Source organism: Zea mays, chromosome 8 (assembly GCF_902167145.1).
Source record: "Zea mays cultivar B73 chromosome 8, Zm-B73-REFERENCE-NAM-5.0, whole genome shotgun sequence".
In the NCBI taxonomy this organism is placed as follows: domain Eukaryota; kingdom Viridiplantae; phylum Streptophyta; class Magnoliopsida; order Poales; family Poaceae; genus Zea; species Zea mays.
The window spans coordinates 107,632,746-107,921,103 of NC_050103.1; the positions used below are offsets into that span (position 1 = coordinate 107,632,746).

Below are 288,358 nucleotides of genomic sequence, written 5' to 3' on the forward strand. Positions count from 1 at the left end.
TTCGGCGACGCTTGGGCGTAGATGTGAAACTTCATTCAGTTGTGATCCATTTGAGGCAGCCTGATTTCGATGCCTTATTTGGGACACTTGGCATGCTGCCCTATTATATTTTTATAATAAATTTTAAAATGAGGCACTGTTGAACTTTATTTTTTTCAGATATTGCCTATATTTAAATATAGGACATTTGTTTGAGGCACTCTCATAGATGCTAAGAGCATCTCTAAAAACGTGTCCTATAAAAATGCCATATAATTTAAAAATAAGTTTATTTTATAAGATTTAAGGTACTAACAAAATATTTTGTTCCAATAATAAAGCTCCAAATTTAGATTATAGGACGACTCTATAGTATATTTAAGGAACTTGAGTGAGGGGGTGTTTGGTTTGTAGGGACTAATGTTTAGTCCCTACATTTATTCCATTTTAGTTCCAAAATTACCAAATATAGAAACTAAAACTTTATTTTAGTTTCTATATTTAGCAATTTATAAACTAAAAAGGAATAAAATGAAGGAACTAAACATTAGTCCCTAGAAACCAAACACCCCCTGAGTATCCTATATTATTTTACTAAATTAGTAAATTTTATAAAATGAGGCACTGGTGTGTAAAACCTATATTTTAATTTAAAGTATTATTGGAGATGCTTAAGAGTTGAGACTACGCCAACGGGACATAAGTTTAGGAATTAGGGACCCCTGCAAGTTGATGCAACTGAAGCCCGTTAGCGTCGAATTCATGGACCCAACTTTTCCCCCCTCTCGAGAGTGGAGGTTGATTGACCTAATTGGGTGACCTCACCTCCTAAGTCAATGCAATTCACTCATGGTACATCCAAGAGTCCACGCACCGAAGGAATTGGTATCCACAGGGTGGAGAGACGAGGATGGAGGCGCACACCTGGTTCCTGTTGTGGTAGGCGACGGCGAAGCGCGCGGCGTCCTCGGCCTCGGCCTCGGCCCGCTCGCGGACCGCTGTGAGCACGCCCCTCACGAGGCCGCTCTCGTCCCCGGCGAGGTGGAACCCGGAGACCGCGGCGGCGGAGGCCGCGAGGAGCACCGCGGCGAAGAGAAGGGCGCGGCGAGGCATCGTCATCGTCAGGGTCGCGGGGCACCTCTCCTCCGATCCCGAGCTTAGCTAACCTACTACCATCTGGTTGCCTGGTTGGTTCGCGTCGGCGTGTGGCGCTTGGCTGCTCTGCGCTCCTGCTCGCTTTGCCTCGGGTTCGGGCGGTGCCATGGGCGGGTGGGGCCGTCTTTTTCTATTTTAGCCATTTTTAGGTTTTTTTCATAAATATATCTTTTTTGTTTGATTTTAGGAAATGAACTTTTAGTTGGCGCAGTTGCCATTGGTGCCGACATATATATATAACACACTAGTCGGTTGCCCGTGCATTGCGACGGCTTATAATAATACCCACGTAAACTATCTATCAAAAAAATTTCAAGATTTTTTATTGATTGTCTCCGCTCTCTGTATAATATATTTTTTGATTTGGCTAACTGATGTTATTGTTTACTCCATGCTAATATGTCTTGGTACAACACGACCAATGAAGTGAGCGATTAGAAGAGAGTTCACAACGATTGACTGAATGAACAAAGATTATAAAATACCATAATTCCATCATACAGAGACTAAATAAGAGAAAGTTTGTGAGATCAAGTTTATAAAATAAGTCTCATGAAGTCAAACTTATAAAAAAGATAGATCAAAATATGGAGTGATTGCTAAAGTCAGGCATCAATACAAACTGGATGCGCTCCATATAAATTACGCTACTTCGTAGCAATTACTAACGTTTAAAACCAACAAATAACCTTTCATTTTGTTGTTAGTGTGACAAATCATTGCTGCTCCATCCAATTCAGCAACCTCAAACACCATGTAGTCCATTGTGCCAATGTGGTCTCAGAAACGACCTAATGCTTGCAAGAGCAAAGAACGTCGTGCCGTGCTTGGGTTGTAGCCTCGGCCCGTAGTGCTGGCCCGACCTGACACGATTATTTTTTTTATTTTACAAAAAAACGTATATACCTATATACAATTTATATTCAATATTAAAAACATGTTAGTGTGATGTTCTACTGGTTAGATAGTTTCACCCAGTGTCTCTCGCCCTTCTTCCATCAAGGAATGGGTTCAAACCCACCTCCTGCACCGTTTTTTAACATTTTACGCTGATTTAATTAAATGGATCGACGGGCTAACGGGCTAGCCTGACACAGTTAGCAGGCCGGCATGACGTGCCTATGCCATAGTTGTGGCTCGCGTGCATCTAGCCCGACATGTGTCGGGCGTTGTTACGCTGATTTAATTAAATGGATCGACGGGCTAACGGGCTGGCCTGACACAGTTAGCAGGCCGGCATGACGTGCCTATGCCATAGTTGTGGCTCGCGTGCATCTAGCCCGACACGTGTCGGGCGTTGTTACGCTGATTTAAGTAAATGGATCGACGGGCTAACGGGTTGGCCCGACACAGTTATTCGTTTGGCATCTATAGACGTGCATCGGATTAATTTGAAATAGCTATGAGGGGTTATTTGTAAAAAAAATGACGCATGACGGCCGTTGAAACTGGTGCTTTAAGTATAGTATAGATATAGATGCCACTGTGGCGCCTATATGTTGTTGACGTGGCTAGACCGGTCCCCATGGTCACGTGGTCGGTGGGTCGACGCTAGAGATGTTAATGGGGACCCAATATCCGTTAACCCGTGGGGAATTTCTCTATTAGGGTATGGGTATAGGACAAAAATTGTCCTTATAGGTATGAATATGGGACAAAATCACTATCCATTGGGTAAACGGATATGGATTTAGGAAACAATAATCTGAACTCGATTACCCATGGGTGTTTCATACGTGTACACCTGTCCTGTTTGTATGAATGAGTTGAGGCAAAGCCAGCCACCAAGCCCAGCAAGATAGCGCAACAGGCCCAAGTCCTAGCTCAACAAGGCAACACAGCAAGGCAACTAGCATACTAACAAAAAACAAAACCCTAAAATAACTAGCCATACGCTATGCCCTGCCCAGCCGGTCAACCGCCGCACGCCTGGACGTTGCGCTGGCATTGCACACTGGCGACTTCACCAGCGACAAGGAGCACTGCCGACTGCTAGAAGCCTAGGATGACGGTGACGACCATGGATTCTCATGCGCCAACGAACTCAGATGGTGACCAAGGAAGGTGAACAGACTCAATTTCTCCATTTCTTCTATCGGTCCTGAAGTATTCATTTATTTTCTGATAAATGGATGAATGAATCATGGTTCATGGATGAGTGCTTGTCGATGTGGTGATGTCTGAAATCTGGATAGTTTGTGCTAGCTGTTAGTACCTAGTTATCTCTTAATTGGGGATGGGGACCCATTCGAAACCCGAAACCCGATTGGGGATGGGTATGGGATGAGTTTTGCACCCATGATGGATATAGGGATGGGTATGGGGATGGATCAAACATGATGGGGATGGGTCTGGAATGCTATAACCCGGTGGGGAATTCCCCATTGACATCTCTAGTCGGTGCAGTAGATCTCGGCGCCGACCTAGGTGTGGATTTGACGCCAACCTACTGGCGATAAGAACCCTGGTTCGGTCGCTAGTTCTTTGTATCACATTCATCTACTTATTTCTCATCTTCCGTAGAACAAAAATAAACCAAGATCAGTCACTTCGACCATAAAAACTTGTAATTGATCTATTGTTCCTTGGTGGCAAGATAATCTCCCTCTCTCTTTTATCCTCTTTTGTTGTTTACCCTTTGGTCTTTGATTATTAGGGTTAGGGTTTTTGAATCATTTATAATCTTCGTGTTATCGATTTGTAGGATGTTTAGGCGCGGTAAATCTGTTAATCAAAGGCAAGCGTTGTATAAAATGTATTGCCTAATATTTTCGGTTCTTATAGAACATACCAAATTTTAGGAAGGGTCCTTTGACCGTAACTTCCTTCGACCCGCTGCCTTTGCCAAGGGATGTTATAGTGCCTATTTGTTTTTGTGGTGATCCTTGCAAGGTTGACAAGTCAGAGGATCATGACACCTATCGATAGAGGTATTGGATGTGTGCTAACTATGCATTTGTGCCAACGATTGCTCGACGCGGGATCAATTTAATGGTGAGAATATTTTGTTAAACAGTTATCGGTTTTCATATAAAGTGATGCATGTTTTGTTTTGCTACTAACAATTGCATGTTTCGTAGACTCCTCCACCACTCTGCGATTTTGAATAGTGGATTGACACAGAAATCTTCCAGAAAGACAAGGAGTGGTTGGAAAATCTTAAGAAGTGGGATGCATAGGACAAGAAGAGGATAGACAAAAGATGAGAGCAGCTTGCGGCCAAGCAACAACGGGTAGAAGAGGAGGAAATGAGGTGTGTTGCTGATTATAAGGAGAAGAAGCTTGAGCGTGCACACCATACAAAGGAGGCAATAGAGGATAACCCTGATGCTTTTCACAAGGGAAAGTGGCCCCGTTGCACTCAATCATATAGGTGATTTTATGATGTTATGTAGTATAGTAGTAATGAACTTATTATGGATTCCATAAGAACAATGTTATTTAGTAATGAACTTTTTATTATGGACTCAAATGTAGTTCATTTATTATGGACTTCTTATTGATGGTTATGTTTAATGCATTTTGAAGTGGTTTAGATTTCATGTGTACTCATATTTTTCTTTGCCACTTGAAATAACAAGTTGTTGACTTTAACTAATTGATGAAGAAGACTTAACGCAATTGATATAAATAAATAACAAATACTTGGAATGAAACGTGAGGAATTGTACCAAACATTGGTACAGAAGAGTTGTCTCAACTAAATAACATTGTCCTTACTAGTAGTGCTCCCACATTCCAAATTGTGTGGAGCATTCTCCACGGTATGCTCTAAATGGCTCTTGTGGCTGCGGTGGGGGAGGTGGTGGACCATCATTCTTGTTGTGACAAGGGCAGCAGCAATATGGATCTAGGCATAATTGCACTAGTGGACCACCTCCAGTGTTGTTGTCTTCCTCTTCCTCCTTGTTCCTATTGATGACTTCCCTCTCTAGGTCTAATATCATATTTTGTAGGTAGGATATGTATTCTGCATACGAAAAAATAGGACAGGGATCTATTCACCAACCGGACTGTCGTCATCTGAATCAGCAGCATAGCAAAGGCATAAGGCTCCTCTTCATTCCTAAATTTAGGACTATTTGAGGCAATAAATCCATCTCCAAATTGGACATGTGGTCAGATCGTAGTATCAACCACAACATCAGGAATGTCTCTGCAACATGGACTGATATACAAGAATAAACTCACGGTAATGAAATAAACGAGGTTGGCAATCTCCAAAATGATGATATGGTGCAAAGAAAACTTACTGCAAGGGGTCTATGTCAAAGGGATACCCTCAGGAGACTCTAGCTGAAGGTCATTAGTCCCACAATCATGTCCAGGCTCACTTAATCGGATCATATTGGGTGCGGATTGAGCATCAAGTACGGTAGGCACGACCTCGACACCACGATCATAGTTTTCCTCTTCATAGCGAGAGCCAACTACCAACCGCTGTACCACCACTTCCATGACTTGCTTTTGGGTCTTCATATCTGATCTAACATAACTCTCTCATTCTCGCTAACACTCAATCGGGATGCACGTTGGGTGGAGGACCTATGTTTAGCACCCCATCAACGGTGATCTCGTCAACATCATGCTAACTGATCTTCTCCTTGGTCTTAGCAACCACCTCACTAAAGAAGGGTCTATCATCGAATAGCACGACCACATGTCAATGAACTTAGCATTTCTATAACGATATTGTTCCACAATGCCTCCATGGTATATGCCCAAAAAATTGTCCATCTATTTGAAACACAAATTCAATGTTCACAAACCAATTATGATGGTTAGTGCCTAACCCCATCCATTATGACTAACTAATAACGAATTACTAATACCTAACAACTAACTAACAGATAACTAATAACTAACTAATAGCTAACTAAAAATTAATTACTAACTCACTAATAAAGAGTTACTCATAAAAACTAAATACTAACTATCAAGAAAAAGGGTTGTACCTAAGGTCGCGGTGGAGTAAGGCAAACGATGGCGGTGGAAGTAAGGCGATCTCCTCTCTATAAAAAACATAGTAGTAAGTAAAAAAATTCGGCAATACCTCCCCTACACGGAGAGGTTTCTAAAACCTGCAAATACAAATTCATTTGACGTTCATAACATTGATCACATGAAACACATTCATCAAATTCAAAGCATCACTTTCATCATGTTCACTATCATCACATTGACTACCAAATTAATAACTAAATAACTAGCTATATTTAACAAAATCAACAATTCTACTATTTATCTAGCTACATTTAATAACAAAATATCTAACTATCTAGTTATCTGAATAATAGCTAAATATCTAGCTACATTTAATAACAAAATCAACAATTAACAAAATCAACAACTAAATATTAACAACTAAGTATAACATTTAGCTACATTTATAACTAAACTAAACTAATAACTAACCACCAAATCTACTAGCTAATTACTAATTTTCCAAACTACATAATTTTGCTAAATTCCTAACTAAATTAGTGACTAAATTACCTCACAGAGCTGAGCCGAGGGAGGCACGGCGGCGCCGTGGCATGCGGCGGGGCTGTCGTCCGTGGGGCGACGTCGGGAGGGACACGGTAGGGTTGCAGTCCGAGGGTAGCGTTGCAGCATTGGGTGGCGTGTGGTTGTGGGCTGGGTGGCTGGTGTGGTGCCGCGCGGACGCGTAGCTCGTCGGTGCACGAGCGTGATGGCGTGTCGACATGGGGCAGGGTGGCGGGGGGTGGCGACGATTGGAGGTGGTGGCGGCGAGAGAGCGGAGAGTGAACCAGAGAAGAGGGAAGCCCAGCGGACAAGTATTAAGGGGTCGGCGCTATGGATCTTGGCGTCGGCACCTGTCACGTCACTAAACGAGTCAGCGCCATGGATCTTGGCGCTGACCCACGGGCCACATCAGCATGCACGGGGAGAGGTATGGCCATGTCATCAACATCTAGGCGCCAATTGTATTGGCGCCGATACGTGTTATGTTGGCGCCAATGGCAACGATGCAGGCCAAAGGGTCCAGTTCCTGAAATCAAACCAAAAGGTGCATATTTGTGAAAAAAAACTAAAAGGGTTAAAATAGAAATAAGATGGGCGGGTGGAGTCTAGGCTCGGGGGGGAGCGAAGGGAATAGATACACCGGGTGGTGGGGGTAGGTTGGTGTGGTGCGGACAACGACGCTTGATTCGATTAGAGCCACTAGCGCTTTGGGATTGGGCAGGAGCGGTGGGTTTTGACAAGGAGCCCGGCACGAAGATTGGTTTGTCATTTGCCCCCTTTCAGACTAGTATGGGCGTATGGCCTACCTAGCAGTAGCACAAGTGCACAACACAACGCAAGCGTCCTTATCGAAACACACACAAACACAAACAACGAGAGCATGTCTACGGGCCTGTTTAGCATCAAAGAATTTTTGTTGTTATGATGAAATATCGTGGTATTTGAGAAAACTGAGGTATTGTAAGCTATGAGGTGTTTCATTGGATTTCGTAAACTACAGTGTTTAATACTGCAGCATCCTCAAACCTGTAGTATTTTTGGAGTTTTGAATATTGTACTCACGACCAAAGTTTTGCCAACTGCAGCTCATCACTGTGGCCTCCTGCCCACGCGTCCCTCCTCCCATGTAGTATAAACCATGGTATAAATTGTGTAATCAAACAAGCGACGGTTTCCAAAAAAACTATGATTTTGCTACGATATAAAGAAATTGTGGTGTTTTTGCTACGAACAGTTTATACTATAGTACTTTAAAACTACAGTGTTTAAAATTGTTGCTATCAAATAGGTCCTATGTTGCACATCTGCTCTTTCAGGTATCGTTACTCGCAAGGCCACACACTGACACGCCCACACGCGATCGGGTTGTTGCCTTCGTCTAGGGCGACACCACTGCGTCACAACTCACAATGTTGGGTCCAATGCAATTCAACCCTTTGTCCCCTTCTAGGACATCTGAAGATTCTCGTGAGCTCTAGTCCTGTCGGTGTTTCGGACCCGGGGGGTCCACGAGCCAACCAGTAAATTTGTCGCTGCGTGCCCCTGCCCAGATGGGTTGGCGCGAGATGGAACACAAGGGGAAAACGCGGCTCGTATTATCTCGCACCAGGGGGGTGTGCTCGTAGTAGGGGTTACAAGCGTTCACGAGAGAGAGAGCCTGTTCGTATGCTCCTCCCTCCGCGCGACCCCCTTCCCACCCTCTCGCAGGAAGGGCCTGGACCTCCCTTTTATAGATGCAAGGAGAGGGTCCAGGTGTACAATGGGGGGTGTAGCTTATGCGCTAACGTGTCTGGCAGAGAGGTGCCTGAGCCCTGTGTACATGCCAACGTGGCTGTCGGAGAGGTGCTAGAGCCATGCATATGCGATAACGTGGCCATCGGAGAAGTGCCTGAGCCCTGTAGAAGCGCAGCTGCCGGTGCTGCTGGGATCCTGCTGACGTCTCCTTGCTTCCTTAGGGGGCTGAGAGCCACCGCCGTCATGGACGCACGCGGGGAGCCATCATTGCCTGTTACCGGGACGAGCCAGATGGGATGCCGGTCTTGTTCCCTCATATCCTGAGCTAGCTAGGGGTAGGGTAATGATTTATCCCTTGTGGCGCGTTCGGTCCGAGCCCAAGGTCGGGCGAGGCGGAGACTTCTCCTAAGGCTGAGGCTGGCGTCGGGCGAGGACGTGATTCCTCCTCAGGCCGAGGCTGAGGCCGAGTCTTGGGGTCGGGCGAGGCGGAGACCTCCTCCCGAGGCCGAGGCCCAAGGTCGGGCGAGGCGAAGCTTCCTGTCGCGCCCGAGGCTGAACTTGCTGTTGTCAGCCTTGCCCGGGTGGCTGGCACAGCAGTCGGAGCGGGGTGAGTGGCGCTGTTTTCCTGTCAGATCGGTCAGTGGAAGGGCGAAGTGAATGCGGTCACTTCGACCTTGCCGACTGAGGCGCACGTGTCAGGATAAGGTGTCAGGCGATCCTTGCATTGAATGCGCCTGCGATACGGTCGGTTGGTGAGGCGATTTGGCCAAGGTTGCTTCTCGACGAAGCCTGCCCGAGCTGGGCCTCGGGCGAGCCGAGGGTGCGCCCGCTGCCTGAGGAGACCCTCGGGCGAGGCATGAATTCGTCTGGGACTACTGTTCTCGCCCGAGGCCGGGTCGGGCGAGGCGAGATTGCGTCCCTTGGTTGGCGAGGTCTTAACCTGAACCGTGCCCATTAGTCTCTACAGCTTGTGCTAATGGTGGTTACCAGCCGTGTTTAGGAGTGTTGGGGTACCCCTAATTACGGTACCCAACAGTAGCCCTCGAGCCTCAAAGGGAGTGTTGGTACTCGCTTGGAGGCTTTGCCGCACTATTTTGCGAGGCGACCGACCTTCCTCGGTTATACTTTGTTTTGGTGGGTGCGCGCGAGCGCACCCGCCGGGTGTAGCCCCCGAGGCCTCGGAGGAGTGGTTTGACTCCTCTGAGGTCTTAATGCTTTTCGTGATGCTTCGGCCGGCCTTGTTGTTCCCTCATGCGGCCTGGTCGTAGCCCGGGTGCATGGTCAGGTTTTGAGTTTTTAGGCTGGTTTGTTGACGCTGTCAACGGTTTGGCCGTAGCCGGGTTGCGAGAGTAGCCCCCGAGCCTCTGCACGGAGCGAGAGGACGACCAAGGACTGTCTCGACTTTTATTATACACCCCTTCATCGCCTTTCCGCAAGGAGGAAGGGGGGAAAGCGCCATGTTGCCCTCGGAGGGTGCCGAACATGGTGTCTCCAGTGAGTTGCTAACGGGTGATCCGAGTGGACGCCCGTGCCCCGTTCGATAAGGGTCGGCTAGTGGCCCAGAGGCGCGCTCCAAAAGTACCTGCAGGTGATTTGCCGGACCCGGACCCATTCGATAGGGTCTAAGGGCTCGATGCCTCCCTCTGGTGGGATTCCGTTACAAAATCGCTCCCGCTGGTCTCGGAAATGTCCTAGGGTACCTCGGGAGCGTAGCCCGAGCCTCGGCCATGTAACGGACGTACCCAGAGTCATCCCTCACTCTGCGTGCTCTGAGGCGGCTGTCGAACCCTTCTGGGGGGCCTGCATTCGAACCCCTGATCGGTAGTGGGCGTGGAGCCTAAGTGCTCTAGGGCGGCTGTCGAACCCTTCCGAGGGGCTAGCCTTCGAACCCCTGATCAGTAATGCGCTTGGAGCCCGAGTGCTCTGGGGCGGCTGTCGAACCCTACCGAGGGGCCAGCCTTCGAACCTCTGATCAGTAGGAGGGCTCGGGGGCCCGTTTCCTTCGCCGGGAAGGATCCCTTTCGAAGTATCCCCTTTCTCGGTCCCTGTTAGCAAGAGAGAGAAAGGGGAAGATGAAAAGGATATGAATTTAAATGGCGTGGCGCACCTTTTTTGACGCGGTCATCATGGCAGAGGCGAAACGACGCCTGCTTTGCCTACCAAAGGTGTCGCTTGCCCTGCCGAGGAGTTAATGCGACGGGACGGGCGATTCGCGGGGCGGCCGTTGCGCGTGCTCGAGTCGTTCGAGGAACGGAACACGGGCGCGTCGTCTTCGTGCCGTGGGAGAGGGCTCTTCTGCCGCTTCAGGAGGGGACGCGAGCCTGCGGGCGATTTGACCGCTGCTTCTGCTCGTCTGCTGCTGCAATTACTGCCGGCCCACTTTTGGCCATATCGATCGTCGTGCCTCCCCTCGCGGTTGACCGACCCGTGATCGCTGTGCCCGATTGGCACTGTTGGGTCATGCGCAGGGCCCTCGAGTCGCGGCACTGGTTCCGCAGTCGAGAAGACGCGGCATTGGCGCGAGTGGCGGTGCGGTTTCCTTGCACGCAGTAATCGTTGCGCCGGTTGCATGACAGGCGGGCCCGGGCCTTCACGCTGACCCACCGGATGTGATGAAGCCGAAAGGGTGCACAACCGTGGTGCGGTTGCACGCCTCCTGCATGGCGGTCCGCCCTTTCGCCCGCTGGTTTCAGCGAGAATGGGGGAACGCTTATAACCGCGAGGTGGTTATCTGCTTCGCGTGCAGTGGTTTGGCTTCTTCCATTTCTGGTCAGCCCGCATGACGTGTGGGACCCAGCCCCCGCGCCGGAGGGTGGGAACCCTGGAGCTCGTCGGTGGAGACTTTGCTCGTGACGCTTGGAATGCAAGTGGGGAGAGCCGCCTTTAAAAAGGGGTCGATCCCCCAGGCAACGGACATGCCTCCGCACTCCTCTTATGCATTGCGCCCTTCCACCCTCCGAGCCCCCGGATGGGGTGCAGCCGTGTTGCCTTCGTCTTGTTGTTGTTGGAGGAGCGCGACCCCGCGAGGGTTGGTGCTCTTCAGTCATCGCTCGGCTTCAAGGATTTTCATCACGCAGCTCGGCTGCATTCCCTCACCAATGGTCATCCAAGATGATGACCACCAGCTTCGTGGTGGGGAGAAGCAAGCCGGGCTGCGGCCTCTGCCCCACCCTCAGCTTCAAGGATGTTCATCATCCGGGCTGAGGAGGGGGGCGCACCGAGTTGGAGCCTGCCTTTGTGTGGGCTAGCGACCCGCTTCTTCCTCCGTCATTCGGGGGAGAAGGGCATCCTCTAGCTCTGCGGAGGAGGCGTCCTCCAGCCATGCGGGGGAAGGCAAACTGCTGCTGCCAGGACAGGGTGCAGTTGTCCGTCTTCCACCCGGGCGACTGTGGCCGGCTGCACCGGGGGATCGCACAACACGTCATACACCGCGAGGGCGGTACTCGTGTTCTGGGACGGTCCCGTTCTCGTTCTCGTGGCGAGAACGGGAGTGAGGACCTGCCGGTGCGCTTTAGGGCGGCCGCTGCTCACTGGTGCGGTGTTGGTGGGCAGGTGGCCGTTGTTGTCACACCCGGTTTTAGAAGGCAAACCGAATGCGAACCATGTACGTGCCAGGATCAGTTATTCACGTACACAGCAGTTACATAACATGGACATCATCACACAGTGCTCAAAATAGTATTAAAAGGGAACTAATAGTCGATTACATCATACGTCTGAGACATCCATATAGTTCTTACAATAAATCAAAGTGCGGAAAAGAAACGTAGATAAACGCGGCCTTCACAGGCAGCCGACTGGGGGTTGCCGCTAACCCACGCCTAGAACTCGTCGTAGTCTTGGAACTCCTGGAAGTCTCCTTCCACAGCTTCATCTTCGCCTGAGCAGTGGTTGCAATGCTGACAACCTGGGGATGGGGGGGTTTGGTGTGTAGAGCAAGGGTGAGTACACATCAACATACTCAGCAAGTATCCTGTTGGGCTGTAGTGGACTAGCTTTATGTGGGGGTAAGTCAAGCAGTTGCTTTTAGTTGGTCAGATTATTATTACTAGTAGAGAAAGCCAAGTTTTAGATTTAACCCACGTTATTAACCCAAACGTACTCCTTTCCAAGTGGAAAGAGTACCACTTACCAGCACCATAGTCATAACCAGAACCATCGATCTCATAACCACCTGTACCATAATGTCTCTGATCAAGTACCACTAATCATTGGAGCTCCCTTGGCCGCTCATAACCGCGAGCACGGCTGATATATCAGTTTTCAAACACTCTACAGAGGTTGTGCACTTTACCCACAAGCCATGATTCCCTTTCTGCCCGGAGAGAGCTACTCCCCATTGACCACTACCTAGGTGGCCTAGCAGGGCATCACTACGTAGCCTTTACAAAGATTCCCCGGGGCTGTAGCCACCCGTTAGGTTTCCTAAATGCACCGCACTCCTCCCCAAGGGGCGAACCCAAACTTGGCAGAGCGAGCCGCATACACCGAGCCCCATTGACGGCACGACGGCTAAGTGAACTACACCCCGGATCCTCTAATTATTCAGCTAAGGGCACCCCATTCCACCCTCATGGTTGCACTGTTTTCCCGGGCGGTCATCCATAGAACAGGTCCTTACGGAGAGGCACTCGAGAAACCGCTCGAGCCCCCTTGAAGACCACAAGTATAACATCATAATAAGAGAAGGGGAAAACAGCGTATCATAGATAATCTCATCATGTTCATTGATTAGAGTTTGAGCAATAGCATAAAGCTAAATAATAATAATCCAACCCAAATAGGTAAACAAGGACATGGATAACAAAAAGCTAGTCAATCCTTAGGCATAAATGTGTAAAGCGGGAGGTGAATTAAAGAATGAATAGGACAGAGATAGGTCAAGGGACACTTGCCTCCACCAACCGACTGCTGCTCAGGGGCTTCTCCTGCGAGTTCCTCGGGCTCTTCAACCGGATCGTTCTCTATGCGATTGCAAACATACATACATCCACATATTTAATACAAAAGAACAGTACACCATACAATAGAATGCAATAAGTAAACAGACGTTCCACGCGGGTTCGCGAGTACGGTTAAGAGAGAAAGAGGAAAAGGCAGTCGAGAAACGATCACGTTACATGATTATAAATTAACCACTCGCCTAATGGAAGGGAATTTAATGTAGACACTATGTTTAGCGTAAAGTAAAGTCATGTTTCATGTCTAATCATTATAAGCAGGTGGAGTTAAATAAAAAGGATGGTCGCGCGGCGAGACGCGCGACAGCATACGTCGACTAAACTGAGTCCAAAGTGGAACGTCGCGTGAATACACACGCGGCGTCACACCTTAAACAACCTGAAATTAAAATGGATCGTCGCGCGACGAAGCGCACGACGCAGCACATAGATGGAATCTGAATTTAGACAATCCGTCGCGCGGCGAAGCGCGCGACGCAGCATGCTAACTAACGGAGTTTGACATTAACTATCGACTAACAAATAATCATCGCGAGCGCGGGCGAGCGAGGATACGGTCGGGCGAGGCCGGGACGGGGGCGGGGCGACCGGGCCTGGGCTGTTGAACCGGGGGGGCGGTTGAACCGGCCAGGGGCCGCGCCGGGGGCCGGACCGCGCCGGGGCCACGCCGGGGCCGCGCCGCCGCTCCGGCGGCCGCGCCGGGTGAGCAGGGAGCCGCCGGGGCCGCACCGGGCGAGCCGGGGCCGCCGGGGCCGCGCCGCCGCGCACGGGGCTGGGACGGGGCGAGTGTAACACCCGGATTTTAGGGGTCCAAAACCCGAGCGCTAACATAAACACCAGGTATGCTGGGACCAAGTCTCACACATATGATGTAAAGTGGCACAGGATCGAATGTCACATCTTTATATATAACAGGAGTTCTATACAAAATAAATAATTACATTATAAGGAGACAACGGTCCAGCAACCCAAAGTTGACTGGGAGACGACGACCTAGACCACTCACGAACTCATCGCAGCATCCTCCATGAGCATCATCCTGCAGTACCTGGTCTTGACCTGTGGTGTATGTGAGACAGCAAGAGTGAGCTCACATACGTTCATCGCTCAACAAGTTGTGGGGAATAATGTGCATGAACTCGCCAAAGGTGGGAGCTCACGTGAAGTGTAAGGCTTACCAAAGAAGATGGTTAGAGCTGAGCATTGCTTTTAAAGTTGGTCAAAATTTTATTAGCAGTTACTAAGTATAAGTAAATACCAAACCCGATTAAGTAGTAGAACAAAAATAACAACTTCACCCGCGATGCAATGCATATGACAAATTGAATTTAGTTCCATAATTTAATCATCAGAGAGTCCTGAGCTGCTCATGACCGTGAGCTCGGCTAGTATACCAGTTTTACACTCTACAGAGGTGGTACCCTTTACCCACAAGTCATGTTACTCATCTGCCAAGAGATCGCGACTTCCCATACACCTCTACCGAGGAGGCGAGGCAGGGTAACACTACGAGGCCTTTACAAAGTTCCACTAGCTTCAGAAAACCCGCTACAGTTTATAGGAAGCTCCAATGCAGGAATCCCTTGCAGGACCGCCATCACAGCAAAATCCTCCCGAGGGCCTCCCCAGGAATCCCTTGCAGGACCGCCATCACAGCAAAATCCTCCCGAGGGCCTTCCCAGGAATCCCTTGCAGGACCGCCATCACAGCAAAATCCTCCCGAGGGCCTCCCTACACTGACCACTCCCCTACTGCCCTTGCCCCTTTCGGGTAAGGTAGTCCTCCACTAGCTTTCCTAATTAGTCAGCCAAGGGCGTCCCATTAAACCCTTGTGGTGGCACGTGGTTCTCAAGTTAAGCTCTATGTTCCAATTAACATTTAATGATCTTGTCATGAACATAAATAGAATAACAACATAATTGGAACATAGATGTAATGAAATATTAACCCAAAACCATATAAAGCAGTAGCAGAACTACCCAAGTGATTCAGGGGTAAACAAGGTATTCAGGATGAACAAACTAGGGTGACCTATTGGGTCCCATCAAAATTAACCTATGCAGATCATTATGATTAATCAGAACATGAGTGGGTAAAAGAAGTGATCAAGGGCACAACTTGCCTGGGACTTGAGATTCCAGGTACCAGGATGATCTTCAGATGACACGTGATCTCACGCTAGTCGTAGCAATACAAACAAGCAGTGTATAGGCAAAATTAACATCACACCAAACAAGTAAACAAAATACATAATAATAACTTACACATTAAAATGAGATTCTAGGAACAGGAATCATTAATTTTGGAGTTATAGATTTTAAGTTATGGATTTTCTAATGTTTTATGTGTTTAATACAAGATTAAGTATTAGATAAATTTAAATGAGCCTTTTATGCCAAAACAGAGGCACAAAATGATGAAGAATATTATTACAAAATTTTAGAAACTGGAATGGTTCAATTTGGAGCTAAAATGAATTTTCTATGAATTATCTAAGTTCTAGCAATTATTTTCATATTAAAAATCTATTTTCTATTTTATTTATTCAATTTAAACGATCACTGGACTGGGCCTCATTTACTGGGAAGCACAGGGTTCTCGGCGCAAGATTCCCGAGACTCAGTCAACAGTGCCCATGGACGGCGGGTTCTATTTCAACTAAAAGCAGGGGCTCTTATGCAAAAGAGTTGGCCGAAGGGGTACGAGTTGTTTCTGGCCGCACGATCGAACTTGGACGCTCGAGATTAGGCCTGGATCGCGGCGAACCGGTACGCTGCGCGATCCGCTGGATCCAGATCCGACGCCCCTGGTTTAATGAAGCCCAGAGCGATGACCGCCATCCGATCCCGATCGGACGGCCCGCGCTAATCTAACCCAATCGGTATGCGAAGATCTAATCCGAGCCGCATATCAGGGATCCAACGGCCACAGCGTATTCCCCCCAATCCCAGCTCGGGACGGCGGCGCCGCCCGAAGTCACGGCGAACCATCGCCGGAGAAATGGCAATCCGACGCCCTGGCGTGATATTCTAGAAATTAAATGGTGCGCCACGCAGCCGAGGGTATGGCGAACGTGGTAGAGGGGTTATTACCGACAGTCACGGCGCGCAGAGGGTCCGGCCACGGCAAAGGCGGATCCGCGGCGGAGCTGAGTCGACGGTGACGAATTCCGGAGCCGCCGGTGGACAATCCTCGGTAATTCAGTCGCGGTTGCCTTCAATGCAGCCGAAGGGAGCCCCTGGGTTCCCCAATTTGAGCCCGGCCGTCGGCGAGCCTGGATTTGCCCGCGGCGGGTATCTCACGGCGGACGCGATTATGGTGGTGGCGGCGGCTCACGGGTGGATGGAGGGAAGGGGTCGTGGACCGTGTTTTATAGCCAGGCGATAAGTCCGAGGGATGACAGCGGTAGGAGCGTGATCCCCGGCGACGAGTTCGCCAAGCTGTTGAAGACGGGCCTGACGCGCGGGCCCCGAGAGTCAGCGAAAAGGCAGGGAGAAGCGAGCGCGGGACGAGAGGCCGACCAGTGGGACCCACGTGTAAGTGGTCGCGCGCGGAGTGAACGGCGCGAGGGAGAGGCTGGGCAGAGGGCCCCCACCTGTCAGCGAGTGAGTGCGGCGTGGCGGGGGTGAAGTTGGGCCGCGCGGGAGATAAGTGGAGATGGGCCGAAATGTGGAGTAGAGGCCCAGTTAAGGTTTTTCTCTTTTTCCATTTTATTTTCTATTTCTTTTCTTCATTTCCAAGTTAAATTTGAATTCCAACTTGTTTGTGAGCTTCTTATCTGAGTTAAGTTCTTAAATTAAAATATTAATGGGGACAAAATATATTCTTTCATACATTTATTCTCCTCTACTTTGTATAATCCACCTCCTTCTCCAAATTCTAATTTGCAAATTAGGGCTTAAATCCAAATGTGAACATTAATGTATTTCTATTAATATTATTATTGTTTTAAATGCACAAACCAAAAGTCCAATATGAGGCAATGGTTTATTTGTGTTTTAGTAAAGGACTCCTCTTCATCATTTTTTTCTCCACCAACTTTGGGCTTTACAAATCCTACCCCCCTTAAAAATAATCTCGTCCTCGAGATTTGTAAGAAAAGGGATGTATACTCATATTGTTCTCGGAACATATGCACAAACAAAGAAATCTCAGCATGAGGTATAATTCTTTAACAAAACATAGGGTCAATAGACCTTATTGTTCCTTCTAAAATAATATCATATCATCTACTAACTAAAGTAACATCTAGATCTTACAAATCATCATAATTTATATCTATGTAGCTTGGTGGAGCTGGTGGTGGTGGTGGAGGTTGTTGTTGTTGTTGTCTCTCCAACCGTGCTTGCCTTATTTCTTGGCGGACCTGACGTATTTCCTCGCGTTCTTGTCTTATCTGATTTTGCATCTCGGTCACCAGGTCTGTTAGTTGTTGTATTACCAGTCTTTGGGCAGCAACCACTTGATCGATTTCAACAGGTGGAGGATTTGGAGGATTCATTTATGTTTGCTGTTACGTGATAATCTTTCCTTTCCTGGTATTGACCATGAAAGTTAGAAGCATATGGTAATAGTTTTGCAAAGGAAATTACTCAATAAGCGGAATGAATAAGCTAGTAGCTGGTTACAATCTGAAGATTCTTTAGTAGGGCTTAATCTTTGTTTTATGTCCCGATTGGGGTAACCAGTCGTATAAGGTGAATATCCAAGGGTAAGATAGAATCTGTCAAGATGAGAGATATCTAGGGGTGAGATAGATTACATGATGTAGGTTAAAAGTTTGTTTGTCGTTAGGTGGGAATAGAAAGGTTATACCATTCATCATGGCTCTATGGGTTGGGTTAGCTCATGGTTGAGTTGATCCAATGTGCTTAAGTTAAGTTAATACATGGCTACTAGTGTCATTAATCCGTTTAAGTGGACCACATTAGGTTAGATTACGTTAGACCACACTAGATCAGATCACATTAGGTAAGATAAGATCTAGATTAGATTGGATATGACTAGATTAGACTGGTTTAGGTTAGATAGGTCTAACAGGGTAGAATATGTATTATTAAGATATGTTAGAATCTTTTGAGATTAGTTAGATATGTTATGATAAGATAGAATCTCTCCAAGATAAGATGAATTTATTAAGGTAAGAAGAATCTTTTAAGATGAGGTGGATCTAGTAAGATGAGAGAAAATCTTATAAGATACGACGAATCTATTAAGATATGGGAGAGTCTTTTAAGATTAGAGGGATCTCTATGAGATTGATACATTTTAATGGAGGATAATCTAAGTGGCTTAGTTTTCTTATGAATTCTATTTATGCCTATACGTATATGCAGATGTAATTGTGGATATTACTCCACAACCCATCACACTCAATCAAAGATCCAAATCAGACAAGTATCATAAGAACAAACATTCAAGTGCATAGATAAAAATAGTTTTGTTTTTGTTCCTATGAGTAGGTCTCCTATTCCTAAAGTCACTTTAGGCACAGGATTTCAAAGTGTGAAATCCACTTTTGTCTTTTTAGAAAGAAAAGATAAGAATAATCAGAGTAAAGCGGAAATATATGAGAAAAGATTAAGATAAGTTTAGAAAGAATCAGAGTAGCAGAGGTAAGTAGACAATGGTTGTCCGGTTCTATCTAGGTTTCGTCCTACAGTCAACATTGCTCTGATACCACTTCTGTAACACCCGGATTTTAGGGGTCCAAAACCCGGGCGCTAACATAAACACCAGGTATGCTGGGACCAAGTCTCACACATATGATGTAAAGTGGCACAGGATCGAATGTCACATCTTTATATATAACAGGAGTTCTATACAAAATAAATAATTACATTATAAGGAGACAACGGTCCAGCAACCCAAAGTTGACTGGGAGACGACGACCTAGACCACTCACGAACTCATCGCAGCATCCTCCATGAGCATCATCCTGCAGTACCTGGTCTTGACCTGTGGTGTATGTGAGACAGCAAGAGTGAGCTCACATACGTTCATCGCTCAACAAGTTGTGGGGAATAATGTGCATGAACTCGCCAAAGGTGGGAGCTCACGTGAAGTGTAAGGCTTACCAAAGAAGATGGTTAGAGCTGAGCATTGCTTTTAAAGTTGGTCAAAATTTTATTAGCAGTTACTAAGTATAAGTAAATACCAAACCCGATTAAGTAGTAGAACAAAAATAACAACTTCACCCGCGATGCAATGCATATGACAAATTGAATTTAGTTCCATAATTTAATCATCAGAGAGTCCTGAGCTGCTCATGACCGTGAGCTCGGCTAGTATACCAGTTTTACACTCTGCAGAGGTGGTACCCTTTACCCACAAGTCATGTTACCCATCTGCCAAGAGATCGCGACTTCCCATACACCTCTACCGAGGAGGCGAGGCAGGGTAACACTACGAGGCCTTTACAAAGTTCCACTAGCTTCAGAAAACCCGCTACAGTTTATAGGAAGCTCCAATGCAGGAATCCCTTGCAGGACCGCCATCACAGCAAAATCCTCCCGAGGGCCTCCCCAGGAATCCCTTGCAGGACCGCCATCACAGCAAAATCCTCCCGAGGGCCTTCCCAGGAATCCCTTGCAGGACCGCCATCACAGCAAAATCCTCCCGAGGGCCTCCCTACACTGACCACTCCCCTACTGGCCTTGCCCCTTTCGGGTAAGGTAGTCCTCCACTAGCTTTCCTAATTAGTCAGCCAAGGGCGTCCCATTAAACCCTTGTGGTGGCACGTGGTTCTCAAGTTAAGCTCTATGTTCCAATTAACATTTAATGATCTTGTCATGAACATAAATAGAATAACAACATAATTGGAACATAGATGTAATGAAATATTAACCCAAAACCATATAAAGCAGTAGCAGAACTACCCAAGTGATTCAGGGGTAAACAAGGTATTCAGGATGAACAAACTAGGGTGACCTATTGGGTCCCATCAAAATTAACCTATGCAGATCATTATGATTAATCAGAACATGAGTGGGTAAAAGAAGTGATCAAGGGCACAACTTGCCTGGGACTTGAGATTCCAGGTACCAGGATGATCTTCAGATGACACGTGATCTCACGCTAGTCGTAGCAATACAAACAAGCAGTGTATAGGCAAAATTAACATCACACCAAACAAGTAAACAAAATACATAATAATAACTTACACATTAAAATGAGATTCTAGGAACAGGAATCATTAATTTTGGAGTTATAGATTTTAAGTTATGGATTTTCTAATGTTTTATGTGTTTAATACAAGATTAAGTATTAGATAAATTTAAATGAGCCTTTTATGCCAAAACAGAGGCACAAAATGATGAAGAATATTATTACAAAATTTTAGAAACTGGAATGGTTCAATTTGGAGCTAAAATGAATTTTCTATGAATTATCTAAGTTCTAGCAATTATTTTCATATTAAAAATCTATTTTCTATTTTATTTATTCAATTTAAACGATCACTGGACTGGGCCTCATTTACTGGGAAGCACAGGGTTCTCGGCGCAAGATTCCCGAGACTCAGTCAACAGTGCCCATGGACGGCGGGTTCTATTTCAACTAAAAGCAGGGGCTCTTATGCAAAAGAGTTGGCCGAAGGGGTACGAGTTGTTTCTGGCCGCACGATCGAACTTGGACGCTCGAGATTAGGCCTGGATCGCGGCGAACCGGTACGCTGCGCGATCCGCTGGATCCAGATCCGACGCCCCTGGTTTAATGAAGCCCAGAGCGATGACCGCCATCCGATCCCGATCGGACGGCCCGCGCTAATCTAACCCAATCGGTATGCGAAGATCTAATCCGAGCCGCATATCAGGGATCCAACGGCCACAGCGTATTCCCCCCAATCCCAGCTCGGGACGGCGGCGCCGCCCGAAGTCACGGCGAACCATCGCCGGAGAAATGGCAATCCGACGCCCTGGCGTGATATTCTAGAAATTAAATGGTGCGCCACGCAGCCGAGGGTATGGCGAACGTGGTAGAGGGGTTATTACCGACAGTCACGGCGCGCAGAGGGTCCGGCCACGGCAAAGGCGGATCCGCGGCGGAGCTGAGTCGACGGTGACGAATTCCGGAGCCGCCGGTGGACAATCCTCGGTAATTCAGTCGCGGTTGCCTTCAATGCAGCCGAAGGGAGCCCCTGGGTTCCCCAATTTGAGCCCGGCCGTCGGCGAGCCTGGATTTGCCCGCGGCGGGTATCTCACGGCGGACGCGATTATGGTGGTGGCGGCGGCTCACGGGTGGATGGAGGGAAGGGGTCGTGGACCGTGTTTTATAGCCAGGCGATAAGTCCGAGGGATGACAGCGGTAGGAGCGTGATCCCCGGCGACGAGTTCGCCAAGCTGTTGAAGACGGGCCTGACGCGCGGGCCCCGAGAGTCAGCGAAAAGGCAGGGAGAAGCGAGCGCGGGACGAGAGGCCGACCAGTGGGACCCACGTGTAAGTGGTCGCGCGCGGAGTGAACGGCGCGAGGGAGAGGCTGGGCAGAGGGCCCCCACCTGTCAGCGAGTGAGTGCGGCGTGGCGGGGGTGAAGTTGGGCCGCGCGGGAGATAAGTGGAGATGGGCCGAAATGTGGAGTAGAGGCCCAGTTAAGGTTTTTCTCTTTTTCCATTTTATTTTCTATTTCTTTTCTTCATTTCCAAGTTAAATTTGAATTCCAACTTGTTTGTGAGCTTCTTATCTGAGTTAAGTTCTTAAATTAAAATATTAATGGGGACAAAATATATTCTTTCATACATTTATTCTCCTCTACTTTGTATAATCCACCTCCTTCTCCAAATTCTAATTTGCAAATTAGGGCTTAAATCCAAATGTGAACATTAATGTATTTCTATTAATATTATTATTGTTTTAAATGCACAAACCAAAAGTCCAATATGAGGCAATGGTTTATTTGTGTTTTAGTAAAGGACTCCTCTTCATCATTTTTTTCTCCACCAACTTTGGGCTTTACAGCGAGCGCCGCCGCGGGGAGGCCGGGGCGGGGTCGCGCGCCGCGGGGGGGAGCAGGGCGAGGCCGCGGGCGCCGCCGCGAGGGGAGGCCGGGCGGGGCTGCGTCGCCGCGCGCAGGGCCGGGTCGGGGGCCGCGCGCCGCGAGCGGGGAGGGCAGGGGCGCCGCCGCGCCGGGGCTGGGGAAGGGCGGGGGGCGCCGTCGCGTGAGCAGGGGGCGGGCGGGGCCGCGCGCCGCCGCGCGGGCAGGGGGCGGGCGGGGCCGCGCGCAGCCGCGCGGGCAGGGCAGGGGCGCGCGCGAGCAGGGGGAGAGAGAGGGCGCGCGCGGGGGAGAGAAGAGGAGGGAGAGGGAGAGAGAGAGGAGAAGGGGAGGGGAGGGGAGCTCACCTCGGGGTCCAAAATCCGGTGATCGCCGTCTCCAAATCCTAGGGCACCACGGGGAGAGAGAGGTGGAAGAGGGAGAGGAGAGGTTGTTGCGCGGGAGATCCAAATGAGAGAGGGAGGAGAGGAGGGGGCGCATGGGGGGGGTGGGCGCCAGGGGCGCGCAGGGCCGGGTCGGACCGGGCCGGCTGGGCTGGGCTGGGCTGGGCTAGGCTGGGTTGAGCCACTTCGCGGATTGAAAACCCACGACGTGCGCGGACCACTAAACGGGATTAAATCGCGAATCGAAATATGGAACGGAACGAGACGAACACTCAACATCAGACAAAGAAATGTGCTTCGGCATGATGCAACACCCATGACACTTAGGTTTATACATGACACGGACACCTGTCGCTATACTGGTTTGAAATTGGGTAGAAGGAGCAAAATGGGGAAAGAGAAAAGAGAGTAACGCCCGAATTTGGTGAGAGAAAAGAAGAAAAAAATTCTACCCCCAAATTCAGGGCGTTACAAACCTATCCCCCTTAAAAGAATCTCGCCCTCGAGATTCAGGGTTGGCTAGCAAAGAGCTCAGGGTACTTGGCCATCAGATCATCTTCACGCTCCCAGGTTGCTTCTTCCTCAGAGTGGTGATTCCACCTAACTTTGCACATCCTGATGGTCTTCCTTCGGGTGACTCGGTCTGCGACCTCAAGGATTTGCACTGGCTTCTCAACGTAGGTCAAGTCCTCTTGGACTTCAAGACCTTCCACTGGCAACTGCTCTTCTGGCACACGCAAGCACTTCTTCAACTGAGACACATGAAAGACATTATGCACAGCAGACAAATTCTCGGGCAAACTGAGCTGGTAAGCCACTTCTCCACGTCTTGCAAGAATCTGATACGGACCAATGTAGCGGGGTGCTAGCTTGCCTTTCACTCCGAATCTTCTGACTCCTCTGATCGGTGACACTTTCAGATAGACAAAGTCTCCGACTTCGAAACTCAGCTCTCTTCTTCTTGTGTCTGCATAGCTTCGCTGTCTTGATTGCGCTATCTTCAGATTCTCTCGGACCATCTTGATGTTCTCTTCGGCTTCAAGCAGAATGTCTGGCCCAAACACCTGCTTTTCCCCAGGCTGATCCCATTGCAACGGAGTTCTACAACTCCTTCCATAGAGCGCCTGAAATGGTGACATCTTCAAACTGGCCTGGTAACTGTTGTTATAGGAAAACTCTGCATAAGGCAATCGCTTGTCCCATCCGGACTGATCTTGCAACGCACAGGCTCTCAACATATCTTCAAGAATTTGATTGGTCCTTTCGGTCTAGCCATCTGTCTGCGGGTGATAAGCTGAACTGAAATTCAGATGGGTGCCCAAGGCTTCATGCAACTGCTGCCAGAAATGAGAGGTGAACTGCGTTCCTCTGTCTGACACTATCTTCTTTGGCACACCATGAAGACAAACGATCCGAGACATATACAATTCTGCCAATACTGCACTGTTGTAGCTGGTCTTGACAGGTATGAAGTGGGCTGACTTGGTTAAGCGGTCCACTACTACCCAGATGGAATCGTAGCCGGCTCGAGTGCGAGGCAATCCGACTATGAAATCCATACCGATTTCGTCCCATTTCCACTGAGGGATCTGCAACGGTTGCAACAATCCAGCAGGTCTCTGGTGCTCTGCCTTAATTCTTCGGCAACTATCACACATAGCCACATGCTCTGCGATTTCCCTCTTCATTCCGTACCACCAGAATTTCTTCTTCAGATCCTGATACATCTTCTCACTACCAGGGTGAATCGAATAGGCTGTCTCATGAGCTTCCTTAAGAATCAACACCTGAATGGACTGGACATTGGGAACACACAAGCGGTCTTTGAACCATATCACGCCTTCTGCATCTTCTCAAAAATCTTTGCCTCTGCCATCTAGAATCAGTCGCCGGATCTCACTGATCTTCTATTCTGGGCAAAGGGTACTTGTTCTTGATCGTGACTTCATTCAAAGCTCGGTAGTCGATGCACATCCTTTTGGTGCCATCTTTCTTCTCCACGAACAAGACAGGAGCGGCCCACGGCGAAGTGCTTGGCTGGATGTAACCTTTCTCTGACAACTCATCGATTTGCTTCTTAAGCTCAACCAACTCTGGTCCAGATATTTTGTAAGCTCTCTTAAAGATAGGGGCGGTTCCAGGAAGAAGCTCTATAGCAAACTCAACTTTCCGCTCTGGTGGCATACCCGGTAAGTCCTTTGGAAACACATCTGGGAACTCGGACACAACCTTGATACTCTCAATTGGGTCTGCTTCACTGCTATCGACAGCTATCTGATAACATCTTCCTTTATTTGGCTCAGGCGGGACTAACTCGGTCACCACTTCCTCTCCTAGTGGGGACACCAACTTGATTGTTCTCTTATCGCAACTAATAATTGCCTGATACTTATCTAGCCAATTCATCCCTAGGATGACATCTATTCCCTGAGTACCCATTACTATAAGGTTAGCGGGAAACGCTATCCCCCTTATTTCCACACTTATATTCAAACAAATGCTATCGGCTCGAATTCTACCACCGGCAGAGTCAATTTGAATGGGGGTTGACATGGTAGTAATTGGAAGATTATGTGCTTCTACCCATGATGCAGTAATGAAAGAATGTGATGCTCCAGTATCAAATAACACTTCTGCAATATGGGAGTCGACTGGGAACATACCTACTATCATGTCGGGGGTCTCCTGAACTGCTTCAGCCTCCAAGTGATTCAGTCTTCCATGATTATAACGCGGCTGAGGGCGATTGCCTGCTCCAGGCTGAGGCACATTCTGCTTTACTGGGGCATTGGGGCCTGACTGCTGCTGGGCTACCTTCTTCGGACATTGCATCACCCAGTGGCCTTGCTCTCCATAGTGGAAACATGCCCTGTTTCCAACCTGAGCTGGTGCTGCCTGACTGTTCTGCTGGGCTGTTGGGGCAGGAAGACGAGGTGCTTGCTGATTCTGCCTCTGAAACTGACCTCCTGACTGATTGCTCTGGCGGTTCTGGTACTGGTGCTGAGGATACTGCCTTTGAAACTGTTGATGCTGCTGAGATGGACGCTGGTTCTGCCTGAACTGCTGAGGTTGATTGCTTGAGAAACGAGGACGATTGCTGCTTCCAGACTGGGGTCCACTGATCTTGCGCTTACGATCCTCCATCTCTTTACGCTTCCTTTCTGTCATGATTGCTCTGTCAATCAGGTGCTGAAATGTCGGGAAGGTATGATTCATCAGCTGATAATGCAGAGGGTCAACCAAGCCTCTCAGGAAATGGTACTGCCGCTTAGCGTCGGTGTTGACATCTTCAGGAGCATAGCGAGACAATTGCAGAAACCTCTCTCGATACTCACTGACAAGCAACGGCCCTTGCTTGAGAGCCAGGAACTCCTCCTTCTTCACTGTCATCAGACCTGCAGGAACATGGTACTAACGAAAGCTTCCTCTGAACTCTTCCCAGGTGATGGCGTCAGGGTGGGCATGGGTGGCGAGGTAAGACTCCCACCATGACTGGGCTGCTCCTCTCAACAGACGGGGACCATACAGGACTTTCTCCCTGTCATCGCACTGAGCGGTATGCAACTCCCGCTCCACAGTGCACAGCCAGTCTTCAGCATCCATGGGGTCAGAAGAATGAGCAAACGTTGGTGGATGACCTCTCATGAATTCAGCACGCTTGTCTCTGGGCATCTGAGGCATCTGAGGCTGAGGTGGGGCCTGCTGCTGTTGCTGCTGCTGCTGCTGAATGGCGGCCAGAGTCTGACCGATGGCTTGAACTGCCTGAGTCTGCATCAGAAACATCTGCTCGATGGACATCGGGGGCGGGGGCGGCAGGTGCTGCTGCTGGGGCACCTCCTCCTGTTGAGCGGCTCGCTCCTGCTGAGCACGCCTTCCTCCTCTGCGCCTGTTCTCTGACATCTGCAGAATGCAACCACACATCAGAACTGATCTGGCAAATCTTGCAGCATAAGAAAAGAGTATAGAATTCTTCAACAGCACTGAACAGATGAGCATCTTCACTGATCTCCAACCCAGACCACACAGCTTCTCAGATAAAGAGGAAAGTAGAATAAAGGGTTTCCCAACTATATAACTAACTCCATTAACATAATAGGTAAACCAAAATGCAGGGGATACCCACACTCTGGTGACAATCATTACAAAGATCCAAACCAAACATAGTTCATCATGACAAACATAAATGCACAGGATATAGCAAACTACCCTGTCTAACTAAGACTAACTAAGACCGAGGCTAACGCTAAGACTGTAGCTTCCACGTATATATTTTGTATTAATTACAAGATCCAACTCTAACGAGCTATGGTTCTAGAGTTATCTTGGTCTTGCAGTCGGGATTGCCATAAGACTGGTGTCCACGCCGAGGTGAGCGGTACGGGTGCTGAGTCCCGACGGGAGCGGGAGAACCATCGTCCAGGTGACGACGTTCCGCGCGCTCAGCCCGCAGCAGGGCGATCTCAGCACGAGCCCTACTCAGCTCGTCTAGTGCATGGTCCAGCTCCGTGTTTAGCACAGCGGCTAGGTTGACTGTGCTGCTCAACCTAGGATTGCCCTCACCGACATGTGAGACAATCACGCCTCCTTTGCTGCCAGATGGACGGCGGGGGTAATACTTCAGGTCAAGACCGTCAGCTACCCCACCGAAAACCGAGCAGTAGTGCGAAAGCGCACGCCGTGCAGCATCTTGCATGGCTGCCTCAGCTGAGTCCCGCTCAGAGATAGAATATTGCTCTGAGCAGGCCTCCGCACCCTGGAGACTGTTCTCCGGACGGCGCACCAAGCAGGTTGCCTCCCAGCGGTCCGGGTAGACCTCGCGACTATGCTGGTAGACCATACAACGATACTCGATGGACCAAGTACGTCGGTTAAATGCCCGACGTAGCAGGGTATCGAGCGCATCGTGGAAGTGACACTCGCGAGCAGCGTCGCGAGTGACGGGTCGAGCAACCCATCCTTCTGGCTCATGGTTAGCAGAGAGGTCGGTGTCGTGGCTCGAGCTGTCGTCGCCACCTCCGTCGTCTGGGTCTCCTCCAGCAGCTACTCCAGAAGCTGGGGCGCCCAGTGGTGGTGCAGGGGGCGTCTCCAGAGGAAGCACAGGGGAGCAGCTCCTCACGGACTCTATCTCCTGCTGGAGCGAGAAGGAAGAGCCCTGCTGCTCCTGTCGTCGACGTTCCTGCTCCTCATGCAGGCGGTGGTGCAGTCTCTCCAAGTGGCTGGACTGTCCGGCCACGGGACGACGAAGCGGACGCTCAGCAAGGCGGGAGGGTAAGAAGGGGATGACGGACTTTCGTGCAGTGTGTCTAAGTCGAGCCATCTACAAAAGACATCGCAAGCAAAAGGGTGAGAACAAAATCAATATGACCAGCAAGTAATGAACCATACATAAATGAAGGATTAGGATAAAACATGATTTTCAGCAAGGTATAATATATAGTAGAACATAGGTTTGGTCGGTATGACCAACTTTTGAAGGGATATCAAAGTCAAGGCAGGGACAGAGGTCTATAGTCCTTAGAACGACCATTCTATTCTAGGTTAGCGGTCCTACAGTCAGCACGGCTTTGATACCACTTATGTCACACCCGGTTTTAGAAGGCAAACCGAATGCGAACCATGTACGTGCCAGGATCAGTTATTCACGTACACAGCAGTTACATAACATGGACATCATCACACAGTGCTCAAAATAGTATTAAAAGGGAACTAATAGTCGATTACATCATACGTCTGAGACATCCATATAGTTCTTACAATAAATCAAAGTGCGGAAAAGAAACGTAGATAAACGCGGCCTTCACAGGCAGCCGACTGGGGGTTGCCGCTAACCCACGCCTAGAACTCGTCGTAGTCTTGGAACTCCTGGAAGTCTCCTTCCACAGCTTCATCTTCGCCTGAGCAGTGGTTGCAATGCTGACAACCTGGGGATGGGGGGGGGTTTGGTGTGTAGAGCAAGGGTGAGTACACATCAACATACTCAGCAAGTATCCTGTTGGGCTGTAGTGGACTAGCTTTATGTGGGGGTAAGTCAAGCAGTTGCTTTTAGTTGGTCAGATTATTATTACTAGTAGAGAAAGCCAAGTTTTAGATTTAACCCACGTTATTAACCCAAACGTACTCCTTTCCAAGCGGAAAGAGTACCACTTACCAGCACCATAGTCATAACCAGAACCATCGATCTCATAACCACCTGTACCATAATGTCTCTGATCAAGTACCACTAATCATTGGAGCTCCCTTGGCCGCTCATAACCGCGAGCACGGCTGATATATCAGTTTTCAAACACTCTGCAGAGGTTGTGCACTTTACCCACAAGCCGTGATTCCCTTTCTGCCCGGAGAGAGCTACTCCCCATTGACCACTACATAGGTGGCCTAGCAGGGCATCACTACGTAGCCTTTACAAAGATTCCCCGGGGCTGTAGCCACCCGTTAGGTTTCCTAAATGCACCGCACTCCTCCCCAAGGGGCAAACCCAAACTTGGCAGAGCGAGCCGCATACACCGAGCCCCATTGACGGCACGACGGCTAAGTGAACTACACCCCGGATCCTCTAATTATTCAGCTAAGGGCACCCCATTCCACCCTCATGGTTGCACTGTTTTCCCGGGCGGTCATCCATAGAACAGGTCCTTACGGAGAGGCACTCGAGAAACCGCTCGAGCCCCCTTGAAGACCACAAGTATAACATCATAATAAGAGAAGGGAAAAACAGTGTATCATAGATAATCTCATCATGTTCATTGATTAGAGTTTGAGCAATAGCATAAAGCTAAATAATAATAATCCAACCCAAATAGGTAAACAAGGACATGGATAACAAAAAGCTAGTCAATCCTTAGGCATAAATGTGTAAAGCGGGAGGTGAATTAAAGAATGAATAGGACAGAGATAGGTCAAGGGACACTTGCCTCCACCAACCGACTGCTGCTCAGGGGCTTCTCCTGCGAGTTCCTCGGGCTCTTCAACCGGATCGTTCTCTATGCGATTGCAAACATACATACATCCACATATTTAATACAAAAGAACAGTACACCATACAATAGAATGCAATAAGTAAACAGACGTTCCACGCGGGTTCGCGAGTACGGTTAAGAGAGAAAGAGGAAAAGACAGTCGAGAAACGATCACGTTACATGATTATAAATTAACCACTCGCCTAATGGAAGGGAATTTAATGTAGACACTATGTTTAGCGTAAAGTAAAGTCATGTTTCATGTCTAATCATTATAAGCAGGTGGAGTTAAATAAAAAGGATGGTCGCGCGGCGAGACGCGCGACAGCATACGTCGACTAAACTGAGTCCAAAGTGGAACGTCGCGTGAATACACACGCGGCGTCACACCTTAAACAACCTGAAATTAAAATGGATCGTCGCGCGACGAAGCGCACGACGCAGCACATAGATAGAATCTGAATTTAGACAATCCGTCGCGCGGCGAAGCGCGCGACGCAACATGCTAACTAACGGAGTTTGACATTAACTATCGACTAACAAATAATCATCGCGAGCGCGGGCGAGCGAGGATACGGTCGGGCGAGGCCGGGACGGGGGCGGGGCGACCGGGCCGGGGCTGTTGAACCGGGGGGGGCGGTTGAATCGGCCAGGGGGCGGTTGAACCGGCCAGGGGCCGCGCCGGGGGCCGGACCGCGCCGGGGCCACGCCGGGGCCGCGCCGGGCGAGCAGGGAGCCGCCGGGGCCGCACCGGGCGAGCAGGGGCCGCCGGGGCCGCGCCGCCGCGCACGGGGCTGGGACGGGGCGAGCGCCGCCGCGGGGAGGCCGGGGCAGGGTCGCGCGCCGCGGGGGGGGGAGCAGGGCGGGGCCGCGGGCGCCGCCGCGAGGGGAGGCCGGGCGGGGCCGCGCCGCCGCGCGCAGGGCCGGGTCGGGGGGCCGCGCGCCGCGAGCGGGGAGGGCAGGGGCGCCGCCGCGCGGGCAGGGGGCGGGCGGGGCCGCGCGCCGCGAGCGGGGAGGGCAGGGGCGCGCGCGAGCAGGGGGAGAGAGAGGGTGCGCGCGGGGGAGAGAAGAGGAGGGAGAGGGAGAGAGAGAGGAGAAGGGGAGGGGAGGGGAGCTCACCTCGGGGTCCAAAATCCGGTGATCGCCGTCTCCAAATCCTAGGGCACCACGGGGAGAGAGAGGTGGAAGAGGGAGAGGAGAGGTTGTTGCGCGGGAGATCCAAATGAGAGAGGGAGGAGAGGAGGGGGCGCATGGGGCGGGGGGTTGGGCGCCAGGGGCGCGCAGGGCCGGGTCGGACCGGGCCGGCTGGGCTGGGCTGGGCTGGGCTAGGCTGGGTCGAGCCACTTCGCGGATTGAAAACCCACGACGTGCGCGGACCACTAAACGGGATTAAATCGCGAATCGAAATCCGGAACGGAACGAGACGAACACTCAACATCAGACAAAGAAATGTGCTTCGACATGATGCAACACCCATGACACTTAGGTTTATACATGACACGGACACATGTCGCTATACTGGTTTGAAATTGGGTAGAAGGAGCAAAACGGGGAAAGAGAAAAGAGAGTAACGCCCGAATTTGGTGAGAGAAAAGAAGAAAAAATTCTACCCCCAAATTCAGGGCGTTACAGTTGTCGTCGGTGCTGAGGTGGTGGTTGCCGCTGGAGAGGCTTCCCACCGCAGTGGTGGTTGCTTCCGCCGGTGAGACCGTCAGTGCCACCTGCGCTCCGGGCCTCCAGCTCTTTGGCTTTAATGGCTGGTTCTCGTCCCCGTGAGGGGATGTGAACGAGGGTCTTTCAGCAGCAGCGTTTGCCCTGAGGCCGTCGCTGGAGCTGTCTTGCCGCCCGAGACGGAGGTCGTTGCCGCACTGTTGGTGCAGCGGTCGCCGGCGAGCCACCCGGAGTTTGTTATCCCGGAGGCCCTCTGGTGTGGAGGTTGTTCATACCCGCGGGAGTGGAACCGGAGTTCCGTTTGTAATGGCACCCTAAGTATGGGTATTTGTTCATTGTGGCCGATGAGGCCTGAACATTTGGGCATTTTAGCGTAATGTCGTGTTTCTTCCTTATTTCGAGCACTAGGACTCGCATGTCGGCTAGCGGAACCACTTAACCGAGCGTGAGTTGCCTTGTGCGGAAGGTGACGAGTGAGGTATCCGTGTCCCGGAGGCGTAGGAGTCCCTCGGCTCGGTCGGCCTTGCCCCTCAAGGCTTCTCTTGCCCAGTTTTAGAACCTTCGGTCGCTCTGCGATGAGCTGAAGCTGGAGGCAGCGGTGTCGGCGTGGACAGAGGCGGAGTTGGCTTGAAAAGAGGCTTCGTCGGCCTGGGAGCAGGTGGCTTCCCAGGCCGACGAGGTGCAGCAGCGGCGGCTGGAGTTTGGCCAGGTTGTCCGCTGGCGGGACCAACCCCGGAGTCATGCTGTCGAGGCCGTGAGCCGGGCTGAGGTCCTCAGGGGACAGCTGGCTGAGGCTTCGGAGCGGCCAGCCGAGGCGTCCGCTCGGGCTGGAACCCTTGCGGAGAACCTGACCATGAGGGCCCAAGCACGGTGTTGGCGTCCTCCTTCGGGGTGGAGATCCCTCCGCCCGTGTCGCCGTTTGAGGCTGGGCCAGGTTCCGCCGAGGGTGGAAATGTCGCCGAGGGTACTGCTGCTCCCCCTGCCGATGTCTGAACCTGCAGGAACAGTTTGTTTGTAGTATGTGTCGGGGACCATAATTAGGGGTACCCCCAAGACTCCTAATCTCAGCTGGTAACCCCCATCAGCACAAAGCTGCAAAGGCCTGATGGGTGCGATTAAGTCAAGGCTCGGTCCGCTCAAGGACACGATCTCGCCTCGCCCGAGCCCAGCCTCGGGCAAGGGCAGCCGACCCCGGAGGATTTACGTCTCGCCCGAGGGCCCCCTCAAGCAACGGACACACCTTCGGCTCGCCCGAGGCCCGGTCTTTGCCAAGAAGCAACCTTGGCCAAATCGCCACGACGACCGACCGTATCGCAGGAGCATTTAATGCAAAGATGGCCTGACACCTTATCCTGACGCGCGCCCTTCAGTCGACAGAGCCGAAGTGACCGCAGTCACTTCACCGCCCCACTGACCGGTCTGACAAGAGGACAGCGCCGCCTGCACCGCTCCGACTGCTATGCCACTCGACAGAGTGAGGCTGACAGCAGCCAAGTCCAGCCTCGGGCGCCATAGGAAGCTCCACCTTGCCCGACCGCAGGGCTCGGACTCGGCCTCGGCCCCGGAAGACGACGAACTCTGCCTCACCCGACCCCAGGGCTCGGCCTCGGCCCCGGAAGACGACGAACTCCGCCTCGCCCGACCCCAGGGCTCGGACTCGGCCTCGGCCCCGGAAGACGACGAACTCCGCCTCGCCCGACCCTAGGGCTCGGACTCAGCCCTGGCCTCAGCCGACGATCACCGCCTCGCCCGACCCAGGGGCTCGGACTCGACCTTGACCTTGGAAGACAGACTCGACCTCGACCTCGGAGGAGCCTCCGCCTCGCCCAACCTAGGGCTCGGACCGACCACGCCACAGGAGGGGCCATCATTACCCTACCCCTAGCTAGCTCTGGCTACGGGGGACAAGACCGGCGTCCTATCTGGCTCGCCCCGGTAAAACAGGTAATGATGGCGCCCCGCATGCTCCATGACGACGGTGGCTCTCAGCCCCCTTACGGAAGCAAGGAGACGTCAGCAAGGACTCGACAGCCCCGACAGCTGTCCTTCCGCAAGGCTCTAGCGCTCCTCCGACGACCACGACATTACATGAACATGGTGCCAAAACCTCTCCGGCTGCCACGACGGCATGTACTTAGGGCACTAGCTCCTCTCTGCTAGACACGTTAGCACGCTGCTACATCTCCCATTGTACACCTGGACCCTCTCCTTACGCCTATAAAAGGAAGGACCAGGGCCCTCTTACAGAGGGTTGGCCGCGCGGGGGAGGACGGGACGGCGCACGCGTAAGCCTCTCGCTCCCTCCCACGCGGACGCTTGTAACCCCCTACTACAAGCGCACCCGACCTGGGCGCGGGACAAACACGAAGGCCGCAGGTTTCCCCTTTTACGCCTGTCTCCCTCTGGCTTTCCCCCCTTCGCGCTCTGTCTCGCGCCGACCCATCTGGGCTGGGGCACGCGACGGCAATTTACTCGTCGGTCCAGGGACCCCCCGGGGTCGAAACGCCGACAGTTGGCGCGCCAGGTAGGGGCCTGCTGCGTGTTGACGAACAACTTCCCGTCAAGCTCCAGATGGGCAGTCTCCAGCAACCTTTCCAGCCCGGGACGGTGCTCCGTTTCGGGAGTCTTGAGTTCATGTCCCTCGACGGCAGCTACGACATGATACTCCTTCCCCCGCCGCGCGACAGTGACAATGGCGGCCAACAACCTGTAATACTCAAAATTGTATAAAAGGATCATATAGTGACTTCCTCATTTCATGTGTCATATTTGCATCATAAAAAGAGCATGCATATTAAGAGTGATTAATTAAAAAAAACCACTGATACTAAAATAAAAAGAAAATGCATCATATTGGAGTTTATATGTTTGTGCATTAAGTAAAATAATAACAATAAAAATAATAATAAGGATAATAAGATAATAAATACTAGAAGATAAATCACACCCTAAATTAAAATTAGGGCTTTATAAATAAGAAGGAGAGAAATGATATAAGAATATAAATGATATAATTATATTTCAAGAATTGGTATTCTTAACTTCACAAAAGTAATAAAGATTAATGTAGCACAAGATTGACTTCAAAATTCAAACTCAAAATTTAAACCTAGAAAGGAAGAAAATAAAATAGGAAGAAAAGATAAAAAAAAAAGAAAAGAATTAAAGAACCACTTGGGCCGACTGCCTCACTTTCGGCCCATAGCGTTTTCCCATCTGCGTGGCCCACTCAGAGCTCCTTTTCTTTTGTTCTGTCACGCTTACGTGTGGGGCTAGGTAATCAGTAAATGAGGCCGTGCACACAGGTGAAACGTTCTCCTCGCTGACGTGTGGGTCCACGGCGTCATGGCGTCTTCAACCTCCCAGACCGAAGCTGCCGCGCGGATCTTGCGGGCGTGGCGCGACCTCCCCCTCTTCTGCGGGGCACTCGCAGCGGACGCCGCTGGTGGGGCCTGTTCCAAGGGACCTCCTTCCGCATGCTGGGACTAGTTCCGCTCGGGCGCTCTCCCCAACCGGACTTTGTATCCACCAAATCGCGCGACGATCCCAACCTCCGCGAAGGAATCGCAGATCCGTTCCTTCGAGCATTGCGGACTTCACCCATCTATAAATCCATGGCGTGGGTTTTCCCTCCCCTTATCCCTCTCCTCTGGGCTCCGCGCAACCTGTGTGGAAGATGGCGCGGTGGACCGACTCCGGGCCTGGGAAGCTCCGTCGCCGTGGTCGGACCACGCGCTATGCGTCGTGGAAGGCTTGTGGAACGTCTCGGCTAGTCTTCGGGTCATGCCGAAGTCGATTGAAGCTCGTAATCGCTGTGCGGGTGGCGGTGGCTGCCGGGATTTCTCGCCGCACTTCTTGCTCCGCCGCTGCGCTGCGCTCGGCCGTGGGCAGAGCTCGGGGCTGCAAAACACTCAGTGAGAACTCCCTCGTCCAGATCGACTCATCCCTCTATACATATAGGACACACCCGTGTAGGATCTCACCCACTTGTGCGCCGGTCCGCCCACTCGCCGGCATTGCGCCACCGTGGAGCAGGGCACCGCCGCCTGTTGCGCCATCGGAGGGGGGGATGATCTTGTGGCCGTCTGATCGGCTGTGTGTGGCTGCGATCGGCTTGCGGTGATTTGCCCAGCCAGAAACGTGAGGAGCCGTCCAATCGGTTTTGGGCGATCTGGATTAGATGTGGTGTACCCATTCGGTAGGTTAAATCTGAGCCGTTGATTAGATATCGGATGAACTAGATCTGATCGCACCCTAATAAAATTCAGATCATAGATCTTTGATCCAACGACTTGAGTTGCATACCGGTTCACAGTTATGAATATCTAATCTGATCCGTAGGTAATCGATCCAACGGCCTGGATCTCGCGATACCCCTTCGCGGGCGCGGTTTTGCATTTTGACCCCTCTATTTTTATATAACCAACCCGCCGTCCATCGTGGTTGTGCGCTGTGCCTTAGAAATGTTACCCCGAGCCCCCTGCTGTTCTCAGATTTTGAGGCCCAGTCCAGAACATTATAAAACCAGAGAAAATAATTTATAAAGGGATTTTTAATAGGAAAATAATCGCTAGAACTTCAATAATTCATAGAAAATGCATATGAACTCCAAATTACTCCATTTCAGTTCCTAAATTTTTGTAATTTAATTCTCTATCACTTAGAGCCTTTGTTTTGTCATGAAAACAGTAAGAAATTTAATTCCTCACTTAATCCATTTTTAAACACATAAAACCTTTGGAAACTCATCTAAAAATCTATAACTCCTTAATCATAACTTCGATCTTAGTGATTCTCGAACCCACGATCTCATAGCAAAGCGTAGATTATTATTACGCAGTTTATTCTTATGTTTGGTGTAATGTTAATTTTTGCCAATACCATGTTTGTCTGTATTGCTACGATCTTAGTGATTCTCGAACCCACGATCTCGTAGCAAAGCGTAGATTATTATTACGCAGTTTATTCTTATGTTTGGTGTAATGTTAATTTTTGCCTATACCATGTTTGTCTGTATTGCTACGTTTAGCAGGGAGGTCACGTGTCATCAGAAGGGCAAGTTGGTACCTGGAATCTCAAGTCCCAGGCAAGTTGTGCCCTTGATCACTTCTTTTTACCCACTCATGTTCTAATTAATCATAATGATCTGCATAGGTTAATTTTGATGGGACCCAATAGGATACCCTAGTTTGTTTATCTTTATACCTTGTTTACCACTGAACTTTCTGGGTAGTACTTGCTAGTGCTATATGTGGTTTTGGGTATGGAGATACATTTTATTCATGATTATACTTTTATTATCAGTTGTTATTTACTGTTCATGATAAGATCATTATGTTAATTGGAACATGGAGAACCACCCGGGAAAACAGTGCTACCACAAGGGTTTATGGACGCCCTTGGCTGACTAATTAGGAAAGCTAGTGGAGGACTACCTTACCCGAAAGGGGCAAGGGCAGTAGGGGAGTGGTCAGTGTAGGGAGGTCCTTGGTTGATTTTGCTGCGATGGCGGTCAGTCAAGAACCCTGCATTGGAGCTTCCTATAAACTGTAGCGGGTTTTCTGAAGCTAGTGGAACTTTGTAAAGGCCTCGTAGTGTTACCCTGCCTCGCCTCCTCGGTAGAGGTGTATGGGAAGTCGCGATCCCTTGGCAGATGGGTAACATGACTTGTGGGTAAAGATGCGCAACCTCTGCAGAGTGTAAAACTGGTATACTAGCCGTGCTCACGGTCATGAGCAGCTCGGACACTCACATGATTAATTTATGGAACTAAATTCAATTTGTCATATGCATTGCATCGCAGGTGATGATGTTACTTTTGTTCTACTACTTAATTGGGTTGGTATTTACTTATACTTAGTAACTGCTAATAAAATTTTGACCAACTTTAAAAGCAATGCTCAGCTCTAACCATCCTCTTTGGTAAGCCTTACACTTCACGTGATCTCCCACCTTTGGCGAGTTCATGCACATTATTCCCCACAACTTGTTGAGCGATGAACGTATGTGAGCTCACTCTTGCTGTCTCACACCCCCCCACAGGTCAAGAACAGGTACCGCAGGATGAGGCGCATGGAGGATGCTGCGATGAGTTCGTGAGAGATCTAGGTCGTCGTCTCCCAGTCAACTTTGGGCTGCTGGACCGTTGTCTCCTTATAATGTAATTATTTATTTATTTTGTATAGAACTCCTATTATATAGTAAAGTTGTGACATTCGATCCTGTGCCATGATTCATCATATGTGTGAGACTTGGTCCCAGCACACCTGGTGATTATGTTCGCGCCCGGGTCTTGGTGCCCTGAAACCCGGGTGTGACAGAAGTGGTATCAGAGGGATGTTGACTGTAGGACGAAACCTAGATAGAACTGGACAACCAATACTTACTTACCTTTGCTACTCTGATTCTTTTCTAAACTTTTCTTAATTCTTTCCTCATCTATTTCCGCTTTACTCTGATTAATCTTACCTTTTCTTTCTAAAGACAAATGTGGATTTCACACTTTAAAATCTTGTGCCTAAAGTGACCTTTAGTAATAGGAGACCTACTCTTAGGAACAAAATCAAAACTATTTTTGTAAATATCTGTATGTCTGAATGTTTTGTTCTTGTGATACATTTATGATTTGGATCTTTGATTGAGTGTGATGAGTTATGGAGTAACATCCACGATTACATCTGTATATATATAGAGGAAAAAATGTTAATAAAAATAACTAGCTAACTTAGATTATTCCACACTAAAATGTATTAAGCTTAATAGATCCATCTTATCTTAAAAGATACTCTATTATCTTAATAGATTAATCTTACCTTGAAAAAAAATGTTATCTTATCCTAATAGATCTAACTGACCTCATATCTCAACCGATCTAATCTAGATCCTATCTAACCTAATATTATCTAATCTAAAGGAGTTATTAGTAGGTTAGTTAATCGGGTGATATGGGTTAGACACTACTTCTACAAACATATCTTAACCTAAATTAATGTCTTAGGCCAACTCGGCTAAACACGACTACTTAGCCTACTTGAAAGGTCGTCTATCCATCGATCCAAACCTAAAAGTACAAGTAAACACTGTTTGACCTACCTTGTGATTCCCAACCATGTAGCTATCTAAAACCACCTAAACCCTAGCTAGAGACACCAAGATCGAAGAAGAGCAACTTTGTCAAGGGAGGATAAGGGACAACCCCGATCTCCGGACGCATCAAGATCCTCGAGCCAGGATGGAAGATTTTCTCGCCCTAATCTTTCTCACTTCATTCTAGACTTTCTCTAACCATATCCTACCTAATAAATGGCTAGATACTGAAAAGACCCATGGAAGAACTTGAGCAAAAAAAGGGTATTGAAAAAAATGAACCAAACTAAGTATATCCTCTTTCTTACTAATCTCGGGGACGAGATTATTTTTAAGGGGGGTAGGATTTGTAATACTCAAAATTGTATAAAAGGATCATATAGTGACTTCCTCATTTCATGTGTCATATTTGCATCATAAAAAGAGCATGCATATTAAGAGTGATTAATTAAAAAAACCACTGATACTAAAATAAAAAGAAAATGCATCATATTGGAGTTTATATGTTTGTGCATTAAGTAAAATAATAACAATAAAAATAATAATAAGGATAATAAGATAATAAATACTAGAAGATAAATCACACCCTAAATTAAAATTAGGGCTTTATAAATAAGAAGGAGAGAAATGATATAAGAATATAAATGATATAATTATATTTCAAGAATTGGTATTCTTAACTTCACAAAAGTAATAAAGATTAATGTAGCACAAGATTGACTTCAAAATTCAAACTCAAAATTTAAACCTAGAAAGGAAGAAAAGAAAATAGGAAGAAAAGATAAAAAAAGAGAAAAGAATTAAAGAACCACTTGGGCCGACTGCCTCACTTTCGGCCCATAGCGTTTTCCCATCTGCGCGGCCCACTCAGAGCTCCTTTTCTTTTGTTCTGTCACGCTTACGTGTGGGGCTAGGTAATCAGTAAATGAGGCTGTGCACACAGGTGAAACGTTTTCCTCGCTGACGTGTGGGTCCACGGCGTCATGGCGTCTTCAACCTCCCAGACCGAAGCTGCCGCGCGGATCTTGCGGGCGTGGCGCGACCTCCCCCTCTTCTGCGGGGCACTCGCAGCGAACGCCGCTGGTGGGGCTTGTTCCAAGGGACCTCCTTCCGCATGCTGGGACTAGTTCCGCTCGGGCGCTCTCCCCAACCGGACTTTGTATCCACCAAATCGCGCGACGATCCCAACCTCCGCGAAGGAATCACGGATCCGTTCCTTCGAGCATTGCGGACTTCACCCATCTATAAATCCATGGCGTGGGTTTTCCCTCCCCTTATCCCTCTCCTCTGGGCTCCGCGCAACCTGTGTGGAAGATGGCGCGGCGGACCGACTCCGGGCCTGGGAAGCTCCGTCGCCGTGGTCGGACCACGCGCTATGCGCCGTGGAAGGCTTGTGGAACGTCTCGGCTAGTCTTCGGGTCATGCCGAAGTCGATTGAAGCTCGTAATCGCTGTGCGGGTGGCGGTGGCTGCCAGGATTTCTCGCCGCACTTCTTGCTCCGCCGCTGCGCTGCGCTCGGCCGTGGGCAGAGCTCTGGGCTGCAAAACACTCGGTGAGAACTCCCTCGTCCAGATCGACTCATCCCTCTATATGTATAGGACACGCCCGTGTAGGATCTCACCCACTTGTGCGCCGGTCCGCCCACTCGCCGGCATTGCGCCACCGTGGAGCAGGGCACCGCCGCCTGTTGCGCCATCGGAGGGGGGGATGATCTTGTGGCCGTCTGATCGGCTGTGTGTGGCTGCGATCGGCTTGCGGTGATTTGCTCAGCCAGAAACGTGAGGAGCCGTCCAATCGGTTTTGGGCGATCTGGATTAGATGTGGTGTACCCATTCGGTAGGTTAAATCTGAGCCGTTGATTAGATATCGGATGAACTAGATCTGATCGCACCCTAATAAAATTCAGATCATAGATCTTTGATCCAACGGCTTGAGTTGCATACCAGTTCACAGTTATGAATATCTAATCTGATCCGTAGGTAATCGATCCAACGGCCTGGATCTCGCGATACCCCTTCGCGGGCGCGGTTTTGCATTTTGACCCCTCTATTTTTATATAACCAACCCGCCGTCCATCGTGGTTGTGCGCTGTGCCTTAGAAATGTTACCCCGAGCCCCCTGCTGTTCTCAGATTTTGAGGCCCAGTCCAGAACATTATAAAACCGAAGAAAATAATTTATAAAGGGATTTTTAATAGGAAAATAATCGCTAGAACTTCAATAATTCATAGAAAATGCATATGAACTCCAAATTACTCCATTTCAGTTCCTAATTTTTTTTAATTTAATTCTCTATCACTTAGAGCCTTTGTTTTGTCATGAAAATAGTAAGAAATTTAATTCATCACTTAATCCATTTTTAAACACATAAAACCTTTGGAAACTCATCTAAAAATCTATAACTCCTTAATCATAACTTCGATCTTAGTGATTCTCGAACCCACGATCTCGTAGCAAAGCGTAGATTATTATTACGCAGTTTATTCTTATGTTTGGTGTAATGTTAATTTTTGCCTATACCATGTTTGTCTGTATTGCTACGTTTAGCAGCGAGGTCACGTGTCATCAGAAGGGCAAGTTGGTACCTGGAATCTCAAGTCCCAGGCAAGTTGTGCCCTTGATCACTTCTTTTTACCCACTCATGTTCTAATTAATCATAATGATCTGCATAGGTTAATTTTGATGGGACCCAATAGGATACCCTAGTTTGTTTATCTTTATACCTTGTTTACCACTGAACTTTCTGGGTAGTACTTGCTAGTGCTATATGTGGTTTTGGGTATGGAGATACATTTTATTCATGATTATACTTTTATTATCAGTTGTTATTTACTGTTCATGATAAGATCATTATGTTAATTAGAACATGGAGAACCACCCGGGAAAACAGTGCTACCACAAGGGTTTATGGACGCCCTTGGCTGACTAATTAGGAAAGCTAGTGGAGGACTACCTTACCCGAAAGGGGCAAGGGCAGTAGGGGAGTGGTCAGTGTAGGGAGGTCCTTGGTTGATTTTGCTGCGATGGTGGTCAGTCAAGAACCCTGCATTGGAGCTTCCTATAAACTGTAGCGGGTTTTCTGAAGCTAGTGGAACTTTGTAAAGGCCTCGTAGTGTTACCCTGCCTCGCCTCCTCGGTAGAGGTGTATGGGAAGTCGCGATCCCTTGGCAGATGGGTAACATGACTTGTGGGTAAAGATGCGCAACCTCTGCAGAGTGTAAAACTGGTATACTAGCCGTGCTCACGGTCATGAGCAGCTCGGACACTCACATGATTAATTTATGGAACTAAATTCAATTTGTCATATGCATTGCATCGCAGGTGATGATGTTACTTTTGTTCTACTACTTAATTGGGTTGGTATTTACTTATACTTAGTAACTGCTAATAAAATTTTGACCAACTTTAAAAGCAATGCTCAGCTCTAACCATCCTCTTTGGTAAGCCTTACACTTCACGTGATCTCCCACCTTTGGCGAGTTCATGCACATTATTCCCCACAACTTGTTGAGCGATGAACGTATGTGAGCTCACTCTTGCTGTCTCACACCCCCCCACAGGTCAAGAACAGGTACCGCAGGATGAGGCGCATGGAGGATGCTGCGATGAGTTCGTGAGAGATCTAGGTCGTCGTCTCCCAGTCAACTTTGGGCTGCTGGACCGTTGTCTCCTTATAATGTAATTATTTATTTATTTTGTATAGAACTCCTATTATATAGTAAAGTTGTGACATTCGATCCTGTGCCATGATTCATCATATGTGTGAGACTTGGTCCCAGCACACCTGGTGATTATGTTCGCGCCCGGGTCTTGGTGCCCTGAAACCCGGGTGTGACAGAAGTGGTATCAGAGGGATGTTGACTGTAGGATGAAACCTAGATAGAACTGGACAACCAATACTTACTTACCTTTGCTACTCTGATTCTTTTCTAAACTTTTCTTAATTCTTTCCTCATCTATTTCCGCTTTACTCTGATTAATCTTACCTTTTCTTTCTAAAGACAAATGTGGATTTCACACTTTAAAATCTTGTGCCTAAAGTGACCTTTAGTAATAGGAGACCTACTCTTAGGAACAAAATCAAAACTATTTTTGTAAATATTTGTATGTCTGAATGTTTTGTTCTTGTGATACATTTATGATTTGGATTCAGCCTCGACCGTCGACCAAGAGGTACCGACCGATTCTCATCTCGTGCCTTTTGGATTCAGCCTCGACCCACCAAGCGACTTCGCTTCGGTGGACGCTTTCATAGAGGCGAGTCCAAACCCTCCGGGGTACGGTATGCGGTCACCCTGGGACTAGCTGACAACCGTCTCGACCTATGGGCCCTCGGGTTCCGAGGAAGATGACGAGCCCGACTTTTGTTGGGATTTCTCCGGACTTCGTAACCCCAGTGCCATGCGGGACTTCATGACCGCATGTGACTACTGCCTCTCCGATTGTTCCAACGGTAGCCGCAGCTTCGGTGACGAGGAGTGCGGCCCAAGTCGTGAATGTTTCCACGTCGATCTAGGGGGTCCCGGCGAAGGCAACCATCTTGGTATACCGGAGAACGGTGATCCCCCTAGGCCTGCGCCTCGCGTTGACATCCTTCGGGAGCTAGCTGTGGTCCCAGTCCCTGCGGGGGGTCAGGACTCACAGCTCGAGCAAATCCGCGAGATGCAGGCCAGGCTCGACGAGGGAGCAGGAACACTTGAGCCGTTCCGCCGGGACATCGGGCAGGAATGGGCAGGCCAACCTCCGGCCGGAGAAGCGCGTCATCTACCCCAGGGCATCCAGCACCGCATCGCCGACGATGTCAGGGCAAGGCCGCCACCGGCTTCCAGTGGGGTCGGCCAGAACCTGGTTGCAGCAGCAATACTTCTCCGCGCGATGCCGGAGCCATCAACCACCGAGGGGCGGCATATCCAGGGAGAGCTCAAGAATCTCCTTGAGGATGCCGCGGTCCGATGGGCCGAAAGCTCTGCCACCCGAAGGCAGGGGTACCCCTCGGAACATCGCGCCGCGACTTCCCGATTCATGCGGGAAGCCTCGGTCCACACCGGGCGCACGCGCAACACGGCGCCTGCGGCCCCGGGTCGCCTCGGCAACGAGCACCATCACCGCAACCGTCGAGCCCACCTCGACGAGAAGATGCGCCGAGGCTACCACCCTAGGCGTGGGGGACGCTACGACAGCGGGGAAGATCGGAGTCCCTCGCTGTAACACCCTGAATTTGGGGGTATAAAATTTCTTTGCTCATATTCACAAATTCAGGTGTTACTTCCTTTTCTCATCCTTCCTCATTCTTTTCTTTCTCATTTCTATAGGAGATAAGTGCTTATTTTATTTGTAATTATAGTTTATTATGTTAAACCCTAAGGGAGTATGAATTGTTGCATCATGTTGAACCCTAGATTTCACTTTTGCTTGGTGCATAATTCTTGGAAGGTTTGGTTTGAATTTGTGGCTTGTTTGAATTTGGATCAAATAGGGAAAATAAAAAGAAAAGGGAAAAACAATTCAGAATAAAAAGAAAAGAGAAAGAGGCCCAACCCCGCCGCCCCCTCGGCCTTTCGGCCCAACCGGCCCATTCCCGCGCGCGCGCCTCTCCCTCCCCCTCCTCTCTCTGCCCCGGTGGGCCCGCCCGTCAGCGCAGCCGCCTCCCGCGCGCCCGCCTCCGCTCTCCCCTCTCTCTCTGCTCGCGGGCCCGGGCTGTCAGCCCCGTCGTCCCCGCGTAACCGCCGCCGAGCTGCGCGCGTCCGCCTTCCCCGCGCCCACGTCGCGCGTGGAGCTCGGAACTGACCCGCCCCTGGCCACTTGAGCCCCGAACCCCACTCGCCCTCACCCCCTCCCCCATTTGCGCCCCAGTAGACCCTCTTTCCCCCTCGCTGCGCGCACGCAGAGCGCCGCCGCCATAACCCCCGCCGTCCCGAGCTCGTTTCCCGGCCGCCGTTGGAGCTCCGCCGTGTCCGTTGCCACGGTGAGCTTCGCCCCGGCGTCCGCAACCCGGAACGCGCATCAATTTCCCCTTCCCCTCCCTATTTCTCTCTGCCCGCGCTCACCCGCCGTCCGCCGTGCAGCCGCCACCGTCGACCCGGGTCACCGTCGCGTCTCCGTCGCCGCCGAGGAGTCCCCGGAGCCCGCCTTGAGGTAAAGAACCTCCCCCGCCCCTATTGGCCTTTATTTTGCTCTCTGCTGCGTTTGATTGCTCGTCGGAGTTGCTTACCGCCGCCGCCGAGCCATCTCCGCCGTGAGCCACCCCCCTCCGGTGCCCCTCCCCCGACCCAGACCCCACCAATGGATTCCCCGTGCCCTCCCTAACCTCCCCGGCCACTCGGATCGCCCCAAGGACCCGCAGGGCCCCCGCGCCCCTCGTCTCCGGCGAGCTCCTCCGCCGCGGGGACGGGCGCCGCCGCCTCAGCTGGCTGGGGAAGGAGACAGGAGCCAGCCGCCCCATCTCCGCCGTCCATCTTAGATCGGACGGCCCTGTTTCAAATAACCCGAACCCAACCTCACCCGTCCGCCCAAGATCCAACGGCCCAGAGCCGTTTCCCCCGCGCCCCGCCTCCCTGCCAACTGGGCCCCGCCTGCCAGTCGCCTGCGCCCGCGCTGCCCGCCCGGCCCCGCCTGTCAGCCTCGCGCCCGCGCTGCCCGCCCGGCCCCGCCTGTCAGCCTCGCGCCCGCGCTGCCCGCCCGGCCCCGCCTGTCAGCCGCTCACGCCGCCGCGCGCCCGCGCGGGATCTAATCCGGGCCGTCGATCTGAGATCCAACGGCTGTAAGCGCCCGATACCCCTTCGCCCGCGCATTTTCTTAAAGAACCCCCCTGTTTTCTGGAAATTGCGCCCGCCGTCCCTGGTTTCTCGCGGTTAGGTCCTCGGATCTTTTATTTAATTCAAAATAGGTCCTTAGGGTATAATTTTAACCCCTAAACTTGTAAAATTCATAACTTTGTCATATGAACTCCAAATTAGGTGCTTCAAATTGCAAAATGTTCATAATATTATTATCTATCTGTTTATGCAATGTTTCCCTGCTGTTTCCATGTCCCAATTAATGGTTAATCATTAGGATAAAGTTAATGTTATGGGAACCCTATTTGAGATAAATAAAAGATAGTAGACTTTAATAAAAGATGGAGCACTTAAGTTTATGGACTCAAACACTTAAGTTTAGGAACTTAAACCAGATAATTATTTAATCCCACCACTGACTTGAACCTGATTAGTGGATAATGAATCACTTTGTATAGTCCTCTACCCCAGACCTAGGGAACACTAGAGTGCCTATCCCTTTTTTTGTTATGAACATGTGACCTCTCTCTGCTGCATATGTTTGGTATATTGTTTTTGTTTGTTATTTTCCCAAGTGCATAGTGTGAATGATTGCTTTACGTAGACAACGAGCAGTCTGTGTTTCCCGAGGCAGTTGCAGAGGAAGTCCCTGATCAGCAGTTTGGTGAAGGCAAGTGTCCTCTGTCCCATTATGTCCTATTCATTTATAACTTACTACCCCGCACTACTTACTTGAAACCTAAGGATTGACTAGCTTTACATTTTACTTTATCCTTGATGACCTTATGGGCTATTATGGTTAGCACTTTGCTATTGCTTTAACATAATCAATGAACATGATGTGACTATTTATGATACTGTTATCCTGATGATGTTGATGATCTTGTGATACTCTAGGGGGCTCAGGCTGTTTCCTGAGTACCTCTCCGTAAGGACTGGTTCGTTGAGAGACCACCCGGGATAACAGTGCAACCATGAGGGTGAAATGGGATGCCCTTAGCCGATTAATTAGATGAACTAGAGGTGTAGTTGCTTAGCCGTCGTGCCGTCAATGGGGTCCAGGCACAGTGCTTGCTCTGCCGAGGCTGAGTGCCGAGGTTCTTTCGTTTTGCTCTTTGTTAGTCACTCTCCTGCGGGGAGGGGTACTGTGTTTATCAAACTGGAGAAACCTAACGGGCAGCTATGATCTCTAGGGAATCTTTGTAAAAGCTTCGTAGTGATGCCCTGCCGGACCACCTAGGTAGTGGTCAATGGGGATTAGCTCTCCCCGGGTAGAAAGGGAATCACGGCTCATGGGTAAAGTGTGCGACCTCTGCAGAGGATTAGAAACTGATATATCAGCCGTGCTCACGGTTAAGAGCAGCCTTGGGATCCTCTTTGATTAGAGATACAGATGGTTCGAGATACAAGAGTTATGTTATGGTTTTGGTTCGACGATGATGATGATGTTCCTCGATGAGGAAATGGTTTACGGGTTGGTTAATGCTAAAATCTGGCTTCTACTAATGATAAATACCTGACCAACTAAAAGCAACTGCTTGAGCCTAACCCCACATAAAGTCAGTCCACTTCAGCCAAACGGGACATTTGCTGAGTACGTTGATGTGTACTCATCCTTGCTTTACCACAAAACACCAGGTTGTCCGCATTGCAACCACTGCTCAGGAGGAGATGAAGTCGTGGAAGGAGACTTCCAGGAGTTCCAGGATTACGACGAGTTTTAGGTGTGGGTTGGCGGCAACCCCCAGTCAGCTGCCTGTGGAGGCCTTATCTTTACTGCGTTTCGCTAGTACTTTGATTTACTTGTTAAGACAATGAATATGTGGATGTCTATGACTCTATGATGTAATAAGTACCCTTTTATGTTATTATTCGAGCATTGTGTGATGATGTTCATTTATGTAATCGCTGTGTACGTGAGTTCTGATCCTGGCACGTACATAGTTCGCATTCGGTTTGCCTTCCAAAACCGGGTGTGACATAAGTGGTATCAAAGCCGTGCTGACTGTAGGACCGCTGACCTAGAGTAGCACTGGTCGTACTAAGGACTATTGACCCTCCCCCTCACCTTGACCTCTGATGTTACTTCAAAAGTCGGTCACCTCGACCAACCCTATGTTTTACTATCTATATATACTACACCTTGTTAAAAAATTTTATCTCATTCTGTTTATGGTTTACTCACTTGTCATATTAGTTCTGCTCTTACTCTTGTGCTTACGGTGTCTTTTGTAGATGGCTCGTCTTAGACACACTGCACGTAAGTCGGTGATTCCTTTCCTGCCGTCTCGACTTGCGGAGCGTCCTCTGCACCGCACCGTGTCTGGTCAGTCGAGTCACCTGGAGAGGCTGCACCACCGCCTGCATGAGGAGCAGGAGCGCCGGCGCCAGCACAGAGAGCAGCAGGGCTCTTCCTCCCCACCCCAGCGAGAGGTGGAGTCCGTGAGGCCCCGTTCCTCTGTTGCCCAGCTGGAGGCGCCCCCTGCACCACCGCGGGACGTCCCGGCTGTTGGAGGAGCTACTGGAGGAGCCACTGGAGGAGGCCCCGACGACGACGACTCAGACCACAACACAGAGTCTTCTGAGCCGCAGGAGGCGGAAGGATGGGTCGCCCGACCCATCACCCGTGACGCCGCTCGCGGTTGTCACTTCCACGACGCACTCGACACCTTGCTGCGCCAGGCTTTCGACCGGCACACCTGGTCGATCGAGTACCGTTGTGTAGTCTACCAGCACAGTCGCGGGAGGTACCCGGACCGCTGGGAGGCTACCTGCCTAGTTCGCCGTCCGGAGGATGACCTCCGGGGTGCGGAGGCCGTTTCGGAGCACTATTCCATCTCCGAGAGGGACACTGCAGAGGCGGCTATGCAGGATGCAGCACGACGTGCACTCTCCCAGTACTGTTCTTTGTTCGGTGGCGTGGCCGACGGTCTTAACCATCGGTACTACCCCCGTCGCCCTACTGGCAGCACAGAGAGTGTGGTTGTCTCACCTGTTGGTGAGGGTAACCCTAGGTTGAGCAGCACAGTCAACCTAGTCGCAGTGCTTAACACTGAGCTGGACCACTCTCTGGACGAGCTAAGCAGGGCTCGAACGGAGATTGCGGAGTTGCGTGCTGAGTTGGCAGAGCGCCATCACCAGGAGGGTGGTTCTCCCGCTCCTGTTGGGACTCAGCACCCATACCGCTCCCCGCCACGTGGTCACCACACTTATGGTTCCCCTGTCTGTAAGACCAGGATAGATCTAGATCCTTAGACCGTTAGCGTCGGAGTTTGTAATAATCCTTAAGTCAGATGTCTCAGTCTTAGGTAGTCAGTTTAGTTTGCTTATCAGTTGCTTCCATTTAGTTTAGTTTGCTTATCAGTTGCTTTATTGCTTGTTATGGTGAACTTGTGCTGGATTTGAATCTTTGTAATGACTGTTGCCAACCTGTGGGTTTCCCCTGCAGTTTGGCCTAGCTAGTAATATTAATGAAGTCAGTTGTTTAGTTGGGAAACCATTTACTCTTACTTTCCTTTCTTATCTGAGAAGCTGTGTTGAATCAGAATGAGGATCAGTGAGGCTCCTTGTTCACTCAGTGTCATGAAGAATTCTGTATTCTATTTTCTTATGCTGAAAGATTGTAAGATCAATGCTGATGTATGAATGTCTTCCACAGATGTCTGACAACAGGCGCCGATGCAACAGGCGTGCTCAGCTAGAGCAGCATGACCAGCAGGAGGAAAATCAGAGGCAGCATCCCCCACCACCCCCGATGTCAGTGGAGCAGATGTTCTTGATGCAGACCCAGGCAGTGCAGGCCATTGGGCAGACTCTGGCAGCCATGCAGCAGGCTCAACAGCAACCCCAACCCCAATTGCAAGTGCAGATGCCCCAGATGCCACGAGATAAGCGTGGTGAGTTCATGAGAGGGCACCCTCCTACCTTCGCCCATTCTGCTGACCCCATGGATGCAGAAGACTGGCTGCGCGCAGTGGAAAGGGAACTGCGCACCGCCCAATGTGACGACAGGGAGAAGGTTCTATATGGTCCCCGTCAGCTAAGGGGAGCAGCCCAGTCCTGGTGGGAGTCCTACCTCGCCACCCATGCTAACCCCGAAGCCATCACCTGGGAGGAATTCAGCGAGAGTTTCCGCAGGTACCATGTGCCGGAGGGACTGATGATCGTGAAGAAGGAGGAGTTTTTGGCTCTGAAGCAGGGACCCCTGTCTGTTAGTGAGTATAGAGACAAGTTTCTGCAGCTGTCTCGTTATGCACCTGAAGACGTCAACACTGATGCCAAGAGGCAGTACAGGTTCATGAGGGGTTTGGTGGATCCCCTGCATTACCAGCTGATGAATCACACCTTCCCCACCTTCCAGCACCTGATCGACAGGGCAGTTATGACCGAGAAGAAGCGTAAGGACATGGAAGATCGGAAGCGCAAGATGAGTGGACCCCAGTCCGGAGGCATCAGCCGTCCACGTTTCTCAGGCAGTTCATCTCAGCAAGGCAGACCTGGTCACCCACAGGGATATCAGAATCAGAATCAGCGTCCGCATCAGCAGCAATTTCAGAGGCAGTACCCGCAGCAGCAGTATCGTCAGCACAGCCAGCAGGGAGGTAATCAATATCAGAAGCAGAACAACCAGGCACCTCGCCTTCCTGTCCCAGCAGCAAATCAGAGCAACCAAGCAGCCCCAGCACAAGGAGGAGGCAGAGGATGTTTCCACTGCGGAGATCAAGGCCACTGGGCGATGCAGTGCCCAAAGAAGTTGGCGCAGCAGCAGACCAACCCCAATGCTCCAACAAGGCAAGGTGTACTGCAGCCAGCAGCAGGCAATCGTAACCAAGCGTACAACCGTGGAAAGGTGAACCACTTGGAGGCCGAAGCAATCCAGGATGCACCAGATGTGGCAGTAGGTATGTTCTCAGTCGAATCTCATCCCGCAAAAGTGCTATTTGATACTGGTGCAACTCATTCATTTGTCACTGCAACATGGGTAGAATTGCATAACATCTCAGTAGAGGCAATGATGCCGCCCATGAGGATTAATTCGGTCGGTGGCAAGGTGCAAACAGATAAAATATGCTCAAATATAATGGTGGAAATAAGGGGGATAGGATTCCCCAGTGACTTAATAGTAATAGACACCCCTGGGATAGACATTATTTTAGGGATGAATTGGTTAATGAAGTATGAGGCGAATGTTAGTTGTGACAAGAGGACCGTAACATTGAAGTCCCCGTCAGGAGAGGAGGTAGTGGCCGAGCTATGGATGCCTAAATCAGAAGAGGGAGTCTGTCACCAGATTTCAGTTGGTAGTAAGGAGCCTAACCCGCTCGAGGCTATCAAGGTTGTGTCAGACTTTCCGGATGTGTTTCCCGAGGAGCTAACGGGCATGCCACCCGAGAGTAAGGTTGAATTTGCCATAGAGCTTATCCCTGGTACCGCCCCCATTTCAAAAAGGGCCTATCGAGTGTCTGGACCAGAACTGGTAGAACTCAAGAAGCAGATAGATGAGATGTTAGAGAAGGGTTACATCAGGCCAAGCACCTCGCCTTGGGCCGCTCCAGTGTTGTTTGTAGAGAAGAAAGATGGTACCAAAAGGATGTGCATAGATTACAGAGCCCTGAACGAAGTCACTATTAAGAACAAGTACCCTTTGCCATGAATAGAAGATCTGTTTGACCAACTCAGAGGTGCCAGTGTATTCTCGAAGATAGATCTGAGATCAGGTTACCATCAACTCAGAATCCGACCCTCGGACATACCGAAGACAGCATTCATCACCAAGTACGGGTTATATGAGTTCACAGTTATGTCCTTTGGTTTGACAAATGCGCCAGCCTTCTTTATGTATCTGATGAACAGCGTGTTCATGGACTATCTAGACAAGTTTGTGGTAGTGTTCATCGATGACATTCTCATATACTCTCAAAGTGAGGAAGATCATGTAGAGCATTTGAAGATGGTATTGCAAAGACTTCGAGAGCATCAGTTGTATGCCAAGCTGGGCAAATGCGAGTTCTGGATTCATGAAGTCTTATTTCTGGGTCACATCATAAATCAAGATGGGTTAGCAGTGGATCCAAAGAAAGTAGCAGATATCCTGAACTGGAAAGCACCGAAGGATGTTCGTGGGATCAAGAGCTTCATTGGAATGGCTGGATATTATCGGCGTTTCATTGAAGGCTTCTCAAAGATTGCTAGGCCAATGACAGCGTTGCTAGCGAAGAAAGTTGAGTTTAAATGGACTCAAAAGTGTCAGGAAGCATTTGAAGAACTGAAGAATAGATTGACTACAGCTCCTGTGTTAGTCCTGCCTGATGTTCACAAGTCATTCTCAGTGTATTGCGACGCTTCGTACACCGGATTGGGATGTGTGCTAATGCAAGAAGGAAGAGTTGTAGCATACTCGTCTCGACAGTTGAAGATCCATGAGAAAAACTATCCCACACATGACCTGGAGTTGGCAGCAGTGGTTCATGCTTTAAAGACCTGGAGACATTACCTGTATGGACAGAAATGCGACATCTACATAGATCATAAAAGTCTGAAGTACATATTCACCCAGTCAGAGTTAAACATGAGGCAGCGAAGATGGTTGGAATTGATCAAAGACTACGAGCTGGAGATACATTACCACCCAGGCAAAGCCAATGTTGTTGCAGATGCTCTGAGCAGGAAGAGTCAAGTCAATATGTTGGCCTCGTACCCGATGTCGTATGAGTTAGCCAAAGAATTCGACAGACTGAGCCTCGGTTTCCTGAACAGTACGCAAGGAGTAACAGTGGAATTAGAGCCCACCCTAGAGCGGGAGATCAAAGAAGGGCAGAAGGATGATGAAAACATCAACAAGATCCGGCAGCTGATCCTAGAAGGAAGAGGCAAAGACTTTCGAGAGGATGAAGAAGGAGTAATATGGTTCAAGGACCGATTGTGTGTTCCCGACATCAAACCTATTCGGGAACTGATCCTCAAGGAAGCTCATGAGACAGCTTACTCGATACACCCTGGAAGTGAGAAGATGTACCAGGATTTAAAAAGAAGGTTTTGGTGGTATGGCATGAAAAGAGAGATCGCAGAATATGTCGCCATCTGCGATAGCTGTCAGAGAACCAAAGCAGAGCATCAAAGGCCCGCCGGATTGTTGCAGCCTTTGCGGATTCCTCAGTGGAAGTGGGATGAGATCGGGATGGATTTTATAGTTGGCCTACCTCGTACCCGGGCCGGTTATGATTCCATCTGGGTGGTTGTGGACCGCTTAACAAAAGTGGCCCATTTCATACCTGTGAAGACAACATACACCGGAGCAACGCTAGCTGAGTTATATATGTCACGGATAGTCTGCCTTCATGGTGTGCCGAAGAAGATAGTGTCAGATCGAGGAACGCAATTCACCTCTCATTTTTGGCAGCAGCTACAAGAAGCTTTGGGCACACATTTGAACTTCAGCTCAGCTTATCACCCGCAGACAGACGGTCAGACTGAAAGAACCAATCAGATCCTAGAGGATATGTTGAGAGCCTGTGCGTTGCAAGACAAGTCAGGATGGGACAAAAGGTTACCTTATGCAGAATTCTCCTACAACAATAGTTACCAGGCCAGCTTGAAGATGTCGCCGTTTCAGGCGCTCTATGGACGGAGTTGTAGGACTCCGCTGCATTGGGACCAGCCTGGAGAGAGACAGGTGTTTGGCCCCGACATCTTGCTTGAAGCCGAAGAGAATATCAAAATGGTTCGGGAGAACCTGAAGACAGCCCAGTCAAGACAGCGAAGCTATGCTGACAGAAGGAGAAGAGAACTGAGTTTTGAAGTGGGAGACTACGTCTATCTGAAGGTGTCACCTATCCGAGGAGTCAGAAGGTTCGGAGTCAAAGGCAAGCTAGCACCCCGGTACGTTGGACCGTATCAGATTCAAGCAAAGCGTGGAGAAGTGGCCTACCAGCTTGACCTACCAGAGAGCTTGTCAGCAGTGCACAATGTGTTCCATGTGTCGCAATTGAAGAAGTGTCTGCGAGTACCAGAAGAACAGTTGCCAGTGGAGGGTTTGGAAGTCCAAGAAGATCTGACATACATAGAGAAGCCAACGCAGATTCTGGAGTTTGCAGACAGAGTCACCCGGAGAAACACCATCAGAATGTGCAAAGTCAGATGGGGTCACCACTCGGAGGAAGAAGCAACCTGGGAACGAGAAGATGATCTGAAGGCCAAATACCCTGAACTCTTTGCTGACCAACCTTGAATCTTGGGGCGAGATTCTTTTAAGGGGGATAGGTTTGTAACACCCTGAATTTGGGGGTATAAAATTTCTTTGCTCATATTCACAAATTCAGGTGTTACTTCCTTTTCTCATCCTTCCTCATTCTTTTCTTTCTCATTTCTATAGGAGATAAGTGCTTATTTTATTTGTAATTATAGTTTATTATGTTAAACCCTAAGGGAGTATGAATTGTTGCATCATGTTGAACCCTAGATTTCACTTTTGCTTGGTGCATAATTCTTGGAAGGTTTGGTTTGAATTTGTGGCTTGTTTGAATTTGGATCAAATAGGGAAAATAAAAAGAAAAGGGAAAAACAATTCAGAATAAAAAGAAAAGAGAAAGAGGCCCAACCCCGCCGCCCCCTCGGCCTTTCGGCCCAACCGGCCCATTCCCGCGTGCGCGCCTCTCCCTCCCCCTCCTCTCTCTGCCCCGGCGGGCCCGCCCGTCAGCGCAGCCGCCTCCCGCGCGCCCGCCTCCGCTCTCCCCTCTCTCTCTGCTCGCGGGCCCGGGCTGTCAGCCCCGTCGTCCCCGCGTAACCGCCGCCGAGCTGCGCGCGTCCGCCTTCCCCGCGCCCACGTCGCGCGTGGAGCTCGGAACTGACCCGCCCCTGGCCACTTGAGCCCCGAACCCCACTCGCCCTCACCCCCTCCCCCATTTGCGCCCCAGTAGACCCTCTTTCCCCCTCGCTGCGCGCACGCAGAGCGCCGCCGCCATAACCCCCGCCGTCCCGAGCTCGTTTCCCGGCCGCCGTTGGAGCTCCGCCGTGTCCGTTGCCACGGTGAGCTTCGCCCCGGCGTCCGCAACCCGGAACGCGCATCAATTTCCCCTTCCCCTCCCTATTTCTCTCTGCCCGCGCTCACCCGCCGTCCGCCGTGCAGCCGCCACCGTCGACCCGGGTCACCGTCGCGTCTCCGTCGCCGCCGAGGAGTCCCCGGAGCCCGCCTTGAGGTAAAGAACCTCCCCCGCCCCTATTGGCCTTTATTTTGCTCTCTGCTGCGTTTGATTGCTCGTCGGAGTTGCTTACCGCCGCCGCCGAGCCATCTCCGCCGTGAGCCACCCCCCTCCGGTGCCCCTGCCCCGACCCAGACCCCACCAATGGATTCCCCGTGCCCTCCCTAACCTCCCCGGCCACTCGGATCGCCCCAAGGACCCGCAGGGCCCCCGCGCCCCTCGTCTCCGGCGAGCTCCTCCGCCGCGGGGACGGGCGCCGCCGCCTCAGCTGGCTGGGGAAGGAGACAGGAGCCAGCCGCCCCATCTCCGCCGTCCATCTTAGATCGGACGGCCCTGTTTCAAATAACCCGAACCCAACCTCACCCGTCCGCCCAAGATCCAACGGCCCAGAGCCGTTTCCCCCGCACCCCGCCTCCCTGCCAACTAGGCCCCGCCTGCCAGTCGCCCGCGCCCGCGCTGCCCGCCCGGCCCCGCCTGTCAGCCTCGCGCCCGCGCTGCCCGCCCGGCCCCGCCTGTCAGCCTCGCGCCCGCGCTGCCCGCCCGGCCCCGCCTGTCAGCCGCTCACGCCGCCGCGCGCCCGCGCGCCCGCCGCGGGATCTAATCCGGGCCGTCGATCTGAGATCCAACGGCTGTAAGCGCCCGATACCCCTTCGCCCGCGCATTTTCTTAAAGAACCCCCCTGTTTTCTGGAAATTGCGCCCGCCGTCCCTGGTTTCTCGCGGTTAGGTCCTCGGATCTTTTATTTAATTCAAAATAGGTCCTTAGGGTATAATTTTAACCCCTAAACTTGTAAAATTCATAACTTTGTCATATGAACTCCAAATTAGGTGCTTCAAATTGCAAAATATTCATAATATTATTATCTATCTGTTTATGCAATGTTTCCCTGCTGTTTCCATGTCCCAATTAATGGTTAATCATTAGGATAAAGTTAATGTTATGGGAACCCTATTTGAGATAAATAAAAGATAGTAGACTTTAATAAAAGATGGAGCACTTAAGTTTATGGACTCAAACACTTAAGTTTAGGAACTTAAACCAGATAATTATTTAATCCCACCACTGACTTGAACCTGATTAGTGGATAATGAATCACTTTGTATAGTCCTCTACCCCAGACCTAGGGAACACTAGAGTGCCTATCCCTTTTTTTGTTATGAACATGTGACCTCTCTCTGCTGCATATGTTTGGTATATTGTTTTTGTTTGTTATTTTCCCAAGTGCATAGTGTGAATGATTGCTTTACGTAGACAACGAGCAGTCTGTGTTTCCCGAGGCAGTTGCAGAGGAAGTCCCTGATCAGCAGTTTGGTGAAGGCAAGTGTCCTCTGTCCCATTATGTCCTATTCATTTATAACTTACTACCCCGCACTACTTACTTGAAACCTAAGGATTGACTAGCTTTACATTTTACTTTATCCTTGATGACCTTATGGGCTATTATGGTTAGCACTTTGCTATTGCTTTAACATAATCAATGAACATGATGTGACTATTTATGATACTGTTATCCTGATGATGTTGATGATCTTGTGATACTCTAGGGGGCTCAGGCTGTTTCCTGAGTACCTCTCCGTAAGGACTGGTTCGTTGAGAGACCACCCGGGATAACAGTGCAACCATGAGGGTGAAATGGGATGCCCTTAGCCGATTAATTAGATGAACTAGAGGTGTAGTTGCTTAGCCGTCGTGCCGTCAATGGGGTCCAGGCACAGTGCTTGCTCTGCCGAGGCTGAGTGCCGAGGTTCTTTCGTTTTGCTCTTTGTTAGTCACTCTCCTGCGGGGAGGGGTACTGTGTTTATCAAACTGGAGAAACCTAACGGGCAGCTATGATCTCTAGGGAATCTTTGTAAAAGCTTCGTAGTGATGCCCTGCCGGACCACCTAGGTAGTGGTCAATGGGGATTAGCTCTCCCCGGGTAGAAAGGGAATCACGGCTCATGGGTAAAGTGTGCGACCTCTGCAGAGGATTAGAAACTGATATATCAGCCGTGCTCACGGTTAAGAGCAGCCTTGGGATCCTCTTTGATTAGAGATACAGATGGTTCGAGATACAAGAGTTATGTTATGGTTTTGGTTCGACGATGATGATGATGTTCCTCGATGAGGAAATGGTTTACGGGTTGGTTAATGCTAAAATCTGGCTTCTACTAATGATAAATACCTGACCAACTAAAAGCAACTGCTTGAGCCTAACCCCACATAAAGTCAGTCCACTTCAGCCAAACGGGACATTTGCTGAGTACGTTGATGTGTACTCATCCTTGCTTTACCACAAAACACCAGGTTGTCCGCATTGCAACCACTGCTCAGGAGGAGATGAAGTCGTGGAAGGAGACTTCCAGGAGTTCCAGGATTACGACGAGTTTTAGGTGTGGGTTGGCGGCAACCCCCAGTCAGCTGCCTGTGGAGGCCTTATCTTTACTGCGTTTCGCTAGTACTTTGATTTACTTGTTAAGACAATGAATATGTGGATGTCTATGACTCTATGATGTAATAAGTACCCTTTTATGTTATTATTCGAGCATTGTGTGATGATGTTCATTTATGTAATCGCTGTGTACGTGAGTTCTGATCCTGGCACGTACATAGTTCGCATTCGGTTTGCCTTCCAAAACCGGGTGTGACACTCGCCCGAACCACCCGGTCTGCAGGCTTTCAGTCGGGCTATACGACGGGCGCCGTTCCTGACCCGGTTCCGAACCCCGACTACTATCACAAAGTACTCGGGGGAGACGAGGCCAGAACTGTGGCTCGCGGACTACCGGCTGGCCTACCACCTGGGTGGAACGGACGACAACAACCTCATCATCCGCAACCTCCCCCTGTTCCTCTCCGACACCGCTCAAGCCTGGCTGGAGCACCTGCCTCCAGGGCAGATCTCCAACTGGGATGACCTGGTCCAAGCCTTCGTCGACAACTTCCAGGGCACGTATGTGCGCCCTAAAAACTCCTAGGATCTCCGAAGCTGCCGCCAGCAGCCGGTAGAGTCTCTCCGGGACTACATCCAGCGATTCTCGAAGCAGCGCACCGAGCTGCCCAACGTCACCGACTCGGATGTCATCGGCGCGTTCCTCGCCGGCACCACCTGCCGCGACCTGGTGAGCAAGCTGGGTCGCAAGACCCCCACCAGGGCGAGCGAGCTGATGGACATCGCCACCAAGTTCGCCTCTGGCCAGGAGGCGGTTGAGGCCATCTTCCAGAAGGATAAGCAGCCCAGGGCCGCCAGCCGGAAGATGTCTCCGAGGCGTCCACTCAGCGCGACACCAAGAAGAAAGGCAAGAAGAAGTCGCACGCGAAACACGACGCCGCCGACGCGGACCTTGTCGCCGCCGCTGAGTACAAGAACCCTCGGAAACCTCCTGGAGGCGCCAATCTCTTCGACAAGATGCTCAAGGAGCCGTGCCCCTATCATCAGGGGCTCGTCAAGCACACCCTTGAGGAGTGCGCCATGCTTCGGCGCCACTTTCACAAGGTCGGGCCACCTGCGGAGGGTGGCAGGGCCCGCGACGACGATAAGAAGGAAGATCACAAGGCAGGGGAGTTCCCCAAGGTCCACGACTGCTTCATGATCTATGGTGGGCAAGTGGCGAACGCCTCGGCTCGGCACCGCAAGCAAGAGCGTCGGGAGGTCTGCTCGGTAAAGGTGGCGGCGCCAGTCTACCTAGACTGGTTCGACAAGCCCATCACCTTCGACCAGGGCGACCATCCCGACCGCGTGCCGAGCCCGGGGAAATACCCGCTCGTTGTCGACCCCGTCATCGGCAACGTCAGGCTCACCAAGGTCCTCATGGACGGAGGCAGCAGCCTCAACATCATCTACGCCGAGACCCTCGGGCTCCTGCGGATCGATCTGTCCTCGGTCCGGGCGGGCGCGGCGCCTTTCCACGAGATCATCCCCGGGAAACGCGTCCAACCCCTCGGACAACTCGATATACCCGTCTGCTTCGGGACTCCCTCCAACTTCCGAAGAGAAACCCTCACGTTCGAGGTGGTCGGGTTCCGAGGAACCTACCACGCAGTGTTAGGGAGGCCATGCTAGGCCAAGTTCATGGCCGTCCCCAACTACACCTACCTCAAACTCAAGATGTCGGGCCCCAACGGGGTCATCACCGTCGGCCCCACGTACCGACACGCGTACGAATGCGATGTGGAGTGCGTGGAGTACGCCGAGGCCCTCGCCGAATCCGAGGCCCTCATCGCCGACCTGGAGAGCCTCTCCAAGGAGGCGCCAGACGTGAAGCGCCATGCCGGCAACTTCGAGCCAGCGGAGACGGTTAAGTCCGTCCCTCTCGACCCCAACAACGACGCCTCCAAGCAGATCCGGATCGGCTCCAAGCTCGATCCCAAATAGGAAGCAGTGCTCGTCGACTTTCTCCGTGCAAACACCGACGTTTTTGCGTGGAGTCCCTCGGACATGCCTGGCATACCGAGGGATGTCGCCAAGCACTCGCTGGATATCCGAGCTGGGGCCCGACCCGTGAAGCAGCCTCTGCGCCGATTCGACGAAGAAAAGCGCAGAGCCATAGGCGAGGAGATCCACAAGCTAATGGCGGCAGGGTTCATCAAAGAGGTATTCCATCCCGAATGGCTTGCCAACCCTATGCTTGTGAGAAAGAAAGGAGGGAAATGGCGGATGTGTGTAGACTACACTGGTCTGAACAAATCATGTCCAAAAGTTCCCTACCCTCTGCCTCGCATCGATCAAATCGTGGATTCCACTGCTGGGTGCGAAACCCTGTCTTTCCTCGATGCCTACTCAGGGTATCACCAAATCAGGATGAAAGAGTCCGACCAGCTCGCGACTTCTTTCATCACACCTTTCGGCATGTACTGCTATGTTACCATGCCGTTCGGTTTGAGGAATGCGGGTGTGACATACCAAAGATGCATGAACCACGTGTTCGGCCAACACATTGGTCGAACGGTCGAGGCCTACGTCGATGACATCGTAGTCAAGACAAGGAAAGCCTCCGACCTCCTTTCCGACCTTGAAACGACATTCCGGTGTCTCAAGGCGAAAGGCGTAAAGCTCAATCCCGAGAAGTACGTCTTCGGGGTCCCCCGAGGCATGCTCTTGGGGTTCATCGTCTCCGAGCGGGGCATCGAGGCCAACCCGGAGAAAATCGCGGCCATCACCAACATGGGACCCATCAAGGACTTGAAAGGCGTACAGAGGGTCACGGGATGCCTTGCGGCTCTGAGCCGTTTCATCTCGCGCCTCGGCGAAAGAGGCCTGCATCTGTACCGCCTCTTAAGAAAGGCCGAGTGCTTCATTTGGACCACTGAGGCCGAGGAAGCCCTCGGGAACCTGAAGGCGCTCCTCACGAACGTTCCCATCTTGGTGCCCCCCGCGGCCGGAGAAGCCCTCTTGATCTACGTCGCCGCTACCACTCAGGTGGTCAGCGCCGCGATCATGGTTGAGAGACGAGAAGAGGGGCATGCATTGCCCGTCCAGAGGCCAGTCTACTTCATCAGTGAGGTACTGTCCAAGACCAAGATCCGCTACCCACAAATTCAGAAGCTGCTGTACGCGGTGATCCTGACGCGGCGGAAGTTGCGACACTACTTCGAGTCTCATCCGGTAACTGTGGTGTCATCCTTCCCCCTGGGGGAGATCATCTAGTGCCGAGAAGCCTCGGGTAGGATTGCAAAGTGGGCAGTGGAAATCATGGGCGAGACAATCTCGTTCGCCCCTCGGAAGGCCATCAAGTCCCAAGTCTTGGCGGACTTTGTGGCTGAATGGGTCGATACCCAGCTCCCAACAGCTCCAATCCAACCGGAACTCTGGACCATGTTTTTCGACGGGTCGCTGATGAAGACAGGGGCAGGCACGGGCCTGCTCTTCATCTCGCCCCTCGGGAAGCACCTACGCTACGTGCTGCGCCTCCATTTCCCGGCGTCCAACAATGTGGCCAAGTACGAGGCTCTGGTCAACGGGTTGCGCATCGCCATCGAGCTAGGGGTCCGACGCCTCGATGCTCGCGGTGACTCGCAGCTCGTCATCGACCAAGTCATGAAGAACTCCCACTGCCGCGACCCGAAGATGGAAGCCTACTGCGATGAGGTTCGGCGCCTGGAAGACAAGTTCTACGGGCTCGAGCTCAACCACATCGCCCGACGATACAACAAAACTGCGGACGAGCTGGCTAAGATAGCCTTGGGGCGGACAACGGTTCCCTTGGACGTCTTCTCCCAAGACCTGCATCAACCCTCCGTCAAGACCGACGACGCGCCCGAGCCCGAGAAGGCCTCGGCTCAGCCCGAGGCACCCTCGGCTCGGCCCGAGGCACCCTCGGCCCCCGAGGGTGAGGCACTGCGTGTCGAGGAGGAGCGGAGCGGGGTCACGCCTAATCGAAACTGGCAGACCCCGTACCTGCAATATCTCCACCGAGGAGAGCTACCCCTCGACCGAGCCGAAGCTCGGCGATTGGCGCGGCGCGCTAAGTCGTTCGTCTTGCTGGGGGACGGGAAGGAGCTCTACCACCGCAGCCCCTCAGGCATCCTCCAGCGATGCATATCCATCGCCGAAGGCTAGGAGCTCTTACAAGAAATACACTCGGGGGCTTGCGGTCATCACGCAGCGCCTCGAGCCCTTGTTGGAAACGCCTTCCGACAAGGTTTCTACTGGTCGACCGCGGTGGCCGACACCACTAGAATTGTCCGCACCTGCCAAGGGTGTCAGTTCTATGTGAGGCAGACACACCTGCCCGCTCAGGCCCTACAGACGATACCCATCACCTGGCCATTTGCTGTGTGGGGACTGGACCTCGTCGGCCCCTTGCAGAAGGCACCCAGGGGCTACACGCACCTGCTGGTCGCCATCGACAAATTCTCCAAGTGGATCGAGGTCCGACCCCTAAACAGCATCAGGTCCGAACAGGCGGTGGCGTTCTTCACCAACATCATCCATCGCTTTGGGGTCCCGAACTCCATCATCACCGACAACGGCACCCAATTCACCGGTAGGAAGTTCCTGGACTTCTGCGAGGATCACCACATCCGAGTGGACTGGGCCGCCGTGGCTCACCCCATGACGAATGGGCAAGTAGAGCGTGCCAACGGCATGATTCTGCAACGGCATAAGGGGAGCGCGAAGACATGGTTGCCTTTCAAGGGGTCACCCTCCTTTTAAAGGCAACTCTCCCCACTTGCGTCCTCAGCCATCGCGGGCTGAGTCTTCTCCAACACGCTCCAAGGTCCTCCCCCTACGACACGGGGGCTGGGTCCCACGTGTCATGCAAGCTGGCCTAGGGCAGAAGAAGCCAAACCGCCGCGCGCGGTGCACGCAACTGCCCAGCGGTTACAAGCATTCCTCCACTTTCGCCCAGACCAGCGGGTGAAAGGGCGGACTGCCATGCAGGTGGCATGCAACCGCACCAAGTGGGCGCACAATTTCGACTCCAACGCGTCCAGCATGGGGGCCCAGGCCCACACGTCATGTAACCGGCGCGCCGGTTGCTACGTGCAAGAAACTGTACCGCCACTCGCGCCACTACCGTGCCTCCTCGACTGTGGAACCAGTACCGCGACTCGAGGCAACCCTGCGTATGACCCAACAGTGCCAGCCAGGCACGTCGGTCACGGGTCAGTCAGCCGCGGGAGAAGGCGCGACGATCGATGCGGCCAGAAATGGGCTGGCAGTAATGGCGGTGGCAGGCGGGCGGAAGCAGCGGTCAAGTTGTCAACCAAGCTCACGTCCCCTCCAGGGATAGCGAGAGAACCCTCTCCCACGGCGTGAAGACGGCGCGCCCGTGTTCCGTTCCTTGAACGGCTCGCGCACGCGCAACGGCCGCCCTGTGAACCACTCATCCCGTCGCATTAACTCTGCGGCAGGACAGGCGGTGCCTTTGGCAGGCGAAGCAGGCGACGCTTCACCTCCGCCATAATGACCGCGTCAAAAAAGGTGTGCCACGTCATTCGATTTCGTATCCTTTTCCTCTTCCTCTTTCTCTCTCTTACAACAGGGACCGGGAAAGGGGATACCCTGAAAGGGATCCTTCCCCACGAAGGAAACGGGCCCCGAGCCCCCCTACTGATCAGAGGTTCGAAGGCTGGCCCCTCGGAGGGGTTCAACAGCCGCCTCAGAGAACTCGGGCCCCATGCCCACCACTGATCAGAGGTTCGAAGGCCGGCCCCTCGGAAGGGTTCAACGGCCGCCTCAAGCCACTCGGGCTCCGCGCCCACTACTGATCAGGGGTTCGTAGGCTGGCCCCCGAAGGGTTCGACAGCCGCCTCAGATGCAGAGCGAGGGATGACCCTGGGTACGTTCGATACATAACCAAGGCTCGGGCTACACTCCTGAGGTACCCTAGGACATTTCCGAGACCAACAGGAATGATTTTGTAACGGAATCCCATCAGAGGGAGGCATCGAGCCCTCGGACCCCGTCAAAAGGGGAACGGGTCCGGCAAATCACCCGCAGGTACTTTTGGAGCGCGCCTCTGGGCCACTAGCCGACCCCTAACAAATGGGGCACGAGCGTCCACTCGGATTACCCGTTAGCAGCTCACTGGAGACACCATGTTCGGCGCCCTCCAAGGTCAACATGGCGCTTTTCCCCCCCTCCTCCTTGCGGAAAGGCGACGCAGGGGCGTATGTAAAAAAGTCGAGTCTGTCCTTGACCGCCCTCTCGCTCTGTGCGGAGGCTCGGGGGCTGCTCTCGCAAACCCGGCTCCGGCCAAACCGTTGACAGCGTCAACATACCAGCCCGAGAACTTGGGACCCGATCGTGCACCCGGGCTACGGCCAGCTCGCATGAGGGAACAACCAGGCCGGCCGAAGCATCGCGAAACACATTAAGACCTGGAAGGAGTCAAACCACTCCTCCGAGGCCTCGGGGGCTACACCCGGCGGGTGCGCTCACGCGCACCCACCAGAACAAAACGCAACCGAGAAAGGTCGGTCCCCTTGCAAAAAAGTGCGACAAAAGCCTCCAAGCGAGTATTAACACTCCCTTTGAGGCTCGGGGGCTACTGTTGGGGACCATAATTAGGGGTACCCCCAAGACTCCTAATCTCAGCTGGTAACCCCCATCAGCACAAAGCTGCAAAGGCCTGATGGGTGCGATTAAGTCAAGGCTCAGTCCGCTCAAGGACACAATCTCGCCTCGCCCGAGCCCAGCCTCGGGCAAGGGCAGCCGACCCCGAAGGATTTACGTCTCGCCCGAGGGCCCCCTCAAGCAACGGACACACCTTCGGCTCGCCCGAGGCCCGGTCTTCGCCAAGAAGCAACCTTGGCCAAATCGCCACGACGATCGACCGTATCGCAGGAGCATTTAATGCAAAGATGGCCTGACACCTTATCCTGACGCGCGCCCTTCAGTCGATAGAGCCGAAGTGACCGCAGTCACTTCGCCGCCCCACTGACCGGTCTGACAAGAGGACAACGCCGCCTGCACTGCTCCGACTGTTGTGCCACTCGACAGAGTGAGGCTGACAGCAGCCAAGTCCAGCCTCGGGCGCCATAGGAAGCTCCGCCTCGCCCGACCCCAGGGCTCGGACTCGGCCTCGGCCCCGGAAGACGACGAACTCCACCTCGCCCGACCCCAGGGCTCAGACTCGGCCTCGGCCCCGAAAGACGACGAACTCCACCTCGCCCGACCCCAGGGCTCGAACTCGGACTCGGCCTCGGCCCCGGAAGACGACGAACTCTGCCTCGCCCGACCCCAGGGCTCGGACTCAGCCCTGGCCTCAGCCGACGATCACCGCCTCGCCCGACCCAGGGGCTCGGACTCGACCTCGACCTCAGAAGATAGACTCGACCTCGACCTCGGAGGAGCCTCCGCCTCGCCCAACCTAGGGCTCAGACCGACCACGCCACAGGAGGGGCCATCATTACCCTACCCCTAGCTAGCTCTGGCTACGGGGGACAAGACCGGCGTCCTATCTGGCTCGCCCCGGTAAAACAGGTAATGATGGCGCCCCGCGTGCTCCATGACGACGGCGGCTCTCAGCCCCCTTACGGAAGCAAGGAGACGTCAGCAAGGACTCGACAGCCCCGACAGCTGTCCTTCTGCAAGGCTCCAGCGCTCCTTCGACGGCCACGACATTACACGAACAGGGTGCCAAAACCTCTCCGGCTGCCACGACGGCATGTACTTAGGGCACTAGCTCCTCTCTGCTAGACACGTTAGCACGCTGCTACATCTCCCATTGTACACCTGGACCCTCTCCTTACGCCTATAAAAGGAAGGACCAGGGCCCTCTTACAGAGGGTTGGCCACGCGGGGGAGGATGGGACGGCGCGCGCGTAAGCCTCTCGCTCCCTCCCACGTAGACGCTTGTAACCCCCTACTGCAAGCGCACCCGACCTGGGCACGGGACAAACACGAAGGCCGCAGGTTTCCCCTTTTACGCCTGTCTCCCTTTGGCTTTCCCCCCTTCGCGCTCCGTCTCGCGCCGACCCATCTGGGCTGGGGCACGCGGCGACAATTTACTCGTCGGTCCAGGGACCCCCCGGGGTCGAAACGACGACAGTATGCGTATGTTTTTCGCGGCCGCTGAGGCCTAAACATTTTAACGCCAAATTATAAAGCTGTGTTTTCTCTCGTTTCGAGTGTTAGGACTTGTTTGGTAGCAGAATCCCTCGTCCGAACGTGAGTTACTTTTCGTGGAAGGTGATGAGTGAGGTATCCGTATCCCGGAGGCGTAGGAGCCCCTCGGCTCGGTCGGCCTTGCCACTTACGTGTACTCTTGTTGTTTTTAGGGTTCTGCTATCGAAGCAGTCTAAACGGTACGAAAGTCATTTTGGCAGAAAAGTTTTCAAGCGTTAGGACTTGTTCGGTAGCAGAATCCCTCGTCCGAGCGTGAGTTACTTTTCGCGGAAGGTGATGAGTGAGGTATCTGTATCCCGGAGGCGTAGGAGTCCCTCGGCTCGGTCGGCCTTGCCGCTTACGTGTACTCTCGTCGTTTTTAGGACCCCGCTATCGAAGCAGTCGAAAAGCGCGAAAGACGTTCTGGCAAAAGACTTTTTCGAGGAAAATTTTGACGCAGAGGGGGTTCCCCCCTTCTAGCCCCCGAGGGAGGCTCGGGCTTTGCCGAGGCAAGGCTGATCCTTCCTTGACGATTAGACTTTATTTATGCATGTAAAGAAAACAAGGTATATGAACGACTTGAAACATCTTAAGGGTAGAAGCGACGTAGCTGTTGGATGTTCCAAGCGTTGCTGTAGACCTCGCCTTGATCATTGGCCAGCTTGTATGTTCTGGGCTTCAAAATCTTGGCGATAATGAATGGCCCTTCCCAGGGAGGAGTAAGCTTATGGCGCCCTCGGGCGTCTTGCCGCAGCCGAAGTACCAAGTCTCCCACCTGGAAGCCTCGGGGCCGAACCCTTCGGGCGTGGTAGCATCGCAGAGACTGCTGATACCGTGCCGAGTGTAGTAAGGCCACGTCCCGAGCTTCTTTGAGCTGGTCCAGTGAATCTTCTCGGCTGGTCTGGTTGCTTCGGTCGTCGTACGCCTTTGTCCTCGGGGAACCGTATTCTAAGTCCGTGGGTAAGATAGCCTCGACCCCATAGACTATAAAGAACGGCGAGAAACCTGTGGCTCGGCTCGACGTCGTCCTCAGACTCCAGACCACCGAGGGTAGCTCTTTCATCCACCGCTTGCCGAACTTGTTGAGGTCGTTGTAGATCCTCGGTTTAAGTCCCTGCAGAATCATACCGTTGGCACGCTCCACCTGCCCATTCGTCATGGGGTGAGCTACGGCGGCCCAGTCCACACGGATGTGGTGGTCCTCGCAGAAGTCCAGGAACTTCTTCCCAGTGAACTGCGTGCCGTTGTCGGTTATGATGGAGTTCGGGACCCCAAAGCGATGGATGATGTTTGTGAAGAACGCCACCGCCTACTCGGACCTGATGCTAGTTAGGGGTCGGACCTCGATCCACTTGGAGAATTTGTCGATGGCGACCAGCAGGTGCGAGAAGCCCCTGGGTGCCTTCTGCAAGGGACCGACGAGGTCCAGACCCCACACAGCAAATGGCCAGGTGATGGGTATTGTCTGCAGGGCCTGAGCGGGTAGGTGCGTCTGTCTTGCGTAGAATTGACACCCTTGGCAAGAGCGTACAATCCTAGTGGCGTCGGCCACCGCGGTCGGCTAGTAGAAACCTTGTCGGAAAGCGTTTCCCACGAGGGCTCGAGGTGCTGCGTGGTGACCGCAAGCCCCCGAGTGTATCTCTTGCAACAGCTCTTGTACTTCGGCGACGGATATGCATCGTTGGAGAATGCCCGAGGGGTTGTGGCGGTAGAGCTCCTTTTCATCCCCCAGTAGGACGAACGACTTGGCACGCCGCGCTAGTCGCCGAGCTTCGGCCTTGTCGAGGGGTAGCTCTCCTTGGTGGAGATATTGCAGGTACGAGGTCTGCCAGTTTCGGTTTGGCGCAACCCCATTCCGCTCTCCCTCGATTCGCAAGGCCTCACCCTCGGCGGCCGAGGGTACCTCAGGCTGGGCCGAGGCCTCCTCGGGCTCGGGTGTGTCGTTGATCTTGACAGAGGGTTGATGTATGTCTCTGGAGAAGATGTCCGGGGGAACCATTGTCCGCCCCGAGGCTATTTTCGCCAGCTCGTCCGCAGTCTCGTTGTACCGTCGAGCGATGTAATTGAGCTCCAGCCCATAGAACTTGTCTTCCAGGCGCTGAACTTTGACGCAGTAGGCCTCCATCTTTGGGTCGCGGAAGTGGGAGTTCTTCATGACTTGGTCGATGACAAGCTGCGAGTCGCCACGAGCGTCGAGGCACCGAACCCCTAGCTCGGCGGCGATGCGCAGCCCATTAACCAAAGCCTCGTACTCGGCCACGTTGTTTGATGCCAGAAAATGGAGGCGCAACACGTAGCGCACATGTTTCCCGAGGGGTGAGATGAAGAGCAGGCCCGCACTGGCTCCTGTTTTCATCAACGACCCATCGAAGTACATGGTCCAAAGCTCGGGTTGGATCGGAGCTGTTGGCAGTTGGGTGTCGACCCATTCAGCCACGAAGTCCGCCAAGACTTGGGATTTTATGGCCTTCCGAGGAGCGAATGAGATTGTCTCGCCCATGAGTTCCACCGCCCACTTTGCTATCCTACCCGAGGCCTCTCGGCACTGGATGATCTCCCCCAGGGGGAAGGATGACACCACAGTCACCAGATGAGACTCGAAGTAGTGTCGCAATTTTTGCCGCGTCAAAATTACTGCGTATAGTAGCTTCTGGATTTGTGGGTAGCGGATCTTGGTCTCGGATAACACCTCACTGATGAAGTAGACCGGCCTCTGGACGAGCAGTGCATGCCCTTCTTCTCGTCTCTCGACTACGATTGCAGCGCTGACCACCTGAGTGGTTGTGGCTACGTAGATCAAGAGGGCTTCTTCCGCAGCGGGGGGCACCAAGACGGGCGCGTTTGTAAGGAGCGCCTTTAAGTTTCCGAGGGCTTCCTCGGCCTTGGGGGTCCAAGTGAAGCGCTCGGCCTTCCTTAAGAGGCGGTACAAGGGTAGGCCTTTTTCGCCGAGGCGCGAGATGAAGCGGCCTAGAGCCGCAAGGCATCCCATGACCCTTTGTACTCCTTTCAAATCTTTGATAGGCCCCATGTTGGTGATGGCCGCGATTTTTCCAGGTTGGCCTCGATGCCCCGCTTTGAGATGATCAACCCCAGGAGCATGCCTCGGGGGACTCCGAAGACACACTTCTCGGGAATTGAGTTTCACGCCTTTCGCTCTCAGACACTTGAATGTTGTTTCAAGGTCGGAGGCTTTCCTCGTCTTGACAACGATGTCATCGACGTAAGCCTCGACCGTTCGGCCAATGTGCTCTCCGAACACGTGGTTCATGCACCTTTGGTATGTTGCACCTGCATTCCTCAAGCCAAATGGCATAGTAGTATAACAATACATGCCAAAAGGTGTGATGAAAGAAGTCGCGAGCTGGTCGGACTCTTTCATCTTGATTTGGTGATAACCTGAATAGGCGTCAAGGAATGACAAGGTTTCGCACCCAGCAGTGGAGTCCACAATTTGATCGATGCGAGGCAGAGGGTAGGGAACCTTCGGACATGCTTTGTTTAGACTAGTGTAGTCTACGCACATCCTCCATTTCCCACCTTTCTTTTTTACAAGCACAGGGTTAGCTAACCATTCGGGATGGAATACCTCTTTGATGAACCCTACAGCCATCAGCTTGTGGATCTCCTCGCCTATGGCTCAGCGCTTTTCTTCGTCGAAACGGCGCAGAGGCTGCTTCACGGGTCGGGCACCGGCTCGGATATCTAGTGAGTGCTCGGCGACATCCCTCGGTATGCCGGGCGCCCGGGCATGTCCGAAGGACTCCACGCAAAAACTTCGTCGTTTGCGCGGAGAAAGTCGATGAGCACTGCTTCCTATTTGGGGTCAAGCTCGGAGCCGATCCGGACTTGCTTGCAGGCATCGTTGCTAGGGTCGAGGGCGACGGACTTAACTGCCTCAGCCAGTTCGAAGTTTCCGGTGTGGCGCTTCGCATCAGGCACCTCCTTAGAGAGGCACTCTAGGTCGGCGATGAGGGCCTCGGACTCGGTGAGGGCCTCAGCGTACTCCACGCACTCCACGTCGCATTCGTACGCATGGTCTCCCCAGCACCGCGTGGTAGGTCCCTCGGAACCCGACCACCTCAAACGTGAGGGTTTCTCTGCGGAAGTTGGAGGGAGTCCCGAAACAGACGGGCAAATCGAGCTGCCCAAGGGGCAGGACGGGCTTTCCGGGGACGATCCCGTGAAAGGGCGCCGCACCGGCCCGGATCGTGGACAGGTCGATCTCCAAGAGCCCAAGGGTCTCGGTGTAGATGATGTTGAGGCTGCTGCCTCCGTCCATGAGGACCTTGGTGAGCCTGGCGTTGCCGATGACAGGATCGACAACAAGCGGGTACCTTCCTAGGCTCGGCACGCAGTCGGGGTGGTTGCCCTGGTCGAAGGTGATGGGCTTGTCGGACCAGTCTAGGTAGACTGGCGCCGCCACCTTCACCGAGCAGACCTCCCGGCGCTCCTGCTTGCGGTGCCGAGCCGAGGCGTTTGCCACTCGCCCACCGTAGATCATGAAGCAGCCGTGGACCTCGAGGAACTCCTCTTCCTTATCGCCCTCTTTCTTGTTGTCGTCTCGGCCTTTGCCATCTCCCGCCGGGGGCCTGGCCTTATGGAAGTAGTGCCGAAGCATGACGCATTCCTCAAGGGTGTGCTTGACGGGACCCTGGTGATAGGGGCACGATTCCTTGAGCATCTTGTCGAACAGGTTGGCCCCTCCGGGAGGCTTCCGAGGGTTCCTGTGTTCGACAGCAGCGACGAGATCCGCGTCAGAGGTGTCGCGCTTTGCCTGCGCCTTCTTCTTGGCCTTCTTCTTCGTGCCACGCTGGGCGGACGCCTCAGGGACATCTTCCTGCTGCCATCCCTGAGGCTGCTTATCATTCCGGAAGATGGCTTCGACCGCCTCCTGTCTAGAGGCGAACTTGGTGGCGATGTCCATCAACTCGCTCGCCTTGGTGGGAGTCTTGCACCCCAGTTTGCTCACTAGGTCTCAGCAGGTGGTGCCGGTGAGGAACGCCCCGATGACATCTGAGTTGGTGATGTTGGGCAGCTCGGTGCGCTGCTTTGAAAACCGTCGGATGTACTCTCGCAGGGATACCCCTGGCTGCTGGCGGCAGCTTCGGAGATCCCACGAGTTCCCAGGGCACACGTACGTGCCCTAGAAGTTTCCAGCGACGGCCCTGACCAGGTCGTCCTAGTTGGAGATCTGCGCGGGAGGCAGATGCTCTAGCCAGGCCTGGGCAGCGTCGGAGAGGAACAGGGGGAGGTTGCGGATGATGAGGTTGTCGCCGTCCGTCCCTCCCAGCTGGCATGCCAGCCGGTAGTCCGCAAGCCACAACTCCGTCCTTGTCTCCCCCGAGTACTTGGTGATGGTAGTCGGGGCCCGAAACCGAGCCGGGAACGGCGCCCGTCGTATGGCCCAGCTGAAGGCTTGCGGATCTAGTGGTTCGGGCGAGGGACTCTGATCCTCCTCGCTGTCGTAGCGTCCTCCGCGCCTGGGGTGGTAGCCTCGGCGCACCCTCTCGTCGAGGCGGGCTCGACGGTTGCGATGGTGTGGCTCGTCGCCGAGGCGACCCGGGGCTGCAGGCGTCCCGTCCCGTGTGCGCCTGGTGTGGACCGAGGCCTCCCGCATGATTCGGGAAGTTGTTGCGCGATGCTCCAAGGGGCACCCTTGCCTTCGGGAGGCAGAGCTTTCGGCCCGCCGGACCGCAGCGTCCTCGAGGAGATTCTTGAGTTCTCCTTGGATACGCCGCCCCTCGGTGGTGGATGGCTCCGGCATTGCTCGGAGTAGTATCGCCGCTGCAGCCAGATTCTGGCCGACCCCGCTGGAGGCCGGAGGCAGCCTTGCCCTGGCGTCGTCAACGATACGGCGTTGGACGTCCCGGGCCCGATGAGACGCTTTTCCGGCGAGTGCTTGGCCTGCCCACTCTTGCTCGATGTTTTGCCTGAGCTACACAAGTTGCCCTGCTTCCTCGTCGAGCTTGGCCTGCATCTCGCGGATTTGCTCGAGCTGTGTGTCCTGACCCCCCGCAGGGACTGGGACCACAGCTAGCTCCCGCAGGATGTCAACGTGAGGCGCAGGCCCAAGGGGATCGTCATCCTCTGGCATACCGAGGTGGTTGCCTTCGTCGTGACCCCCTAGATCGACGTGGAAACATTCGCGACTTGGGCCACAACCCTCATCGTCAAGGTTGTGGCCATCATCGGAGCAATCGGAGAGGCAGTAGTCACATGCGGTCATGAGGTCTCGCATGGCACTAGGATCACGGAGCCCGGAGAAATCCCAACCAGAGTCGGGCTCGTCTTCTTCCTCGGAACGCGGGGGCCCGTAGGTTGAGACGGCCGTCAGTCGGTACCAGGTTGACCACATATGGTACCCCGGAAGTTTAGGGTATGCCTTTACGAAAACGCTCACCAAAGCGGGGTCGCTTGGTGGATCAAAGCTGAATCTAAAAGGCACAGGGTGGAAAACGGACGGTACCTCTTGGTCGATGGATGGTGAGGAAGTCGCGTCGGGGACGGACTGCACCGTCATCTCAGGTACGAGGCTAACGCCCAGCAAGTCCTTCACGAGAGTGCTGGCATCATCAGTCCGCTTGGGGTTGGCACGTTGCGGGGAGACGACATCTGTCGTTGTCTTAGGTGCGAGGACAATGCCTGACATGTCCCCCGCTGGGGTGTCGGTGTTGTCGACTCGCTCGACAGCCGATGAGGCGCCGCCTCCTGCATGGCCACGGTTGCCCCATCTCCTCCTTCTGCGGCGAGGAGGGTGGCGAGGCAAACCCGGATGCTGCTCTTCTGCCACGGGGGGAAGATGTCGTCGAGTTCGCCGCCGCCGGGCGAGCTGACGACCGTCGTTGTTGCTGTCGCGCTGCGGGGGGAGGAGTACCATGTCGTAGTTGCCGTCGAGGGACATGAACTCGAGACTCTCGAAGCAGAGCACCGTCCTGGGCAGAAGAGGTTGCTGAAGACTACCCATCTGGAACTCAACGGGAAGTTGTTCGTTAACACGCAGCAGGCCCCTACCTGGCGCACCAACTGTCGGCGTTTCGGACCCGGGGGGTTCGCGAGCCAACCAGTAAATTTGTCGCTGCGTGCCCCTGCCCAGATGGGTTGGCGCGAGATGGAACACAAGGGGAAAACGCGGCTCGTATTATCTCGCACCAGGGGGGTGTGCTCGTAGTAGGGGTTACAAGCGTTCGCGAGAGAGAGAGAGAGCCTGTTCGTATGCTCCTCCCTCCGCGCGACCCCCTTCCCACCCTCTCGCAGGAAGGGCCTGGACCTCCCTTTTATAGATGTAAGGAGAGGGTCCAGGTGTATAATGGGGGTGCAGCTTATGCGCTAACGTGTCTGGCAGAGAGGTGCCTAAGCCCTATGTACATGCCAACGTGGCTGTCGGAGAGGTGCTAGAGCCCTGCGTATGCGATAACATGGTCGTCAGAGAAGTGCCTGAGCCCTGTAGAAGCGCAGGTGACGGTGCTGCTGGGATCCTGCTGACGTCTCCTTGCTTCCGTAGGGGGCTGAGAGCCACCGCCGTCATGGACGCACGCGGGGAGCCATCATTGCCTATTACCGGGACGAGCCAGATGGGACGCCGGTCTTGTTCCCTCGTAGCCTGAGCTAGCTAGGGGTAGGGTAATGATGTATCCCTTGTGGCGCGGTCGGTCCGAGCCCAAGGTCGGGCGAGGCGGAGACTTCTCCTGAGGCCGAGGCTAGGGTCGGGCGAGGACATGATTCCTCCCGAGGCCGAGGCTGAGGCCGAGTCTTGGGGTCGGGCGAGGCGGAGACCTCCTCCCGAGGCCGAGGCCCAAGCTCGGCCGAGGCGGAGCTTCCTGTCACGCCCGAGGCTGAACTTGCTGTTGTCAGCCTTGCCCGAGTGGCTGGCACAGCAGTCAGAGCGAGGCGAGCGGCGCTGTTTTCCTGTCAGATCGGTCAGTGGAAGGGCGAAGTGACTGTGGTCACTTCGACCTTGCCGACTGAGGCGCGCGTGTCAGGATAAGGTGTCAAGCGATCCTTGCATTGAATGCGCCTGCGATACGGTCGGTTGGTGAGGCGATTTGGCCAAGGTTGCTTCTCGACGAAGCCTGCCCGAGCTGGGCCTCGGGCGAGCCGAGTGTGACACCCCAGGTGTTACTCAGGGTGTCCACCCAGGGCTACCCCCTTTTAACCTATTATCACATGAGGATTGATTTGGGCAGAGTACATCAAGCTTGGAATTCAAGGTCCTAAGCAAGTGCCAACCATATTGGATATCATGCCCTAGCTTGTTATGCACATCTAAGTGGGGAATTTCCCCAAAACCCTAAGGCAAACCCCTTTGGGCAATAGGAACCCTAATTGAAGCTAGGATCAAAAGGTCATGTAAATCTTGTGATCATGGCTTGGGCCAAATATAAAAGTTGTAATATACTTCATAACCTACAATTAATAGTAAGGAAGTACCCCCAAAAAGTTTTCAGAAAAGTCCTAAAAAGTTCACCTAAGGTTCAGCACAAGGGAGGATTCAGATTTTGCCTAAGTATAAAAACTAACCCTTGAATAAAGATTCCACATGTTCACCTTAATCCAAATTTCAAAACCCTTCGACCCAATTGACAAAGTGGCGCCAAATTAACCCTAGAATACCCTAGAAAGAGGTGACACCTATCCTAGGGCGCTAGACACGACTTGACACCATTTTTGTCTCGGCTTGGACCTAGCTGACACAGCCAACTTCTTCCCCCTCTATCTCCCTACCCCGACCATATCTTGACTTGGAACTCACAGCAAAAAGGTAGGATATGGAGCAGGGAAGCGACCGTACACAGTGACTTTGCCAAGATACGCACGCTATGGTGCTCAAATCCGCCGTTGAACCATGGCAGAAGCGAGCTTCCACGTGTTCGACGCCAGCTGACATCCGGGGGCGCGCTCAGAGCACGCCCGTGCGCGAACCCCCGCGCGCTCGCGGCCGCCCGTGACCACGCCCGCGCCACGGCTATAAAGCCCGCCCCAGTGCTCAGCTGCCTTCCCCGTTGCCTCCTCCGTACCTCGCCTGATCTTCCTGAGCCGGCCCTTAGCTCCGGCGGCCTCCCCGCGACCCGCCAGTGCCGCCCGAGAGCAACCACCGTGGCCAGCCCCTTTCCCGTCCTCCTCCGTTCGATCCAAGCCCTCAGATAGCTTCCTGGTGAGGCTGTGAAGCTTGCTCAAGCTTGAACCGAGGACCCGCATCACCGGAATAGCACAATCGTGCTCGCCGGAGTTCAAAAACCCGCCGGCGCACGTGGACCGGGTAAGCCTCTGCACCATTTTCCAATTCGTTGCGCGCATGGCCTCTACATCACCCGGTGGAGCTCCTCGTGCACCTTAATTGAACTATACCGTCGTGGTTTGGCCGGAACAGGAGCCGCCGACGACCCCTGCCGCCTGTGTTCGTGGCCAGGGTAGCTCCGACCACCTCCGACGCCGACCCGCACACCGACGTGACCGTCGTGACCTCCCGGACGTCACTGACCACCCCGCCGGAGCTCTTCTGCCGCCGGTAAGCCTCGCCGCCGTAATCTATGCCGCGGATATTGTTTAAGTCAGCCAGGGAGCGCGGGTTAGATTTCGGTTAGGCCCGAGGGGTTTTGTGCGATGTCAGTGACCCACGCCAATAGTAGACCGAGGACTACTTTGCGAGAGAAGAGGGGGATAAAACCCAGGGGCCTCAGCGCAAACCTGTTTTCTTTTCCATTTTCGAATTTAGTTTCTTTTAATATGTCAGATAACTTAATAAATGCATAACTTGAAGAATAATCATCCAAAATTTGTCAAACCAATTTTGCTAGACTCTGGGAAATATGAACTATCAGATAAAAATAGTAAAACCCATGGTTCCTGTATTCTTTTCTGAAGTTTTGAATTAATTAAGAAAACTGCTAAAAACTTAATATTAGAAGGAAAAATAGAAATATTGTTTGATTAGGGTTAGCAAAATTTGGAGAAGTTTATATCTACCTACTGACCCAATTAAAAATGCTAAACCTCTCTGTCCACCCCATTAAGTTAGTTTTTGCCCCTTGTTTTACAATAGGCTTAAGGTTAAGAAAAATAGAAAATGTGATTTAAATAATGAGCCAGAGGGTACCCCTATTTTTGTTAGGATACTTATTCAATGTAGTTCACTGGAAAAATTTATCATACCCTGTTTTAGTATAAAATAAGTAAGATACCTTTTATTTTAATAAAACAAGGAAAACTTAGAAAAACCCTACAAAAATAACCCCAAGGTGAAAACACCTCAACCCTTGGGATAACTAATGTTTTGTTAATAAGAACTTAGGAAAATTATAAAATCTGTTGTTTGACATTTTTCAAATAATAATGTAGTAGAAAGTGCCTTTTTGCCATTTAACTTTAGAAAATCATAACTAAATAACCACCCCTTAGCTTTCTGTGTTTTTGACACAACAGCCTATTATTACTGTTGGATGCCAACAAAAATAACCCTTAGGACAGACCCCACCTCTAATTAAGAGTTGTAGTACAAAGTGGCCCATTTACCCAATTTTTATTCTTTTTGTCTTAAGCATAGCCTTTATATGTTGAGCCTCAAATTCTTAAAACAGGCTAGAATAGCAAATGGCAACCCACTGAAATTTTTACAGAATTTTTGGAAAATATTAGACCCCTGTCGTAGTTCAAACCTACACTAGAAACCACAAGGAGAAATTAAAGAAAGGAAAAGGAATAATGGTAACTAGTGTCATCCTAAAACCCTTGTAATTTGTCCACTGAAATGTATAAAGACAATACAAATCCACTATGTTATCCTCAATGAAAACCTAAGCCTAAAAAGTAATAAGCATAACCCACTGGAAGCCTCGCATGACTAAGAAACCCTAAGTTACTTCTTGACTTAGTTTCTTTTAGCATAATGTCATTAAATCCTGCATAATCATGACATACATGTTCATTGCATTTCGATAGACTGTAATCTTGCTGACAGAGAGTACGTCCTCGTGCCGGAGCAAGGAGCTGCTCAGGAGGTAGCCCCGGATCCAGCCCCAGAGCCTGCACCAGAGGACCTGCCTGCCACTGCTTTGGAAGGCAAGCCCTGGTTTATGCATAACCTGTTATTTATGCTATTTTACTTCACTTAATGATTGTAGGATTGATTGTGCACCTAGGTGTAGGAGTTGTTTGAAACCCTAGTTGCATGATCTCAGGAATCCTGTTGAGATGAATACTAGTATGCTAGGTCGAGTAGCTGCTTGATTAATTAGGATCTCGGTAGAAGTCGAGTGATTTTTCTAGCACTCGCGCGAGGCCAGGAAATTGGTTGTATCCACTTTCTATCATAACGGTGCTGGTTTGTGGACAACAATCCATGGGGATTGGTTGTCCACGGGATAAAAATTGGAATAAGGATTAAGGTGTGGTACCGTGAGTCAAGCGTTTGAACGTACTAAGCACATGCCGAGAAATATGGTAAATCGGTAAGCCTAGTACCTGAGTGAACCCGGCAGTGGACATATCCCCTCACGCGACCTGAGACGAGGTCTCCCATTCCGATTATGGTGGGTACAAGTGCGGTCACTGCACGACGGCAGTCGGGGTCAGTGAGGCATTGTACGCCAAGGCGGTGAGCCCTGATCTGCTGACGGGGAATCGATGGGGACGGTTGATGTGTGTGGGGACGGAGTGCCCCTACATGTCGTGTGTTTAGGTTTACCTTGCAAGGATAAAAACTCGATTTGAATCGTCTGCTTCTCGCAGCTAATGAGACTGCTTGATCCATGCTGCTACATTGAGTAACAAGTGGAATTGTGTTGAGATGATACAAGATGTTGATTGCTAATAATGCTTGCTACCATGTATGAATAGATAGTCCACTTTTACCCTTAAGAGAGTCACACTTAAATTGACAAAGTTAAAACTTGACTTAGAAACTCAGCTAGTGCTTTTGGCAACCAAACCCCACAGCCAAACAGCTGCATGTCTAGAGGTAGAGGAGTAGACTCCTCACACCGGGTAAGTCTAGCTGAGTATTAGTATACTCAGCCTTGCTTGTGACATAATTTTTACAGGTTCTCTGGAGGACATGGTTGCTGGAGTGACTTGGCCGTCCATCTTGCCACCGGGTTGGACTGTCGAGTGGGACCCTACCTCGGCTGAGGAGGAGCATGAGGAGTGATGGGACAGGCTTCCCCATCTCTCTGTTTAATTACCGTTAGTTTATTTCTGCTGCACTTCGAACAATGAAGACTACTTTTGAAAAACTCCGATGATGATGTAATAATTTAATACTCTTTCATGCATGGTTCTATGCTTTATTGTATTTGCTCTGTGACTCACCATCGAGTGAGATTGTGGTACTTGATCCTGTCAGTGGCCGTGTCGGACTAGATCCGAGGGATTGACGGGTTATTCCCATTTAAGTGTGGTCTAGCCTCTGAGGCGGGACTTAGGCACTTAAGTTGGAATAATTCGGGCAGTTCCGCCACAGCTGGTATCGGAGCTTGTACCACCACAGAGGAATCAATAAAATATAAATACCATCTTTTTCCAAAGTAAAACTTGATAGAAACAATGTTGGATAGATAGTAGGACGAGCAGGATAGACCTAGGACGCGAAGCCTTAGGATGATAGAAGGGTAGCTAGGTGGCTAAGTGATTAGGCCCTACAGGCCACCTTAAGGGATGGGAGTTCTCCCCTATCCCCTTATATTGGTGAGGTCGTTCAGGACGAGCATGCATGCATTACTAAATTAAACAAATGGATATTTGAGTAAAGACTTAAAAGCAAGATGATAACCAACTAAGTACTCAGTATCATTTTATTTAACTAGAGAAAGGCTGAGTTTATTTTTCTTGTTCTTTTTATAATTCTTTTTCTTTTACTTACGCTTAACCGTACACAGATGACTTCCCACGGATCCTCAGAGGACGGAAATGCATTATCCCACACTGACAGGCTTGCACGAGAGGGCTTTCCCCGCATTTTGTGGGAGGTACTTCAGGGGGCCGGATACACGACACCCCCTCAGTACGCGGTGCAGCAGTTCGAGAAGCACCGAGTGCCCCGTTGTAGGGTGAGGATGACCTTGGAGCCTCATCCCCTGCAGCCAAGCTGGCGCTCTTTGGACTCCGAGTCTTTTGGATACCGAGCTGAGGATACGATCGAGGCGATCGCTCTGCATGGATTGACCACTTTCTGCGGATTCCATCCTTTGGAGCTGGCTACCCACCCCATTGGCTTGTTCCCCGCCGAAAGGGAGGACGACCCAATGTGGAAGGATCGGGTGGAGCATGCCAAGGATATCTGGGCCATCTACCCAGGGCAGACTGCGCACCTGACCGTACGGTGCATGAATGCTCTGTACCGTCTGCAAGTGATGCGCGGCGAGGCGATGTCCCATCTGATGGCACTATTGGAGGCGACAAAGATTACGTTGGATAACAGAGAGGAGCTCGTGGTTGATTTGTCCACTGAAATGGTGGAAAAGGACTTGCAGGTGGAGCAGCTATCCACTGATATCCAAGAGTTGGAGGAACTAGTGGGCACCAGGGAGAACACCATTGAGGTTCTCGAGGATCAGCTCATTAACACTCAGCAGCAGCTTGCTGAGGCTAACGAGCACCTGGATATGCATCACCAGGAGATCTAGGACCTGGAGGCCAACGAGGACGTCGACATCGAGGGAGGAGATGAGCCTGCCTCCAGTGTGGACACGGCTGGCTCGGGGAGACCACCTTCCCCCGAGTCGAGTGTTGCCTCGTTCGCTCACTAGGTGTTCAGGTTAGGGTTAGAAGTTGGATGGTAGGACTCCTCGCAGCTAGCTTAGTTTTTGCACCCTTGGGGTACTAGGCTAGATAGAGTTGAGTCTTCTTGGGACAAATGATGTAACCGTGATAAACTCTTTTGGGAACATGTTTGATGGATGCTGTTATCAGTTTTAAATTTGGAAGGAGAAATTTATGCCTTTTTAAATCCTTTTGTTGAAGTTGGAGTCTATTATTTTGCTTTTGGCTCTTTCCGCCGCGATTAAATCTTGAACTTGGGGATATGGTGTTAAGTATGTATGTGGTTTTTCAGATGGCCGGGAGGCAGCGTCGTGGCCAGAATGAGCGCGTTCCTCCACCGCCGCCACCACCTCCCACTCTGCAGGAGCTCATGGCTCAGCAGAATGAGATCTTGAGATAGCTGGCCCAGCGTCAGCCACCACCTCAGCATTATGGTGGTGGGGACCATCAGCGTCACCCCGCGGCAGCTACCTACCAGGAGTTCCTTAGTACCCAGCCTCCATTGTTCACCAGGGCAGAGGACCCACTTGATGCAGATGTGTGGTTGCGAGTGGTGGAATCCAAATTCCCACTACTCCATGGAGCTTGCTCAGAAGTCACCAAAGTCAGGTTCGCCACCCAGCAGCTTCGCGGACCTGCAAGGACTTGGTGGGACCATTTTCTTGCCATGCAGCTAGAGGACCGAGAGGTGGAGTGGAGAGAGTTCAAGGCAGCTTTCAGGGGACACCATATACCAGCCGGGATTATGGACCGGAAGCTCAATGAGTTTCTGGCACTCACTCAGGGCAACAGGACAGTGTTGCAGTATGCCCAGGCTTTTAATGACTTGTGCCAGTATGCTGGGTATCACGCAGACACGGATGAGAAGAAGAGGGACAGGTTCAGGAGGGGGCTCAGCACTAAGCTCCGTGACCATCTCAACACCGTCAGGGCCAACAGCTACAATGAGTTGGTCAACATGGCTATCTCCCAGGAGGACTGCATTACAGCTCGACAGGCAGAGAAGAAGAGGAAGACCCCTGTGGCAGGACCCTCAGCTCAGCCACAGCGCTTTAGGATTGTGTCCGACACTCAGAACAGGGGACCCCAGCAGCAGCAAGGAAGATGGGTGATCCGACCACAGCAGCAGCAGCAGGCACCCAACCGCACCCAGTTTCCAGCTCAGAGGAACAATCAGCAGCAGCAGTACCTCCAGGCAAATGACAACAGGTGTTTCACCTGCGGCAACACCGGGCATTATGCCAAAAATTGCCCCAGGAACCAGCAGAGGCAGGGGCAGAATGTCAATCAGAACCAGGGCAAGAGACAAAAGGTGCAAGTGAGGCAGGGCAGGCTAAACTTCACCACCATGGCTGATATTCCAGAGGGAGCACCCGTCATGACTGGTATCTTTACAGTTTTGAATTATCCTGCTATTATTCTTTTTGATTCTGGTGCATCGCATAGTTTTATCAGTGCCAAATTTAGTGCCAAGTGCCAATTACCTTTTCACCACACCAATGGGGGTATCACAATTTCGACACCAGGAGGCAGGGTTGCCACTTACCAAATTAACAAGAATGTGCCTATAAAGTTTGGTAGTCTGATAATTAAAACCAACCTCCTCATTTTGGGATTGGATAGTGTGGATATCATATTGGGAACTGACTGGTTGACCAGAAATCAGGCTGTGATGGATATTGCAGCTAGAGCCATTGAGGTGCACTCACCAACTTGTGGTGAAACCACACTATACCTACCTAACCAGGGATGCACCCATTCTTGTGCCTTTGTTATGATAGAATCCCCAGTGGAAAAGATCCCAGTGGTCTGTGACTACCCAGATGTGTTTCCGGACGAATTGCCAGGAATGCCACCTGACCGAGACATTGAGTTCGCAATCGAATTGCAACCCGGGACTGCTCCTATCTCCAAGAGACCCTATAGGATGCCTCCCGCGGAATTGGCAGAATTGAAGAAGCAATTGCAAGAGTTGTTGGACAAGGGGTTTATTCGCCCAAGTACTTCGCCATGGGGATGTCCTGCCTTATTCGTGAAGAAAAAGGATGAGAGTTTGAGAATGTGTGTTGACTACCGCCCTCTCAATGCGGTGACTATCAAGAACAAATACCCACTGCCCCATATTGATGTTCTATTTGATCAGTTGGTAGGAGCCAAGGTATTCTCCAAGATAGACCTTCGCTCAGGTTACCATCAAATCAAGATCCGTGCCAGTGATATTCCCAAGACGGCTTTCTCTACCAGATATGGGCTGTACAAGTTTTTGGTGATGTCATTCGGGCTGACCAATGCCCCGGCTTATTTCATGTACCTGATGAACTCAGTGTTTATGCCAGAGTTGGATAAGTTCGTGGTCGTTTTCATTGATGATATCCTAGTCTATTCCAAGAATGAAGACGAACATACTGAGCACCTGCACATCGTGCTTCAGCGACTGCGCGATCATCATCTTTATGCTAAGTTGTCTAAATGTGAGTTCTGGCTGAAGGAGATTAAATTCTTGGGTCACACAATTTCTCAGGATGGGATATCAGTTGATCCTGAGAAGGTGCAAGAGGTGATGAATTGGAAACCCCCGACTACAGTGAGGCAGATTCGGAGTTTTCTAGGGTTGGCAGGGTATTATCGACGATTTATTCCGGATTTCTCCAGGATTGCCAAACCAATGACTGAACTATTGAAGAAAGGAGTCAGTATGTTTGGAGCCAAAAGTGTGAAGATGCCTTTCGTACCTTGAGGCAGCATTTGACAACAGCCCCAGTGCTGGCTCAACCTGACAACACCAAGCCATTTGAAGTTTATTGTGATGCTTCGGGTACAGGATTGGGATGTGTCTTGATGCAAGAGAACAAAGTCATTGCTTATGCTTCCCGAGCACTTAGGCCCCATGAGCAGAACTACCCTACACATGACCTGGAATTGGTAGCTGTGGTTCATGCTCTTAAAATCTGGAGACACTACTTGATGGGAGCTCCCTGTAACATCTACACTGATCACAAGAGTCTCAAATACATTTTCACTCAGGCAGAGGAGATGGTTGGAATTAATCAAGGACTATGATTTGGAAGTGCATTACCATCCTGGCAAAGCTAATGTTGTGGCTGATGCCTTGAGCAGAAAGGCCCAGTGCAATTGTATGAGCATGGATGCAAGAGTTACCACCCTGTGTGATGAACTGTGCAAGCTGAGCATGGAAGTTATTCCTTCCGGTGAATTAAATTATATCTCGGTGGAACCCACATTGCAAGAGCAAATAGTCAGGGCACAGGTTGAGGATAAGGGTGTTCAGGTTATTAAAGATATGATCAAGCAAAAGGCAGAGAAATACAAGTGCTTCCGTCAGGATAGCAAGGGAATTTTATGGTTTGGAGATCGATTGGTTGTTCCCAAGGACCCTGAGCTCAGAAAGAAGATACTGGATGAAGCTCACCTTTCCAAATTCTCCATGCACCCTGGTAGCAACAAGATGTACCATGATCTCAGAACTTTATACTGGTGGACCAGGATGAAGAGGGAAATTGCCAAGTACATATCCGAGTGTGACACTTGCCAGAGGGTAAAAGCAAGTCACTTGAAGGCAGCAGGCCCTTTGCAACCCCTTCCCATACCATCTTGGAAATGGGAGGACATTTGCATGGACTTTATAGTGGGATTGCCCAATACATCCAGGCACCATGATTCTATTTGGGTTATTGTGGACAGATTGACTAAGACTGCTCATTTCTTACCAGTGCACACCACCCACAGGACAGAGAAGTATGCAGAGATCTACATTGATCAGATAGTTCGTCTGCATGGGATACCACGGACTATAGTCTCGGACAGAGGAGCACCATTTGTGGCACGATTTGGGGAGCAATTGCAGGAATCACTTGGGACCCAGGTCATACGAAGCTCAGCCTATCATCCCCAAACGGATGGTCAAACAGAAAGGGTAAACCAGATTTTGGAAGACATGTTGCGGGCATGTGCACTACACTACGGAAAAGATTGGGACAAGTGTCTTTCCTTGGCAGAGTTTTCTTACAATAACAGCTATCAGTCCAGTCTGAAGATGGCACCCTTTGAGGCATTATACGGGAGAAGGTGTAGGACCCCACTAAATTGGTCTCAAGCGGGAGAGAGGGAAATTTTTGGGCCAGATTTGGTACTTGAAGCAGAGGAAAAGGTCAGGATCATCAAGAAGAACCTAGAAGTTGCTCAGGCCAGACAAAAGAGCTATCATGATAAGAGGCGGAAGCCTCTACAGTTTGTGGTGGGAGATCATGTTTATCTTAAGGTGTCACCCACCAAGGGTGTCCAGAGATTTGGGATCAAGGGCAAGTTAGCTCCTCGTTACATTGGACCTTATGAGATCAAGGAAGCTTGTGGACCCATAGCCTATCAACTAGAATTGCCACCCCGCATGTCAGCAGTTCACAATGTGTTCCATGTATCTCAGCTGCGGAAATGTGTTCGCCTACCCACTGAAGTACTGCCAGAACCAGACATTGAGATAGAACCAGACTTGTCCTACCAAGAGTACCTCATCAAGGTATTAGATCAAAAGGAGAGATTAACTCGGGCAAGGTCAATCAGAATGTACAAGGTTCAGTGGAGTCACCATTCAACAGAGGAAGCTACCTGGGAGACTGAGGATTTTCTACGCTCTCGCTTCCCCGACTTTCTGCCCAAAGGAGTCGGTATGTAACCCCAAAACCCCACCCCCACCTGCCCTTTGAATTCAATTATAAGAAAAACTTAGATAACAAGGATAGTCTAAGTTGTGGATTTAACTTAAGAAGGGCTTCCTTCTGAAGTTGCAAAGAGAATGACATTCGAAGAGCAGTTAATAAGAGAAACTTGAGTATAAAGAAAAGGTAGCACACCCGCACACCTTCAAGCACCCCTCCAAGGAACTCTACCTAAAATCTCGGGGCGAGATTCCTTTAAGGGGGGAGGGCTGTGACACCCTAGGTGTTACTCAGGGTGTCCACCCAGGGCTACCCCCTTTTAACCTATTATCACATGAGGATTGATTTGGGCAGAGTACATCAAACTTGGAATTCAAGGTCCTAAGCAAGTGCCAACCATATTGGATATCATGCCCTAGCTTGTTATGCACATCTAAGTGGGGAATTTCCCCAAAACCCTAAGGCAAACCCCTCTTGGGCAATAGGAACCCTAATTGAAGCTAGGATCAAAAGGTCATGTAAATCTTGTGATCATGACTTGGGCCAAATATAAAAGTTGTAATATACTTCATAACCTACAATTAATAGTAAGGAAGTAGCCCCAAAAAGTTTTCAGAAAAGTCTTAAAAAGTTCACCTAAGGTTCAGCACAAGGGAGGATTCAGATTTTGCCTAAGTATAAAAACTAACCCTTGAATAAAGATTCCACATGTTCACCTTAATCCAAATTTCAAAACCCTTCGACCCAATTGACAAAGTGGCGCCAAATTAACCCTAGAATACCCTGGAAAGAGGTGACACCTATCCTAGGGCGCTAGACACGACTTGACACCATTTTTGTCTCGGCTTGGACCTAGCTGACACAGCCAACTTCTTCCCCCTCTATCTCCCTACCCCGACCATATATTGACTTGGAACTCACAGCAAAAAGGTAGGATATGGAGCAGGGAAGCGACCATACACAGTGACTTTGCCAAGATACGCATGCTATGGTGCTCAAATCCGCCGTTGAACCATGGCAGAAGCGAGCTTCCACGTGTTCGACGCGAGCTGACATCCGGGGGCGCGCTCAGAGCACGCCCGTGCGCGAACCCCCGCGCGCCCGCGGCCGCCCGTGACCACGCCCGTGCCACGGCTATAAAGCCCGCCCCAGTGCTCAGCTGCCTTCCCCGTTGCCTCCTCCGTACCTCGCCTGATCTTCCCGAGCCGACCCTTAGCTCCGGCGGCCTCCCCGCGACCCGCCAGTGCCGCCCGAGAGCAACCACCGTGGCCAGCCCCTTTCCCGTCCTCCTCCGTTCGATCCAAGCCCTCAGATAGCTTCCTGGTGAGGCCGTGAAGCTTGCTCAAGCTTGAACCGAGGACCCGCATCACCGGAATAGCACAATCGTGCTCGCCGGAGTTCAAAAACCCGCCGGCGCACGTGGACCGGGTAAGTCTCTGCACCATTTTCCAATTCGTTGCGCGCATGGCCTCTACATCACCCCGTGGAGCTCCTCGTGCACCTTAATTGAACTATACCGTCGTGGTTTGGCCGGAACAGGAGCCGCCGACGACCCCCGCCGCCTGTGTTCGTGGCCAGGGTAGCTCCGACCACCTCCGACGCCGACCCGCACACCGACGTGACCGTCGTGACCTCCCGGACGTCACTAACCACCCCGCCGGAGCTCTTCTGCCGCTGGTAAGCCTCGCCGCCGTAATCTATGCCGCGGATACTGTTTAAGTCAGCCAGGGAGCGTGGGTTAGATTTCGGTTAGGCCCGGGGGGTTTTGTGCGATGTCAATGACCCACGCCAATAGTAGACCAAGGACTACTTTGCGAGAGAAGAGGGGGATAAAACCCAGGGGCCTCAGCGCAAACCTGATTTCTTTTCCATTTTCGAATTTAGTTTCTTTTAATATGGCAGATAACTTAATAAATGCATAACTTGAAGAATAATCATCCAAAATTTGTCAAACCAATTTTGCTATACTCTGGGAAATATGAACTATCAGATAAAAATAGTAAAACCCATGGTTCCTGTATTCTTTTCTGAAGTTTTGAATTAATTAAGAAAACTGCTAAAAACTTAATATTAGAAGGAAAAATAGAAATATTGTTTGACTAGGGTTAGCAAAATTTGGAGAAGTTTATATCTACCTACTGACCCAATTAAAAATGCTAAACCTCTCTGTCCACCCCATTAAGTTAGTTTTTGCCCCTTGTTTTACAATAGGCTTAAGGTTAAGAAAAATAGAAAATGTAATTTAAATAATGAACCAGAGGGTACCTCTATTTTTGTTAGGATACTTATTCAATGTAGTTCACTGGAAAAATTTATCATGCCCTGTTTTAGTATAAAATAAGTAAGATACCTTTTATTTTAATAAAACAAGGAAAATTTAGAAAAACCCTACAAAAATAACCCCAAGGTGAAAACACCTCAACCCTTGGGATAACTAATGTTTTGTTAATAAGAACTTAGGAAAATTATAAAATCTGTTGTTTGACATTTTTCAAATAATAATGTAGTAGAAAGTGCCTTTTTGCCATTTAACTTTAGAAAATCATAACTAAATAACCACCCCTTAGCTTTCTGTGATTTTTGACACAGCAGCCTATTATTACTGTTGGATGCCAACAAAAATAACCCTTAGGACAGACCCCACCTCTAATTAAGAGTTGTAGTACAAAGTGGCCCATTTACCCAATTTTTATTCTTTTTGTCTTAAGCATAGCCTTTATATGTTGAGCCTCAAATTCTTAAAACAGTCTAGAATAGCAAATGGCAACCCACTGAAATTTTTACAGAATTTTTGGAAAATATTAGACCCCCTGTCGTAGTTCAAACCTACACTAGAAACCACAAGGAGAAATTAAAGAAAGGAAAAGGAATAATGGTAATTAGTGTCATCCTAAAACCCTTGTAATTTGTCCACTGAAATGTATAAAGACAATACAAATCCACTATGTTATCCTCAATGAAAACCTAAGCCTAAAAAGTAATAAGCATAACCCACTGGAAGCCCCACATGACTAAGAAACCCTAAGTTACTTCTTGACTTAGTTTCTTTTAGCATAATGTCATTAAATCCTGCATAATCATGACATACATGTTCATTGCATTTCGATAGACTGTAATCTTGCTGACAGAGAGTACGTCCTCGTGCTGGAGCAAGGAGCTGCTCAGGAGGTAGCCCCGGATCCAGCCCCAGAGCCTGCACCACAGGACCTGCCTGCCACTGCTTTGGAAGGCAAGCCCCGGTTTATGCATAACCTGTTATTCATGCTATTTTACTTCACTTAATGATTGTAGGATTGATTGTGCACCTAGGTGTAGGAGTTGTTTGAAACCCTAGTTGCATGATCTCAGGAATCCTGTTGAGATGAATACTAGTATGCTAGGTCGAGTAGCTGCTTGATTAATTAGGATCTCGGTAGAAGTCGAGTGATTTTTCTAGCACTCGTGCGAGGCCAGGAAATTGGTTGTATCCACTTTCTATCATAACGGTGCTGGTTTGTGGACAACAATCCATGGGAATTGGTTGTCCACGGGATAAAAATTGGAATAAGGATTAAGGTGTGGTACCATGAGTCAAGCGTTTGAACGTACTAAGCACATGCCGAGAAATATGGTAAATCGGTAAGCCTAGTACCTGAGTGAACCCCGCAGTGGACATATCCCCTCACGCGACCTGAGACGAGGTCTCCCATTCCGGTTATGGTGGGTACAAGTGCGGTCACTGCACGACGGCAGTCGGGGTCAGTGAGGCATTGTACGCCAAGGCGGTGAGCCCTGATCTGCTGACGGGGAATCGATGGGGACGGTTGATGTGTGTGGGGACGGAGTGCCCCTACATGTCGTGTGTTTAGGTTTACCTTGCAAAGATAAAAACTCGATTCGAATCGTCTGCTTCTCGCAGCTAATGAGACTGCTTGATCCATGCTGCTACATTGAGTAACAAGTGGAATTGTGTTGAGATGATACAAGATGTTGATTGCTAATAACGCTTGCTACCATGTATGAATAGATAGTCCACTTTTACCCTTAAGAGAGTCACACTTAAATTGACAAAGTTAAAACTTGACTTAGAAACTCAGCTAGTGCTTTTGGCAACCAAACCCCATAGCCAAACAGCTGCATGTCTAGAGGTAGAGGAGTAGACTCCTCACACCGGGTAAGTCTAGCTGAGTATTAGTATACTCAGCCTTGCTTGTGGCATAATTTTTACAGGTTCTCTGGAGGACATGGTTGCTGGAGTGACTTGGCCGTCCATCTTGCCACCGGGTTGGACTGTCGAGTGGGACCCTACCTCGGCTGAGGAGGAGCATGAGGAGTGATGGGACAGGCTTCCCCATCTCTCTGTTTAATTACCGTTAGTTTATTTCTGCTGCACTTCGAACAATGAAGACTACTTTTGAAAAACTCTGATGATGATGTAATAATTTAATACTCTTTCATGCATGGTTCTATGCTTTATTGTATTTGCTCTGTGACTCACCATCGAGTGAGATTGTGGTACTTGATCCTGTCAGTGGCCGTGTCGGACTAGATCCGATGGATTGACGGGTTATTCCCATTTAAGTGTGGTCTAGCCTCTGAGGCGGGACTTAGGCACTTAAGTTGGAATAATTCGGGCAGTTCCGCCACACCGAGGGTGCGCCCGCTGCCTGAGGAGACCCTCGGGCGAGGCGTGAATTCGTCCGGGACTACTGTTCCCGCCCGAGGCCGGGGTCGGGCGAGGCGAGATTGTGTCCCTTGGTTGGCGAGGTCTTGACCTGAACCGTGCCCATCAGTCTCTGCAGCTTGTGCTGATGGTGGTTACCAACCGTGTTTAGGAGTGTTGGGGGTACCCCTAATTACGGTACCCGACAAGTCCTAACTTGTCAATGCAACAATGCGACCAGAGATCATCGACCATTTCAATTTTGCTACAGAATTACATAGTTGTTTCTTTTCGAATTCAATCCGTATAAAAGAATAAATGACTAATATTCAATCTATATCTGAGTTCAAGTATTCAGTATCCCATATGTATCCAAGTTTGAGTCGATTTATATCCGTATTTGTATACTTAGTAGATATTTAAGATGTCGATATTTATTCTTGATAATATATGTATCCAAAAAATATAAAAATTAGGATCTTTTTTGACGCCCACATATCCCCGTGTGGCGACATGGGGATGTCAAAATAAAAGGGAAGAAGTTTTTCTCGCTTTTGGCGTAGCAGTCCTCCCTTTGGGAGGCCCATGCAACAAGCTATTAACTAAGTGGTAGAGTGTGCCCCTGATAATTGTGTCGTTATGTCCGGGCTGTGAGGGCTCTCAACCACATGGATAGTTCAATGTGGTCATCAGCGACAGACCCGAAGATGTAGATCATCTCAGGCACATTAGCATGGCGTACTCATGTTTGAATCGGAGTTTGAAACCAAACAAACTTCTCTATATGAAATAGGTAATATCTATCCTTATTCGATTCGATTACATTACTGATACATTGACGCCACCATAGGCAATACCTCATATGCATAAATTTTACAAATACAAATGTACAAGCATTGTTATTTAATAAGGCGATGAATATCCTTGTAATGTCGATGAACCTGCTCACACCATTCATATTCCTATATGACAAGTCAAAATAAGGGTCTATTTGTTTGGAATTATAATCTACTCAGATTATATAATCTAACTTATTTTGAACTAAATGTTAATTAAAATAGTTAGATTATATAATCTGAGAAGATTATAATATTAAGCAAATAGGCCCTATAAATCTAGAAAAGGTAGAATGTTTCTACAAGTCTGGTAAAGTTAGAGAAATTTAATTTATAATAAAACTATAGTAATTTATAATTTAAAATAAAAATAAGTATTTCTCACTTCCACGAGCATCCCATGTTTATCTTGCATTGATTTTCTCTCTTTCTGTTTTAGAACTAATATACTCTTAGGTCAGTTTATATGATGACCTAAGAGTATATTAGTTCCAAAATAAAAAGAGAAAATCTATGTAAGATAAACATCTCGTAGGAGTGTGAAATACTTTATTTTTGTTGTGAATTATAATTTACTATAGTTTTATTATAAATAAATTTCTCTAACTTCAGCACACTTATAGAAACATTCTACCTTTTCTAGATTTATAGACTTTAGTCCTAAATCGAGCTTCTCAAACTTCAACATGCTTATTGACGACGTTTCGAGACCGGGGGGTCCCTGAGCCGACGAGTGAATGTCGCCGCGTGCCCCAGCCCAGATGGGTCGACGCGAGGCCGAGCGCGAAGGGGGGAAAGTGAGGCGGCTGGAGACCGGCGTGAGAGAGGTGGGAATCCCGCGGCCTTCGTGTTCGTCCCGCGCCCAGGTCGGGTGCGCTTGCAGTAGGGGGTTACAAGCGTCCACGCGGGAGAGGGAGCGAGCGGCCTCACGCGAGCGCCTGTCTCGTCCTCGTCCCCGCGCGGCCAACCTTCTCTAAGAGGGCCCTGGTCCTTCCTTTTATAGGCGTAAGGAGAGGATCCAGGTGTACAATGGGGGGTGTAGCAGAGTGCTACGTGTCTAGCGGAGGAGAGTGTAATACTCAAAATTGTGTACAAGGAATATATAGTGTTTTCCTTATTTTATGTGCCACATTGCATCATAAAAAGAGCATCCAAGTAATTAAGAGTGATTAAAATTACAAAATAAATGATACCAAAATAAAATAAAATGTATCATGTTGGAGTTTTATTGTCTGTGCATTTAATGAAATGATAATGTTGATAATAATAATAATAAAATAATTCTAAAGGTTGAATTGAATCCCTAAATTAAAATTTAGGGTTTTTGAAACTAAGAAGTGAAATGATATGAAAATATAAATAATATAAATAAATTCCTAAAAAAAATTGTATTTTACATTCCATAATATGATTTGATAACAAATTTGCACAAGGTTTGAGAGTAAATTCAAATTCAAATTTAAACCTAGAAGAGAAGAAGAAAGAAAACAGAAAAATAAAAAGAAAAAGAATAAAAACCTTACCTGGGCCGGCTAACCTCATTTCGGCCCACCTACAAATCCCTCACCGCGCGGCCCTGTCACCTGTTCTCACGAATTGATCACCGCTGTGGCGGGCCCACGCGTCGGTCACCTGCCACCGCGCGTGCCCTCTGACCAGTGGACCCCGACCCTCACGGCTCGGTCAGCGCTCGTCTTCCACCTCCGTAGCGAACGCCGGACTTAACGGAAGCTCGCGCCGAGTCGTAGGGCCGTTGGGACCGATTCCGTGCTTTCCTGCGCATAAAGCCTCTACTGTGGCCCTAACCTTCGCCGCCATAGCTTAGAAACCATCACGGCAGCCGCCGAGGGATAGAGAGAACAAACGCCTGGGCGCTCCCATCGCGTGGAGGACCTTCGGACCGTGAGCGTCAGTCCCGTCTTCACCCCCTCCGTGACGGTATGTTTCGTGCCCCCCTCTGTAGCGTGATAGGAAGCGCGAGACGACTTAGCCTAGGCACTGGCGTGGATGCGGCGGGGCAATGCTCCAGGCGCTGTCGAGGGGATGACTTGCCACTGGATGGCACGTAGTCTCGAGCAGTCTGTAGATGAGGGCTTGGCGCCGAGCTAGACGGGTAGTGGGAGGCGAAGAACATTCCGCGCCGTATAACGGGGACTCGAACGGCGGACTCGGGTCGTCGCTGCCAGATCCTTGGCGCACGGCCGCGGCGAAGTGGACTGGAGAGAGAAAAGAGAGAAGGGAGAGAACCGGTGTTAAAGAAGACGCCCGACATCACTTGATCATGCGTTGGACGGTAAGGATTAAAGGGATAGGGAGGAAGAAACCGTGACCGTAGGATGGTGAGTGGAGGGGGTAGATTTATCTCGCGTACCCGCCGTTCATCACTAATCGCATGGCTTTGATTAGAAGCAGGAAATACCCCTTCATCCCAACCGTTATCCACCGTAGACCGGCAATCTGACGACTAAAGCGAAATAGTGGGGATCGTGCGCTGTGAATCGTCGATCTCAGATCCGACGATGACTCGGGAATCAGGATTTATACCCATCGCCGGTCTAATCTGGGCGCTCGGGGTTGGATCGGACGGTCCAAACATCGATGTACCTCTTCGGCCAGGCACTTTTTCATAAGAGACCCTCTGTTTATTTGAAAACAACCCGCCATCCTCGGTAACAGTAAGCTGTGTCTTGGGGAAAACTCTGGTTTAGCCCCTGACTTTTCTAGATATCGAGGCCCAGTCCAGAGGAGATTAAAACAGAGAAATAATTATAAGAATTCATTTTTAATACAAAAACAAATCTAGAAACTTGTAAAATGCATAGAAAATTCATTTTAGCTCCAAATTGAGTCACTTCAATTCCTAAAATTTTGTAATATTATTCTCTATCATTTAGTATCTCTGTTTTGACATGAAAACATTTAGAAAATTAATTTCTCATCTAATCCTATTTTAATCACATTAAATCTTAGGAAATTCATAACTTGAAATCTATAACTCCAAATTTAGTGATTCCAGTTCCTATGATTTCATTTTAATGTGTAGATTTTTACTGTATATTTTATCCATCTGTTTGGTGTGATGTTGATTTTGGCTATACTATGTATGTATTGTGTTGATGCGAGTAGACGAGCAAGCCACTGTGGAAACTGAGGTTCAACAAGTAGAGGTAGCTGAGCAGGAGCTCATTGAAGGCAAGTTGTGCCCTTGATCACTTACTTTTCCCAGCCATGTTCTTATTAATTATAATGATCTGCATAGGATAATTTTGATGGGACCCAATAGGTTACCCTAGTTCTGGTTATCTTTATACCTTGATCACCCCTGAAATATTTTTGGGTAGTACCTGTTATTGCTTTATGTGGATTTGGGTATGAAGATACACTATTCATGATTATTTTGTTATTATCTTGTTATTATTACTGTTCATGTTAAGATCATTATGTTAATGGGAACATGGAGCGACCACCCGGGAAAACAGTGCTACCACAAGGGTATAATGGGACGCCCTTGGCTGATTAACTAGGAAAGCTAGTGGAGGTCTTCCTTACCCGAAAGGGGCAAGGGCAGTAGGGGAGTGGTCAGTGTAGGGAGGTCCTTGGTTGATTTTGCTGCGATGGCGGTCAGGCAAGAACCCTGCACTGGAGCTTCCTATAAACTGTAGCGGGATTTCTGAAGCTAGTGGAACTTTGTAAAGGCCTCGTAGTGTTACCCTGCCTCACCTCCTCGGTAGAGGTGTATGGGATTGGCCATCTCTTGGCAGATGGGTAACATGACTTGTGGGTAAAGATGCGCAACCTCTGCAGAGTGTAAAACTAGTATACTAGCCGTGCTCACGGTCATGAGCGGCTCGGACCCTCACATGATTAATTATGGAACCTAAATTTAATTTGACATTTGCATCGCATTTGGGATTATTTTACTATTACTTTTCTTTATTATTATTAAGGTTTGGTATTTACTTACACTTAGTAATTGCTAATAAAATTTTGACCAACTTATAAAAGCAATGCTCAGCCTCAGCCTTTATTCCATTGATCAGCCTTACACTTCATGAACTCCCACCTTTGGCGAGTTCATGCACATTATTCCCCACAACTTGTTGAGCTATGAACGTATGTGAGCTCACTCTTGCTGTCTCACACCCCCCCCCACAGGAGAAGAACAGGTGGTTCATGTGGAGCCAAGTATCGAGGAGTTTGATCTGATCTAGGTGGCGTTTCTCAGTCGACATTGGCGCCGACGATCCTTAGTTCGTTTTATATTTAGTCTTTTACTTTGTAATAAGTCTTCCGCTATGTAATAAATACTCTGATGTTTTATGACATTTATCTCTATACACTCTGTTATTATATATGTTGTCTTCTTTGGCGCATGTATGAGATGCACCCGGCTTTGCCCTTTAAAACCGGGTGTTACAGAGAGCTAGCGCCCTAAGTACATGCCGTTGTGGCAGCCGGAGAGATTTTGGCACCCAGCTGGTGTGATGTCGTGGCCGTCGGAGGAGCGATGGAGTCTGGCGGAGGGACAGCTGTCGGAGCTGTTGAGTCCTTGCTGACATCCTCTTGCTTCTGTAAGGGGGCTGAGAGCCGCCGTCGTCACAGAGCATGCGGGGCGCCATCATTGCCTATCTGGCGGAGCGAGCCAGATGGGACGCCGGTCTTGTCCCCCGTGGCCCGAGTCAGCTCGGGGTAGGGCGATGATGGCGCCTCCTGTCGACGTGGCTGGTCCGCGCCCTAGGTTGGGCGATGTGGAAGCTCCTCCGAAGCCGAGGTCGAGTCTGTCTTCCGTGACCGAGGTCGAGTCCGAGCCCCTGGGTTGGGCGAGGCGGAGGCCGTCGGCTGAGGCCAGGGCGGAGTCCGAGCCCTAGGGTCGGGCGAAGCGGAGTTCGTCGTCTTCTGGGGCTTAGCCCAAGTCCGAACCCTGGGTCGGGCGGAGCGGAGTTCGTCGTCTTCCGGGGCTTAGCCCGAGTCCGGGCCCTGGGTCGGGCGGAGCGGAGTTCGCCGTCTTCCGGGACTTAGCCCGAGTCCGAGCCCTGGGTCGGGCGGAGCGGAGTTCGCCATCTTCCGGGACTTAGCCCGAGTCCGAGCCCTGGGTCGGGCGGAGCGGAGTTTCCTATGGTGCCTCCGGCCGGGCCTGACTGCCTGTCAGCCTCACTCTGTCAAGTGGCACCGCAGTCGGAGCGGCGCAGGCGGCACTGTCCTTCTGTCAGGCCGGTTAGTGGAGCGGCGAAGTGACGGCGGTCACTTCGGCTCTGCCGGCTGGGGGGCGCGCGTCAGGATAAAGGTGTCAGGCCACCTTTGCATTAAATGCTCCTGCGATTTGGTCGGTCGGTGCGGTGATTTGGTCAGTGTTGCTTCTTGGCGAAGACAGGGCCTCGGGCGAGCCGGAAATATATTCGCCGCTGGAGGGGGGCCTCGGGCGAGACAGAAATCCTCCGGGGCCGGCTGCCCTTGTCCGAGGCTAGGCTCGGGCGAGGCGTGATCGAGTCCCTCGAATGGACTGATCCCTGACTTAATCGCACCCATCAGGCCTTTGCAGCTTTGTGCTGATGGGGGTTACCAGCTGAGAATTAGGAGCCTTGAGGGTACCCCTAATTATGGTCCCCGACAGTAGCCCCCGAGCCTCGAAGGGAGTGTTAGCACTCGCTTGGAGGCTTTCATCGCACTTTTTTGCAAGGGGACCAGCCTTTCTCGGTTGCGTTTTGTTCCGGTGGGTGCGCGCGAGCGCACCCGCCGGGTGTAGCCCCCGAGGCCTCGAAGGAGTGGTTTCACTCCTTCGAGGTCTTAATGCCTCGCGTAATGCTTCGGCTGGTCTGATCATTCCCTCATGCGAGCTGGCCATAGCCCGGGTGTACGGTCGGGTCCCAAGTTCTCGGGCTGGTATGTTGACGCTGTCAACGGTTCGGCCGGAGTCGGGTTTGCGAGAGCAGCCCCCGAGCCTCTGCACAGGGCGAGAGGGCGATCAGGGACAAACTCGACTTTTTTATATACGCCCCTGCGTCACCTTTCTGCAAGGAGGGGGGGAAAGCGCCATGTTGCCCTCGATGGGCGTCGAACATGGTGTCTCCGGTGAGTTGCAGGCGGGTAATCCGAGTGGACGTCCGTGCCCCGTTCGTTAGGGGTCGGCTAGGGGCCAAGAGGCACGCCCAAAAGTACCTGCGGGTGATCTGCCGGACCCATTCCCCTTTTGACGGGGTCCGAGGGCTCGATGCCTCCCTCTGATGGGATTTCGTTACAAGATCGTTCCCGCTGGTCTCGGAAATGTCCTAGGGTACCTCGGGAGCGTAGCCCGAGCCTTGGTTATGTATCGAACGTACCCATGGTCATCCCTCGCTCTGTGTCTGAGGCGGTTGTGAACCCTTCGGGGGCCAGTCTTCGAACCCCTGATCAGTAGTGGGCGCGGAGCCCGAGTAGCCTGAGGCGGTCGTTGAACCCTTCCGAGGGGCCGGCCTTCGAACCTCTGACCAGTAGTGGGTGTAGGGCCCACGTGATCTGAGGCGGCTGTCGAACCCTTTCGAGGGGCCAGCCTTTGAACCTTTGATCAGTAGGGAGGCTCGGAGCCTGGTTCCTTCACGGGGAAGGATCCTTTTCAGGGTATCCCCCTTTCCCGGTCCCTGTTGCAAGAGAGAGAAAGAGGAAAAAAGGAAAAGGATACGAAATCGAACGACGCGGCGTACCTTTTCTGACGCGGTCATTATGGCGAAGGCGAAGCGTCGCCCGCTTCTCCTGCCAGAGGCGCCGCCTGTCCCGCCGCGGAGTTAATGCGACGGGGCGAGTGGTTCGCGGGGCGGCCGTTGCGCGTGCGCGAGCCGTTCGAGGAACGGAACATGAGCGCGTTGTCTTCACGCCGTGAGCGAGGGTTCTCTCGCTGCCCCCGGATGGGACGTAGGCTTGGCTGGCGATGTGATCGCTGCTCCTGCCCGCCTGCCACCGCCATTACTGCCGGCCCATTTTTGGCTACATTGACCGTCGCGCCAGGCTGGCGCTGCTGGGTCGTGCTCTGGGTCGCCTCGAGTCGCGGTATCGGTTCCGCAGTCGAAGAGGCGCGGTGGTGGCGCAAGTGGCGGTGCAGTTGCATGCACGAAGCACTCGGCGCGCCGGTTGCATGACGCGTGGGCCTAGGTCTCCATGCCGGGCGTGTTGGGAGTCGGAGAAGTGCGCCCACTTGGCGCGGTTGCATGCCGCCTGCATGGCTGCCCCCCCTCTCGCCCGCTGGCCTGGGCAAAAGTGGAGAGTCGCTTGTAACCGCTGGGCGGTTGTACGCACCGCGCACGGCGATTTGGCTTCTCCTGCTTTGAGCCGGCTCGCATGACGTGTGGGACCCAGCCCCCGCGCCGTAGGAGGAGGGCCTTGGAGCGTGTTGGAGAAGACTCAGCCCGCGACGGTTGGGGACGCAAGTAAGGAGAGTCGCCTTTAAAAGGAGGGTGACCCCCCTTGGAAGGCGACCATGTCTTCGCGCTTCCTTATGCATCGCGTCTTTCCACCTTCCAAGCCCCCGGATGGGGGATACCCGCCGTCTTTCCGCCTTGTCGTCAGGGGAACGCAACTCCGCGGGAGTTGGTACCTTTCGGCCATCGTTCGGCTTCAAGGATTTTCATCAGCCAGCCCGGCTGTACCCCCCCCCTCGCCGGCGGTCACCCAAGACGGTGACCACCAGCCCCTGGGTGGGGAGAAGCAAGCCGGGCTGCGATCTTGGTCCCACCCTCAGCTTCAAGGATGTTCATCATCCTCGCTGGGGTGGAGGCCGGGCTGAGCCGGAGCTCTACCTCCCGCGCGGGTTCGTGGGTCACCCTCTCTTGCGGCGTTCGAGGGAGAGGGCGCTCACTGGCCCTGCGGGCGGGTTGGACTTCGACAACGCGGGGCTGGTCGACGGCGGGCGTTGTCAGCCTCAGCGTGTCGAGCTCGTCGGCTTGGCTCCCGGTGCCCCCTCCTGCCGGAAGGCGGCTGCCGCGCCGTCTGCACGGGAGGACCGCCCAAGATGTCGCGCGCTGCTAGGGCGACGTTCGTGTTCTGGGGCGGTCCTGCCTTTGCACCGGTATGGCGCCTCCGCGCGGAGGTCGGTGCCCCACTCGTCCGGGAGGATCTGAGTGGGGATCTGCCGGAGGGCTGACGGCCCCTGTCGTCGGTGCCGAGGTGGAGGCGGCTCGAGAAGTCCCCGTTGCCGACAGGATCACCGCCACCATCCGCGCTTCGGGCCTCCGGCTCTTTGTACTTGTCCTCGCCCCTCGAGCGTCGGCGTGGGCGAGGGCAAGATTGCAGCAGCACCCGCCCTTAGGCCTACGCTGCTGCAGTCCGGCCACTCGGAGCGGGGGTCGTTGTTGCTGCTGTCAGAGCGGGCGGCGGCGAGCCGCCCGTCAGTCTTCTGTTGCTCCGCAGCCCCCCCCCATCGAGTGGGGTTGTTCGTACCTGCGGAGGTGGAACCGGAGTTCCGTTTGTAATGGCACTTTGAATGCCAGTGTTTTTGTTCATTGTGGTTGTCGAGGCCTGAACATGTATGTAATTTCGGCACGGAGCCGTGTTTTTTCCTCATTTTAGAGCATTAAGACTCGCCCGTTGGTTGTCTGAACCGCTTCACCAAGCGTGAGTCGCCCCGTGCAAAGGTGACGAGTGAGGTATCCGTATCCCGGAGGCGTAGGAGTCCCTCGGCTCGGTCGGCCTTGTTGCCCGAGGCTTCTCTTGCTCAGTTAAAGGAACCCCTCGGCCGCCCTTCGATCAGCCGAGGCCGGGGGTAGCGGTGTCAGCGCGAATAGAGGCAGAGTTGGCCCGAAAAGAAGACCTGGTCGGCCGGAGCCTGGCCGGGTTGCCCATTAGCGGGACCGACGTCGGAATTGACCTGCCGAGGCCTCGCGTCGGGCTGATGTCCGTGGTGGACAGCCGGCCGAGGCCTCGGGGTGACCAGCCGAGCCGCTTGCCCGAGCCGGATCCCCGGAGAAGACCCTTGCAGCGATGGCCCGAGCTTGGTGATGACGTCGTCCTTCAGAGTGGAGATCTTCGGACCGCGTCGTCGTCCGAGGCTAGGTCGGACCTCGCCGAAGGTGTTGTCGACGCCGAGGGTGCTGCTGCTCCCTTCAAGCGTCAGGATCCGAGCCTGCAGGATCGGATTGTCTTGTAGCGTGTGTTTCCTGCGGCCGCTGAGGCCAAAACACACCCTCGCCGTGTTGTAAAGTTGCGTCTCTTTTCCTCTTGTTTCGAGTATCTGGACTTTTTTGTCGGTAACAGAAATGTTTGTGCGAGCGAGAGTTGCTTCTCGCAGAAGGTGATGAGTGAGGTATCCGTATCTCGGAGGCGTAGGAGTCCCTCGGCTCGGTCGGCCTTGCCGCTTACGCGCACTCTTACCCGTCCATGGGGCTCTGTCACCTACGCAGTCGAGAAGGCTCGAAGAATCGCTCCAGTAGAAGAGCTTCCGAGCGTGAAGACTTGTTCGGTCCGCGGAATCACTTATCCGAACGTGAGTTACTTATCGCAGAAGGTGATGAGTGAGGTATCTGTATCCTGGAGGCGTAGGAGACCCCCGGCTCGGTCAGCCTTGGCTGCTTACGTGTACTCCGTCGTTTTCAGGATCCACTTTCGAAGTAGTCAAAAAGCACGAAAGACATTCTGGCAGAAAAGATCTTTTTTCAAGGAAAATTTCGACGCAGAGGGGGTTCCCCCCTTTTAGCCCCCGAGGGAGGGTCGGGCTTTGCCGAGGCGAGGCCGACCCTTCCTTGATGACTAAACTTTGCGTGGGAGTGAGGTATATGAACAACTTGAAAACATCTTAAGGGTAGAAGCGACGTAGCTGTTGGATGTTCCAAGCGTTGTTGTAGACCTCGCCTTGACTGTTGGCCAGCTTGTATGTTCCGAGCTTCAGAACTTTGGCGATGACGAACGGCCCCTCCCAGGGGGGCGTGAGCTTGTGCCGCCCTCGGGCGTCTTGTCGCAGCCGAAGCACTAGGTCCCCCACTTGGAGGTCTCGGGACCGGACCCCTCGGGCGTGGTAGCGTCGCAGGGACTGCTGATACCGCGCCGAGTGTAGTAAGGCCTTGTCCCAAGCCTCCTCCAGCTGGTCCAGCGAGTCTTCTCGGCTAGCTTGGTTGCTTTGGTCGGTGTAGGCCCTCGTCCTCGGGGAGCTGTATTCCAGGTCTGTGGGCAAGACGGCCTCGGCCCCGTAGACTAGGAAGAACGACGTGAAGCCCGTGGCTCGGCTCGGCGTTGTCCTCAGACTCCAGACCACCGAGGGGAGTTCCTTCATCCATCGCTTGCCGAACTTGTTGAGGTCGTTGTAGATCCGAGGCTTGAGCCCTTGCAGATTCATGCCGTTGGCACGCTCTACTTGCCCATTTGACATGGGGTGAGCTACGGCGGCCTAGTCCACCCGGATGTGGTGATCCCCGCAGAAGTCCAGGAACTTTCTGCCGGTGAACTGGGTGCCGTTGTCGGTGATGATGGAGTTCGGGACCCCGAAGCGATGGATGATGTTGGTGAAGAACGCCACCGCCTGTTCGGACCTGATGCTGTTTAGGGGTCAGACCTCGATCCACTTGGAGAATTTGTCGATGGCGACCAGCAGGTGCGTGTAGCCCCCGGGTGCCTTCTGCAAGGGGCCGACGAGGTCCAGACCCCACACAGTGAAAGGCCAGGTGATGGGTATCGTCTGCAGAGCCTGAGCGGGCAGGTGGGTCTGCCTTGCGTAGAACTGACACCCTTCGCAGGTGCGGACAATTCTAGTGGCGTCGGCCACCGCCGTCGGCCAGTAGAAGCCTTGTCGGAAAGCATTCCCGACGAGGGCTCGAGGCGCTGCGTGATGGCCGCAAGCCCCCGAGTGTATCTCTCGCAGGAGTTCTTGACCTTCGGCGATGGAGATGCATCGCTAGAGGATGCCAGAGGGGCTGCGGTGGTAGAGCTCCTTCTCATCACCCAGCAAGACGAACGACTTGGCGCGCCGCGCCACCCGCCGAGCCTCGGCTCGGTCGAGGGGTAGCTCTCCTCGGTGGAGATATTGCAGGTACGGGGTCTGCCAGTTTTGATCAGGCGTGACCCCGCTTTGCTCCCCCTCGACGTGCAGCGTCTCGCCCTCAGGGGCCGAGGGTACCTCGAGCTGAGCCGAGGGCGCCTCGGGCCGAGCCGAGGGTGCCTCGGGCTGTGCCGAGGGTACCTCGGGCTGGGCCGAGGGTGCCTCAGGCTCGGGCGTGTCGTCGATCTTGACGGAGGGTTGATGCAGATCCCGGGAGAAGACGTCCGGGGGAACCGTCGTTCGCCCCGAGACTATTTTAGCCAGCTCATCCGCAGTCTCGTTGTAGCGCCGGGCGATGTGGTTGAGCTCGAGCCCGTAGAACTTGTCTTCCAGGCGTCGAACCTCATCGCAGTAGGCCTCCATCTTCGGGTCGCGGCAGTGGGAGTTCTTCATGACTTGGTCGATGACGAGCTGCGAGTCACCGCGAGCGTCGAGGCATCGGACCCCTAGCTCGATGGCGATCCACAACCCGTTGACCAGAGCCTCATACTCGGCCACATTGTTGGACGCCGGGAAATGGAGGCGTAGCACATAGCGCAGGTGCTTCCCGAGGGGCGAGATGAAGAGTAGGCCTGCGCCGGCTCCTGTCTTCATCAGCGACCCGTCGAAGAACATGGTCCAGAGCTCCGGTTGGATCGGAGCCGTTGGTAGCTGAGTGTCGACCCATTCAGCCACGAAGTCCGCCAAGACCTGGGACTTGATGGCCTTCCGATGAGCGAACGAGATCGCCTCGCCCATGATTTCCACCGCCCACTTTGCAATCCTACCCGAGGCCTCCCGGCACTGGATGATCTCCCCCAGGGGGAAGGATGACACCACAGTTACCGGATGAGACTCGAAGTAGTGTCACAGCTTCCGCCGCGTTAGGATCACCGCGTACAGCAGCTTCTGAACTTGTGGGTAGTGGATCTTGGTTTCGGACAGTACCTCACTGACGAAGTAGACTGGCCTCTGAATGGGCAATGCATGCCCCTCTTCTTGCCTCTCGACCATAATCGCGGCGCTAACCACTTGAGTGGTCGCGGCGACGTAGACCAAGAGGGCTTCTCCGGCAGCTGGGGGCACCATGATAGGCGCCTTCGTGAGGAGCGCCTTCAGGTTCCCGAGGGCTTCCTTGGCCTCAGGGGTCCAAGTGAAGCACTCGGCCTTCCTCAAGAGGCGGTACAGAGGTAGACCTCTTTCGCCGAGGCGTGAGATGAAGCGGCTCAGAGCCGCGAGACATCCCATGACCCTCTGTACGCCTTTCAAGTCCTTGATGGGCCCCATGCTGGTGATGGCTGCGATCTTCTCCGGGTTGGCTTCGATGCCCCGCTCGGAGACGATGAACCCCAAGAGCATGCCTCAGGGCACCACGAAGACACACTTCTCGGGATTGAGTTTGACGCCTTTCGCCTTGAGACATCGGAATGTCACTTCAAGGTCGGAAAGGAGGTCGGAGGCTTTCCTCGTCTTGACTACGATGTCATCGACGTAGGCCTCGACCGTGCGGCCAATGTGTTCGCCGAACACATGGTTCATGCACCGCTGGTACGTCACGCCCGCATTCCTCAAGCCGAACGGCATGGTGACATAGCAGTACATGCCGAAGGGTGTGATCAAAGAAGTCGCGAGCTGGTCGGACTCTTTCATCCTGATTTGATGATACCCTGAGTAGGCATCGAGGAAAGACAGGATTTCGCACCCAGCAGTGGAATCCACGATTTGATCGATGCGAGGCAGAGGGTAGGGAACCTTCGGACATGCTTTGTTTAGACCAGTGTAGTCTACACACATCCGCCATTTCCCCCCTTTCTTTCTCACAAGCACAGGGTTGGCAAGCCATTCGGGATGGAATACCTCTTTGATGAACCCTGCCGCCATTAGCTTCTGGATCTCCTCGCCTATGGCTCTGCGCTTCTCCTCGTCGAATCCGCGCAGAGGCTGCTTGACGGGTCGGGCTCCAGCTCGGATGTCCAGCGAGTGCTCGGCGACATCCCTCGGTATGCCGGGCATGTCCGAGGGACTCCACGCGAAGACGTCGGCGTTCGCACGGAGAAAGTCGACGAGCACTGCTTCCTATTTGGGATCGAGCCCGGAGCCGATCCGAATCTGCTTGGAGTCGTCGCCGCTGGGGTCGAGGGGGACGGCCTTAACCGTCTCCGCTGGCTCGAAGTTGCCGGCATGACGTTTCACGTCTAGCACCTCCTTAGAGAGGCTCTCCAGGTCGGCGATGAGGGCCTCGGACTCGGCGAGGGCCTCGGCGTACTCCACGCACTCCACGTCGCATTCGAACGCGTGTTTGTACGTGGGGCCGACGGTGATGACCCCGTTGGGGCCCGGCATCTTGAGCTTCAGGTAGGTGTAGTTGGGGACGGTCATGAACTTCGCGTAGCATGGTCTTCCCAGTACCGCGTGGTAGGTTCCTCGGAACCCGACCACCTCGAACGTCAGGGTCTCCCTTCGGAAGTTGGAGGGTGTTCCGAAGCAGACGGGAAGGTCGAGTTGTCCGAGGGGCTGGACGCGCTTCCCGGGAATGATCCCATGTAAGGGCGCAGCGCCTGCTCGGACGGAGGACAGATCGACACGCAGGAGCCCGAGGGTCTCGGCGTAGATGATGTTGAGGCTGCTGCCTCTGTCCATGAGGACTTTGGTGAGCCTGACGTCGCCGATGACGGGGTCGACGACGAGCGGGTATTTCCCTGGGCTCGGCACATGGTCGGGGTGGTCGGCTCGGTCGAAAGTGATGGGCTTGTCGGACCAGTCTAGATAGACTGGCGCCGCCACCTTCACCGAGCAGACCTCCCGACGCTCTTGCTTGCGGTGCCGAGCCGAGGCATTCGCCGCTTGCCCACCGTAGATCATGAAGCAGTCGCGGACCTCGGGGAACTCTCCTGCCTGGTGATCTTCCTTCTTGTCGTCGTCGCGGGCCCTGCCACCCTCCGCGGGTGGCCTGGCCCTGTAGAAGTGGCGCCGAAGCATGACGCACTCCTCAAGGGTGTGCTTGACGGGCCCCTGGTGATAGGGGCACGGCTCCTTGAGCATCTTGTCGAAGAGGTTGGCACCTCCGGGGGGTTTCTGAGGGTTTTTGTACTCGGCGGCGTCGCGTTTCGCTTGCGACTTCTTCTTGCCCTTCTTCTTGGCGCCGCGCTGAGTTGACGCCTCGGGGGCATCTTCCGATGGGCGGCCCTGGGGCTGCTTGTCCTTTCGGAAGATAGCCTCGACCGCCTCCTGGCCGGAGGCGAACTTGGTGGCGATGTCCATCAGCTCGCTCGCCCTGGTGGGGGTCTTGCGACCCAGCTTGCTCACCAGGTCGCGGCAGGTGGTGCCAGCGAGGAACGCGCCGATGACATCCGAGTCGGTGATGTTGGGCAGCTCGGTGCGCTGCTTCGAGAATCACCGGATGTAGTCCCGGAGATACTCTCTCGGCTGCTGTCGACAGCTTCGGAGGTCCCAGGAATTCCCGGGGCATACGTACGTGCCCTGGAAATTGCCGGCGAAAGCTTGGACTAGGTCGTCCCAGTTGGAGATCTGCCCCGGAGGCAGGTGCTCCAACCAGGCGCGAGCGGTGTCGGAGAGGAACAGGGGGAGGTTGCGGATGATGAGGTTGTCATCGTCCGTTCCACCCAGTTGGTAGGCCAGACGGTAGTCCGCGAGCCATAGTTCCGGTCTCGTCGACCCCGAGTACTTTGTGATAGTAGTCGGGGGTCAGAACCGGGTCGGGAACGGCGCCCGTCGTATGGCCCGGCTGAAGGCCTGTGGACCGGGTGGTTCGGGCGAGGGACTCCGATCCTCCCCGCTGTCGTAGCGTCCCCCACGCCTGGGGTGGTAGCCTCGGCGCACCCTCTCGTCAAGGTGGGCCCGACGATCGCAGTGATGGTGCTCGTTGCCGAGGCGACCCGGGGCCGCAGGCGCTGTGTTGCGCGTGCGCCCGGTGTAGACCGAGGCTTCCCGCATGAATCGGGAAGTCGCGGCATGAGGTTCCGAGGGGTACCCCTGCCTTCGGGAGGCAGAGCTCTCGGCCCGTCGGACCGCGGCGCCTTCCATGAGATTCTTGAGCTCTCCCTGGATTCGCCGCCCCTCGGTAGTTGATGGCTCCGGCATCGCGCGGAGGAGCATTGCTGCTGCGGCCAGGTTCTGGCCAACCCCACTGGATGCAGGCGGCGGCCTGACCCTGACCTCGTCGGCGATGCGGTGCTGGAAGCCCTGGGGTAGATGACGTATTTCTCCGGCCGGAGGTTGGCCCGCCCATGCCTGCCCGACGTCCCGGCGGATCGGCTCAAGCGCTCCTGCTCCCTCGTCGAGCCTGGCCTGCACCCCGCGGATTTGCTCGAGCTGTGGGTCATGGCCCCCCGCCTGAACGGGGACCATAGCTGGCTCCCGTGGGATGTCAACGCGAGGCACCGGCCTAGGGAGATCACCGTCCTCCGGCATGCCGAGATGGTTGCCTTCGGGGGGACCCCCTAGATCGACGTGGAAGCATTCGCGACTTGGGCCGCAGTCCTCGTCGCCGAGGCTACGGCTACCGTCGGAACAGTCGAAGAGGCAGTAGTCGCATGCGGTCATGAAGCCCCGCATGGCACTGGGGTTGCCAAGTCCAGAGAAATCCCAACAGAAGCTGGGCTCGTCGTCTTCCTCGGACCCGGAGGGCCCGTAGGTCGAGACGTCCGTCAGCCGGTCCCAAGGTGACCGCATACGAAACCCCAGAGGGTTTGGACTCGCTTCTATGAGAGCGCCCGCCAAAGCGAAGTCGCTAGGCGGGTTGAGGCTGAATCCAAATGACGTGGGATGGGAATCGGTCGGTACCTCTTGGTCGACGAGCGGCGATAAAGTCACGTCGGGGACTGACTGCACCGTCGTCTCAGGTACGAGGGTGACACCCAGCAAGCCTTCCGCGAGCGTGCTGGCGTCATCCGCTTGCTCGGGATTGGCGTGTCGCGGGGAGACGGCGCTCGTCTTTGTCTCAAGCGTGAGGTCGATACCCGGTGCGCCCCCCGTTGGGGTGCCGGCGCTGTCAACTCGCTCGACAGCCGACGAGGCACTGCCTCCTGCTTGGCCTTGGTTGCCCCGTCTTCCCCTCCGTCGGCGGGGAAGAGGGCGGGATGAGCTCGAAGGTTGTTCTTCCACCACGCGGGGAAGACGTCATCGATTCCGCCGCCGGCGGGCGGGCTGTCGGCCGCCGTTGCCGCTGCCGCCCGGCGGTGGAATGAGTATCATGTCGTAGCTGCCGTCGAGGGACATGAACTCGAGACTCCCGAAACGGAGCACCGTCCCGGGTTGGAGAGGTCGCTAGAGACTGCCCATCTGGAGCTTGACGGGAAGCTATTCGTCAACACGCAGCAGGCCCCTACCTGGCGCGCCAACTGTCGGCGTTTCGAGACCGGGGGGTCCCTGAGCCGACGAGTGAATGTCGTCGCGTGCCCCAGCCCAGATGGGTCGACGCGAGGCCGAGCGCGAAAGGGGGAAAGTGAGGCGGCCGGAGACCGGCGTGAGAGAGGTGAGAATCTCGCGGCCTTCGTGTTCGTCCCGCGCCCAGGACGGGTGCGCTTGCAGTAGGGGGTTACAAGCGTCCACGCGGGAGAGGGAGCGAGCGGCCTCACGCGAGCGCCTGTCTCGTCCTCGTCCCCGCGCGGCCAACCTTCTCTAAGAGGGCCCTGGTCCTTCCTTTTATAGGCGTAAGGAGAGGATCTAGGTGTACAATGGGGGGTGTAGCAGAGTGCTACGTGTCTAGCGGAGGAGAGCTAGCGCCCTAAGTACATGCCGTTGTGGCAGCCGGAGAGATTTTGGCACCCAGCTGGTGTGATGTCGTGGTCGTCGGAGGAGCGATGGAGCCTGGCGGAGGGACAGCTGTCGGAGCTGTTGAGTCCTTGCTGACGTCCTCTTGCTTCCGTAAGGGGGCTGACAGCCGCCATCATCACAGAGCATGCGGGGCGCCATCATTGCCTATCTGGCGGAGCGAGCCAGATGGGACGCCGGTCTTGTCCCCGTGGCCCGAGTCAGCTCGGGGTAGGGCGATGATGGCGCCTCCTGTCGACGTGGCTGGTCCGCGCCCTAGGTTGGGCGATATGGAAGCTCCTCCGAAGCCGAGGTCGAGTCTGTCTTCCGTGGCCGAGGTCGAGTCCGAGCCCCTGGGTCGGGCGAGGCGGAGGCCGTCGGCTGAGGCCAGGGCGGAGTCCGAGCCCTGGGGTCGGGCGAAGCGGAGTTCGTCGTCTTCTGGGGCTTAGCCCAAGCCCGAACCCTGGGTCGGGCGGAGCGGAATTCGTCGTCTTCCGGGGCTTAGCCCGAGTCCGGGCCCTGGGTCGGGCGGAGCGGAGTTCGCCGCCTTCCGGGACTTAGCCCGAGTCCGAGCCCTGGGTCGGGCGGAGCGGAGTTCGCCGTCTTCCGGGACTTAGCCCGAGTCCGAGCCCTGGGTCGGGCGGAGCGGAGTTCGCCGTCTTCCGGGACTTAGCCCGAGTCCGAGCCCTGGGTCGGGCGGAGCGGAGTTTCCTATGGTGCCTCCGGCCGGGCCTGACTGCCTGTCAGCCTCACTCTGTCAAGTGGCACCGCAGTCGGAGCGACGCAGGCGGCACTGTCCTTCTATCAGGCCGGTCAGTGGAGCGGCGAAGTGACGGCGGTCACTTCGGCTCTGTCGGCTGGGGGGGCGCGTCAGGATAAAGGTGTCAGGCCACCTTTGTATTAAATGCTCCTACGATTTGGTCGGTCGGTGCGACGATTTGGTCAGGGTTGCTTCTTGGCGAAGACAGGGCCTCGGGCGAGCCGGAAATATATTCGCCGCTGGAGGGGGGCCTCGGGCGAGACGGAAATCCTCCGGGGCCGGCTGCCCTTGTCCGAGGCTAGGCTCGGGCGAGGCGCGATCGAGTCCCTCGAATGGACTGATCCCTGACTTAATCGCACCCATCAGGCCTTTGCAGCTTTGTGCTGATGGGGTTACCAGCTGAGAATTAGGAGCCTTGAGGGTACCCCTAATTATGGTCCCCGACACTTATAAAAATATTTTATATTTTCTAGATTCATAGATCGTGTTATACATTATAGTGTATACTTTAGATACATAGTAAAAATATATATTAAAAAACAAAGATTTTATCTATACCACTATATAATTTACCAGTTCAAACTTTGCAGAACTCATCCAACTAATGGCTTGTTTGTTTCAGCATTTTTGTTGATTCTGTCTATCAGAAGCTGTTGTGAACTGCAAAACATCTAGCTTTTCAGTCCGATTATATCATAATCACTTTACGTCCTGTTTGGATCATTGAAATTGAATTCCATTCTAATAATAGTAATTTTGACATATATCAATTAAGTTAATTCGGTTTTATGCAAAATATATTTGTATACTATTATTAGCAAGATGTCAGAGATATTTATATGCTATATTTTTATTATAAAGGAGTGAGACGAAGAGTGTCTTGTAAGTTACATAGTAGAAACAAATTCTACTAATGCATAAAATCATTTTTCATCCTACACCTCAAGAATTTAAGATAGACTTATATCTGAACTTTGGAAAGTGGTGGAATATTAAATTCCAAACTAAATAAGTTACTTTATTGAGTGAATTCCAATTCCTATAAAATGAAGGGATACAAACACCCCGTTAGTGAAAACTATCTAAAATCAATGCGGGCATACAATCGATCGAATCACCACGATAGGAGTCCGTCATTTTCTAGATCCTAAACCCTAGGCTCCTTAAACTTCCTCAGTATGTAATTCTCGTGATACTCAGATTCTTCTTATAGCCAAATTCTCAGAAAATCTCGTCAGAAAAAATCCAAACCAAACAGACCCCACCCCACACCATAGCCAAATTCTCAAAAAATCTAGTCAGAAAAAATCCAAACCAAACAGGCCCCACCCTACCCTCATAAGTCATAACCTCTACCAAATCCGATAAATAAATTACATATAGACTGATCAATATTATTTAAATCATCCCTATCATGAGATCAAGTCACCCCGAGCCTCCCACTCCCCATCCCCCGCGTCCCTGCAACCCCTCCTTCGCACCAGCGATCCCACCACCCCGAGAGCCTCCCCCTCCCCAGCGTCCCCGCCACCCCTACCTTTCTCATGATCATAGAGTTAACCTGATCTATATCCCCTCCTTCACCCCTACCTTCCTCAAGATCATAGCGTTAACCTGATCTATATGCTAGTAATTTAAGAAAGAGTATTGTAGATATTAATATTTTTAGAAGACATAGTAAAAGTCAGATATTTAACCTAGAACAAAATTAGAAACGACATAAAATTTGGACAGTAAGGGAGCTGAAACCTTCACTTTTATATATACCACATCAAGCTGCAGTTGCCAGTTGGACTCATCTCACGTACAACTGTGGTGAGCCAGCGAGACTTCCCGATTCATGTGAAAACGATTAGATTAGCACCGTGCTAGTATGCGTTTATACACAATTATTGTTAGTTTATGCTTCAGCATCCTCTGGCAACGCCGCTATTCCTGAACATCTTCAGCAAAGCTCCCATCCATCGACATCCTCCTTGGAATCCACGCGCTTCAAAATGCCTTCACCACTGTCGTTGCCATCTGACACTTCCACGGTGCACTCGTTGCCATCCAGATCTTTCCCCACTGGGCTTGCAGGTTCAGCAAGGGTGTGCTTATCTGGAGATCTAATGGCTTTATCCGAGGAAGTCCAGCTCTTGTGATGAGAAGAATGCAGTGAAGAAGAGAGGCTCGACATAGCTGAGCGCTGCAACTTGCTCAACGGTAGGCGCTCATCTACCACTCGCTTGAGCAACGAAACGTCCTCACATGTCACAGCCATCTCACCTCTGCAATGAGGTCAAGGACACGAATCACAGGGTTGGATACAGATTTAGAGCTCATAATATAACACTTAAAATAGTCTGCTGCTATCCTAGCTCTAAATCATTTGATCAGGCAGGGTGGTACATTACTGTACAGTGCAGACAAGAGATGGCTTGAAAGTTAGACATTACACTGAATAAATAAAAATATTAAATGAGAATTATTTTGATGTTTGCTTCAATTCCTTCCGCAGACTCCACTCACGTGGGAGTGGCCAGCAGTAGGGTTTTTTTTGGAACAATTGGATATATACCATTAAAAGATCCAAACTTTAGATATATATCATGAACCCCACATGTCATTGACTCATGTGGACCCACATGTAAGTGAGATAGTAATGGTATGGATCCAAAGTGGTGATCTTTTAATGGTATGGATCCAAATTTCCCTTTTTTTTTTGCTTCAATTCCTATTTATCTGAATGACTAGTATAACAGCTCATGAAAATCTTTGAAAGATAAAAAATGAAACAGGACTAGTGTTGAACAGTTTAACAGTACCGAAGTAGCTGAGATTAAATGACAACTTACTGCAGCATATCAACAATTTGACCGCGCTCAACCAAGAATTCCTTCAGCTGTCCAAAACAATTTAATTATAAACATCAACAAACAATTTTAACTCGGTTCCTGACATTGTTTGTTGTAAAAAAATGTTCTGCAAATTTATATATTCTATTATGTGCCTGCCTGCCGGACATGTGTGGACAATAATTCGTGCCTGTACTCCTCACCTCAGGAGTATATCATCCATAACAAAATTGTTAGATATAGAGCAAATCAATATCTATTATATATAGGGGCAGCATGTTTTACAAAACAAGGAAAAAACACAAATAAAATTGTCAAAATTTAAAACCCATATTACTAAGGAAGCATATAATACCTTCAGGTTCTCCTCAGCTTCTTTCTGCAGCTTTCTTGATTCTTCTACGATAGAATTCATCATTTTTTCCTGTTCATCGAGTACTGCCTGAGCAGCAGCCTCCTTTTCAGCATTTTCTTTCTCAGCTGCTGCAATTTCTTGTTGTGCAGCAACCAATCTTTCAGCAAGAATTTGGTGTATCTATACAAATTAAATTTAAATATCAAATTTAGCATCAATTCAGCCTTTATATATATATAATGGAATGCAATCAATGACATGGCCACTATAGGTTTTAGTACTGATGATTGTAAAAAAAAGTACAAATCAAGTTAGATTAAATAAAAATGATTAATAAATCAATTCTGCATACGAAAAAACAAGGAAACAATAACTGAACAGACCAACAGTTCCATGTTTTGGTATGAAACTCAAACCAGAGTAGAAAAATTCTATGGGTTTTCCATATTGTGGAATAAACATGCCAACTAAAAACTAAAAGATGGTAGTTCTTCCATGTCACTTTACAAACTTTAAGGATTACTAAATTTTAGTTTATGCAGGGTGATAGTTATTCTGCAAACTCCTATGTGATGCGACCACCAAAGAAACAATATACCTCTTCAATTATCACCAGATATTTATTCCTCTCATCCGAAAGCCTCTGATGTCGTGATAGAAGCTCACGTGCCTCTGTGGTTAAAATAGCTTTCTCGCCTAAAACCTTACCAGCATGCTGTTGATAGAAAATTTGTCAGATAACCTGCGCCATGACCCTAGGCAGATCAAGATGTTCTATAATATGATGATTAATGATATACTGGGTTAGAGGGGAAGACCATATCATTTGCTTCCTTCGCATAAGTTATCATTTCTCTGAGCTCCTCAACTTTTGCCAGAATGCCTGTCCCAGCAACGGACAATTCATGTTTGGCCACTTTAGCCTTTTCTTCTAGAAGCTCAACATCCTCTATCATTTTTGTAACCAATTCTATAGAAGGTAACAGATCATTCTGTATTACATCAAACGCACAAGAATGAGAAACCAACATCAACAACAATATGATAGTCAATCATTGGAATACACATCGTACATAGAAAGTGGTCTTTAAAAATTGAGGAAGCATCAGAAAGTAAAGGGATTGACTCAGTGCCAGAGGCTCTCACATGAGTGGGGTCTAAGGAAAGAATAAACTGAAGCAAGCCTTCTCTCCGCAAATACAGAGAGGCTACTTCGAGCCGCAAACTGGTGACTAAGTGAGACAGCTCTCACCACTGCACTAGGCTTGCCCCTGTGTACATATATGCAAGAAGAAATATACATTGCATAGAAGTTTTTCTTTTGAGGAACTATAATTGGCAGTCCTCGTTATTCAGAAAATTCAGGCTCATGACAAAGAAACAGATCCTAGTAGGAAACTAAATAAATGACTTCCCAACATATCTTTTGGAAAAATATACCGCAACAACTTAAATAAAATACTCCCTCCGTTCCATATTATAAGACGCTTTGGATTTTCTATATATGTTGTTTTTACTATAATAATATAGACCAATGTTAGCCTAAACGTTTAAATGATCATGTACCGTTTGTCTATTTATTCAGGGCAAACGGCCATACAGACTAAATGGTGATTAAACGGGGCAAATGGCTGATTAAACGAACACGGTAAGCCATTGTGTAGCGTTTACACGGTTTGTACACGGGCTAAACGGCCATGTAGATGAACAGTGATATATACCTAAGTGCATAAAGGCTATGTATCTAAATAAGCCAAACGTCTTATAATTTGGAATGGGGGTATGTAATTACGTAGGGTTCAGAGTACTGATTAATGTGCAAGATGGCTTGGAGTGGCTGTCGTCAATCCCGATTTTTTTTCATCTTAGCCCTTTTTAATGAAGAAATTTCACATTTAGACTCCTGTAGAAACAATTTCCAAATTTATACCCGTTGCTCAGCGCCATAAACTGTGACGCCGAGGTAACACGTCTCGGCGCCACAGATCTTGGCGCCGAGGTGCTGGCCCCGGTGACGTACATGGATCGAACTTGCAGCTCACGTGGCAGACCTCGGCACCATAGATCTTGGCGCCGAGGTCTGTGATATAGGCCAGCGTGCCAGGTCAGGCGCACAAGCCGGAACCATGTGTGCAGTTTTATGACCCGGAACTACGTACATCAAAGGAGCCGAGAACAGCACCCTCGACACTACAGCCGTACTGTACAGTGTCACCTTGGACTTGGAGGCGTCTGCGGTCAAATCCGAGCAACAGCATCAGGACGACGGCATGGGCAGCACGTTCCTGTGATGGCATGGGCAGTGTCAGTGCATCTTTTCTACCAAAAGTAAATGAATGTTTAGAGATGGCTGCTAGCTTAGCAAATACTCCTATAGCATTTGGAAATGAGTCCCGGACAGTAGTTTAGATTTGCATATCTTTGTTGCATATACATTTATTTAGATATAATTTATTGTTTACTGTATTTTTCATGAAGAATTTTTTATACGGCGGCTAGAAATATAAAACTATTATACATTATTTTTTATATTGAAGAGAATGTATATCTCTACTACTCTATATGTTAGCAGTGTAGGCGTGCACACAGAGCGTTCTGCCATCCACAGCCGCCCCGCGGCGCAACCCGCAGCCGCCCCGCAGGAAACCGCCCGCATCCGCGGCAGCGCCGCAGCCGCGGCTTCCATCCATGGCGCCGCAGCTTCCATCAATCGACAGCGCGCCCTCCACAATCCCAGAAATCATCGCCCTGTACGTCGTGCTCAAGCCACCCCGCCATCATCGCCCCTCCTCCCGCGCTCTCTACCTGCCCCGCGCCGTTGCGTCCGCCATCTCCTCCTCCTGCCGCGCCGTCAATGGAAGCCACAACGGCAAACCCGTAGTCCTCAACCTCACCTCCTCCCATGCCCGCGCCGTCAACGGAAGGAAAGCCAAATCTCCTCGCCCGCAGTCCTCGGAAGGTTCGCACATTCACCTCCTGTCGCGCCGTCAATGGAAGCCAGATCTCCAAACCCGCCGTCCTCGCAGCGTCGATGGAAGGTCCGCCACCTTCTCCCGCACCTCCCCTTTCTCTGTGACCATCCCCTGCTCCCGCGCTCTACATGGAAGGCAATTCGGCAGGAGGTGTCGAGCGGAATCACTGCTCGCAGACGGGATTGCGGCCTCGATCCGCGCTCTCCGCTGCTCTCGCGCCCGTGGTTCGCGTCTCCGCTCCTTTGTCAGCCGTCAAGGACGCAATCCTAGCTGTTGCGTCCGTGATTCGCGCCCCCACCCGCCGACAGCCATCGGCGATCCCATTCACGCGCTGTGCCCCATCCGTGCCCCTCCATCGGCGCCCTCCTCAAACCACCTGTTTTGTCGCTCACCTCGGCCCCCAAATCCGAGCCACCACTGCCCGCCGCTCTTCGTCGTCCTCCAGACGCCCATGCCGCCGCCCTCTCCCCAACGCCGCTGCTCTCTCCCCAACGATGTCGCCCTGCTCAGCTCCCTAAACCCCATCCCTTACGGTGTCCGTCGCCCCACCCCGCTGGAGATCCCAGACGTGGTCCGTGGAGGCCGTGCGGCCGGTGTTGTCGTGCGCGGGGGACGAGGTGACGGCGGCGTTCTACGCGCATCGATGATGGCTTCTTCGCCGTGTTCCACTATGTGGAGAAGCCATCGTGTGTCCCTGGAAGCTGGACACCGGGGCAGGTCGAGCTCCGGGACGCCACCGCAGAGTCCCGCGTTCCCTGCGATCTTGAGCCCGAAAGTGTTGGCGAATATGCCGCGCAGGGGCATGCTGCCGTCGAGATGGTTGTAGGACAAGTCCAGCTCGACCAGGGAGCTCAGGTCATCCCGTTCCTCCGGGACGGCTCATCATTTCTGGACAGGTACAGCTCCTGCAGGCCAGACATGTGGCCGAGCTCCAGTGGGATGCTCCCGGACAACCAGTTGCTCGCCAGGCTGAGTCTCCTGAGACCCTTGAGCTTGCTCAGCGACGGAGGGATGCTTCCATGGAAGGAATTGAAATCCAGATCAAGAAACTCTAGGCTCTAGCAATGCTCCAGCTCTTCTGGTAGCTGACCGGAGAATCTGTTCCCGGATAGCGCTAGCTGAGCAAGGTTGGTGAGGATGGAGACGTCAGGTTGGCTAGAGTGTCGGGGATGAACCCACTCAGCGCGTTACTGCTCAGATCAAGCTCCAGTAGCTGGGTGAGGTCGCTGATGGAGGATGGGATTGGCCTCGTCAACCGGTTCCCCTGCAACGCCAACTTCGTGAGGTTCTTCATGTCCCCAATCCCTGCTGGGATGGTGCCGTTGAGGAGGTTGGATTCGAGGCCCAACGTTGTGAGCCCGATGAGGTCGCCGATGGCCGGTGGAATAGACCCGGAGATGCGGGTTTTCCCTATGTCCAGTGCTTGAATCTCCCTCAGGAGTTGGGCAATGGAGCCTGGCAACTGGCCACCGAGCTTGTTGTCGTCAAGGGCGAGGACCTGTAGGCTGCCGCAGTTGGTAAGATGGTCCAGGAACTCCCAGCCTTGCTCGTCGCTCGCGTCAGCTGGTTGCCTGACATGTACAGCGACTGTGGGCAGAGCATGCCGATGACTCACTGCTCCTTTGTATATTTATGCTATTGTTTTCATCCGACACCGTAAATTGCAGCCTGCTTACCAACTTCAGACGCTCTCGTCGCCGATTTGCTGCATTGCATCCAAGTGATAGTGTCGTAGTGGTATGACAGCCTCTTTTTACCTTGTACTACATTTACATCCTCTTTTTTTTACTAGCCTGGCTCAAGTTATTTCGTTATTGTTACATGCTACTACTGCTCTTGTTCCTGCCTTTTGCGCTGGATGTCCTCTAGCTTTGGCCACACCACACTCGCCAGGTCACTAGACTCCAGTTCCATGCATCAATGCATGTACAAATGCCACCGTAACATCGGTTTTTTTACACCAGCCGTGCAGATCAAAAACTCCTCTCACTCCCAGCCTTGGATGCCACTCGTGCACCAGTTGAAGTTGAGGCTGGATGCGTGATCCTCGGAGAAGAACCCCGCTGTGCCGCCGTAGCCATTCCTCCGTGAAGCCATAGCCGGTGCAGGCCTTGTACGAGTCGAATGGGAACGGATACTGTATCCGCCCGTGCTGCCACTTGGTCTCGAGCACGGGGGGAGACGAGCAGCCCGTCGGCGCCACCGACGTGTCCAGGAACGCCGTGCCGAGCCCGGCGAAGGCCGGCTGGTCGAACGCCCCGCCGCCAGAGTACGGCGACGCCTCGACGTCGCTGAAGGCCACGCTGGAGTCGCTGTCCGACAACATCAACTGCAATAAACATAAGATGGAGAGATTTCTGCACCATGGCAGGTTTTATGTTGCCTCTGTATATGCTCCAATTTCCTTCCCTCCACTTCCTCTAATAGTTTTGAAGAACAGAGATGGCGAGCAACCTGCCATTGTAGCTGTAGGTTCGCTAAAAAGTATGGATCCAGATCGGATCATTCTGAAGAAAATTGTTCTGACCATGTAAGCTTGGGTGCATCCATCTTCACAAGGCAATTTTACTTATGCAGAATCCTGCACCCTTTTATGTTCCGTTGGAGGGGTTTGGTTTTCTATCTGTACACAATCACTGTAATGTTTTGTGGAGTTTTCCAGGATATATTATGTGCAGGTATCCACAGAGTCTCGAAACTGAAATCGATCGTGCGGTATATGTTCCACAATCCCGACGACGTAAAATGGTTCAAGGCAAGTATTTCTGCGCGCCATTGACATATCCAATTTATCCATTTTCGACGCAACGACAATGTTATTTTTGCAGCCTATTGAGTGGTGGACAAAACATGGTCGTTGTGGACGCATAAAGGAGACCGTTGGTACTCATGGTGCGTCGGTTCACCAATCAAATGCTTTTTGACAGCTTAGATCCAGTTTATCATTATATATCCCTATTTCTGGACCTCTTGCTAATGTTTTCTTTCCGCCATGAAATGCTTATTCAACAGCAGCATGATGTTGTGTGCATGAGCTTGTACAAACACGCGTACCTGAAATGGCCTGAACAGCTCTACCACTGACGTTTGGCTGGATCTGTACCAGCAGGCTATCCAAACAACGGGAATGAAACAGCCGCTAGCGAGGCATGTAGCCTATCTAAATATTTTTAGGATTAGAAAATTGCTTTGTATTGGTCCATCTTATACTTTTCTTTAACATTACACCCTCATTCTTCTTGGTCTTAGACGACTCTTTTCAGTATCAATTCAAAATTCATGTTTAACTAGGTGAGTGCCCGTGCGTTGCAACGGGGACATATAATATTATAGTGACTTATATATAAAATGTGTGTATTATATGTCTCCGTTGCAACGCACGGGCACTCACCTAGTTTCTATTATCAGCTTTCCCTCTCAAAGCCCAATGCCCAAACAACGTACAGCCTCGTGGCAGTAGACACGAATATGAGCGACCGACGACTCAATGGTGTGGCTGCCCCGACATATCACATCGCTATCAAGTGTGACGTGACAAGACGTCTAGGCCCCAACGTTTGTGGATCGAGTGCAAGCGGTTGTCGAGTGACTTCTTTATTTGTCCAGACTGGAGCCTGTCTTGTTCAGTCACCGCACGCACGTCCATAACGAGGTCTGTGCCTCGTCAGTGCCAGCGGAGCCCTCGTAGGCCAACGCAGCAGCAGGCACCTCGGCGCCATGGCCCATGACACCGAGCAAAGGGTCCAAAAACGATATTAAGTTGTCAAAAAGTCTAAACGTGGTATTTTTCGAAAAAAAGATTAAAATATAAAAAATTCGGTCGTCAATCCAATGGGTGGTGATATCGTGCTTTTTTTCATCCTAGACAACAACTGGATTGGCCAGTCAGCCAGTACACCTAATGAATTAACCACAATCCAATATGATTATCTCAACATACTTTGATTGCTGCACACATATACATCTATCTATTAACCTAGTGCAGAAGAACACAGTAGACTATCCTCTTCTATGTAAAATTGGCCGTGCTTAGTGTGTGTTTTGTGTACTTGTGACAAACCAAATAAACCCAACTAGTAAAATATGGTGTTTGTACAGGTCTTTTATGCTTGTAGAAAAATTGAGCATATGACATGTTTAGTAAAAACTGAGCATGTGGTGTTTTTTAGAAAAATTGAGCATATTGCATCTCAAATACTTGCCACAAAAACAACATGATGAAATGAAATAGCTTAGGCATGTATTCATGCACTTATTAGTCCAAGATACTCGCATTATTTCTCAGGGGAGGCCAAACAAGCAAGATAAAAAGAGAGAAGCCACCATCAATCCAAATGAATGTTCTAATATCCAGTGCTAGTGGGCACGCACACATGACAGTGACATGGTAGAGAATGTACAATTGAAAATTAATAGCGACATATGCATGTAAAATAAAAATACCAGTGCACAACAAGCATAATGCATAACCTTATTGCTTCTGGCATCAGCAACAGAATCCTCAAGAGACTCAATACTAACAGAATGGTTTGAGTGAGTTGAAGCCGTAGAAGTAAAATGGTTCAGATTAAGATCAGGAAGCATATCTGCAACATTATTGGAGGATTCTATAAATCCAGAAGTCTCAGTGGATGATTCTTCTTTATCTCGACCAGGAACATCTAGCACAGGCGCAAAAGGATCTTTTTCAGTACCCAAAATTCGAAAAGATATTTGATCATTAGAACCAATAGGCAAAAGGCCGTCATCAAAATTGTAGTCCTCATAGCCACTGAAGAACTCCATTGAACTGTTCTGTGGAAAGTAATCCCCAACTGGAATCATGCCATTAGGATCTTGATCACAGGGTTGTGGGGCTATGATATTACCACCATCTTCCCCTGTCGGTGGTTGGGAAAAACATTCACTAAATAATCCACTGTATCCAACTTCATTATCTGTGTTGGCCAACGTTTTCTCTGGATCGGTATTTGAAGATAGCACATCAAGGTTGGGAAGCAAATCATGTTGACCACCATTTGGGATAGGATAAGAATGTAGATTTAGTTGCTCATTGACCCCTTCGATTGATGCAAGTCTTCCCACATATGTGTTGTTTATGTTTTCTTGCTTGCCAGTTTTGACATCCCCATAAGAAGTGTATTGCACAGAGTAAACACTTGCATCAATCTCATTGATACATATATCACGCCCTAATTTGTGGCAACAGCTAACTCAATTAGTGTAAAATCAAGAAATGTTAATGGTATTATATGGCAACAATATCTAAAACAAAATATTCTTGGTTCAATGAAGAACAAAAAGGGCTATGCACAGAACAGCTCTAAACTAAACCAAGTTTTGAGTGCTGACTGGTTCAAGACAAATTTTACCCACACATAAAAAAGTACAACCTCAACAACCTTACATAATTACTATAAAGTAACAGGAGCACTGAATAAGTTTAAACACCAGTGGTATAGTAGTAAGTGAGCCAAATGACACAAAGTTCATGCATGTGTTTTGGGGACCTTTCAACCATACTGTAAACCTCGTAATAATAAATAAAGAAACATAAGGGAAATACTACCAGTGCAAATAAATATGCAAGCTATCATCAGTATAGCTTTAGCACATCTATTTTACTTTTACAGTACAAATACACTGTATATGCCTAAGGGGTCCTAACAGAACACCTTTAAGGCTTTAAAGCTAGAGTTTAATGAGCCAAACGTCGTCTCGGAAGAAGAAAGGTGTACAAGTCTGAAAGTTTGGTTTTCATACTCACAAACAGATGATGAACTTCCCACTTCATGTGTGCTGTGATTACCAAACAAATTCCCAACAGAACCATCCATAGATGACAAATTCCCAACAGAACCATCCACTCCAGCTGAACCCGTCATGAACGGCATGACTTCATCAAGAACAGTAACAACCGCGGAATCAACATCTTTACGATGCTCAATTGCGATAGCCTTTAGTATACGATGATCAACCTGCAGAGAAGATGTATTTCACAAATTTGCCCTCATGAAACCAACAGATAACACCCTTAAATTTGATCTAATCATCAAATAATCGTGTATGATCTCTCTAAAACCACTAAAATCAAATCCAAATTCACCACAATAAGCAGCTCTTAATCACACTGGTATTTACCCAGTCCATGTGTCATGTGTGTCCCCTAACCCTAGTACCCTCAGCTATAAAAAAATAAATTCACGAAAAAACTTCTTTTGCAGCCCCTCACATATGACATCTCAAAAGCTGCACGCGAGACACGAATGAGAGCCGATCGTACGCACCTCAGGGAAGAGTTCTTGGAGGGAGCGGAAAACCTCCTTGAGGTCACCCATCTGAGAAACCTAGATAGCACTCATAGCAGAGATCGATGCAGAAGTCCGAGGACCGAGCTCCCACACGGCTCTCTGGCGGCGTGGAGAGAGAGGATTAGGGTTTTGGGTTCCCCGCGAATTGCGTATTAGAAACCAAGTGAAGGAAAGCGAGGTGGATAAAAACGCGGGGGATGACCAGCTTCTTGTTCTAGCCTTGCTATATAGCATGTCCCTACCCTTTTTTCCGTTTGGGTCCTTCGGTACTTCCAATTCAAGAATTTCAGTTGTAGATGTAATCTGAATACTTTTTAAAAAAACTAAATAATTACTCCTTTGTTAAAAAATTCTACTACTTATTAAAAACGTAGAGCTTATTTAGGAGTAAAGATACCGTAGGGTATTTAGAGGGGCTAAAATTGGATTTTAAACTCTCTAATCTTTTTTGGTATCATTACTCCCAAACAAACTCGTATGGGTAGCATGTCTCCTTGTGGTTCTTTCCTGGTTCTGCCGGGTCCGTTTGGATTTCGGGTCGTGTCGGGCCGGTCCACGGGCCTAGCCCTCGGCCCACGACCCGGCCCGTAATTGCTTAAATGTGTCGGTCTCATTTTGGGCGGGTCGAAATTATAAAAACCCGAAATTCATATTAGGGTCTGAAATTTAATTTTTGGTCCGAAATTCACATCAGGGTCCGAAATTCAAAATAAATTTAATAAAACAAATAAAAGATAAGACAAATAAATTTGACCAAAAGCAAACTTAATATTTGTATTAAGTTACCAGAGCTATGCAATGACTATCCCGTTTACAAATCATTTTGTTAGAAAGAAAAAGAGTATAATCAGCTCTATATAAAGTTCGTAAGTTCAGTTTATTATCTAATGTTCATAACAAAAATAAAATTACATCACATACTCTAATTCAAAGCTACAAAAAAACATCTAACTAACATTATCTCTAACTTTGTGTTCTTTATCAAGTAAATGAAAGTGTCGAATGAAGTGTGATTTTAATAAATATATGTGCCTTTTCGTGCCTCTATATAGGCCTTTTCGTGCCTGCCTTAAACGGGTCGTGCTCGTGCCCGCCCATGGGCCGCGACCTTGGCCCAAACCCGGCCCGGCACTAAAATATTTCGTGTCGTGTCGTGTCTAGGCCGTGCTTTTTTCCGTGTTTCGGACCGGCCCATCAGGCCCGGCCCAAATGTACACCTATACTCCACGCATTGCAGCTGCTTCCACCTCCTCGGCTCCTCTATCAACATTCCCCTCCTCTCTCGTGCATGACTTCCCCCGCGCCTGATCCTTCGCGCGGACATGAGCCAGTCCGAAGCGGAAGCCCGAATCACCAGCGTCGACGTTGTTCAAGCTTCCGTTCTAGACCCCCGAGAACGTCGCCACGCGAATCCGATTCGGGTGAGTCCTACCCACGTCGACGACGCGGGCCTGGATCTCCTTGTCCTAAGGCTAGCCTCACGCCAGGAAACACGTTCTTCCTCTAGGAGCCCCTGATCCACACCGACGATAGCAACATCTGCGTTGCCACACATCCCTCCTCCTGCACAGGAGGCCCGACATCGCTCGATTGATGCACAGCGACACCATGCTCCCCTTCGCAACCATCTGTGTCGCCACCATCGCCGAACCGCGCTCGAAAGCGAAATGAAGAGCTCTCAAAGAAACACAAGAGGTAACATGACACAAGAGAGAAGAGGAATGGAATAATGCGGAAGCGGCGACGCCATGTTGCAGAAGGTGATTGTTTATATCTATTTTGTTATTTCTATTTCTATTTATGTGGATCCAACATTGTTTCTTATAAATCACTCTATTTTTGTAGTATATTCGAATAAGATAATTATTTCTTATGACTCACTCTAATTTTGTAGTATCTTTGAATTAGGTGTTGCATAGCATGTCTTGAAACTTCAGACTGATTTGCAGGGCAAGTATAGTCCTACACTCCAACTCAAATCAATCATCTTGTATTGACTTTTTAGTTTTCATTAGATTCATATGGATGTGCATTGGTGTATGCCTTTCATTGTCTCATACTATGTTGAGCATGTCACTGTGTTGTCACATAGAAACATGTCGGGTACTTGAGAACAGGGAACCTAAAGAGGACCAAAGACCTCCCAAAGACGGTCCACTAACCGGCCGACCCACCTGCCAAAGCAGCTCAGCGTAAAAGTCCAAAAGGCTCCCGGTGATGGCCTACCAAGCCGACTGACCCACCCACCGAACAAATATTGTCGAGCAACCTATCGAGGTGGGCTGTCTCCTCGTAATGGGTTACATTTGTCTATGTCCCGGTCCGGTAAGGTCAGCCTCCATAAACCTGGTTTCTGGCGCCATCCGAGGCCCGACCTAGTTAGAGGTGCCCTTATGAACACGGTCTCGGGTGATACATGTAACCCATTGCGATGAAGAGTCAGTCCTCATCCATCAGTTTCTTTTCCTGTTTGCGCATGTTGATTCGTTTTACCCCTTTCGGGGGTCTAAACTTCTGTTGTACTCGAAAAAACCAAATAATAGTGCCTATTATTGCACCTGGTTTGGAACATCACTTGACAATGAATGAGGATCCAATCACCGAATGTTTAGTCCAAGGAAAGGGGCACATTCTCAGGGATGGTCCAGGGCCATGTAGTCGCTTAACCTGGTTCTGTACCCTGAACCATCACACTCCACCACCCTAGAACAACTGACCGAGTACCTTGGAATGAGTACTTGGGTGGTCCGGACCTCATCCAAACTCAGGAGATGCTCCAAACTAGGACCGACTAGAATAAACACTACTATTGGAGAATTGATCACAGTAGCACCCGGATCCAATTTCTAATTTCATTCATGAAACCTGGATTATATTTCCACCGCCCAGATCCAATTTCTAATTGCATTCATGAAACCTGGATTATATTTCCACCATGTCACCCGATTTCAGGACCTTCCCTTATATAAGGAGTAAGGATCGGGTCGTGAAGGGCTAGGTCCAGGGGGAGAGGAACACGTTCTCAGGGGTGGTTTGGAGCTAGGGATGTAAAATGGTTTGGAAAATATCCATCAGGATCCAAATTCGAAGAAGGTGAATACTAGTTCGGATGAAATTTTCGGATATCCGGATGATTTTTTGGATGTCGAATACAAATACAAATGTTTTGTTTGGATATCGGATATAAATATAATATAATATAAGTATGATATCCGTTGGATGACAAATATCCAGAAATTTTATCGAATACATCCAACTTCTATGCGAGCGAACAAATATCCAAACATTAAATTAAACACAATCACGCCACACATGGGCTGAAAATAAAAATAAATACAATAGACAGTCCTAGGCCTACATGGCCCAAGCTCTCAAACTAACGTCTGGCTCAGGCCTTTTACAATTCTCCTTTGACGCTTGGGTAGGGCATGTTTTATACACGAGTCCGTGCCTTTTACTGTTGGCTGAGCAAGGTGAAACTAATGAATTTAGTACTGTAGCTTCACGCCCGTGCGGTCGTTGGTGCTTGTTAAGTAACCCTAGTTAGGGTTATGTGGGCAAATACCTGCTTTGCTCATGAGGGGTCTCACATCTTTATATAAGGAACCTGTACACCCTTTCATATTACAGAGATCAGAAAGAGGCCAGAGGCCCAACCTTATATCCAGTGTCTCGTGTGTTTCCTCTGTCGTGCTTATGGGAAGGGAGACGAGTTTTCTACATCTTCTTGCGCCTCTACTGCTGACGGGAGGGAAGTGAGCGGATCTGGTGATCTGTGGTAACGTAGTTCTCAACATGTTATCAGCACGCTCTACCTCGACGTTGCCGCGAGATCAAATCTGCATCAACTCTTCGTCAATCCGGCAGGTCCTCCGGCCTTGCCGAACTGTCCTACGCGACAGACTCGATTCCCCTCTACGCAATCGAGCGGTATGTGTTTCTAAGTAGATTGGATATTATCCTCGATCTCGATCAGCACGTAGTTGAACGTCTTGGACACCACTACGTCCGGGCGTCGGAGGTCCACTCAGTGGTTCACGCTGGTCGGGTATCTCGCCGGAGTGCTCGGAGAGTAGCCCACACCTTTTTTTTCTCTCTGGCGTCGGTTAAGCGGCTGCATGCAGTCCTGCATGGTCCAGCCAAACGCATGCATGCGTATAAGGAAAAAGAAATTGCGGCGCAGGGAGAAGAGAGAGATGGGGGCAGTTCCCAATGCGCGGCTCCCAGTCTGTGCAATGCGGTGCCCTCCTCTATCTCTTTCGTATTTGATTTGATTCGTCCAGTGCACGTCTCATCCACCTGCTGCCGTAGCTGAAAAAATGCCATGCATAACTGTCGCCTTCTCTTTCCGTTGAAAGAGTTGCATGCTCGGATGGGGTGCATAGGCCACAAGCCACATGCATCAATGCTCCAGTATGAGCGGCTGAGAAAAAAAAATAGAGAAAATCGGCTAAGAAAAGAAAAGCCTCCATTTATTTATTCTATTTATTTTCCGTTGAAAATAACAAAGAGAATAAAGCATGTTTTATGTTACGGCTTCTACCTCAATTAATTATTTTCTGTTATAAATAATTAATAGAAAAAATGCATGCTTAAATATTAGAAAAATATTTTTTACACTGGATGTGTTATGATTATGCATTAATATTGGTATTTATTTTTCTGCTTTATTTCCTGAAGTAAATAGTAGAAAATTATTAAAATGCATGTGGAGTATATATTGTGTATACTCAAATCGCTCTAAATATTTATTATGTGTTGAGCCTTCGGACTCATGTCGAGCGATTAAATTGTATAATGGGTACTCAGACACGCCGATCAGGCTGCGTTGGTAATCGACTGAGTTATGGCATTAGCTGAATATTGACTGCACCCTGGCAACACGACGCAATATTTGTGCCGTTCGAACTTGGCTACGTCATATGATTGCTATGTCGCGCTCTCCATTAATCGGATCGCTCCCGTTGAGTCAGACCGCCATCGCTGAGTCACATATTTTTTTGCATGCCCTGTAGGCACTGTCTGTCTACCACGAGCACAATTGCGCATGTTGCGTGGATTTATCGTGTACCCCAATTACCGAGCCATAATTGTGCCTGTTGCGCATATTACGAAGGCTTGTTGTGTTGTCGTAGCCCTAATGGTCGCACACGCGTTGACGCCAGATACACTAGAGCTTGTACTCGCGTAAATTGTGGTGGGTTGTTCAAGCCCCTGAAGTCACATTATGTGCAACCTTCGTAAATAATTTTGTTTTCGCTCTATATTTTGTTTGATTGTGTTGTGTGGCATTGTATATTTATATATATTGCCAAGTGGTCATAACAACTATATTAAATCTGGGAAATTAAATCGAAATACAATGAAACACAGATAAGTTAAATCTCTGCTCTCTCCTCGCGCATAAAGTTTTACCCGAAGTAACCTGAAGAAATTCAATATTAATGCATGAAAGCCTTTTTGGCACAGAAAACATCACAAATTGGGATTTTATTAGTAAGCAATAAGACCTTGTCAAATGAATAAATGTTAGAATCTCAGTCATGCATTGCTCAACCAGATGTTGGCACATTGCTATTTGTCGTTGAACGACATGAAGCAAACTTTGAGATAAATGGCTAGTACCCTAGCAACACGAAGTTGCGAGTACATCGAAAGGTTATTCTGAGATTTTTTCACTATGTTGGTGTGAAAACCATAGTGTGTTCCCGTCGAACCACTTTACTCGTTCTATCTAGAACCTCTATGCTTGTGTCGCATACATCTTTCAGAATTGTAAATACTTATAGTCACTGAATTGACTCGAGATATTCCTTTGACAAGTTTGGTATACACTGTAAGCTAAATGGTAAAGGTCGGTCCTAAATGGACACATACCTAGGATTTATGTAGCCGAACTACACTGAATTCCACCCTTTGGCATGCTTACCATTATCTACCTCTGATCTACCAGAAGTGAGAAGAGTAGACAAATAACTATGAAATCTCACATCACCACAGAGCTTGAAGCTAAATTAGACATTAACATATTCTTGGTCCTCGGAGCCAGAAGAGTCATATGTCTTGACCACTAGACTACTAGTGATGATAATTTGTGATAGAAATATAAAGATCTTGTAGAGACCTATTGTATCCTCTCTACTCATGATGATTTCTTCGTATGAGAGCAGTAATATCTGTTGTTGAAGATGGATCCTGGTGGACACCAGTCCTATTTTCATTCTTGCCAAGCAGTTATCATCATTTGCTTCATCAAAAGCTAGTTATATGGTGATTTTCCCAGATAAAATGAATTCTTGGCCTTGTCTGTTCTATTCCAAAGCTCCTCTTTTTGCTGAACAATGAAGAGATCGAAATAATTCTATATAGAACAATTTGGTATATAATATGAGGAGAAATGTTTGCCCTGCTGGCAACACCACAAAAAATTAATTATTGTTATAAGTTCTCTCTCAAAATTATAATACCTAAAAATGTTGCATAAATCGATACCCAATTTCAGAATGGTATGAGTAATTGGGTAACCCATGGGCAATGATAAAAACGAGCTGGACTATACATCTCTGCATATAAAAATCTCTGCTTGGCAGCATTGGCCGGATACCGTGCACTTTACCACCATTATATATGCGCAAACTCTCCTATGTGCTTGAAAGCACAATGCAACCAATGAATGTTCTTGTGAGCGCTAGACCTGATGGTCATTGTCCTTGTTGATCTGAAGTCAACTACTTGCTCCAAACGACAAATGGTGTGCATGAGCCCTAAAGTTTTTTTGTTTTTATGGCTAACATATTGTTGCGCGTATCAGTCTAAATCCTGATGATTGACTGTATATTTGGTGATAATAATAGTAAGTTTGCAGAATTGTAACCACAAAGCGACTTGTTGTTGCGTGTCTTGCTAGAAGTTGAGACTAATCCTTCACGTTGAAGGACAAATATGTAGTATTCATGCCACTACATCAATCTAAGTCCAAAGCTCACTGCATAAAACCCCTATCTGTAATGTGCGTAAGATTTCCCAAATAAATCACCACAATAGCATACATTGGCCACAACTGGATGATTGTGGTTGGGGATTTTATCTGTATGCTTTTAGAACATCTCGGCATTAGGGGGAGGAATGCCCATATAGTGTAATGCCTCAATATTCTATTAAACGCACAAAAGTCAAACTGAATATGTCGTTCGGTGCGTACTCCTGTGTATATGGAGTTTGCCAGAAATCGTTGAGGAGTAACCATATTGGTCTGAATGCTTCTACCCGATGTAGATGTGGATATACCCGGGATTAATATCATATCCACATTTGACTTATTGGCATTTGATCTATTCTCGGGGACGCCTGCGAATATGATCCATCAGCCTTAGTCAAAGCATATGTTTCTGATTGCAGATTCACGTGGTCTGTGATAACTCTCCTCCGATTAATTCACCCTGATGGTGATTTGCCTCACGAAGAGGTTCATCTTGATGATGAAATTCCTAGCAATACGCGCAATATCATTGTGCTGGGAATACGGAACAATGAATCTTTCGTTTTGGGAAATGACGGAGATCATTATTAAATGTGGGAGACAAATATGTCGACACCTATCTTGCCCCTCTAGATTGCAAATGGATCCAAAACAAAGTCCTAGGCATGAGTGCTTTAAGCTCTCTTATCGGGTCATTGATAAATGCAATCGAGGCTGAACCAATAATCGCAAAATGAAAGTCGCGAGCTTGAAGTTCGGACATTTATGGACACTATTGAAATAATGTGTGGTGAATGCGATGGTTCAAGTGGTCTTGTGAGAGACTCATCCCACGTATGTGTTGAATAAACACTGTTCCGCTATGTAATATATCTGGCAAATGGCATGAATTAAAATATGCAGTTAATAGGATTCTGAAGATCCGTCATGAGATCCTAGGAGGACTCATATATTTAAATTATAAATATGCAACATATAAATCTCATACCGAATAATACATTCCTGATGAATGATCACTCTCCTATGTAGGGAGAATATCTCGTAGTTGAGACTATCGTTCCCAGATGGAACCTATCCAGAAGAAACAAAGTCTGTGTTGAACACCAAAGTTTGATAATCCCTATAAAGGGATAAAGACCCATACAGACCCGAAAAGGAATAAGATGAGGTACCAAAGAACTTGAAGTTCACCGAATAAGCACATGTGCATTCCACGAGTTTTACTCATGGTATTTTCCACTTGATGTGGAATTACGGTATCCTCTAAAGCCCTGCCGAAACCTATAAGGTTTAGGTGTTACTGGCAAAATATCCCCATTGTGCCAGAAAGACAGACTATAACGATGTATCTGATCGATGAAAAATCCCTGATGGATTACGATCTTAGATGAACTTTTGTTACACCATCATAGATGTTGCAATGGATGAACGCCTCGAGCGATGTGTCATATTTAGAATATGTACTATTGCAACTATATTATCCCCTAAGTCCTATTGAAGGATATGTTATTTGCTTTGCACAACTATGTATAAATTGTGGTGTAAGATAGAAAATGATAGCACCCCAACCTCTTTCATTCTCGTTATTCCAGATGAACAATGAGACATATATCTTGAAGAATATGCTTGAGTTATGAGGGATAAAGACTTTGACAGATGTCATCGTCAGGGGGAGCGAATGCTTATATTGATCACAACCGTGAGACAATAAATGTCATATTCTATGCCCTGAAGGCGTGAGCTTGATGATCAATACGTGAACATTTATGGAACTTTCTATCAAATATATAGATCTAGTCGATCGAACACCATCAATCAAAGTGGCTTATTTATATTGATACGTGCACTTACCTCGTATATCCTGGAAGTGAGTAGAGGTAAAGTTCCTGAAATAGTCCTTGCAAGGATATGCAATCCGTTTGCTAAATCTTTATGTGCATATACTTCTAGAAGAAGATGTTTTGCCTTATTGATACGGTTTTGCAAGGATCAGGGGGAGCACATTTCTAAAAGTTAGCCCTTGTAGAAGATTCGATAGAATCTAGATCTCAGAGGATCGAAATCTGTCCCGATGACAGCTGTTGTACTCTTTTTCCCTTTGTGAGTTTTCTTGAAGTTTCTCACATGAGGTTTTTAACGAGGCAACAAAGTGCAAATGCAATTTGTATCACCATGCTCTCTTTCTTCATATTTTTCCCACTGGGTTTTTCGGAGTTTTAACGAGGCATGTGTTGGTCGCGGTATTCGCCCAAGGGGGAGTGTTAAGTAACCCTAGTTAGGGTTATGTGGGCAAATACCTGCTTTGCCCATGAGGGGTCTCACATCTCTATATAAGGAACATGTACACCCTTTCATATTACAGAGATCAGAAAGAGGCCAGAGGCCCAACCTTATATCCAGTGTCTCGTGTGTTTCCTCTGTCGTGCTTATGGGAAGGGAGACGAGTTTTCTACATCTTCTTGCGCCTCTACTGCTGACGGGAGGGAAGTGAGCGGATCTGGTGATCTGTGGTAACGTAGTTCTCAACAGTGCTTACGCGTGGTGCGAGTGCCCGTGCAACAGTGCTCGCTAGTGGGCTCGGCAAGTTGGGCCGTTGCAGCGGCATTTTCTATTGGCAAAATGCAGGCCGCGTGCGTTACACACACATATGTATATGTATATCAGTATATGTATATGTATATGTATGTCTCACGCAAGATACCTTCCATTTCTCTAAATAAGTGGAGGGCTCGGAGTACCCTATGCACATCCTCCACCGATTCCGATTGTGATTCTCGATTTAGGTCTAGTTTGGATAGTCTAGTAATGAGTGGGATTGAAGTGGATTAAGATGTATTGAGAGAGTATTTGATCTATTAGGGATTTACACCCTCTTCAATCCCTTCAAAACATTCCAATCCCAAAGTATCCAAACTAGGCCTTAGTGGGATTCCAGGCATCCCACGAGTTACAATCATAATGGGTTTACTACTTGATAATAGCATTTTTCTATCCGTTAATAAAAATATCATCGTACTTGCTTGTCCATCTTTTTCAGCTCTGCTCCCAACCAAGGATTTCACAAATCAAAGATAAAGGATTCTGGAACAAGTAAACACGATTTTCAACCGTCTCAATAATAGAATTAGATCTGAATAAGGAATAAAAGTCAATTTGTTCGAGATGAGATAAAGAAAAGAGTTTAGAGACGACTCAAAAAATTTCGAAGGTTTTTCTTTTGAAGTTTGTCAATAAAAATTAGCCAACTTGAGTCATGAGTATAAATGAAATTTGTTTTTTCTTTTCTTTAAGGAAATTAATGCAAGTCATAATCGAAAATCTATCTATTTGCATTATAGACAGATTGCATTATAGACAAAAATTCGAATCATTTTCTCGAGTCGTATGAGGAGAAAACCTCCTATACGTTTCTAGGGGGGTTGTTTATCTACATCTATCCCAATAAGCTATCTATCGAATCGTTGCAATTGATGTTTGATCTCGAAGAGAAGGAAGAGATGTATATATATATATATTCTTGATTAAATTATTGGGTCCCTTGTTCTGTTATTTAAAAAATGTTTGGACTTAAGAAGTGACAAATGGTTACAATGCTCGTATTATGTGTTGAATGATGTCTAACATAATATCCGACACAAAAATTCGCTACCGACACTATCCGTGTCCGACTAGTTCCATATTCGATACGCGACTATCCATATATGTATTCGAGAACATCCGTATTTGTACTCATATCCGAAGATATCCGTATTCGAATTTGAATTCGAACAAAAATATGAAAACAAATATGATTTCTGTGATATCCGTTCATATTCGATCTGATTACATCCCTATTCGGAGTTGTGTAACCGCTTAGCCTAGCCCAGCACCCTAAGCCCGCACACTCCTCCATCCTAGGATATATGTTCTAGAACCTAGGGCTTAGCCCCTAAAGGCCTAGGCTTTATCCTGGCCAAGGAACAAGTCCCGAACCCTGCTCAGCAATGTTCAGAAACAAAGTCCAGAAGATTGAAAGCGTTCAGAACGACAACCCGTAGATACGTTGTTGAGTACCATAACAAGACAGTGTGCAGGAAACCTTTTTTGCAGGTCACCCAGCGAGGGAGCGGACTGGAGTTGTCACAAGCAAGAGTGGTGCCAGCCACTACTCCCCTCACAAGGCGAGGCCTGGCGCCGCCGCATATCCTGCGACACATAACATGGACCACCGGGGAAACCCGATGCTGACCTCTAGAGTACAATATGTATCTTCGCTGACCAATGGGACCAGACAACCCCAACCGTAGGGACCTTAGCATTGGCGTCTTTATAGTGACCCATACGCCAGAAGGGATGGGGCAATACGCCGTACCAGGCATACGCCTACGCATGATGAAAGGTGATGCTAAAGGAATGACGAAAGATGAAGTTGGACTAAAGACATCCCTAAACGTCACCTCGAGCTAACTCGACCAGACCCACCAAGCACTGCTACATCTATATCGGAACAACTACAAGAACCCATTGACAGGCGGACGAGACGCGACGCCATACCATGGGTACGGCGGCGCACGACTCAACAGACAACACCATAGGGTCTACGAGGCCCGGAAGCAGGAGGACAAACTCCACCCCAGTAGAATACAAGTTCTCATTGTAACGTCCACCCTTAAGCTATAAAAGGGCAAGACAACCCCCATCATCTAAGACACATTCCATAGCTTCACACAAGCACCCAACTGTAACACGCTCCAAGCAATACTACTGTCAGCACTGCATTAGACAAGGACTCCGGCCTGAACCAGTATAACCCACTCGTCTCAGATCCACCTTCGAGCCCACCGTAGCTCACCATTCGGAGTGAGTCCATGCTAGCACCCCCGTCAAACACAAATCTTATTGTCCCCCAGTTCTAGAAACCACGACAAAACCCTTCCCGAGGCCGTGAGAACAATATCAAATGATGCAACCACAAGTTCCAATGGTAAATCATTCTTCTCTTTAGATTTACATCAGCCTAAAACATTGGAGCACTTCTAGGAGTCAGATCCTTAGCCAAGTTAATAAAACCAAAAGAAAAATGAAAGCTTCTCAAGTATGCATGTATATCTTGTAGATTTGCTGTATTACTGGTTAATGTTCAATGCCACTATAAACCCAAATCCAGTTTTTTAAATCATAGAAAGAAACATCAATAAAAAAGTGGATCAGGAACCAACAAAAAGGTTAACATAGATATGAGATAACTATCACAAATACTAGATGTCAATTAAAGTCGTGCTATATCTTTTCCGCATGTCAACTGAAGGTTGTTATTAGTCTCAGTTTTCTTTTTTATTGAATATTCGAAATATTCAAAAATCATATGAGTAGGTTTGCCTTCTAAAGTAGTCAAAATTGCATTCTAGGGACCATGCCCATGTCCAAATAACAATAGAAAAAACATTGACTTGACACTAAGCAGGTTGCAAGTTTAATAAAAAAAATATCATGTACATAAGGCTGGCTAAGTTACCAATATCTCCAACCCTCAAACTAGCACCTTTTCTCAGTCTCAACAATGAAAACAAAAAGCAAAATCCAAGAGAACATAATAACAAGTTAAACAATTACTATGATTCAAAAGAAAAATTATAACCAAGTATGCCTCATGAATAAGCAATACATTAGAGAAAAGAAATGTTACTTTTATTGTAACTTTTAGTTTACTCCAAATAATTATGGTTCCTTTTATCACCAAAAACGTATTACAATTTTCCAAAAAAATCAAGAAGAGATCCCATCTTAATTTGTTAGTACCACTTAAAACAACCATTATAATTCTTTTGGTAGTTGTTTTCTGTTTGAAAAATTAAGTAAGTTGGCTCAACTTTCCCATACTTATTTGTGAAAGGATCGCGATGCCCAAGAGGGGGTGAATTGGGCTTTTCTAAATTTCTTGCAAAGGATTAAACCCTAATCTTAAGCCCAACTTCACCCAACTACTTAGCTAGATCACAAAAAGCTAGAAATGCTAAATAAACCCTAAGTTATCATGGAAAATACAAGGAATATAAATGGTCAAAGTAATGGTAGAATGTAAAGTAAGGGCCAGAAGATTCCTCCAAATTTTCCTGATGTATCAGAGAGTCAACACTCTCCACTAGTCCTCGTTGGAGCACACGCGCAAGGGTATAGCTCCCCTTAGTCCTTGCAAGGACCAAGTGCTTACTACGAGATGATCCTTTGCCTCTTTGGCATGGTGGATCCCTCACGACCACGTGTACAATCGTCGAGCCAGGTCACCAACAAAGCCTCCGGGGTGATCACCGAGCTCCAATCACCACCAAGCGGTCTAGGTGATCTCGATCACCAAGAGTAACAAGCTTTAGACTTTCACTTGACCATGAGAAGACTAATGTGGGTGGCGTGTGCTCTAGGTGGCTCTCTCTTGCACTAATGAGGCACTAATCACAGAATTATGATTTCCTAATCACCTGATTATGCAAAGGGGTCTTGCAAACTCAATGCAATGAATACCAAATAGTTGGGGCAGCAAGACACTTATGGCTTGTTTGGGAGCAAGTGGAATGGAGGGGATTGAGCCTCAATCCCCTCCATTCTACTTGCTCCCAAACAAGCCTTTAATGTGGCTGGTGGATGAAGTACAAAACCCCCAAGAACCAAAACTAGCATGTCACACCCAGATTTAAGGACAAACTCGGGTGTGTCTCAAATGTGTGCTAGGATCAAGTTTCACACATATGATGACTCATGATACAGAAATCAATGTAAGATCTTTATTACATAATAGGAGTTATGTACTAAGAATGATCCTCTGCAACTATAATTGACTGGGAGACGATGGCTTAGACCTCTCTGAACTCATCTTCATCTTCATGGTCTTCCTCTCCGGCGGTACCTATTCTTAACCTAGTGTGATTATAGCAAGGGTGGGCTCCCATACAGTCATTGCTTAACAAGTGTGGAAAATAATGTGTATGAGCTCACTTACGATGGGGGCTCATGTGCAGTGTAAGGCTTACCAAGGGAAATGGTTAAGGCTGAGCATTGCTTTTAATGAAGTTGGTCAAAATTTTATTAGCAATTACTAAACCCTAAAACCCAATTAAATAATTGATCACAATAATGAATATGTCCCACAATGTAATGCAAAGCAATGCATGTCAAGTTAAGTTTAGTTCCATCAATTAATCATGCGAGAGTCCTGAGCCACTTATGACCGCGAGCACAACTAATATACCACACTATGCAGAGGTTGCACATCCTTACCCACAAGTCGTGATACCATCTGCCACGGGGTAATGAATCACATACACATCTACCGAGGAGGCGAGTCAGGGTAGCACTACGAGGCCTTTCCAAAGTTCTACTAGTTTGATAAAACCCGCTACGGTTTTAGGAAGAAGGGAGCATAGGAATTGAAAGTCGCCTAGAGGGGGGGTGGATAGGCGAAACCTGAAAATTAAAACTTTATCCCCCAACTAGATCCCTTGATTAGTGGTTAGAACAAGATATATAATTATTGGAGTATAAAAACTAAGTCCTTGCTTGTAAAGAGTATTGCTTTCAAATAATGCGGAATTGATAAATTAATACTATTAATAAGTCTATGAGAATAAAGCAAGAGGCTTAAGTAAGAAGAGTAATAACACAAGTTTTCTCTTGCAATGAGTTGCTTCACTAAATGAGAATATAACTTAAAGCAACACCAAATAGAATTAGTAAAGAGTAATGCAAGAGAAACTTAGAAAGGGAAAGAACAAACAAATCACAAGCAATAAGCACACAAGACACGAGTGATTTGTTTTACCGAGGTTCGACCCTCGAAGGCCTAGTCCCCGTTGAGGAGTCCACTTAAGGACGGGTCTTTTTCAACCCTTTCCCTCTCTCGACCGATCACACAAGGATCGGCGAGCTCTTCTTCTTTTCAAGGATCACTCTCGATCCCACAAGGACCACCACACTCTTTGGTGTCTCTTGCTAGCTTTTACAAGCCTCCAAAACTTTGGAGGAAGTTCGATGGGAGTCAAAACTCCACGCGCAAATGAACACAAAGATGAAGCTCACACTATCTCTCAATGGATCTCACAAGGCACTAGGGCTAAACTCAATTGAGTAGCTCTCAATTGCTTGCACTCTCTTTTGTGGCACTTGTGTTGGTTGTAGTGGGCTAGATCTTGTGTATAGGATGTATCAATGAATATATGTGGTTGGGAGGGCTTGAGTATGTCAACTAGATGACTTGGAATGTTGCTTGGGCTCCCTCCTCTTGAAGTGGCCGGTTGGGGTGGTATTTATAGCCACCTTCCAATTTTGTAGCCGTTGGAGAAGCTGCTGGCGATGGGCGCACCGGACAGTCCGGTGCACACCGGACATGTCCGGTGCGCCAGCCATGTCATCCTATCCGTTGAGATTGGAGCTGGTCGACCGTTGGAGGCTTTGTCCTCATGTGGCACCGGACAGTCCGGTGCAGCACCGGACAGTCCGGTGCCCCTCTGACTTCTGCTCTGACACTCTGAATTCAACTGTACACTTTGCAGAGTCGACCGTTGCGCGCAGATGACCGTTGCTCCGCTGGCACACCGGACAGTCCGGTGTACACCGGACAGTCCGGTGAATTTTAGCGGAGCGACCTCCCATTTTCCCGAAGCTGGCCAGTTCAGAGCCGCTTCACTCTGGAGCACCGGACACTGTCCGGTGGTGCACCGGACAGTCCGGTGAATTATAGCGCGAGTGCCTCTGGAAATTCCCGAAGGTAGCGAGTTTGCGTTGGAGTCCTCTGGTGCACCGGACATGTCCGGTGGTGCACCGGACACTGTCCGGTGGCACACCGGACAGTCCGGTGCGCCAGACCAGAGGTGCCTTCGGTTGGCCCTTTGCTCCTTTGTTGAATCCAAAACGTGATCTTTTTGTTGGCTGAGTGTGAGCCTTTTACACCTGTATAATCTATACACTTGGGCAAACTAGTTAGTCCAATTATTTGTGTTGGGCAATTCAACCACCAAAATTATTTAGGAACTAGGTGTAAGCCTAATTCCCTTTCAATCTCCCCCTTTTTGGTGATTGATGCCAACACAAACCAAAGCAAATATAGAAGTGCATCATTGAACTAGTTTGCATAATGTAAGTGTAAAGGTTGCTTGGAATTGAGCCAATATAACTACTTACAAGATATGCATGGAATGTTTCTTTCTTATTTAATATTTTGGACCACGCTTGCACCACAAGTTTTGTTTTTGCAAACTCTTTTGGAAATCCTTTTCAAAGTTCTTTTGCAAATAGTCAAAGGTATTGAATAAGAGTTTTGCAAAGCATTTTCAAGATTTGAAATTTTCTGCCCCTGTTTCAAATGCTTTTCCTTTGACTAAACAAAACTCCCCTTAAATGAGATTCTCCTCTTAGTGTTCAAGAGGGTTTTGATATATCATTTTGAAATACTACTTTCTCCCCCTTTTGAACACAATAGGCTACCAATTGAAAATATTCAACACTTAAGTTTTTAAATTTGGTGGTGGTGCGGTCCTTTTGCTTTGGGCTCATTTCTCCCCCTTTTTGGCATGAATCGCCAAAAACGGAATCATTAGAGCCCTCTGACTATAAGTTGTCTCCCCCTTTGGCAAATAATATATGAGTGAAAGATTATACCAATGTGGAGAGCTAGTGTGGAGTGATGGCGAAGGATAAATAGTACCGATAGAGTTGAGTGGAAGCCTTGTCTTCGCCGAAGACTCCATTTCCCTTTCAATCTACGACTTAGTATAGAAATATACTTGGAAACATATTAGTCGTAGTCATGGTACGAGAATAATAAGATATATGCATTTGTACCAAAATGGAAGAGATATGATCAAAAGATATGTCAATTAAGCATGATCTTAGTTCTATACAATATAGATTTCTCCCCCTAAATATGTGCCTTGAGAGGATTACATATTTTGGCCTTAAATGCCAAGTGCACATAATTAGGTTAATGAGAACAAGTCTATATCATAGAGAAAGTGAAGTGCATTGTGTCATAGTATATGTGTGATGCTCATGACAGATTATGCACTTATGAAAGCATGTTGCAAACATTTTAAGCATTTTCCTTTAAAGATTTCAAAGAGACTTAAGGACCATCCACCTTTGGAACAAAGGTAGCTTATCCTCGTTACAAAGGTTAAGCTTTAAGCTCTTTGACAATAAAACCACTTCATCTAGTTTTAACAAAGATGCAATAATGCATGAGTGAGACTAGGTATGAAGCAGGGATAAATGCAAAGGACATGCTTTCTCTTCCTTTTATACAAGATATGCAAAGAGTGTATATAAGAGGAAGATTTAGGTACATATGTAAATGATAGGAATTAGTTTTACCCTTTTTGTACCTTTACTTGTAGACGCTCTCTCCATTGTGCTTATGTCCTTGGTCTTGTTTGCTTAAGACCTATGCTTAATGACAGTGTGTGAAAATATTTTGCACAAGAGAGAGTTCTTACAACTAGTGATCCTTTTTCTAAGACATGGTTAACATATATCAAGTGGATCACAAATTGCATAAATGAATCATGAATTCTCCTTTTAACCTAGTGCATATCAAGAGAGATATCGATTTGAAAGAGTATGAGGCACTAAGTGTCATTTGATGTTATTCTATGATCAAACAAACAATGGATGTGATCAAGAGAGTAACATATTGGAATATGAATTAAGCTTAAAATGGGAGAATCCAATAAGCATGCTACTTTAGCAATGAAAGCAACAATCCTTGATAAAGGTGACATTATATTAACAAGTTGGATTGATGTGGAGTAGCATACTATATGAGAAACTTATTCTCATGTAAGAGACTATATGAAATTACTAAGATAAAGTAATAGTCTCAACATAATCAAGATATAGAAAGAGGCTCCCTCTAAAGATATGCATCAAGAATTTGAATGAATTGAATGGATGTATTTACTTGGAAGACAAATAGGGAGAACCATTATACATCTTGATCAAGGCTCATTAAATTTGTAATAAACAACTTGAGCCTAGTATTTTCATTATGAAAGATTTAGAATACTCACAACCACACCATTGATTGTTTCGTGGAAGTAGGTGGTGTTGTTCTTGATGTTCTCCTCTTTCATTTGAGAGTCCTCCCTTTGCAGTGGCTTCTTTTTCCTTTCAAACTTATTGAAAATACTCAAGAAAAATGTTAGTAATACAAGGGAGTATATAGTGATGGATGATTTCTTTTAGATAGGAAATAAGCATAATTCATCATCCATGAGTCACATAGACATGAAGTAAATTCCTTAACGTTAGTGCACATTAACAGAAAAGAGGAATGAGCACCCTTTTAACCATTTTTGATCAATCAAAGGAATTTTACTTTTTCATATTGAATTTATTATCATGACTTAGAAGCACATCAATATGAAAATGGATATAGCAAAGGCATGAATTAGATTCTAATGGACAAGCGCATTTATGAAAATGATATTGAATGCATACTTAGTTAATTTCGGTCCAATAAAGAATCTATTCCTCACAAGGGTAGAATATGATAATTTAGATTAAATACCCATTGAGATGGGAACCAAACTTAAGAAGATGAGTTCCCATACCTTTGCTTTTACCTTTCTTCCTTTGGGTGAAGCTCAACCCATGAGGCTTGTGCACTTTCTCTCTTGTAGATTTTCATAATTGAACTTAAGAGAAATGTTAGTAGCAACACAAGCACTAGTTTCCATTTTTTTAATCATTTTGATAAGGAATGAGAAGCTAGATTACCAAAACATGGAAACTCCATAGCATGAACTAGATTATCCATAGACGATGTTATGCTCAATTTTAACTCATAAAACAAGCATAAATAATCCTTTGAGATTATAGGAATAAATCTAATTCATGATTTGGAAAGCGATAAATGTGAAAGAATCATATCCAATTTGAGCAAGTAGAAATACATCGTAAAACATTGGATTGATTTTTCTTTTCATGTTAGATTACATGCTTCCAAAGAGAAACTTATTCTCTACAAGTGAGACTACTGGGGTTACTTAGATAGAAATCATTAGTCTCACTATTCTAGTTATAGAGAGAGTTTTCCTTTTACAAGTGTCCTAAGGATTTGAATTCCTTACATGACACCTTATTCTTTTAAGAACATGAAATATCTCTCTATATCTAGAATCATGGCAATAACAAGATAATTAGAGGAAGGATATGCCATGACATACTAGCAATAAATTAAAGCATGTATATTGCCATAGTATGGAAATGATGAATGTGCAAACTACCATATGAGAGGAAATTCTTCAAAGAATGGTAATATCAATTTAAAGACATTTGAAGTGCTTCAATTTTTCTATGTGACTACACAAGACACATAAGAAATGATATTTTAAATACTTAAAAGATAAGTGTTACCATCCTTTGGCTTTCCTCCATGCTGTAGGCCTTGATTTTTCGCATATGATATCTGTTCACTTCCTACAACATATAATATCTTCCTCGAGATGATACGAGTTTAAGACACAGCAATTTGAAAAATAACCTTGGGTCAATCATGTATATAGATCATTGAAGATTGATGGCTTGAGTTGATAAGAATTGAATGAACTCTCTCAAGCACCCCAAAGACTTCATATCATCTCCTTCTTCCTGCAAAGCTTGTCAAGCATATTTTGGTACCCATCGCTTGATGGGTCCATCACGGTTAGTCAACAAAGATCTAGGAACCCAAAAGTTCTTTGTGTTAGCACTAGGTAAACTTATTACCTTTCTAGCACAAGTTGCAATTTTGGGTTGCCTAGTTACATGAGAATTAATTGACAAGCTAGGAGTGGAATTGTTACCAATGGGACAATCCTTGCATTGATGTCCCTTCTTTCGGCATGTGTAGCATAGGCGTTTTTCAAGTTTTGAAGTTTTCTTCTTTCCTTGTTTGTTGCTTGCTACATGGTTAGTAAAAACTTTCTTTTCTAACCCTATGCCTTTTTGTTTTAAATGGGGACAAGATCTAAGCAAGTGTCCCTTCTTAGAGCATTTAAAACAAAGTCTATCATCCTTGTTAATAATCAAGCCATTTTTAATGTAGGGACATGACCTAATCAAGTGCCCCTTTTCAAAGCATTCACTACACCTCTTAATGTGAAGTGTGGCTTGATCATTACCTTGGATGTTACCTTTTGTAGAGGCGTGGTTGAGGCTTTTGGAGGATGTATTGAATTTCATCTTTTGCTTCTTCCTCTTGGCAATCCTTAAATCCTTGACATTTTCCTCAAGGGTTTTAGTGCATGCCACGATTGTTCCCGTCTCAAGCTTCTTCACCATGTGGTCACAGTTATCTTGAGAAGGTCGAGCAATGCACTTCCCTTTTAGTTGTGTCAAGCTCATCTTCAGCCTTTCATTTTCTTCCTTGAGCTTTTGATATGAATCATCGTTTGTTCCTGCAAATTCTAGCTCAAAGGAAGATTTGCTTGTCGACGGACAACAAGCATTAGCACATGGTAATATAGTATCAATTTGAATACATGTGCATGAGTGAGGTTGTTGGGATTTTAAATTTTCTATCACAACCTCATGAGCAATGTTTAATATGATATGATCATCTCTAAGATTTTCATGAGAGCATAGGAGCATATCATATTTTTCTTGAAAAGCTATATTTTCAATTTTCAGCTTTTCCACTTGGTCCTTAAGCAAGGTATTCTTATTTACTAATTGAGCGATACAATGTAAAGCGTTATCTTGCTCAATTGAAATAGTTTCATACCTTTGGACCAAATCAACATGAGAGCACTTTAGCTCCTCATGTTCTTTAGTCAACTCATCAAAGCATTGCATCTTCATGGAGAGAATACTTTCTAACCTTTGACGAGCTTCGCCTTGCTCTCTCGCTCTTTCTAGAAGCTTGAGCATGACCGCCTTATCTTCTTGGCTTAGGCGAGCGTAGAGTTGCACAAAGCTTCTTTCTTCCTCCTCATCCTCATTTGTGCTTCCGCTATCAATTGCATTAGCCACACAACACATGTGGGAATCGAAATGGGAAGACAAACCTTTTGGAGAGGTGGATTCATCGTTTGGTCTCCACCGTTCATTTTCTTCTTCTTCCTTGCAAGGGTTAGTATCACAAATACTAAAGGAAGTAGAAGCACAAAATGAACTATCATGTTTGGACTTATTAAATTTGCTTTTAATTCTAGTCCAAATATCATGCGCATCATGGATTGATTCGTTATAATTTGATATGAAGGCACGATAATCTTCTTTGCTAATAGAATTAGTTAAGATGTCAAAAGCTAGATAGTTTAAGCGATAACATCTTTGATCCTCCTCGGAATTAATTTTTCCATTGAAATTAGAGGAAAAAAAATACTCTTGTCTATAATTTGTTCTAATCGTGGATCTATGGTTCTAAAAGCATTTATCACACTAGTGGACCATGAGTCATAATTGGAACAATCATCAAATAATGTTTCAAGAGTTACCTCTTTTTGAGTTACGTTCGATGGAGGAGTCTTCTTGTTCTTTTGGGATCTTCTACGAGCCATCACTTCGAGTTGTTAGACTCAAGATGAAGTGCCTAGCTCCGATACCAATTGAAAGTCGCCTAGAGGGGGGGGTGGATAGGAGAAACCTGAAAATTAAAACTTTATCCCCCAACTAGATCCCTTGATTAGTGGTTAGAACAAGATATATAATTATCGGAGTATAAAAACTAAGTCCTTGCTTGTAAAGAGTATTGCTTTCAAATAATGCGGAATTGATAAATTAATACTATTAATAAGTCTATGAGAATAAAGCAAGAGGCTTAAGTAAGAAGAGTAATAACACAAGTTTTCTCTTGCAATGAGTTGCTTCACTAAATGAGAATATAACTTAAAGCAACACCAAATAGAATTAGCAAAGAGTAATGCAAGAGAAACTTAGAAAGGGAAAGAACAAACAAATCACAAGCAATAAGCACACAAGACACGAGTGATTTGTTTTACCGAGGTTCGGCCCTCGAAGGCCTAGTCCCCGTTGAGGAGTCCACTTAAGGACGGGTCTTTTTCAACCCTTTCCCTCTCTCCACCGATCACACAAGGATCAGCGAGCTCTTCTTCTTTTCAAGGATCACTCTCGATCCCACAAGGACCACCACACTCTTTGGTGTCTCTTGCTAGCTTTTACAAGCCTCCAAAACTTTGGAGGAAGTTCGATGGGAGTCAAAACTCCACGCGCAAATGAACACAAAGATGAAGCTCACACTATCTCTCAATGGATCTCACAAGGCACTAGGGCTAAACTCAATTGAGTAGCTCTCAATTGCTTGCACTCTCTTTTGTGGCACTTGTGTTGGTTGTAGTGGGCTAGATCTTGTGTATAGGATGTATCAATGAATATATGTGGTTGGGAGGGCTTGAGTATGTCAACTAGATGACTTGGAATGTTGCTTGAGCTCCCTCCTCTTGAAGTGGCCGGTTGGGGTGGTATTTATAGCCACCTTCCAATTTTGTAGCCGTTGGAGAAGCTGCTGGCGATGGGCGCACCGGACAGTCCGGTGCACACCGGACATGTCCGGTGCGCCAGCCATGTCATCCTATCCGTTGAGATTGGAGCTGGTCGACCGTTGGAGGCTTTGTCCTCATGTGGCACCGGACAGTCCGGTGCAGCACCGGACAGTCCGGTGCCCCTCTGACTTCTGCTCTGACACTCTGAATTCAACTGTACACTTTGCAGAGTCGACCGTTGCGCGCAGATGACCGTTGCTCCGCTGGCACACCGGACAGTCAGGTGTACACCGAACAGTCCGGTGAATTTTAGCGGAGCGACCTCCCATTTTCCCGAAGCTGGCCAGTTCAGAGCCGCTTCACTCTGGAGCACCGGACACTGTCCGGTGGTGCACCGGACAGTCCGGTGAATTATAGCGCGAGTGCCTCTGGAAATTCCCGAAGGTAGCGAGTTTGCGTTGGAGTCCTCTGGTGCACCGGACATGTCCGGTGGTGCACCGGACACTGTCCGGTGGCACACCGGACAGTCCGGTGCGCCAGACCAGAGGTGCCTTCGGTTGGCCCTTTGCTCCTTTGTTGAATCCAAAACGTGATCTTTTTGTTGGCTGAGTGTGAGCCTTTTACACCTGTATAATCTATACACTTGGGCAAACTAGTTAGTCCAATTATTTGTGTTGGGCAATTCAACCACCAAAATTATTTAGGAACTAGGTGTAAGCCTAATTCCCTTTCAGGAATCCCTCGTCTGAAAAGCTATCATAGACAGTTCGACCTGAGAACTCCCTATACTCTGCAGCAACACTCTCCCCGCTGGCCCCTTTCGGGTAAGGTAATTTCTCCCTAGCTTTCCTAATTAATTAGCCAAGGGCGTTCCATTCCACACTTGTGGTAGCACCGTTTTCTCAGATTAAGCTCCATGTTCCAATTAACAAAATGATCTTATCATGAACAATAAAGAATCCATTGATAATAATAATAATAGAGCATGATCATAATTCATATATAGCATCAATCCCAAAACCAGATAAAGCAACAACAAGACTACCCAATAATTCATTTGTATGCAAGGTATAGGGTAAATGAAACTAGGTATCTATTAGGTCCATTCAAGTTAACCTAAGCATGCCACGGTGATTACCAAGATCATGAACATTATTAGGTAAAAAATGTGATCAAGGACACAACTTGCCTTTTACTTGTGATAACATGTTATCCAAATGCTTCCCCAAAAGTTGGGCTTTAAGATTTCTCGTCACCTCGCTTCTATGCATAGCAATATATATATATATATATATATATATATATATATATATATATATATATATATAGGAACAAATAAAAATAACATTACATCAAAGATAGAAACAAACCACACATTAGTATTCTACACGTCGCTACTTATGGATAAAACGATATTTTTAAGCGCAATAAATCTAATAGATGGGACCTAATGAATATCATGTTTAAAATAAGTAAGTATTAAATCAAGACATTTAAGTTGCTATTAATTATTTTAACAATTATTTATAAAAAACACAGTATAAAAATTATAAAACAATCTCAAGGGCTAAAGCCAAGGACACCTTCTTGCACAAAGGTATGCCAAATAACCCCTTCTCTTCATTCAATTCTAGTGATGATTCTTTGATTGATTTATCTAAGAGATTAGGGGTCGATTTAGGCAAGTCTAATGAAAAAAATCAAGGAAAGTCTTAATATGATTAAAGACCTGGAAATATCTAGATATAATTTGTTGGTCAATTCAGTTAATAGTTCTGTGGTTTGTGAAGGAAAAAGACTATCCATCCTATCCTTGATAGTGATGATCTTGTAGATAGGAATTTCCAGAACTTTTCTGATTTTAACTCAGATCTTAAGAAGATGGAGAAAAAACTCTCCAGAAAAGGAAGAAATAAGAACTTGCAAAAAACCTCTACAAAGAAAAAGAATAAAACCTCCCCTAAAATTAAGTGTACACCTAATAAGAGGGGAAGGACCAGAGATGAATGTTCTTCCTTCAACAGTAGTTAAATATGAGAGGTTTAATATGGAATTGTGAGGGTCTGGGTATGTCTGGTAAGTTTGACTTCTTAAAAAAAATTATCAGGGGCGAGAATCTGGACTTTATTGTTTGCAGGAAACCAATAAAAAGGTTTTCAATCATAATTGGTTAGACTCCATAAGTGGACAAAATATGTTCATTTGGCTGTCATCTCCTCCAATGGTAGATCTAGTGACTTGTTGGTCGGTTTTAACTCTGAAACTTTTGAAGTCGGGGAACATGAGACTAGTGAATTCATGATTAGAGCCCTTATCCTTCATAAGGAGAAGAATTTTATTTGGAAATTAATTAACGTTTATGGTGCAGCTTAGGACGGAAATAAGAATAGGTTCATTTGTGAGCTATCTTCTTTCTTCTCAAGATGCAAATATCCTTTATTGGTGAGTGGTGATTTTAATATCTTAAGGCGAATGGAAGATAAAAACAACCCTGGAGATTTATCTAAGTGGAGTACCTTATTCAATGCCATAATTGAATAGAATTGCCTTTTGGAGCTCAGTCTGGTAGGAAGATTGTATACTTGGTCCAATAACAGAAGATATCCCACTTATGAGAAATTAGACAGATTTTTAGCCAACCCTGAATGGGAGCTAAAATATAATGACGTAGCGGTGCAGGGCTTGAATGGATCATTCTTTGATCACATTCCCTTGCTCCTCAGTTCTGATGAAAATAAAGCTAAGACAAGGAGCTTTAGAAATGGTCTTTGTTGGAGGTTGAGACCTGAATTCATTCAGTTGGTCTCACACAATTGGTCTCTTCCTGTGAGGAATTATCGTAGCTTGGATATTTGGAAAGAGAAAATTAAGAGGGTCAAGAATATGCTCATTGGTTGGAATATAAATGTTGAGGGCCATTATAAAAAGCTTTAAAATGACATTATCAGAAAAAATGTTATTGTTGATAGAAGAAGTGAAGTTTCAGGTATCTCTAATAATGAGAGGCTTGAAAAGCTTGATTATGAATGGAACCTGAGGAATATTGTGCTTGAGGAAGAAACTAAAATGAAGCAAAAATCTAGGGAGAAGTGGGTAATGGAGGGCGTTGAAAATACTGAATATTTTCATTTGAAAGCAAAAAACAAAAGAAGGGGACTTGGAATTTAGAGCCTTTATCTCAATGATCAGACGATTTAAAAGGAAGAGGAGATTAATTTGGTGGCTCTAATATTTATAAGGAGTTATTTGGCCCTTCCAATTGTTCTCATGTCAACATAAATAATTTGAACGTGATTCGTCTCGATGAGGAAGATAGATCCTTCCTTACTACCCTTTCTCAATTGAAGAGATCAAGAAAGTTGTCTTTGAATTAAAACAAAACAGCGCTCTCGGTCCTAATGGCCTTCTGGCCAAGTTCTTTCAAGATTTCTAGGAAATTATCAAGTTAGATCTATGGAATATGTTTGATGATTTCTGTTAGAGACAATAGATTAATCCTTAGGGCTAACCCTAATGGGTAGCTATATAGTGTTATACATGGCCACATGGACCTCTAGCCACATGGCATATACTCTAACACCCCCGCAGTCTGAACTTCCGTCGCAGCGGAGTTCACAGACTGGACTCAAAAAGAAAGACATACATTACACCGTACATTACACCATAAGATCCCCCACAGCCGCAACTAGCCACTACTGATGTTGAGGCTGGAGCGAAACTCGGCGAAGGTCGAGGACGGAAGGCCCTTGGTGAAGATATCAGCAAACTGGGAGTCGGTCGGGACGTGGAGGATCCGAACAACACCGGCGGCGACATAATCGCGGACGAAGTGTAGATCGATCTCTACATGCTTGGTCCGCTGGTGCTGCACCGGGTTGGTGGAGAGGTAGACGGCGCTGGCGTTGTCGCAATGGACCAAAGTGCTCCTAGAGAGGGGACTGTGGAGCTCGGCGAGGAGCTGCCGGAGCCACGCAGCCTCCGCCACGCCGTTGGCCACAGCACGGTACTCCGCCTCGACACTCGAGCGGGAGACGACCGGCTGGCGCTTCGACGACCAGGACACCAGGTTGCCGCCTAAGAAGACGGCGTAGCCGGAGGTGGAGTGCCAAGTGTCTGGGCACCCGGCTCAGTCGGTGTAGACGACCAGCTCGGAGGAGGTAAACCGGTGAAGAAGCAGTCCGTAGTCGACGGTGCCCCGGAGGTAGCGGAGGAGGCGTTTGAGAGCCGCGAGGTGGGGCTCTCAGGGGTCGTGCATATGGAGACAGACCTGCTGCACGACGTAGGAGATGTCTGGCCTAGTGAAGGTGAGGTACTGAAGGGCACCGGCAAGGCTCCTGTACCCGGTGGGGTCCTCGACTGGGTCACCCGTGGCCTCAGAGAGCTTCGCCTGCGTGTCGACTGGGGTAGATCAGGGCTTGCAGTTGAAAGTCACCTAGAGGGGGGTGAATAGGCGAAACCTGAAAATTATAACTTTAAACCCAGACTTGATCCTTTGATTAGTGGTTAGAACAAGATGCACAATTCTCGGAGTATAAGACTAAGTCCTTTGCTTGCAAAGAGTGTTGCTTTCAAGGAATGCAGAATTGACAAATCAATACAACTAATAAGTTTAAGGAGAATGAAGCAAGAGGGCTTAGATAAGAAGAGCAATAACACAAGATCTTTCTTGCAAACCGTTGCTTCTCTAAATGAGAATTTAACTTGAAGCAACACAAAAAAATTAGCTAGGAATAGTGCAAGAGAACTTAGAGAGGAAGAAAAACAAACAAATCAAAAGCAATAAGCACAAGAGACACGGGTGATTTGTTTTACCGAGGTTCGGTTCTTGAGAACCTAATCCCCGTTGAGTAGTCCACTAAGGATGGGTCTTTTTCAACCCTTTCCCTCTCTCCACCGATCACCAAGACTGGCAAGCTCTTCTTCTTCTTTGTCAACAAGAGACCGAAGTCTCCGCAAGGCCAACCACAAAGATAAGGGGCTCTTGCTAGCTTTACAATGAATGTGAGTCAAAACTCCACGCTCAAATGATCACAAGAGGTAGCACACACTTTCTCTCAATGATTCTCACAAGGCACTATCACTAAACGCACACGAGTAGCTCTTTCTTGCTTGATCTCTCTTTTGTGGCACTTGTGAGGCTTTGATGTGTATAGAAGTGTTGCTCTAGTAGATAGGAGTGAATACCCAACTCTTGTGTATGAAATGGATCAATGAGTGCTTATGAATGGGTTGGTTGGGGTGGCTTTTATAGCCCTCAACCACCCATATAGCCGTTGAGGCGCATCTGCCAGAAAATGCACTGGCGGACGGTCCGCGGCTAGGGCCCGGATGGTCCGCGACCCTCCAACGGTCGATTCTGACATCTCCAACAGATACGTCTGACAGATCAACGACTATCTGCCTCGGTCACACCATGCGGACGGTCCGCCCTTGGTCCTGGACGGTCCACGCTAGCTCTATAATTCTTTCTGCTCAACTTGTCACCTTCGGGCTGAACCAGGTCTTCACATGCGGACGGTCCGTGAATTATAGTAGGACGGTCCGCACTGTATAGCCGGACAGTCCGCGGTTTAGTCGGACTATCCACAATTTTCAGTTCCTGGCCGAAGTCGAAACAGTGTCGCGGACGGTCCGCCAGAAGGGGCCGGACGGTCCACGCTAGGCAATTTCAGAACTTGAGTTTCTGACTTCCCATTGATCTTTGAATAATCTTCTCCAAGTTGCTTTGGATAAACTTGAGAGAGATCCTATGACTCTCAAGTGGCTTTTCATCTAGTCTAAGTCATGGATCATGAACATTTTGATTCTTTCATTCATATTTCTTCTTTTGCTCAAACTAGCTCCAAAATAGTGATATGTTAATTTCGAGCTTTCCAACCTTTTTGGAAGTGTTGAATACGTTCCTCGGGGTATTTAGAACTTATCCAAAGAGTAGAACTATTGGTAGTTCATCTATTCCATGTTTTACCCCTATTTGGTTGAACCTGAGCTGATCATGACTTAGAAACTGAATTGTTGAATCTTATGAACCTGAGAATCAGAGACTAGGCAAACTAGTTAGTCCAAATGGTTGTGATGGTCATCAAGGACCAAAATACAAGAAACGGTTTAAGGCCATTTCCCTTTCAATCTCCCCCTTTTTGGTGATTGATGCCAACACAAACCAAAGTAAGTATGAAGTATAAAATTGTAACTAGTTTGCAATTGGTCAAGTGTCCATAAGCTACTGAAATGAAAGTGATTCTAAGTGCATATGAGTGATATTGATATGATTGTAGCTTTGGACCAGTTTTGCACCACATGTTTCGTTTTTGCAATTTCTTTTGGAAAGTCTTTTCAAAATCCTATTGCAAATAGTCAAAGGTATATGTATAAAAATTGCGAGAAGCATTTTCAAGATTTGAAATTTTCTCCCCCTGTTTCAAATGCTTTTCCTTTGACTTGAACAAAACTCCCCCTGAATGAAATTCTCCTCTTAGTTTTCAAGAGAGTTTTAATAGATACCAATTGGAAATATATTGAGATGCTAGTTTTTGAAAAACTTATACCAATTGAAAATATAATACCAATTTGAAATAAACTACTAAATTTTTAAGTGGTGTTGCGGTCCTTTTGCTTTGGGCTAATACTCTCTCCCCCTTTGGCATGAATCGCCAAAAAAGGAGACTTTTGTGAGCCCTTTTATATTTTCTCCCCCATTGATAAAAGAAATATAAGTGACTTATTATACCAGTTGGAGAGATGGCGGAATACCGACAAAAAGGTAAATAATACCGATGGAGTTGAGTGGAAGCGTTGTCTTTGCCGAATACTCCATTTCCCTTTCAATCTAAGACTAATACAATAAATACTCATGAAAGCACATTATGCTTAGTCTTGGCATATGAAGAATAAGAATTATGGATATGTACCAAATGAAAGAAATATGATCAAAAGATATGTCAATTAAGCTTTGTCATAGTTCTATATAATATAGATTGCTCCCCCTAAATATGTGCCTTGAGAGGAATACATATTTTGGCCTTAAATGCCAAATGCACATAGAGAGGTTAATGAGAACATATCTATATCATAGATAATGTGAAGTGCATTGTGTCATAATATAGGTGTGATGCTCACGACAGACTATGCACTTATGAAAGCATGTTATAAACATTTTAAGCAATTACCCTTAATGATTTCAAAGAGACTTAAGGAACCTCCACCTTTGTGACAAAGGTAGTTTATCCTCGTTACAAGGTTAAGCTTTAGGCTCTTTGACAATAAAATCACTTCACCTAGTTTTAATAAAAATGCATGAATGAATTTTTTTGAGAGGTTAAACTAGGTATGAAGCAGGGATATGCATAGACATGCTTTCTCTTCCTTTTATAAAAGATATGCAAAGAATGTATATAAGAGGAAGATTTAGGTACATGTGTAAACGGGAGTAAGTAGTTTACCCTTTTGTACCTTTTCATTGATACACTCTCTTCATTGCTCTTTGTCTTTAGTCTTGCTTAAGACCTATATTCAAGACAATGTATGGAAATATTTTGCACAAGAGATAGTTCTTACAACTAGTGATCCGTTTGTAAGACATTGTTATCATATATCAAGTGGATCACAAATTGCATAAAATGTATCCTGAATTCTCCTTTTAACTTAGTGCATATCAAGAGAGATATTGATTGATAGTATATGAGGCACTAAGCAACATAGGTGTCAATTTGAAGTTATTCAATGATCAAACGAATAACAGATGTGATCAAAAGAACAACATATGCATTAGATTATCAAATAAGCTTAAAATAGGAGAATCCAGTAAATATGCTACTTTGATAATGAAAGCTGCAATCCTTGATAGAAGTGATATTACTTTACCAATTGGATTGATTTGTAGTAGCATTCTTCATGAGAAACTTGTTCTCATGCATGAGATCACCAAGAAAATGTTAGTCTCAATATGATCAAGATATAGAAATGGGGCTCCCCCTAAAGATATGCATTAAAGATTTGAATGACTTGGTTAGATGCACTTTTCTTTTAAAGAAAATAGGGGAATACATTGAACATCTTGATCAAGGCATGTAATATTTCTAATAATCAACTTATGCCTGGTATTCTCAACAATCAAAAGTGTTGGGGGCCTTCGGCTTCCGAAGGTCCTCAAAAACATGATTTAACAATGTTTCTGGAGTATAATACATGAACAGGTACCTTCGGACTTAGGTCAAAACACAGTGTGAAGAAGCACAAAGAATACGAAGGATGGCGCAGAGCCGAAGCTATGCGCAGGGGAGCTTCGGCGTGATAGCAGAAAATGAAACCGACTTTAAGGGGAAAAGGCTATTTAGACCCCGATGGATTACTATAGAGTTATTAGCAAATGTAAAGGGCGTGGGTGTAATTTTACATGGGCTGCGCCCTGTGCCTATAAATAGATGAACAATGCTCTCGTACTGTTCACGCTGACTTGGCATTTGCTTTTGCGTCACGCTTGTACTTTTACCTTCCTTAAAGCCGAAGGTACATTTGTAATTTGTTATCATTTCTATTTTTCCACAATAATAAAATAGAAATGATTTAATAATAATATTTAAGTATTTATGTTATTTCTTATACTTTATATAAATCCTTCTTCATTATTTGTTGTGCTGATGAAGGTATGTCCTTCATAACCTTCGTCCGAAACTCATTATATCCCAAGGGAAATAATGCTTCGAAGGACGAAGGACTTTAACGTTTAACAATTTTTGTGTTGCCTTGTTCTTAATTCATAGCATTTAAGGACAAGTCCCCAACATTGGTGCCCACCTCCGGTGAACCCTTTTCGACCACCTTCGGCAAGCATCAACCTTCGTCATGCCGCCAAAGAAAGCTTCAGCGACAGGGGCTACCGCTCTTCAGCCGCTGGACCCGAACCAGGAGACCCTTTCTCTTCGAGAGGCCCAAAGCCAGAAGAGGAAGGCCACCAGTCCAACACCCCAAGAGGATGAGTTGGGCCAAGAGATCAGGAATATGGAGATGCTTCATCAGCAAGTGCAAAAGAAAAAGGAAAAAATGGCTCGGCTAGCTGACCTACAAAGGCAGATTGATGAAGCCACTGAAGAAGTACGTCATCTTGCTCAAGATGAGCAAAACCGAAGGCCCCAACATAGAGAGCTTCACCAAGAGGGCTTCTTCAACGAGGATTATTGGTATGAGGATTTCCAACATGGAAATTTTGCTTTTGATGATGCTTCTCCTCTGTCAGCAGAACTGTAGGCTACACCTTGGCCCCGTCCTACAAGCCACCCCAACTCCCCATGTATTATGGACACTCAGATCCGAAGCAGTTTCTAATGAGCTACGAAGCTACCATATCTTCATATGGAGGCAATACTGCAGTCATGGCGAAGTCTTTCGTCATGGCAGTCAAGAATGTTGCACAAACCTGGTACTCCTCTCTTCGGCCAGGAACAATCACATCATGGCAGAAGCTGAAGGACATGTTGATCACCAGTTTCCAAGGGTTTCAGACGAAGCCGGTTACTGCTCAAGATTTGTTCCAGTGCATGCAAGATCACGAAGAATACATTCAGGCGTATGTCCGAAGGTTCTTGCGTCTGAGGGCACAAGCGCCAACAATGCCCAATGAAATTGTCATTGAGGCCATGATCAAGGGGCTTCGGCCAGGACCTACGACCCAATACTTCGCCAGGAAGCCCCCTCAGACCTTGGAGAAATTGCTTCAGAAGATGGATGAATACATTCGCGCTGATAATGACTTTCGTCAAAGAAGGGAGGAAGCCTACAGATTCTCCGAGATGACCAGGGCTTCGGAGGAAGGATTCATCCAAGGCATGTCAGATCAATTCACTCCACCCAGAATGACGACAGAGCAAGCCAGCAACAGAGGCCACAGTATTCTTCGCAGGCTTCGGGGCAGCAACAAAGCTACCTTCGGCCGCCAGCTCCAAGTGGCAGAGGCGCTAGGGGCTTCGGAGGAAGGTTTGGGGATCAGCCCAGGAAGATTTATTGCCTATTCTGCGGTGAGGACAAGGGCCACACTACAAGGATGTGCCATGTCACCATCCAGAAACAGAAGGAGATAGCAGAAGCTGCAGCACAACAGAACCAACCGAAGCAAGTTATGCATACTGCTTCGTATCATTCACCATACATACCAGAGTATGTGGGTAACCATTCTGCAGCTTCTGTTGCTTCGGCAAGCCAACCTCAGGCATCTTGGCAATAGCCTCCACCTCCACCACCAATGCAACCCGCATATCCCCAAGGCCAACAGCCACAAGGGAGCCAACACACTCACCGGCAGCGAGACTTCAGGGAGCAGGCCGAAGCTCGCACAGTCAACAGTACTGTGCCAGAATCGAAGCACATCTACTAAGAGATATCCTACCTCTAAAACAATTTTTGCATTCGTCATCATTTTGTTTTTTAATAAGGAACAATCATAGAAAGCCTAGTTCTTTTGTTGTTTTCAATTTATTGTAATAGCTTTGTTATTGTCATAGCATAATATACCTTCTTCACAGACTCACGAAGTTCAAAAAGTCGGTGAAGCTCAAAAGTTGTTCTCAAGGGAACGCGGGGTTTAAAATCACATTACAAGTTTTACCGAAGCAACAAAAGTCGTTCTAAGGAACGCAGCGTAAGTTTTACCGAAGCAACAAAAAGTCGCTCCTAAGGGAGCACAGCGTAAGTTTTCTGCTCAAAAGTCGTTCCAAAGGGAATGCAGAGCTTACAGCGAAAAGTCAACGCTGATTCCGCCGAAATATAAGGCGAAGCGCGAAAAGTCAACGCGAATACCGCCGAAATAGAAGGCGAAGAAGTTCAAAAGACGTTCCTAAGGGAATGCAGAACTTACAGCGAAAAGTCAACGATGATACACCGAAAAATAAGCGGTGAAGCCGAAAAATAAACGGCAAATAGATTGTGTGTTCTACTGTGGGAATGTGTGTATATCTTCGGCACAAATATCATTTTGCATAGCATAACATCATCACATCATTCGCATAACATGACATCATACATCATATTGCATCAATGGCACAAGAAGGGGATACAATGTTGATTGTTTCGAAGAAGTTGTGCCAAGGCACAAAATAAGTTTTGAAGAAGTACAACTTCATAAACTCTAATATCAAAGGAGATATATTGCGTATGAAGCATAATGTTTTTACGGAATATGGATATTCTTCACGAAGCATGAAAAGAAGGGAAGGTGTTTTTTCGCCGAAGGCTCAAAAACGGTATGTACATAAAGTTTCATGCATCGTAAAGAATCGAATTACAAACAACTTATATATTACATTCAAAACTACAAAATATTACACACTTTGTTCAGAAAATATTACATTAATATTCCAAATGTTTTTACAATAATAGCTATTCTTCTTTTAAAACTGCTTCCGTAGCTTCGTTTAGTAGTCGAGTAACAGCTTCGTCCATAATAGCTTCGGCCATCTTAGTAATTTCATCTTCCTTTTTTGCTTCGGGGTTGGCCAATGACTCGAAGGGCTCCGGGGGGGGGGGAGATAGTTCGGCTGCGATATAAAACATAAATAAGTCCGAAGTCACAAAAATAAAACATAAAGTTAAAGCAATTAGGCAATACCTATCCGCCTTTCGAGTTCTGCAGTCTTTTCAGCTGCCTTTGTTGCTTCTCTAGCATCGTGAGTATCTTTTTCACTTTTCTTTATAATTTCGTGGGCCATCCCTCGACCGCCATTTTCCCAGACGTCGGTGAAAAACTTTCCACCAACTAAGCTCGCTTCAGCCGAGGGGTCCTTTGTGTCATCAATAGATAAAGTAGCTTCGGCTTGGGCCAAAGTTTTCACATGCTCGCAACCTGACTTCTCCAAAATAGCCGCAATTCCTCTGGCACCTGAGAAGGCACAAACATCCCCACGACCGCTCAAAATTTCCTCAAAAGCTTCGGCTTCGTTGCTGATCCAGTCAATTGGGCCCTCAGGATCGCCTCTTACGAAGTTGTCCTCGCTGGAGTATGCGTCAACATTGGCGAAGCTAGTTTTTATTTTTCCCACACATTCTATGGATTTTTCATAACATTTTTCTCTTGAAGAGCGAAGTTCTACAACCGTTTTCTCCCAATAGTTTTTCCAGTAATCGCTGGCGTCTCGGTCAGCTTCGGCGATAGCACATTTTAATTTTGCTTCTGCCAGCTGTTTCTGAAGATCCTCAATTTCGCATTTTTGGGCTTTAGCTTGGGCTTGGGAAGTAGCTTCGTCTTCTTTTATTTTATTCACCAATGAGTTTAATATTTTATCTTTTTTCAAGATCTTCGTTCCTTAGCTCAATTACTTCGAAACGAAGGTTGTTCAAAGCTATAGTACATCCTTCGTCTTCAGCACTTTTTTGCGCCCTGAGGGCGTTGCTAAGAATAAGGCCCTGCAAAAGGAGTGCGGTATTAAGTATAAGTAAATGGAAAATTTTTGTTTTTAAGTACAAAAATCTCATTTTCTCACCTTTAAGCTATTGTATGCTAAGCTGTCGGCCAATTCATCTTTTGATAGCACCGAGAGTCCGTCTTCTAGTATCGAGAATCCGAAGCTTTTGCCCATCTCCCGGCAGACAGAGATTTCCTTGCTGTCTGGGAGACAATACAAGAAATCTTCTTCTCCGCTACCGTTGAATATCAATGCCCCTTTCGGGTATTTCAGTTTCTGGGCATAGTATTGAGCTTCTCGCTTTTCTTCTTCAGATAGCCTTTTTCCCGAAGCATGTCATACAATATAATCAAGAACTTGGCAAGATGCTTTGGGAGTAGGAATAGTAGTTTTTTCAGACTGAATTTGCTCTGCAGTTTCTTTTTTCGTTTCCTCTTTTCTGGTTTCCAAGGATTTCTCCTTGACGGGCTCTGAAGGCCTAGCTTCGGTCTCGGTCTGGCTCTTTGCAGCTTCGGCTTCGAATGGTTTTGTCTCAATTTGCGTTTTTGACGCTTCGGCAGTTTTCCTCGGAGTGGTGCTTGAAGACTTTATTGTCTCCAGCACATCTAGTACATTTACCATCCTTTTTCTCTTGGGAGTCGCCGTGAGATCTTTTTGTTCCTTCGGCACTGTCATTCCTGCCGAAGGGCTTATAACTTCCAATATCTTTGTTTTCTCGGCCTTTATCTCTTCAATATTATCGGCCTTCGGTAACATAGCCGGCTCTTCATTCTTCTGTGTAAGAGCAGGTCCTTTGGCTTCAATAGCCGAAGAGGTCTCACCACCAAATTCGGGCACTGTGGCCGGTTCAATGAAGCGCGGTCGGTGAGTAAGGACCTTCACCTTTTTCCTCTTTGGCACGGGCTCGCTTGGAGCAGCTGAAGCATCACCTTTCCCAGAAGTTGCACTTTTTCTCTTTTGCCCTTTCGATGGGTAGCGGTAGTCAGGATACATAAATCCGATGGCGTCAAAAACTCTATTTAGCCTCTTCTTTTTCCGGCTCCCGAAGGCCGCAGATAAAGCATTATCTTCCGTTTTGGAGTACGGTCCAAGCAGTTCATCACTTGTAGCTTCGATACATTTCAGCCAGTCATCATTTGGCTCATCAAATTTATCTCCATATTTGAAGCTGTATTTCAGTCGAACCAGCTCTCCTTCGCCAGTTTTAGTGATAGTCTCCTTCGACATTTCCCACTTCTCTAAAAGTGGCCATATTCTGAAGGCTATGTGCTCCTGGATCAGGTCCCTTGTCCCAATAAAAGAGCAAACCGTGTCGAAGGCCCTTCGGCATCTTTCGGTTATCTCATCAATCTCTACCTTCGGTTTCCGAAGGCCGAAGCGTTGCCAGATAGGACGCATGATAATATCTTTAATGTCTTCTCGTGCCTTTAAATCGTTTTTCACGTAGAACCATTCCTTCATCCAGTCCCCAGGCCATCTCTTCCGAAAGGTTGGCACGGGACAGCTTGAGCCAGAACGAGCGACGAAGCTATAGCAGCCAAAATTGTTATGATACTGCTCTTTGCCCCAGGGTTTCGTCTCATATAACAGTTCGTGCATACTGTAGAAACTTTTTGTATTTGGCTCCAAGCCCTGACTCCTCACGGCCCAGACGAAGATTCCCATTCTTATGATTGCTTCGGGAGTAATTTGGTGAAGAAAAATCTGGAATATCTTTAAAACTTCAACCACAAATTCGCTTAAGGGGAGCCGAAGCCCAGCTTTGAAAAAGCTTCGGAAGATCACGACTTCATTCTCTTTGGGAGTAGGAGCAGTCATCTCTCCATTGTCAGCCCTCACCAGAGACATATCTCGAAAATATCTTCCTCTCATATTATCGAGATGACTCTGTTTAATAGTTGATTTACTGAAAACTGCATGACTTGGTCGCCAGGGTCGATCTTCGGAGTCTTCGCCACCACTTTCCACATCATAACTGTCACTATCACCGGTGTCTTCAGATAAGCCTTCTAAAATCTCTCTAGTAATCTTCTCTGTATTTGTCTTCGCTATTGATTCAAGAAAGCCAAGATTCTTCTCCTCAGAAAGGCTCAACTTCGTTTCAACAACAACTTTCTTATCTTGAGACATCTCTTCGAAAATGCTGAAAATGTGCTCTTAAGGCCGAAGTTAAAAAAATCTAAAAATCCAGGCAAAGCGTTTGTAGGCAAGAGCTAAAAATTGAGCAGGCAGAGCAGATGGCAAAAAGCGTGCCAAATGAGCTCGTGGTGTGCTCTTATTTATACGCCTAGTGCGTTGCAAGTGGGAGGTCCACGCTTGTCATTGACTGTTGCTATTCTAGCAAAGGGAAGGTGTTTTTTCGGACCTTCGGCTTAGGGCCTTCGTCCATATCGCAATCTGAATTTATCATTCTAACAAATTAATATTGCGAGGGGCTACTATTGGGGGCCTTCGGCTTCCGAATGTCCTCAAAAACATGATTTAACAATGTTTCTGGAGTATAATACATGAACAGGTACCTTCGGACTTAGGTCAAAACCACAGTGTGAAGAAGCACAAAGAATACGAAGGATGGCGCAGAGCCGAAGCTATGCGCAGGGGAGCTTCGGCGTGATAGCAGAAAATGAAACCGACTTTAAGGGGAAAAGGCTATTTAGACCCTGATGGATTACTATAGAGTTATTAGCAAATGTAAAGGGCGTGGGTGTAATTTTACATGGGCTACTCCCCGTGCCTATAAATAGATGAACAGTGCTCCCGTACTGTTCACGCTGACTTGGCATTTGCTTTTGCGTCACGCTTGTACTTTTACCTTCCTTAAAGCCGAAGGTACATTTGTAATTTGTTATCATTTCTATTTTTCCACAATCATAAAATAGAAATGAGTTAATAATAATATTTAAGTGTTTATGTTATTTCTTATACTTTATATAAATCCTTCTTCATTATTTGTTGTGCTGATGAAGGTATGTCTTTCATAACCTTCGTCCGAAACTCATTATATCCCAAGGGAAATAATGCTTCGAAGGACGAAGGACTTTAACGTTTAACAATTTTTGTGTTGCCTTGTTCTTAACTCATAGCATTTAAGGATAAGTCCCCAACAAAAAGGTTTAGAATACTTACAACCACACCATTGACCATTTGAAGATCTTACTGTCCAAGTAGGTGTTGTTGTTCTTGATATCTTCCTTTTGAGTGTCCTCCATTTGTAGATGTCTCTTTTTCTTTTCAAACTTATTGAAAATACTCAAGAAAGATATTAGTAGTACAGAGGAGTATATGATGAATGATGATTTCTTTGCTTTTACCTTTCTTTCTTTAGGTGAAGGGAAACCCTTGAGGCTTGTGTCTTTGAACATGCACTTACTCTCTTGTAGATTTTCACAAATATGCTCAAGAGACATATTACTAGTAACACAAGTGCTTGTTTCCTTTTTAGCAATCATTTTTGAATAGGAATGACTGGTAGATTATAACAAGAACTAGTTTATCCCATAAATGATATCATGCACAATTTTAACTCATAAAACAAGCATAATTAATCTCTCAAGTTCATGGGAACAAATCTAATTCATAATATGGATAGCGATTAATGTAGAAGAATCATATCCAATTGAAGCAAGAAGAAATACAACATATACTATTGGATTGATCTTCTTTTTATGTTTAGAGTACGCATTCCATAGAGAAACTCATTCTCTTGATGTAAGACTACTTAAGTCACTTAGACAAAAGCATTAGTCTCACAATTCTAGTCATAAAGAGAACTTTCCTTTTATAAGTGTACTAAGGATTTGAATTCCTTATATGACACTTTATTCTTTTAAGAACTTGGAATATCTCTCTCTATGTCTAAAACATGGCAACAATAGGATAATTAATGTAGATCATGTCATAATGTAGTTAAAACAGTTTAAAGCATGTAGATTGCCATAATATAGAAATGATAAATATGCAATCTACCATATGAGAGGAACTTCCTCCAAAGAATGGTAACATAATTTAACAACATTCTTAAGTGTTTTCTTTTTCTATGTGACTACACAATACACAAGAGAAATGATAATTGAAGATACTTGCACTTAAAGACATAAGTGTTACCATCCTTCGGTTTTCCTCCATGTTGTAGGTTTTCTTGATTTTCCACATAGGATAATCCTACAACATCAATATCTTGCTCGAGATGATATGAGTTTTAGATATACTAACTAAAAATAACTTTGGGTCAATCTTAGATATAGACAACATTGTAAGATTGATAGCTTGAGTTAAATTGAATTAACCCGCTCAAGCACCTCCAAAGCTTCATACCATCTCCTTTCCCCTGCAAAGCTTGTCATGCATATTTTGGTCCCCATCACTTGATGGGTCCATCAAGGTTAGTCAACAAAGATCTAGGAACCCAAATGTCCTTTGTGTTAGCACTTGGTAAACTCATTACCTTTCTAGCACAAGTTGCAATTTTTGGTTGCCTAATTACATGTGAATTAATTGACAAGCTGGAAGCGGGATAGTTACCAATGGGACAATCCTTGCATTGATGTCCCTTCTTTCGGCATATGTAGCAAAGGCGATCTTCAAGTCTTGAAGATTTCTTCTTTCCTTGTTTCTTGCTTGCTACATTGTTAGTTAATATTTTCTTTTCTAAAGCTATGCCTTTTTGTTTTACATGGGGACAAGACTTCACTAAGTGTCCCTTCTTAGAGCATTTAAAACAAAGTTTATCATCCTTGTTAATAATCAAGCCATTCTTAATATAGGGACATGACCTAATCAAGTGCCCATTTTCAAAGCATTCACTACACTTCTTACTCTTCTTAGTGTGAATTATGGCTTGATTATTACCTTGGATGTTACCTTGTATGGAGGCATGGTTGAGGCCTTTGGCAGAGGTATTGATTTTCTTCTTTTGTTCCTTCCTCTTGGCAACCCTCAAGTCCTTGACATTTTCTTCAAGGAATTTTGTGCATGCCATGGTTGTTCCTGTCTCAGGCTTCTTCACCATGTAATCACAGTTATCTTGAGAAGGTTGAGCAGTGCACTTCCCTTTTAGTTGTGTCAAGCTCATTCTTAGCCTCTCATTTTCATCCTCGAGCTTTTGACATGTATCATCTTTTGTTCCTGGAAATTCTAGCTCAAAGGAGGATTTGCTTGTCGACGAACAACAAGCATTAGCACATGGTAGTATAGTTTCAATTTGAATACATGTGCATGAGTGAGGTTGTTGGGATTTTAAGTTTTCTATCACAACCTCATGAGCAATGTTTAACATGATATGATCATCCATAAGATTTTCATGAGAACATAGAAGCATATCATGTTTTTCTTGAAAAGCTAGATTTTCAATTTTTAGCTTTTCTACTTGGTCCTTAAGCAAGGCATTCTTATTTACTAATTGAGCGACACAATATAAAGAGTTATCTTGCTCAATTGAAATAGTCTCATACCTTTGGACCAAGTAAACATGAGAGCACTTTAGCTCATCACGTTCTTTAGTCAACTCTTCAAAGCATTGGCTTTTTATGGCGATAACATCTTCTAGCATTTGAAGAGCTTCGCTTTGCTCTCTTGCTCTTTTTAGAAGTTTGAGCATGATCACCTTATCTTCTTGGCTTAGATGAGCGTAGAGTCGCATGAAGCTTCTTTCATCCTCCTCATCCTCATTTGTGCTTCCGCTATCATTTTCATTAGCCACACAACATATATGGGAATCGAAATGGGAAGACAAACCTTTTGGAGAGGTGGATTCATCGTTTGGTTTCCAACGTTCATTTTCTTCTTCCTTCAAAGAGTTAGTTTCACAAGGACTAGAGGAAGTAGAAGCATCATATGAACTAACATGTTTGGACTCATCAAATTTACTTCTAATTCTAGTCCAAATATCATGCGCATCATGAATAGATTCATTATAATTCATATAAAGGCACGATAATCTTCTTTGCTAAGATAATTACTTAAGATGTCATAAGCTAGGTAGTTTAAGCGTATACATCTTTGATCTTCCTCGGAAGCATTTTTCCCATTATAACTAGAGGGTATAATACTCTTGTCTAAAATTTGTTCTAATTGTGAATCTATGGTTCTAAAAGCATTTATCACACTAGTAGACCATGAAACATAATTAGAACAATCCGAAAGTAATATCTCAAGAGTTACCTCATTGTTTTCCTTCGGAGGTGTCTTCTTGTTCTTTTGGGATCCTCTACGAGCCATCACTTCGAGTTGTTAGACTCAATGTGAAGTGCCCGGCTCTCATACCAATTGAAAGTCACCTAGAGGAGGGGTGAATAAGCGAAACCTAAAAATTATTACTTTAAACCCAGACTTGATCCCTTGATTAGTGGTTAGAACAAGATGCACAATTCTCGGAGTATAAGACTAAGTCCTTTGCTTGCAAAGAGTGTTGTTTCAAGGAATGCGGAATTGACAAATCAATACAACTAATAAGTTTAAGGAGAATGAAGCAATAGGGCTTAGATAAGAAGAGCAATAACACAAGTTCTTTCTTGCAAAGCGTTGCTTCTCTAAATGAGAATTTAACTTGAAGCAACACAAAAAAAATATTAGCTAGGAATAGTGCAAGAGAACTTAGAGAGGAAGAAAAACAAACAAATCAAAAGCAATAAGCACAAGAGACACGGGTGAATTGTTTTACCGAGGTTCGGTTCTTGAGAACCTAATCCCTGTTGAGGAGTCCACTAAGGACGGATCTTTTTCAACCCTTTCCAGATCCACCGATCACCAAGACCGGTGAGCTCTTCTTCTTCTTTGTCAACAAGAGACCGAAGTCTCCGCAAGGCCAACCACAAAGATAAGGGGCTCTTGCTAGCTTTACAATGAATGGGAGTCAAAACTCCACGCTCAAATGATCACAAGAGGTAGCACACACTTTCTCTCAATGATTCTCACAAGGCACTATCACTAAACGCACACGAGTAACTCTTTCTTGCTTGATCTCTCTTTTGTGGCACTTGTGAGGCTTTGATGTGTATAGAAGTGTTGCTCTAGTAGATAGGAGTGAATACCCAACTCTTGTTTATGAAATGGATCAATGAGTGCTTATGAATGGGCTGGTTGGGGTGGCTTTTATAGCCCTCAACCACCCATATAGCCGTTGAGGCGCATCTGCCAGAAAATGCACTGGCGGACGGTCCACGGCTAGGGCTCGGACGGTCCGCGACCCTCCAATGGTCGATTCTGACATCTCCAACGGATACATCTGATAGATCAATGGCTAGATCAACAGCTATCTGCCTCGGTCACACCACGCAGACGGTCTGCCCTTCGTCTCAGACGGTCCGCGCTAGCTCTATAATTCTTTCTACTCAACTTGTCACCTTCGGGCTGAACCAGGTCTTCACATGCGGACGGTTCGTGAATTATAGTCGGATGGTCCACACTATATAGCCGGACAGTCCGCGGTTTAGTCGGACTATCCACAATTTTTAGTTCCTGGCCGAAGTTGAAACAGTGTCGCGGATGGTCCGCTAGAAGGGGTCGGACGGTCCGCGTTAGGCAATTTCAGAACTTGAGTTTCTGACTTCTCGTTGATCTTTGAACAATCTTCTCCAAGTTGCTTTGGATGAACTTGAGATAGATTGAGAGCACCTAGAGGGGGGGGTGAATAGGTGATCCTGTAAAAACTTGAAACTTATAGCCACAAAACTTGGTTAAGTGTTAGTAGGCTAAATAGTGAGCTCTTGTGAACACAAGTATCACAAAAAAGCAATCACAAAAGACACACGAGTTATCCCATGGTTTGGCCAAGTACAACACTTGCCTACTCCACGTTGTGGCGTCCCAATAGACGAGGGTTGCACTCAACCCCTTTCAAGTGATCCAAGGATCCACTTGAATACCACGTTGTTTCTTTCTTTTCACTATATCCCATTCGCGAGGAATCTCCACAACTTGGAGCCTCTCGCCCTTACAAATGATGATCACAAAGAAGCACAGATGTAGGGGAGGGAAAAGCAACACACACAAGTCTCAAAAGCAACAGCTCAAACACGCACACTAGCCACAACTTGAGCTCTAAGTTCACACACGGAGTTCTCAACTCGAGAGGAGCTCAAATTGCTATCACAAAGAATCAAACGGGCTAGAATGAAGACTTGGTGCTTAGAGATGATCAAAGAATGCTTGGTGTACTCCTTCATGCGCCTAGGGGTGCCTTTTATATCCCCAAGGCAACTAGGAGCCGTTGAGAGCAATCCAGGAAGGCAATTCTTGCCTTCTGTCGACTGGTGCACCGGACAGTCTGGTGCACCACCGGACACTATCCGGTGCACCATCGGACACTATCCGGTGCACCATCGGACACTATCCGGTGCAGATTTCTTTCCTATTTTGGCACAGCCGACCGTTGAAGATTTGGAGCCGTTGGCGCACCGGACACTGTCCGGTGCACACCGGACAGTCCGGTGCCCCATCAGACCGTTGGCTCGGCCACGCGTCACGCGCGGATTGCGCGGCCGACCGTTGGCCCAGCCGACCGTTGGCTCACCGGACAGTCCGGTGATTTTTAGCCGTACGCCGCCGACAAAACCCGAGAGCAGCCTTTTCACCAGAGCCAGCCTGGCGCACCGGACACTGTCCGGTGCACCACCGGACAGTCCGGTGCACTCAGACTGAGCAGAGTCTTGGCTGCTCGAGCCAAGTCTTTTCCATTTGTCTTTTCTCCGATTCTAGCACTTAGACAAATATGTTAGTACACAAAAACCAATGTACTAAGTCTAGAATCATACCTTTGTATTGATTTGCACTTTGTCCACCACTTGGCATAGTTTAACTCATAACCATTTGTGTTGGACACTTAATCACCAAAATACTTAGAAATGGCCCAAGGGCACATTTCCCTTTCAATCTCCCCCTTTTTGGTGATTTATGCTAACACAACAAAAAGCAACATATAGAATTGCAACATCAATGTAAATGAGAACAAGAATTTGTTTTGATTCAAATTTGGCATATTTGGATCATTCTTTGCCACCACTTGGTTTGTTTTTGCAAATCACACTCAATTTTCTATCTCTAAGTCAAATTCACTTGTTGAGGCATAGAGAAAGGTTTTCAAGAGAAATTGATCAAAGATTCAAAAACTCCCCCGTTTTCCCATAATCAAACATTCTCCCCACAAGAGACCAATTTTTGACAATAAGAGACCATAAGAGTATTTTGACAAAACAAAAACTCTAACTCTACTATTTTCAAAATTCTCAAGTGGTAGCTGATCCATTTCTTGCTTTGGCCTTATTTTCTCCCCCTTTGGCATCAAGCACCAAAACAGGATCAATCTTGGCCCTTAAACCCCATTACCTCACCAAAATCTTCAACTTAGAGTAAAGAGGTAATAAGAGCATGGAAATGAACTTGGAGTTTGTTACCCTCTCATCGGAATGCAGTGGAAGTCTTTCATGGTCCAAGTCCATCTTTCCCTTTCAACCCACCTTTGATACTAAATCAAGCAAGCTCAAACACATGGTTAGTCTCAAAGGGTCAAGTTGTAGCACATCTCCCACTAAATATGTGCATCACTTGCAAATGGACTTGTGAGGTCCGGGGAGTGCTTGTACAACTTGAGCACCATAAAGAAACAACAAAATGCATAAGGAACATGATCAAGGCATAAAACGCATGTATGCTATAAATCAATCCAAGTTCCACGAATCTAAGACATTTAGCTCACTACGCAGCCTACAAAAGGTCTTCTCATCTAAAGGCTTGGTAAAGATATCGGCTAGCTGGTTCTCGGTGCTAACATAAAACACTTCGATATCTCCCTTTTGCTGGTGGTCTCTTAAAAAGTGATGCTGGATGTCTATGTGCTTTGTGCGGCTGTGTTCAGGATTATCCGCCATGCGGATAGCACTCTCATTATCACATAGGAGTGGGACTTTGCTCAGATTGTAGCCAAAGTCCTGGAGGGTTTGCCTCATCCAAATTAGTTGCGCGCAACACTGTCCCGCGGCAACATACTCGGCCTCAGCGGTGGATAGGGCAACAGAAGTTTGTTTCTTAGAACTCCAAGACACCAGGGACCTTCCTAATAATTGGCACGTCCCTGATGTACTCTTCCTATCAACCTTACATCCAGCATAATCGGAGTCTGAGTATCCAATTAAGTCAAAGGTAGACCCTTTTGGATACCAGATCCCGAAGCATGGCGTAGCGACTAAATATCTAAGAATTCGCTTCACGGCCACTAAGTGACACTCCCTTGGATCGGATTGAAATCTAGCACATATGCATACACTAAGCATAATGTCCGGTCTACTAGCACATAAGTAAAGCAAGGAACCTATCATAGACCGGTATGCTTTTTGATCAACGGACTTACTTCCTTTGTTGAGGTCGACGTGTCCATCAGTTCCCATTGGAGTCTTTGCGGGCTTGGCGTCCTTCATCCCGAACCGCTTGATCAAGTCTTGTGTGTACTTCGTTTGGGAGATGAAAGTGCCGTCCTTGAGTTGCTTCACTTGGAACCCAAGGAAGTAGTTCAACTCGCCCATCATCGACATTTCAAACTTTTGAGTCATCACCCTACTAATCTCTTCACAAGACTTTTGGTTAGTAGAACCAAATATTATGTCATCGACATAAATTTGGCACACAAATAAGTCACCATCACAAGTCTTAGTGAATAAAGTTGGATCGGCTTTCCCAACCTTGAAAGCATTAGCAATTAAAAAGTCTCTAAGGCATTCATACCATGCTCTTGGGGCTTGCTTAAGTCCATAGAGCGCCTTAGAGAGCTTACACACGTGGTCGGGGTACCGTTCATCCTCAAAGCCAGGGGGTTGCTCAACGTACACCTCCTCCTTGATTGGCCCGTTGAGGAAAGCGCTCTTCACGTCCATTTGGAACAACCTGAAAGAATGGTGAGCGGCATAGGCTAATAATGCGAATTGACTCTAGCCTAGCCACAGGAGCAAAAGTCTCCTCAAAGTCCAAACCTGTGACTTGGGCAAAACCTTTTGCCACAAGTCGTGCCTTGTTCCTTGTCACCACCCCGTGCTCGTCTTGTTTGTTGCGGAACACCCACTTGGTTCCCACAACGTTTTGCTTGGGACGTGGCACCAGTGTCCAAACTTCATTTCTCTTGAAATTGTTGAGCTCTTCTTGCATGGCCAACACCCAGTCCGGATCTAGCAAGGCCTCTTCTACCCTGAAAGGCTCAATAGAAGAGACAAAAGAGTAATGCTCACAAAAATTAACTAATCTAGAGCGAGTAGTTACTCCCTTGCTAATATCACCCAATATCTGGTCGACGGGATGATTCCTTTGAATCGTTGCTCGAACTTGAGTTGGAGGGGCATGTTGTGCTTCTTCCTCCATAAAATGATTATCTTGTGCTCCCCCTTGATCACACGCCTCCTCTAGATGAACCTGTTCATCGTCTTGAGTTGGGGGCTGCACCATTGTTGAGGAAGAAGGTTGATCTTGCTCCTTTTGTTCCTGTGGCCGCACATCTCCAATTGCCATGGTGCGTATTGCGCCCGTTGGAACATCTTCTTCATCTACATCATCAAGATCAACTTGCTCTCTTGGAGAGCCATTAGTCTCATCAAATACAACGTCGCTAGAGACTTCAACCAAACCCGATGATTTGTTGAAGACCCTATACGCCTTTGTATTTGAGTCATATCCTAATAAAAACCCTTCTACGGCTTTGGGAGCAAACTTAGAATTTCTACCTTTCTTCACTAGAATGTAACATTTACTCCCAAATACACGAAAGTATGATACGTTGGGTTTGTTACCGGTTAGGAGTTCGTACGACGTCTTCTTGAGGAGGCGATGAAGGTAGACCTGGTTTATGGCGTGGCAAGCCGTGTTCACGGCTTCCGACCAAAACTGCTCGGGGGTCTTGAACTCTCCAAGCATCGTCCTTGCCATGTCTAGAAGAGTCCTGTTCTTCCTCTCTACCACACCGTTTTGTTGTGGTGTGTAGGGAGCGGAGAACTCGTGCTTGATTCCTTCCTCCTCAAGGTACTCCTCCACTTGAAGGTTCTTGAACTCGGACCCGTTGTTGCTCCTTATCTTTTTCACCTTGAGCTCAAATTCATTTTGAGCTCTCCTTAGGAAGCGCTTGAGGGTCCCTTGGGTTTCTGTTTTATCCTGCAAAAAGAATACCCAAGTGAAGCGGGAAAAATCATCAACTATAACAAGACCTGTTAGAAATATGCCCTAGAGATAATCATAGAGATGAGCATATTTCTTTGTATCCATGATATATATATTGCTTAATTGAATATCCATGGAAGGCACCTTGTATTGATTAGCAATTATGTGAATTGTTTGTGAGATTCTTTACTTATATGGTTATTCTAAATGATGTCCCTAGTCAGAGTCGATGACTAGCACATGTATTAGTTGATGACTACATTTCACAAGTCATGAACATGGAGATGTTAAACTAATAATGTGGGCGCATGTATGACATGAGGCTGGACCGACCCACGTGAGATATTGTAATATAGTTCTCTTCTTGCAACATGAATACTGTATCCTTAGACCTGAGATTGTCGCATGTTCTCAAGATGTGAATTGACTTACTTAGGGACTATCAAACGCTATCCCGTAACTGGGTAGTTATAAAGGTAGTTTTGGGTTTGTCAGGAAGCATGCTATGAGGCATGGTCAGTCAAGATGGAATTTGTCCCTCTCTTTGTGAGAGAGATATCTCTGGGCCCCTCGAGTGATTGGATCAAGAAATGCATGGCCGTGCTAGGGTTAAGAGTTAACCATTGAAAGGATTTCAATTCACAGTATCGAGAAAGAGAGGTCAGCTTAGAGCCAGACCAAATATCGTGAGACAAAGGGAACAACATGTACGTAATGTCGCAATGGTTCGTCTGATATGATCTTTACGTACACATAGGAGTTGACATGTCTTGCTAGAGGCCGCTGTCAATTATTGGGCCAAGTAAGAGTACTCGGGCTATGTCTATTTGTACGTGAACCTATAGGGTCACACACTTAAGGGGAAGGAAGCCTAATTCGGATGAGATCCGAAATTAGACTGGGCTTTAGGGTTAATGATGGGCCTCGGCGTCAGAAGCCCACCATAACGCCTATATAATGAGGGGCGGGGGCGCGGTTAAGGATAACCTAATTCGCCACCAGCGAACTAACAGCCGCCGCCCACCTCTCGCCCTCGCCAAGCCGCCGTCGCGAACCTAGCAGTTCGGTACGCGGCGCTTCCTCCCTGTACGTGTGGATACCTCGGAGGTGCTGCATCTGGAGCACTTGGACGGACCGTGCGAGGACGTGAAGGACGCCGGCGACTGCACGACACTGCTCGACGCGTTCGTCTACATCGAGACGTCTTCCGCTGCTCTGCGCGTCTAGTGGTAATTCCATGTCCTATAACCGCAGTAGTTCTTGGTATTATGGGGTTGAAAATTTTGTTTTGCGCTAGTGTAGCCTCCCCGTAATCCTACAAGACCATACTTACTTCCTCCTATGCTTAGGTAAGCGACGGGTCCGAAGAGGTCCATATGAAGTAACTCCAAAGGTCTTGATGTGGACATCACATTTTTGCTATGATGAGTACTTCCCACCTGTTTACCTGCTTGACAAGCTGCACAAGGTCTATCTTTTTCGAAAGTTACATTTGATAGTCCTAACACATGTTCTCCCTTTAGAAGTTTGTGAAGGTTCTTCATCCCCACATGTGCTAAACGGCGATGCCACAGCCAGCCCATGCTAGTCTTAGCAATTAAGCATGCATCTAGACCGGCCTCCTCTTTTGCAAAATCAACTAAATAAAGTTTGTCGTCTAGTACACCCTTAAAAGCTAATGAACCATCACTTCTTCTAAAGACAGACACATCTACATTTGTGAATAAGCAATTATAACCCATATTACAAAGTTGACTAACGGACAACAAGTTATACCCGAGCGACTCAACTAAAAACACATTAGAAATGGAGTGCTCGGATGAAATAGCAATCTTTCCTAGTCCTTTAACCTTGCCTTGGTTCCCATCACCAAATATGATTGAATCTTGGGAATCCTTGTTCTTGGCGTAGGAGGTGAACATCTTCTTCTCCCCCGTCATGTGGTTTGTGCATCCACTGTCGATAATCCAGCTTGAGCCCCCGGATGCATAAACCTGCAAGGCAAATTTAGGCTTGGGTCTTAGGTACCCAACTCTTGTTGGGGCCTACAAGGTTAGTAACAATGGTCTTAGGGACCCAAATGCAAGTTTTATCTCCCTTGCATTTTGCCCCTAATTTCCTAGCAATCACCTTCTTATCCTTTCTACAAATTACAAAGGAAGCGTTGCAAGCATGATAAATTGTAGAAGGTTCATTATTTGCTTTCCTAGATACATGAACAACATTTTTTCTAGGCACATGATGAATAACATTTTTCCTGGTCATATCTCTACTATGCATAAAGGAAGAACTTGAAGCAATCATGGCATTTGAGTCATAAGCATTGTAACTCCTATCATAATGAACATTTCTAGACAACTTCCTATCATGATACATAAAAGCATGATTCTTTTGACTATTATTTGCCATAGGGGCCTTCCCTTTCTCCTTGGCGGGGATGGGAGCCTTATGACTTGTCAAGTTCTTGGCTTCCCTTTGAAAACCAAGCCCATCCTTAATAGAGGGGTGTCTACCAATAGTATAGGCATCCCTTGCAAATTTTAGTTTATCAAAATCATTTTTGCTAGTCTTAAGTTGGGCATTAAGACTAGCTACTTCACCATTTAATTTTGCAATAGAAGTAAGGTGCTCAACACATGCATCAGTATTAAAATCTTTACACCTATTACAAATTACTACATGTTCAATACATGAGCTAGACTTGTTAGCTACTTCTAACTTAACATTTAAGTCATCATTGATACTCTTTAGGCTAGAAATAGATTCATGACATGTAGACAATTCACATGAAAGCATTTCATTTCTTTTAACTTCTAGAGCAAGAGAATTTTGTGCACAAACAAATTTATCATGCTCTTCATATAAAAGATCCTGTTGCTTCTCTAACAATCTATTTTTCTCATTCAAGGCATCAATTAATTCATTGATTTTATCAATTTTAGTTCTATCTAAACCTTTGAATAAACTACCATAGTCTACTTCATCATCACTAGACTCATCATCACTTGAAGAAGCATATGTAATAGTACTTCTAGTATTTACCTTTTTCTCCTTTGCCATGAGGCATGTGTGATGCTTGTTGGGGAAGAGAGCCGACTTGTTGAAGGTTGAGGCGGCGAGTCCTTCATTGTCGGAGTCGGACGAGGAGCAATCCGAATCCCACTCCTTTCCAAGGTGTGCCTCGCCCTTCGCCTTTTTGTAGGTCTTCTTCTTTTCCCACTTTCCGCTCTTTCCTTGTTCCTGGTCACTATCATTATCAGGACAGTTAGCAATAAAGTGACCAATCTTACCACACTTGAAGCAGGAGCGCTTCCCCTTCGTCTTGCTCTTGTTGGGGTGCTCCTTGCGACCTTTGAGCGCCGTCTTGAAGCGCTTGATGATGAGGGCCATTTCATCTTCATTTAGCCCGACCGCCTCAACTTGTGCCACCTTGCTAGGTAGCACCTCCCTGCTACTTGTTGCTTTGAGAGCAACAGTTTGAGGCTTGTAGATCGGCATTGGTCCATTCAATGCATCATCAACATATCTTGCCTCCTTGATCATCATCCGCCCGCTTACGAACTTTCCGAGTATTTCCTCGGGCGTCATCTTGATGTACCTAGGATTCTCATGAATAGAGTTTACAAGATGAGGATCAAGGACAGTGAAGGACCTTAGCATCAGTCGGACGACGTCGTGGTCCGTCCATCTCGTGCTCCCATAACTCCTTATCTTGTTGACTAGGGTCTTGAGCCTATTGTATGTTTGAGTTGGCTCCTCTCCCCTGATCATTGCGAACCTTCCTAGTTCGCCTTCCACCAACTCCATCTTGGTGAGCATGGTGGCGTCGTTCCCCTCATGCGAGATCTTGAGGGTGTCCCAGATTTGCTTGGCATTATCCAAGCCGCTCACCTTATTGTATTCTTCCCTGCACAAAGATGCTAAAAGAACAGTAGTAGCTTGTGCATTTTTATGGATTTGTTCATTAATAAACATGGAGTTATCCGAATTATTAAATTGCATTCCATTTTATACTATCTCCCATATACTTGGATGAAGAGAGAACAAGTGGCTACGCATTTTGTGACTCCAAAATCCGTAGTCCTCTCCATCGAAGTGTGGGGGTTTACCAAGAGGAATGGAAAGCAAATGAGCATTGGAATTATGCGGAATACGAGAATAATCAAAAGAAAAGTTCGAGTTAACCGTTTTCTTTTTCTCCTCGTATTCGTCGTCCTTTTGAGAAGAGGAAGATTCGTCGCTGTCGTAGTAGACAACCTTCCTGATGCGCCTATTCTTCTTTCCGTCCTTCTTCTTTTGACTCGAGCCAGAGTCATTGACTTTGTCGTCCCTTGGCTCGTTGAAGATGGACTCCTTCTCATTGTCGTTGACCACCATCCCCTTTCCCTTAGGATCCATCTCTTCGGGCGATTATTCCCTTTCTTGAAGAGAACGACTCTGATACCAATTGAGAGCACCTAGAGGGGGGGGGGTGAATAGGTGATCCTGTAAAAACTTAAAAACTTATTGCCACAAAACTTGGTTAAGTGTTAGTAGGCTAAATAGTGAGCTCTTGTGAACACAAGTATCACAGAAAAGCAATCACAAAAGACACGCGAGTTACCCCGTGGTTCGGCCAAGTACAACACTTGCCTACTCCATGTTGTGGCGTCCCAATGGACGAGGGTTGCACTCAACCCCTTTCAATTGATCCAAGGATCCACTTGAATACCACGATGTTTCTTTCTTTTCACTATATCCCGTTCGCGAGGGATCTCCACAACTTGGAGCCTCTCGCCCTTACAAATGATGATCACAAAGAAGCACGAATGTAGGAGAGGGAAAAGCAACACACACAAGTATCAAAAGCAACAGCTCAAACACGCACACTAGTCACAACTTGAGCTCTAAGTTCACACACGGAGTTCTCAACTCGAGAGGAGCTCAAATTGCTATCACAAAGAATCAAACACGCTAGAATGAAGACTTGGTGCTTAGAGATGATCAAAGAATGTTTGGTGTACTCCTTCATGCGCCTAGGGGTGCCTTTTATAGCCCCAAGGCAGCTAGGAGCCGTTGAGAGCAATCCAGGAAGGCAATTCTTGCCTTTTGTCGACTGGTGCACCGGACAGTCCGGTGCACCACCGGACACTGTCCGGTGCAGATTCCTTTCCTATTCTGGCGTAGCCGACCATTGAAGATTTGGAGCCGTTGGCGCACCAGACATTGTTCGGTGCACACCGGACAGTCCGGTGCCCCATCAGACCGTTGGCTCGGCCACGCGTCACGCGCGGCTTGCGCGGCCGGCCGACCGTTGGCCCAGCCGACCGTTGGCTCACCGGACAGTCCGGTGCACCACCAGACAGTCCGGTGATTTTTAGCCGTACGCAGTCGACGAAACCCGAGAGCAGCCTTTTCACCAGAGACAGTCCGGTGCACCACCGGATAGTCTGGTGCACTCAGACTGAGCAGAGTCTTGGCTGCTCGAGCCAAGTCCTTTCCATTTGTCTTTTCTCTGATTCTAGCACTTAGACAAATATGTTAGTACACAAAAACCAATGTATTAAGTCTAGAATCATACCTTTGTATTGATTTGCACTTTGTCCACCACTTGGCATAGTTTAACTCATAACCATTTGTGTTGGACATTTAATCACCAAAATACTTAGAAATGGCCCAAGGGCACATTTCCCTTTCAGAGATCCTATGACTTAGAAAAATATCTCAAGTGGCTTTTCATCTAGTCTAAGTCATGGATCATGAACATTTTGATTCTTTCATTCATATTTCTTCTTTTACTCAAACTAACTCCAAAACAGTGATATGTTGATTTCGAGCTTTCCAACCTTTTTGGAAGTGCTGAATACGTTCCTCGGGGTATTTAGAACTTATCCAAAGAGTAGAACTATTGGTAGTTCATCTATTCCATGTTTTACCCCTATTTGGTTGAATCTGAGCTGATCATGACTTAGAAACTGAACTGTTGAATCTTATGAACCTGAGAATCAGAGACTAGGCAAACTAGTTAGTCCGAATGGTTGTGATGGTCATCAAGCACCAAAATACAAGAAACGGTTTAAGGCCATTTCCCTTTCAGCAGTCAATCATCTTGGCCCGCTCTGTGGAGGTCAACGGAGATCGTCCCCATGATCCAGGTGAGCAGGATGCTGTCGAGGCGCACCCACGCGGCAGTCGGCGCCACGCCGGTGGGGTCGCAGAGGGCGTGGTCATCCAGAGCGTTGCGGTGAAGGGTGAGGAGGAGTAAGTCCCGCCAGCGTGCGTAGGACGACGACTTTGGCTCCAGGACGACAGGAACCATGAGGCGAATGTTCTGGACACTCCCAGCCTGAAGGTGGAGCTGAGCCACAAGCGGGTCAGTCGGGTCATGCCAGAGCACCGTGGGGGTGGTGCGGGGCCTAGTTCCAACAGTCGGTACGGCCGGGACACCGTACATGCCGCCCACGGTGTCAGATGAGGTGGCCGCGCCGTCGTGGGCCCTAGGCGAGGCGAGGAGCTGTTCCGTCGCGACAATCTGAGCAGCGATAGCGTCGACCGCTTCGTGCTTGCACTCCCACACGAGGGCCGCTTCCCGCAAGCGGGCCTGTCGCGCTACGTGCTCCGCACGGGCAGCGGTGAGGGCGGCGGCGGTTTATCCATGGGGGCCGACCGGTGGAGGAGGCGGCTGATCAACGATCGGAGGTGGATCGACGACCAGCGACGGGGAAATTGGCGGGAGAGGGTCCACCGGACTGGCAACCCCCGGGAGAACCACATCCGCCACAACAACAAGGGCCATGGAGGTGCCCGCAGCGTTGAGGAGGGCCCCACTATCGTCGCGGGCCCCCGCCCCCCATGCCGGCCCGAGCGCAGGGGAGGCAGGAACCGACAAACCCCAAGCCCCTGTACCGGCACCCTCGGCGGCGGCGCGCCTGCCAGGGGAGGCGGCCCGCGCCCAGGAGGAGAGGGGAGGGAAGGTGGAGGGGGAGAGTGGCCGCTGCTCGCCAGCCATGGGAGTAGGCGGGGCTTCGTTCGCGGTGTCGAGCGCACAGCGCGCGCTGACTGGGGCGCGGGTGCAGGGGCTCGGCCGCTTGGCGGCTGAGGAGGGCGGCACGCCCGCTGGAGGGGAAGGCGTCGCGGCTCGGCGCGCCCGCTGGAGGCACTGCACGCCGCTGCACGCGACGTGTGGACGACGGCGTGGGGCAGGACGATGGCACGGGCAGGCGCTGCCCGCCGTTGCACGTGGTGCGAGGACGACGGCGCGGGGCAGGATAACGACACGAGGCAGGATGACGGCGCGCAGATGGCGGCACAAAGGAGGCGCGCGCGGGGAGGCGCGCCGGACTGGGAAGTGCACCCGCACGACGGTCACGAGCAGGGGCGGTGCGGCGTCGGGTGCGCGCACGAGGAGGGAGGTGGCGGCTGGAGGGAAGGGAGGTAGGAAACCCTAGCTCGATGATACCATGTTAGAGACAATAGATTAATCCTTAGGGCTAACCCTAATGGGTATCTATATAGTGTTATACATGGGCCACATGGGCCTAGCCACATGGCATATACTCTAACAATTTCCACAGGGACATGCTATTGACATCCTAATTATGGGGTTACCACTCTGTTGCCAAAAACTGACAATGCCACAAAAATGAAAAACTTCAGATCCATTTGTCTCTTAAATGTTTGTTACAAAATCATTACCAAGGTCCTCAACAATAGGTTGGCTCAGTGCATCACCAAAGTGATTAGCTCATGTCAATTCGGTTTTATCAAAGGCAGATACATCATGGATTGTGTTGTAGCCCTAAATGAAGTTATTCATGAGGTTAAAAGAAATAAGCAGAGTGGTCTTATTTTCAAAGTGGACATTGAAAAGCCATACGATAAGGTAAATTAGCACTTCTTGCACAACATGCTTGAGAAAAAGGTTTTGGAGAAATATGGTGTGATTGGGTCATGAGAACAGTGAGAGGGGGTAAAGTAGCTATCAAAACTAATAACACAATTGGGCCCTATTTCACAATGCACATAGGTGTCAGACAGGGGCCCTTTCCCCCTTGCTCTTCAACATTGTAGCGGACAGGTTAGCTTGCTTGATTATAAAAGCTTAGGATGAAGGTCTCATTAAAGGTTTGATTCCCCATGTCATTAGGGATGGTTGTGCCTCCTTGCAATATGAAGACAATACCATTTTTCTTCTACAAGGCAGTCTGGAAGGAGCTCACAATTTGAAATTCATCTTGTGCCTTTTTGAACACTTGTCCGGGCTGAAAATCAATTTTTACAAGAGTGAAGTTTACTGTTTCGGTAATGCTAGGGAGCCTAAAGATTTGTATGCACAAATATTTACTTGCCCTAATATGGACCTCCCAATGAAATACTTGGGGGTTCCCATTGATCATAAGAAAATTAGTAAATCCCTTTGGGTTCCTATTGGTGAAGAAGTGGAGAAAAAGCTAAGTTTGTGACAGGGTCGGTTTCTTAGTCTTGGTGGGAGGCTAATTCTTATTATTAGTTGTATGTCAAATGTTTTGTTATACTAGTCGGTTACCCGTGCGTTGTGACGGCTCACAACAATACCCACGTAAATTATCCACCAAAAAGATCTTAAGATTTTTATTGATTGTCTCCGCTCTTTGCATAATATGTTTTTATGAACACACGGGTACCATAGGCAGCAAATCAGAGACTCCCATCCCTCGCCTCCCTCACTTTCAACAAGGTTTCATAGAGCAGGAGGGGAAGGGAAGAGGCGAACATACATGTTCGTTGCCAGAGAAGGACACGACGAAGACCTGGGCATCTGGAGGTGACATAGGTAGTATACCGCTAGATATATAGGGAGAGAGCATGCAAGCAGAGAAATAAGCCCAGTCGGAGAAGCTCCAAACCGAGAGACACCCGCACCAGGTGTCAATCCGAGAAGGGCGAGAGAATGCGAGTGCCTTCCCAGCCCTGGACCCACCGAAGCGACACAACACCACCACCAACTCCGTAGCATCTGCGGACTGCTGCCACGCTATGAGCCTTGGTTGTCCAATATCTCAGACCTAGACTCCTCATCGCCAAGATAACCTAAGCGTGGCAAGCGCCACCATGTCCTCCTCGACGGCACGCACGGAGAAAGGCCAAGAGCATGAACGACTCGCGACGTACCCGTGTCGATGAGCGTCGGTCGGCTCACGGCTGCGACCGTGGGCGGGGGCAGCAGGTTGGGGAGGAAGAATAGGGCGAAGGCCGGGAAGATGAATAGGACATCCGACGATGGCGAAAACGATGGTGCTCGCTTGATGTGAAACGTCCTCGTGGACGTGCAATAGCCACTGCGCGAGTTGGTGTCGGGGCTGGTGTGGGACGAATACGGGGAGGATGTGCATGCTCCTATGCCCTCTGCTGAGAATGGGGTGGCACGGAGGTGGAGGCATGAGGGGAGAGAGAAAAGAAGTAGAATTACAAATACAAACAAGGTGGTGACAACTGAGGTGAGGACCATCATTATCGTGCGAAGGTATAGATGGCCAAATGGGCCGTGTCTGGGCCAACCCGGCACAAGCGTCGTGCGGTGCTTGGCAGTAGGCTCGGCCCGGCTCGACACAGTTTTTTTACAAAAAATCGTATGTACATATGTATAATTTATATTCAATATTATAAACACCCGAGCATAATGTTGTACTCGTTAAACAACTTTGCCCAGTGTCTCTCACCCTTCTTCCATCTGGGTGTGGGTTCATACCTCACCTCCTGTACCGCTTTTTAACATTTTATGCTGAGTTGATTTGGAAGAAATGTAAGGACTTTTTTTTTGTAAAAATATGACGCGGGCGACCGTTGAAACTGGTGCTTTAAGTATAGTAGAGACATGTTATCCATCTGTTCTGGCGACCGTATAATCCTTACTAAGGATAATCTAAGCAAAAGATCTTGTTAGGGTTCGACTGCCTGTGCTTTTTGTGGGTTACACGAATCCATAACTCATCTATTTTTTGAGTGTTAAGTTGACAAATATATTTGGAGAGTGATCCAAGTGCCCTTCAACTTGCAGTCCATTCCGAGAAACTCAGGTGACATGTTTGGGTCCTAGAGTAATAAATTCAATAAGAATTCTAGAAATCCGATTATGTTTGGTTGTGGACCAGACTTTTGATCCATCTGGAAAACTAGAAATGAAAAAAAATATTTAATGGAAAAATGCTTTATGATCCTTCTCATGTGGTTTTCTTATGCTGCTTCTGGATGGATTCTTGGGCGTTGCTGCAGAAAAAGATGGAAACAAGGACTGGATCTAGCAAGCATGTGCATCCTAAAGACAACAAGTGAAGTTTTCAAGCGTGCCTTTGGTTGGTCTTCGGTTGACAGAAGGAAATGCCTTTTTGTCGCTAAACTAGTTTGGCTTCTTTTGTTCTGCTCCAGTCTTCTTGGTTGTGGCATACTTTTGGTCTAAAGACGATGTTGTCTTCGTGATTGGTCTGCGTTTATGAGCCTTTCATTGGCTTTTTATTCATATATGGAAAACTTTTGTTCAGATATGGGATAACATATAAGGTTTAACTCTTTTGCAGTGTTGCTTCTCGGTAGTAGATGTCAATCTTGATGTATTTGTACGAAACATATGGTTTCTATTTCTCAATGAAGTAGGGGTTGACCCCTTCGTCAAAAGAAACTATACAACTCAGTTTGTGGGTGCACTGGACCGCCATTGGTGTGTCACCAATGGCTAGTTCTGATAAATAGCCGTTACATACAAAAACGAACGGTGCGCCAACATTGTATATCGGACGGTCCGATGCCTCATCTCAAACAAGGCACAAAAAACAAGCTCTTTGAGTTGACGGTTCGGAGCACCACCAGACGGTATGGTGCACCGAGAGTCACTTCAAGTCTAACTTATGATTTTCAAATCAGTTTTCACTTCAATCTTTGTGTGGGCTATTGAGTAATACCTAGCACTAGTTTTAGGGTTACATGAGACAAGTCTAGGTCAAGTTACTTATCCAAAACCCCTCTTTATATAGTACGACTAAGAACAACATAAAAGGTCCTAACCCTATACTAAGTGTCCGACAACTCCTTCGACAGTTAGGATACATAGTCCTTCACCTTTTTGTTCACCTTTTTCATCTGTCTCGTCGATTTTCATCGGTAGGGTTGTTTTCACCTATTGGAGCCGAACTCCCTACATTGTGACCTAACTTGCCGTATCTAGGGGCCTAGATGGTTTCAATTTGTTTTATTATATTTGAATTTGTCAAACCTGGCATATCTAGAATATATCGTCTTATATGTTCAAATCGCTCATTCCATCCTCTTTGGCTAATCCTTTTTCTAACTTGTATTTGTAGTCTGTAAGCAAGGAGTGTCAAGAGTTCGTGGGACTTGTCAACAAGGAGGTATAATGTGAAATCAATTAGACAAACAAATTCCCATGCAAGCTTCTTTCATGAATGACATATACAAATATGTACATTAGATATTTAATAAGACTTTTGTCTTAATGCATATAGAACTATATAACTCAATGCTTGAAAAGGAGGGTGCATAGGGTGAATAAGAAGCTAATAGTTGATGATGAGGCTGATGCAGAAGAAACATCAACACTTATTAAAAAGATAAGGAATTCTTCTAGGCATGACATGTAGTTGAGCAACGTCTCCCTGAAATCTGTTTATCTTTCCCATATTTTATTGCTACTACTCTTGGAACTATGCTGCCTAAATAGCCTTGAATATCGACAGTGAAAACTATAAAAAAATATTGTAAAAGTTGGAGATAAGAGTGCAGACTTTTACTTGCAAATTATTACTAAGTTATATACTGACAAGTCTTGGTAACTAAAAGGCCTTTGATTTTTATTCTGATGATGCAATCTTAGAAAGCCTCGTTCTCTTCTGTCTAAGGGTGGTAATGGGATCTAAATTTTAAACTATAAGAATTAACGATCGAATAAAATTAGGAGTAGGTTCTATTCCTATTCATTTCTGAACTAAAAGTATTTAAGGGCACTAACTTATTATGAAGAAAGATTTGGACCGTGATCCATTACCACCCCTACTTCTACCTCTTCCCTATAGCTGGTAGGGCCCTTACGTGCCTTGGCAGGCCCAAGCAACTGGGGCGCTTGTTCCAACAACTGGATTGTTTCTAGATTTTGAACCTTAACAAAAAGAAATAGTAATTACTATTAGCACCAATTGGTATTCATGATCTTATTATTTCCATTGCGAATTCAAGCCAAAATATTTGTTTATTTGGAATTGAGGAAGTATTGCACTGTTTACTTTAATCATCATATCTTTAGCTAGAGGCTACTTTTGTGTTGTATTGAAAAAGATTTTGTAACAATCTAAAACCCTAATTAATGGATTTAGGAAAACTTCTTCCAAATTTTTAAAAGTGCTTCAAATAAAAGATCAGATAAAAAAATCGTGATATGAATTACATTACTCGTTGGTTGGACTATATATTTTGGAGAAGAACTCTAAAGCTTCAAATTACACTTTCTAACTAAGATTTCACATCTGAAATTATTTAACTTTTCCTAAACGGAACATTGTCTTAAAATAAATGAGGGCACTATTAATTTGATCAACTTTAGGTTTGAATCTTGACAAAAGAACTTGAAAAAGAAACAAAAAGAAAGAGTTTCAATTGATTTAATAGAGTGGATTATTCCCTTCATGATCTTAGAAACAACCTTTAAAAATATTTGAGTTAAAAATATCTCTAGATAGATATTTTACATTTCTTTATCCTAAAATAAGTAATGAATATTTATTTTTGAATTAACTTTTGATTTATCACACATTGAAAATAATATTTTCCTAAATGAAATAATATGTGTGTATTCCATATTTGAAGCATTTGACTAAATAAATAATTAATACATAAAATAAAACCTTTGCATTGGCATGTTGAAGATTTATTTGTTTGTGCATTTAAAAAAATCTATTGAGAAATTCAAACTCAATTTGAATCTAAACTTTAGGGATTTAAAATAGAAAAGAAACTAGAAAAGAAAACAAGAAAACCTCCTTTCCTACTTGGAACTTTGCCCTTTTTCTCTTCTACCCGATTTTGGCCCAAGTTATTTCCCCAACTGGCCCACTTACTCCATGCACCCGCACGACTCAGCCCCACGCACGCTCGATGTCGTGTTATCCCTCTGCCTTGTGGGTCCTTCCTATCAGTCGCTTGAGTATGCACTCGTGTGTGTTTGGTTGCAATGATGGGACATGACGAAATAGGATGATCCTTGGATAGTATTATTCCTAGAATCCTAGTTATCCCTCGAAATTAGAGGGACGAGAGGGGACGTCAGAGAACGTCCTTGTCTTGGCTATTCGTAGGTGTCCCGCAACCAAACGCACCCTTAGGATACATTTGGTTGCAGGATAGCTGGGGACAGGCAGGACAGGGACGTCCCTTGGCGTCCTCTCTCGTCCCTCCAATTTTGAGAGACAACTGAGAAAAACACTGGGATAGTCTTGTTCTAACCCCTATCCGTGAGCCAAACAACCTTATTTAAGGGATCGTCCTATCCCATCTTGTTCTATCATTACAACCAAACACACACAATCACTGTCTCGTGGGATCGCCTCGTCAACTCCATCTTCTCGATGTAACAAATTCAACATATTCGTAACAACAGTAACCACCCGAAATTCCTTGCCAGCCACCTGGCCAGAGGATCCCTTGACGGTGTATGAATGCGGATCCTCCTAAGACCTTGTCTCCATAAAACGAGTAGCCAAGCCATGTGAATACTTAGTTGTCGAGAGCACCACGTCGGAGCAATGAGGGAGAAAGAGAGAGTGCACACGTCGTGGTAGTCTCCTTTTGTCTACACCATCGTTCTAGTTTTGGCTAGTGGTCGTGGAGATTCGCCAAGGGTTTGTGTAGCATGAGTGCTACGATGCTGGGCGAGAGGGCTTGTTGGAACCATAGAATTCCTCATCGGGATCGAGGGGCACCGTGAAGCTATTGTATGGCGTGGATAGCACCACCGACGCCTCAACCACCGGTAAGTCAGTCCCTATAGAGTTATTCTCTTTCTCCGCATTCGTGTACACAGGGTATAGGTCGGAGTGGGTCACTAGAGAATAGGGGAGCATACACCGACAAGGGGTGTCACCGTGGTGGATGGACGCTGCTGCCTGATACATCGAGTTGGGGAAGAGGGGTCTCTTGTCGTTGATCGGCCAGTGGACTGTTCTGATTCATTGAAGAATACTGTTTCAAGTACATGCGATCTAGACTATTGATCGTTGAGCGGACGGTTAGGATTTTAAGGGCGGCATACCCGTTTGTTGATTACACCAGAGTCGTGGACCTTTGATCAGATGGCTTGGGTTGAGTGGGGGTGATACCAGTTGTGTAACATTTGCTTAAGAGACCCTGGGAAACCTAAAAATGGCCTACGACCCACCACGCTTGTTCCAACAACCTAATTGTTTCTAGATTTAGAACCTTAACAAAAAGAAATAGTAATTACTATTAGCACCAATTGGTATTCATGATTTTATTATGTCCACTGCGAATTCAAGCCAAAATATATGTTTATTTGGAATTGAGGGAGTATTGCACTATTTCCTTTAATCATCATATCTTTATCTAGAGGCTACTTTTTTGTTATGTTGAAAAAGATTTTGTAACAATCTAAAATCCTAATTAATGGGTTTCGGAAAACTTCTTCCAATTTTTCAAAAGTGCTTCTAATAAAAGGTCAAATAAAAAAGATCATGGTATGAATTGCATTACTCTTTGGTCGGACTATATATTTTGAGACGAACTCTAAAGCTTCAAATTACATTTTTAATTAATATTTTGCTTATGAAATTATTTAACTTTTCCTAAAATAAAATGATTGTTGGGGACTTGTTCTCAAGTGCTATGAGTTAAGAACAAGGCAACACAGAGAATGTTAAACGATAAAGTCCTTCGTCCTCTGAAGCATTATTTCCCTTAGGGTATAACGATCTTCAGACGAAGGTCATGAAGGACGAACCTTCATCATCATAGTATACATTAATGAAAGACGAAGCATATGAAACATAAAAGATAGCATGAATAATCATATAACATCATCAATTTAGCTTTTTTATATCATCATAGAAAAATAGAGACAATATCGAATTACAAATGTACCTTCGGCTTGGAAGGAAATGAAAATACAAGCGTGACGCAAAAGCAAATGCCAAGTCCGCCTGAACAGTACGGGAGTACTGTTCATCTATTTATAGACGTGGGACGCAGCCCATGTAAAATTACATTCATGTCCACTACATTTGCTAATGACTTATGAGGATCTGTCAAAGCCTAAGTAGTCTTTTCATCTTTAAGTCGGTTCCCCTTTCTGCCACTATGCCGAAGCTCCCCTGCGCATAGCTTCGGCTATGCACCATCCCTCGTACGGCTTGGTGATCAGCCCGTCCTTCATCTCAATCTTCCTTCGTCTAGCTTAAGCTTCGTCCTGATCGTACTTCATGTTCACAATCTGGGTCCGAAGATATCTGTTCATACATTTCACTTGGAAGATATTGTCAAATCATGTTTTTGAGGACCTTCGGAGGACGAAGGCCCCCAACAGTAGCCCCTCGCAATATTAATTTATTAATGATAAATTTAGATTGCGATATGGACGAAGGCCTTAAGCCGAAGGTCCGAAAAAACACCTTCCCTTTGCTAGAATAGCAACATTCACTGACAAGTGGGTCTTTCAACTTTCAACGCACTGGGCGTATAAATAAGATCATACCACAAACTCATTTTGGTACGCACACTTGCCATCTGCCCCTGCTTACTCAATTTTATCTCTTGCGCGCAAAAATTTACTGAGCTTTTAGTTTTGAAGCTTCGGCATTGAAAACAGTTTTTAGCATTTCCGAAGATGTCTGAAGACAAAAAGGCCGGTCCTGAGATGAAGCTGAGTCTCTCTGAAGAGAAGAACCTGGGGTTCCTTATAGCGATGGCGGAGACCAATACGGAAAAAATTACCAAGGAGATACTGGAAGGCTTGTCTGAAGATACTGGTGACAGCGACAGTTACGATGTAGAAAGTGGTGGGGAAGAGTCCGAAGATCGGCCATGGCGGCCAAGTCACGCGGTTTTCGGGAAAACCTCCATTAAGCAGAGTCATATTGATAATATGAGGGGCCGATATTTTCAAGATATATCTATTGTGAGAGCTGATGCTGGAGAAAAAACTTCTCCCACCCCCGAAGAAGATGAAGTCGTAATCTTCCGAAGCTTTCTCAAGGCTGGGCTTCGATTCCCCCTGAGCAACTTTGTTGTTGAAGTTCTGAAAACATTTCAAATCTACCTTCATCAAATTACTCCCGAAGCTATCATAAGAATGGGGATGTTTGTCTGGGCTGCGAAAAGCCAAGGTTTAGAACCAAATGCCAAAAGCTTTTGCAACATTCATGAGTTGTTATATGAGACGAAGCCCTGGGGGAAAGAACAATATCACAACAACTTTGGGTGTTACAGCTTCGTTGCCCGCTCTGAGTCAAGCTGCCCTGTGCCGACCTTTCGGAAGAGATGGCCCGGAGCCTGGATGACTGAATGGTTCTATGTAAAGAATGACCTAACAACGCAAGAAGATGTCAAGAGTATCATTATGCGCCCCATCTGGCAACGCTTCGGACTCCGAAGGCCGAAGGTTAAAATGGATGAAGCAGCCGAGGAATGCCAAAGAGCCTTCGGCGTAGTCTGCTCTTTTATTGGGACAAGGGACTTGATTCAAGAACACATTGCCTTCAGGGTGTGGCCACTTGCAGGAAAGTGGGAAATGCCGAAGGAGACCATCAAGGAGTCCGACGAAGGCGGACTGGTCAGACTAAAATACACATTCAAATACGGGGATAAATTTGTTGAACCTGATGACGACTAGTTGAAAAGCATTGAAACATTAAGTGACGAACTGCTTGGGGCATATTCGAAGGCCGAGAACACTGCATTATCAGCAGCCTTCGGAGGCCGAAAGAAGAAGAGACTCAACCGGGTATTTGACGCAGTCGGGTTTGTCTACCCTGACTACCACTATCCGGTGTTGGGTCGCAAAAGAAATAATACTTCTTCTGCAACAGAAACTACCACAAGTGCCACTAATGAGCCAGCGCCGCAAAGGAAAAAGATGAAGGTGCTCACCCACCGAGCGCGCTTTATTGAGCCTGCCACAGTGCCAGAATTCATTGGTGAAGTTTCCTTGGCCTCTGAAACTACAGAACCAGCTCCAGTGCCGAAGATAGAAGAGAAATCTGAAGCGCCTTTAGCAGAGAAGGCGGAAAAATCGAGAATTGAAGGACAAAAAATATTGGAAATCTTAAGTCCTTCAGCGAATGCTGAAACAAGAAAAATCCAAAAGGGCCCATTGGTGACCCCAAAAAGGAAAAGAATGGTGAACGTACTAGATGTCTTGGAGACAATTATGTCTTCAAGCACAACTCCAAAGAAGACTGTTGAACTTGCTGAAGCATCTACTGAAACTTCGAAGCAACAAGCTGAAGCTGAAGCTGAAGCTGAAGCTGGGCCTTCAGAGCCCACCAAGGAACAATCTTTGGAAACCGAAAAAACATCAGAACCAGTTTTGGTTGAGAAGATTGACACCGCCGTCCCCGAAGCTCCTGCCAGCACATGCGATTATATCATACGACATGCTTCGGGGAAAAAATTATCTGAAGAAGAGACTTATGAAGCCAATCACTATGCCAAAGAGTTAAAATATCCAAAGGGAGCAGTGGTGTTTAATGGGACAAATGAGGATGATTTCCTATACTGCCTCCCTGATAACAAAGAATTATCTGTCTACCGAGAGATGGCTAGAAGTATGGGGTTCCCAAAGCTCGAAGCTGGATTATGTGCTATGACGAAGGAGGATCTCGCGGACAGTCTTGCGTATAACAGCCTAAAGGTATGGGAATTAGATGTTTTGAAAAAATTTTACAATACGTAATTCATTCTTTTATTCTTATACCAAGTCTTTATATATAGGGGTTAATCCTAAGCAACGCATTAAGAGCACAAAAGAGTGCCGAAGATGAGAGCTATGAAATTGCATTCAACAACCTTCGGTCAGAAGTTATTAAACTGAGAAACGAAGCTCTGGAAAAGGATAAAATTTTGCTTACATTGGTAGACAAGATAAAAAAGGACGAAGCTGCCTCAAAGATCCAGGCCGAAGCCCAAAAACGTGAGATTAAAGATCTTCAGAAACAGCTAGCTAGAGCTAAAGAGGAATGTGCGCTTGAAGAAACAAAACGAGAGCTTAGTGATCAGTTGGTTAATCATTTAGAGTTAAGTACTCAGGAGCTTCGTGCATCCCAGAGGAAATGCTATGTTAAATCTATAGAATGCGTCAAAAAGATAAAATCCAGCTTCGCCAGTGTTGGCGCATTTTCTAGTGAAGAAAGTTTCTCTAGAGGCAATCCCGAAGGTCCATTGGAATGGATTAGTCATGAAGCAGAAGCTTTCGAGGAAATCCTGAGCAGCCGCGGTGATATCTGCGCATTTTCGGGCGCCAGAGGAGTTGCTACTGTTCTAGAGAAGAAAGGTTGTGATCATATTAAGCTGCTTGCGCAATCCGAAACCACTTTATCCGCTGAAGATATCAAAGACCCCTCGACCGAAGCTAGCCAAGTTGGTGGAAAATTTTTCACCGACGTCTGGGATAATGGTGGCCGAGAAATGGCAGGAGAAATTATTCAAAGAAGTGAAAAGGGCATTCACGATGCTAAAGAAGTGGCTAAGGCTGTTGAAAAGAGCGCAGAGCCCGAAGGTCAATTAGGTATTAATTAATAATTTGTATTGTGTTGTAATTTTTATTTCAAACTTTGTTCGCGGTTTGTAATAGTAATGCAAAAATATTCTCTTCCCTCAGAACCTGCTGGATCGTTTGTTGACCCTCACACAAAAGGGGATGACGAAATTAAACAAACGGCCGAAACTATCATGGATAAAGTTGTTGAACAGCTTCTAAATGAGGCTGCCGAAGTAGTATTAAGAGAAGACTAGGTGTTATTAGGAAAAACAGTTGAAGTGTGATTTATGTAATATTTGGTACATTTGAATGTAATATACAAGTCTCTGTTCATTATTCAATTCTTTACGATGCATGAAACTTTACATACGTACCGCTTTTGAGCCTTCGGCGAAAAAACACCTTCCCTTCTTTTCATGCTTCGTGAAGAAAAATTTTTTTTTATGTATCACAACGTCCATAGTGCTCAGATGAAGAATATCCAAGCTTCGTGAAAACATTCTCCGAAGCTATACTCCGAAGATGAAGATTGTGTCTCCTTGTGACTTAACACGATTTTCACTCTTTCAAAGCATACTTCCGAAGATCAATATTGTGTCCCCTTCTTGTGCCATATGCAACATGATGTATGATGCTTATGCTATGCAAAATGATGTAATGATGTTATGTTACGTAGATGACATTTGTTCCGAAAGATACACACATATCCCTACAAAATATTTTTGTATCAGCGCTGATTCTTCGCTGTAAGCTCTGCATTCCCTTAGGAACGTCTTTGGAGCTTCTTCACCTTTTACTTAGGCGGTATAAGCTCTGCATTCCCTTAGGAACGTCTTTGGAGCTTCTTCGCCTTTTACTTAGGCGGTATAAGCTCTGCATTCCCTTAGGAACGTCTTTGGAGCTTCTTCGCCTTTTACTTAGGCGGTATCAGCGTTGACTTTTCGCTGTATGCTCTGCATTCCCTTAGGAACGTCTTTGGAGCAAAAAACTTACACTGCGCTCCCTTTGGAACGGCTTTTTGTAACTTCAGCAACTTACTCTGCGTTCCTTAGAACGACTTTTTGTTACTTCGAAGGATTTTTAATAATTCGAAGGTCCTCCGCAAACTTTCAAACTTCAGCAACTTAAGCCTTCGGAGAAATTAGATTTCCCTTATGACCAACCACAAAACCATTACATGAAAATCGAAATGTTCTTTATTATACAGAAAATAGGACTAAATGGAAAAGACTGCTATCAAGGTAGGATACTTGTCAATAAATGTGCTTTGACTCCGGCACGGTGCTGTTGACTGTACGAGCTTCGGACTGCTCTCTGAAGTCCCTTTGGTGTGGAGCATATTGGCTCCCTTCTGGCTGTTGGCCTTGTTGCAGCGGTGGTGGAGGTGGAGGTTGTTGCCAGGAAGCTTGAGGTTGACTTGCCGAAGCAACAGAGACTGCAGGGTGGTTACCTACGTATTCTGGGATGTAAGGCACATGGTACGAAGCAGTATGCATGACCTGCTTCGGCTGAGCTTGTTGTGCTGCAGCTTCGGCTATCTCCTTTTGCTTTTGGATGGTAACATGGCACATCCTGGTGGTATGGCCCTTGTTTTCACCGCAAAACAAGCAAAATATTCTCCTTGGTTGATCTCCAAATCTTCCGCCAAAGCCCCTAGCGCCTCTTCCTCTTGGAGCTGGTGGCCGGAAGAAGCTTTGTTGTTGCCCCGAAGCCTGTGAGGAGGGCTGCGGCCTGTGCTGCTGACTCCCCTTATCATCACTTTGAGTAGAGTTATGGATGGACCTGACATGCCTCGGATAGAATCTTCCTCCGAAGCCCCTGGTCATCTCAGAAAATCTGAAAGCCTCCTCCCTTCTTTGGCGAAAATCATTGTCGGCACGAATGTACTCGTCCATCTTTTGGAGCAGCTTCTCCAGAGTCTGAGGAGGCTTCCTAGCAAAATATTGAGCTGCAGGTCCAGGACGAAGCCCCTTGATCATGGCCTCGATGACAATTTCATTGGGCACCGTTGGTGCCTGCGCCCTCAAACGCAAGAACCTTCTGACATACGCCTGAAGGTATTCTTCATGATCCTGAGTGCACTGAAACAAGGCTTGAGCAGTGACCGGCTTCGTCTGAAACCCTTGAAAGCTGGTTAACAACATATCCTTCAGCTTCTGCCATGAAGTGATTGTTCCTGGTCGAAGGGAGGAATACCAGGTCTGAGCAACACTCCTGACAGCCATAACAAAAGATTTTGCCATGACTGCAGCATTGCCACCATACGAAGACACTATTGCTTCGTAGCTCATCAAGAACTGCTTCGGGTCTGAATGGCCGTCGAAGATGGGAAGTTGGGGTGGCTTGTAGGACGGGGGCCAAGGTGTAGCCTGCAGTTCAGCGGACAGAGGAGAAGCATCATCGAAAACAAAATTTCCCTGATGGAAATTGTCATACCAGTCATCTTCGTTGACGAAGCCCTCCTGATGAAGATCTTTCTGCTGAGGCCTTCGGGTCTGCTCATCGTGAGAAAGATGGCGAACTTCCTCAGAGGCTTCGTCTATCTGTCTTTGCAACTCAGCTAGTCGGGCCATCTTCTCCTTCTTCCTTTGCACTTGTTGATGTAGCATCTCCATATCCCTGATTTCTTGGTCTAGCTCATCCTCCTGATGCGTTGGGCTGACGGCCTTCCTCTTCTGGCTTCGGGCCTCCCGAAGAGAGACAGTTTCCTGGTTAGGGTCCAGCGGTTGCAGAGCTGCAGCCCCAGTCGCTGAAGCTTTCTTCGGTGCCATAGCGAGGGTCTATGGCTTCCGAAGGTGTTCAAAAAACTCGAAGTGGAAGTGAGTTCACCGGAGGTGGGCGCCAATGTTGGGGACTTGTTCTCAAGTGCTATGAGTTAAGAACAAGGCAACACAGAGAATGTTAAACGATAAAGTCCTTCGTCCTCTGAAGCATTATTTCCCTTAGGGTATAACGATCTTCAGACGAAGGTCATGAAGGACGAACCTTCATCATCACAGTATACATTAATGAAAGACGAAGCATATGAAACATAAAAGATAGCATGAATAATCATATAACATCATCAATTTAGCTTTTTTATATCATCATAGAAAAATAGAGACAATATCGAATTACAAATGTACCTTCGGCTTGGAAGGAAATGAAAATACAAGCGTGACGCAAAAGCAAATGCCAAGTCCGCCTGAACAGTACGGGAGTACTGTTCATCTATTTATAGACGTGGGACGCAGCCCATGTAAAATTACATTCATGTCCACTACATTTGCTAATGACTTATGAGGATCTGTCAAAGCCTAAGTAGTCTTTTCATCTTTAAGTCGGTTCCCCTTTCTGCCACTATGCCGAAGCTCCCCTGCGCATAGCTTCGGCTATGCACCATCCCTCGTACGGCTTGGTGATCAGCCCGTCCTTCATCTCAATCTTCCTTCGTCTAGCTTAAGCTTCGTCCTGATCGTACTTCATGTTCACAATCTGGGTCCGAAGATATCTGTTCATACATTTCACTTGGAAGATATTGTCAAATCATGTTTTTGAGGACCTTCGGAGGACGAAGGCCCCCAACAATGATAAACATGGAATCTTGAATTAAACTAAGCATTTAAAACGGAATATTGTCTTAAAATAAATGAGGGCACTATTAATTTGGTCAACTTTAGGTTTGAATCTTGACACTAGAGCTTGAATTTGAAACTTGAAAAAGAAACAAAAAGAAAGTTTCAATTGATTTAAGAGAGTGGATTATTCCCTTCATGGTATTAGAAGCACTCTTTAAAAATTTGAGTTAAAAATATCTCTAGATAGAGATTTTACATTTCTTTATTCTAAAATAAGTAATGAATAGTTATTTTTGAATTAACTTTGATTTATCACACATTCAAAACAATATTTTCCAAAAGGAATAACATGTGTGTATTCCATATTTCAAGCATTTGATTAAATAAATAATTAATATATAAAATAAAACCTTTGCATTGGCATGTTGGAGATTTATTTGTTTCTGCCTTTTAAAAAATCTAATGTGAAATTCAAACTCAATTTGAATCTAAACTTTAGGGATTTGAAATAGAAAATAAACTAGAAAGGAAAATGAGAAAACCTCCTTCCTACTTGGAACTCAACCCTTTGTTCTCTTCTGCTCGATTTTGGCCCAAGTTATTTCCTCAACCGGCCCATTTACTCCATGCACCCGCATGGCCCAGCCCCACGCACGCTCGGTGTCGCGTTATCCCTCTCTTGTGTTGGTCCTTCCTGTTAGTCGCTTAACTGTGCACTCACGTGAACACAATCACTGTCTTGTGGGATCGCCTCATCAACTCCATCTTCTCGCTGTAACAAACTCCACACGTTTGTAACAACCATAACAGCCCTGAAATTCCTTGCCAGCTAGACCTGGTCGGGGGATCCCTTGACAGGTGTATAAATGCGGATCCTTCTAAGACCTTGTCTCCATAAAATGAGTAGTCGAGGCATGTGAATACTTATTTATCGAGAGCACCACGCCGGAGCAACGATGGAGAAAGAGAGAGTGCACACGTCGTGGTAGTCGCCTTATGTCTACATCGTCGTTCTGGTTCTGGCTATTGGTCGTGGAGATTCACCAAGGGTTTGTGTAGCATGCGTGCTATGATGCTAGGCGAAAGGGCTTGTTGGAACCGTAGAGTTTCTTATTGGGATCGAGTGGCGCCGTGTAGCTACATATGGCGTGGATAGCGCCACCGACGCCTCAACCACCGGTAAGTCAGTCCCTATAGAGGTATTCCATTTCCCCGCATTCGTTTACACTGTGTATAGGTCGGAGTGGGTCACTAGAGCATTGGGGAGCATACACCGACAAGGGGCGTCACCGTGGTGGATGGGTGTCGTTGCCTGATGCATCGGGCTAGTGGATGGTGATAATTAATTGAAGAATACCATTCAGGTAGATGCGATCTAGACTCTTGATCGTCGAGCGGACGATTAGGATTATAAGGGGCATACCATTTTGTCGATTACGCGTGAGTCATGGATCTTTGATCGGATGGCTTGGGTCGAGTGGGAGTAATAACAGTTTTGTAACATTTGCTTAAGAGACCTGAAAATGACACGCAATCCACCACGCTTGTTCCAACAACCTGATTGTTTCTAGATTTTGAACCTTAACAAAACAAAATAGTAATTACTATTAGCACCAATTGGTATTCATGGTCTTATTATTTCCACTGCGAATTCAAGCCAAAATATTTGTTTATTTAGAATTGAGGGAGTATTGCACTATTTCCATTAATCATCATATCTTTTGCTAGACGCTACTTTTGTGTTATGTTGAAAAAGATTTTGTAACAATCTAAAATCCTAACGAATGGATTTAGGAAAACTTCTTCCAAATTTTTAAAAGTGTTTCTAATAAAAGATCAATTAAAAAAGATCATGATATGGATTACATTACTCTTTGGTTGGACTATATATTTTGGAGAAGAACTCTAAAGCTTCAAATTACATTTTCTAATTAAGATTTCGCATATGAAATTATTTAACTTTTCCTAAAATAAAATGATAAACATGGAATCTTGAATTAAACTAAGCATTTAAACAGAATATTGTCTTAAAATAAATGAGGGCACTATTAATTTGATCAACTTTAGGTTTGAATCTTGACACTAGAACTTGAATTTGAAACTTGAAAAAGAAACAAAAAGAAAGAGTTTCAATTGATTTAATAGAGTGGATTATTCCCTTCATGATCTTAGAAACAATCTTTAAAAATATATGAGTTAAAAATATGTCTAGATAGATATTTTACATTTCTTTATCCTAAAATAAGTAATCAATATTTATTTTTGAATTAACTTTTGATTTATCACACATTGAAAATAATATTTCACTAAAGGAAATAATATGTGTGTATTCCATATTTGAAGCATTTGACTAAATAATTAATTAATATATAAAATAAAACCTTTGCATTGGCATGCTGGAGATTTATTTGTTTATGCATTAAAAAATCTAGTGTAAAATTCAAACTCAATTTGAATATGAACTTTAGGGATTTAAAATAGAAAAGAAACTAGAAAAGAAAAGGAGAAAAGCTCCTTTCCTACTTGGAACCCAGCCCTTTTTTTTCTCTTGTACCCGATTTTGGCCCAAGTTATTTCCCCAACCGGCCCAGTTACTCCATGCACCCGCACGGTCCAACCCCACACACGCTGGGTGTCACGTTATCCTTCTGTTGTGTGGGTCCTTCCTGTCAGTCGCTTGACTGTGCACTCGCGTGAATTCAGTCATTGTCTCATGGGGTCGCCTCACTGTAACAAATTCGACGTGTTCGTAACAATCGTAACCACCCGGAAATTCCCTGCCAGCCAGATCTGGCAGGGGAATCCCTTATCGGGTGTACAAATGCGGATCCTCATGGGACCTTGTCTCCATAAAACGATTAATCGAGCCACGTGAATACTTAGTTACCGAGAGCACCATGTCGGAGCAACCTGGGAGAAAGAGAGAGTGCACACGTCGTGGTAGTCGCCTTCTGTCTACGTCGTCGTTCGGGTTCCAGCTAGTGGCCGTGGAGATTCGCCAAGGGTTCGTGTAGCATGCGTGCTACGATGCTAGGTGAGAGGGCTTGTTGGAACCATAAAATTCCTCAATGGGATCGAGGGGGTCGTGTAGCTACTGTATGGCATGGATAGCGCCACCGACGCCTTAACCATCGGTAATAAGTCCCTATAGAATTATTCCCTTTCTCCGCATTCATTTACACTGGGATAGGTCGGAGTGGGTCACCAGAGCATTGGGGAGCATACACCGACAAGGGGTGTCACTGTGGTGGATGGGCGCCGCTGCCTGATGCATCGAGTTGGGGAAGAGGGGTCCCTTGTCGTTGATTAATTGAAGAATACTATTTCGGGTAGATGCGATCTAGACTGTTGATTGCCGAGCGGACGATTAGGATTATAAGGGGACATACCAGTTCGTTGATTACGTATACGCGGGAGCCGTGGATCTTTGATCGGATGGTTTGGGTCGAGTGGGGGTAATAACATTTGTGTAACTTTTTCTTAAGGGACCCTAGGAAACCTAAAAAATGACCCGCGATCCACCACACTTATAAGATGGTTACAAATTAGTCCAAATTTTTCCAAGATAAACCCTAAGGCGTGTTGAAATAGAACTTGCCATACATACAAGGCAGTTTTGCACAGAGAACCCTCAGTTTATATTGTTAATCATGTAGAGGTTCACAAATCTTCACAACTAGGTCCATGTAGCTTATTTTTAAGTATAAAATTAACCGAAAACTTGTAAAATTCATATGTTTCAGGTTTTAACTTTGTTTTAATTCATTCAAGCTGTGTTAGGTTCATATTAATATTGTCTCCTTTTAACAACATCGTGTCGCATGTTTTCAAAAATAATTGGTTTAACCTTTGTTTATTAGATTACCTTTTCTAATCAAAGTTAATGTAATATTTTAATTCGGTCCGTCCAGGCTAAATTATGATTTCTAATCATGTTATAGTTTGGATTAAAGTTAAATTAGTTATTTCTTTGAAATATTTTTCTCACATCATTTATATTAATTAATATCAACCTAGAACATAGTTTTCATTTTTAATCACGTAAATCTTCTAAAAACTATATCTTTTACAAATGTAGCTCTATTTTTAGTGGTTCTTGAACCTATGGACTTGTCTAGAGATGGCAATGGGTACCCAAAACCCGAATACCCAATGTGTTTTACCCGATATGAAGGCGGATACGTGATGATTTATCTACCCGCGGGTATGTTAATGGGCAAAAACCTCTACCCATTGGGTAGACGGGTACGAGTTGGTACTACCCATACACGTCTACCCATGGGTAAACTATACTCGCATCAATACCACTATAACCATCTAATAGAGCTCATCTTAGCTAAAATAAAACCCTTCTCTAACTATTATTTGTCTAGCTGCCAAGTTATGTAATCATATGATTTGTTATATGTGAAATTAAACTTGTTTTTTGTATGTTTATTTAATATTTTGAGTGATTAGTATATTGGAATTTAAGACTTTCCTAGCGGGTACGGATTATCCGACGGGTAAAATTACCCACACGAGTACGGGTATGGGTAAGATTTATACCCGCGAGCACATATGGGTAACGTGATGGATATGATTTTTGTTGATGGGTATGGGTATGGAATGGTACTACCCAACGAGTATGTACCCGTTGCCATCCTACACTTGTCTCGACGCATAGAATATTCTTACACCGTTGTTTTCTATGTTTGGTGAAATGTTATTTTGAATTATTATTTGCTTGTTTGTTTATATCGTTGCGGTTTGACGAGCAAGTGTGTGTGAATCTGTAGTTCATGACTTTTTGAAGAGTCTGAGTAACATGTTATCACAAGTAAAAGGCTAATGTGTCCTTTACATTTTTTGACCTAATAATTTTAATTTTTATGTTCCCACCCATGCATGCAATGTTAGGGTAAATTATGGGGAACCTAATAGGTTACCTAGCCTTGTTTACCATATGCCTTGCTTATACCTAGATAATTGATTATTGGGTAGAAATGCTATTCATCTACTTGGTTTTGGGATTAACAATATATGTGAACCATGATCATGTTGTATTGTGCTTTGTTATTGTTGGATTTTTATTGTGCATGATAAGATTATTTTGTTTAATTGAAAAATGGAGCGCCAATCTGGGAAAACAGTGCAACCACGAGGACTACTATGGCTGTGGTCTTGGCTAATTAATTAGGGAAGCTAGTGTGTGAGGACCTTACCCAAAAGGTGTAATAGGGAAGGAATTGCGCAAGTACAGGGCGGTTCTCGAGCCGATCTGTATGTGATACCTTTTCGGACGAGGGGTTCACCTGAATATGTAATGGGTTTTCTCATGCTAGTGGGACTTTGTAAAGGCCTCACAGTGGCTCTCTAGACATTCACCTTGAAAGTGTCTAATGGTCTAGCTAACCCAGGTTCGAAGGGAAACATGACTTATGGGTAAAGATGTACCACCTCTACAAAGTATAAAATTGATATATCAGTCGTGCTCACGGCCAAGAGCGCCTCGGGCCTCTAGCTCACATGAGTAAATTATAGAATTAAGTTAAACCGAACTTACATTGCATTATGGGTATTTCATTTATGATCATTTATTTAATTGGGTTGGTATTATTTGTACCTATTAATTGCTAATAAAATTTTAAGCAACTTAATTAAAAGTGGATGTTTAGCCTCAACCATATCCTCAGTAAGCCTTACACTCCACTTTTTACTCCACACTTATTGAACGATGACCGTAAGGGAGCTCACACTTGCTATAACCACTACCTAGATCAAGAGCAGGTACCACATGAGGAGGACTACAATGACGGGTTCGAAGAGGTCTAGGTCGTCGTCTCCTAGTCAACCGCACCTATGGAGACTAGAGAAGTTATCTTAGTTCAATTTATTTTATTCAATTATTTTTATAAGATGTTTTTTATGTAATAAATATTGTGACATTGTCTACTATATACTGAGTCCGTCGTATGTGTGAAACTTGATCCTGACACACATATGAGGTGCATCTGAATTTGTCCTTAAATCTAGGTGTGACAGATTCTTTGCTATGCGTGGACAAGGAATGTTGATTTGAAGCAGTTCTTGGGTGAATTGCCTACTTTTGTTTCTACTGTACTTTAGAAGATTATTTCTTTTCCTGGTGTGAAGGACTGTACCACCAGATTAGTTGATCAACTAACGATGTGTATATGCATTGCCTTCTATTCTATCTATTCCTTCCTTTGTTGAAGGTGATATCTATAATTCTTATTCTTTCCCTTAGTCCCTTAGCAGAAAAAATGCATTAAATTGCCCATGTGTTTTACACGTAAATGAATATTCTTGTAGTGTAAGTTTGTCTACATTTGAGGAAATGATTTTAGCCTCTTTGACTAGAACTTGCATCTTGGAGTTCAAAAACTATAATAAAGGCACTTGGTGTGTTTCAAGTGTGGTTAATGGAGTTAATGAATATAGCAGTCAAGAGCCATAATGCATAAGGAAAGCCATAATGCATAAGGAAAGCCATTTTCCTACCTCCTCGGTCATTTTCCTACCCCAACAAAACCCCAATTGAACCTTAGCCTAATCTGTGTTTTCTGTTTTGCGATTGATTTACAAATTCGTTTGATATCAAAATTTGTGGAGACCTAGGAAACTCATTTATGTGTGTAAAAGTTTAGCTCAATCGGAGTCCGTTTGGTTTAGTTTCATATTGGAAAACTGAATTTCGAGCTGCTAAAAACAACACTAGATAGCGACACAACTTTGGGCCGATTCAAAGTTTTTGGTGTCCAATTGGTGATCCATTCATTTTGTTGGTATCTTGTGAGTCTTAGGAACATTTTGAAATCATGAGATCACTGGTTGGCTGATGTACTTTTGGTTTGAGAAATTTCTTCATCTCGATTGCAATTAAGTGCTCAATTTTACTTTTTAGCAATAGAATTTTATTGGCTCCCAATCACCCCCTCTGGCCACTCACCAGTCTTTCAGAGGAGTTTCCAAAAGTCATGAGGAGCTCATCCTTGAAAGAGAATGGCAGGACCCATGGAGGAAATGTCACAACATGACCAACCCTCTCAGTCATTAGTGACGTAGATGGTTCTAGGAAGTCTTCAATCCTAGGAGTATATGGTGGACATGGTGACTTATGATGAGCAAGTTCCCTCTTGACCCTTTCTGACTGCTGGGCACAGGTGGATCTTCTGTATCTAGAAGTTATTCCTTTTCTATACAGATGTCAGATGCCTTCTCAAGAATCTTGTAAAGTATTTTTTTGGCCTCGATCACGGTCAGGTGGGAAAATGATCCTCTCGTGGCTAAATCCAAGCTGAGGGCAGCACATGTGAAATGCCTCGAATAAAGTGCTACATTAGCATAACATCTAGAATAGGCAGATTTGGTCTTGAGAATACCAAATGCATAAAGTGTGCCCAAGTTGCTTCTAATGATTCTCTTCTCAATTTCCAATGATTCTCTTCTCCTTTGTCGGAACATCCGCACCTCACATCAGTAATCGACAACTTTGGGTTACAGAAAGAAATGGAGACATATATTGTTCTTTAATTTTCCCAACTCCCTTCACCCATTGCCAGGTTGTACCACGCTTTTGCTTCTCCTGTCAGTGAGAACTGAAAAAGCAAACAACGAAGTGTCTCTCTGGACATTCCTAAGATAGTCAAGCAATTGCATAACTATTCAAATTCTCAAAGGTGTAAGTAGGGACTTTATGATTCCAATCCCTCGAAGAGTTAGTCCCAAACCACAACTATCAAACCGAGACATAGTTGATAGTTGGGTGTGGTGATGGGTGATAGTGGTGGAGGCTCTAGAAAATCACTCTTAAGAGCCGAAAATTGGTATGGGTATGGAACCCATGATAGGTTTGTGGTGATGGGCACTAATTCATGTTGTAGCCTTTCACCCGAGTATTCCAGAGTATCAAAAGTCCATATGGAAGCAAGAAGTAAAGTAACACATGATAATCATAATCGATCGATATGATTAAACTAGAATGTGAAGTGCAAATAAGGTCGAGCATGCTTTCTATTTCAAGAATACACACTTAACTTCCAAAACATACTAATATTGAGCTAGTAAAGCTTACTTAGACATTGAGGCTATAAAACAACTTTTGAACACTAGAGTGCTAATAACCCAAACGAGAAAGGCGAGTAATATAGAAACTCAGTTATATAGTTAGCATAAACTATCCAAATGACTGGATTAGGAGGCTACCAACCAAATCTACATAGGATAGAACAACCAACCACTTGGTAAAACACTACTCCTAAACACCACATCTAAGCAAAGGTTTCATACAAACACTTATACGACTTAATTATAAGCATGCACTTGTGTTTCCGCAATCAACTAAACAAAATAACTAATGACCAGTTTGGGATATCTGTTTTCTAAAGAGCTTTTCTGAGAATCCAGATTCCTGTGTAATATAACTATGATGAGAATCTAGATATCACGGGGCTTGCGTGCAGAGGATGTTGATGAGATATGCACGATTTAGGGTTTAAGAAGCGATGGATTCCTCTTATTGCAACAACTCGATGAATTCTGCATTCACGTTGATTTGAGCAATTTTCAAAGAAGCGATTCTCATAGAGAAGCTAAATGTTTAGTGGCTAGAAGTTGATTCTGATGGCCAGAATCTATCTAGAAGCCGAAACAAACAACCTCTAAGTATGATAGAAAGACAAGTATAATATGCAAGCAATAGAAGAACAAGGATCTTTACTCAAGCCTACAGTTGAATATCATTCCTTAGAGAATACAAGCTTCAAAGATAAGAAAACATGAGAATTCCCAACTCCTTCACTCTAATCCTCACTCATCTTCCTTGATACAATGGAGCACACTCACTTCAACCACAAAGTGTAGCTTCACTACATTTCCACACTTCACCAAATGAGCACCCTAGTGCTATTTATAGTTGAAACTAGGCTAGGGGTACTTATAGGTGAACTAAGGCGGTGAAGGACTAAAGTTGGTGGTTGGGCGAGGTCGGTTTTTAGTTAAAATAGTTGTGCACGCGACTTGGTGAGCTCAACAATCTATGGGAGTGATGATGTGGTTTCCTTTTGGCCCTTGAATAATCCACATGTCAAAGTTCATGGTTGAATATTGTAACAATTTTGTTTGTTTGCACACAAGAGGGATTTGGACGTGATAAGGAAAAGTGACCCGGCTGGGTGCTTAGGCCTTGACCGAGCAATTTCTATTTGACCGGCCAACCATAGGGTTGGCCAGCCAACCACTCCCTTCCCCCATGTCCATCTTAGTGTCCATGGTGATATACTGCATGAAAAATATTGTACAACTCATGGAACTTGTTAAATAACGTGAATTTTGGTCCCCATTACTCCTTAAACACGAAATCTTGGTGGTCACAAGACGTTTTTATGACTGCCAACAGGCTACGAGAAAACTCGAAAGTCATTTGGTCGAACAACTATGGCTTCAAAAAAAAAGCTCTTAGCACCTCTCACTTACGAGCAGGCCTTGTTCATCAGCTTTATGGTCTACATTTTCTTCCTCTCATCAAAGTCTGCACTTGTCGTCAGGGTTAACTGTGTCACCGCATGTATCATATCTATCACTCCTAGTATTTCTCTACTTATATTCTACCCTCTTTCCTCGACTCGTCATAGATGCTAACACATAATGATTCTAGACCACAAGGAGTCGTGGCACCGACCAAACACCCATGGACTAGGTGGCACAGATGCATGCCATGTTGTGCACCGCGTTGCATGACACACTTGCACATGACCAATGCCTAATGCAAGCGATGTCAAGTCATCCAACTTGCTGCTCTACCTAGACCCTGATGCGATCACACTGTCTAACTACTGCTTCCATCAACTCTTCCTTCGGTAAGGCCGACATGGGCACCACGTGCTAAACGTCTAACATGCTAAGAGCGCCTAGAGGGGGTGAATAGGTGATCCTGCAAAAATCAACTCTAAACAAGACAAGCTTGGTTTATTATTAGTGTTAGTGAAAGCCAAAACCAAGCAAGTAGAGTTGGAAAGGAGAAGAGAACTCTTCACTTGATTGTTCCGTGTATATGTGTATTAAACTTAGGAATAGTAAAGCAAGTGAAATATGATAACTCTTTGGAAGACAATAATTGCAATAAAAATAAATGCACAATAGACACGACGATTTTATCCTGTGGTTCGGCAAAATGCGTACTCCACGTTGTGGTGACCTCCTTTGGTCAAGGGTTGCACTCAACTCCTCTCAAATGATCCAAAGATCAAACTTGAGTATCACGGTTTTCTTCCTTATATCAAATCCCTTTGTGAGGAATCTCTATAAGTTGGAGTCGCTCATGTCTTACACAAATGATCTCAATCAAAGCACAAGAGTAAGGAGGGAGTAGAGACACAAACAAGAGTACAAGAACAGCAACACCACACACACAAGCAAAGGAGAAACCACAAGAATCAAAACGACATAGTTTCTCCTAAGAAAATGCTCAGTTCTCGCTAGAATGAGTCGAAAGCGTGGTTGCATTGAATCGGAGTTTCGGTGTGCTCTTGGTATGCTTGGGTTACAGCTCCATGTGCCTAGGGGTTCCTTTTATAGCCCCAAGGGCTAAAGGAACCGTTTCTTCTTTATTTGTAAGGCCCTGATTGCCTTATGTCCGCGGATGCACCGGACTGTCCGGTGCACATCGGACAGTGAACAGTGCACAATTTATTTCCATCCCCCACACCGACCGTTGAGTTAGCCATTGCATCCTTCGGCACATCGGACAGTCCGGTGCTGCCACGTGTCCACCGTTGATTACGCGCTGATCATTGACGCTGGCGAGAGCCGTTGGCCGCCTGGCTCACCGGACAGTTTGGTGCACACTGGACAGTCCAATGAATTATAGATAGAGCGCCTGACCAATTTCCCAAGAGTGGCCTGTTCGGCCAGCTGATAGCCTGGGCATCAGACACTGTCCGGTGCGCCTAGGGTGGCTCACGTTTGACTAATCCAAGTCAAGCTTTTTGTCCCAATTTGCCTCGACTTGGAGAGTTTCCTAACACTTAGATGAGCATAGTTAGTAATTAAAACAATTAACTAAGTGCTAGATCCATACCTTTGATTCTCCATTTCAATAGGATTTGCAATGTGCTCCTATAATTCTCAATTTGCCTTTCTTTATACCTATGCTCATACTTATAGTAGGCATCCTAGATCAAAGTGATGTGTTGGGCACTTAATCATCAAAACAATTAGAATTGGCCCAAGGGCACATTTCTCTTTCAATCTCCCCCTTTTTGGTGATTTATGCCAACACATCTAAAGCAACTTAAAAAACACTACCATACCCAATTATGAGACAACATTTGCAAATTGAAGTCAAATCAAATACCAATAGAATTATCATAGGATTTGGCATATTTGGATCATTTTGCCACCACTTGTTTTATTTTCACAATACAAATTCATTTTCTTACTTCTTTGACAGAACACTTTGTTCTGACAAATCAACACATTTTTCAAGACCAGTTTTGATCAAAAGCCAAAAACTCCCCCTTTTCCCATAATCAAATTTCTCCCCCACAAGGGAGTAGTTTAGCAATAGGAGGATTTTGATAAAAAAACAAGTACTAAGCACAATGATTTTTGAAAAACACAAGTGGTAGTTGATCCAGTTGCTTTGACCTTTACTTTCTCCCCTTTGGCATTAAGCACCAAAATGGAGAAATTAGTGGCCTATAAACCTCATTGCCTCACTGAAAGGGAAATGTGCCCTTGGGCCATTTCTATAATGTTTTGGTGATTAAGTGTCCAACACATAGTAAGTGAGTTGCTATGTGCCAAACAAGCAAGAAGTGCAAATCATATAACAAGGTATGTTTCTAGACTTAGTAATTGGTTTTTGTATACTAATGTATTTGTCTAAGTGTTAGAAACAGAGCAGAGAAGAAAATAAACGAATTGTAAAAGACTTGACTGTGTGCAGCCAAAGTCCAGCTCGGCCTGGCACACCGGACTGTCCGGTGGTGCACCGGACAATGTCTGGTGCGCCAGGCTGGTCTCCGGTGAAAATGCCGCTCTCGAGATTCGACGATGGCGTACGGCTATAATTCACCGGACGGTCCGGTGGTGCACCGGACTGTCCGGTGAGTCATCCGCGGCGAACTCGTCGCCCTCAAGAAAAGCAAAGGGCAGACTGACTATAATTCACCGGACTGTCCGGTGAGCCAACGGTCGTCTGCGCCAACGGCCAGCCGCGCAATCTTCGTGCGACACGTGGACTGCTCCAACGGTCGGCTGGTGCACCGGACTGTCTGGTGCGCCAATTAGCCCAGAGGAGCAACAGTTGGATATGCCAAATTTGGAAGGAGATCAAACACCGGACCGTCTACAAGACCTGTCCGGTGGCGCACCGGACTGTCCGGTGCGCCACTCGACAGAAGGCAAGGATAGCCTTCCATGTTGATCTCCAACGGCTCCTAGCTGCCTTGGGACTATAAAAGGGACCCCTAGGCGCATGGAGGAGTCATCCAAGCATTCACTAAGCATCCTAAGACTCCAAGACTCCAACTTCACGCATTCTATTCTTTGTGTTAGTGATTTGAGCTCCATTTGAGTTGTGAACTCCGTGTGTTGTGTTTCGAGCTCAAGTCGTGACTTGTGTGCGTGGTTGTGCTGCGAATTTGAGTCTTGTGTGTGTTGCTCTTCCCAACCTTACTCTGTGATTTCTTTGTGATCAATATTGTAAGGGCGAGATGCTCCAACTTGTGGAGATTCCTGGCAAACGGGGAGAAAACTATAAGGAAGAAAGTCGTGGTATTCAAGTTGATCATTGGATCACTTGAAAGGGGTTGAGTGCAACCCTCATCCATTGGGATGCCACAACGTGGAAGTAGACAAGTGTTACTTGGCCGAACCACGAGATAAAATCGTGTGTCTCTTGTGATTGCTCTCTCTGTGATTATTTGTGTTCGCAAGAGCTCGCCTTATAGACTTGATTAACTTGTGCTAATATCTCTTTAATCAAGCTTGTTGGAATTTAGTGTTGAATTTTATAGGATCACCTATTCACCCCCCTCTAGGTGCTCTCAATTGGTATCGGAGCCGTACTCTTCATCTAAGGGACTAATCGCTCGAAGAGATGGATCCTAAGGGAAAGGGGATGGTGGTCAACGAAAAGGAGGAGTCTCTCCTCAATGAGCCAAGAGACGATAAGCCTACCGACTCAAGCTCAAGTCACAAGAAGAGGGATGGGAAGAAGAAGAGGCACATCAAGAAAATTATCTACTACGACAGCGATGCCTCTTCATCTTCACCAAGAGACGATGACTCTTCATCGGAAAAGAAAACGGTTAATCAGAACTACTCTTTTGACTATTCTCGTATGCCATACAATACAAATGCGCATTTACTATCAATCCCTCTTGGAAAACCTCCTCACTTTGATGGAGAAGACTATTCATTTTGGAGTCATAAAATGCGTGGTCATCTATTTTTACTCCATTCTAGTATTTCGGAAATTGTGGAGAATGGGATGCATTTTTATAGCACTGATAACCCTGTATTCATTAATGAACAAATTCATAAGAATGCCCAAGCTACTACTGTCTTGTTAGCTTCGCTTTGCAGGGATGAATACAATAAAGTAAGTGGTTTGGACAACGCCAAGCAAATTTGGGACACCCTCAAGATCTTGCATGAGGGAAACAATGCTACAATGATCACCAAAATGGAGTTGGTGGAAGGCGAGTTGGGAAGATTTGCCATGATCACGGGAGAAGAGCCAACACAAACCTACAATAGGCTCAAGACCCTGGTCAACAAGATTAGAAGCTATGGAAGCACAAGATGGATGGACCATGATGTCGTTTGACTCATGCTCAGGTCCTTTACAGTTATTGACCCCCATCTTGTAAATCTTATCCGTGAAAATCCCAGGTACACAAAGATGACGCCCAAGGAGATACTCAAAAAATTTGTAAGCGGGTGCATGATGGTTAAGGAGGCAAGGTATGTAGATGATACCTTAAACGACCCTCTGTCTGTCTATGAGCCGCAGCCCGTTGCGCTTAAGGCAACTAGCAGCAAGGAGGCACTACCAAGCAAGGTAGCTCAAGTGGAGGCTGCCGGCCTCAACTAAGATGAGATGGCGCTTATCATCAAGCGCTTCAAGACCGCACTTAAAGGACGCAAGGAGTACCCCCAACAAGAATAAGACAAGGGGAAAGCGCTCCTGCTTCAAATGTGGTAAGACTGATCATTTTATTGCTCAATGTCCCAATAATGAAAATGACCAGGGACAAGAAAGACATGGGAAGAAGGAGAAGAAGAAACCTATAGGAAGGCGACAGGCGAGGCTCATCTTGGAAAAGAATGGGATTCCGACTGCTCCTCATCCGACTCCGACAATGAGGGACTGGCGGCCTCGGCTTTCGACAAGTCGTCGCTCTTCCCCAACGAACGCCACACTTGCCTCATGGCAAAGGACAAGAAGGTAAGTGTTCGAGATACCCCTAAGTACACTACTTCTAGCGATGATGATTCTTCCGATGATGAAGTATATTACTCTAGTTTATTTAAAGGATTAGATAGAGCCAAAGTAGAGAAAATTAATGAATTAATTGATGCTCTAAATGAAAAGGATAGATTGCTAGAGAAGCAAGAATATATTTTGTATGAAGAGCATGACAAATTTAGTAGTGTTCAAAAATCTCTTGCTCTAGAAATTAAAAGAAATGAAGTGTTATCCTCTGAATTGTCTGCTTGCCATGAATCTGCTTCTAGTTTAAGGAGTTTAAATGATGAATTAAATGCTAAGCTAGAGGAAGTTAATAAATCTAGTTCATGTGTAGAGCATGTTGTTATTTGTAATAGATGTAAGGATTTTGATGTTAATGCTTGTGATGAACACCTTATCTCTATTGCTAAATTAAATGATGAGGTGGCAAGTCTTAATGCTCAACTTAAGACTTGCAAAATTGATTTTGATAAGTTAAAATTTGCTAGGGATGCCTACACCGTTGGTAGGCACTCCTCAATTAAGGATGGGCTTGGTTTTCGAAAGGAAGCCAAGAACTTAACAAGTCAAAGGACCCCCGTTCTCAACAAGGAGAAAGGGAAGGACCCTATGGCTAGTAGTTCTCAAAGGAACCATGCCTTTATTTATGATAGGAAAATTGCTAGTCGTGCTCATTATAATAGGAATTATGATCATGATGCTTTTAATTCACATGCTATGTTTGCCTCTAGTTCTACTTTTGTTCATGGTAGAAGTAGGCCTAGGAGAAATCATGTTATGCATCATGTGCCAAGGAAAATGTGCAATGAATCTACTACTGTTTTTCATGCCTGCAACACTTCTTTTGTTCTTTCATGTAAGAATGCAAAGGTAGTTGCTAGGAAGTTGGGATCTAAATGCAAGGGAGACAAAACTTGCATTTGGGTTCCAAAAGTTATTGTGACTAACCTTGTAGGACCCAACAAGAGTTCGGTACCTAAAACCCAAGCTTAAATTCCTTGCAGGTTTATGCATCCGGGGGCTCTAGCTGGATAATCGACAGTGGATGCACAAACCACATGAAGGGGGAGAAGAAGATGTTCACCTCCTACGTCAAGAACAAGGATTCCCAGGATACGATTATTTTTGGAGATAAGAACCAAGGCAAGGTCAAGGGTTTGGGAAAGATAGCCATCACCAACGAGCACTCCATATCAAATGTATTTCTAGTAGAGTCGCTTGGTTACAACCTTCTGTCTGTAAGTCAATTGTGTCACATGGGTTACAATTGTCTTTTTAGAAATGTTGATGTATCTGTCTTTAGAAGGAGTGATGGTTCATTAGCATTTAAGGGTGTATTAGACGACAAACTCTACTTAGTTGATTTTTCGAAAGAGGAGGCCGATCTTAATAGCTAAGACTAGTATGGGCTAGATGTGGCATCGCCGTCTAGCACATGTTGGGATGAAGAACCTTCATAAACTTCTAAAGGGAGAACATGTGTTAGGACTAACCAATGTTTGTTTCGAGAAAGATAGACCTTGTGCAGCTTGTCAGGTAGGGAAACAGGTGGGAAGCACTCATCACAGCAAGAATGTGATGACAACATCAAGACCACTGGAGCTTCTTCACATGGACCTCTTCGGACCCGTTGCCTACCTTAGCATCGGGGGAAGTAAGTATGTTCTTGTAATTGTTGATGATTTTTCCCGCTTTACTTGGGTGTTCTTTTTGTAGGATAAATCAGAAACCCAAGGGACCCTAAAGCGCTTTCTAAGGAGGGCTCAAAACGAATTTGAGCTCAAGGTGAAAAAGATAAGAAGCGATAACGGGTCCGAGTTCAAGAATCTACAAGTGGAGGAGTTTCTTGAGGAAGAAGGCGTCAAGCACGAGTTCTCCGCTCCCTACACACCACAGCAAAATGGTGTGGTAGAGAGGAAGAACAGGACGCTTATCGACATGGCGAGAATGATGCTTGGAGAATTCAAGACACCCGAGTGGTTTTGGTCGGAAGCTGTGAACACAGCTTGCCACACCATAAACCGGCTCTACCTACATTGCCTTCTCAAGAAGACCTCGTATGAACTCCTTGCCGGTAACAAACCCAACGTTTCTTACTTTCGTGTATTTGGGAGCAAATGTTACATTCTGGTGAAGAAAGGTAGAAATTCCAAATTTGCTCCCAAGGCAGTAGAAGGGTTTTTACTAAGGCATGACTCAAATACAAAGGTGTATAGAGTCTTCAATAAATCATCGGGTTTGGTTGAAGTCTCTAGCGACGTTGTATTTGATAAGACTAATGGCTCTCCAGTAGAGCAAGTTGATCTTGATGACATAGATGAAGATGATGTTCCAACGGCCGCAATGCGCACGATGGCTGTCACACCCGGTTTTAAAGGTAAAACGAATGCGAACCATGTACGTGCCAGGATCAGAAATTCACGTACACAACGATTACATAAATGACTCATCATAGCATAATGCTTCGGATAATAATAAAGAATAAGTAATAATATTAAAGACTAGAGTCATTTACATAATATGAATCAAAGTACACAAAATCAAAACGTAGCCAACGTAAATTAACCCACCACAGGCAGCTGACTGGGGGAGGTCGCTAGCCTAATACTCGAACTCGTCGAGGTCCTAAAACTCCTGGAGATCCGCCTCGACGCCTTCTTCTTTACCTGAGCATAGATTACACCAAAGGCAACCTGGTGTTTTGTGAAAGCAAGGATGAGTACACATCAACATACTCAGCAAATGTCCTATTTGGCTGAAGTGGTCTAGCTTTATGTGGGGTTAAGGTCAAAGCAGTTGCTTTTAGTTGGTCAAGTATTTATTATTAGTGGAAGCCAATTTTTAGCAATAACCAACCCGTGAATCATTTCCTCATCGAGGAACATCATTATTATCATCGAACCAAAACCATAAATAGAACCATTGTATCTAAGATCATCTGTATCTCTAATCAAAGAGGATCCCAAGGCCGCTCATAACCGTGAGCACGGCTGATATATCAGTTTCTAACCCTCTGCAGAGGTCGCACACTTTACCCACAAGTCGTGATTCCCATTCTGCCCGGAGATCATGACTCTCCATTGATCACTACCAAGGTGACCTAGCAGGGTCTCACTACGTAGCCTTTACAAAGATTTCCCAGAGGTCATAGTCGCCCGTTAGGTTTCTCCAGTTTGATCAACACAGTACATCTCCCCAGAGAAAGGGTGACTAATAAAACCAAATCAAAGAACCTCTGCAACCAGCCTCGGCAGAGCAAGTACTGTGCCCGGACCCCATTTACGGCCCTACGGCGAAGCCAACTACTCCTCTGGTTCCTCTAATTAATCAGCTAAGGGCGTCCCATTCCACCCTCATGGTTGCAATGTTATCCCGGGTTGTCACTCCCCAAACAGGTCCTTACGGAGAGGCACTCAGGAAAATGGTTTGAGTCCCCTAAAGTATCACAAGAACATAATCTGGATAACATCATCGTATCATAAATATTCACATCATGTTCATTGATTAAGTTAAAGCAATAGCATGAAGCTAACCATAATAACCCAAAAGGTAATCAAGGACAAGGTAAATAGAAAGCTAGTCAACCCTTTGGTTTTAATTAAGTAATGCGGGACCGTGAATTAAAAGTGAATGGGACATGATGGGTCAGAGGACACTTGCCTTCACCAAACAGATGTTCATGATCTTCTGCCTCATAGAACTCGAAGAGCTATATCACTTGGTCGCCAACGCTTGATCTTCGATCCCTCGAAGCTCAAAAACAGACCACAATCTATTCGCTACGCATAGCGAATACAAACAGGCACAAACAAACATATATATGCATAAGAACATTACATCATTCAAATAAAAACATAATAAAACATGCAAAACAAAATAAAGCGTGTTACTACGGTCACGCGAGGAAAAAGAAATGAGACGGTCGAAGCCACGTCAAGAATTTATAACGTTTACGTTATGCTAGTAATAGTCAGGACATTTAATTTGACATTATCAAATATAAATTATAACTGCTATTTAGTTTTGATTAAATCTGATACACTAACACTTGTCAAATAAGTAAGTAATATAGTTAGCACGAGAGATTCTAAGCGAGGCGAGTTTACGACGCGTGAAACAACACGACAGCGTGCGAACGACGCGCGGACACGCACGACATAGCACGCTCACGACACCCGAAACAGTGCGTGCGACCAGTGCGAATGACGCGTGAATCAGCACGACCCCATGCGCGGAACAATTCGCGCGACAGGCGAGAAAAACTAAATAGGTGACGTGTTTATACTAAACAATTATTAAATAAGTAGTTAAGTTAATATTAGCCGTGTTAATGTTTATTATATAAGCGCAAGTTGAACACTACACACTTAATCTAACCGGAATATTAATCTAATAAAGATTAGCCGAGCGAACCTTAAGTTAATTACCCAAAATATGTGACGTGACGAACTAGCATTATTAACCTGAGTGTTTCTAAGAAAAAACAATTTATTATCACACGCCAACGACGTGCGACACATGTGATCGACACGCGAGACAGCACGACGCGTGAACGACGCGCGAAGCAACGCACACGACACTCAAGAATAACATACTGATGACATGTTTATACTAAGAATTTATTAATAAAAAATGGTTGAGTCGACATTAACCATACTAACATGTAAATGACTTTATTACAAAATTAACGTGACTGGAACAGTATAAAACGGATCCATGACACGAAATATATCGAATAATTATAATTTTGAAAGTAGTCGTATAATATTTATAAACATTACATAGGTCTTGCTACATTTAAGCAGTAAATCTTGAAAAGGCCTGACACACAAGGGTCGCTAATGATATCGCGTTTATGCTAAATGGGTATTAACTATAATACTTAGCTTCGGTATAATCATATTAGCATGCATTTATAAAATATAAATTAACGTCACTGCTTAGTTTCGATTAATTTGATATTCTAATAGTTAACAGCTACACATGTGTTAATTAACATGAATGATCATAAGCGAAAATAATTTAACAACGCGCGCGATTACGCGCAAAAGACACGCGACGCTGTGAACAGCGCGCGGACGGCACACGAAGCAACGCATGCGACAACGCGCGAACTGCGTGCGCAACCAGCACGACAACAAGCACATCACACGCGAATGACACGTGAAATAACACGCGGCAACGCGCGAGCAACGCGCGACACGCGCGAATAGCTCTATGATGCACAAACAATGCCACGCGCGAACAACAAATGATTAATTAAATAAGATTATTTAAGCGGATATTAATCAAGTTAATTAACATTTATACTTATAAAAGCATGAGTTAAAGCTATGGACTCGTTCTAATTAAATTGTTATTTTAATAACCATCGAACCAACCAATAATTTAATTACTTAACTAAAACATGTGTGGTGGCAACATAATAATTTTAACGTGTGTGCAAGATAGCTACACGACTAATATATAATTAATTAACCAACATAGTTGACTTTACGTGAGGAATAATAACAACGCGCGGCAAGCGCACGACGCGAAATCGGTACACACGATGCGCGGGGTAGACAAACGGGCTCGGGGGTAGACGACTATGTCTAGGGGTAGACAAGGGCCTAGGCGAGCGTTATCGGAGTTCCGACGCGCGACAGACAATGATGGCACGTGCATACAATGAAACGCGAACGCCGCAAGTAACACACGCGACCACGGGCTGCGCTGGGGCTACACAGGCCACGGTGGCCGTGAGCTGCCAAGCCGGGCGCACCGAGGCTGCGCGCCAGACCGCCGAGCTACTGCGCTGAGTGGCTGCGCATGGCGTACGTAGGCCGCGCCGGGGCAGTTGCGTGTTGCCATGCTAAGCACCGTCGCGCAGACCGCGAGCCGCGATGGCCGCGGCCGGGCCGCACCTGACGCGTGCAGTAGCAGAGGGAACGCGCGCAGCGCGCACAGCGACCGGGGATGCACGCAGCAGCCGAGGGAACGCGCGCAGCGACCGAGGGAACGCGCGCAGCAGCCGACCACGGGCTGCTCCAAAAGTCGGGCCGGGCGCACACCACGCCATGGCCGCATACGACGAGGTCGAACTGGCAGCGCTGGTAGGCCACGCCAGGGCACCAGGTCGCCGCGCCACCGCGCCGGGCACCGGGCCGCCGAGCCGTCGCGCCCAGGACGCGCTGCCTGCGCCCAGAACAGAGCCCACGCGCAAGGGAGCAGGGAGCACAAGGAGCCATGGGCCATGGCCGGGATAGGGAGAGGTCACCGTGGGAAAGAAGAGGAAGAGGAGGCTCACCTTGGTGACGAGAAGACGATGGCGCGGACGGTGAGCCGTCCATGGCGAGCGCAGCAGAGTGATTCGGTTTTGAAGGGTCGTGGGAAGATGGGCGATGGGGAACCAGAGAAAATGGGAGGAAGCAGTTAAGGAGAAAATGAATAGGACGACGTGGGAGAATTTGCATGCGAGCGGACCCACATACGACAGTTTTCCAATTGAAAAACAAACACACGGCGTGGAGATCGTACGAGGCACATGCATGCGATTTCTTCATTCTTCACCTCCTTCCTATAACTGCACATGGGTGCATGCAGGCAACAGGCAGTCGGACAGGGCCAGGGCGAGTGGGCACGAGGCGCGCGCGCATCTGTGCATGCCGCCATGCGCGACGACCAGGTGGGCTTTTCCTTTTCCTTTTCCTATCTCTTTCTTTTTTCTTTATTTATTTCTTTTTCTATCATTTGAACTAAATGTCGAATGCAAAAACAAACTAAGTGAATGCATATCCAATAAATTCGTCAATCAAAACATATGTTCCACCAGGATATATCAATAACAATTCCTGTAGCCCTATTACTTGGGAAGAAATGAATTTGGGAAGAAATGAATAAAGGACCAAAAAGAAAATAGGAAAAAGAAGGTAACACCTGAATTTGATGCATATTAAAAAAAGAAATTTTATACCCACAAATTCAGGGTGTTACAAATCTATCCCCCTTAACAGAATCTCGCCCTCGAGATTCAAGAAGAGGCTAGCAAGAGAGCAAGAGTGATTCCTTGGTTGTCCACATCTTTCTTGAGTTGACTTTGACTCTGCAAGCTTAACTTGCGGACTGGTTGCTTTGACTTCAGATGCTCGAGACCGATTGATGCAATTCTTGAGGATCTCTTGGACCTGTGGATTAGGACCCAAACACGCTTCTGCTGCACCACTTCAATCTTGTTGGTTGAGGTTGATCACATGGTCTTTATTGGGGTTAGCGGCTAACCCCCTTAACAGGCGCGTTGATATGCATTTGGTGAAGATGCTACCGACTCTGATCTTGACTGATTAAGAGAGGTTGTAGGATGCCAACCAGGCAGGTGCAAGAGGAAAGGGTATAGATAGAAAAGGTAAGCATAGACGGATTAGATAGAACAGGGGGGAGAACCCAATTACTTAACTATAGGACACTCTCCTAGTAAACTAATGCCATTACGGACCACGGGCCACAACACATCAACACTCATCACAAAAAAGCAAATCAGTCATCACACCAAGACAAACAGCACAAGCACACAGCAACAAGCATCTCGTTGCTATACGTTAATGTTAACTAGATGGTGGTCTTTCCTTACAAAGGGGGAAACTACTCTAAGGACATCGAAAGGCAAGGGGAATAACAATACATACAGGATAGGGGCATGACATAATAAAGGATGGAGCTAAAGCAAGGATTGTAACCGACCGGGATAGAATACAACCAAGGTCAGGATAGGTAAAACAGCATTCTCAAATCGAGATGGGAAAGATGATATTTCAAAAGGTAGGCAAAGGATAAGCATCATGGAAAGATCTAGATATTACAAAGGTAAGGGAGGTAACCGGCAAAAGCACACCAAAAGGTCGAGTTAAGGCAAGGCTTGTAGTGTGACCGAGGAAAAGGGAATAAATAAGAGCGGGACGAGTAAGACATCACTCTTGAAACACAACAGCAAAACTGAATACTCCCGTCGGCCATAATAATTCCCGTCGGTTTTTAGGGTTGCCGACGGGAGTTAATTAACTACCGTCGGCCATAACGAAGCCGACGGGAGATAAACTAACTCCCGTCGGTTTTTAGGGTAGCCGACGGGAGTTAATTAACTACCGTCGGCCATAACGAAGCCGACGGGAGATAAAATAACTCCCGTCGGTTAGTCCGGAGGCCGACGGGGTTTAGGGCGGGCCCGGCTAAAACGCGCGCGCCGGCCACTCGCCCAGGCTCTATTCATCGCGCGGTCGCTCATCCGCGCCGCCGGCCACTCATCCATCGCCGGCCACTCATCCCGCGCCGCCGCCGATCGCCGTCCAGCGCCCGAGCGCCGCCCGAGCCTGCGCCGCCGCCGCCGTGCGCCCGAGCGCCGCCCGAGCCTGCGCCGCCGCCGCCGCCGTGCGCCGCCCCGCCCGAGCGCCGCCAGCGCCTACGCCGCCGCCGCCGACCCCGCCGCGCCCGTCCCGTCCTCCGCCGCGGCTTGCCGACGCCGCTGCCCCCGCCCGTCCCCTCCCCCGACGCCGCTGCAACCTCCACTGAGACAGTAAGATTGAAATTATTTAAAATTATATCATTGCGATATATATTTATATTTATATCGAAAATATGTTTATTCCCGTCGGTTGGTTGATTGTATTGATTAAGCCGACGGGAGTTAACTACGTTGTGGTCGTTTAATTAGTATGATACACTGTTTATTTTCCTAGAGTTTTAGGGTTAAGTGCGCAGACCAGTAGTTAACCCTAGGCGTCACCCGTTCCGGAAGCATGCACATGCATCACATTTATTCATATGTTTGGGCCTAATGCACCTAGACAATCTATGAATGCATAGATTGTATAGTTTCATTCGGTCCAAACACAAGATTACTTGTGATGTGCGTGGTTCCGGGATTGTCCACGTATTTGGACAGCCGGAGAATGGGTGTGGCCGCATGTGATTCGTGCACGTGTCCGTTGGTCCGAACGAGATTTCAGCAGCATAACCCAGTTGTTCTCCGTCGCACCATGATAGGCGTGTGTTCGGAGAACAGCGGGGTTATGCTGCCGAAATTTCGTTCGGACCATCGGGCACGTCACGAGTCGCATGCGGCCGCCTCCATTCTCGGGTGGGTTTATGTCCTTTCCTATAGTAGGGTTATCACCTAAGCCACGTGCATCGCTCTTATATGCTGAATTTTTGGTTGGTGGTTTACACAACAGCAAAACTGAGCCATCCTAGTCCACAAACATGGAAGATGACCGTGAGTGGATGTATGCTGGTTGGAAGAAGGGCGGATGTCACACAAAGGAATGGTTTCAGAAGACAGAAAAGTTTTTAGAGAACGCTCGTGGAGAGTCAACCCACGCTGTGATTAGGTGCCCATGCACCAAATGTGGGAACATCCAGTCACATGACAAGAGAACTGTGGCACTACACCTTTGCAGTCATGGGTATGTTCAAGGTTATAAGGTTTGGGATAACCACGGCGAGTCACGGTGTATAGTATCAGCACAGATGGAGGTGGATGACGGTGAAAACGTTGATCGATTGGACCATATGTTAGAAGATATGCAGGCAGAGTTTGTCAACAATCCTGAAGATCCGCCTACAAAAGAGGTTGAAGAGTTGTTCAAACTCCTCCAAGACTTAGAAATGCCTCTGCATGGACACACAACGGTTACCATCCTCCAGTTCGTGACCCGTCTAATGAGCATAAAGTCAAAGTTTGGTTGCTCAGCCAAATGTTATAAGGCGATTTTGGACTTGTTTAGTGATGTCCTTCCTGCCGATCATAAGGTGCCTAAAGACATTTACCGGTCAAAGAAGCTGCTAAAGGCTTTGGGAATGCCATATGAGAAGATCGATATATGCCCGTCCAACTGCATGATATATTGGCGCGATCGTGCGAAACTAGAGAAATGCTTGAAATGTGGCCTGTCGAGGTACATAGAGGTGGTAAACGAAGAAGGGGAGAAGGTGACAACAAAGAGGGCACATAAGCAGCTTCGCTGGATGCGTCTCACTCCAAGACTGAAACGTCTGTTCTTGGCTAGTAGAATTGCGAGCCGCATGAGGTGGCGCAAGAATCGTAAGCCCCCGAAGGATGGGGTAATGCAGCATCCGTGTGATAGCGACGCATGGAAGGCCCTGGACAGCTTCGATATAGAATTTGCTAGTGAAGAGAGGAATGTTCGTATTGGGTTGGCGACAGATGGTTTCACGCCTTTCAGTATGACCGCAGCGTCTTACTCATGTTGGCCTGTCTTTGCCATACCGTACAACCTTCCACCTGAAGATTGCATGAAAGATGAGTTTATGTTCTTAACTCTCATCATACCTGGGAAGGATCATCCCGGCGTAAACCTCAATGTTATGCTTGAGCCATTGATTGAGGAGTTGAAAGAGCTTTGGGAAGGAGTGGAGGCGTATGACAGCTTCATGAAGCAAAAATTCAAACTTCGGGCAGCATATTTGTGGTCCATACATGATTATCTAGCGTATGGGATCTTTGCTGGGTGGAGAGTCAGTGGAAGGCTAGGTTGTCCTATTTGTGGAAAAGAAACAGATTGTTTCTGGCTCGATAAGGGTGGGAAGTTCTGTTACTTCGATTGTCATAGGTCTTTTCTTCCTTTGAACCACCCCTTCAGGCTCCAGGCACACGAGTTCAGGAAGGACACCATTGTCACGAAGGAACCCCCGAAGCGTCGCACCGGGTGGGAAATCGCTGAGGAGCTGAGTAATCTAGTGAGAAATGAGGATGGGGATGGGTTTGCAGGTTTCGGGAAGACCCATAACTGGACTCACAAATGTGGCCTTTGGGAGCTCCCTTACATGAGGGCATTGCAGCTCCCGCACAACATCGATGTAATGCACCAAGAGCGTAACATGTGTGAAGCACTATTTAACACCGTCATGGATTTCCCAGATAAAACAAAAGACAATTTCAAGGCCCGAGTGGACTTAGGTAACATATGTAACCGCCCAACTCTCATGCTCAGAGAAAATGGAGGCAAGCCTCGTGCTGAATTTGCCTTGAGACCCAATGAACGAAAAGAAGTGATGAAGTGGATGAAAGATTTAAAATTTCCCGATGGTTATGGTGCGGGGTTCAGAAGATCTGTGAACTTGAAAACAATGAAGATCAATGGGTTGAAGAGTCATGATTACCATATAATGATGGAAAGGCTGATCCCAGTAATGTTGCGTGGTTACATTAACGAGGAAGTGTGGAAAGCGATAGCTGAACTTAGCTATTTCTACAGGCAGCTTTGTGCTAAAGAAATTTTAAAGGAGATGATGCAGAAACTAGAGGAATCGGCACCGGTGCTTCTTTGCAAGCTGGAGAAAATATTCCCGCCTGCGTTCTTCAATCCTATGCAGCATCTTCTTATCCATCTCCCATATGAAGCAAAGGTAGGTGGGCTAGTGTGTTATAGGTGGATGTATCCCATAGAAAGAATGTTGAAAAAACTGAAATCAATGGTGGGTAACAAGGCAAAGGTTGAAGGTTGTATAGCAGAGGAGTTCAAATTTAAGGAGATAGCTTTCCTCACAAGTGGTTACTTGACTGAAGACCACAATGTATTTGCCCATACGAAGAGGTACCATGAAGATGAAACGGTGCATCCGTGCAGTCACATTAGCATATTTCAATGGAACGGCAAGGCTGTTGGTCCACCAGTGGCATATGAATTCAGTGAGAACGAACGGAAATCTGCTTTGCTCTACATGTGGTCAAATATAGAAGAGGCTGAGAAATTCTTCAGGTAATAGTTTACTAGGCTTAAAGGAATTGTATATTCAATGTTTAGGAAACACAATGTTTTCTTACTCTCGTTCTTTTTTAGCGAGTTCGATAAAGAAAACTGGAGGTCTTCTCGTAACCGTCAACCAACGGCGAAACAGCTAGACAACTTGCGTCTAAATGGATTGCACGGGGGACCTAATTTTATCTCCTGGATCCGAGACCATGTAAGCCTTGTATTCTTTGTCCTCATACATCGTGTATAGGTATGACAATTGTAACACTTTTTCATTTATTGACTGTCAGTTCGGGAATGTACCGGATGACTCACAAATGTGTCCTGTGGGATCTCCTTCACATGAGGGCATTGATTCTCCCGCACGTCGGCGTAGTGTCCATAAGGACCTGCGTCAGCTTTCTATTGGTAGTGTGATAGTGAAGAGTTATGGCCGTTACGACGTAAACGGGTTTCGCTTCCGTACAACCAAATTTGAAGCTTCCCGTCCTTTAGCAGCTACGAAAAATAACGGAGTCGTAATCCGGGCTGAAGATATGGAAAGGCACGAATCCGAGTATTACGGAATCATAAACAATATACTCGAGTGCCAATTTGTAGGGAACAAGGATCTGAGGGTGGTGTTTTTTGACTGTACATGGTTTGACCCGAAGCATTATAGAACCGAATTTGGAATGACGCAGGTTAAACGCAAGCAAATACTTCAAGGGGCCGATAGATATGTCCTTGCTCATCAGGTGGAGCAGGTATATTACTCGTCATATCCATGCCCTAAGTTGAGCGCTTGGTGGGTCGTATACAAAACCTACCCCCGTGATCGGTTGTCCACTCCTGTTCCCGATGATTACAATCGTGAGGCTCAACAAGCTGACGGGGTATTCCAAGAAGATGAGTTGCCATCCTCATTTGATATAGACCCTGCTCCTACATTGGATTGTTTAGTTGGAGACCTCAATGATATATCATTGCCACAAAAAAGGAAACGAAACGATAAGTAACAAGTTAAGTTTATTTCCATATGAATGTTTATTTGTTTAATGTTGGTTTATTTTGCACCGTTTGTTTATTTATTTACAATACTCAGTACTAATAAAAACTTTCAATTGCTGCAGGATGCCTAAAAAGTTTAAGCAGGTGGTGAAGGGGTTCAGGGACTCCCTTTTCCGAGGGAGTTCCTTGAGCGCTAGTAAGAAGGAGCAGCTCTACAGAAGCCTACACCCAGAGTTACAGGGCCAGCCCTTGGGGTTTCAGAGAGGCGATGTAAGAATCATTGTATTGTTGCTTTTAATTTGTGTAAGACTTTAACGCGTGAATGTGACACTTGAGTTACTTATTTGCAGGATGAGGATGAGGATGAGGATCAGGATGAGGATGAGGATGAGGATGAGGATGAGGATGAGGATGAGGATGAGGATGAGGTTGAGGGTGGAGGTGAGGAGGCTGAGGCAGGAGGTGAGCAGGGAGAGGGTGGAGGTGGAGATGAGACTGAGGCTGAGGCAGGAGGTGCGGCTGAGGGTGGAGATGAGGCTGAGGCAGCTCCAGCAAGGCGTCCACGTAAGTTTAGAAGGCCTCATGCCGTACAACCTCCACCTGTTCCGAGCTCCGAGACGGGGAAGACGGTGATCTCCCCCGTCGGAGATAGGTAAGTGCTGTATCTTTTGATTTGAATCAGCTGTATTCATCAAATGTAAGCATGTTTGATGCTTGCCCGTCTTTTTGTAGGGAGTGGTTGGACTACTCTTTCACCGGCCAGGGTCGTCAAAAGCAGGTGAACTCTGTGTTGAGTTCGCTCCTGAAGTTTCACTACCCTGGACTGGTGAAGACGTCCGACGATGCAGACGCTGCGCCGGTCCTCGTCTCATGTTGGGACGATTACAAGCTGAAGGTCGATGTCACTTATGGCGATGCCTAGGGGCTTGTTCGCACTGACTTCTGGGTACGTAATCTTGTGTGTGTTATATGGAAGCAATCATTAAAAAGTTAGATAACATTGCATTCTTTTTGTAGGCACGTTTTCGGTTGGCCGACGGGGATGACGCGAACCACGCCGAGAAGGTGTTTCAAGTAAATGCCTATCGGTTGGTGAAGGAGGCCCTGTACGAGGCAAGGATTCAGGCCACGTGCATGTATTATCAACAAATTTTAGGGCAAAAGATGAACAAGAAGACAGGGGCCTCGAGTATATACCTTCGCGAGGAAGAGTATCGTAAGGTTATATTTCAATCCTTTCCTTTGTGTTTGTTTCATTTGAATAGGTACTGATATATGTTTGTTTTTATGAAGGTGGTGGTTCCGTGGATGTCTAACCGGCCAGAGGCCTACGCAGCTTGGTGTGGGGTATGGGCTTCTGAAGCCTTCCAACAGAAGTCAAAAAGTCACAGGGACAATCGAGGCACCATGCCGAACCACACCTTCGGTGGCGACAACTTCACGCGAAAGGCGAAACGCCTGGTAAGAAAACTAACAAATATGTTGAGATGTCATATATTCTTTTATTGTACTAACTCTGTGTTGTAGGAAGCTCAATTAGGTCGCGAGCCGACTCCCATCGAGGTGTGGGAAGCTGGCCATAGGGGAAGCGACCCTTCCAACCCTTTGTGCAGCCAGACACAAAGGGAGCGTCTGGTGAGCTGTTGTCCTCAATATTCGGTTAATGCTCGCAACGTACTAACTAAGGTTATATAATCGATACAGGCGGCATATGCGGAAGAGATGAAGGACCGTCACGGAGAAGACTGCGATTGGAGGACCATGCCGATCGATGCTCAAGCCGTGCATAAATCCGGTGGAGGAAAGGCACATGGACGGTGAGATGTTACATTACATGCCATTTATATAGTGACATGAGCATATGCCTTAATTAATCTTTCTTTGACAACAATTGTAGATTCTCTCTCTTTGATGGAATGATCAACACGACGGATTTTAGAGCGTCTCGGCGGTCGGCATCCGGGTCCGGAAGCTCCGGTCGTAGCTCTCGTCGGCTCACTGAGCAAGAGCTTGAGATCGTGAGGCTGCGTGAGGAGAACCGTGAGCGCGATGAGCAGTTGAGGGCTCAAACTGAGCAGTTGAGGGCTCAAAGTGAGTACTATGCCTCAGTCCACGCGCAGCAACAACAGATGATTCAAGTAAGCCCATTGCATTATTACTGTTTATTCATTGCTTTACACATCCAATGCGTACTACTAATATGCTTGGTCAATAGTTACTAGCTCAGCAGCAGGGCATTCCGTATGTGGCCCCTCCGCCTCCGCCGCAATGGACGTTCGTCCCTATGGGCCCTCCTCCACCTCCGGTAAGAAATTCTATGTCCATTCTCTAGTTACATAGTAAAAACGACGACTTGTGCCGCACTGCACTCACATGAATATGTATTATTCTTGTATTCAACAGGGACTTGTGCCGCAGCAGCCTCAGTTTAGCACACCGCCGGCACAGCTACCTGCCCCTGGCGCACAGGTTTGTATTCTAACTCTATAGCTATCGCCGACAGTTCAGCAGTTAATATGTACGATTTCTGACAAATTGCATTCTCGCTCCATAGGACAATCAGGAAGGAAGTGGAACGATGGATGGCTTCGTCAACTCCCTATTCATGTACCCAACTCCGGACGGAGGCAGCGGCCAAAGCTCCAACAACCCTAGCCGCCGCGGTTCGTGAATGTGCTTCGATCTCTACCTTTTCAGTAATGAACACTTCGATCTCTACCTTTTCAGTAATGGACACTTCTTTTGTGGATGAACACTTCTTATGTGGATGAACACTTCTTATGTGTATGAATGTGGATGAATGTTCTTATATATATGTGTGTTGATGGATGTGATTGATGTGTGAATGTGCATGATGATATTGTGTATATTTTCTGTGCCATTGATCATAAATATGGGGTTTTTGGGGGGGGGGACAGTTTAACTCCCGTCGGCTTTGCAAAGCCGACGGGAGTTAAACTGGTACTGTCCAGGATAACTCCCGTCGGCTTAGCCAAGCCGACGGCAGTTGTCGCTCCTCCGTCCCGGCACCCAGGGCTGACGTGGCGGACACATAACTCCCGTCGGCTACCTAGGCCGACGGGAGTTAATTGCCCGCCACGTCAGCCCTGGCCCGGGGAGCGACAACCGTCGTCGGCTACCTAGGGCCGACGGGAGTTAATTAACTCCCGTCGGGGCCGACGGGAGTTAATGCAATCCCCGTCGGGTAGCTCCTGTCGGCCGGGTACCGACGGGAATATCCTGGATTGTTGTTGTGAAATGAAATGGGAGAGGCGGCTTTAAAAAATACGGGTACATGGTAAGCATCAAGGTAAAGATCGAGGGATGACAAGGGTTAAGGTGATAACGGAGAAACACGCAATAAAGGATGTATTTTAGACAAAACTTGCAAGGTGTCAAAGAAGGTGGAGCAGTCAACAATGAAATAGATGAGGCATTATCCCTGAACAGGGATGGAAAAGAGGAGGCTTAAAAGGGTAGGTTCAAGGTAAGAAGGAAGGCGAGGGCATAGATATTACGAGGGTTTTAAAGGTAATAACGAACAAGGATGTATGGAAGGAGATAATTAGGCATAAGACAAAAGGTATAAGTACCACAAAGGATGGAGTTAAGATAGGACCTGCAAGTGGAAAAGAAGAGGGTACGTCCATGGGCCAGATAGGTAAATTGCCACTCTCAAAGTGAGGTGGAAGGGAGGGGATTTTTTTAAAAGTAGGAATAAAGATGGGTATCAAGGCAAGATCGATGGACGACAAGGTGAGGGTGATAGCACATAAAAACCCATCAAGGGATGGAATTAACACAACACTCGTAAGGCGACAAGAAGTGAAAAGAAATCAAGGGAGAGGTAGGTAACTCGCAATTTCTCAAACTGGGTGGAAAGAAAGGGGATGCCTTTAAAAGATAAGTTCAAGGTGAGAATTTAGGTAGAAGACCTCAATATCGCAAGGGTCACAGGCGACAACATACAAGGGTATTGTCACACCCGGGCTTTAAGGAACAAAGCCGGGTGCATCTCATACATGCGCCAAAGAAGACAACATATATAATAATAGAGTGTATAGAGATAAATGTCATAAAACATCAGAGTATTTATTACATAGCGGAAGACTTATTACAAAATAAAGATAAATGTAAAATGAACTAAGGATCGTCGGCGCCAATGTCGACTGAGAAACGCCACCTAGATCAGATCAAACTCCTCGCCTTGTGGCTCCTCCTGAACCACCTGTTCTTCTCCTGTGGGGGGTGTGAGACAGCAAGAGTGAGCTCACATACGTTCATCGCTCAACAAGTCGTGGGGAATAATGTGGCATGAACTCACCAAAGGTGGGAGTTCATGAAGTGTAAGGCTGATCAATGGAATAAAGGCTGAAGCTGAGCATTGCTTTTATAAGTTGGTCAAAATTTTATTAGCAATTACTAAGTGTAAGTAAATACCAAACCTTAATAATAATAAAGAAAATAATAGTAAAATAATCCCAAATGCGATGCAAATGTCAAATTGAATTTAAGTTCCATAATTAATCATGTGAGGGTCCGAGCCGCTCATGACCGTGAGCACGGCTAGTATACTAGTTTTACACTCTGCAGAGGTTGAGCATCTTTACCCACAAGTCATGTTACCCATCTGCCAAGAGATGGCCAATCCCATACACCTCTACCGAGGAGGCGAGGCAGGGTAACACTACGAGGCCTTTACAAAGTTCCACTAGCTTCAGACTACCCGCTACAGTTTATAGGAAGTTCCAATGCAGGGTTCCTGGCTGACCGCCATCGCAGCAAAATCAACCAGGGACCTCCCTACACTGACCACTCCCCTACTGCCCTTGCCCCTTTCGGGTAAGGTAGCCCTCCACTAGCTTTCCTAGTTAATCAGCCAAGGGCGTCCCATTAAACCCTTGTGGTAGCACTGTTTTCCCGGGTGGTCGCTCCATGTTCCCATTAATTTAATGATCTTAACATGAACAATAATAATAACAAGATAATAACAGAATAATCATGAATAGTGTATCTCCATACCCAATCCACATAAAGCAATAGCAAGTACTACCCAAAAATATTTCAGGGGTGAACAAGGTATAGAGGTAATCAAAACTGGGGTAACATAAAGGCTCTCATCAAAATTAACCTATGCAGATCATTAAAATTAATAAGAACATGGCTGGGAAAAGTAAGTGATCAAGGGCACAACTTGCCTTCAATGAGCTCCTGCTCAGCTATCTCTACTTGTTGAACCACAGGTTCCACAGTGGCTTGCTCGTCTACTCGCATCAACACAATACATACATAGCATAGCATAAATTAACATCACATCAAACATGTAAATAAGATATACAGTAAACATCTACACATTAAAATGAAATCCTAGGAACAGGAATCATAAATTTTAGAGTTATAGATTTTTAGATATGAATTTCCAAAGGTTTTATGTGCTTAAAATAGGATTAAATGAGATATAAATTTTCTTACTGTTTTCATGACAAAACAGAGATACTAAATGATAGAGAATAATTTTACAAAATTGTAGAAATTGGAATGGTTCAATTTGAAGTTAAAATGAATTTTCTATTCATTTTACAAGTTTCTAGATTTGTTTTTGTATTAAAAATGAATTTCCAATATCATTTCTCTATTTTAATCTCCTCTGGACTGGGCCTCATTTATCGAAAAGCGCAGGGGCTAGCTCGTAAGTTTTCCCGAGACTCAGAATAACCCCAAGGTGGACGGCGGGTTCTATATCCTACTTCCCGAGGGGCTCTTATGCAAAAGTGCCTGGCCGAAGGGGTATCGGCCATCGTGAGCCGCCCGATCTTCTATGGACGGCTTGGATTAGGTTTCTTCTACAAACAAACCGGTACCCACCAGTTCTAACCTCAGCCCTGCGATGGAGATCCAACGACCGAGATTTTATTAAGCGTGATGTGATCCAGTTCACCCAAATACGATCCAACGGCTACATCCACTTCTATTCTTATCCGTCCATCAAGATCCGACGGTGCACGCGATTCTCATCTCACACAACTCCGACTCCGATGGCTACGGCGGCGCAAAGGCCAGGGCGGCGGAACTCCGGCAACCCACCGAGATGGCCCACCGACGCCCAAAACTCATCGCAGACTAGTGTAAGAGAAAGCGGGAGCTAGCACGAACTCGAGAGAAGCGTATTACCGAGGATAGGGATGAAGACGGGGCCGATTGACGGTGCAGTGCGGCACGGCGGTGGTGCGTCCGCACCGGCGATGAATTGCTGGGAATCCGGCCCATAATCCCACCCGGCGAGGTCACGCACAGGTGCAGCGGGTCTCGGCGATGAACCGGGCTGGCATCCCAAGGCCCCAGCTCCGATGGGGGCGTGCAATCACGGCGGCGGCTGTCCACGGCAATTGGTGCGGCAAGGCTCCTGGCGATGTTCCGCGCGAGTTGACCATGGCGGCCACATCATCTCGGCGCGGCAATGCACGTGGGATTTACTACAACGACGGTGGGCTTCCCCTCGGTTTGTCTCTCTCGGTGGTCTTTCTCTCACTCTCGGCGCGTCTGCGTTGAATCCTGTCGGCGTTTCGAGACAGGGGGGTCCCTAAGCCGACGAGTGAGTGTGCTGCGTGCCCCAGCCCAGATGGGTCGAGCGCGTGGGCGAGCGCGGAGGGGGGAGAGGCGAGGCGGCCGGAGCCGAGCGTGAGAGAGGTGGAAGTCCCGCGGCCTTCGTGTTCGTCCCGCGCCCAGGTCAGGTGCGCTTGCAGTAGGGGGGTTACAAGCGTCCACGCGGGTGAGGGAAGCGAGCGGCCCCAAGAGAGCGCCTGTCCCGTCCTCGGTCCCGCGCGGCCACCCTTCTCTGAGAAGGCCCTGGTCCTTCCTTTTATAGTTGTAAGGAGAGGATCCAGGTGTACAATGGGGATGTAGCAGAGTGCTACGTGTCTAGCGGAGGGAGAGCTAGTGCCCTAGGTACATGCCGATGTGGCAGCCGGAGAGATCTGGGCATCCTGCTGGCGTGATGTCGTGGCTATCGGAGGTGCGACGGAGCCTGATGGAGGGACAGCTGTTGGAGCGGTCGAGTCCCTGCTGACGTTGTCCTGCTGCCGTAAGAGAGCTGGGGGCCGCCGTCGTCATAGAGCTCGTGGAGCGCCATCATTGCCCCTCTGGCGGAGCTGGCCGGACGAGACGCCGGTCTTGTTCTCCGTGACCCGAGTCGATTCGGGGTAGGATGATGATGACGTTTCCTGTTGACGTGGCGGTCTGTGCTCTAGGCAGGGCGACGTGGGGTTTCCTCCGAAGCCGAGGTTGAGTCTTGCCTTCAGTTGCCGTGGCCGAGCCCGAGCCAGGGGGTCGGGCGAGGCGGAAGTCGTCCGGCCGAGGCCAGGGCGGAGTCCGAGCCCTGGGGTCGGGCGAGGCGGAGTTTCGTCGTCTTCCGGGTCTTAGCCCGAGTCCGAGCCCTGGGGTCGGGCGGAGCGGAGTTCGCCGTCTTCCGGGTCTTAGCCCGAGTCCGAGCCCTGGGGTCGGGCGGAGCGGAGTTCGCCGTCTTCCGGGTCTTAGCCCGAGTCCGAGCCCTAGGGTCGGGCGGAGCGGAGTTCGCCGTCTTCCGGGTCTTAGCCCGAGTCCGAGCCCTGGGGTCGGGCGGAGCGGAGTTCGCCGTCTTCCGGGTCCTAGCCCGAGTCCGAGCCCTGGGGTCGGGCGGAGCGGAGTTCGCCGTGGCGCCTTTGGCAAGGCCTAATTGCCTGTCAGACTCACTCTGTCGAGTGGCACTGCAGTCGGAGTGGCGCAGGCGGCGCTGTCCTTCTGTCAGACTAGCCAGTGGAGCGGTGGAGTGACGGCGGTCACCTCGGCTCTGCCGGGGGCGCGTGTCAGGATAGAGGTGTCAGGCCACCTTTGCGTTAAATGCCCCTGCAATTTGGTCAGTCGGTGTGGTGATTTAGTCAAGGTTGCTTCTGAGCGAAGCCAAGGCCTTGGGCGAGCCGGTGATGTGTCCGCCATAAAAAGGGGGCCTCGGGCGAGACGGAAGTCTCTCGAGGTCGGCTGCCTTCGGCCGAGGCTAGGCTCGGGTGAAGCGCGATCGAGTCACTCGTGTGGACTGATCCCTGACTTAATCGTGCCCATCAGGCCTTTGCAGCTTTATGCTGATGGGGGTTACCAGCTGAGAATTAGGCGTCTTGAGGGTACCCCTAATTATGGTCCCCGACAGTAGCCCCCGAGCCTCGAAGGGAGTGTTAGCACTCGCTTGGAGGCTTTTGTCGCACTTTTTTGCAAGGGGACCAGCCTTTCTCGGTTGCATTTCGTTCCGGTGGGTGCGCGCGAGCGCACCCGCCGGGTGTAGCCCCCGAGGCCTCGGAGGAGTGGTTACACTCCTTCGAGGTCTTAATACTTCGCTTAACGCTTCGGCTGGTCTGGTCGTTCCCTCATGCGAACTGGCCGTAGCCCGGGTGCACGGTCGGGGCCCAAGCTCTCGGGCTGGTATGTTGACGCTGTCAACGATTTGGCCGGAGCCGGTTTTTGCGAGAGCAGCCCCCGAGCCTCTGCACAGGGCGAGAGGACGATCAGGGACAGACTCGGCTTTTTACATACGCCCCTTCGTCGCCTTTCCGCAAGGAGGAGGGGGGGAGTGCGCCATGTTACCCTCGATGGGCACAGAACATGGTGTCTCCGGTGAGCTGCAAGCGGGTAATCCGAGTGGACGTCCGTGCCCCGTTCGTTGGGGGTCGGCTAGGGGCCCAGAGGCACGCCCAAAAGTACCTGCGGGTGACTTGCCGGACCCGGTCCCCTGGCGACGGGGTCCGAGGGCTCGATGCCTCCCTCCGATGGGATTCCGTTACAAGATCGTTCCCACTGGTCTCGGATATGTCCTAGGGTACCTCGGGAGCGCAGCCCGAGCCTCGGTTATGTATCGAACGTACCCCTGGTCATCCCTCGCTCGGTGTCTGAGGCGACTGTGAACCCTTCGGGGGCCAGCCTTCGAACCCCTGATCAGTAATGGGCGCGGAGCCCGAGTAGCCTGAGGCGGCCATGGAGCCCTTCGGGGGGCTGGCCTTCGAACCCCTGACCAGTAGTGGGTGTCGGGCCCACGCGATCTGAGGCGGCTGTTGAACCCTCGGGGGGCCAGCCTTCGAACCCCTGATCAGTAATGGGGGGCGCGGAGCCCGGTTCCTTCGCGGAGAAGGATCCCTCTCGGGGTATCCCCCTTCCCCGGTCCCTGTTGCAAGAGATAGAGAAAGAGGAAAACGGAAAAGGATACGAAATCAGACGACGTGGCGTACCTTTTCTGACGCGGTTATTAAGGCGAAGGTGAAGCGTCGCGCGCTCCTCCTGCCAGAAGCGCCGCGTGTCCCGCCGCGGAATTAATGCGACGGGGCGAGTGGTTGGCGGGGCGGCCGTTGCGCGCGGGTGATCCGTTCGAGGAACGGGTCACGGGTGCACCGTCTTCACGTCGTGAGAGGAGGCTCTCTTGCTGTCTCAGGATGGGACGTGAGCCTGGCTGACGTCGTGACCGCTGCGCCCGCCCGCCTGCCACCGCTATTACTGCCGTCCCACTTTCGGTTGCTTTGACCGACGCGCCAGTCTGGCACTGTTGGGTCGCCTCGAGTCGTGGCATAGGCTTCGCAACCGAAGAGGCGCGATGGTGGCACAAGTGGCGGTGCGGTTGCTTGCATGCAGCAACTGGCGCGCTAGTTGCTCGACGCGTGGGCCTGGGCCCCAGGCTAGCGTGTCAGAAGTTGGAGAAGCGCGTCCATCTGGCGCGGTTGCATGCCGCCTGCATGGCTGCTTACCCCTTCTGCCCGTTGGTCTGGGCGAAAATGGGGGGTCGCCTGTAACCGCTGGACGGTCGTGCGCATCATGCGCGGCGGTTTGGCTTCTTCTGCCCTGAGCCGGCTTGCATGACATGCGGGACCCAGCCCCCGAGTCGCAGGGGAGGGCCTTGGAGCGTGTTGGAGAAGACTCGGCCCGCGGCGCCTGGGGGCGCACGTAGGGGGAGTTGCCTTTAAAAGGAGGGAGGCTCCCCTCATAAGGCAACCATGCCTTCTTCCTCCCTTAAGCGCCGGGTCTTCCCGTCTTCCAAGCCCCCGGATGGGGGATATCCGCCGCCTTTCCGCCTCCTCGTTGGAGGAACACAACTCCATGGGAGTTGGTACCTCTCAGCCATCGTTCGGCTTCAAGGATTTTCATCATGCTGCCCGGCTGCTCCCCTCCGCCGGCGGTCACCTGAGATGGCGACCTCCGACTTGATGGTGAGGGAAAGCGAGCCGGGCCGCGGCCTCTTCCTCTCCCTCAGCCTCAAGGATTTTCATCGCCAGGGCTGGGGAGGGGAGTGCGCCGAGTTGAAGTCGGCCCCCGCGTGGGCGGCAGCCCGCTCCTTCACTCAGTGATCGGAGGGAAAGGCGGCCGTCGCCCGTGGCGCTGGCAGCTGCAGCGTGCCTGGACTTCAGGCGTGAGTGGCTTCGGAGCCACTCGCGGCGCCGGCATCCGCCGCGGCAGCTTGAAGAAGTTCTCCCGCCGACGAGATGGCCGGGGCCGACCGCGGGCTGACCTCCGACTCTATGGCCTTCTGCCCGTCCTTGCCTCACAAGTTTTGGCATGGGCGGGGGCTTCCTGGCAGCGGCATTGAGCCCGAGGCTGGCGCTGCCGCTGCTTGGTCCCTCGGAGCAGAAGGCGTTGTCGTCGCTGCTGCTGGAGCGGGCGACGGCGCACCACTCGTCGGCCTTCCGTTGCTCCGCAGGCCTTCCCCCCCGGAGTGGGGTTGTTTGTACCTGCGGAGGGGGAACCGGAGTTCCGTTTGTAATGGCACTTCGAATGCCGGTGAGTTCGTTCATTGTGGCTGTCGAGGCCTGAACGTGTATGTAATTTTGGCACGGAGCCGTGTTTTTTCCTCATTTCCGAGCACTAAGTCTCGCCTGTTTTATTATCTGAACCGCTTTACCAAGCATGAGTTGCCCCGTGTCAAGGTGACGGGTGAGGTATCCGTATCCCGGAGGCGTAGGAATCCCTCGGCCCGTTCGGCCTTGTTACGTGAGGCTCCTCTAGCTTAGTTGAAGGGACCCCTCGGCCGCCCTTTGGTGGATCGAGGCCGGGGGTAGCGATATCAGTACGAACAGAGGCGGAGTTGGCTCGAGAATGGGGAACCTGGTTGGCCGGAGCCTAGCCGTGTCGCCCGTCAGCGGTGCCGACGCCCAAGTCGGTCAGTCGAGGCCTCGGATCGGGCTAGCGCCCTTGGAAGCCGGTTGCCCGAGGCCCCAGGGGTAACCGGTTGAGACGCCTGCTCGGGCCGGATTCCTGGAGGAGCCCCTGGACCTCGGCGCCGCCCGAGGCTGGGTCGGGCTTTGCTGTAGACGTCGTCGATGCCGAGGGTGCTACGGCTCCCTTCGGCGTGAAGACCCGGGCCTGCAGGATCAGATCATCTTGTAGCGTGCGCTTTCTGCGGCCGCCGAGGCCAGAAGAACACACCCTCGCCGCGCTTGCGAAGCTGCGTCCTTTTTTCCTCTTGTTTCGAGCATCTGGACTCTGTCGGTAATAGGGATGTTTGTGTGAGCGAGAGTTGCTTTTCGCGGAAGGGACGAGTGAGGTATCCGTATCCCAGAGGCGTGGGAATCCCTCGGCTCGGTCGGCCTTGCCGCTTACGCGTACTTTCACCCGTCCATGAGGCCCTGTCCCCGATTTAGTCGAGAAAGCTTGAAGGACTGCTTCGGCAGGAGAGCTTCCGAACGTGATGACTCGTTCGGTCCACGGAGTCGCTTTATCCGGGCGCAAGTTACTTATCGCAGAAGGGGACGAGTGAGGTATCCATATCCCGGAGGCGTAGGAGTCCCTCGGCTCGGTCAGCCTTGGCTGCTTACGTGTACCTCGTTGTTTCCAGGATCCGCTTTCCAAAGTAGTCAAGAAGCACGGAAGAAATCCTGCTAAAAAGAGGTCCTTTTTCGAGGAAAAAATTCGACGCAGAGGGGGTCTCCCCCCTTTTAGCCCCCGAGGGAGGGTCGGGCCTTGCCGAGGCTAGGCCGACCCTTCCTTGACAACTAAACTTTGCGTAGGTGCGAGGTATATGAACAACTTGAAAACATCTTAAGGGTAGAAGCGACGTAGCTGTTTGATGTTCCAAGCGTTGCCGTAGATCTCGCCTTGATTGTTGGCCAGCTTGTATGTTCCGGGCTTCAGAACTTTGGCGATGACGAACGGCCCTTCCCAGGGGGGCGTGAGCTTGTGCCTCCCTCGGGCGTCTTGTCGCAGCCGAAGCACCAGGTCGCCCACCTGGAGTTCTCGGGACCGGACCCCTCGGGCGTGGTAACGTCGCAGGGACTGTTGGTACCGCGCCGAGTGTAGTAAGGCCCTGTCCCGAGCTTCCTCCAACTGGTCCAGCGATTCCTCTCGGCTGGCTTGGTTGCTTTGCTCGGTGTAGGCCCTCGCCCTTGGGGAGCCGTATTCCAGGTCAGTGGGCAAGATAGCTTCAGCCCCGTAGACCAGGAAAAACGGCGTGAAGCCCTTGGCACGACTCGGCGTCGTCCTTAGGCTCCAGACCACCGAGGGGAGTTCCTTCATCCATCGCCTGCCGAACTGGTTGAGGTCGTTGTAGATCCGAGGCTTGAGCCCTTGTAGAATCATGCCGTTGGCACGCTCTACTTGCCCATTCGACATGGGATGAGCCACGGCGGCCCAGTCCACCCGGATATGGTGATCCTCGCAAAAATCCAAGAATTTTTTGCCGGTGAACTGGGTGCCGTTGTCGGTGATGATGGAGTTCGGGACCCCGAAGCGATGGATGATGTTGGTGAAGAATGCCACCGCCTGCTCGGACCTGATGCTGTTCAGAGGTCGGACCTCGATCCACTTGGAGAATTTGTCGATGGCGACCAGTAGGTGCGTGTAGCCCCCGGGCGCCTTTTGCAAGGGACCGACGAGGTCCAGACCCCATACAGCGAAGGGCCAGGTGATGGGTATTGTCTGCAGAGCCTGAGCGGGCAGGTGTGTCCGCTTCGCATAGAATTGGCACCCTTCGCAGGTGCGGGCAATTCTAGTGGCGTCAGCCACCGCCGTTGGCCAGTAGAAGCCTTGCCGGAAAGCATTTCCAACAAGGGCTCGGGGTGCTGCGTGGTGGCCGCAAGCCCCCGAGTGTACTTCTTGCAGCAGTTCCCGACCTTCGGCGATGGAGATGCATCGCTGGAGGATGCCCGAGGGGCTGCGATGGTAGAGCTCCTCTTCGTCGCCCAGCAAGACGAATGACTTGGCGCGTCGCGCTACCCGCCGAGCCTCGACTTGGTCGAGGGGTAGCTCTCCTCGATGGAGATATTGCAGGTACGGGGCCTGCCAATCCTGGTCTGGCGTGGCCCCGCTCTGCCCTTCCTCGACGTTCAATGCCCCGCCCTCGGGGGCCGAGAGTACCTCGGGCTAGGCCGAGGGTGCCTCGGGCTGAGCCGAGGGTACCTCGGGCTGAGCCGAGGGTACCTCGGGCTCGGGCGCGTCGTCGAGCTTGACGGAGGGTTGATGCAGATCCCGGGAGAAGACGTCCGGGGGGACTGTCGTTCGCCCCGAGGCTATCTTCGCCAGCTCGTCTGCGGTTTCGTTGTAGCGCCGAGCGATGTGGTTGAGCTCGAGCCCGAAGAACTTGTCTTCCAGGCGCCGAACCTCGTCGCAGTAGGCTTCCATCTTCGGGTCGCGGCAGTGGGAGTTCTTCATGACTTGGTCGATGACGAGCTGCGAATCACCGCGTGCGTCGAGGCGTCTGACCCCTAGCTCGATGGCGATCCGCAATCCGTTGACCAGAGCTTCGTACTCGGCCACATTGTTGGACGCCGGGAAGTGGAGGCGCAGCACGTAGCGCAAGTGCTTTCCGAGGGGCGAGATGAAGAGCAGGCCCGCACCGGCCCCCGTCTTCATCAGCGACCCGTCGAAAAACATGGTCCAGAGCTCCGGTTGGATCGGAGTCGTTGGTAGTTGGGTATCGACCCATTCAGCCACGAAATCCGCCAACACTTGGGACTTGATGGCCTTCCGAGGGGCGAACGAGATCGTTTCGCCCATGATCTCCACTGCCCACTTTGCGATCCTGCCCGAGGCCTCTCGGCACTGGATGATCTCCCCCAGGGGGAAGGATGACACCACGGTCACCGGATGGGACTCGAAGTAGTGTCGTAGCTTCCGCCTCGTCAGGATCACAGCATACAGCAGCTTTTGAACTTGTGGGTAGCGGATCTTAGTCTCGGACAGCACTTCGCTGATGAAGTAAACCGGCCTCTGAACGGGCAATGTATGCCCTTCCTCCTGCCTTTCGACCACAATCGCGGCGCTAACCACCTGAGTGGTCGCGGCGACGTAGACCAAGAGGGTTTCTCCGTCCGCCGGCGGCACCAAGACTGGCGCCTTTGTAAGGAGCGCCTTTAGGTTGCCGAGGGCTTCCTCGGCCTCAGGGGTCCAAACGAAACACTCGGCTTTCCTTAAAAGGCGGTACAGGGGCAGACCTCTTTCGCCGAGGCGTGAGATGAAGCGGCTCAGGGCCGCGAGGCATCCCATGACCCTCTGTACCCCTTTTAAGTCCTTGATGGGCCCCATGCTGGTGATGGCCGCGATCTTCTCCGGGTTGGCCTCGATGCCTCGCTCAGAGACGATGAACCCTAGGAGCATGCCTCGGGGCACCCCGAAGACACACTTCTCAGGATTAAGCTTGACTCCTTTCGCCTTGAGACACCGGAATGTCACTTCAAGGTCGGAGAGGAGGTTGGGAGCCTTCCGTGTCTTGACTACGATGTCATCGACGTAGGCCTCGACTGTGCGACCGATGTGTTCGCCGAACACATGGTTCATGCACCGCTGGTACGTCGCGCCTGCATTCCTCAGGCCGAACGGCATGGTGACGTAGCAGTACATGCCGAACGGCATGATGAAAGAAGTCGCGAGCTGGTCGGACTCTTTCATCCGGATCTGGTGATACCCCGAGTAGGCATCGAGGAAGGACAGGGTTTCGCACCCAGCAGTGGAATCCACGATTTGGTCGATGCGAGGCAGAGGGTAGGGAACCTTCGGACATGCTTTGTTGAGACCAGTGTAGTCTACACACATCCGCCATTTCCCCCCTTTCTTCCTCACAAGCACAGGGTTGGCAAGCCATTCGGGATGGAATACCTCTTTGATGAACCCTGCCGCCATTAGCTTGTGGATCTCTTCGCCAATCACTCTGCGCTTCTCCTCGTCGAATCGGCGCAGAGGCTGTCTGACGGGTCGGGCTCCGGCCCGAATATCCAGCGAGTGCTCGGCGACATCCCTCGGTATGCCGGGCATGTCCGAGGGACTCCACGCAAAGACGTCGGCGTTTGCGCGGAGAAAGTCGACGAGCACTGCTTCCTATTTGGGGTCGAGCCCGGAACCGATCCGGATCTGCTTGGTGGTGTCGCCGCTGGGGTCGAGGGGGACGGCCTTGACCGTCTCCGCTGGCTCGAAGTTGCCGGCATGGCGCTTCACGTCTGGGACCTCCTTGGAGAGGTTCTCCAGGTCGGCGATGAGGGCCTCGGACTCGGCGAGGGCCTCGGCGTACTCCACGCACTCCACGTCGCATTCGAACGCGTGTTTGTACGTGGGGCCGACGGTGATGACCCCGTTGGGGCCCGGCATCTTGAGTTTCAGATAGGTGTAGTTGGGGACGGCCATGAACTTCGTGTAGCATGGCCTCCCTAACACGGCGTGGTAGGTTCCTCGGAACCCGACCACTTCGAACGTCAGGGTCTCCCTTCGGAAGTTGGAGGGTGTCCCGAAGCAGACTGGGAGGTCGAGTCGCCCGAGGGGCTGGACGCGCTTCCCAGGGATGATCCCGTGGAAGGGCGCAGCGCCTGCTCGGACGGTGGACGGATCGACGCGCAGGAGCTTGAGGGTCTCGGCGTAGATGATGTTGAGGCAGCTGCCCCCGTCCATCAGGACCTTGGTGAGCCTGACATCGCCGACAACGGGGTTGACGACGAGCGGGTATTTCCCCGGGCTCGGCACATGGTCGGGGTGGTCGGCTCGGTCGAAAGTGATGGGCTTGTCGGACCAGTCTAGGTAGACTGGCGCCGCCACCTTCAACGAGCAGACCTCCCGGCGCTCTTGCTTGCGGTGCCGAGCCGAGGCATTCGCCGCATGCCCTCCGTAGATCATGAAGCAGTCGCGGACCTCGGGGAATTCTCCTGCTTGGTGATCTTCGTTCTTGTCGTCGTCGCGGGCCCTGCCACCCTCGGCGGGTGGCCCGGCCCTGTGGAAATGACGCCGAAGCATAACACACTCCTCGAGGGTGTGCTTGACGGGCCCCTGATGGTAGGGGCACGGCTCCTTGAGCATCTTGTCGAAGAGGTTTGCACCTCCGGGGGGCTTCCGAGGGTTCTTATACTCGGCGGCGGCGACAAGGTCCGCGTCTGCGGCGTCGCGTTTCGATTGCGACTTCTTCTTGCCTTTCTTCTTGGCGCCGCGCGGAGCAGACGTCTCGGGAGCTTCTTCCGACGGGCGGCCCTAGGGCTGCTTGTCCTTTCGGAAGATAGCCTCGACCGCCTCCTGGCCGGAGGCGAACTTGGTGGCGATGTCCATCAGCTCGCTGGCCCTGGTGGGGGTTTTGCGACCCAGCTTGCTCACCAGGTCGCGGCAAGTGGTGCCGGCGAGGAACGCGCCGATGACATCCGAGTCGGTGATGTTGGGCAGCTCGGTGCGCTGCTTCGAGAATCGCCGGATGTAGTCCCGGAGCGACTCCCCCGGCTGTTGCCGGCAGCTTCGAAGGTCCCAGGAATTCCCGGGGCGCACGTATGTGCCCTGGAAATTGCCAGCGAAGGCTTGGACCAAGTCGTCCCAGTTGGAAATCTGCCCCGGAGGCAGGTGCTCCAACCAGGCACGAGCAGTGTCGGAGAGGAACAGGGGGAGGTTGCGGATGATGAGGTTGTCGTCGTCCGTTCCACCCAGTTGGCAGGCAAGGCGGTAGTCCGCGAGCCACAGCTCCGGTCTCGTTTCCCCCGAGTACTTTACGATAGTAGTCGGGGGTCGGAACCGGGTCGGGAATGGCGCCCGTCGGATGGCCCGACTGAAAGCCTGCGGACCGGGTGGTTCGGGCGAAGGACTCCGATCCTCCCCGCTGTCGTAACGTCCCCCACGCCTGGGGTGATAGCCTCGGCGCACCCTTTCGTCGAGGTGAGCCCGACGGTCGCGTCGATGGTGCTCGTTGCCGAGGTGGCCCGGGGCCGCAGGCGCGGTGTTGCGCGTGCGCCCGGTGTAGACCGAGGCTTCCCGCATGAATCGGGAAGTCGCGGCATGAGGTTCCGAGGGATATCCTCGTCTTCGGGATGCAGTGCTCTCGGCCCGCCGGGCCGCGGCGCCTTCCAGGAGATTCTTGAGTTCTCCCTGGATCCGCCGACCCTCGGTGGTTGACGGCTCCGGCATCGCGCGGATGAGCATTGCTGCGGTTGCCAGGTTCTGACCGACCCCGCTGGATGCGGGCGGCGGCCTGATCCTGACGTCGTTGGCGACGCGGTGCTGGAGACCTTTGGGCAGATGACGTATTTCTCCGGCCAGGGGTTGGCCCACCCATGCCTGTCCGACGTCCCGACGGATCGGCTCAAGCGCTCCCGTTCCCTCGTTGAGCCTGGCCTGCGCCTCGCGGACTTGCTCGAGTTGTGGGTCGTAACCCCCCGCCGGAGCGGGGACCACAGCTAGCTCCCGTGGGATGTCGGTGCGAGGCACCGGCCTAGGGAGATCACCATCCTCCGGCATGCCAACATGGTTGCCTTCGGTGGGATTCCCTAGCTCGATGTGGAAACATTCGCGGCTTGGGCCGCAGCTCTCGTCGCCAAGGCTGCGGCTTGCATCGGAACAGTCGGACAGACAGTAGTCACATGCGGCCATGAAGTCCCGCACGGCACTGGGGTTGCCAAGTCCGGAGAAATCCCAACCGATGCTGGGGTCGTCATCTTCCTCGGACCCAGAGGGCCCGTAGGTCAAGACGTCCGTCAGTCGGTCCCAAGACGATCGCATACAGAACCTCAGTGGGGTTGCACTCGCCTCAATGAGGGCGCCCGCCAAAACGAGGTCGTTTGGCGGGTTGAGGCCGAGTCGAAATGACGCAAGATGGGAGTTAGTCGTTACCTTTTGGTCGACGAGGAGCGACGTAGTCACATCGGGGACTGGTTGCGCCGTCATCTCTGGTTCGAGGGCGACGTCCTGCAGGCTTTCCGCGAGCGCGCCGGCGTCGTCTTCTTGCTCGGGGTCGTCGTGCCGCGGGGGGACGGCGCTTGCCTCCGTCTTGAACGCGAGGTCGATGTCCGACGTGCCTTCCGTCGGGGCGTCGGGGGCGTCGATTCGCTCGACGGCCGGCGAAGCGCGGCCTCCCGTCTGGCCTTGACGGCCCCGCCTCCTCCTCCGTTGGCGGGGGAGAGAACGGAGCGAGCCCGAATGTTGCTTTTCCACCACGCGGGGTAGACGTCGTCGATTCCGCCGCCGGCGGGCGGGTTGTCGGCCGCCATTGTCGTGGTCGCACAGCGGTGGAAGAAGTATCATGTCGTAGCTGCCGTCGAAGGACATGAACTCGAGAGCCCCGAAACGAAGCACCGTCCCGGGCCGGAGAGGTTGCTGGAGACTGCCCATCTGGAGCTTGACGGGGAGCTATTCGTCAGCACGCAGCGTGCCCCTACCTGGCGCGCCAACTGTCGGCGTTTCGAGACAGGGGGGTCCCTAAGCCGACGAGTGAGTGTGCTGCGTGCCCCAGCCCAGATGGGTCGAGCGCGTGGGCGAGCGCGGAGGGGGGAGAGGCGAGGCGGCCGGAGCCGAGCGTGAGAGAGGTGGAAGTCCCGCGGCCTTCGTGTTCGTCCCGCGCCCAGGTCAGGTGCGCTTGCAGTAGGGGGGTTACAAGCGTCCACGCGGGTGAGGGAAGCGAGCGGCCCCAAGAGAGCGCCTGTCCCGTCCTCGGTCCCGCGCGGCCAACCTTCTCTGAGAAGGCCCTGGTCCTTCCTTTTATAGTTGTAAGGAGAGGATCCAGGTGTACAATGGGGATGTAGCAGAGTGCTACGTGTCTAGCGGAGGGAGAGCTAGTGCCCTAGGTACATGCCGATGTGGCAGCCGGAGAGATCTGGGCATCCTGCTGGCGTTATGTCGTGGCTATCGGAGGTGCGACGGAGCCTGATGGAGGGACAGCTGTTGGAGCGGTCGAGTCCCTGCTGACGTTGTCCTGCTGCCGTAAGAGAGCTGGGGGCCGCCGTCGTCATAGAGCTCGTGGAGCGCCATCATTGCCCCTCTGGCGGAGCTGGCCGGACGAGACGCCGGTCTTGTTCTCCGTGACCTGAGTCGATTCGGGGTAGGATGATGATGACGTTTCCTGTTGACGTGGCGGTCTGTGCTCTAGGCAGGGCGACGTGGGGTTTCCTCCGAAGCCGAGGTTGAGTCTTGCCTTCAGTTGCCGTGGCCGAGCCCGAGCCAGGGGGTCGGGCGAGGCGGAAGTCGTCCGGCCGAGGCCAGGGCGGAGTCCGAGCCCTGGGGTCGGGCGAGGCGGAGTTTCGTCGTCTTCCGGGTCTTAGCCCGAGTCCGAGCCCTGGGGTCGGGCGGAGCGGAGTTCGCCGTCTTCCGGGTCTTAGCCCGAGTCCGAGCCCTGGGGTCGGGCGGAGCGGAGTTCGCCGTCTTCCGGGTCTTAGCCCGAGTCCGAGCCCTAGGGTCGGGCGGAGCGGAGTTCGCCGTCTTCCGGGTCTTAGCCCGAGTCCGAGCCCTGGGGTCGGGCGGAGCGGAGTTCGCCGTCTTCCGGGTCCTAGCCCGAGTCCGAGCCCTGGGGTCGGGCGGAGCGGAGTTCGCCGTGGCGCCTTTGGCAAGGCCTAATTGCCTGTCAGACTCACTCTGTCGAGTGGCACTGCAGTCGGAGTGGCGCAGGCGGCGCTGTCCTTCTGTCAGACTGGCCAGTGGAGCGGTGGAGTGACGGCGGTCACCTCGGCTCTGCCGGGGGCGCGTGTCAGGATAGAGGTGTCAGGCCACCTTTGCGTTAAATGCCCCTGCAATTTGGTCAGTCGGTGTGGTGATTTAGTCAAGGTTGCTTCTGAGCGAAGCCAAGGCCTTGGGCGAGCCGGTGATGTGTCCGCCATAAAAAGGGGGCCTCGGGCGAGACGGAAGTCTCTCGAGGTCGGCTGCCTTCGGCCGAGGCTAGGCTCGGGTGAAGCGCGATCGAGTCACTCGTGTGGACTGATCCCTGACTTAATCGTGCCCATCAGGCCTTTGCAGCTTTATGCTGATGGGGGTTACCAGCTGAGAATTAGGCGTCTTGAGGGTACCCCTAATTATGGTCCCCGACAAATCCTGCGGTTCGCGTTCGATACAGAGATGAACGACGAGTCTGGCGCCCTGGTCTTTAAGGTCAGCAGGCCGCGCCATGCGCGGAGGCCGTTGGGCGCGGATTCAAAGGTGGCGACCCGCGGCGTCCGGTTGAGGCAGGGTGGAGCGTGGCCGAGATTCCAGGCGGCCGCATCGCCCCAACGCAACGAACACCAGAGGAAGACGATCCTGATGGGGGGGCCCCACACGTAAGTGATAGAGTGGAAAAACCAACGGCGCGACGAGTTGAGTGTCTGGCCAGTGGGCCCCGGGTGTCGGCGCTCGTTTTCCCTGAGTTGGGCCGCGCGAAGAGAGAGTTTGTGGGCCGAGACAAGGAATTCGACCCAAGTCGAGTCTGTCACCATTTTTTTGTTTTTCATTTAAACTCCAAATTTGTGTGTGGATCCAAATTCAAATCCAAATTCCAATTCACTTATGTTTTGAACTTCAAATTTTCCAGTAAATATAACTTCTACAATATTATTATTTACTTATTTTTATCCACACCATTTTCTTCTCTTTTCTAGATTCAAGAATTTCTTTTATTTTCCAATTTTTAATTTTAGGAATTTAATATATTTCTTCTTCAAATTATTTTATGTTGTCACAAAATGCACACAAAATAAAATCCAGCATGATGCATAATTTGGTGGCATACATTTTTATTAATTATTTGTTTTCAAATGAAGTGTTCACATGTGATGATAAATATAGATGACACATATATGTATAAAGGAATATAATTTCTCTTTCTACACTCTTATTACAAAGTGGGTATTACAGGTATGAGAGAAAATATGAAGGCATTGGAGAACCAGTGGTATGAGTACAACAAAGAATGGAGTTGCGCCCAAGCTTACACGCGGTAAAGAAGAGGATATAGCCAAGGGTGAGGTAAGTAAAACACCACTCTCAAATTGGGATATGAGATTGGAGATTTTAGAGAACGGACATAATGTAATTACCAAGGTAGGATCGAGAGATAAGAAAGGTAAAGGTAATACCCAACTTGAGCACAACAAAGGATGGAGTTAAAAACTCGCAAGCGACAAGGAAGTGGATATGACCAATGAAAATAGGTAAAATAAAACTATAAAATTGAGATGGAAGAGAGAAGGTTTTAAAGGATAGGTATAACATAAGCATCAAGGTAAGATATAGAAGTGACAAGGGTAAAGATTATAATCGTGAAAAGCATAACCAAGGATAGAGTTAAGGCAAGACTCGCAAAGTGGCGAAGTGGAGAAAATAATCAAGGGTAAGATATGTATGGTTCCAACGGAAGGGTTGAAGTAAAAATCCTTTACTGAGGAAAGTGACAAGAAATTAACAAGATCACCAAGGATGTGCAAAATAAAAATGACCGCTCATGAACCGTTAAGGGACAGGGGTGGTCAAGGTCATGTAAGCTGAAATGTTTTGAACAGTCATTGAGGTATGAAGATAAGCATAAAAATATGAGTATGCAAGATTTCAAGAAGATGAGCATACAAATACCAAGAGCCAAGAAATTGCTGAAAGACAGCATCTTAACAATAGAAGAGGAAAAGGGTCTCAAAAGACAGGAAGATCATGGACATATAAACTGAAATGTCTAAGTAGGCAGTAGAAATTTAGAGGCAAGTATTCGAAACAAGAGTATTAAAGGGGTACAAGCATGTCAATGCCAAAGGACTAGAGTTCGCCAGATGGTAGCAATTTAATGACAAAAGAGGAAAGAATCCCAAAAAGACAAGAAGGTTATGGTCACGGGGCATCTACAAAGATATCGCAAGCACAAAAGTGAGATTAGATCTAATAGATTGAGAAGAGTATAGACCATACTAGAATAAAATACTTTTTGGCAAGAGGACATATAGGAGCACAACATAAAATTAGTCGAGGTGATTAATATTTTGAAGCAGAATCAAGGATGAGGTGAAGTAATAGAAAATAAGTCCTTAAAACGGCCAATGCTACTCTAGGATAGCGGTCCTACAGTCAACAAGGCTTTGATACCATTTATGTCACACCCGGTTTTAAAGGTAAACCGAATGCGAACCATGTACGTGTCAGGATCAGAAATTCACGTACACAGCGATTTCATAAATGACTCATCATAGCACAATGCTTCGGATAACAATAAAGAATAAGTAATAATATTAAAGACTAGAGTCATTTACATAATATGAATCAAAGTACACAGAATCAAAACGTAGCCAACGTAAATTAACCCACAACAGGCAGCTGACTGGGGGATGTCGCTAGCCTAATACTCGAACTCGTCGAGGTCCTAAAACTCCTGGAGATCCGCCTCGACGCCTTCTTCTTTACCTGAGCATAGATTACACCAAAGGCAACCTGGTGTTTTGTGAAAGCAAGGGTGAGTACACATCAACGTACTCAGCAAATGTCCTGTTTGGCTGAAGTGGACTAGCTTTATGTGGGGTTAAGGTCAAAGCAGTTGCTTTTAGTTGGTCAAGTGTTTATTATTAGTGGAAGCCAAGTTTTAGCAATAACCAACCCGTGAATCATTTCCTCATCGAGGAACATCATTATTATCATCGAACCAAAACCTTAAATAGAATCATTGTATCTAAGATCATCTGTATCTCTAATCAAAGAGGATCCCAAGGCCGCTCATAACCGTGAGCACGGCTGATATATCAGTTTCTAACCCTCTGCAGAGGTCGCACACTTTACCCACAAGTCGTGATTCCCATTCTGCCCGGAGATCATGACTCTCCATTGATCACTACCAAGGTGACCTAGCAGGGTCTCACTACGTAGCCTTTACAAAGATTTCCCAGAGGTCATAGTCGCCTGTTAGGTTTCTCCAGTTTGATAAACACAGTACATCTCCCCAGAGGAAGGGTGACTAATAAAACCAAATCAAAGAACCTCTACAACCAGCCTTCGCAGAGCAAGTACTGTGCCCGGACCCCATTTACGGCCCTACGGCGAAGCCAACTACTCCTATGGTTCCTCTAATTAATCAGCTAAGGGCGTCCCATTCCACCCTCATGGTTGCACTGTTATCCCGGGTTGTCACTACCCAAACAGGTCCTTAGGGAGAGGCACTCAGGAAAATGGTCTGAGTCCCCTAAAGTATCACAAGAACATAATCTGGATAACATCATCGTATCATAAATATTCACATCATGTTCATTGATTAAGTTAAAGCAATAGCATGAAGCTAACCATAATAACCCAAAAGGTAATCAAGGACAAGGTAAATAGAAAGCTAGTCAACCCTTTGGTTTTAATTAAGTAATGCAGGACAATGAATTAAAAGTGAATGGGACATCATGGGTCAGAGGACACTTGCCTTCACCAAACAGATGTTCATGATCTTCTGCCTCATAGAACTCGAAGAGCTATATCACTTGGTCGCCAACGCTTGATCTTCGATCCCTCGAAGCTCGGAAACAGACCACAATCTATTCGCGACGCATAGCGAATACAAACAGGCACAAACAAACATATATATATGCATAAGAACATTACATCATTCAAATAAAAACATAATAAAACATGTAAAACAAAATAGAGCGTGTTACTACGGTCACGCGAGGAAAAAGAAATGAAACGGTCGAAGCCACGTCAAGAATTTATAACGTTTACGTTATGCTAGTAATAGTCAGGACATTTAATTTTACATTATCAAATATAAATTATAACTGCTATTTAGTTTTGATTAAATCTGATACACTAACACTTGTCAAATAAGTAAGTAATATAGTTAGCACGAGAGATTCTAAGCGAGGCGAGTTTACGACGCGTGAAACAACACGACAGCGTGCGAACGACGCGCGGACACGCGCGACATAGCACGCTCACGACACCCGAAATAGTGCGTGCGACCAGTGCGAATGACGCGTGAATCAGCACGACCCCATGCGCGGAACAATTCGCGCGGCAGGCGAGAAAAACTAAATAGGTGACGTGTTTATACTAAACAATTATTAAATAAGTAGTTAAGTTAATATTAGTCGTGTTAATGTTTATTATATAAGCGCAAGTTGAACACTACACACTTAATCTAACCGGAATATTAATCTAATAAAGATTACCCGAGCGAACCTTAAGTTAATTACCCAAAATATGTGACGTGACGAACTAACATTATTAACCTGAGTGTTTCTAAGCAAAAACAATTTATTATCACACGCTAACGACGTGCAACACATGTGATCGACACGCGAGACAGCACGACGCGTGAACGACGCGCGAAGCAACACACACGACACTCAAGAATAACATACTGATGACACGTTTATACTAAGAATTTATTAATAAAAAATGGTTGAGTCGACATTAACCATACTAACATGTAAATGACTTTATTACAAAGTTAACGTGACTGGAACAATATAAAACGGATCCATGACACGAAATATATCGAATAATTATAATTTTGAAAGTAGTCAGATAATATTTATAAACATTACATAGGACTTGCTACATTTAAGCAGTAAATCTTGAAAAGGTCTGACGAGCAAGGGTCGCTAATGATATCGCGTTTATGCTAAATGGGTATTAACTATAATACTTAGCTTCAGCATAATCATATTAGCATGCATTTATAAAATATAAATTAACGACACTGCTTAGTTTCGATTAATTTGATATTCTAATAGTTAACAGCTACACAGGTGTTAATTAACATGAATGATCATAAGCGAAAACAATTTAACAACGCGCGTGACTACGCGCAAAAGACACGCGACGCTGTGAACAGCGCGCGGACGGAACACGAAGCAACGCATGCGACAACGCGCGAACTGCGTGCGCAACCAGCACGACAACAGGCACATCTCACGCGAATGACACGCGAAATAACACGCGGCAACGCGCGACACGCGCGAATAGCTCTATGATGCGCAAACAATGCCTCGCGCGAACAACAAATGATTAATTAAATAAGATTATTTAAGCTGATATTAATCAAGTTAATTACCATTTATACTTATAAAAGCATGAGTTAAAGCTATGGACTCGTTCTAATTAAATTGTTATTTTAATAACCATCGAACCAACCAATAATTTAATTACTTAACTAAAACATGTGTGGTGGCAACATAATAATTTTAACGTGTGTGCAAGATAGCTACACGGCTAATATATAATTAATTAACCAACATAGTTGACTTTACGTGAGGAATAATAATAACACGCGGCAAGTGCACGACGCGAAATCGTACACACGATGCGCGGGGTAGACAAACGGGCTCGAGGGGGTAGACGGCTATGGCCCTGTTTGGCACAGCTTATTTTCAGCTTCTTCAAAAATTTAAGCAGAAGGTCTGCCAAACAGTTAGCTTCTGCAGCAGCTTATCAGTTCAGCTGCTTCTCAGAATACACTAAAAGCAGCCAACAAGCAGAAGCTGTTTTTCACCAGCTTATCAGATAAGCTGCTTTTTCAACAAGCAGCAGCTGTGCCAAACAGGGCCTATGTCTAGGGGTAGACAAGGGCCTAGGCGAGCGTTATCGGAGTTCCGACGCGCGACAGACAATGATGGCACGTGCATACAATGAAACGCGAACGCCGCAAGTAACACACGCGACCACGGGCTGCGCTGGGGCTACGTAGGCCGCGGTGGCCGTGAGCTGCCACGCCGGGCGCACCGAGGCTGCGCGCCAGACCACCGAGCTATTGCGCTGAGTGGCTGTGCATGGCGTACGTAGGCCGCGCCGGGGCAGTTGCGTGTTCCCATGCCGAGCACCGTCGCGCAGACCGCGAGCCGCGATGGCCGCGGCCGGGCCGCACCACTAGTAGAAAAGAGCTCAAAGCCTGCGGCACGTTCAACTTTTCACTGGCGGTTTCCGTTATCAAACGTCAGTGAAAGAAACAGGTGGGCCCGGCTTTAAAACCGCCAGTGGAAACCTATTTCCACTGGCGGTTATCTTAACACAACCGCCAGTGGAAATAGGATGTTTCCACTGGCGGTTGTGTAACACCAACCGCCAGTGGAAACCTATTTCCACTGGCGGTTATCTTAACTTAACCGCTAGTGGAAACATCCTATTTACACTGGCGGTTGTGTTAAGATAACCGCTAGTGGAAATAGGTTTCCACTGGCGGTTTCTTAAGCCAACCGCCAGTGAACTGTCTGTTATAAATACCCCTCTTCTTCCCCCGACAGTGAACTGTATGCTCGCAGCCAACTTCCATTGGAGGCGATTTTGGAGGTCCAGATTTCACAGAATACATGGGGAGAGGTTTTGATCTTCATTTTTTGGAAGAAGATTGCTAAGAAAGGTTGGTTTATGTTGCTAATGTCAATTTTTATTCATTTTTGCTCAATTTTAGCCACATTTTGGATCTAGGGTTTCACCATTTGAGAGAGAAAGTGTATAGCTAGGTTATTTTCTCTATTCCCTCAAATAAAGTTGTTTAATATGGTTAGATTTTGTCTATCCTCTCTCCTTTTTCATGTTTAGTTCTCAAATCCAGTTTATCCATGACATATTAAGTTGTTTAATGAATGGTTCATGTGTTGTGTGGGGAGAGAAGAAGATAGGTTTGGTAATTAAGATTGTTTTTATTAGTTGCTATGAAAGGTTGGTTTAATTATGTTTTAATTGCCAATTATTGTTCATCTTTGCTCAATTTTGGAACTAGGCCTTCACCATGTGTTAGAGAGAAGAGTATGGCTAGGAAAGTTTGGTTTTATGTTCCTCTTGCCAATTTTTGTTCATTTTCCTCAAATTTAGCCACATTTTGGATATAGGGTTTCACCCCTTCATCCTTCTCGACAAGAACTATAGCTCGCAGCCCAACTTCCAGTTGTGTTAGGATAACCGCCAGTGAAAAAAGGTTTCCACTGGCTGTTTCTTAAGCAACCCGCCAGTGAAATTAGTACTATAAATACTCCCTCTTCCTGCCGACAGGAGCTGTATCTCGCGGCCAACTTCCATTGGAGGCGATTTTGGAGGTCCAGATTTCACAAAATACATGGGGAGAGGTTTTGATCTTCATTTTTTGGAAGAAGATTGCTAAGAAAGGTTGGTTTATGTTGCTAATGTCAATTTTTATTCTTTTTTGCTCAATTTTAGCCACATTTTGGATCTAGGGTTTCACCATTTGAGAGAAAGTGTATAGCTAGGTTATTTTCTCTATTTGGTTCTTGTGTGTTTATGTTACTTTTTTACAGGTGGTGATGGAGAGGACATCCTGGATGTATAACTTATCAAGGCTAGATCCATCATACATATCTGAGGTCCATAGGTTTATTGATGTCGCTACGAACCATGCTTGGAGAACAAAGACAAAACACATATATTGTCCATGCATGGACTGCAAAAATGCTGCTGTATTTAATGACATAGAACAAATCATATCTCATCTGGTATGCCGAGGATTATGAAGGATTACACAATTTGGACAAAGCATGGAGAGGGTAGCTCTTCGCCTTATACGACTGGAAACCCTGAGAACATCGACGACAGATTTCAGTTCGTTCACGAGACACACCAACCTCTTCCACAGAGCGAACATGTAGTGCAAAATGTTACTGATCATGGTTACGCTGGAGGAAATGAACATGATAGACCTCATGTTCTGCCAAGTGTTATGGATGAGGAAGATGCAGAGTTGCTAGAGGCAATGTTGCGTCGTCATACAGATCAATCGATGTTCTTAATGAAAGGTATGGAGTCCATGAAGAAGGCAGCAGAAGAGCCTTTGTACGACGAGTCTAAGGGTTGTACCAAAGAGTTCACGACGCTCCGGTCTGTGCTAAAGCTGTTGATGTTAAAAGCTAGATATGGTGTGTCTGATGCTGGCTTCGATGCGTTCTTGAGTATTATCGCAGACATGCTTCCAAAGGAGAACAAAGTGCCTGCTAACACGTACTATGCAAAGAAACTAATCAGTCCGCTCACTATGGGTGTGGAGAAGATCCACGCGTGTAGAAATCACTGTATCCTTTATCGAGGTGATGATTATAAAGACTTGGAGAGCTGCCCAAAGTGCGGTGCAAGTAGATACAAGACGAATAAAGACTATCGAGAGGAAGAGTGTGTTGCATCCGTGTCTAAAGGGAAGAAGCGAAAGAAAGCCCAAAAAAAGACTTCAAAATCCACGAGCAAAGAAAAAGAAGTAGACTATTATGCGCTCAAAAAGATTCCTGCTTTGGTGATGTGGTACCTCCCCGTCGTCGATCGATTGAGGTGTTTGTTCACTAATCCTGAGGATGCCAGACTTATGAGCTGGCATGCTTCTGATGAGCACAAAAACAATGGGAAGCTTCGACATCCAGCCGATGGGAAGCAGTGGCAAGATTTCAATGACAACCACCGAGACTTTGCCGATGAACCAAGAAATGTTAGGTTCGCACTGAGTACTGATGGAATGAACCCATTTGCTGAGAGGAGCAGCAAGCATAGCACATGGCCGGTGATCCTCACCATATACAACCTTCCTCCATGGTTGATGCAGAAACGGAAGTACATTTTGCTAACCATCCTTATTTCTGGACCTACACAACCTGGAGTTGACATGGATGTATTTTTGGAGCCCTTAATGGAGGATATGAAAATATTGTGGGAAACGGGTGTTCAAATGTTGGATGAGTATTGTAAAGGTTCATTCACGCTGAGAGCAATTCTTTTTGTTACGATCAACGATTACCCTGCTCTCTTCACATTATCAGGCCAGTTTAAGGGAAAGGTTGGTTGCACAGTATGCATTGATGGAACTGCTTACGTATCCCTTGCTGCATCTAAGAAGATAGTTTACATGAGGCACAGACGCTTTTTATTGGAAGGACACAGGTACCGCATGCGAAAGATGGATAAGTACTTCGACAATAATGGTGAACTACATTCTACTGCTCCATCGGGTAACAATAGAGGTCATAGAGTTTTTGAAATAGTCAGGAATATCAAGTTTGTTTTCGGGAAGAAGACAAAAGACGGAAAAACAAGGAAGGATGCCAAACCAGCTCCGGGGGCTATATTCAAGAAGAAGTCTATTTTCTTTGAGTACTTGCCTTACTGGAAAGAGTTAGAAGTGCGGCATGCGATCGATGGTATGCACGTTCAGAAGAACGTGTTTGAAAGCATAATGGGCACCTTGCTAGACATAAAGGGCAAAACAAAAGAAGGGCTCAATTCACGCATGGACTTGGTAGATTTAGGCATAAAAAAGGAACTACATCCCGTTCTTCAAGAAAATGGGAAGTACCATCTCCCAGCAGCAAGCTACAATCTCAATGTAGATGAGAAACATGCGATGTGTGTTTGGCTCAAGAATTTGAAAGTCCCATCCGGATTCTGCTCTAGCATACGGAGTATTGTGTCAATGAAAGACCTGACAATCACCAACTACAACTCACATGATTGCCATGTCATGCTGACTACATTCCTACCTATTGCCATCAGGGCTATAAATCCTTTGTTTTTAAAGATAGCAATCACACGGTTGTGCTACTTTTTCAACAGGATTTCACAAAAGGTAATTGACCGTGATGAGTTGGCATCTCTTCAGGAATTCGCAGTGGAGACAATATCACAGTTTGAGATGTGTTTCCCTCCATCGTTCTTTGATATTATGGTGCACCTTGTGGTGCACTTGGTGCCACAAATAGAGGCATTGGGTCCTATGTACTTGCATGAAATGTGGACGTATGAGCGTTTCATGTCAATACTGAATGGCTATGTATCAACCCGTGCTCGTCCCGAGGCATCCATGATAGAGGGGTACTGTACCGAAGAGGCCATTGAGTCCGGAGGTCCATTCTGCAATAGTATCCTAAAAGACCAGGTTGCAATAGGTCTGCCTCCGTCACGACACGAGGGTAGACTGTATGGAAGCGGGAGGATGGGACGGAAATCTTTCATCCCACCGGATTACGATATAGTACTTGAGGCACATCAGAGCATCCTACATCAGCTAACGATAATGGAGCCATTTATCCAACAACACATCAATGAGCTTCGCGAGCAAAATCCTGGGCATACGGATGATTGGGTAATGAAGCAACATAAGCAGCGGTTCAACACATGGCTAATGGTGAAGGACATTCCACGTGGAGAAACAATAGAAGAACAAACCATCAAGGGCTTGGCATCTGGACCATCACGCCAGGTCACAACATGGCAAACCTATGAAATTAGTGGATTCACATTTTGTACCAAGTCCAAGGACAAAAAGAGCATGTCACAAAACAGTGGTGTTCGATGCGAGGCCATAGATGATGAAACTGGTGAGATTATTACATATTTTGGCTTTATTGAGGACATATGGGAACTAGACTATGGTACATTTCAGATCTCGGTTTTTCGATGTCAATGGGTTGAAGACAAACATGTCACGGTAGACAACTATGGGGTCAGAGTTCTTGATCTAAGTAAGGTAGGTTACAAAGATGACCCATGGATCCTTGCTAATCGTGCTGCACAGGTCTTCTATGCTGAACAGATCATTTCTAACAATGAGAAGAAAAGCACCGACAAACCGAAGCATGTAGTTTTTCCTGGAAAACAACAAGCTATAGGAGTTGATGGTGTATCTGATTTAGAGGATTTTAACCAGTTCAACGACATGTCTCTTTTCATAGACCATCCAACCAAGATAAGGAACGTTGAGCGAAGCATCCCACGCAATTCGTTGCCCTGGGTACGCCACGATGGACAAGGCAGAACAATAGCTTCCTAGATTATATACTTGTCATGTAATTGATTATTGTTAGGACTTGTCATGTAATTGATTATTGTTAGCGACAAACCGAAGCATGTAATTGTCTTCATTCAATTTTCGTGGCTACCATTTACAATTTTACATGACTTTCTATTGACTTTATAGAGAGGAGTGAGGTAAATGGAGAGAGAGGAGAGGGAGAGAGAGAGGAGAGAGAGGAGAGGGAGAGGAGAGAGAGGATGGAGAGAGAGGAGAGAGAGAGGATGGAGAGAGAGGAGAGAGAGAGGGGATGGAGAGGGAGAGGGGAGAGAGAGTGGAGAGGAGAGAGAGGATGGAGAGGGAGAGGGGAGAGAGAGTGGAGAGGAGAGAGAGGATGGAAAGAGAGGAGAGGTAGAGGGAGAGAGAGGATGGAGAGAGAGGAGAGAGAGAGGGGATGGAGAGAGGTAAATGTAATATATAAAACGTATACTTAATGTAATATATAAAAACTATACTAATTAAATATATAAAAAGTATACTAAACAATATATAAAAGTATACTTAATATAATATATAAAAAGTGAAGTAAAACAATATATAAAAAACTATGTTAAATAATAATAAAAAACAATTTCTACTGGCGGTTGTCATAGAGAACCGCCAGTAGAAATGGCTTCCACAGACTGTAGAAGCCATTTCTACTAGCGGTTCTCTATGACAACCGCCAGTAGAAATAATTTCTACTGGCGGTTCTCTATGACAACCGCCATTAGAAATTATTTCTACTGGCGGTTCTCGTTGTCAACCGCCAGTAGAAATGGCGCCTATATAAAGGGTGGCGCGCGGGAGCCGAAAAATTTACAAGTCCCCTGGTGCCAGTTCACTTCAAGACGCCGTTAGGCTGCTGGATTTCGACCCCGAGGGTTTCGCCGGCGATCGTCCCCGCGCCCGTCCCCACGCCGCCATCCCCGCCCCGCGCCCCCGCACCGCCGTCAGGTTTCTTTCTCTTTCTATTTCCCCTCTGCCGTACCGCCGCCGTCTACCACGCCGGCAGCCGCCGCCGCCGCGTTTAGTAAACCCTAGGGCACGCGCCGCCGCCGAGAGGGAGGAAGAGAGAGGAAGGAGAGGGAGAGGGAAGAGAGAGGACGGAGAGGGAGAGGGAAGAGAGAGGAGGGCACGCGCCGCCGCCGCCGAGAGGGAGGAAGAGAGAGGAAGGAGAGGGAGAGGGAAGAGAGAGGAGGGAGAGGGAGAGAGATAGAGGGAGGGAGAGGAGGGTGAGAGAGAGAGGAGGGAGAGGAGAGAGATAGAGAGAGGGAGAGGGAGAGAGATAGAGGGAGAGGAGAGAGATAGAGGGAGGGAGAGGAGGGTGAGAGAGAGAGGAGGGAGAGGAGACAGATAGAGAGGAGGGAGAGGAGAGAGATAGAGAGAGGGAGAGGGAGAGAGATAGAGAGAGGAGGGAGAGGGAGAGAGAGGAGAGGAGATGAGAGTATTCATACAATACTTATTTTTATTCATATGTGTGTTCATATGTGTTCAAATGTATGTGTTCAATATATATGTGTGTGTTCATATGTGTTCAAATGTATGTGTTCAATATATATATGTGTGTTCATATGTGTTCAAATGTATGTGTTTAATATATATATATATGTGTGTTCATCTAGTTGAATATATACATAAAAATCAAGAGCTAAACTCGATAAAAATCATCGGGTTGAATATATACATTGTAATTTTATCTGTCACAACTCGATAATTTCCGTACGACTCTCCCTCTCTCCCTCTCTATACGTCCTATGCGACTCTCCCTCTCTCCCTCTCCTCGTCCTATACGACTCTCCCTCTCTCCCTCTCTATACGTAACTCGATAATATCCATACGATTCTCCCTCTCTCCCTCTCTATACGTCCTATGCGACTCTCCCTCTCTCCCTCTCTCCCCGTCCTATACGACTCTCCCTCTCTCCCTCTCTATACGTAACTCGATAATATACGTAACTCGATAATATCCGTAACACGATACTATACGACTATACGATACTATATGGTTAGGGTTTAGGGTTAGGGTTAGGGTTAAGGGTTGGGGTTTTGGGTTAGGGTTAGGGTTAAGGGTTTAGGGTATTTGTTAATATGAATTTAATTATTGCTTACGTTAATATGTGTTAATATGTATTTAATTATTGCTTATGTATTTGTATATATATAACTCAATGAGTTCTCCGATCAAGGACCAAGGATTAGTGCCCGACCACATGGACAAGAGTGTTGCTCAAGAACAATCCAGCAGTGAAGGATATGAAACGCCTAGCGACCCTTTTCCTACCACTAGCATAGATAGGGCCGCTCTCCGTGAGTTGCAACGTGACCCTACTTATGATCCACGAGAAGCTGAGGTAAAAGTACACATCTTTAGCTTCGTATGTGTACCCTACTGATTTCACATGCATGATCTCTTGTGCATTTTATTACATGAATAGGAGGTCGTGTCTGAATTTCGTGCGATACTCGAAGAAGTCGTGGCACGACACGAAGACGTACCGGAGCCGACCCAAGACGCACCGGAACAGACCAAGACAACAACCGAGACGTCAAGGAAAAGGAAGCAGAGCGATCGAAAAAGAGGTGACAGGGGCTGAACAAGTTTCCCGACAAAACATACAAAATCTCAGACGTGAGCCCGAAAGGTCAGCCCCTAGCTCCAGAAGAGGCACTACCTAAGTTCCGGAATGCACTTGGGTTTTTAGTTAGAGATAATCTTGACATAACAATACGACAATGGAGAGATGTGTCAGATGATGTCAAGAATCAAATATGGAATAAGCTATTAATGAGGTTCGTTCTGCCTCGCGGTTCAGAAGAACTCGTGAAGGAATACACGATGAAGCAGCTTGCAATCAATTTCCGAAACTGGAGGTCTGAGATGAACACAAAGTTTGCAAAGAAAGGTCTGGACCCGACCAAAAAATATAAAATCTTAGCAGGTCAGTGGGCAGTATTTCTAGAGCAGAGGAGCAGCCCTGATTTCATATCTCTAAGTGAGGCAAATTCGGAACTATCAAAGAAGAACAAGTACCGCCACCACCTAGGCACAGGTGGTTACAAGCGTCAGGTTCCTAAATGGACACAAGAAGACGCCGAGAAGAAGGCCGCAGGGTTGCCGACGCTGTCCGAGCAACTTGGTGAAAGGGCGGCAAATTGGCTCCGTGCTAGAAAACCAAGGGAAACCGAGACCGGTGTATCTTTTGATGATCCCATTGTCGAAGAAGCGGCAAAAAACATATATACAATGGCAGCTAAGCAGAGCCAAGGAACTTTTAAGCCACAAAGGGAAAGAGACATCCTAACGGCTGGTCTCGGTAACCCTGAGCATCCTGGTCGTGTACGAGGAATCTCGTCTAAGGAAGGATGGAAGGAAGGATTCGGACCACAGCGGGAAGGTCTGTACAAGAAACGTGATCGATACAAGGAAGAGATGCGGATTATTTTAAGCAGGAGGCCGAGAAAGAGTTCAAAGCCATGATGTCTCAAATGCTATCGAATCCTCCTCCAGAATTGATGCAACAGTTGGCGAGTGCGATGTCTGTTCAACATGGTGATTCTATTTGAGATCACAGGGCTTTTAGGTTCTATAAGTGTAAAGGTGGAAAGTACGACCTGTCGAAACAACGCGTGCCACTAGACATCCATCATCACTGGCCGGTAAGTATGTGATTTTATGAATACATAGCATACACAATGTTGCAACTAAATAACCAATCTCCCGTTATGTAGTGCCACAAGCAACCACAAGGATCGGTCCTATGTGGATTCTATGCGTGCGAGTTCATGAGAGTGAACGGACGATACATCACGAACCCTAACAAGGTATTATTAGTAATAGTCAAGTATGTATTTATGTCATTAAAGATGCAAATGTGTTATTATTGAGTATAAATAGATGATGTTTATAAAATTCCTTTACAGCAATTTCAACGAGGAAACCCGGAGAACTTGACCGAAGCTGCATTGTATGGCATAGTCGAGGACCTCTGCACATTCATATTGAAAGAGGTCATTCCCGCAGAAGGAAAATATCACGATGCTTCCGGAACATTAGCTTTGCCAGAGTTTAGAATACTAACAGAAATTAGTAGATTATCTCTTTAGAACTTAGGTGAAAACTTTTGATGTATAGAATGCATGAAGCATATATGGTTGTAAACAGAATACTTTGATGTATATAAATGTATGATAGAATTTAATTCCATGTTGCTTTCAATATCAATATAGATCTATATATATATATGTTTGTGTGTGTGTAAATAAATATATATATAATTCAGTATTGTTTGGAATTTTGAAAAAAGGCGGGAAAACTTCCACTGGCGGCTAAATAAAGAAAACCGCCAGTGAAAAGTGCATTTCCACTGGCGGTTTTATAAAGCAAACCGCCAGTGGAAATTCTATTATCACTGGCGGTTTCCTTAAGAAAACCACCAGTGAAAATGCACTTTCCACTGGCGGTTCCAAAATAACCGCCAGTGGAAATGCTGATTTCCACTGGCCCCTAGCACTGGCGGAACTGAAAAACGCCAGTGTAAATAGGTTTAGAACCGCCACTATAGAGCTTCTGTGTACTAGTGCTGCACCTGACGCGTGCAGCAGCAGAGGGAACGCGCGCAGCGCGCACAGCGGCCGGGGATGCACGCAGCAGCCGAGGGAACGCGCGCAGCGACCGAGGGAACGCGCGCAGCAGCCGACCACGGGCTGCTCCAAAAGTCGGGCCGGGCGCACGCCACGCCATGGCCACATACGGCGAGGTCGAGCTGGCAGCGCTGGTAGGCCACGCCAGGGCACCGGGTCGCCGCGCCACCGCGCCGGGCACCGGGCCGCCGAGCCGTCGCGCCCAGGACGCGCTGCCTGCGCCCAGAACAGAGCCCACGTGCAAGGGAGCAGGGAGCGCAAGGAGCCATGGGCCATGGCCGGGATAGGGAGAGGTCACCGTGGGGAAAGAAGAGGAAGAGGAGGCTCACCTTGGTGACGAGAAGACGATGGCGCGGACGGTGAGCCGTCCATGGCGAGCGCAGCAGAGTGATTCGGTTTTGAAGGGTCGTGGGAAGATGGGCGATGGGGAACCAGAGAAAATGGGAGGAAGCAGTTAAGGAGAAGATGAACAGGACGACGTGGGAGAATTTGCATGCGAGCGGACCCACATACTGCAGTTTTCCAATTGAAAAACAAACGCACGGCGTGGAGATCGTACGGGGCACATGCATGCGATTTCTTCATTCTTCACCTCCTTCCTGTAACTGCACATGGGTGCATGCAGGCAACAGGCAGTCGGACAGAGCCAGAGCGAGTGGGCACGGGGCGCGCGCATCTGTGCATGCCGCCATGCGCGACGACCATGTGGGCTTTTCCTTTTCCTATCTCTTTCTTTTTTCTTTACTTATTTCTTTTTCTATCATTTGAACTAAATGTCAAGTGCAAAAACAAACTAAGTGAATGCATATCCAATAAATTCGTCAATCAAAACATATGTTCCACCAGGATATATCAATAACAATTCCTGTAGCCCTATTACTTGGGAAGAAATGAATAAAGGACCAAAAAGAAAATAGGAAAAAGAAGGTAACACCTGAATTTGATGCATATTAAAAAAAAAAATTTTATACCCACAAATTCAGGGTGTTACAATGGCGATAGGTGATGTGCGACCACAGGAACAACAAGAGCAAGATCAACCATCTTCCTCTACAATGGTGTATCCCCCAACTCAAGATGATGGACAGGTCCCTCAAGAAGAGGCGCGTGATCAAGGGGGAGAACAAGAAGAACGAGTTATGGAGGAGAAGCACCACGGGTCCCTCCAACTCAGGTCCGAGCAACGATCCAAAGAAATCACCTCGTCGATCAGATTCTGGGTGACATAAGCAAGGGAGTAACAACTCGCTCACGTTTAGCTAATTTTTGTGAGCATTACTTGTTTGTCTCTTCTATTAAGCCTTTCAGGGTAGAAGACGCCTTGCAGGATCCGGACTGGGTGTTGGCCATGCAGGAAGAGCTCAACAACTTCAAGAGGAATAAAGTTTGGAGCCTGGTGCCACGTCCAAAGCAAAATGTTGTGGGAACCAAGTGGGTGTTCCGCAACAAGCAAGATGAGCACGGGGTGGTGACAAGAAACAAGGCTCGACTTGTGGCAAAAGGTTATGTCCAAGTCGCAGGTTTGGATTTCGAGGAGACTTTTGCTCCTGTGGCTAGGCTAGAGTCTATTAGAATATTATTAGCCTATGCCGCTCACCACTCTTTCAGGTTGTTTCAAATGGATGTGAAGAGCGCTTTCCTCAATGGGCCAATCAAGGAGGAGGTATACGTGGAACAACCCCCTGGCTTTGAAGATGACAGGTACCCCGACCATGTGTTCAAGCTCTCTAAGGTGCTGTATGGACTTAAGCAAGCCCCAAGAGCATGGTATGAATGCATTAGAGATTTCTTAATTGCTAACGCTGTCAAGGTTGGGAAAGCCGATCCCACTCTTTTCACTAAGACTTGTGATGGTGATCTGTTTGTGTGCCAAATTTATGTCGATGACATAATATTTGGTTCTACTAACCAAAAGTTTTGTGAGGAGTTTAGCAAGGTGATGACTCAAAAGTTTGAGATGTCGATGATGGGTGAGTTGAACTACTTCCTTAGGTTCCAAGTGAAGCAACTCAAGGACGGTATCTTCATCTCCCAAACGAAGTACACTCAAGACCTTCTAAATAGGTTTGGGATGAATGACGCCAAGCCTGCGAAGACACCAATGGGAACTGACGGGCATGTCGACCTCAACAAAGGAGGTAAATCTGTTGATCAAAAGGCATACCGGTCTATGTAAGGTTCCTTGCTTTATTTATGTGCTAGTAGACCAGACATTATGCTAAGTCTATGCATGTGTGCTAGATATCAATCCGACCCCAAGGAATATCACCTTGTGGCCATTAAGCGAATTCTTAGATATTTAGTTTCTACGCCTTGCTTCGGGATCTGGTGTCCAAAGGGGTCTACCTTTGACTTGATTGGATACTCAAACTCCGATTATGCCCGGTGCAAGGTTGATAGGAAGAGCACATCAGGGACGTGCCAATTTCTTGGAAGGTCCCTGGTGTCCTGGAGTTCGAAGAAACAAACATCTGTTGCCCTATCCACCGCTGAGGCCGAGTATGTTGTCGCTGGACAGTGTTGCGCGCAACTACTTTGGATGAGACAAACCCTCCGGGACTTTGGATACAATCTAAGCAAAGTCCCACTCCTATGTGACAATGAGAGTGCAATCCGCATGGAGGATAATCCTGTTGAACACAATCGCACTAAGAACATAGACATCCGGCATCACTTTCTGAGAGACCACCAACAAAAGGGAGATATCAAGGTTTAGCATATTAGCACCGAAAACCAGCTAGCCGATATCTTTACCAAGCCGTTGGATGAGAAAACTTTTTGCGGGTTGCGTAGTGAGCTAAATGTCTTAGATTCGCGTAACTTGGATTGATCTATAGCATACATGTGTTCTATGCCTTTGATCATGTTACTTTATGCATTTAAATCCATTATTGTTTATTTGTGGTGCTCAAGTTGTACACATGATCCCCGGATCTCACAAGTCCATTTGCAAGTGATGCACATATTAAGGGGGAGATATGCTACAACTTGACCCTTTGAGACTAACCTATGTGTTTGAGTACTCTTGATGTAGTCTCAAAGGTGCATTGAAAGGGAAAATGGACTTGGACCTTGCAAAGACTTCCACTGCACTCCGGTATTGGTGTGTTTAATTCCAAGTTCATACTTATGCTCTTATTGCCTTTTTGCTCTTAATTGACATTTTTGGTGAGGCAATGAGGTTAAAGGGCCAAAAATGATCATGTTTTGGTGCTTAATGCCAAAGGGGGAGAAATTAAGGCCAAAGCAAATGGATCAGCTACCACTTGTGAATTTTGAAAACACTACCACTTTTGAATTTTGAAAACAATAGAGTTAGAACTTTTGATTTGTCCAAAATACTCTTATTGCAAAATTTGGTCTCTTGTGGGGGAGAATTTTGATTATGGGGAAAAGGGGGAGTTTTTGGCACTTGATCAATTTCACTCTTGGATTATCTCTCTTTGTGCCCAAACAAGTGAGTTTGACTTAGAGATAGGAAAATGAATTTGATTTGCAAAAACAAACCAAGTGGTGGCAAAGAATGATCCAAATATGCCAAATTATAGTCAAAAACAATTTGGTCCTCATTTGCGTTGATATTGCACTTATTTTGGTTGCTTTTTGATGTGTTGACATAAATCACCAAAAAGGGGAGATTGAAAGGGAAATGTGCCCTTGGGCCATTTCTATAATGTTTTGGTGATTAAGTGTCCAACACACAGTAAGTGAGTTGCTATGTGCCAAACAAGCAAGAAGTGCAAATCATATAACAAGGTATGTTTCTAGACTTAGTAATTGGTTTTTGTATACTAATGTATTTGTCTAAGTGTTAGAAACAGAGCAGAGAAGAAAAGAAACGAATTACAAAAGACTTGGCTGTGTGCAGCCAAAGTCCAGCTCGGCCTGGCACACCGGACTGTCCGGTGGTGCACCGGACAGTGTCCGATGTGCTAGGCTGATCTCCGGCGAAAATGCCGCTCTCGGGATTCGACGGTGGCGTACGACTATAATTCACCGGACGATCTAGTGGTGCACCGGACTGTCCGGTGAGTCATCCACGGCGAACTCGTCACCCTCGGGAAAAGCAAAGGGGAGACGTGGCTATAATTCACCGGACTGTCCGGTGAGCCAACGATTGTCTGCGCCAACGGTCGACCGTGCAATCTTCGCACGACACATGGACTGCTCCAACGGTCGGCTGGCGCACAGGACTGTCCGGTGTGCACCGGACAGTGTCCAGTGCGCCAATCAGCCCACAGGACCAACGGTTGGATATGCCAAATTTGGAAGGAGATCAAGCACCGGACCGTCTACAGGACCTGTCCGGTGGCGCACCAGACTGTCCGGTGCGCCACTCGATAGAAGGCAAGGATAGCCTTCCATGTTGATCTCCAACGGCTCCTAGCTGCCTTGGGACTATAAAAGGGACCCCTAGGCGCATGGAGGAATCACCCAAGCATTCACTAAGCATCCTAAGACTGCAAGACTCCAACTTCACACATTTGATTCTTTGTGTTAGTGATTTGAGCTCCATTTGAGTTGTGAACTCTGTGTGTTGTGTTTCGAGCTCAAGTCATGACTTGTGTGCGTGGTTGTGCTGCGAATTTGAGTCTTGTGTGTGTTGCTCTTCCCAACCTTACTCCGTGATTTTTTTGTGATCAATGTTGTAAGGGCGAGAGGCTCCAATCTGTGGATATTCCTCGCAAACGGGGAGAAAACTATAAGGAAGAAAGACGTGGTATTCAAGTTGATCATTGGATCACTTGAAAGGGGTTGAGTGCAACCCTCGTCCATTGGGACGCCACAACGTGGAAGTAGGCAAGTGTTACTTGGCCGAACCACGGGATAAAATTGTGTGTCTCTTGTGATTGCTCTCTCTGTGATTATTTGTGTTCGCAAGAGCTCGCTATATAGACTTGATTAACTTGTGCTAATATCTCTTTAATCAAACTTGTTGGAATTTAATGTTGAATTTTACAGGATCACCTATTCGCCCCCCCCCTCTAGGTGCTCTCACTCACCAAAAATTTGCGAATTAAAAACAAGAAGGCAATGAACACCAAGGAGAACTTGAACAAGATACATTTTGGAGTGGAAGCCTTGTTTGTTGTTCAAGTTCACCATTTCCCATTCCATTCACCTTTGAGACTACACCAAAATTACTTAAGCAAACATGTTAATCTCAAAGGGTCAAGTTGTAAGATATCCTCCCCCTAAACATATGCATCATTTGCACAAGGACTTGTAAGGTCCGAGAATGATGTTTTACAACTTGAACACCATAAATACGTAATGAAACTTATAATGACATGATCAATGCATAACAACATATGTGCTCTAGATCAATCCAAGTTCCGCGAATCTAAGACATTTAGCTCACTACGTAGCTTACAAAAATCTTTTCTCATCTAAAGGCTTGGTAAAGATATCGACTAACTAGTGGTCGGTGCTAATATGACAAACATTGATATCTCGCTTTTGATGGTAATCTCTCAGAAAGTGATGCGGGTGTCTATTTGCTTAGTGCGACTGTGTTCAATGGGATTATTCGCCAAGCGTATTACACTCTCATTATCACATAGGAGTGGGACTTCGCTCAAATTGTAGCCAAAGTCCTGGAGGGTTTGCCTCATCCGAAGTAGTTGCGTGCAACACTGGCCTGCAGCAACATACTCGGCCTCACTGGTGGATAGGGCAACAGAAGTTTGTTTCTTGGAACTCCAAGACACCAGGGACCTTACCAAAAACTGACAAGTCCCTGATGTGCTCTTCCTATCAACCTTGCACCCGACATAGTCGGAGTTTGAGTATCCAATCAAGTCAAATGTAGACCCCTTAGGATACTAGAGCCCGATGTAAGGCGTATGAACTAAATATCTAAGAATACGCTTCACAGCCACAAGGTGACATTCCTTGGGATCGAATTGAAATCTAGCACATATGCAAATAGAAAGCATGATGTCTAGTCTACTTGCACAAAGATAAAGCAAGGATCCTATCATAGACTTATATACCATTTGATCTACGGACTTACAACCCGTGTTGAGGTCCAAGTGTCTGTCAGTTCCCATTGGTGTTTTAGCAGGCTTTGCATCCTTAATCCCAAACTTCTTAAGTATATCTTGGATGTACTTCGTTTGAGAGAGGAATGTCCCTTCCTTGAGTTGCTTTACTTGAAATCCGAGGAAGTAAGTCAACTATCCCATCATGGACATCTCAAATTTCTGTGTCATCACCCTCCTAAACTCTTCACATGACTTTTGATTAGTAGAACCAAATATTATGTCATCGACATATATTTGACATATAAACAAATCAACATTGCAAGTCTTAGTGAAAAGAGTTGAATCAACTTTCTCGACCTTGAAAGCATTAGCAATAAGGAAATCTATAAGGCATTCATACCATGCTCTTGGGACTTGCTTAAGTCCATAGAGCACCTTAATTAGAGAGCTTGTACACATGGTCAGGGTACCTATCATTCTTGAAGCCAGGGGGTTGTTATACATACACCTCCTCCTTGATTGACCCATTGAGGAAAGCACTCTTCATGTCCATTTTAAAGAGCTTAAAGGAATGGTGAGCAGCATAGGCTAATAATATTCAAATAGAGTGAAATCTAGCTACAAGAACAAAAGTCTTCTCAAAATCCAAACATGCAACTTGAGCATAACCTTTTGCTACAAGTCTTGCTTTGTTTCTTGTCACCACTCCATACTCATCTTGCTTGTTGAGAAACACACACTTGGTGCCCACAACATTTTGCTTTGGATGAGGCACGAGACTCCATACTTCATCTCTCTTGAAGTTGTTGAGCTCCTCTTGCATGGTCAATAACTAGCCTGGATCCTGCAAGGTTTCTTCTACCTTGAAAGGCTCAATAGAGGAAACAAAAGAGTAGTACTCACAAAAATTTGCAATACGTGAATGAGTGGTTACTCCCTTACTAATGTCACCAAGAATTTGATCCATCGGATGATCTCTTTGAATGTTGGTGCGGACTTGGGTTGAAGGTGTCTGTGGTACTCCTTCCTCCTCCCTCCCTTCTTGTTCTTGTGCTCCCCCTTGATCCATGCCATCATCATGATGTACTTGTTCCTCATCTTGAGTTGGGGGTTGTGCCATAGTTGAGGAAGAAGGTTGATCTTGCACTTGTTGTTCCTGTGGTCGCACATCGCCTATCGCCATAGTCCTCATTGCGGCCGTTGGAACTTCATGTTCATCTATGTCATCAAGATCAACTTGCTCTCTTTGAGAGCCATTAGTCTCATCAAATACAACATCACTAGAGACCTCAACTAAACCCGAAGATTTGTTGAACACTATATATGCCTTTGTATTTGTGTCATAACCAAGTAAAAACCCTTCAACGACATTGGGAGCAAACGTTGAATGCCTACCTTTCTTTACCAATAAACATTGGGTTTGTTATCGGTGAGTAGCTCATATGCCGTCTTCTTGAGGAGGCGATGAAGATAGAGACGATTTATGGCATGGCAAGCCATATTCATGGCTTCCAACCAAAACCATTTCGGCGTCTTGTATTCTTCCAGCATCGTCCTTGCCATGTCAATGAGCATCATGTTCTTTCTCTCCACTACACCATTTTGTTATTGCAAGTAGGGAGAGGAGAACTCATGCTTGATGCCTTCCTTCTCAAGATATTCTTCCATTTGAAGATTCTTGAACTTAGATCCATTATCTCTCCTTATCTTCTTTACTTTTAGCTCAAACTCATTTTGAGCTCGTCTTAGGAAGCGCTTGAGGGTTTCTTAGGTTTCAGATTTATCCTGTAAAAAGAATATCCAAGTGAAGCGGGAATAGTCATCAACAATTACAAGACCATACTTACTTCCACCAATGCTAAGATAAGCAATGGGCCTGAAGAGATCCATATGGAGAAGCTCCAATGGTCTCGATGTCGTCATCACATTCTTGCTTGGATGACTTGCTCCCACCTGTTTACCTGCTTGACACACTGCACAAGGTCTGTCTTTCTCAAAATAGACAACGATTAGTCCCAACACATGCTCTCCCTTTAGAAGCTTGTGAAGATTCTTCATCCCAACATATGGTACATGACGATGCCAAAGCCAGCCCATGTTGGTCTTAGCAAGTAAACATGCATCTAGATCAATATTTTCTTTAGTAAAGTTTACTAAATAAAGCTTGTTGTCAGATACACCTTTAAATGCTAATCAATCATCACTCCTAAAGACAGTTACATCAACATTTGTAATATACAATTGTAACACATGTGACATAACTGACTAACAGAAAGCAAGTTATATCCAAGTGATTCTACTAAAAAGACATTAGAAATAGAATGTTTAGTAGTAATTTCTATTTTACCTATCCCCTTTATCTTGCCTAGATTCCCATCTCGAAAGATGATCGTGTCATGAGAATCCTTGTTCTTGACATAGGAGGTGAACAAGTTCTTCTCCCCTGTCATGTGGTTTGTGCATCTGCTATTAATGATCTAGCTTGAGCCTCTAGATGCATAAACATGCAAGGTATTTAGGCTTGGGATTTAGGTACCCAACTTGTGTTGGGTCCTATCAGGTTAGTTACATAACTACCACAATTTTCTTCCTTATATCAAATCCCTTTGTGAGGAATCTCCATAAGTTGGAGTCTCTCATGCCTTACACAAATGATCTCAATCAAAGCATAAGACTAAGGAGGGAGTAGAGACACACAAAAGAGCACAAGAGCAGCAACACCACACACATAAGCAAACGAGAGAACACAATAATCAAAATGACATAGTTTCTCCCAAGAAAACGCTCAGTTCTCTCTAGAATGAGTCGAAAGCGTGGTTGTGTTGAATCGGAGTTTTGGTGTGCTCTTGGTATGCTTGGGTTACAGCTCCACTCGCCTAGGGGGGGTCTTTTATAGCCCCAAGGGCTAAAGAAGCCATTTGTTCTTTGTTTGGAAGGCCCTGATTGCCTTCTGTCCGCGGGTGCACTGGACTATCCCGTGCACACCGGACAATGACCAGTGCACAATTTCTTTCCATCCCTACCACATCGACCTTTGAGTTAGCCATTGCATCCTTCGACTGCCCGGCACACCAGACAGTTCGGTGGTGCACCGAACAGTTTGATGCTGCCACGTGTCCACCATTGATCATGTGTCGACCGTTGGCGCTGGCGATAGTCGTTGGCCGCCTGGCTCACCGGACAGTCCGGTGCACACTGGACAGTCCGGTGAATTATAGACTGTCACACTAGAATTTAAGGGACAAAGCCGGGTGCATCTCATATATGCGCCAAAGAAGACAACACATATAATAACGAGTGTATAGAGATAAATGTCACAATATCATCAGAGTACTTATTACATAGCGGAAGTCTTACAAAATAAAAGATAAATATAAAACGAACTCAAGTCCATCCTTGGTGCCATAAAGTCAACTGGTAGACACCACCTAGATCAAGTCGAACTCCTCGTTGTGTGGCTCCTCTTGAACCACCTGTTCTTCTCCTATGGGGGGTGTGAGACAGCAAGAGTGAGCTCACACATGTTCATCGCCTCAACAAGTTGTGGGGAATAATGTGCATGAACTCACCAAAGGTGGGAGTTCATGTGATGTGTAAGGCTGATCAACAATAGAGGTTAAAGCTGAGCATTGCTTTTAATAAGTTGGTCAAATTTTATTAGCAGTTACTAAATGTAAGTGAATACCAAACCATAATAAGGATAATAGAACAAAATTAATAAATAATCCCATGCAATGCATATGACAAATTGAATTTAATTCCATAAATTTATCATGTGAGAGTCCTGAGCTGTTCATGATCATGAGCTCGGCTAGTATACCAGTTTTACACTCTGCAGAGGTTGTACCCTATACCCACAAGTCATGTTACCCATCTGCCACGGGGTTGTACGAGCCCCATACACCTCTATCAAGGAAGCCAGGCAGGGTAACACTACGAGGTCTTTACAAAGTTCCACTAGCTTCCGAAAACCCGCTACAGTGTATGGGAAGAGCAATTACATGAATCCCTCGTCTGACCGCCATCGCAGCAAAATCAACCCGAGAACCTCCCTGCATGTCTACTCCCCTACTGCCCTTGCTCCATTCGGGTAAGGTAGTCTTCCACTAGCTTTCCTAATTAGTCAGCCAAGGGCGTCCCATTCCACCCTTGTGGTGGCACGTGTTTCTCAAATTAAGCTCCATGTTCCAATTAAAGATAATGATCTTGACATGAACATAAATATAATAACAGAATAATTGGAACATGGATATAATGAAATATTAACCCAAAACCATGTAAAGCAATATCATAACTACCCAAATCATTCAGGGATAAACAAGGTAAAAGGATAACCAGTCTAGGGTGCCCTATTGGGTCCCATCAAAATTAAACCTTTGCATTGATAAGTGATAATAAAGAACATTGTTGGATAAAAGTGGTCAAGGGCACAACTTGCCTTCAATGAGCTCCTGCTCAGCAACTTCTACCTACTGAACACCGGGATCCTCAGCCACTGGCTCTTCTACTCGCCACAATACAAACAACCATAGTATAAAGGAGAAATTAACATCACACCAAACATGTAAACAAAATACATAATAATAATCTACACATTAAAATAAGATCCTAGGAACAAGAATCATTAATTTTGGAGTTATGGATTTTTAAGTTATGCATTTCCAAAGGTTTTATGTATTTGATACAATATTAACTAAGAAATAAATTTTGTTACTGTTTTCACGTCAAAACAGAGACACTAGGTGATAAACAATAATATTACAGAATTACAGAAATTGGAATGGATTAATTTGGACTTCATATGAATTTTATATGAATTAAACAAGCTCTTAGCATTTATTTATACATTAAAAATAAATTTTTGTTATTAATTATCAAATTCCTCTGATCTCTAGACTGCGTGCTAAAAACTGTGAAGCGCAGGGGTCTCGATGTAAGAATCCCAAGACTCAAAGCATAGTCGTGAGGGACGGCGGTTTGATTCTCAATAAACCCAAGGACTCTTATGTGAAATGCAACGGCGAAGGGGTATCTGACGATCTAGGCCGTCCGATCACAAATCGACGCACAAGATTAAATCGTTCACCAACCAGAGTGGAGTTTTGTCCGTGATCGCTCGAGCGATGACCGACGATCAGGATCGGGCCACACACTAATCCTGATCTAAGTCGATCACTACTGCATCAACGGTCCAGATTGCTTTGAACGAAATGTTACGCTATGTTCTAATCTCGTCCGCCCGCGTCCGTTCCGACGACCAGGATTTCTCCCTCACATTGCTTCAACATGACACCGGAGCCAGTACCAGGCACACAAGCGCCGCCGCCGACCGCGGCGACCCCCTCCCAATTCCGGTGACCAAGCCCAATCGCGACTCTCCCCTAGGCGCAACATGTTGCCTAACGCATGGCGAACCTGACCCTAAGCTCAATTCCATGGATGGGGCCCCGCCCACATGTAACGCCCCGAATTTGAGGGTTAAAATTTTCTTTCTCAAGCACTCACCAAATTCGGGCGTTACCTTTCCTTTTTCCATTTCCTTCTCACTATGCCTTGTTCTTTTTCAAAGTTCTAGCGAGAATTAACTCGGGTATCTTGTGTAAGTAAACCCTAGGGTTAATTCGTTTGGTTGTTGCATCATGCCAGATCATGCATCTATTTTTGTTTGTGGATGAGTGAATTTGTGAAATGTGCATTTGGGATAAGGAATTGGAGAAAAAGGGGGAATAGAAAAAAATCTCAAACCCTTCCTTTCCCCTTTTCTCCTTCTGGCGGTCCACCTGGCGCGCCCCTCCCCCGCGACCCAGCCTGCCCTCCCCCTCTCTTGGGTCGGCGTTTTCCCCCATGGCCCAGCTTAGCACGGCCCAGCCGCGGCCTTTCTTCCCCCTTCCTCCTCCTTTCCTGTCCCCGCGCGGCCCACCCCGCCTTGGGCCGGCCGGCCGACGCGCGGCCCAGCCCCCCGTGCCTCTCAACCACCAGCCACGCTCCCCTCGCGCGCGTGCGCGCTGGGTGGTTGCCCAGCCACCGCCGCCTGGTGGGGGTCCCACCTGTAAGCCCCCACCCCAAAAACGGCCCCCTGTTCATCTCCTCTACCCCCACGCATGTTTCTTTCTCTCTCTCCTCCAAGATGCCCTTGTCGCTCGGAGCTGCCCCTGCCCCTCAACGCCGTCCGTCCTGGCACGCCCCTCCCCCGCGGTGAGCCCCCCGTCTCTCTCTTCCCCTCTTCCCCGGCTCCATGCCCTGTGCGCGTGTGGCGTGCTCGCCTGCGGCGGCCAGCGCTCGCGCAGCCTAGCGCGTGCGGCGTGGCCCCGGTACGGCGCGACCTCGGCTCGCGCGGCCATGGTGCCCCTGCACGGCGCGCCCCCCTGCCCACGGCTTGGCCTCGGCGCGTGGCCTGCTCGCCTGGTGCGGCGCGGCAATCGGCCGGCGTGGCCCACGGCCAAGGTGCCCGTGGCGCGCGCGTAGTGACCCGCCGCGCATGCGACGAGCCCATCTACCCCCTAGACTAGCCCGTCTACCCCCCCCCTCGTGTTATCGTGCGCGTTGAGCGTGTTGTTTATTTTATGTAGTTGAGCTCCACTTAAAAGTGATCACATTAATTATCTCACGTAGTTAAATGACGACTTTATTTAATGTCGGCCAATTGGAAACTAAGTGTAACTCTATTAGTACTTGTGGTTTCACGCGTCGTCGTGTGTCGTTCCGCTAAGGCTAGTTTTGCGTGATCGTAAGCGCGAACTATATGTCATGTGCGTGTTTAACTGATTTGTTTCCTTATATGGTGTACTGTTCCTTTTCTGATTTTAGATGTGAATGTATGTTTGCACTCGCATAGAGAACGGTCTGGTTGCGGAGTCCGAAGAGATCGCAGGAGAAGACCCTGAGCAGCAGCTGGGTGGTGGAGGTAAGTGTCCCTTGACCCATCTACTTTCTATAATTCACTTTCCGCATTTACACAGTTTATACCTAAGGATTGACTAGCTTTTTTATCATGTCCTTGCTTACCTATTTGGGTTGGGTTATTTTGGTTTAGCTTCATGCTAGTGCTTCACATTAATCAATGAACATGATGAGATTTATCTCTGATACGTTGTTTCCTTTTTTATTATGATGATATACTTGTGGCATTTAAGGGGACTCGAGCGATTTCTCGAGTGCCTCTCCATAAGGACCTGTTCGTTGGATGACCGCCCGATAAAAAACAGTGGAACCATGAGGGTGGAATGGGACACCCTTAGCTTAATAATTAGAGGAACTGTGGTGTAGTTCGCTTCGTCGTCATGCCGTTAATGGGGCTCGGTGTATGCGGATCGCTTTGCCAAGGTTGGCTTGCCCCTTAGGGAGGAGTGCAGTACATTTAGGAAACCTAACGGGCGGTTACAGCCTCGAGGAATCTTTGTAAAGGCTTCGTAGTGAAACCCTGTAAGGCCACCTAGGTAGTGGTCAATGGGGAGTAGCTCTCTCCGGGCAGAAAGGGAATTACGATTTGTGGGTAAAGTGCGCAACCTATGCAGAGTGTTATGAAACTGATATATCAGTCGTGCTCGCGGTTATGAGCGGCCAAGGGAGCTCCATTGATTAGAGACACTTGATCAAAGATGGTTGGTTTACAGGTGGTGACGAGGATGATGGTTATGCTTATGATTATGGTACTGGTAAGTGGTATTCTTTCTGTTTGGAAAGGGTACTTTTGGGTTAACAACTTGGGTTAATACTAAAATATGGCTTTCTACTAGTAATAATAACCTGACCAACTAAAAGCAACTGCTTGACTTAACTCCACATAAAGCTAGTCCACTATAGCCAAACGAGACAATTGCTGAGTATGTTGATGTGTACTCACCCTTGCTCTACACACCCAACCCCCCAGGTTGTCCACATTACAACCACTGCTCAGGAGAAGATGAAGCCATGGAGGAAGACTTCCAGGAGTTCCAAGAGTACGACGAGTTTTAGGCGTGGTTAGCGGCAATCCCCAGACGGCTGCCTGTGAAGGCCGCGTGTATCTACGTTTTGTTTTCGCACTTTGATTATTGTTAAACACTATGTGGATGTATCATACATCATGATGTAATCAACTAGTATTACCCTTTTTTGTTATTATTTGAGCACTGCGTGATGATGTCCAGTTATGTAACTGATGTGTACGTGAATTGTTGATCCTGGCACGTACATGGTTCGCATTCGGTTTGCCTTCTAAAACCGAGTGTGACATAGGTGGTATCAAAGCCGTGCTGACTGTAGGACCGCTAACCTAGAGTAGAATGGTCGTTCTAAGGACTATAGACCTCTGTTATTACCTTGACTTTGGTACCTCTTCAAAAGTTGGTCATATCGACCAAACCTATGTTCTACTATATATATATTTTACCTTGCTGAAAATTTTTTTTTATTCTAATTCCTAATTTACTTTTATGGTTTACTTGCTGGTCATATTAACTCTGTTCTCACTCTTATGCTTACGGTGTATTTTGTAGATGGCTCGTCTTAGACACACCGCACGGAAGTCCGTCATCTCCTTCTTGCCTTCTCGTCTCGCTGAGCATCCGCTTCGCCGTCCGGTAACTGGTCAGTCTAGCCATTTGGAGAGGCTGCACCACCGCCTGCACGAGGAGCAGGAGCATCGACGACAGGAGCTGGAGCAGCAGGGCTCTTCTTCCTCGCCTCAGCTGATAGTGGAGTCTGTGAGGAGCTGCTCCCCTATGCTCCCACTGGAGGTGCCCCCTGCACCACCACTGAGCGCCCAGCCGCTAGAGTAGCTGTCGGAGGAGACCCCAACGACGGAGGTGGCGACAGTAGCTCGAGCTTTAGCACCGACCTTTCGGCCGAGCAGGAGCCGGAGGGATGGGTCGCTCGACCCATCACTCGCGACGTCGCTCGCGGGTATCACTTCCATGACCCGCTCGACACCCTGCTTTGTCAGGCACTTGACCGGCGCACTTGGTCCATAGATTATCGCTGTGTTGTCTTCCAGCACTGTCGTGGGGTTTACACAGACCGCTGGGAGGCGACTTGCTTGGTGCGTCGTCCGGAGAACAGTCTCCGGGGTGCGGAGGTCTGCTCAGAGCACTACTCTATCTCTGAGCGGGACTCAGCTGAGGCGGCCATGCAAGATGCCGCACGGCGTGCGCTTTTGCACTACTGCTCAGTGTTTGGTGGGGTGGCTGATGGTCTCAACCTGAGGTATTACCCCCGCCGTCCATCTGGCAGCACAGGAGGCGTGGTTGTCTCACCCGTCGGTGGGGACAGTCCTAGGTTGAGCAGCACAGTCAACCTAGCCGTCGTGCTAAACACAGAGCTGGACCATGCCCTAGACGAGTTGAGTAGGGCTCGTGCTGAGATCGCCCAGCTGCGGGCAGAGCGAGCGGAGCGTCGTCACCTGGAGGATGGCTCCTCTGCTTCCATCGGGACTCAGCACCCGTACCGCTCACCTCGGCGTGAACACCATGCTTATGGCAACCCCGACTGCAGGACCAGGATAAATTTAGAACCATTGATCATCAGTGTTGAGTCTTATAATAAATGTTTAAAATAGAAGTCTTAGTCTTAGTCTCAGTCTTACTCTTAGTTAGTCTTAGTTAGACAGGGTAGTTTGCTTATCCTGTGTTTTTATGTTTGTCATGATGAACTATGATGGATTTGGATCTTTGTAATGACTGCTGTCAGAGTGTGGGTACCCCCTGCACTTTGGTTTACCTGTTAATGAAATTAGTTATCTAGTTGGGAAGCCCTTTTATTCCACTTTCCTCTTTATCTAAGAAGCGTGTTTGCCTGTGTTGGGAATCAGTGAAGATGTTCATCTGTTCAGTATTGTGGAAGAATTCTATACTCTTTTCTTATGTTGCAAGCTTGCAAGATCAGTTCTGATGTGTGATTGCATTCTGCAGATGTCAGACAGTAGGCGCAGAGGAGGAAAGCGTGCTCAGCAGGAGCAGGTAGCACCGCAGGATGAGGCACCCCAGCAACTGCAACTGCCACCACCGCCCCCGGTGACCATCGAGCAGATGTTCCTAATGCAGACTCAGGTGGTCCAAGCCATTGGTCAGACCCTGGCCGCCATGAAACAAGTGCAACAGCAGCATCAGCCCCCACCTCAGCCTCAGATGCCTCAGATGCCTAGAGACAATTGTGCTGAATTTATGAGAGGTCACCCCCCAGTGCTCGCTCACTCTTCTGACCCTATGGATGCTAAAGATTGGCTGCGCACCGTGGACCGAGAGTTGCACACCACTTAGTGTGACGACAGGGAGAAAGTGTTGTATGGTCCCCGTATGTTGAGAGGAGCAGCTCAATCTTGGTGGGAGTCCTATCTCGCAACCCATGCCAACCCCGACACCATCACCTGGAAGAATTCAGAGATAACTTCCGTTAGTATCCTGTTCCAGTAGATCTGATGACAGTAAAGAAAGAGGAATTCCTGGCGCTTAAGCAAGGGTCTATGTCCGTCAGTGAGTACCGAGACAGGTTTTTGCAGCTGTCCCGCTATGCTTCTGAAGATGTCAACACAGACGCCAAGAGGCAGTATCATTTCTTGAGAGGCTTGGTTGATCCTCTGCATTATCAGTTGATGAATCATACCTTCCCCACATTTCAGCACCTGATTGACAGAGCAATCATGATAGAGAGAAAGCGCAAAGAGATGGAGGATTGCAAGCGCAAGATCAGTGAGCCTCGGCCTGGGAGCAGCAATCGCCCTCGTTTCTCAGGCAACCCACCTCAGCAGTTCAGACAAAATCAGCGCCCACCTCAGCAGCAGGTTCAGAAACAGTACCCTCAGTATCAGCAGCAGAATCACTAGAACAACCAGTCAGGAGGAAGTCAGTTCCAGATGTAGGAAACGGGTGACGCCTAAGAGGGGGGGTGAATTAGGACTTCTAAAACTTTTACTAAACTAGGCCACAATTAAATCCCTAGAGCAAAACCTATGCAAATAATCAAGACTAGAATGTGCAAACTAGGTTTTGTCTAAGTGTTGCTATCTCTACCGCAAAGGCTAAGTTTCAATCTACACTAAATAAGTATGACTACAAGATTGAAACTTAAATGCTTAATATAAATGCGGAATGTAAAGAGCTAAGTAGAGAAGCAAACTCTCGTGGATGACGCCGGTATTTTTACCGAGGTATCCGGAACCACGCAAGGTCCCGACTAATCCTCGTTGGTGCCCCTACGCAAAGGGAAGCCCACGCGAGGGCCAAGCACCACGGTCGAGTAACTCCGTAGAGAGCCGCGAGCCTTCTCCACGCGCAAGTGGTGCTCCGCTTCCGGCTCCTCTCGGACGCTCCCCGCCGTCTCCACTATCGAGCTTCCGGCCGAAAACGCCGCGGGCCTCGTTCCCTCCGGTACACGATGGCGGCCGTGACACAAACGCGGTTGTCACGGTCTCGCAAGACTCTCGCCCCACTCGGTACAATTACAACGACTCAAGCAAGAGCCGAGGGGTTGTGTGGTTTTACAAAACTCACTCAACTAACTAGGGTTCACCTAGAGCAAGCGCTAAAGCGGTCTAACTAACCTAAGCACTTCGCAAAGCACCTACGCTAATCACCGAGTGATTCTATTAAGCACTTGGGTGTTTGAGCTCTTGGAAATATGCACTATGTGTCTTGGTATGTTGCTTGGGCTCCCACACATGAGAATGGCCGGTTGGGGTGGTATTTATAGCCTCCACACCCCCAACTAGCCGTTGGACAGAAAGCAGCAGCTTTCTGTCGTTGGGTGCACCGGACAGTCCGGTGCACCACCGGACACTGCACAGTAGATGTCCGGTGCACGCCACGTCAGCCGACCGTTGGCGCCTGTAGCAGTCGACCGTTGGATCCGACCGTTGCCTTCTGCCCGTTGGCACACCGGACAGTCCGGTGCTACAGCCAGAGAGCGCCTTTCTGCGGCCTCTCTGCGCAGACTGTCCGGTGCCTCATCGGACAGTCCGGTGCACACCGGACACCAATGTCCGGTGCGCCACCAGGCGCTGGCTGACAGCCCTTATCTTGGATTTCTTCGCTGATTTCTTCGGGCTTCTTTGTTCTTGAGTATTGGACTCCTATGCATCTTTTTATGTCTTCTTTTGAGGTGTTGCATCCTCATTGCCTTGGTCCAATTCTCTTCGCATCCTGTGAACTACAAAACACAAACACTAGAAAACTTATTAGTTCACGGATTGTGTTGTTCATCAAACACCAAAACTCAATTAGCCAAAAGGCCCGGGGTCCATTTTCCTTACAATCTCCCCCTTTTTGGTGATTGATGACAACACAACCAAAGCAAGCAAATAATACAAGTATTTGAATGAAAATATGCACTTTACTTGCTAAGATGCATGATTGTCCCCACAATGTGATATTATGGACTTAAGCCTCCTCCTAACTCCATAATTCACTAACTTCCTATTTTTGGACCAAATAACCAAAACCACTTAAAAAACCATTTGGAGATATAAAGTTTTAAATTGGTGGTGTTTGGTGTTTGATATAGTTTTCATTGCTTTGGTCCCTAAACTTCTCCCCCTTTGGCATCAACCACCGAAAAGGAAGACATTAAAAGCATGTAGGAAGTAAATAAAAGCTTGCCCTCAACAAGAATTGTATCAAATGATATCACTAGAAGGATATTAAATTAAGCCATGAATGATACCACTTGAAGGAGTCCTCAAAAGATTACTCCCCCTAAATGAGTATTCTCCTTTGGAAAGAGTTTTTCTCCCCCTTTAGAGATGAAGAAATACTCCCCCTAACAGAAATCCTCTACTTAGGAAAAACATGTGAAAAATAGAGGTGCAAGTCATGGTTTGAAAAGACTAACTTCCCTTATGCATAGGTAACAGAATATGAGTTAACTACTTATGCATTTATAGCAACATGGAAGCATATGATATGAAATATAGTCTAATCAAATATTGGAGAAGACATGTAAATGATACTAAATGTAGTCTCAAAAGATACCAATTGAAAGTCAATGGTGAGCTTGAGGGACATGAGACTTCTTGGAGATTTTGCAGTGGAAGATTGTTGTCTTTCTCCGGGGACTTCATTTTCCTTACAATGAGACTATCACATGAAATAGACTTGAAAAGATGTTAGTCTCAAGGTGTTAGATTATAGAGTAACCTCCCCCTAAAGGTGTGCATACAAGTTTTGAATACTTGTAGGAGACATGCACTTTGATTTGATATCAAGAGGGGCAAATTATCCATAATCCAAACTTTGGCACATACAAGTTAAATGATACACTTGTGGAAATCAAAAATTTTCAATTGATGCATCATTTACTATGGAGTGATATAGAAGCTATGTGCCGTGCTTAAATAAACCTTTTAAGCCATGTAGGTTTGCTTAAGTGTATGAATTAAAAACAAGCAATCCTACCATATGATTTACCTAGTATGCATGATTTTAAACAAAAGTACATAACAAATGTAATACTAGGCAAGAAAGGTAAACTAGATAAGAGATAAATAGACACGCATATCTAAAAACGAGAAATATAATAAAACTAGTTACCTGAGTCATGGGTGGGAAATTTGGATCCAAAATTTTCACTAACCCACTTGGCAATAAACTTGATCCAATATGATGTATCCCATGATATACATCCCAATTTAGCCAAGTCTCCAAATTTCCCGCAGACCTTCGGTCCACTCACTTCCCTTTCGGGATCCAAACCTTCTTGGTGCTTTTCATGGTTGAGATTATCTCCTTTGGCACCCAGATGCGTTTGGCCCCTTTCCTTTGTTGGCTTGCTTATTGGCCTTGATTGCTATCACCTTTCCATTCTTTTTCTTCTTGATCAAATATGGTGTAGCATCCTTTTTGTTCACCTTTTTGATGTAGGTGTTGGAGATTTTGCTTGATGGCTTTTGCTTGAGCTTTTGCCTTTGTTTATCCCCGGTCATCGCCTTGCATTGGAAAGACTTGTGGCCTTCTATGTGGCATAGCCTACAAATCACAATTTCTCCCTCTACAGGCTTGTTCACTCCCGCAGCGGTGTTATCCTGTGGAGGTCGGATTTTGTCACACCCGGTTTTAGAAGGCAAACCGAATGCAAACCATGTACGTGCCAGGATCAGTTATTCACGTACACAGCAGTTACATAATATGGACATCATCACACAGTGCTCAAAATAGTATTAAAAGGGAATAATAGTCGATTACATCGTACGTCTGAGACGTCCATATAGTTCTTACAATAAATCAAAGTGCGGAAAAGAAACGTAGATAACCGCGGCCTTCACAGGCAGCCGACTGGGGGTTGCCGCTAACCCACACCTAGAACTCGTCGTAGTCTTGGAACTCCTGGAAGTCTCCTTCCACAGCTTCATCTTCGCCTGAGCAGTGGTTGCAATGCTGACAACCTGGGGGGGGTTTGGTGTGTAGAGCAAGGGTGAGTACACATCAACATACTCAGCAAGTATCCTGTTTGGCTGTAGTGGACTAGCTTTATGTGGGGATAAGTCAAGCAGTTGCTTTTAGTTGGTCAGATTATTACTTACTAGTAGAAAGCCAAGTTTTAGCATTAACCCAAGTTATTAACCCGATGTACTCTTTCCAAACGGAAAGAATACCACTTACCAGCACCATAGTCATAACCAAAACCATCAATCTCATAACCACCTGTACCAAAGTATCTCTGATCAAGTACCACTAATCACTGGAGCTCCCTTGGCCGCTCATAACCGTGAGCACGGCTGATATATCAGTTTTCAAACACTCTGCAGAGGTTGTGCACTTTACCCACAAGCCGTGATTCCCATTCTGCCCGGAGATCATGACTCTCCATTGATCACTACCAAGGTGACCCAGCAGGGCATCACTACGTAGCCTTTACAAAGATTCCCCGGGGCTGTAGCCACCCGTTAGGTTTCCTAAATGTACCGCACTCCTCCCCAAGGGACAAATCAACCTTGGCAGAGCGAGCCGCATACACCGAGCCCCATTGACGGCACGACGGCTAAGTGAACTACACCCCGGATCCTCTAATTATTCAGCTAAGGGCACCCCATTCTACCCTCATGGTTGCACTGTTTTCCCGGGCGGTCATCCATAGAACAGGTCCTTACGGAGAGGCACTCGAGAAACCGCTCGAGCCCCCTTGAAGGTCACAAGTACAACATCATAATAAGAGAAGGGAAAACAGCGTATCATAGATAATCTCATCATGTTCATTGATTAGAGTTTGAGCAATAGCATAAAGCTAAACAGTAATAATCCAACCCAAATAGGTAATCAAGGACAGGGATAACAAAAGCTAGTCAAACCTTAGGTATAAATATGTAAAGCGGGAGGTGAATTAAAGAATGAATAGGACAGAGATAGGTCAAGGGACACTTGCCTCCACCAACCGACTGCTGCTCAGGGGCTTCTCCTGCGAGTTCCTCGGGCTCTTCAACCAGATCGTTCTCTATGCGAGCGCAAACATACATACATCCACATATTTAATACAAAAGAACAGTACACCATACAATAGAATGCAATAAGTAAACAGACGTTCTACGCGGGCTCGCGAGTACGGTTAAGAGAGAAAGAGGAAAAGACAGTCGAGAAACGATCACGTTACATGATTATAAATTAACCACTCGCTTAATGGAAGGAAATTTAATGTAGACACTATGTTTAGCGTAAAGTAAAGTCATGTTTCATGTCTAATTATTATAAGCAGGTGGAGATAAACAAAAAGATGGTCGCGTGGCGAGACGCGCGACAAAGCTCTCTAAAACAAATTAAGAAGTTAACGACTCGTCGTGCGACCGAGCACGCAACGAGACACTTCGCCTTAGTTACGAGGAGATGTTAAGCGTCGCGCGACGAAGCGCACGACGGCATACGTCGACTAAACTGAGTCCAAAGTGGAACGTCGCGTGAATACACACGCGGCGTTACACCTTAAACAACCTGAAACAAAAAATGGATCGTCGCGCGACGAAGCGCACGACGCAACACAAGATAGAATCTGAATTTAGACAAATCCGTCGCGCGGCGAAGCGCGCGACGCAACACGCTAATTAACGAATAATCACCGCGAGCGCGGGCAAGCGAAGATACGGTCGGGCGAGGCCGGGACGGGAACGGGCGGCCGAACGGGGGGGAGGGCGGTTGAACCGGTCCAGGGGCGGTTGAACCGGCCAGGAGCGGCCGAGTCGGCCGGGGCCGCGCCGGGGGCCGCGCCGGGGCCGAAGGCCGCGCCGGGGACGCGAACCGGCGAGCAGGGGCGGGCGGGATCGCCGCCGCGGGGCCGGGGGACGGGCGGGGGGCGGGCGAGGTCGCCGGGGTCGGGGGAGGGGAGGGGGAGGCCGCCGGGGGCCGAGGAGGGGCGGGGGAGCGCCGCCGCGGGCCGGGGAGGGGGCGGGCGCCGCCGCCGCGGGCGGGGAAGGGGCGGGCGAGGCCGCGGGAGGGAGGCCGGGCGGGGGAGCCGGGGACGGGCGCCGAGCGGGCGAGCCGGGGGCGGGCGCCGAGCGCCGCCGCGGAGGGGCCGAGCGGGGAGGCCGAGCGCCGCCGCGGGGAGGGGCCGAGCGGGCGGGCCGAGCGGGGAGGCCGAGCGCCGCCGCGGGGAGGGGCGGGCAGGGGCACCGCCACGCCGGGCAGGGGCGGGGATGGGGTCGGGCGCGGGCAGGGGAGAGGGAGGGCGCGCGTGGGGAGAAGAAGAGGAGGGAGAGGGAGAGAGAGAGAAGGGGAGGGGAGGGGAGCTCACCTCGGGGTCCAAAATCCGGTGATCGCCGTCTCCAAACCCTAGGGCACCACGGGGAGAGAGAGGTGGAAGAGGGAGAGGGAAGTTGTTGCGCGGGAGATCCAAATGAGGGAGAGAGAGAGGATGGGGGGCGCAGGGGGGGTTGGGCGCCAGGGGCGCGCAGGCCGGGGCGGGCCGGGCCGGCTGAGCTGGGCTGGGCTAAGTTGGGCTGGGCCGAGCCACTTCGCGGATTGAAAACCCACGACGCGCGCGGACCACTAAACGGACTTAAAACGCGAATCAAAATCCAGAACGGAACGAGACGAACACTCAACCTCAGACAAAGAAATGTGCTTCGGCATGATGCAACACCCATGACACTTAGGTTTTGGTTTATACATGACACGGACACCTGCCGCTATACTGGTTTGAAATTGGGAAGAAGGAGCAAACGGGGAAAGAGAAGAGAGAGTAACGCCCGAATTTGGTGAGAGAAAAGAAGAAAAAATTCTACCCCCAAATTCAGGGCGTTACAAACCTATCCCCCTTAAAAGAATCTCGCCCTCGAGATTCAGGGTTGGCTAGCAAAGAGCTCAGGGTATTTAGCCATCAGATCATCTTCACGCTCCCAGGTTGCTTCTTCCTCAGAGTGATGATTCCATTTGACTTTGCACATTCTGATGGTCTTCCTTCGGGTGACTCTGTCTGCAACCTCAAGGATTTGCACTGGCTTCTCAACGTAGGTCAAGTCCTCCTGGACTTCAAGACCTTCCACTGGCAACTGCTCTTCTGGCACACGCAAGCACTTCTTCAACTGAGACACATGAAAGACAGCATGCACAGCAGACAAATTCTCGGGCAAACTGAGCTGATAGGCCACTTCTCCACGTCTTGCAAGAATCTGATACGGACCAATGTAGCGGGGTGCTAGCTTGCCTTTCACTCCGAATCTTCTGACTCCTTTGATCGGTGACACTTTCAGATAGACAAAGTCTCCGACTTCAAAACTCAGCTCCCTTCTTCTTATGTCTGCATAGCTTCGCTGCCTCGATTGCGCTATCTTCAGATTCTCTCGAACCATCTTGATGTTCTCTTCGGCTTCAAGCAAAATGTCTGGCCCAAACACTTGCTTCTCTCCAGGCTGATCCCATTGCAACGGAGTTCTGCAACTCCTTCCATAGAGCGCCTGAAATGGTGACATCTTCAAACTGGCCTGGTAACTGTTGTTATAGGAAAACTCTGCATAAGGCAATCTCTTATCCCATCCGGACTGATCTTGCAACGCACAGGCTCTCAACATGTCTTCAAGAATTTGATTGGTCCTTTCGGTCTGACCATCCGTCTGCGGATGATAAGCTGAACTGAAATTCAGATGCGTGCCCAAGGCTTCATGCAACTGCTGCCAGAAATGAGAGGTGAACTGCGTTCCTCTGTCTGACACTATCTTCTTTGGCACACCATGAAGACAAACGATCCGAGACATATACAATTCTGCCAATACGACACTGCTATAGTTGGTCTTGACAGGTATGAAGTGGGCTGACTTGGTCAAGCGGTCCACTACTACCCAAATGGAATCGTAGCCGGCTCGAGTGCGAGGCAATCCAACTATGAAATCCATACCAATTTCATCCCATTTCCACTGAGGGATCTGCAACGGTTGCAACAATCCAGCAGGTCTCTGGTGCTCTGCCTTAATTCTTCGACAACTATCGCACATAGCCACATGCTCTGCGATTTCCCTCTTCATTCCGTACCACCAGAATTTCTTCTTCAGATCCTGATACATCTTCTCACTGCCAGGGTGAATCGAATAGGCTGTCTCATGAGCTTCCTTAAGGATCAACTCCCGAATGGACTGGACATTGGGAACACACAAGCGGTCTTTGAACCATATCACGCTTTCTGCATCTTCTCGAAAATCTTTGCCTCTGCCATCTAGAATCAGTCGCCGGATCTCATTGATCTTCTCATCATTCTTCTGCGCTTCTTTGATTTCGCGCTCCAAGGTAGGTTCCAACTCGACTGTGACTCCTCGCGAATTGTTCAGAAATCCGAGACTCAACCTGTCAAACTCCTTGGCCAACTCATAAGGCATCGGACGAGCAACCATCAGATTGACTTGACTCTTTCTGCTCAAAGCATCTGCCACTACGTTTGCTTTGCCTGGATGGTAATGAATCTCCAACTCATAATCTTTGATCAACTCTAACCATCTTCGTTGCCTCATGTTCAATTCTGACTGAGTGAATATGTACTTCAGACTCTTGTGATCTGTGTAAACATCACATTTCTGTCCATACAGATAGTGCCTCCATGACTTCAGTGCATGAACCACTGCTGCCAACTCTAGGTCATGGATGGGGTAGTTCTTCTCATGAACCTTCAACTGTCGGGACGAGTAAGCCACAACTCTTCCCTCTTGCATCAACACGCATCCCAAACCTGTGTAACAAGCATCACAATACACCGAAAAGGGCTTGTGCACATCAGGCAAGACTAGGACAGGCGCTGTAGTCAACTTCTCTTTCAGCGCTTCAAAGGCCTCTTGGCATTTCTGGGTCCACTTGAACTCAACTTTGTTGCCTAGCAATGCTGTCATTGGTTTCGCAATCTTCGAAAACCCTTCAATGAATCGCCGATAATATCCGGCCATTCCAATGAAACTCTTGATTCCTCGGGCATCTGTTGGCGCTTTCCAGTTCAGAATGTCTGCCACTTTCTTCGGATCCACAGCCAATCCTTCCTTGTTGATTATATGACCCAAGAACAGGACTTCACTGATCCAGAACTCACACTTGCTCAACTTTGCATACAACTGGTGCTCTCGCAATCTCTGCAATACCATCTTCAAATGATCTGCATGCTCTTCTTCGCTTTGAGAATAAACCAAAATGTCATCAATGAATACTACCACAAACTTATCAAGGTAATCCATGAATACACTATTCATCAAGTTCATAAAAAACGCTGGCGCATTGGTCAAACCAAAAGACATCACTGTGAACTCATACAACCCATACTTGGAAATGAATGCCGTCTTCGGAATGTCCGAAGGTCGGATCCTGAGCTGATGATAACCTGACCTCAGATCAATCTTGGAGAACACACTGGCTCCTCTCAACTGGTCGAACAGATCTTCTATTCTGGGCAAGGGATACTTGTTCTTGATCGTGACTTCATTCAAAGCTCGGTAATCAATGCACATCCTCTTGGTGCCATCTTTCTTCTCCACAAACAAGACAGGGGCGGCCCAAGGCGAGGTGCTTGGCCGAATGTAACCTTTCTCTGACAGCTCATCAATTTGCTTCTTAAGCTCAACCAACTCTGGTCCAGATATTCTGTAAGCTCTCTTAAAGATAGGGGCGGTTCCAGGAAGAAGCTCTATGGCAAACTCAACTTTCCGCTCTGGTGGCATACCCGGTAAGTCCTTTGGAAACACATCCGGGAACTCGGACACAACCTTGATCCTCTCGATTGGGTCTGCTTTACTGCTATCAATAGCTATCTGATAACAACTTCCTTTCTTTGGCTCAGGCGGGACTAACTTGGTCACCACTTCCTCTCCTAGTGGGGACACCAACTTGATTGTCCTCTTATCACAACTGACTGCCTGATACTTATCTAGCCAATTCATCCCTAGGATGACATCTATTCCCTGAGTACCCATTACTATAAGGTTGGCGGGAAACGCTATCCCCCTTATTTCCACACTTATATTCAAACAAATGCTATCGGCTCGAATTCTACCACCGGTTGAGTCAATTTGAATGGGGTTTGACATGGTAGTAATTGGAAGATTATGTGCTTCTACCCACGATGCAGTAATGAAAGAATGCGTTGCTCCAGTATCAAATAACACTTCTGCAATATGGGAGTCGACTGGGAACATACCTACTATCATGCCGGGGGTCTCCTGAACTGCTTCCGCCTCCAAGTGGTTCAGTCTCCCATGATTGTAACGCGGCTGAGAGCGATTGCCTGCTCCAGGCTGAGGCACATTCTGCTTTGCTGGGGCATTGGGGCCTGACTGCTGCTGGGCTGCCTTCTTCGGACATTGCATCACCCAGTGGCCTTGCTCTCCACAGTGGAAACATGCTCTGTTTCCAACCTGAGCTGGTGCTGCCTGACTGTTCTGCTGGTTTGCTGGGGCAGGAAGACGAGGTGCCTGCTGATTCTGCCTCTGAAACTGACCTCCTGACTGATTGTTCTGATGGTTCTGGTACTGATGCTGAGGATACTGCCTTTGAAACTGCTGATGCTGAGGTGGACGCTGGTTTTGCCTGAACTGCTGAGGTTGATTGCCTGAGAAACGAGGACGATTGCTGCTTCCAGGCTGGGGTCCACTGATCTTGCGCTTACGATCCTCCATCTCCTTACGCTTCCTTTCTGTCATGATTGCTCTGTCAATCAGGTGCTGGAATGTCGGGAAAGTGTGATTCATCAATTGGTACTGCAGAGGGTCAACCAAGCCTCTCAGGAAACGGTATTGTCGCTTGGCGTCGGTGTTGACATCTTCAGGAGCATAGCGAGACAATTGCAGAAATCTGTCTCGGTATTCACTGACAGACAACGGCCCTTGCTTGAGAGCCAGGAACTCCTCTTTCTTCACTGTCATCAGACCTGCAGGAACATGGTACTGACGAAAGCTTCCTCTGAACTCTTCCCAGGTGATGGCGTCAGGGTGGGCATGGGTGGCGAGATAAGACTCCCACCATGACTGGGCTGCTCCTCTCAACAGACGGGGACCATACAAGACTTTCTCCCTGTCATCGCACTGAGCGGTGTGCAACTCCCGCTCCACAGTGCGCAGCCAATCTTCAGCATCCATGGGGTCAGAAGAATGAGCGAATGTTGGTGGATGACCTCTCATGAATTCAGCACGCTTGTCTCTAGGCATCTGAGGCATCTGAGGCTGAGGTGGGGCCTGCTGTTGTTGTTGCTGCTGCTGCTGAATGGCGGCCAAAGTCTGACCGATGGCTTGAACTGCCTGAGTCTGCATCAGAAACATCTGCTCGATGGACATCGGGGGCGGGGGCGGCAGGTGCTGCTGTTGGGGCACCTCATCCTGCGGAGCGGCTCGCTCCTGTTGAGCACGCCTTCCTCGTCTGCGCCTGTTCTCTGACATCTGCAGAATGCAACCACACATCAGAACTGATCTGGCAAATCTTGCAGCATAAGAAAAGAGGATAGAATTCTTCAACAGCACTGAACAGATGAGCATCTTCACTGATCTCCAACACAGACCACACAGCTTCTCAGATAAAGAGGAAAGGAGAATAATGGGTTTCCCAACTATATAACTAACTTTATTAACATAATAGGTAAACCAAAATGCAGGGGATACCCACACTCTGGTGACAATCATTACAAAGATCCAAACCAAACATAGTTCATCATGACAAACATGAATGCACAGGATATAGCAAACTACCCTGTCTAACTAAGACTTAACTAAGAGCGAGACTAACGCTAAGACTGAAGCTTCTATGTATATATTTCGTATTAATTACAAGATCCAACTCTAACGATCTATGGTTCTAGATTTATCTTGGTCTTGCAGTCGGGATTGCCATAAGACTGGTGTCCACGCTGAGGTGAGCGATACGGGTGATGAGTCCCGACGGGAGCGGGGGAACCACCATCCAGGTGACGACGTTCCGCGTGCTCAGCCCGCAGCAGGGCGATCTCAGCACGAGCCCTACTCAGCTCGTCTAATGCATGGTCCAGCTCCGTGTTTAGCACGGCGGCTAGGTTGACTGTGCTGCTCAACCTAGGATTGCCCTCACCGACAGGTGAGACAATCACGCCTCCTGTGCTGCCGGATGGACGGCGGGGGTAATACTTCAGGTCAAGACCGTCAGCTGCCCCACCGAAAACCGAGCAGTAGTGCGAAAGCGCACGCCGTGCAGCATCTTGCATGGCTGCCTCAGCTGAGTCCCGCTCAGAGATAGAATAGTGCTCTGAGCAGACCTCAGCACCCTGGAGACTGTTCTTCGGACAGCGCACCAAGCAGGTTGCCTCCCAGCGGTCCGGGTAGACCCCGCGACTGTGCTGGTAGACCACACAGCGATACTCGATGGACCAAGTATGCCGGTCAAATGCCCGACGTAGCAGGGTGTCGAGCGCATCGTGGAAGTGACACCCGCGAGCAGCGTCGCGAGTGATGGGTCGAGCAACCCATCCTTCCGGCTCAAGGTTAGCAGAGAAGTCGGTGTCGTGGCTTGAGCTGCCGTCGCCTCTTCCGTCGTCTGGGTCTCCTCCCGCAGCTACTCCAGAAGCTGGGACGCCCAGTGGTGGTGCAGGGGGCGGCTCCAGAGGAAGCGCAGGGGAGCAGCTCCTCACAGACTCTATCTCCTGGTGGAGCGAGAAAGAAGAGCCCTGCTGCTCCTGTCGTCGACGTTCCTGCTCCTCATGCAGGCGGTGGTGCAGTCTCTCCAAGTGGCTGGACTGTCCGGCCACGGGACGGCGAAGCGGACGCTCAGCAAGGCGGGAGGGTAAGAAGGGGATGACTGACTTTCGTGCAGTGTGTCTAAGTCGAGCCATCTACAAAAGACATCGCAAGCAAAAGGGTGAGAACAGAATTAATAGGACCAGCAAATAATGAATCATGAGTGAATGAAGGATTAGAATAAAACATGATTTTCAGCAAGGTATAATGTATAGTAGAACATAGGTTTGGTCGGTATGACCAACTTTTGAAGGGATATCAAAGTCAAGGCAGAGACAGAGGTCTATAGTCCTTAGAACGACCATTCTACTCTAGGTTAGCGGTCCTACAGTCAGCACGGCTTTGATACCACTTATGTCACACCCGGTTTTAGAAGGCAAACCGAATGCAAACCATGTACGTGCCAGGATCAGTTATTCACGTACACAGCAGTTACATAATATGGACATCATCACACAGTGCTCAAAATAGTATTAAAAGGGAATAATAGTCGATTACATCGTACGTCTGAGACGTTCATATAGTTCTTACAATAAATCAAAGTGCGGAAAAGAAACGTAGATAACCGCGGCCTTCACAGGCAGCCGACTGGGGGTTGCCGCTAACCCACACCTAGAACTCGTCGTAGTCTTGGAACTCCTGGAAGTCTCCTTCCACAGCTTCATCTTCGCCTGAGCAGTGGTTGCAATGCTGACAACCTGGGGGGGGTTTGGTGTGTAGAGCAAGGGTGAGTACACATCAACATACTCAACAAGTATCCTGTTTGGCTGTAGTGGACTAGCTTTATGTGGGGATAAGTCAAGCAGTTGCTTTTAGTTGGTCAGATTATTACTTACTAGTAGAAAGCCAAGTTTTAGCATTAACCCAAGTTATTAACCCGATGTACCCTTTCCAAACGGAAAGAATACCACTTACCAGCACCATAGTCATAACCAAAACCATCAATCTCATAACCACCTGTACCAAAGTATCTCTGATCAAGTACCACTAATCACTGGAGCTCCCTTGGCCGCTCATAACCGTGAGCACGGCTGATATATCAGTTTTCAAACACTCTGCAGAGGTTGTGCACTTTACCCACAAGCCGTGATTCCCATTCTGCCCGGAGATCATGACTCTCCATTGATCACTACCAAGGTGACCCAGCAGGGCATCACTACGTAGCCTTTACAAAGATTCACCGGGGCTGTAGCCACCCGTTAGGTTTCCTAAATGTACCGCACTCCTCCCCAAGGGACAAATCAACCTTGGCAGAGCGAGCCGCATACACCGAGCCCCATTGACGGCACGATGGCTAAGTGAACTACACCCCGGATCCTCTAATTATTCAGCTAAGGGCACCCCATTCTACCCTCATGGTTGCAATGTTTTCCCGGGCGGTCATCCATAGAACAGGTCCTTACGGAGAGGCACTCGAGAAACCGCTCGAGCCCCCTTGAAGGTCACAAGTACAACATCATAATAAGAGAAGGGAAAACAGCGTATCATAGATAATCTCATCATGTTCATTGATTAGAGTTTGAGCAATAGCATAAAGCTAAACAGTAATAATCCAACCCAAATAGGTAATCAAGGACAGGGATAACAAAAGCTAGTCAAACCTTAGGTATAAATATGTAAAGCGGGAGGTGAATTAAAGAATGAATAGGACAGAGATAGGTCAAGGGACACTTGCCTCCACCAACCGACTGCTGCTCAGGGGCTTCTCCTGCGAGTTCCTCGGGCTCTTCAACCGGATCGTTCTCTATGCGAGCGCAAACATACATACATCCACATATTTAATACAAAAGAACAGTACACCATACAATAGAATGCAATAAGTAAACAGACGTTCTACGCGGGCTCGCGAGTACGGTTAAGAGAGAAAGAGGAAAAGACAGTCGAGAAACGATCACGTTACATGATTATAAATTAACCACTCGCTTAATGGAAGGAAATTTAATGTAGACACTATGTTTAGCGTAAAGTAAAGTCATGTTTCATGTCTAATTATTATAAGCAGGTGGAGATAAACAAAAAGATGGTCGCGTGGCGAGACGCGCGACAAAGCTCTCTAAAACAAATTAAGAAGTTAACGACTCGTCGTGCGACCGAGCACGCAACGAGACACTTCGCCTTAGTTACGAGGAGACGTTAAGCGTCGCGCGACGAAGCGCACGACGGCATACGTCGACTAAACTGAGTCCAAAGTGGAACGTCGCGTGAATACACACGCGGTGTTACACCTTAAACAACCTGAAACAAAAAAATGGATCGTCGCGCGACGAAGCGCACGGCGCAACACAAGATAGAATCTGAATTTAGACAAATCCGTCGCGCGGCGAAGCGCGCGACGCAACACGCTAATTAACGAATAATCACCGCGAGCGTGGGCGAGCGAAGATACGGTCGGGCGAGGCCGGGACGGGAACGGGCGGCCGAACGGGGGGGAGGGCGGTTGAACCGGTCCAGGGGCGGTTGAACCGGCCAGGAGCGGCCGAGTCGGCCGGGGCCGCGCCGGGGGCCGCGCCGGGGCCGAAGGCCGCGCCGGGGATGCGAACCGGCGAGCAGGGGCGGGCGGGATCGCCGCTGCGGGGCCGGAGGACGGGCGGGGGGCGGGCGAGGTCGCCGGGGTCGGGGGAGGGGAGGGGGAGGCCGCCGGGGGCCGGGGAGGGGCGGGGGAGCGCCGCCACGGGCCGGGGAGGGGCGGGCGAGCGCCGCCGCGGGCCGGGGAGGGGGCGGGCGCCGCCGCCGCGGGCGGGGAAGGGGCGGGGGAGGCCGCGGGAGGGAGGCCGGGCGGGGGAGCCGGGGACGGGCGCCGAGCGGGCGAGCCGGGGGCAGGCGCCGAGCGCCGCCGCGGAGGGGCCGAGCGGGGAGGCCGAGCGCCGCCGCGGGGAGGGGCCGAGCGGGCGGGCCGAGCGGGGAGGCCGAGCGCCGCCGCGGGGAGGGGCGGGCAGGGGCGCCGCCACGCCGGGCAGGGGCGGGGATGGGGTCGGGCGCGGGCAGGGGAGAGGGAGGGCGCGCGTGGGGAGAAGAAGAGGAGGGAGAGGGAGAGAGAGAGAGAAGGGGAGGGGAGGGGAGCTCACCTCGGGGTCCAAAATGCGGTGATCGCCGTCTCCAAACCCTAGGGCACCACGGGGAGAGAGAGGTGGAAGAGGGAGAGGGAAGTTGTTGCGCGGGAGATCCAAATGAGGGAGAGAGAGAGGATGGGGGGCGCAGGGGGAGTTGGGCGCCAGGGGCGCGCAGGCCGGGGCGCGCTGGGCCGGCTGAGCTGGGCTGGGCTAAGTTGGGCTGGGCCGAGCCACTTCGCGGATTGAAAACCCACGACGCGCGCGGACCACTAAACGGACTTAAAACGCGAATCAAAATCCGGAACGGAACGAGACGAACACTCAACCTCAGACAAAGAAATGTGCTTCGGCATGATGCAACACCCATGACACTTAGGTTTTGGTTTATACATGACACGGACACCTGCCGCTATACTGGTTTGAAATTGGGAAGAAGGAGCAAACGGGGAAAGAGAAGAGAGAGTAACGCCCGAATTTGGTGAGAGAAAAGAAGAAAAAATTCTACCCCCAAATTCAGGGCGTTACAGATTTGTTTGGCTTTGCCTTTCTTGTCATACAAAGCCTTCCCAAGGCGAGCCACTTCTTGCTTCAATTGTTCATTTTCCTTTGCAACCTCGTCCGAACATGTCTCTACAACAATATTCTCAACAACGACTTGGTAGCAGGGGTTAGAATCATCAATTAAATCAAAGCAGGAAGTAGAAGCATCTTTCTTAATTATTTCAGATATTTCAACTAAAGATGCTGCTGGGGTGCTACCAATGTTTTCTAGCTTAGTAGTTAGCTCATTATTGTGTATGCTAAGAATTTCCATTTTCTCTAGCAAATTTTCAATAGCTTCTTGGGAGCTAGCTAACTTAGCCTTAAGTTTTTCATTCTTTTTAATAAGGCTATCATCGGTAGCAGTGGATGAAGCACTAGATTCTAATAGCTCAATTTTAGTTGATAGCTCACTATTTAAGTTTGCAAAAGTTTCAAATTTTTCTAGCAAACCTTTGTAATCATTTTGAGAGCTAACCAACTTATTTTTCAAAGTTTTAAGTTGAGCTTTTTGCTTAGTGCAAACATCCTGGAAAAAATTTACGGCTTCCGCAAGCTCTTCTAGAGAGGGCTTTCCCTCACCTTCATCATCACTACTACTTTCATCACTAGAGGATGGAATGCTTTTGTTACCTCTTGCCAAAAGGCATTTGTGTGATGACCGTGATGATCGTGACGAGGACCGGTGGCTGCGCGTCCTTGGAGGTTCATCTTCACTTGAAGAATCATCCCAAGTTCTAACACTTGTTAGCGCCTTGCCTTTGCTCCTCTCCTTTTTGGGCTTGGCCATATTTGGACAGTTGTCCCTGAAGTGGCCCTTCTCCCCACATGCGAAGCATCCACTCTTTCTTTGCTTTTTCCTATCAATGTTAAAGAGAAGATCCTCGACCTGCAGGGGCACACCCATTAGATTAATCTTGCGGATCATCCTCATTACCTTTCCGACGCGTCGGATTGTTTCTTCGTCCTCGGAGGATGATGTGCATGGTTGATTATCTTCATCATCATCACTTTCTTCTTCTTCCTCTTCTTCACTTGAGGAACTTGAAGTGGGAGCCTTCTTTTTGCCCTTCCTTTCATCACATGCAAAAGCATATGGCCTTGAGGAAGTTGGCTCCTCTCCCCGACACATTTTTCGCGACATCTCAAAAGCCGCGATTTTTCCAATTACAATGGTTGGGGTCATGTTACCCAAGTCCTCCATGTTGTGAAGGATAGTGATGATGCTCCCATATCTTCGTTGTGGTAGTAGGGAGATAATCTTCCTCACAATGTCCGCATCACCTAGCTTATTAATGCCAATAGAATTGAGCTCATTGATAATTAGATTCAAGCGAGAATACATGTCTCTAACAAGCTCATCATCTTTCATAGCAAAAGAATTATACTCATTTAAGACTAGGCAATGTTTTTGCTCACGGACATTGGATGTGCCGTCATGGAGCTCATGCAATTTTAGCCAAATCTCATTAACAGTTTTCAGGGTAAATACTTGATTGAAAATATCCATGCTAAGAGATTCATACAAGCAATTTTTGGCTCTAGCATTTAAATGAATTTCTTTTTCTTCACTCGTGGTGGGTTTCTCGGGATTCTTGAGGGGTTTCATCCCGTCACGAGTGACTCTCCAAACACCTAGATCAACAGCCTCTAGGTAACAAGCCATTCTAGCACTATAATATGGGAAGTTAGTGCCGTCGAAGTGTGGTGGCCTATGGGTATCCATCCCTTCCTCTAAAAAGCGTCGGCTCTTTTAGCGGTGAAGCTAAAGCGTTTCAAATGAGCCAAACCGGGCTCCGATACCACTTGTAGGAAACGGGTGACGCCTAAGAGGGGGGGGTGAATTAGGACTTCTAAAACTTTTACTAAATTAGGCCACAATTAAATCCCTAGAGCAAAACCTATGCAAATAATCAAGACTAGAATGTGCAAACTAGGTTTTGTCTAAGTGTTGCTATCTCTACCGCAAAGGCTAAGTTTCAATCTACACTAAATAAGTATGACTACAAGATTGAAACTTAAATGCTTAATATAAATGCGGAATGTAAAGAGCTAAGTAGAGAAGCAAACTCTCGTGGATGACGCCGGTATTTTTACCGAGGTATCCGGAACCACGCAAGGTCCCGACTAATCCTAGTTGGTGCCCCTACGCAAAGGGAAGCCCACGCGAGGGCCAAGCACCACGGTCGAGTAACTCCGTAGAGAGCCGCGGGCCTTCTCCACGCGCAAGTGGTGCTCCGCTTCCGGCTCCTCTCGGACGCTCCCCGCCGTCTCCACTATCGAGCTTCCGGCCGAAAACGCCGCGGGCCTCGTTCCCTCCGGTACACGATGGCGGCCGTGACACAAACGCGGTTGTCACGGTCTCGCAAGACTCTCGCCCCACTCGGTACAATTACAACGACTCAAGCAAGAGCCGAGGGGTTGTGTGGTTTTACAAAACTCACTCAACTAACTAGGGTTCACCTAGAGCAAGCGCTAAAGCGGTCTAACTAACCTAAGCACTTCGCAAAGCACCTACGCTAATCACCGAGTGATTCTATTAAGCACTTGGGTGTTTGAGCTCTTGGAAATATGCACTATGTGTCTTGGTATGTTGCTTGGGCTCCCACACATGAGAATGGCCGGTTGGGGTGGTATTTATAGCCTCCACACCCCCAACTAGCCGTTGGACAGAAAGCAGCAGCTTTCTGTCGTCGGGTGCACCGGACAGTCCGGTGCACCACCGGACACTGCACAGTAGATGTCCGGTGCATGCCAAGTCAGCCGACCGTTGGCGCCTGTAGCAGTCGACCGTTGGATCCGACCGTTGCCTTCTGCCCGTTGGCACACCGGACAGTCCGGTGCACACCGGACAGTCCGGTGCTACAGCCAGAGAGCGCCTTTCTGTGGCCTCTCTGCGCAGACTGTCCGGTGCCTCACCGGACAGTCCGGTGCACACCGGACACCAATGTCCGGTGCGCCACCAGGCGCTGGCTGACAGCCCTTATCTTGGATTTCTTCGCTGATTTCTTCGGGCTTCTTTGTTCTTGAGTATTGGACTCCTATGCATCTTTTTATGTCTTCTTTTGAGGTGTTGCATCCTCATTGCCTTGGTCCAATTCTCTTCGCATCCTGTGAACTACAAAACACAAACACTAGAAAACTTATTAGTTCACGGATTGTGTTGTTCATCAAACACCAAAACTCAATTAGCCAAAAGGCCCGGGGTCCATTTTCCTTACACCAGAGGCAGAATCAGCAGGCACCTCGTCTTCCTGCCCCAGCAACCCAACAGAACAGTCAAGCAGCCCCAGCTAAAGGCGGAGGCAAAGCATGTTTCCACTGTGAAGAGCAAGGCCATTGGGTGATGCATTGTCCGAAGAAGGCAGCCCAGCAGCAGTCAGGCCCTAGTGCCCCAGCAAGGCAGAATGTGCCCCAGTCTAGAGCAGGCGATCGCTCCCATACACGCTCATGGGAGACTGAACCACTTGGAGGCTGAAGTAGTCCAGGAAACACCATGCATGATAGTAGGTATGTTTCCAATCGATTCTCATATTGCAGAAGTATTATTTGATACTAGAGCAACACATTCATTTATTACTGCATCATGGGTAGAAGCACATAATCTTCTAATAACTATCATGTCAACACCCATTCAAATTGATTCAGCCGGTGGTAAAGTTCGAGCTGATAGTGTTTGCTTGAATATAAGTGTGGAAATAAGGGGGATAGAGTTTCCAGCTAACCTCATAGTAATGGGTACTCAGGGAATAGATGTATCCTAGGGATAAACTGGCTAGATAAGTACCGGGCAATTATCAGCTGTGATAAGAGGACAATTAAGTTGATGTTCCCACTAGGAAAGTAGGTGGTGACCGAGTTAGTCCCGCCCGAGCCAAGGAAAGGGAGTTGTCATCAGATGGCTATTGATAGCAGTGAAGCAGATCCACTCGAGATTATCAAGGTGGTGTCAGAATTTCTGGACGTGTTCCCGAAAGACTTACCAGGTATGCCACCTGAGCGGAAAGTTGAGTTTGCCATAGAGCTTCTTCCTGGAACCGCCCCCATCTTTAAAAGAGCCTACATAGTATCTGGACCAGAGTTGGTTGAACTCAGGAAGCAGATTGATGAACTATTAGAGAAAGGTTATATCAGGCCAAGCACCTCGCCTTGGGCTGCCCCTATCCTATTCGTGGAGAAGAAAGATGGCACTAGGAGGATGTGTATCGATTATCGAGCTCTGAATGAGGTCACAATCAAGAACAAGTACCCCTTGCCCAGAATAAAAGATCTGTTCGACCAGCTGAGAGGAGCCAGTGTGTTTTCAAAGATAGATCTGAGGTCAGGTTATCACCAACTCAGGATTCGACCTTCCGACATTCCGAAGACGACATTCATTACCAAGTATGGGTTGTATGAGTTCACTACTATGTCTTTTGGCCTAACAAATGCACCAGCCTTCTTCATGAATATGATGAACAGTGTATTAATGACATTATTATATATTCTCAAAGTGAGGAGGAGCATGTGGATCATTTGAGTATGGTATTGCAGAGATTGCGAGAGCACCAGCTGTATGCAAAGTTGAGCAAGTGTGAGTTCTGGATTGATGAAGTCATGTTCTTGGGTCACATAATAAACAAAGATGGATTGGCTGTGGATCCGAAGAAAGTGGCAGATATTTTGAACTGGAAAGCGCCAACAGATGCCCGAGGAATCAAGAGCTTCATTGGAATGGTCGGATATTATCGGTGACTCATTGAAGGGTTTTTGAAGATTGCGAAACCGATGATAGCTTTACTAGGCAACAAAGTTGAATTCAAGTGGACCCAGAAATGCCAAGAGGCCTTTGAAGCGCTGAAAGAGAAGTTGACTACAACTCTTGTCTTAGTCTTGCCTGATGTG

The 288,358-nt window shown here is 48.0% G+C and overlaps 3 protein-coding genes across 11 annotated transcripts in view; 1 reads left to right on the forward strand and 2 right to left on the reverse strand.

Annotated features, from left to right (window-relative positions):
* LOC100273245 (multicystatin) overlaps nucleotides 1-1,199 on the reverse strand; it is a 4,236-nt gene extending 3,037 nt beyond the window's left edge. The window contains exon 1 of the mRNA NM_001147687.1: nucleotides 904-1,199. Within this exon, the coding sequence (NP_001141159.1) occupies nucleotides 904-1,098 (195 nt within the window). The 5' untranslated portion in view covers nucleotides 1,099-1,199. The remainder of the gene's footprint in view (nucleotides 1-903) is intronic.
* A 106,849-nt stretch (nucleotides 1,200-108,048) lies between these two features.
* Nucleotides 108,049-119,048, reverse strand: LOC100276797 (uncharacterized). Of its 9 annotated transcripts, none has more exons than XM_020542006.2 (9): nucleotides 118,762-119,048; nucleotides 118,242-118,452; nucleotides 116,945-117,666; nucleotides 111,662-111,787; nucleotides 110,321-110,494; nucleotides 110,101-110,217; nucleotides 109,503-109,682; nucleotides 109,148-109,194; nucleotides 108,049-108,580 (listed from the first exon to the last, which is right to left on the reverse strand). In XM_020542006.2, exons 1-9 carry the CDS (start codon nucleotides 118,810-118,812, stop codon nucleotides 108,256-108,258), a joined length of 1,953 nt encoding a protein of 650 aa, XP_020397595.1. In that variant the 5' UTR covers nucleotides 118,813-119,048; the 3' UTR covers nucleotides 108,049-108,255. The 9 variants fall into 9 exon arrangements, with proteins under 9 accessions (XP_020397595.1, XP_020397594.1, XP_035817273.1 ...); XM_020542005.3 differs by having other exon boundaries at nucleotides 110,303-110,494; XM_035961380.1 differs by having other exon boundaries at nucleotides 110,303-110,494; nucleotides 118,238-118,452; nucleotides 118,762-118,995.
* LOC103635667 (pre-rRNA-processing protein TSR1 homolog) lies at nucleotides 113,997-115,025 on the forward strand. The gene is given in 3 exon segments (XM_020542748.2): nucleotides 113,997-114,027; nucleotides 114,030-114,130; nucleotides 114,784-115,025. Coding segments are annotated over 3 exon segments (357 nt in total). The 3' UTR covers nucleotides 115,009-115,025.
* Nucleotides 119,049-288,358: the final 169,310 nt, after the last annotated feature.

Excerpts from the sequence above, each read along its gene's own strand:
- LOC100276797 (XM_020542005.3), bottom strand. The coding sequence starts at position 118,812 with ATGGGTGACCTCAAGGAGGTTTTCCGCTCCCTCCAAGAACTCTTCCCT. Across the intron at positions 117,667-118,241 it reads GGGAAGTTCATCATCTGTTT|GGCGTGATATATGTATCAAT; the intron begins GTGAGTATGAAA and ends GCCACAAATTAG. Across the intron at positions 111,788-116,944 it reads CTGATGCCAGAAGCAATAAG|GAACGTGCTGCCCATGCCGT; the intron begins GTTATGCATTAT and ends ATGCCATCACAG.